Source organism: Microtus oregoni, unplaced genomic scaffold (genome assembly GCF_018167655.1).
Source record: "Microtus oregoni isolate MIOR12 unplaced genomic scaffold, Mior012 000031F_ref0000149, whole genome shotgun sequence".
Classification (NCBI taxonomy): Eukaryota; Metazoa; Chordata; class Mammalia; order Rodentia; family Cricetidae; genus Microtus; species Microtus oregoni.
This window is the reverse complement of record NW_024543090.1, coordinates 5,047,610-5,335,967: the sequence shown is the minus strand read 5'-3', so window position 1 is coordinate 5,335,967 and position 288,358 is coordinate 5,047,610. Positions and strand designations below refer to the sequence as shown.

The following is a 288,358-nucleotide window of genomic DNA, read 5'->3' as shown; positions in this document are numbered from 1 at the left end:
AACTTCCCAGATCCTGAGAAGGAACCAAACGTGTGCACACTCAAAAGTTCTGATGGAGTTTTAAAACTAACTTACCCTCAGTTGATTAAGATTTTCTATTCGGACCCCCCTTCTTCATGTTTTCTGTGTCAGTTAGAATGGAGTTGCCAGGAGCGTGTTTGAGATCTAAGCAACAGGTGGTTTAGAAGCATCTTTTATTTGACTCTGGACAGCATCTGTGTTGCTTGCAATCTCACTCTACAGTAAGGTATTGTAGATCCTATGACAAGAGTTTAAGAACGACAATGAGTTAGGCTGGATCGTTGTTTAGGATCCGGTTAATTAAGAGGAATTTGTCACATGGTATGTCAAGAAGATGTTTTGGTTTTTTTGCTGATTTGAAATGAATACCTACCAAGTTGATATAGGCAATGTAATTCTAGGAACACTTGATCAATGGTGTCAAAGTCAAAGAAGGTATTGGGCCAGTCTTTGCGCAGAAAACTACAAGCGACCGTAGTTGGAGAATTTGCACAGGAAACAAAGTTTGGAAGCACAAAGAACTGACATTCCAGTTGAACACGGCAGATGGAGGCATGAGGTTTTTTTTTTTACACTTTCTATAAAAAAAATTATAAACATTGGGGAGATGGCTTAATGACTAAAGTGCTTGCTGACCCAGCCCTACAACCTATGTAAAATCCATGAGATGACATACAACACCAGTCCTGGGGCTCACTGGCCAAACAGCGTAGCAAAATTGATGAGCTTCTGGTTCAGTGATAGACCCTACCTCAAAATTAAAATGGGGAAAAGATTAAGGAAAGATATCCCAATGTCAAACTCTGGCTTCAGTATGCACTCACAAAAGTGAACACACATGTACAAATGTCTATACCATGTGTGCATGCACACATACACACTTCTATAACACACACACCTACATCACACACATTTTTTATTACACACACATACCCTTACGTCAACATACTCCTACACCACAGACACCTTTATACCACACACACCCTATACTACACACCCATATACACACATCCCTACATTACACACACTCATACACTATGCAAACTCCTATAACACATACATACACACGCACACCTACATCATTCATACTCATATTCCCCCCACATTCCTACATCACAGATACTATAGACACACACATACATACCCCTAACCACACATCCCTATTACCACAAATACACACATACATGCACTGACAAAGGAATGTATTCACACACATATGCACACACACACACCTCCCCTCACACCTTCCACCGCACTATCCCAGGCCTCTTTGCACTAGTTCCTTTTAACTTGTTCTACTGTTAAGAAAAAAAATTAAGACATACTAACATGCAAACACAGAAAACAACAAATAAACACATTGTTTTAAGAGACACAGCAAGTGTCAGCACCAGATCCGCCAGTGTCACAGTCAAGAAGAGCCAGCTCCTAGACCATGCAGGAGTTAGCGCATTAAGATCTTTCTATCTGAGGGGCTTGGAAAAGAAGGACACTCACTCCTATTCTGATGGTTTCTTTCTATTCACTCATGTTGAATTCCAGTTCTCCTTTCTCTTCACAGCTTTAAGTACCCACAAAATCTTTCAGGCGTTACATTTGAAAGTCGCATTCCATTTCTTAAGGTAATGATAAAAACAGAGTCATCTTGACAACGCACATGAAATCAATCCAAATAATTTGTCACAAAGAAAAGAAGGAACATGTTTTCCTCAATCAACTCCCTAATTGGTGGGCTGTAACATGCAGCTGCAAAGAAAGAATCGTCATTTTATTATCTATCTAGAGAGGAAGTCTGATAAAGGATTTCAAAGGAGCTATAAAACTAAACTGAACAGTCTAAGAAAAATAAAGAAACTGTGTACTATCTCCTATACTTCTGAGTATGAAAACATTTTAAACTAACATTTTGTGGTTAGCAGTCATAAAAATCGGGTTTATTTGAACACAGAACATCCTGTTTGGTGTGTCATAAATTCTTTCTTTTTAATATTTATTTATTATGTATACAATGTTCTGTCTGTGCGTATGCCTACAGGCCAGAAGAGGGCACCAGACCTCATTACAGATGGTTGTGAGCCACCATGTGGTTGCTGGGAATTGAACTCAGGACCTTTGGAAGAGCAGACAATGCTCTTATCCACTGAGCCATCTCTCCAGCCCTGTGTGTCATAAATTCTTTAGCTTGAGCTCAAGGTACTGAAAAGTTCTTAGTGTCGGTTTATTCGGCACTTCCCAAGACAGTGCTTTAAACCTCAAGATGTGCTTTCCGCCCTGTGTATAACTATTGACTATGAAAACAAACAAACAAACAAACAAACAAAAACTTGTAACTCTTTCTCAGGGTTATGAAGTCAGATTATTTTTTTGTCACTCTGACCAGTTAGAAAATCTTTCCCTGTGCTGTATCTGAACAAAAGCTATTTTTGTTTCTGGACTGTGGTTAATTGTTCCCTATCACCTGTGAACTTTTATTAAAAAACAAAACAAAACATAAAAAACAGTTAATTGACTGAACTTTGAGTATTCAGGTTCCATACCTGTATCATAAAATGAGGTTAGGAATTTGTGTAGAGTGTCAATCACTGTCTGACCTAAGTTATCATCTAGACCTTTCCAAAGAAGCTGGTATTGCGATTAGGTTGCTCAGCAAGGCACCTGGTCGAATCTAAAGCTACTTTGAAACTTTATATCAGCTAATAATAATATACAGCTATCTTGGCAGCTGGGGAAATTCAACTTTTTTCCTATGTCAAGCTGAGTTGTGGTCTACAATGGGTCCTAGGGGGAATTTATAATCCCTGACTTGTATAGCATTTCATTCTATTTATTTTTATCAAAACTCTGTATAAACTAACATTATTAATATCAACTAGACAATACAGCTTAAGGAGGAGTCCTCTTCTAGACAATCCAGAGATTAAAAATGTCCAGTAGATCAGGATGTAATTATGAGGTAAACACTTTGATAAGGCAGTGGGAAATTCCCCACAGCCACCAGGGGAAAAATCACAGAAGCACATGTGAAGTTACAGACGAAAGCAAATGATATTCGGAGTCTGTAGCCTCGTGGCCTTGCTTACCGAGGGTTCCCCTCAGAAAGTTTCTTCCTAGTGGGCTTGAATATTAACTGCCATTGCTGTTTTTATGTCATGGCTTCCAGCATGCCAGGCAATAATTCAAGACAACAGGATCAATATATTAATTCCAAGGGATAAAATAGAACAGACTCATGCACACAAAGAGCTGGAACTTCTAAGAACTACCTCCAGCAGAGCTAGAAAATGTACCAGAAAATGAAAATAACCTTAACTGGCTTTTTAGTAGACTGAATACAACTGAAAAAAATACTGTAATTGTGGAGTATATCAATAAAAAAATATTCAAAAGTATGAAGCAATGGGTAAAGACTAAAAGGCGGAATGGAATCATGACAGTTTGAGTGGAACAATGAGACCCACACCCTGGCCCTGGCGGTCTGCCTCCTTTCTGAGGAGAAAACACTGGTGCCTTAAGGTGCCTGACAGGACGGGTACTACTATGGTGAGCAAATATACAGTGTGGCATAGAAGAGAGAGAGGGAGAGACAGAGTAGTCCATGTCCTGTGGACAGAGGCAGATCTGAAGAGGTAAAAGTGGTGAGGTACAGGCTGAGGTGGCTGGCGTCATTACCAGCGAGGGCCATGGTGATGTCTGCTGCTGCTGTCATGGCTGCTGCTGGAGCCCATGCCTGGGCTCATGGCTCTGATGGAGCAGGGATGTGGGTTGATGTCCCTGGCTCCTGATACCACCGGGAGTATACCGAGTTGGCCCCGCCCCCTCACTGGCTGCCACATACCAGGAGAACTGGTCCTGCCCCTTACCACATACAGTACTCAGGAGAGAGGATCTTACACTTCATCTGGGCAGCACAGTAGAGCTGACCCTGTTTGCAGGGGCATGAGCGAGCTGGTCCCGCGGGTGTGAAAATGGGATAGAAGGTCGTGCTTACCACGTGGTGAGGGAAAGATGCCTCCCCTCGGCCCTCACCACCTGCAGCAGATGGGGAACCTGACCCAACCCCTCACCAGCTGCAGCACTCTCGAGTACAGGCCTGCACTTCAGCTGGGCACCATAGTAGAGTTGACTCTGTAGACGGGAGAGCAGGGGAGTCAGGCCTGGTGGCACAAGAGGGCATAGCTGGTTCCGCCTCCCTCATATGCCGTGTGGCGGTAGGAATGAGGGAAAGATTTCCTTACCACCTCCAGCTGGTGAGGAAGCTGACCCTCCTCTTATCTAGGATATGAGAGTGGATGGCTGACCACACCCCTCATCTGCCCTGTGGTGGTGAGGGCAAGGGAAAGCTGACCTCCCTGCCTTGCCCCTATCACCTGTGATGGGCAAAGGAGCTGATTGTCCCCATTACCAGCTGTAGCATTTGGGAAAGTGGACACTGCACCTCCCCTGGGCAGCACAGTAGAGCTGACCCTACTGACAGGGGTACAGATGAACATGTGCATGGGATATCTGCCCACCCCTCATCTGTCACATGGTGCTGAGGACAGGGAAGAGCTGGCAGGCTGACCAACCCTCCAACTACCCAGGCCCAGAATGAGGGTTATGAGTTGGCCTACCCCAACACCACCCAGTTTATAATCTGCTGGAGTACATAAAGTAGCCAGTCCTGCAGGCCCAAAGATGCATGATCTCCACAGGGCAACAACAGGATATCCCAGAGAAGTCCCAGTGAGGGCCCAGCATTGATAGTGTAACAGAAACCAAAGGCCTTGACCAGACCAACAACTCTTTGCAACGAACACTTGCACGTAAAGATGTAAGGACAAAGTGTCTACTGCGTCACTCATTGTGTCTCGCTACAGCTTCCATGATGAGATTGATTTTCCTTTATTTTTTTCACTTAAATTTTCTTTTGTTTTATTTTGTGAAGGACAGTGCCAGGGCAGAGGGCAGATATGAAAGGGCAGGAAATGAATGAACTCAAGATGCATGGTGAGAAAGATACAAAGAATAAATAAAAAGAAAGTTTAGAAAAGCAGAATGGATTACCCAAGGATACAAGACACATGCCCAAGATGTGACATATGGAGAAGAGTGAGAACCAAAAAATTTTATTTGAAACATTTCTAAAATTAATATCAGGCAACAACTACAAACTCAGGAGACAAAGAAAATACCAAAAGGGATATATGAAAACAAAACAAAATGAAAAGAAAAAGAAAAGCCATTAACCATCTCCCTTGGATACACATGAATTAGCTAGGCAGCTGTCTCATGCTATAAGTGATATTTTGTAGCTATAAAATTAACTGAGGTGAAAAGGTTTTAAGTGTTTTTCATTCATTGGTCATTAAGGGACTGAATGGCATTCAGTGATACATGGTGTCAAGGCTTAACAGACTTTCAAGATCTTCATGACAGTCAAATCTGGGAACTTTCCAGATATTACACCAGAAAGGGATTGTCCAGGTCCTCATAGCAGTCACATTTGGAGATTGCTGGGTTTCCATTGTATCAAACCCTGGGATAAGACCACCTCACCTCAGATGTGACTTTTATAAATCTCAAAACAAACCTTCCCAAAACAGCTCAAGTTACTCTGCAGAAGTTCTGAAGCCCAATCCAGATCAATGTAGAAATGAGACAAAGAATCTGCAAGCCCGAGAACGGCCTCTGAAGAGACTATTGGCTAGCCAGTCATCTGATGGTGGAGCTGCGTCAGGGGTCCCAGGCCACTGGCAGGCTCTCTCCTTCCATCTTGTAACAGTGCTGCCTGGATGAATTGCTGGAGCATCACAAAGTGTCCAAGACTCAACTTTGATGCAAAATGGACAAAAACAGAGGAGGTGGTCCTGGGGACATCAGTCAACTAAGATGCATGAGCACTCAGAAAACAACAGAATATCTTTTCCAGCAACACCAAACCAAAGATAAGAAAAGCCCTGAAGAAAACAGGAAGACGAAAATAGTATAGCCTCCAGAGGGACAAAAACAAGAGTTATATTAGATGGGTTTCTTTTTCTATTTCTATTTTATTTAAAAGAAAAACAAAAAACTATCTTTTTTCATTTTATATACCAATCCCAATTCACACTCCTTCCCCTCCTCCTGTTCCCTCCACCTTCTCCCCTCCACACCATACCCCCCATCTACTCCTCAGAGAGAGTAAGTCACATTGCTTTGAGGAAGGACCAAGGCCTTCTATTCAGACCTATTATATCTAGGCTGAGCAAGGTATCCATCCAAAGAGACTGGGTTTCAAAAAGCCAGTACAAGCAGTAAGGATAAGCCCTGGGGCCACTGCCAGTGGCCCTGAAGTTTGCCCAGCCACCCACATTCCAAGGGTCTAGTTTGGTCCTATGCTGCTTCCTTCTCTGTCCATCCAGAGTTGGTGAGCTCCTACTGTCTCAGGTAAGCTGTTTCAGTGGGTAACCCCATCATGGTCTTGACCTCTTTGCCTATAATCTCACTCCTCCCACTCTTCAGCTGGTCTTTGGGAGCTCAGCCCAGTGCTCTGTTGTGGCTCTCTGCCTCTGCTTCCAAGAGTTGCTGGATGAAGGTTCTGTGGTGATATTTAAGACAGTCATTAATCTGACTACAGGGCATGGCCAGTTTGGGCACCCTCTCCACTATTGCTTAGGGTCTTACCTGGGGTCATCCTTGTGGATTCCTGGGAACTTCTCTAGTACTAGGTTTCTTCCTAGCACCATAATGGCTCCCTCAATCAAGATATCTCTTTCCTTGCTCTCTGTCACTGTCCTCCTCCATCTTGACTATCCCATTCCCTCTAGTTCTCCTCCCCCTTCATCTTCTCCCTTCCTCCCCTTCTACCCTCTCTTCGCCCCCACCCCTATGGTTGTAATCCCATACAGTTATATTAGGTTTGATTTCTCCTCAGAAATCAGGCATCTAAGAATATGAATGAATGTTGAAATGTACAGAGAACACAACCAATGACAATCCTGAGCCCCGTGGAGTTGTCACTAAACCTAAGGCGGATGGATTAATAAGGATGTAATTGAACGCCATCAATCAATGGACATAACTGATATCTATGGTTTGTTTTATCCACCAACAGAAAAGAACATATTATTTTCAAACTCACATCAAGACAGGGCACTGTGAGAGAGAAGCATGTTCATGAGCTACAGTGTAGAGATGTGAGCATCTTCCCTTAGACACAGTCAAACTAAGCCAAAGGTAATTAAAAAAAATACCTGAAAGATTTCAAGATATCTAAACACTAAATAATATATTCCCAGATAGCATAAGGATCAAAGAAGTCTCAGGAGAAACTTCTAAATATTGTGATCTGTCCAGAATGAATGAAACACAAACAAGCATAGATTTTGTCAAAATTAGTGAGTCACAGTAAAGTCATGCTCTACAGCTTTGAAGATGTATAATGGACAAAAGAAGCCAGCTCTCCAATTAACAACCTAAATGTCCCCACTTGTAAATTGCTAAAAGATATCTTACCCAAATTAAGTAAAAAACAAGAACAAAATCAAAGCTGTAACAAAAATCAATAGAATTTATAAAGAGAAACCAATTAAAAATTTTCAACAAGCCGGGCGGTGGTGGCGCACGCCTTTAATCCCAGCACTCGGGAGGCAGAGGCAGGCGGATCTCTGTGAGTTCGAGACCAGCCTGGTCTACAGAGCTAGTGCCGGGACAGGCTCCAAAGCCACAGAGAAACCCTGTCTCGAAAAACCAAAAAAAAAAAAAAAAAAAAAAAATTTCAACAATAAAGTCAGCAGTTGGTTTTGTGAAAATATCAATAATGTCAATTATAGGCCAAGCCAATTAAGAGAAGAAAGAAACAATAGACATCAAAGAGGTGACATGATCATACAGCCATAAAAAGATACAGAAGAGAGTAAGGAATGCTATAGATAACTCTATACTCATTAATTTATCAATGGACCAATTCCACGAAAGCAATCTATCAAAGCTTCCAGAAGAACATGAAGAAGCATAGGCTCCTGATCAATTGACAATACTGAGTCAGTATTTAGTCACCTTCCAAATGAGACCTGTTGAACTCAGCTGCCTGTACTGTTGAATTATACATAGCCTTTGAGAAAGAAGCCAGACTACATACAGTTTTGTTCAGCAGATAGAAGCAGAGGAAATACTCCTCCATTGCTGGTCAAAGTGAAAACTGGTACATTTGCTTTGTATAACAATATGGCGATATCTCACAAAATTAGGAAACAACCTACCTCAAGACCCTGCAATAACATTTTTGGGTATATACCCAAAGGTGCTCAAACATACCAGAAGAACATGGGATCAATTATGTTCATAGCAGCATTGTCATAGCCAGAACCTAGAAACAACCCAAATGTCCCTCAACTAAAAAAATGGATAAGGAAAATGTGTTACATTCACACAATGGAGTACTTACTACACAGCAGAAAAAATAATGACATCTTGAAATTTGTGGCAAATATTGATCTAGAAAACATAATATTAAGTGAGGTAACCCAGACCCAGAAAGACAAATATCATATGTACTCACTCACAAAGTGGATTTTAGACATAAAACATAGAAAAACTAGCCTAGGACGGCGCAGGCGGACAGCACAGGAGGACGCTGGGGACCAGCGCGGTGGCAGAGACCGGCACGCAACACTGAGAGCAGATCGCCCCACTACAATTAAATCAAAGAGGTAGGCCTTTGGTTGGCAAGGTCCCTAGCAAAAGAGGAGCTGGGTCCTGTTCCTGAAGACCCTTCTGAGGGGTGAGAGGGATCGTGGCCCCCGGCAGGAGCCAGTAAACAGAGCAAGGGCATTTTGTAAGAAGAGCTCCTGGCCAGCAGGGAAACCTGAACCAGTTTTAAAAGACCCATTAGATAGCATCGATAGGAGGAAATGGGCAGGCGCCAAGGCAAAAATTCACCTAATAATCTCAAAAACAACATGAAAACACCAGAACCCAATGATCTTACAACAGAAGGACTTGAACACCCTAACACAGAAGTGGAAAAAATTGACTTTATGAAAGCAATAGAGTCCCTTAAACAACATGTGAAAAACGCCTTTATAGAAATGGATGAGAAGTATAACAAAAAGTTTGAAGAAATGAGTAAATACGTACATGATACCCTGGGAAACCAAGAAAAAAAACGATCAAACAGGTAATGGAAACAGTTCAAGAATTGAAAACTGAAATGGAAGCAAGGATGAAAATCTAGGTCAACGAGCAGAGCCTACAGAAACAAGCATAATCAATAGAATACAAGAGATAGAAGAAAGAATCTCAGATTCTGAGGACACCATAGAGAAAATAAACGCACTGATCAAAGAAAACAGCAAAGCCAACAAATTCTCATCACAAAACATTCAGGAAATATGGGACACAATAAAAAGACCAAATCTAAGAATAATAGGACTAGAAGAAGGAGAAGAGTCACACCTCAAAGGCCCAGAAAATATTTTTAACAAAATTATGGAAGAAAACTTTCCCAACATAAAGAAAGATATTCCTTTGAATATTCAAGAAGCATACAGAACACCAAACAGACTGGATCAAAGAAAAACATCCCCTTGCCATATAATAATCAAAACAATAAATACACAGGTTAAAGAAAGAATATTAAGAGCTGCAAAGGAAAAAGGTCAAGTAACTTATAAAGGTAAACTGATCAGACTTACACCTGACTTCTCTATGGAAACCATGAAAACCAGAAGGTCCTGGATAGAGGTACTTCAGAAGCTAAGAGACCATGGATACAAACCCAAACTACTATACCCAGCCAAGCTACTGTTCACTATCAATGGAGAAATCAAGACATTCCAGGATAAGAACAAATTTAAACAATACGTAGCCACAAATCCAGCCCTACAGAAAGTAATAGAAGGAAAATTGCAACCAAAGGAACCCAACATTACCAACACTGCCTACAATAACTCAAGCATCTAGCGACCCTTCACCAGCACAACTCAAAGAAGGGAGACACACAAACTCTACTACCAAAAACAATAAGAATAAACGGAGTAAACAACCACTGGTCATTAATATCACTTAATATTAATGGGCTCAATTCACCTATAAAAAGGCACAGGCTAAGAGATTGGATACGAAAACAGGATCCAACATTCTGCTGTTTGCAAGAAACACATCTCAACCACAAAGACAGGCATCTACTCAGAGTAAAGGGTTGGGAAAACGTGTTTCAAGCAAATGGTCCTAAGAAAAAAGCAGGTGTGGCCATACTAATTTCTAACAAAACTGACTTCAAACTAAAATCAATCAGAAGAGATCGAGATGGACACTTTATACTCATAACAGGAACAATTCATCAGGATAAAGTCTCAATCCTGAATATCTATGCCTCTAATATAAAAACACCCACTTATGTAAAAGAAATATTACTAGAACTCAAGGCAGACATCAAACCACACACACTAGTAGTAGGAGACTTCAATACACCTCTCTCTCCAAAGGACAGGTCAATCAGACAGAAACCTAATAGGGAATTAAGAGAATTGTTGGAGGTAATGAAGCAAATGGATTTAACAGACATCTATAGAACACTCCACCCAAATAGGAAAGAATATACCTTCTTCTCTGCAGCTCATGGAACCTTCTCGAAAATTGACCACATACTTGGAAACAAAGGAAACCTCCACAGATACAAAAAAATATCAGTGTCCAAATGTGTCTTATCAGATCACCATGGATTAAAGTTAGAAGGCAACAACAATGCTACCCCCAGAAAGCCGACAAACTCATGGAAACTGAACAGTCAACTACTGAACCACACCTGGGTCAAGGAAGAAATTAAGAAAGAAATTAAAATCTTCTTTGAATTTAATCAAAATAAAGAGACAACATACTCAAACCTATGGGACACGATGAAAGCAGTGCTAAGAGGAAAGTTCATAGCACTAAGTGCCCACTTAAAGAAAATGGAGAAAGCATACATCGGGGACTTAACAGCATTCCTGAAAGCTTTAGAAAAAAAAAAAAAAGAAGCAGATGCACCCAGGAGGAGCAGAAGACTGGAAATAATCAAACTGAGGGCTGAAATCAACAAAATAGAAACACAGAAAACAGTCCAAAGAATCAATGAAACAAAAAGTTGGTTCTTGGAGAAAATCAACAAGATCAACAAACCCCTATCCGAACTAATTAAACAACAGAGAGAGAACACACAAATAAATAAGATCAGAAATGAAAAGGGGGACATAACCACAGACACAGAGGAAATTCAGGGAATCATTAGATCTTACTACAAAAGCCTGTATGCCACAAAACTGGAAAATACAAAAGAAATGAATATTTTTTTAGATAAGTAACATATACCAAAGCTAAACCAAGACCAGGTGAACGATCTCAATAGACCTGTTAGTCACGAAGAATTAGAAACTGTTATCAAAAACCTCCCTTTCAAAAAAAGCCCAGGACCAGATGGTTTCATTGCAGAATTCTACCAGAACTTCCAAGAAGAGCTAATACCTGTACTCCTTAATGTATTTCACAATATAGAAACAGAAGAGTCATTGCCAAATTCCTTTTATGGAGCTACAGTTACCCTGATACCAAAACCACACAAAGACCCAACCAAGAAAGAGAATTACAGGCCTATCTCACACATAAATATCGATGCAAAAATTCTCAACAAAATACTGGCAAACCGTATCCAAGAACACATTAGAAAAATTATCCATTATGATCAAGTAGGCTTCATCCCAGAGATGCAGGGCTGGTTCAACATATGCAAATCTATCAATGTAATCCACCATATAAATAAACTAAAAGAAAAAAACCATATGATCATTTCATTAGATGCTGAAAAAGCATTCAACAAAATTCAACACCCCTTTATGATAAAGGTCTTGGAGAGACTAGGGATACAAGGGTCATACCTAAATATAATAAAAGCTATTTACAGCAAGCTGACAGTTAACATTAAATTAAACGGAGAAAAACTCAAAGCCATCCCACTAAAATCAGGAACACGACAAGGATGTCCACTCTCTCCATACCTCTTCAATATAGTGCTTGAAGTTCTAGCAATAGCAGTAAGACAACATAAGGGGATCAAGGAGATTCGTATTGGAAAGGAAGAAGTTAAGCTTTTGTTATTTGCAGATGATATGATAATATACATAAGCGACCCCAAAATCTCTGCCAAAGAACTCCTATAGCTGATAAACACCTTTAGCAATGTGGCAGGATACAAGATCAACTCCAAAAAAATCAGTGACCTTCCTATACACTAAGGATAAGGAAACAGAGAGGGAAATCAGAGAAGCATCACCTTTCACGATAGCTACAAATAACATAAAATATCTTGGGGTAACTCTAACCAAGGAAGTGAAAGATCTATATGACAAGAACTTTAAGTCTTTGAAGAAAGAAATTGAAGCGGACACTAGAAAATGGAAGGATCTCCCCTGCTCTTGGATTGGGAGGATCAACATAGTAAAAATGGCAATTCTACCAAAAGCAATCTATAGATTCAATGCAAGCCCCATCAAACTCCCATCAAAATTCTTCACAGATCTGGAGAAGACAATAATCAACTTTATATGGAAAAACAAAAAACCCAGGATAGCCAAAACAATCTTATACAATAAAGGATGATCTGGAGGCATTACCATCCCTGACTTCAAACTCTATTACAGAGCTACAGTATTAAAAACAGCTTGGTATTAGCATAAAAACAGAGAAGTCAACCAATGGAATTGAATAGAAGATGCTGACATTAACCCACAAACATATGAACACCTGATTTTCGACAAAGGAGCTAAAAGTATACAATGGAAAAAAGAGAGCATCTTCAACAAATGGTGCTGGCAAAACTGGATGTCAACCTGTAGAAGAATGAAAATAGACCCATATCTATCGCCATGCACAAAACTCAAGTCCAAATGGATTAAAGACCTCAATATCAGTCCGAACACACTGAACCTGATAGAAGAGAAAGTGGGAAGTACTCTACAACACATGGGCACAGTAGACCACTTCCTACATATAACCCCAGCAGCACAGACATTAAGGGCCTCATTGAATAAATGGGACCTCCTGAGACTGAGAAGCTTCTGTAAGCAAAGGACACTGTCACTAAGACACAAAGGCAACCCACTGACTGGGAGAAGATCTTCACCAACCCCGCAACTGACAAAGGTCTGATCTCCAAAATATATAAAGAACTCAAGAAACTAGACAGTAAAAATCTAATCAACCCAATTATAAAATGGGGCACTGAGCTGAACAGAGAATTCTCAACAGAAGAAGAACTTCAAATGGCCAAAAGACACTTAAGGTCATGCTCAACTTCCTTAGCGATCAGGGAAATGCAAAAAAAGACAACTTTAAGATACCATCTTACACCTGTCAGAATGGCTAAAATAAAAAACACCAATGATAGCCTTTGCTGGAGAGGTTGTGGAGAAAGGGGGACACTCATCCATTGCTGGTGGGAATGCAAACTTGTGCAACCACTTTGGAAAGCAGTGTGGCGGTTTCTCAGGAAATTCGGGATCAACCTACCCCTGGACCCAGCAACACCACTCTTTTGAATATACCCAAGAGAGGCCTTATCATACAACAAAAGTATATGCTCAACTATGTTCATAGCAGCATTGTTTGTAATTGCCAGAACCTGGAAACAACCTAGATGCCCTTCAATGGAAGAATGGATGAAGAAAGTATGAAATGTATACATATTAGAGTAATACTCAGCAGTAAAAAACAAGGACTTCTTAAATTTTGATACAAATGGATGGAAATAGAAAACACTATCCTGAGTGAGGTAAGCCAGACCCAAAAAGAGGAACATGGGATGTACTCACTCATATTTGGTTTCTAGCCATAAACAAAGGACATTGAGCCTATAATTAGTGATCCTAGAGAAGCTAAATAAGGAGAACCCCCCCCCCCAAAAAACATATAGGCATCCTCCTGAATATTAACATTCATCAGGCGATGAAAGGAGACAGAGACCCAATTTGGAGCACCGGACAGAAATTTCAAGGTCCAAATCAGGAGCAGAAGGAGAGAGAGCACGAGCAAGGAACTCAGGACCGCGAGGGGTGCACCCACACACTGAGACAATGGGGATGTTCTATCGGGAACTCACCAAGGCCAGCTGGCCTGGGTCTGAAAAGACCTGGGATAATACCAGACTCACTGAACATAGCAGACAATGAGGACTACGGAGAACTCAAGAACAATGGCAGTGGGTTTTTGATCCTATTGCACGTACTGGCTTTGTGGGAGCCTAGGCAGTTTGGATGCTCACCTTATTAGACCTGGATGGAGGTGGGTGGTCCTTGGACTTCCCACTGGGCAGGGAACCCTGATAGCTCTATGGGCTGACAAGGGAGGGGAACTTGATTGGGGGAGGGGAGGGAAATGGGAGGAGGTGGCGGGGAAGAAACAGAAATCGTTAATAAATAAATAAATGTGGAAAAAAAAGAAAAACTAGCGTACAATTTACAATCCCAGAAAACCTAGACAACAAAGAGGACCATAAGAGAGATATACATAGATCTAATCTACATGGGAAGTAGAAAAAGACAACATCTCCTGTGTAATTTGGGAGCATGGGGATCATGGGAGAAAGTAGAAGGGGAGGGGAGAAAAATATATAACTCAATAAAAGCAATTTAAATAATAATATTTTACTGTTTAGTCAACCTAGCCTACATATTGAATCCCAGGACAGCCAAGGCTATGTGGTGAAAGACCCTACAGACCCCCTCCTCAAAACCCACAGCTAGCATGCTCCCGGGGGGAACGTCCTGTTTGCTTTAAAAAAAATTCTCTGGATCAGCAGCCAGCCTGCTCTCGTAAGAACATCCCATGTGCTTGAGAGAGCAGGATGTCTATGAGATAGGAAGACTGCAGGGCAGGATGTCAATAAGATAGGACATCAACAAAGCAGGTTGACTGCAAAACAGGATATCTATGAGATAGGAACAGTCATGCCCCCAGCCTCATTCCAATAACCACACTTTTGCTTCTGTAAACTTGCTTTTTGCTCTTCCCTATAAAAAGCCCTCTCTCCATTTGACAGGCGTGCAAGTCCTCCGAAAGACTTTGCTGCCTGCAGGTACCTGTGTTTACTCAATAAACCTCTTGCTAATTGCATCCTGTGGTCTGGACTCGGAGTGTCCTTGTTCTGGGGACTTCATTGGAGGAAAAGGTCCTCTCTGAGGGTCTTTCATTTGGTGCATTGGCCTGGAAATTGAAGACCCCCACCCAGGAGCTACCAGACTCACCACCGGGGAGGTAAGCTGGCCAGCACCGATTTGTTAGTCTGTGTCTGTCATTTGTGTTCTTTGTTAAGCTCTGTACACTCAGATCTGAGTGCTCTGAATCTGGCGAGGAAGAAAGGGGCTGACGGGCCCATACTTTCCCTCGCAGCCCTGGAAGACGGTCTAGGGGTGTCTGGAGCCTTCGGGGCAAAACCCGTATTGGAAGGATATGTGGATCTGGTTGGAGAAGGGAGGTCTGGACTCCCATAGTCTCCTTCTGAAATTCTGAAATTTTGCTTTCGGCTTTACGCCGAAGCTGCGCAGCGTGTCTGTGTTGTCTGTGTCTAATTGTTGTATTTTTGGGTTTAATATGTTCTTTGTTTTGTATATCTGTTTGTACTAAATCTGGTACCATGGGGCAGTAAGTAACCATCTCTTTGACCCTAACTCTGTGAAAATCCAAAAGGAACGCTGACAGTCTGCCCCTCCTTCACTTCTCTAGGCTGTGCCTTGCTGAGGCTGTGCTGCTGAACTGCCCTGCTTGCTGTTGCAAGGGGGGAGGGAGCAGGGCTGTGATCTCCTGCAGCACAGCCTGGAGCCAGGCCTAGGCGGGGGCAATCAGCTCCAGCTCTGAGCAAACTTCTCAGCAGGACGCAGGGCGGGGCATGGCAGCAACCCTGGCCCTAGTCAGAGAAGGGGGCAGCCGTGGCCCCCCTGAAATCCCTGTGCTGAGAGTGACGTCCTCCCTTGCTGACCTGAAGTCCACCAGCACCGCATGGGAGGACTGGGGGAGGAGGGCTGCCTTAGACAGTCCAAGGTGTTCCCTCCCCCTACAGCCAATGCAAAGGTCTTTCCAGCTGCTACTGGCAGTGTGAGGGCTAAAGAGGAGCCCATGTGGCATCCTCGAGGAACTGAGTTGAGGCTTCCAGATGGCCGACCAATCCTGACCTCACAAGTTCCCTGGAGGGAATGCCTCCTGGGGCCTCTGGAATCCCATTCAGAGAAAAGCTGCTAGATTGCTGTGAGTACTGAGGTGGGGTGTGGGAAGCTTGTGCTATACTACTAGGAGCTCACTGTGGACGGAGCTGAGGCTGAAGCCAGGTCCTGGGAGGATCCCCAGTGGGGTTCCCTGTGGAGAAGGCTTGTTTTCCTTGGAAAATAAGGTGCTAGAGACTGGATGGCAGCCCCCATCTGCAAATGCCATGTAAAACCTTGTGCCAAAGATCTGTGGCCCTTGCCCAGGGGAAGTAGCTGGTGCTTGCGCCAGGGTCACGGAACTAAGGCCTCCTGTGGAGACACATGCCAGCCAGTAGGGTCCAAGCTGGTGCTAATTCCTCCCCACAGGACCCAGTAAGCCTGGGAACCTACAGTAGGCTATTTCTCTGGGGTCGGATACCCTATTAAAAAGCAAAGGTCCCCTAAAGAACCTGGACCTTTTCGTTTTGGCAGTAGGGCAAGAGATTGCAAGTAAATATCCCTGTGGCTGTTGGTAAATGGTGAATGTGGATTCAGGAGTGGCAGGTAGTGGAGTAAGCTGACATTGGAAGGGCCTACCAGCCCTGATAGCATCTCTCAAAACTACAGATTGTTGGTTTCTGTATTTCTTACTATGCAGTGTGTCCAGAGGAAAGTAAATTCCCAGCTCTGTTTAGATGGATGCAGGACTACACTGTCTTCAAGAACTATTGCTGTAAAAGGCCTGGCACAGGGCCAGGGCCATATGAACAGCCCAGCTGAGCTTCTAAGCCAGCCCATGTTTAGATCTGAATTTAACACTTGTCTGCTCACAATGCTTGTGATAAGGTGGGGGCCCCGAGTTGCCCCACATGGCAAAGATCTGCTAAAGCCTCTCACCCCACTACGATGGCAAAGAGAGTGTTACTAAATGATGAGGTTGAGTTAAAATGGCCCTTTTGACTCTTTATAATGTTTATGGCTATTTAAAAAAAAAACATGGCGAAGATTCTCATTTATTATTAATATAAAAAAGGTGCATTTTGGGTTGTTTTCAGATTCTGTCAATGATAATATAAAGGATGTCCCTAAGTTTTTAAAGTAATATGTTATCTAATTCTGAAAATCCACCATGCTAATGTTCAAAGTAGCTGTAAGCATAAATTGTCAAATGATATTTTTAATCTTGGTCAGTTTTACAGGAATAAGATAAAATCTCAGAATTGTTTAATTTGCATTTCCCTGATGATTAAGGATGTTATATTTAAGCAAATTTTAAATATCTTTCAGTCATTTCAGGTTCATTTGTTGAGAATTTACAGTTTTGGTCTGTGACGTAATTGTACTGAAATATTTGTTTTTATGAGGATTAAGTTCCTAAGTTCCTTATATGTTTCATGATACCTCCCCATTCTACAGGTTGATATTACGTTCCGTTGATTATATCCTTTGCTATACAAAAAGCGTCTCAGTTCTAAAAATCTTATTTATTGATTGTTTCTCTCAATGTCTATGCCACTGAGGCTGTGTTTGAAAAATGAATTTTAAACTTTTTTCCTTCTATAAAATGTTCAATATTGTTGGTTTTATGTTAAGGTCTTTAATTTGTTTGGATTTCAGTTTTGTGCATAGAGATAAATATGGATCTATCTTCATTCTTCTACATGGTAATGTCTAATTAATTCTTAAAGGGAGAAACTGACAGTCAAAATGCTGGGCTCATGGCAAATCTCGGGGGGGGGCTGCAAGGCACCCCACTAATTCGGCCAAGGTAAGAGAGGTTCTCCAGGGGCCAGTTAAAATCTGTGTTCCTTAAATGATTAATAAAAGTTTACAGGCATTTTACCCAACCTCTGAAGGTCAGCAGACATCAGTAGCCATGGCCTACATAGGACAGGCAACATCAGATATAAGAAAAAGTTACAGCAAGTAGATAGGTTACAAGATTATACCAAGTAAAATTTGGAGAGACCAAAAAAAAAAAAAATTGTTAAACGAGGGACAGAGAAAGGGAAGCGAAAGAGAGAGAGGCGGGAAGCAGAAGAAAGACAGGACTCAGACAGATAAGGAGCCTGGGCAACAGAAGATCAAAGACAAATGAAGAGGGACACTGGAACTGAGTAAAGAATACAAACTGGACACCTCCCTGGTCACTTCTGAATGTATGACCAAAGCCTTTTGTTGACCAAACGAGGGACTTTTGCTTTCGATGCTGTTTTCAGTTCTGCAGGAGACGCAGGCTGCTTGTCCGCCTCTGCCTCTACCACGCCCTCCTCACCAGGATGATCACCTCTCCCTGCCTTCACCGCTGAAGAAATCCTCACCTCCTAGCAACTGCCTTGGTGCTGTGCTTGCTCTAAAGCCTGCATGAGCCCTGACTGCTCACTCTACAGTCTTGCTCCCCTCACCCATGTCAGACTGCGATACAGCAGTCACCATGCTACCACAGGTGCCCTCCTGTGCCAGACTACTGCTCCTGTGCTGGGCTGATGTCGACGGACTATGGATCCTATCAGCATCTGCATAAAGGACAGGCGAATGGCAAAATGGCAGGATAAGCTGTGCCAGGCAGAGCCGAAAATGAGGGCGAAGCTTGCCAGGGGCACAAGGCTGGCGGTCCAAGCTGAGCAGGTACACAAGACTGAAGGTAAGCGGAAGGCGGGGGGGGCAACATTGGTGGACAGGAAGCAAATGATCTGGGCCAGTAGCCTCCCTTCAGGGATGGCGGCCCGACCAGAACGCTGAACTTGTGGCTTTGATACAAGCTCTACAGATGGCAGAGGAAATGTCTATACTAACAGCAGGTATGCTTTTGCCCTCACCTATATACACAAAGCAGTATACAGACAAAAAGGACTGTTGACATCTGCGGAAATTTTGAGCCTCCAGGAGGCCACACATTTGCCAAAGAAGATAGCCATCATACATTGACCAAGATTGAGACACCCAATCTTCTAAGAAGATCAGAAAAAAAAAAAATCATCCTAAGGTTTGGGATGGCCAAGATAATCATGTCCCATAATAGAACTGCCTTTGTTGCCCAGGTAAGTTAGGGTGTGGCCAAGACATTGGGGATCAATTGGAAATTAAGCTTACCAACCCCAAAGCTCAGGTCAGATAGATAGGATAAATAAGATTCTAAAAGAACAAATTGAGATAATTGGCCCTGGAGACCAGCAAAAATGACTGGACAGACCTCCCTCCCTCCTGTCCTGTTCTGGGTTCAAAACACCCCGGCAATCGCTGCCACTAGTTCTGTTGCCTGGCTAGTTAGCTGCTGCTCGTGTATCCGCTGACAGTGGCTGACCCTGGTGATGAAATCCTGAGCTCAAGGCTTACACAGGGCAGGCACATCTGCTATAAGGTGGGCTTACATCACCTTTAAGGCTCTTCTTTCCTAGAGTCAGAAACCCACAGGGCTCTGCTCATTTTTTTAGTGTCTTTTGAAGCACAATATCAGACAGCAGAAGCAAAAGGCAATTCTGTTCTGTTCCTCCACTGTGTGTCTGGGACCTATTGACAGGAATTATTTTGTACAGTTTGAGATTTTTCCGGATCAGACCGTTTTGTGCAGATAACTGCAGAGAAAAGCAAACACACCTAAAGCTTCCTTACCTCTTGACAGGTTTTGTTTTTCTACAGGAAAATCTTACTTTAATCTGTGGGGTTATGAAATGATATGGCTTTCAAAAGATAAACAGAGTGGTTTAGTATATGATAAAATAGATGTCAATGGGATGTTAAAACTTTTTTTGATGCTGTACTTACAAATGTAAAGCCTGGGTAAGGTCAGTCTCAAAAAGATATTTATGTCCTCATTGGCTGTCCTCTGGCTTTAGGGCTTTTTGTTTTGTTTTAAACATTTGTCATCCTGTACTGCATTTTCTCTCATTGTTTGTTAAAGTTCTCACAATGAACATAACCCTGTACATTTGGATAAAGCTGATGTTACAGGATGCAATGAAAACCCGTAAATGCCATGTGGTGCCAGCTGGACCGAAACTGACCTCTCCGGCACATTCTCTGGAGTTGAGGATCAACACTCCCGGTGTCTACAACAAAAGAGATTCATCTTCATAATACTGAACTTGCCTCTTATGAGAAGGCATCCATGTGTTTCTTAGGGCTGAGTTAAGCTCTTTGTAGTCAATAGACTATTATTGCCACAGTGTTGGGTGCTATTCTCGGGTCTACAGTGGTTCACAATGTCTACCATGTAGTTACTTTCAAGCCTCATTCAGATAATTTTGTTAAGAGCTATTCTGCACACCCTAGAGATGTTCTACTATCTTCTCCCAATACTGCTCTGTAAAGTATAAGTTATTTTGTCCCATCTAGTTTTCATATGGCTATTGTCTGAGCAAATCTTTCAGAGGTGGTGCTCCATAACAGGAGGGGCCTGGATCTGTTGCTTTTAAAGAAAGGGAGTCTTTGTGCTACACTCAGGAGAAAATGTTACTTTTATGCTGACCATACTGGATTGGTTAGAAGATCCATGACCAAGCTTAGAGAGAGGTTAAAGCAGAGACAAAAGCTGTTTGAATCACAGCAAGGATGGTTCGTAGGATGGTTTAATAAGTCTCCTTGGTTTACAACTCTATTGTCTTCTTTGATGGGTCCCTTGATTGTCCTCCTTCTGATACTCCTGTTTGGGCCCTGCATCTTAAACCGCCTGGTCCAGTTTATAAAAGACAGGCTGTCAGTCATTCAGGCCCTAGTACTGACCCATCAGTATCACATGTTACCACAACAAGATACCAAGGTTCTGTAATTGCTTTGAGTAAAAGATTTAACTCAATAACAAAAAGAAAAAGGGGAAAATGAAAGACCCCACAGACCCCCTCCTCAAAACCCGCAGCTAGCATGCTCCCGGGGGAACATCCTGTTTGCTTTAAAAAAAATTCTCCGGATCAGCAGCCAGCCTGCTCTCGTAAGAACATCCCATGTGCTTGAGAGAGCAGGATGTCTATGAGATAGGAAGACTGCAGGGCAGGATGTCAATAAGATAGGACATCAACAAAGCAGGTTGACTGCAAAACAGGATATCTATGAGATAGGAACAGTCATGCCCCCAGCCTCATTCCGATAACCATGCTTTTGCTTCTGTAAACTTGCTTTTTGCTCTTCCCTGTAAAAAGCCCTCTCTCCAGTTGGCAGGCGCGCAAGTCCTCCGAAAGATTTTGCTGCCCGCAGGTACCTGTGTTTACTCAATAAACCTCTTGCTAATTGCATCCTGTGGTCTGGACTCTGAGTGTCCTGGTTCTGGGGACTTCATTGGAGGAAAATGTCCTCTCTGAGGGTGTCTTTCAGTGGAGGCCCTGTTTCAAAATAAAAAAAAAAATGTATTGTTTGAGTGTACCAGTTTACTAATTTATATCCATACTTTGCTTGCTGTTGAAATGAAATATCTGACAAAATCAACTTAAAGAAGGAAATGTTTATTCGAACTCCCAGGTGGAGGATACAGTCAGTCCCTCGTGGTGGGGAAGATGTGGTAAGGAGCTCGTGAAGCGGCTGGGCACACTGAGTCTGGAGCCAGGACACACAGATGAATGTTGGTACTCTGCTCACATCCCCATGCGGTTTGGGACCCATGGGATGGTGGTGGAGCCTTCAGGGTGGGTCTTCCCTCCTCAGTTAGGCCTGTATAGGAACTCCTTCACAGACGTGCCTACAAGTTTGTATGCTAGGTGATTTTATATCTTGCCAAGTTAGCCATGGAATTACCCAGTATTCTCCTTTATTCATGCCAAGGTTGAGGAGGAGATGTATTACTTCTGAAACCTCAAAGCCTACTCCCAGTGACACACTTCCTCCAACAAGGCCATGCCAACAAGACTACACCTCCTAATCTTGTTAACCCTTCTCAAACGGTGTTATTCCCTGGTGAGTAAGCATTCAAATATGTATGAGCCTATGGGGCTAGTCTTATCCAACCACCACAAGCATTTTATATATTTATTTTAACTCAGTGTTGTTTCTTTATTCAACCTGGAGCCAGTGGAAGATTCAGCAACTGCTTAGGCTTGGGGTAAGGCACCTATGAAAAATAAACAATTAAATTAGAGAACTAGAATTAAATCTCAAGTTTTAGCATAAGCCATCCTCCAGAATCAGGAACCCATGAGAAGTACTTGGGCACAGGTAATTAACTTTGAAAGGAACAAGAATAAGCAGGGAAAGAGACGAGGAAGAATGATCAAAGTACACATTATTGACTGGGCAGTGGTGGCGCACGCCTTTAATCCCAGCACTCAGGAGGCAGAGGCAGGCGGATCTCTGTGAATTTGAGGCCAGCCTGGTCTACAAGAGCTAGTTGCAGGATAGGCTCCAAAGCTACAGAGAAACCCTGTCTTGAAAAACAAAAACAAAAATACATTATTGAAGTCACTGTTGCAACCAACATAGTTGCCCTAACAGAACCACTGAGAAGGGAGCAAAGTGCCTTCCAGAACAGTCTACCTGGAACCAAGGACCTGGCACATTTATTTATTGATCACCTTTCTTTGGTGATAGAGGGTTTCTCCTGATAGAGAAATGTAGGCACTCCCTGGGAGCTTCAATGGTGTCCAAAAAAGACACACAGCAGGAAGTCATACATTGGAGGATCTTGGGATATGAGAGCATAAAGTAAAGGATCTGCTACTGTGTGCTGAACCACATTTCTCTGCTTGCATTTTCTGTGTGTTTAAATACATACACACATCTGTGCATAAGCAAGACTACAGCTATCTTCCTCAATTGCTCTCCATTGACAATTTAATCCTGATCGACAGTTTAGCAGGATTTAGAGTCACCATGGAAACCAATCTCTGGGCAGGTCTATGAGGGATTACCTAAATTAGGGTGAGGTGGGAAGACTAACCCTAAACATAAGTGGCACCATTTTGTAGACTGGGGTCCGAGACTAAATAAAAAAAGAGAATGTGAGCAGATATCTCCCCTTTCCCTGCTTGCTGTCTGTGGACACAATGTGACCAGCTGTCTCATGACACCATACTTTCACGTTTTGATGGAACTGTAAGTCAAAATAAACCTTTCCCTTCAGCCGGGCGGTGGTGGTAGCCTCAATCCCAGCACTCCAGAGTCAGAGGCAGGTGGATCTCTGTGAATTTGAGGCCAGTCTGGTCTACAGAGTGAGTTCCAAGACAGCTAGGGCCACACAGAGACACCCTGTCTCAAAAACAAAACAAAACATAATATAAAAAAAAAAACCTCTTTCTTCCTTCCAGTTGCTTTTGCGGTGAATTTTGTTGTGGCAACAAGGCAGATGATGGATGCTCTCCCTTTCTAGCTGACCTTAAGCCTCAAATCCCTCCAGGGGTCCAACTGATATCACGTGACCACAGCCCTCTCACGTTGTTAACATAAACTATGTGATAAAGACCAATGTCTCAAGTAAACAAAGATCTTAAAAATGGGTAGAATATTCCAGGCTTTCAGACAGACAGCTCAGCAATACAGAGCACTTGTAGCGCCTGCAGAAGACCCAAGTTGTGTTGCCAGCACACAGATGGTGGTTCATAAACATCCTTAACTCCAGTTCCAGAAAATTCAATCCCATCTTCTGACTACTACAGACACCAGGCACGTGTGTCATGCACATACATACATATGGGCAAAACACACAGAAAATAAATACATCTAATTTTTTTTTAAGTTTATAGCCATAGAACCAGGCCAGTGTCAAACTTTTCTTTGTAATGTGTAGGGCTCAAACTGAACCTACTTTGCTAACAAAACCATGAGCTAAAATATGAATCTATGAGTTTATGTTAACATAAATAAATAGGATAAGTGGGTTGGAGTGATGATTCAGTGGTTAAGAGCACTGACTGCTCTTCCAGTGAACCGGGGCTCAATTTCCTACACCCACATGGTGGGCCACAGCCATCTGTAACTCCAGTTCCAGGGGATCTGATGCCTTCTTCTGGCCTCCACAGGTACCAGGTACATAAGTGCTGCAGAGACAGACATACATACAAGCCCAAACATGCACATAAAATAGAATAATAAAAAATTCAATGAGGGAGCTGGAGAGATGACTCAGAGGTTAAGAGCACTGACTGCTCTTCCAGAGGTCCTGAGTTCAATTCCCAACACCCACATGGTGGCTCACAACCATCTGTAAAGAGATCTGGTGCCCGCTTCTGACATGCAGGCAGAAATGCAGACAGAATACTGTAATAAACAAACAAACAAATAAATAAATCTTTTAAAAAATCAAGCTAGCCGGTGGTAGCACACGCCTTTAATCTCAGCACTTGGGGGACAGAGGCAGGCTCTGTGAGTTCAATGCCAGCCTGGTCTATAGAGCAAGTTCCAGGAAAGGCCCCATAGCTACAGAGAAACCCTGTCTCCGAAAACAAAAACAAAAACAAAACAAAACCAAGACTTTACTGTGGAGTCTAGGAGGGTGAAAATAGCGGAGAGGGGAAAGATGTTTTATCCAAGCAGCTCAAAAGGGCTCAGGCCTGTAGGGGAACATGGGGTGGCCCTGAGGCAAGTCAGGGCAATGGGGAGAAGGGAGGGCCAAGATAACCTGAGTTCAATGGAGAGCTTGGTTAGTTGTTTGATGAGTCCCATTGTCCAGGAGATGTTGAGACCTTCTGACACGAGCTCTAGGACCCTGAGCCACCACATCTGCTGTTTCCCTGGAGACCGGAAACACTTTTATCTATCTTGTAAAAGTGTCCACAAGTTTTAAGAGATAACAAAGTTTTTTATGAGTAGGCATATGAGTGAAATCAACCTGCCAATCTTAGCCCGGTTGGTGTCCGTAAAGCTGGAGAGCCCCTTGTGGATTGGCCTGGGCACATGTCTGACAGGAGGAGTGGACCTGTAAAATAGAATCTCGGAGATGGGTGGGATCAAAAAAGGGCTCCAAGAAGCGGAACAAAGCTTTGGGGAAGTGACTAAGGATATCTCCACCCAGTAAGGGTGCTGGGCAAGCAGGTATTGCTAAGAAAGAATGAGAGAAAAAACTGTCCTGCAAGAATGCAGGGCAGTGGCAAAGTTTTAAGTAGGGAGGAACGGGTCCCATCTACCCCCATAACTGAAACTGGTGAGGGTAACTTAATGCCCGAGTAAGATGTTAGAACAGAATAGGTAGTTCCCGTGTCCAATATAAAAGTAATGGACTTACCCACTACCTGCAGCTTCACCTTAAGCTTGGATAGGGTTATGGAATAAATCAAGTCTGGGCAGCATCAATCCTCTGCAAGGCTGAGAAGTTTGAGGGCTGGCTGGCACAGTTTCACTTGCCGATGGTGAAGAGGCCGGACCTCCCTGGCTTGGCATAGAGGACAAGCCTGCATGGGGGCATTGTGATTTCCAGTGTCCAGGTTGTTGGCAGATAGGGCATAACCTCAGAGGAGACATAGTGCAATATTGTGCCACGTGACCATTTAGACCACACTTGAAACAGTGTGCCTGTGAGGTTGACTTAGGCTGGGCTCTATCAGGGTAGAGCCCTGTGGTTGGCGTCCCTTGTCCTCATTCCTGTGACCTCAGGGCAGCTAATGCCCAGCTAATGCCTGGGCCTGTAGATTGTTGTAGCTTTGTCTGTTGGGAAGACTCAGCTTTGGGGGCATTAAAACTTTAAATTTTCACCAATTCCCATATAGGAGTTCAGGGACCATCCTCAACCTTTCTTAACTCTTTCCTAATATTTGGTACTGACTAAGAGATAAAACAGGTAAGCAGAAGGATTAGTAGAAAAGGAACCTAGCCACTTTTCTATCTGAGAGAGATCTGGAAGAGAAAAGAGAACATGGAGAGGATTGGGAAGGGCTAGCCCAGTGCACAGAGAGGGTCCGTGGGTAGGGAGTTGAGGTAGAAGGTGGGTAAGGTAGAAGCTGACCTTGAACCAAGGGAAGGGGTGTGGGCTCGAGGAAGTGGAAGAGGGGCCAGTGCTTACGGCAGCAGGATGCTGTAAGACATTGGCTACTAAGAGGGAGCAGGACGAGAGCACAGAGCCCAAAAGTCATGGACGTCTGTAAGCTCTGTCCATTTGTCCTTATGGCAACAAAAATTTCTTTTACGCCCCAGAGGGTGGTAAGCTCAAGACTTAGTACATAGGGAAATTAGCCATTTGGGACAGATTGTATCAAACAGGCTCAATTTAAAAGATTTTTGTAGGAGGCATCACAGGGGCAACAGCAGATCTGGCTCTGAACTGCAAGTGCTCATTTTAAAGTATATGCCCAACCACATGACCTAAGTCCACTCCAGCGTGTCCGCCAAAATGGCTCTTAGGTCCAAATGGGGCCTTGGAAATTCAATGCCTGGCGTCCCAAAACAAACAGATCTCCACCTCAGCCAAGGCCAGCCCACTGGTTTGACTGCTGTTAGGAATTGAACCCCTGGCACGGACCATGACTTCAACAGAAATCCAAAAAACGACAAAAATAAGAACAAATGGGTTCCCCCCAAAACCCTATAGCATAGACAAGAAAAGGGACACACCAAGACGCAGCCGCTGTTGCCCAGGAACCAGTTTTAGCGTGCTGTGGAGAACTCAGACTGTAGACTACCTGCAGCCTGGAAAGGGCCTGCCCATCTTGGTGGGACCTCCAAGATGTTAGGAATATTCTCCTAACAGGAGCTCTCTGCCAACACAAAATAACAATCAAGCCAAATCAAAACAAGCCAAATTTAAAAATACCCAGGTTTAATGGGAGTTCTGCACTCTCATAGCCCCGTTGCGAACAAGACCACCAGGAGAAAGGAAAAGAGACCACGTTTTCCTCTTTTGGAAATACTCATTTAAATACTCTTGGGAGTGGTCCTGACCACCACCCCGCCAGGGGTCAGGACCTGGCCTGCTGGGATCTGGAGTTCAGACCAATACAAACTCTCAGGCCTGGAGGCTGGGATAGATGCAAGGGGCTGGGGTCTATGCTCCTAACTTAACAGTAAGGAGAGCTATCATTAAAAAATCAACTACATGAGGGCAACATTTGCTCTTAAAATGTCAGGCTCTGTCTGTGTGTGGCACCTCACATAGAAAATATGGCCAGGCAGTGGTGGGGTACAGCTTTAATCCCAGAACTTGGGAGGCAGAGGCAGGTGGATCTCTCTGAGTTTGAGGCCAGCCTGGTCTACAGAGTGAGTTCTAGGACAGCCAGGGTTATACAAAGAAACCCTGTCTCGAAAATCCAAATAAAAAGAAAATATGGAAGTGTGGAGATTTTTAATTCTTCCCAAGTGTCTTAGTTACTTTTCAAGCTGTGAAGAGACACCATGACTAAGGTAACTTATAAAGGAAAGAGTTCATTGGGTGGCTTGCTTACAGTTTAAGAGGGTGAGTCAGTCCGTGGCCCTCACGGCCTGGAATATGAGGGCAAGGCATGCTGGTGGGTCAGTAGCTGAGAGCTTAAGTGTTGAAACAAAAACTCCTCAAGGTCTAGAGAGAGCTAGGCATGTGCTTTTGACATTTTAAAGCTCATTCCCAGTGACACACCTCCTCCAACAACGCCATACCTTCTAATCCTTTCTAAAACTGCTGACCAAGCATTCAAATATATGACTTAACATTCCAAGCTACCAAACCCATAAAGTTCCAGCTAGACCTGTCAGTCACCTGGTGAAGAGATCATGCCTGATCCACTCTCTCCAGTGTTAAAGTGATAGGAGGAATAATGACCCCTTTACATGGATACTGTATTATGAATCCCTTACCCTGTCTCTAGCACAGTTATGTGGAGCTATTACCATGTGGCTCTGCTAGGGTCTGCCCACTTTTCTGTGTCCTAACTCTGAAATGTGTTAACATTTCCTCCCCTTCCCTCTTTAATCTCTCTCCCCTTCCTGCCCCATGCTGGTTATGCCTGGAAATTCTTTCCCAGATACTCCGAATTTTCTCACTCTTTTTCTCTGAAATTGTTCCCTGTCCCCACTTCCACCATGTGGCTACTTACAAACTATGCAGTTTTCTCTTCCTTCTCCTCCTCCAGGCAGCTGCTGAGATCTACAGCTCACTGCCTAAGGGTTTGTTTTCAACTTTAATGAGGTCATTTCCAAGCTTCCTTCTAAATCTGTTCCATAAATTCTTTAATTATGAGTAAGACCTTTGTGAGAGGACCCCAGTTCCCCAAGATACATATGACAACCCAGGAAGGGCTCCCAAAATTTCCAGGTGCCAATTGATAGGAAGGGCTGGAGAAAGTTAGTGCTAAGACATCCAGCGAATTAAAAGCAACCTGTCTTAGTCAGAGTTCTACTGCTGTGAAGAGATAGCATGACAACGGCAACTCTTAAAAAGGAAAACTTTAAATTGGGGCCGACTTCCAGTTCAGAGGTTTAGCCCATTATTGTCATGGCATGAAGCATGGCGGCATGCAGTTGGACATGGTGTTGCAGAGGTAGCTTGGAGTTCTAACTAAGCAGGCACAGAAAGCCAGTGGGCCAGGCTTAGGGTTCTGAGAACTTAAAGCCTGCTCCCAATTACATGCTTCAGCTAACGTGGCCACACCTACTCCAACAAGGCCTTACCTCCCAGCCCTTACCAGGTAGTGCCACAAAACGTTCAAATATATCAGCCTGTGGGGACCATTCCTATTCAAATTACCATATAACCTTTGAGTTGAAGGAATCCCTGATCTGTGACAGGGAAGTGGTGGGCAGTTATACAAGCAATAGCAATGCAGTACTAGTATTACTATAATAGAAATTAGCGCTATGTGGTGGCTTACACCTGTAACTCTAACACATTAGAGACAGAGGCAGGAAAATTGCCAGGAGCTCCTTAGGTCACAGTGTTATGGATTTGCTGCAGGTCCCCGGCAGCTTGCTGCAGGGTCGAGACCAGCGGCAGGTCCACAAACCAAGGTGGCTGGTCCCCTGGGCATCCCCAAAGGCTAGCCATGTGGGTGGCAGGTGGGCAAGGGGCAGACAGATAGGCACACCATACAGATGGGTTTGCTGCAAGCTGCTGGGGTCCCAAGCAGGGACAATGCACGAGACCACGCAGCAGGCTCCCTGTGACCACGGCAGAAAGAGACAGATAGGCACACCATGTAAGGTAAAGTTAGATATTTATTAGATGGGTTATGGAGGGGAAGGAAAAAGGGGAGAGGGGGAAGAGAGAGAGAGAGAAAGAAAAAGAGAAAGCGAAGGAGAGAGGCTGCCTTTTCGAGAGAGGGGACAGGAAGAGAGAGAGTCAAGGTCTCTGAGCCTGCAAGCAGGAAGGGAGTGGGCATAGCTTGTCTCTTAAAGGGACAGAATAATCATTACACACAGAAACCCCTAAAAATGGCCGAGGTGCCTATTAACCCATCAGAGTGGACACTAGTCTGCTCTCCAGGCATACTCAGTGCCTAAGGCTCCTCCCAGCATCATTCAGTGCCTGAGGCTCCTCCCAGCATCACTCAGTGCCTGAGGCTCCTCCCAGAACTTCTCAACCTGCCCCCTACCCTAAATGTCTTTCTCCCAGGGACTGGGCTTCTGTTCTCTTTCTCTCCTCCCCACTCCCAAGTCATTTTCGCTATAGTGGCCTTGAGGGCTCTTGGCCCTGGGAGCCTCTCTTAGTTGGCGGCTCCTCTCTTACTCTCCCTCCCCACTCTCTTCTCATGGTCTGGTTTAGTCTGCCAGCCATATGCAGCCTGGACTCTTCCCTCTGCCTGCTTTCTCCCTTATAGCTATAATAAAAATCTACCCCATACTTTAGGAGTAGTCATGTCCTCCTCCTTTTATTTTGAAAGACCTTACAGACCCCCTCCTCAAAACCCGCAGCTAGCATGCTCCCGGGGGAATGTCCTATTTGCTTAAAAAAAAAAATTCTCTGGATCAGCAGCCAGCCTGCTCCTATAAGAACATCCCATATGCTTGAGAGAGCAGGATGTCTATGAGATAGGAAGACTGCAAAGCAGGATATCGATAAGATAGGACATCGACAAAGCAGGTTGACTGCAAAACAGGATATCTATAAGATAGGAACAGGATGACTGTTGCCAGACATCCACGCTGAGAGAGGAAACCATTCTTGCCCCCCGCCTCATTCCGATAACCACACTTTTGCTTCTGTAAACTTGCTTTTTGCTCTTCCCTATAAAAAGCCCGCCCTCCAGTTGGCAGGCACACAAGTCTTCCAAGAGATCTTGCCGCCCGCAGGTACCTGTGTCTACTCAATAAACCTCTTGCTAATTGCATCCTGTGGTTTGGTCTCGGAGTGTCCTGGTTCTGGGGTCTTCATCATCGGAGGAAAGGTCCTCTCTGAGGGTCTTTCAATTTCAGTTTTTATTCAGACCTATAGCGCATAGTGAGTTCCAGACAAGCCTGAGGTGCATAACAAAACTTATGTCAACGAAACAACCAGCCAATCAATCAACAGAACACATAGTAGACATTAAAATAAAGCACCATAGGACAACTTAATCTAAGCAACTGATTTTGCCTGGAGGAGTTGGGGAACCATAACAGAAGATTTATCATTTCAAATGAGTTTTTTTTTAAATGATTTATTATGTATACAATATTCTGCCTGCATGTATGCCTACAGGCCAGAAGAGGGCACCAGATTCATTGTAGATGGTTGGAAGCCACTGTGTGGTTGCTGGGAATTGAACTCAGGATCTCTGGAAGAGCAGCCATCTCTCCAGCACTCCAGATGAGTTTTTAATGAGTTAACGAGCAGGTGGTTGATAGGCAAAAAAAAGGGGTGCGGGATTTTTTTTTTTTTTTTTAATATCTGTTTTTCAAGACTGGGGAGGTTAAAAGTACTGGCTACTCTTCTGGAGGACCTGGCTTGATTCCCAGTACCTACATGGCAGTTCACAACTGGCTGTAACTCCAGTTCCAGGTGATCTGACAGGCTCTTCTGGCCTCTGCTGGCACCTGGCATGCACATAGTGCACAGACACACATGCAGGCAAAACACCCATACACGTAAGATAATAAAATACCTTATTTTTAAAAAAGCAAATAAAAACTCTACTTTGCCGTATTTATTTTTAATTATTTTGCAGTGCTGGGGATTCAAACCCAGGGCTCATACTAGATGAGATTCTATCTGTGAGCTATACCACACCACACACACACACCGGCTTATCTTATTTAAAACATGAACAACAATTGTTATTCTAAACTTTTGATCCTTCTTGGAACAGGTTTGATTAGGCATGATTTGAAGCAGACGAGAAAAATTTGCAGTTGTGAGACTCCATCTTTAGTAAAGACATCCTTCTGAAGATCATCGATTCATTCAGAATGCGTTTAAAATTCAGTTGTTCAGCTCTTTTCCTTCTCTCCTCTTTCTTGCTCTTTCTTTCTTCCTTCCCTCTACCCCCCCTTTTAATAAGAATTCACATTCAATCTAAAAAATTTCAATTGTACATAGCTTTATAAGTTTAAAAGATTTGCTTACCTGTATCAGAATATCACATTGTACCTTATACATGTATATAATTATATCATATTAAAATATTCAGTGATGATATTCATAGACATCTAACAGTTGAGAATAAACTTGTCTTGATTTTAGGTTAGAAAAAATGTTAATCACAGGCAAAGAAACATACGATGATAGGAGCATCATTTAAAATACTAAAAATTTCGTTGGCATCTCTTCTCTGATTTATGTGGCATTAACAAACTACATTATGTTGCAAGAAACTATAAAGATTTTATTGGCACTTGTTTGGGTTTTGCCAGTGAACTCACCCTGAATACCTGTTGTGGGTATCTCAAAATGAGTTCCGTAAAACATTTTACAGCATGCCACTCCATTTCCTACATTTTCCACAGAGACAAAAATTTAGCGCTCACAACTTTTAAACATAACAGCTAGGTGTGAAAACTTGTCTCATTTAGACTCCAGCTCTCACGGCTGGAAGAAAAGGTTGTAAAGGTACTTCTCAGCGGGTTCTGAGATTTGGCAAATTCCTTCCCCCAAGGAAACCACTTTTCAAAGGTACCCTCGGTAAGTGCTTACTAGATTAACATAAAACTGGAAAGGTCACGTGTGTCCACACCTTCGAATTCACTTGTAAATAACCACTACTTTCTTTGCTTCCCTACCCGCGAGCCAGGCTCCTGGCATCACAGGTGCAGTAGGGCTTACTACTAAAGACTGCAGAGAAACAAAGGACGTAGGCGCCAGAGGGAAAACAAAATCAGTCTGGGAAGGAAGAGCAGATCTAAAACCAGATACTACTGAAGTCACCGAGTGTGTTAACTTCATTAGGTCTTCCGCTACGCCTGTCCGATTTGCTTAAACCTCGGTGTTAGTCTTTATCTTGAGGGATAGATCTCTTTGCTAAGCACATGATAGGTGTTAAGCCAATATGGATTTTAAGAGAGGTAGACATTAAATCCAAGCTTCACGGTTACTTTTAACTTTCAATTTTTGGCTCTCTAGCCAAACGACTTCTTATGATCCCTGAATTTCATTACTCACAAGGAGAAAGAGCTTTAATAGGCACACCCTCTAAGTCATTAAATTACCCACACCACACAGCTTGGAAGTCAGATAAGGCAATGTTTGGGTAGAGTCCTGCAGAGATTACAAATCTTGAGCAGAAAACCCCAACACAGAGTGCATAGTGAGTTCAAATGTGTTGTAATTAAAGTCATCCAGATGGTAGTTGGATTAATCAGTGATGCGGCAGTATTTATCTTGGGATACAAGATTCTGAACTCCAGAGTGAGAAAATCCCCAAGGTGGGGGTGGAGACAGTTAATAAGCACCCCTGGGAAAGGCCCATTCAGCGAGGGCTGGAAAATTCGTTTGAATTTGAATCAATTTGAATAGAAATCTCCCCCAGGAAGCAGGAATAGGGAACCAGATCCTCTAAGCCCAGCAAACTTTGGGCAGGAAGCGAGTACTGTAAAGCAGCAGCCAGTCGTCTGCGGTTTGGGGCGCAGAGAAAGCAATCACGGGAATCGAGTGTTTGTGCTCCTTCAAAGAACCCCGGAGGGTAGAGTAACGAACTCCAGGCGTAGCGTTGGCAAGCCTTTCCGGCTCCGCACCCACGCGGGTGCTCGAGGGCGTAGGCCTCGTCTCCACCGCCAGGGCATCCACGGAGCAGCCCTCGTCCGGCCGGCCCCCGAGTCCGCTGCCCAGAGCGCGGGGCGCCGAGGGGGCGGGGCGATGAGCGGGCAGAGGGAGCGGGAGGTGCATCCTGGGAAATCCAACAACATGGGGCGCCCGGGCTGCGGGCGCTCTGGCCGCCGCGAGTCCCGGCCGCAGGCGCCGCCGTTCGCCTGACGTCCGAGCCGAGGCCCCGCCAGCCGCAGCCCGGTTCCTCCGGCCAGCCTCCCCGCCCCCCTCGGCCGGCCGCGCCATGTGAGGGGCCGCTCCCGCCGCCGCCTCTTCCTCCCCGCGCCTCCCGCCCGCCCCCGCCGCCTCAGACCCCGCCATGGACGCGCACTACGCGCCGGCGGGCTTCGCCGAGCCTCCCGCGCCCCCCGCCAGCGCCGCCACGCAGCAGCCCGCCGCCGCCCCCGCCTGGGCCTACGAAGCCCGGGTCCCGACCGCCGCCTCCAGCCCCGGCTGCAGCGGAAGCAGCCCCAGCCTCAAGGCCAGGTAGAGAGGGTGGGCTCGGGGTCTCACTGGGCCAGGAAAGGCCGCGGAGGCGCCGGGGCCTGTACCACCCCTCTCGGGGCCCGGGCCGGGTGGGGACTTTTGGGGAGCCTTTCATTGCTCTCAGGAGAGCCGGTGGACGACTCCTGGCGGGTGGTCCGGGCTGGGTGGGGGCATAAGGGGCAGGATTCGCGCCTGGGGCGGGTCGGAGCGGGAGGCTGAAGGGAAGGTGGGGTGGGAGAGGAGGGGCTCAGTCACCCCTCGGTGGTGGATTCCCACTTGGTGAAGTTTAGGTGAACTCGGTTTCTGGGGAACCGGACTGACTCAGGAGGGAGGCCTAGCGGGGCATCGCAGAGCTCCGGGCAGTGACATTCCATTGTATTGGAACCTGGGTGGCCGATGATGTGTTGGGGGCCTTGACGTTGTAAAGGTGGGGGCGATGGCGGGGACGAGGCGCTGGACCGTGTTGCTGACACTGGGGGACCTGGGGTGGCTGGTCTGCAAGGGAACCCCCAGGGCGGGACGCGAACGCTGAGCAGGGGCTGGGTGACATATGTTTGCAGTGGTGGCTCTGTTCCACGCGTTCAAAGTTGCTCTTGGGTTTCCTCTCCTTTTAACAACGGCAGGAAGTCACGAATCCCTCTCTTCTGTCTTGTGCGGGAGGGTGACTGACTGTTGGGAAGCATTGAGGGCTGGTGGTCAGAGAAGGCTCTAAAGGTCGAAGACCCAAAAATACGTTTCTCCATCTCGGCTTCATTTTATAGCGCGGGCGTTCAAGCGTCTTTGCTCCAGCCTGGCCCAAGGACCCCAAAATGTGGGCTCCTGTTTGATATTTAAGTTCGCGGTAAATGTGTAGTACCACACTTTGAAACGGTCCGGTTCGAATGATAAGTGGAAGGCGTGGTCTAGTGTGGAGGTTTTGGGTGCCGGGTATTTTTAAAGCCGCCTCCCTTGAACAATACTGAATCTGGTAGGTGCCGCTTCTAATCCAAGAACAGGGGAATCCTGCCTTGCTAATTAACGACTTCATCCTCAGCTACCAACAGGGAGCTTCGAAGCCTCAATGAGCTCGCCAGGTTTCTAAATCATTTTGACGACACGAGTGAACTTTTTGTTTCACTCTACACAGTATTCTAATTGTCTTTTTATTTTTATGAAAATGCTGCTTTCGTGATTTAGAATAGATGTGTAAAGAGTAGCTGTCTTTGTCTTAGATTGTACCTTGGAATTATTCTGGAAGAATGAAACAAATCAACAAAAGGATAACAAACCTCAGAAAATCTTAGCCCTTTTGTTTGAAAAAGCCAGGATTTTTAACAAAGTGATTTTCCAGTTTTGAGCTAAATGGTGATAATGCTGAGGTCTTTTAGAAATAACTCATAGTTTTGTGTTCTATGTAACTAAGCCATTTTGAAGGATTTTAGTACGGGTATTTGAACCTTGATTATTTTTGGTGCTAGGTTTTTTTTTAATCATTTTACATAGAACATTTTCATTGTCTATAACAATTTACAAATTAACTTTCTCTTCAGTGAACAGCAATGATGTGCAATGTGCGGCATTTCTTAGCTCAAGTAAAAAACTGTTCTATTAGGCAAATAACACAGAAATGCTGCCTACTTATTGTCTGTTATTTCTTTGAGCAGAATACCTCCTAGGCAAGAAACAAAAACTGGCTGGTCATATTTTCCAAATGTTATCAGAGTAACCCAGAACGACTCCCCAAGCCTGTTTGAAAGCAAGTTTAAAAGACTTTTGTTATTATTTTTTAGATGTTAGTAGTACTTAAATGCAAACCCCTTCCTATTGCTTTAAAACATGTTTGGAGGGTTGTGGTCAGTTAAATTATAGCCTACAAAAAGCAGGCTTTCCCCCTCCCCCACAAAACCTGCTTTGTTAACATGTTGTGTTAGGATCAGGCCATCTGTACAGGGCTGCTCACACTTCAAATTACTTTTCTTCAAATCAGGCAAATGTCCTCTTTGATTTCAGTTACACCAGAAGTACTGTATCTGTAATGTGCTTTCAGAGTCCTTAAAATATCAGGAAGCTTGATCATATTTTTACAACGTTTTAAAAAGTGTTTGATAATTCATGTATCAGTTGAATGTTTTTGTTTCCTTTTGTGCAGTTTCATTAGTGCTCACAAGTGAACACTAGCTGTGATGATGTGACATGGATATTTATCCAGAAAGAATTAGCTTGTCTGCCACCTTATTTCCTGTACTTATTCAGAAACTGACAGATGGTAATGGCATTCACTTGTTACTGACATGGGATTTAACATCCTACTTTATTATGTCTTTGCTTCCTCCTAAAAATGCGTTTTCATGACTCAGTATGAAGGTGCCTGGGAAATCATGAGTTTGAAACAATATTTTCTTTGATACAGCAGCTCCATTGGGTTTTTTTAAATTTTGGGGTGTGTGTGTGTGTGTGTGTGTGTGTGTGTGTTTGTTTGTTTTTGTTTTTTGGCTACTGTTCTTGACTTTTTTGAGACAAAGCTGTCCTGGAACTCACTGTGTAGACCAGGCTGGTCTCAAACTCACAAAGATCTGCCTGCTTCTGCCTCCTGAGTACTAGGATTAAAGGTGTGCACCACCACTGCTGGAACTCCAGGTTTTTTGTTTTTGTTTAAAAAAAATTATGGAGAGGATTTTGAACCCTGAATGTTTCTAAAGTAACATTTGATAACTACTTGTGTATTTTGGCAATAGGTCTTATACATTTCGGGTTGTTTGCGCCCCTCAGTTTCAGAAACCAAATGAACATATCCTTTGCCTATCGTCACGACCTTTTGGGGGTTGTTTGCTTTTGTGTTTTCAATGGTCAATATGGATGCTTTAAGGGAGAATAAGTTGAAGGGGGTAAGAAAAAGTCTAATCTGCCTTTAAATTAGGGAGCTTTGTAAACCATGTAAGTGAAAGATAGGAGCTTGTATCAGCCCAGAATGGAGACGAGGAGTGAAGATGTATTTAACAGCAGCAAGGCTAGACAGGCATGGAAACCTATAATCCTAGTAGAAAGGAGGTTTGTTCTGAGTTCAAGGCCAGCCTGGTTTACAATGTCTCAGCCCCACAAAAGGCAATAAGGTTTGGTGACAACACACAGAACTCCTGGGTTTCTGTACTGAGCTACTAGATGGCTAGAGGTGTGGACAAAGATGAGTCTGTAAGGAGAAATAGAGGTGAGATGGGTGTGAAACATGAGCTCATCATTAAATGACCTTTACATATTCAAGTAAAAGGTCAGAGAGATAGTGGAATACGTGACTAGGTTCTCACAAGAGGTTTGAACTGAAAACAAATAAGGTCATCTCCTTTGAGATGGCATTTAAAAACACATCAGTCCCGGGCTTTGAGTAAACAAGAGGGATTAGTTAGAAGAGGAATTAAAAACTAGTCAAGAACAAGGAAAAGCTCTGCGCCAGAGGTGATGAAGGAGAACCAGGAAAGTGCAATGCAATTGAAAGAATGTTCGGTCTATAGCAAAAGGACAGTGAAATAGGATATTGGTGTTTGTTTGCTAGATCAAATCATGAAAACTAATTTAACTGTCCAGTGAGTGAGTGGTGCCATTAGACTCACCATGCAGCATCACAGTATAACGGCTAAACAGACAGTCAAAACTCAGTGCCCAAGATTAAATCTCAGCCTCATCACCCAGAAGCTTTGTGACGGCAGATGTGTCTGTGCCTTAGTTTCCTTGTCCATAAAAGGAAAATGGAAAGAATACATACTCTAGGCTGGACAGATGGCTCAGCAGCGAAGGGCATTTGCTACTCTTGCAGAGGACCCAATGGCTGCTCACAGATCTGTAATTCCAGTTCCAGGAGATTTTGATGCTCTTCTCTGGGGGCACCGTACATCCATGTGATGGAGGTAAAACACTCATACACATAAAACTGTATTTTAGAAAAACCTGTTGCAAAGGATTTTTGTATAAAACAAATAATTATGTGTGGCTTAGATCAGTGGCTAGTACAAATTAATTGCTCATGAAATAAATGGCATCAATAGCACTAATACTGTTTCCATGAGTTAATAGTTTTTAACTCTAATAGCAGAAAGTTTGATTGAAATAACCTTTTGTTAATTTGGGATTGTCTTTTCTTATAAATTGTGCTCTTGTAAGAGCTTTTGAAAACTTGAAGGACCCTCTAGCTTTAAGAGTTTAGTCTGAACAGTCGAGAGACAGAGCCAGCCTGGTCTACAGAACACGTTCCAGAACAACCAGGGCTACACAGGGAAACCTTAAGACTCACTCAGAGGCTGGCCATGTAGTTCAATGAGTAGCTTACTTGCCTAGCATGCTGTAGGCCTTGGGTTTAATCCCCAGTACCACATAAAAACTTCAAATGGTGACTTTGTGTGGGGTAAGGTGGGAGTTGCAGTGAACAGTATAGGTGTATCTCAGTCCCCTTTCACCCTGTAGCAGGGACCAAGGTGAAGGGTTGGGATGTTTGTAGTTATTTCAGTATAAGGGTATGGGCCACTGCTTGCCTTCATATTTCCTTGCTGTGTTCTCTGGAGTGAGTACTAAAGTATGTCTGCCATAGCATACATGTTTGGTATCTGAGTACCTGATAGATGTGAAGTAATGTCGCCTTTATTGTCAAATATATTTCTTTAGTGAAAGCTCAAGAAATCTTGAGCTAAATAAGTAGCATGCATTTATTCATTCATTAAATTGTACCAAGTATCTGAGTTCAAAATATTAGACCAAGTTCTATAGGGTACTGCAGAAATAGGAAAGACACTATCCTGCCTCTTTAAAAAGCTTGTGATTTACAAGGGTGACAGGGTAATTAATATACTTGTTACTTCTCCGCTTCACTTCTAAATCCTGGTGTGAGCCGGGCCTTAGAGGTCCATCCTTCTCTCTCCGCTCACTCAAGTTCAACTTGATATGAATGAGGTGACATTCAAAATTATATCTTTATTTCTGTACCTGGTGTCTGACACATCTTCATGTGGATATCAAATAGGCGTTTCGAACATAGTAATTCTAAAGATGATTATCTTTTCTATCTTAGTAAATGCTGTTACTGTTTACTATAATCTCCACAGAAGCTGTTGTAGTTTTTTCCTGTTGCTTTCTTTGCTTCTACTTTAGGCCCTCTAAATTTTGTTCTAATTATTTGTTGTGTGTGTGTGAGTGTTTTGCCTGCATGTATGTCTAAGCAGGTGCATGCACTGCTCTTACAGATCAGAAGAGGTCTAGGATCCCTTAGAACTGGAGTTACAGATGGTTGTGAGTCATCATATGGGTACTGGGAATTAAACCCAGGTCTTCTACAATAGCAGCCACTGCTTTTAACCTCTGAGCCATCTCTTCAGCCCCATTCCACATTTTGTTAGTCTGTCAGTGTGTGAAGTCTCTGGTTAAGTGTGTCATTGTAGGAGGAAGACTATACAAAGGTATGTTTCATTGTGGGGGCTCACCAGCGTTATACTACCATGGAGTGAGCACTATATTTTAGGAGCTTTAGAATTTATTCTCTGTAAAGATTAGGACATTTTAGAGAAGGGTGATGGTGTGAATGAGTTGGCTTTTGTTTTTAACAGTTTATTTTTATTCATGTGTATATATCTCTGCAAATGTATGCCACTTGTATGAGTGCTGGACCATGAACTCTAGTCCTCTGGAAGAGCAGCAAGTGCTCTTAAGTTTGAGCTGTCTTTCCAGCCTCAACCCCCAACTCCCACCAAATTTAAACAAATCCTGCTGGGTCTCTCTCTCTCTCTCTCTCTCTCTCTCTGTTCCTTCCTTTCTGTCTTTCTTTCCAACACTTCCATTTACTTTGAAGTATTTGTTCTTAGATGGCAAGACCAGAGAAGTGTGAATTCAGTAGTTTTAGAGTCAGTAAGGAAATTTCAGAGATAAAAGATTTTAGTGAGTGAAGTGTTTATTCTCAGCCCTTAACTGAAAACTATAGTATTTACTAAGTGACAGATGTCAATGCACTGGCCTAATAATTTTAGTATGTGTGTTTGCTTGCATACCTGGTATCCTCAGAGACCTGAAAAGTGTGTTGGATCCCCTGGAGTTGGAATTACAGATGATTGTGGACTGCCATGTGGGTACTGGGAATTGAACATGGATCCTCTGGAAGAACAGCCAGTGTTCTCAACCACCGAGTCATTTTTCTAATTCCCATGAGTTGATTTAATAGGATTAAATTGGCAGTTAATTGCAGAATTGTTTAGAATTAGCAGAAGTAGGAAACCGGTTTTGAGAAGAGAGGCAGTGTACCACATCAGTCAAGAGGGAGGTGATAGAGATATAATGATGCATAATGGGTTAGTGAACCAACTCCATCTGTAAATGTGCTCTCTCTTGTAAGCTTGGTGACCAGAGTTCAATCTCCAAAGCTCTCCAAAGTTGGTTGGCAGGAGAGAACAGACTCCATTAAGTTGTCCTCTGACCATCATGTGTGCCCCATGGTATGTTTGCCTCTTCTACAATAAAAATCAGTAGAAAAAAGAGTCAATGAATAAAGAGACAAAAAGATAAAATCACCTGGGATGGCTGGCAACATACATATTAAAGGATAAAGAAGGGTACATTTTAAAGCTGGGTAACTAGAAAAAATGGTGCAGTGAACAAAGAAATTTTACTACACTTAATGTTTTTATTAATTTGAGAATTTCATGCTGTATTTTGATCATACTCATGCACCTTCTCTTGTTGTTGGGGTTTCTGTCCTGCCCAGTTCCCACAATCCTTAAGTCCCAAAGGAATGACACAGAGGTCTACATTAGTTATTAAACTGATTGGCCCATTAGCTCAGGCTTCTTATTAACTCTTATAACTTATATTAGCCCATTATTCTTGTCTATGCTACCCACGTGGCTCAGTACCTTATTCAGTGAGGCAGTCACATCTTACTTCTGTGGCTGGGTCACAACTGTGGACCCAAGCTTTCTTCTTCCCAGAATTCTCCTGTTCTCGTCATCCCGCCTCTATTTCCTGCCTGGTTGTCCCACCTATACTTCCTGCCTGGCTCTGGCCAATCAGCGTTTATTTAAAATATTGACAGGATAGAGACCATTGTCCCACAGCATTCTCCAGCCCTATTTTTTAAGATAGGGTCTTACTATATAGACTAGTTAGCCTTGAATTCTCTATATAAACCAACTGACCTTGGTTACATACTGAAAGAGATCCAATTATACTCACAGATTTCCAATTGCTGAAATTGCAGGGGCCCCTTTTATTTTTCCAAAGGTATATGTATTTTTAATGTGTGTGGGTGTTTTGCCTGCATGTACCGTATATATGTACTGCTTGTGGAGGCAGAAGAGAGCATACCCCAGAACTGGAGTTACTGGAAACTGAACCTGGGTCATCTGGAAGGGCAGCCTGTGTTTTAATACTGAACCATCTTTCCAGCCTCACCACCATTAGTTTTTGTTTTGTTTGTTTTTGTTTTTCCCTCGAGGTAGGGTTTCTCTGTATAACAACTCTGGCTGTCCTGGAACTCTGTTCCAGACTGGCCTCCAGCCCTTAGAAATCTGCCTACCTCTTCCTTACAAGTGCTGGGATTAAAGTGTGCACCACCACTGCCCATTCACCATTGTTGTTGTTTTTTTTTTTTTAAGTGACAGAAATTGCTCACAGGTTTGTCAGTATTTAACGTAAGTTTTGTGTGTGTTATAAAAATGTTTGTATTCATGTCATTGTGCACTTACATGTGTGCATGCTTACCTGTGTGAACATGGAGGCTAGGGTAACTGGTGACTTCCTGTCTCACTCTCTACCATAGTCACTGAACCTGGAGCTCATAGTTCAATTCTCTGACTGGCCAGTGGATCTTAGGGTCTGCTTCCTACAATGCTGACGTAACAGATGCATACCACCATGCTTGACTTTTTTTTTTTAAATATTTATTTTATTTATTTATTATGTATACAATATTCTGTCTGTGTGTATGCCTGAAGGCCAGAAGAGGGCACCAGACCTCATTACAGATGGTTGTGAGCTACCATGTGGTTGCCGGGAATCGAACTCAGGACCTTTGGAAGAGCAGGCAATGCTCTTAACCACTGAGCCATCTCTCCAGCCCCATGCTTGACTTTTTTAAATGTATGCTGGGAATCCAAATTCAGCTTCTCATGTTTGAATGCCAAATACTTTACCAACTGAGCCATCTCCCTAGCCCACCACCTGTTTTGAACTATGTATGCATTTTGTAAACATATGTTGATTGACTTTTATCTGTAAATGCTGTACAACTCTTGTATGCATTAAAGATTTGGTGGCAATTAATGTACACACACACACACACAAAAATAAGTCTTTGTTCCTAGCTAGTCATAGTTATGATTCTAGCATGCTCAGGAGGAGCTTAGGTTCCAGAGCTATGTGGGGAAACCTTGTCTTAGGGAACAAAATGAAAGTTTTGTGGGGTTTTTGTTTGTGTGTTTAATTTGAGATGGAGAGTATTTAGCTCAGGTTGAATTCACTCTGGCTATGTAGCTGAGAATGACCTTGAACCTCTTGACGTTGGGATCACTCACGAGTGTGCTACCATGTATCTGGCAAAAGAACTTGTTGAGCTTAATTTAATTCCCTAGCTGCTAGGAAGTCAGAGGGGCAGTTAAGTGAGAACATTTTCTCTTTGAGGAAATAGCTAAGGAAGCAGCATGTGCAATGGCTTAAGGCAAGGAGTTTGACAGTTACCTTCCCTGGTACAATCTTAGTAGTGTTCCTGCAGAGTCACCTGAAGGATTTGCTGAAAATACCGGCTGCTGGCCCAGACTTTCTGAGTCAGTACATGTGGGATACAGCCCTATAATTCCTAAATTCCTAGGTCATTCTATTTAAGGACCGCACTGAGAACACTAATGTGGATCTTATCTCTCTTGGCAGCTTGGTTAAGTTAGAGCTATCTCTTCACAGAGCTTTCTTGACCACCAAGTCTAGTTTTAATTATATGTAGGTATCTTCCTGTGGCTATGTGATTGCAGATGCTATAAGAGGTGTCAAAAACCATAGTAGCTAGAGCACAAAAAGTTGTAATCCTCTTAATTTGAGTGCTTGGAACCAACAGGTCCTCTGGGAGAGCAGCAAGAGCAGCAAAATCTGAATCATCTCTTCAGCCACCCCTCCCCCCTTTTAAATAGAACCCTTATTTACTTTGAAGTGTATGCTTAGCTGACAAGGAGTGAGTTTGGGGGTTTATATAGACAAAGGATGCTCAGAGATAAGGTCTTAGGAGGTGACAGTTTCAGCTTTAGCTAAGAGCTGATAACAGGTATTAGGTTCCAGGTGTTGTGCATTACTCTAATAATTTTTGTGTGTATAATCTCAGCTCCTCTCACTGTGCAATATATATTATTGTTAACCCATTTTACAATGAAACTGAAGCATAGAGAAGTTAGCTCTCTTAAGACCATAATGTTAAGTGACAGAAGCAGTATTTGAACTTTGGGTGTGGGAGAATATGTTAATCACAAGGTGTTTTAGTTCTCCGGGGAAATTCCTTTTGTGAGGTGAAGGTATAGCATAAAGCAGAACTGTTAAATTAAGTAAAAAGTAAAAACGAATGGTAGGGATGGAAGACTTTAAAGAAGGGGCTTTGGAGCGTAGCATCTGTGCTGAGAGACAGGCTGGGATTACTTTTCCTAGAGCATACTTTTGGTAAAAGTTTTTAGACTAAGACCATCGGTTTCTACCAAATTGAACAACTTGCCATAATATGTGAAAAATACTAAAGTATATCATTTTAAGTACCTTTCAGTATACAGTTTTCTATTAATTTTTTTCTCAGTTTACTATGGAACCTTCACAGATTCTGCCTTATCTTCTTATTTTTAACTGGATACACAGGTTTTTCACTATGTGTATTAATTACTTGTTGCTGTGATAAAATACTTTAAAAGGCATTTTAAGGAAGCATTTGTTTTGGGTTATTGTTTTGTGTTATGGTCAAGACTATCAGGGAAGATCTGGTGGCAGAAGCACGTTGAGGCTAGATGCATTGCATCCACAGTCGGGAATGTATTCATTCTTAGACCCTACCCCACAGAAAGGTACTACTCATAAACAGGGTGGATGTTCCCTGTGGTGATAACTTTGTTTGTGTTTTATCAAATAATTAAAGCTTGCCTGAAGATCAGAGTGCAGAGCTAAGCCACTAGAGGTCAGGGAGTAGTGGCACACACCTTTAATCCCAGGACTCAGGAAATAGACAGATGGATCTCTGTTAGTTCTAGGCCACCCTGAGCTATAGGAAATTGAGCCACTCTAAAAGAGAAACAGCCAAGTGATGGTGGCTCATGCCTTTCATCCCAACCCTGGAGAGCTGGAGACAGGAAGGGATATGGCTGGGTGGAGAGAGGAATATAACGCTGAAGGAGACCAAACCAGATGCAGTCTGCAGATCTAGTCTGAGGATGCAGTCTGAGGTTTGGTAGAGAGACATTCAGTCTGAGGATTTGTAGAGACAGGTTCACCTCTTTAGTCTGAGCACTGGTAGAGGCAAGAACTCTCTAGTGACTGCTCTGCTTCTCTGATCCTTCAGCTTTCATCCCTGATAGCTGACTCAAACTTTTTATTATTTTTTTATTTTTTTTTTTTTTTGGTTTTTCGAGACAGGGTTTCTCTGTGGCTTTGGAGCCTGTCCTGGAACTAGCTCTGTAGACCAGGCTGGTCTCGAACTCGCAGAGATCCGCCTGCCTCTGCCTCCCGAGTGCTGGGATTAAAGGCGTGCGCCACCGTCGCCCGGCTTCTTTTTCTCCTTTTTTTTTTTAACTTTTTATTATTAAAACGAATTAGAATTCATGCTACATCTTCCTATCTTGATTGTTCTAGATAATCCCTCACAGACATACTCAGAAATTTGTGTTAAGTTTGATTTGATTCAAAAATCTCATCAAATTGACAATGAAGTGGACCATTAGAATTCTGCCCCTTGACAACTTTTGAACATCACTTTTAAGTTATGACTTGCCACTCTATATACCTATAGGCTCATCACCATCTCATTGAAAAATGAATTCAGTCTAATTTCAAAAGTGCCATGGTATTTAACAGTTCCAACATTGTTTAAAAATCCAAAGTCCAGATCTTATCTGAGATTCAAGGCACTCTTAACTGTGAGTGCCTATAAACTAAAAAAGGTACACTCTACTGACATAAACATTCTCATTCCAATAAGGAAGAACAGGGCACAGTAAGAATTGTGGGATCAAAGCAAGACCAAAATCCAGCCAGGAAAAAAGTGGATCCTGCAACTAAACTATAAATTTTGAAGGCATGTGCTAGCTTTCCATTACTGTGACAGAATACCTAATATGACAGCATATTAATTTATAAGAAAAATTTATTCTGGCTCATGATTTTAGTTCATGTTAGCTAAACTTTTACCTTGGGCCTGGGATGCCACAAAACTTCATAGCAGGAAATGTGGTAGATTCAAAGCCACTCCTTGATAGAAAGTAAAACTTGAGGGGGGAGTCAAGTTCCATTATGCCCTTCCAAGGGGACATCCCCATGGACATAATTTCTTGAAGGCTTCTCTCCCTTGAAAATACCAGGGGCTGAGGGAAGGCTTTGCAGTTAAAAGGCACTGTTGCTCTTGCATAGGACCCAGGTTTGGTTCCCAACACCCACATTGTGCTCACAACCATCCTATAATTCTAGTCCCAGGCCCTCTTTTGACCTCCCCAGGCACGCAGATATGTAGATAGACACATGCAAATAAAACACTCATATACATTGTGGTGGTTTGAATGAAAACGGCCTCCATAGGCTCATAGGGAATGGCACTGTTAGGAGGTGTGACTTTGTTGGAGCAGTTATGACCTTGTTGCAGGAAGTGTGTCACTGTTGGGGCAGTCTTTGATGTTTCCTATGCTCAAGATACTCGCCGGTTGCCCATATATCAATATGTAGCCAGCTGTGGTGAAATATTTGTATACTGTGTTAAGATTTATTGTTGTGGTTGGTTTAGTAAAGAGCTCAACAGCCAATAGCTAGGCAGGAGGTATGGGCAGTACTTCTGGGCAGAAAGAAGTAAGAGGAGATAATCAAGGTGCACAGAAGATGCCTGGAGACACGGAGAGGAAACAGGAGGTGCAAGATGGAAGAGAGGTCTAATCTAGGTGTTAGAACCTAGATTAATATAAATGGGTTAATTTAAGTTATAAGAGCTAGTTACGAACAAACCTAAACTATAGGCCAAGCTTTCATAATTACTAAGAAGTCTCTGTGATATTTGGGAACTGACTGGTGGGACAGAAAAGGACTTGTTACAGCTAGCATCATGACTGCCTGCACATCACCATGCTCCCACCATGATGATAATGGACTAAACCTGAAATGGTAAGCCGCCACTTCAGTTAAATGTTGTGGTGTCTCCTCACAGCAATAGAAGCTGTAACCGTATACATAAAATATAAAATCTGATATTTTTTATTTTTATTTTTTGTTTTTGAAAGCAGGGTTTCTCTATAATAGCCCTGGCTGTCCTGGAACTTGCTTTGTAGACCAGGCTGGCCTTGAATTCACAGAGATCCACCTGCCTCTGCCTCCCAAGCACTAGGATTAAAGGTGTGCACCACCACTGCCCAGCTCTATAATTCTTTTTTTTTTTTTTAAAGATCAAATGGTGAGGTGGGAGTCTCACTTCTAGCCCTGGATGCCCTTGAACTCACAAGAGATTGTCCTGCCTCTGCTTCCCAAGTGCTGGGGTTCAAGTACTCAATAACCATGCCCAGCATAATATTTTTACACCTTTTATATGTATGTGTATGGATAGATATGTTTGTCACAGTACTTGTGTGATCAGAGAATAACTTGGAAGAAATGTCTCTTACTTGCTGAGCCATCTCTCTGGTCCTGATTATCTTTTCTATTGTAGCTACAGTACCTTGTAATTACATATATTTGTTGATTAAAGAAAAAAATGTGTGCTTCTCTACTATGTACTTGTTTTATTATATTTTGTAGACTAAACGGTTGTATGTTGTCTAGTCTAATATTTTATGGCAGAAATCTTGTGTGTACCTTATACTAGTATGTTTTACATGTGTATATTGAATAAATACATAAGTTCTTGAGTTAAAATTTTCCCTTAGAAAGAATTTTGAGTATAACTAAATGAGTATATAAGAAATATTTTATAGCTGCACTTCAGTCTAGGAGGTGTGTGTGTGTGTGTGTGTGTGTATTTAAAGCATTTTTCCCTTTTTAAGGTTTATTTATTTGTGTGTGTGTGTACACATTTGTACCCTCAAAAAACAGAAGGAGGGGTGTCTCCTGGAACTGGAGTTATAAGCCACCTTTGTCAGGGTCTCTGAAAGAACAGTATACCACCTTCTTCCTCCTCTTCCTCTTCCTCCTCTTCTTCCTCCTCCTTCTTCCCCCCCCCCCCCCAACTGGTGTGAAGGTTTTGCAGTTGAGGTTGCAGACAGTTGTGGGTGCTGGGAATTGTGCTCTCTTAACCACTGAACTCTCTCTCCAGCCCCAGCAGTATACACTTTGGACCACTGACTCATCTCTTCAATTTTCCCCTCCCCCTGTGCTTTATTTTCAAATTTTTACAGAGAGAGAGAGAGAGAGAGAGAGAGAGAGAGAGAGAGAACACGAACCTCCTTGTATATGTGCACCACATGTCACCTGATGTAATTTGATAGGCATTGAACCCAGGTCCACTACAACTGCTGAGCCATCTCCTCCCTTTCTGCATGCGTGCGTCTGTCTGTCTGTCTTTTGTGGTAGTTCTTTCCTTCTACCATATAAGTCTCAGAGATCAAACTGGCAGTAGGTGCCTTTACTCACTGAGCCTTCTTGCTGGCCTTATAAGAGGTTGGGTTTTTGTTGTTGTTGTTGTTGTTGTTGTTGTTTTCCTCGAGACAGGGGTTCTCTGTAGCTTTGGAGCCTGTCCTGATACTGTGTAGACCAGGCTGGTCTTGAACTCACAGAGATCTGCCTGGGGTTAAAGGTGTGCACACCACCGCTTGGTACCTCATAAGAGTTTTTAAACAAAGAAATTTAAGATCAAAACTAAATAGAAGCCGGGCGGTGGTGGCACACGCCTTTAATCACAGCACTCGGGAGGCAGATGCAGGTGGATCCTTGTGAGCTCGAGGCCATCATGTCTATAGAGCGAGGTCCAGGATGGCCAGAGCTGTTACAAGAGAAACCCTGTCCCGTCTCCCCCCAACCAAACAAACAAAAAAACCCTGTGAATGGTGGCTTGTTTTCTTTAAATAGAATAAATATGGTCCCTCTAATGTTTCCATACTGTCTCTCTATGTAGACCAGATAGATGGTTTAGAACTTATAGGCGGCAGTGGCTCACACCTTTAATCCAAGCCCTGAGAAGGCAGAGGCAGGCGGATCCCTGTAAGTTCGAAACCAGCCTTGTCTACAAGTTCCAGGAGAGGCTCCAAAGCCTACAGAAATCAACCTGTCTCTGCCTCCTGAGTGTGGGGATTAAAGCTGTATGCCACCAATGCTTTGCACTTTAATGATACCTTAAGTAGAAATAAGAAAAGGTGAGACTTTAGTTTGAACTCAGAAAACATCTCTGAGTGTGGAAATTATTATGGTTGAACATAGTTGTATCTTGCAAGTAAGTTTATCTCACAACCTCTGCTCAGTCTGCTTGTCATGTACCATGCTTGATCATTTTCATGTACTTAACATGGCTTCAGTAAGCACCTAAGTTGGTAATGATCCAACTTCCATGTTTTGCTATTTTGAGTCTTCTTTCCCTGTAAGTTCCTTTGGCCAATAGCTCTCAGTTGTACTCTGAATGAGTGTAGTTGTTTGTCCTCAGAATTCCCTGTTTCAGTTTGCTAGATTTTTGCTTTGAGGCCTTCATATATATGGTTTCATCTCTTAGGATACTTCTTTATCGATAAGACTTGGGAGTCAAAGGCTGGGGTGAAAACCTGCTAGCTCAGAGAGGTTGAGTAGCGACTAGCTGACCTTCTCTCTTTGTCAGTATCTTCAAAAGAGAGCATCCTTGTGCTCCACCAAAACAAAAGAACCCACGCCACACTAAGTCCCTCCCTACTTCTTCCTGTGCATCTCTCTCCTGACTTTGAAACTATGAATACTTTCTGTCAACTAAGTGCTAACATGGCTTTCTGACCCGAGCTTAATTTTATTTATTTAATGCAAACTCAAACTCGGGGTTTACAGTGTGATCAAATATCCCACAACATTTACTCTCACAACATCCTGGCAGGGCTAGGATATATTTTATAGTTGAGGAAATGAAAGCTTGTGTGGTTAGCCTCAAGTCACAGAATTTGTCTAGGCTGCTCCCTGAGACACAGATAGTGACTGCACAGAGTGGACCAAGTAGTTGATCCTGTAATTGATGGAACCAGATGCAGAGATCCACAGTCAAGCACCAGACTGAGCTCCAGGAATCCCGTTGAAGAGAGGGAGGATGAAATACATGAACAAAGGCGTAACACCTGATTCTGTGTTACCCTCTTGGTACAGTTCGCGTGCCACTGTACCATATGCGAGCCGGGCAAAGGCCTGGAGATTGAAAGAACACACAAGAGACCTGGGTCATTCAAAAAGGAGATCAATGCCGTTTATTCAAACTTAGGGGAAACCTTAAATACCAAGCTGCTGCACAGTGGAATACTCCCCAGTCAGGTGGGAAACTACCATGCCCAAGGTGGAGTCAACAGTGCCCTAAAGCTAATAACCAGGCAGGGCAGAGGGAGCACAGGAACAAACAGAATGTTTTAGCTGGCTGAACAGAAACTGTCCTCAAGATGAACCCCAGGAGCAGGGGTAGACCCATGGGCCCTACACAAAGGAGGTCAGGATCATGATGGAGAAATCTAGAGACAGCTGAGCCATGCTTGTGGAAACTCATGAACTCTAGACTGGCAGCTGTGGCGTCTCCATGGGACCAAACTAGGTCCTCCGTATGTGAGAGACAGTGGTGAAGCTTGGACTATCTAAGGGGCCCCTAGCAGTGGGTCCAGGATATAGCCCTAGTTCATGAGCTCGTTTATTGGAGCCCATTCCCTATGTTGAGATGCCATGCTCAGCCTTAATGCACGGGGGAGGTATATGTTTTAATAAAACTTGCCTGAAGATCAGAGTACAGAGCTAAGCCACTAAAGACCAGGCACTGGTGGCACACACCTTTAATCCCAGGACTCGGGAGTCAGAGACAGACGGATCTCTCTGAGTTTAAGGCCACCCTGGGCTACATGAGATTGAATCTGTCTGAAAGAGAAACAGCTCACACTTGGGATCATATGCCTTTAATGCCAGCACTAAAGAGGTGGAGACAGGAGTGATATGGTTGAGTGGAGAGAGGAATATAAGATGGAAGGAGACAGGAGCTCAGTGCATGCAGTCTGAGGACAGGATCACCCCTTTGGTCTGAGCATTGGTAGAGGTAAAAGCCTCTCTAGTGGCTGGCTGCACTACTTCTGATTCTTCAGCTTTCACCCCCTAACTCTGGGTTTTATTATTAGAATAATTAGAATTTGTGCTACAGGGAGGAACTTGATTCTGCCCCAACTTAATGTGTCAGACTTCGTTGACTCCCCATGGAAGCCCTTACCCACTGATTGGAAGGAGTAAATGGGAGGTGAGCTGGGCAGGGGGTGAGAGGAAAGCACTAGAAGGGTTGGGAGGGAGAACTGTGGTTGGAATATAAAAAGACCTGCAGTCCAGTTGCAGAACCTGTACATTAAAAATCAAAAACACCCAATAAAACACTTGTTGCAAAGATTCTTAATTATTTTTCATATTCGTAATAAATAATCATTCTTAAGCTTTGTTTTTAAGTCTCAGACCATGATTAGCTAAGACAAAGTTGTGTAGAATGTTTGACTTGTAAGTGCTGCACATTTTAGGGTACAAACACAAGCTTAATTCAGTAGGTTTAGTGTTTATTTTTGTTCAAATTTGAAAGATTTATTTGTGTATGTGTGTTGTGTGTATGTGTTGTATGGTGGTATGTGCTTGTATAAGTGAAGTACTCATAGAGTTGAGAAGAGGAATTCAGCATCAGATCCTCTGGTTGTGAGCTTGGGGTGCTGGATCCAAATTTAGGTCCTATGTAAGAACAATACTCCCTCTCAACAGCTGAGCCATCTCCATCCCAAGACTTTATTAATTGAGAAAATATTTTATGTGTTTTGCTTGTATATGTATGTCTACCTTGTGTGTGCCTGGTGTCCATAGAAGCCAGAGGAAGGTGTCAGAAACACTGGGTACCTGGAATTACAAATTGTGAGCACCTATGTGCATGCTGGGAACAGAACCCTGGTCCTCTGCAAGAACAGCAAGTGTTAACCACTTAGCTGTCTCTCCAGTCCCAAATTTTATACTGAAAAGTATTATAGAGAGAATGTTTATCTTAATTGGAAACATTAGAACTAAAAGGAGCTTTGGGCCTTAGAGCAGAGAACTAGTGCTCTAGAAGGCCATGGGCTCTGCTCAGAGTTGCAGCGGCAGCTGTGGAATCAGGACCGAGACTTGGGCTCCTGACTGCAGTCCCGGGTTTTTATCTTCCTCAGCCATGGAAAGAGGATATTGCCAAGGCTTAAGAGAAATGAACTTTAAAGAAAATGTTGTTCTTTGTATTCTAGTTTCCAGTGGCTAAATTCTTTAACACAAAGAGAACAAAGTGACATAATTTCTTAGAACAAAATCATTCATTGATTGCTTAAGAAACTTAACACTTATATGAGAGTTCTAGCTTGTTATCTAGGATTAAACACATTTCACAGGACTTTTGATTAATTGGTTTTTAAACTTGGAATGTGCTTTATTCCTTAAGCATTATAAACATAGGGTTAGGCTACTAAGGGATGGCTTAGCAGATAAAGATGCTTGCTGTACAATCCTGAATTCAATTCCAGAGCCCGATTAAAGGCATAGGGAAGTTGTAGAGAACAAACTTCACAGATATTGTCCTTTGACCTCCACTTAAGTACTGTGGCATGTGCATCCCCATCACAATAGTCATTCATTAATGGAACTTAGTGTTCTCGGTTTGCCTAATTGGATTAAAACTTTAGGGAAAGATTATACTTAAAACAGGGTAAAGAGTGGCAATTAAATAATGGTTTTGGTTTTGAGGAGAAAAATTTATTTTTAAGTTTAAATGACAGCAACTAAAGAAAGATGGTAGTTTCTCATTCAAGGTTTTGGGTCCCTTCCATCCATTATTGTGTGGTCTAGGTGGACTTAATCAACACAGACTTAATTGTAAGTGCTTGGTTGATAGCTCAGGCTTGTTACGAGCTAACCTTTTATTTAAATTCACCCATATTTCTTATCTATCCTCATGGCTTATTACCTCATTTTTTTCTATATGTCCTGCTTCCTCTTCATCTGGCTGGTGCCTCCTGACCCGGCCCTTCTTCCTTCCAGAATTCTCTCTGCCTGGAAAATCCTAGCTGTCAGTCAATCAACTGCTAAACCAATTTGAGTGACAAATTTTTACAGTGTACAAGAGGACCATTCCACAGCAGTGTGGAATGGAGATGGAGGACGGGGACACATCTCTTTGTACATTGTCTTTTCTAGGACTCAGCTCAAGGTAAAGTTTACAGAGGAGGTGGAGGTAATAAAGGTCTTAGGAAAGGCTATATGGAACCTTAAATACACGTACATCTTTTCATAAGCTGATCCAAATTCAGTAATTAGAAACAGTATCTGTGTTCTGAAGAATTTTTTTCACTCTATAGTTGAGAAAAAACAAATTGGCCATTGTTTAAAACTACTAGGGGTGGTATTTTTTCTGTGGTGTCTCCTCAGCCATTGGCTGTCAGAAACTCCCTGAAATGGACTATGAATGAAAGCTTCTTACGTTCTGTGAGAAGTGAGCACATGGCCATAGGAGTGACAGCTGATGCTCTGGGTGAAGAGTGGAAGGTTGTGTCATCTGGATCAGTGTGGGAATGACAGACTTCGTTTCCCACAAAGCAAGGGGTTTTGACCTACAGCACAGTGTGCCTGCTGTTGAATAAGGGGCATTCTTGTTTTAAGACCAAGGAGAACTGGAGAGAGGAAGCACAAATCTGTTTGAGGATGCATTGTGGATGCCAATCTGAGTGTTCTCAACTTGGTTATTATTTAAAAAAAAAAAAGGAAACTGGGAGGTGGTGGCACATGCCTTTAATACCAACACTTGGGAGGCAGAAGCAGGCAAATCTTTGTGAGTTCTAAGCCAGCCTAGTTTACAGAGTTCCAGGACAGCCAGGGCTACACAGAAACCCTGTCTCAAAAAACTTTAAAAAAAGGGGGGGGGGGGCGTGTTCCTGGACTGACAGATACTACTGTGCCTTGTTGGTTGGGACCTAAAAGAGCTAGTAGAATTAGAAAGTCTTTTAATCTTTCTGAATTATGTCCTCCAATATGTTTTCAGAAAGCCCTTAAATAAAGACGATAAGAAACCCAGGACCAAAGCACCCAAGATTCATTGTCTTGTTATTCCACATGTTCTGCAATAAAAATGCGATGTATAGCTCTAAAGAAACAATGTAGTAAGAAAACCAAGGAGGCTTCAGAACGTGCTAAGCTTTTGGCCAAGATAATGAAGGCAACCAAAGAAAAACACCAGAAACAGATTGCCGAGAGATGCAGACTGTCCTCTCTGAGAGGCTCTGCTTCTAAGTCTGAGTCCTCTAGTGATATTTTAATAAAGCTTGCTTGAAGACCAGAGTGCAGAGCTAAACCACTAGTTAGCCAGAGAGGACAGGCAGTGGTGGCACACATTTCATCTCTAGTGGCCTGGCTGCTTTGCATTTCTGATCTTCATCTTGAAGCCCAGTATGTCTCTGGGTTTTTATTATTCATGCTATAGAGTCCAGTCAAAAATAAGTCTCTTACAAGTAACAAATAATCATACCTTGAAGGGAAAAAAATAACTAGGAGTAGTGCACAACCAACGAAGTGTAGTTCACTCCTGTAGTTCTATCAGTGGAGAGGCTGAGGCAAGAGAGGCCCCAAGCTCAATACCAGCCTGGGCTACAATAGTGTCATGCTGTCTCAACAAAATCAGTTTCAAGTACTATCGACTGGTAGCTCATTATATTGTTTAGCCTTCTGAAATTTATTTTATACTGTACAGATATATACAGAGTAATTAATTTTTGTGATAGGGATTTGTCTTAGGGTTTATTTTGTGATAAAATACCATAACAAAAAACAGCTTGGGAAGCAAAGATTTTATTTCAGTTTGTTTGTCTCAATCACATTCCATCTTGAATGGAAGTCAGGGCAGGAACCTGGAAGCAGAAACTATAGAAGAACTCTGCTTACTGGCTTGCTCTACATGGATTGCTCAGCCTGTTTTCTTAAACAAGGATCACCTGCCTAAGGGAGGCACTACCCTCAGTGAACTGTGCCTGCCCACAATAATCGTTATTGAGGAAAATGCCCTAAAGGTTTGCCCATGGACAATCTGATATAGGTGTTTTCTCAACTGAGGTTTTTCTTCCCAAATAACTCTAACTTGTGTCAAGTTGACAAAAAAAAAAAAAAAAACAGGCAAAGGATAAAACTCATAGCCTTGCACACGTACTAGGCAAAGGCCCCAATCCAAGTGTTTTTTGTTGTCTTCCCAGTGCTGATATTCCAAACAAGGAGTGGTGTATATTGAGCAAGTATTCTGCCACTGAGCTATTTTATATCTCCTGGCCACGCCTTTAATCCCAGCACTCGGGAGGCAGAGGCAGGCGGATCTCTGTGAGATCCGAAAAACCAAAAAAAAAAAAAAATGAGTATGCAGTGTATAGAGATGGGCCAGCCACAGGAGACTGACGTGTGTGCAGCAAGGCAGATCTACCATAGACTGTCTTCTTTTTTGTTTTTTTCCAGACAGGGTTTCTCTGTAGTTTTTGGTGCCTGTCCTGGAACTAGCTCTTGTAGACCAGGCTGGCCTCGAACTCACAGAGATCCACCTGCCTCTGCCTTCCGAGTGCTGGGATTAAAGGCGTGTGCCACCACCGCCCGGCCATAGACTGTCTTCTTATTGATAATGTTGCACAAAAAGAAACAGCAGTGATTGCTGGATGGTCACAGGTTGTACAGCTGTCACTACTGTCCAATTCTAAAGTATTTTTCTTATTCCATAAGGAACCACATTCGTTTTAGCTGCTGCTTCCTGTTCTGTCCTAGCCCAGTCCCTGACAAGCAGTGATTTTGTTTCTCCATGGATTTGCTTACTTGGGAAATTTCATACAAATGGAATTTTGTATGACCTCATCTCTTTGTGTTTGGTTTCTGCTTAGTGATTTCCATGTTCGTCCTTTTTGTGTCTGAACGGGGTACCATTTTATGTCTTACATTTTGTTTATTCATTTATTAGCTGGTGGGCTTAAAGTTTGTTTTTGTTAGGAAAATGCTATCAACATTCATGTGGTTTTGTGTGAATCTTTCATGTCTCTTGAGAGTAGAATTGCTGAACCATAGAGTGAAAGGAGCATGGGGTTTAATTGATCTTAATTCTGTGAACTGTTGTTAACTAAAAACTAACTTTATACCATATATAATCTTTGTTCATTCAAATAGTTACCAAAAATAAAACTGCAGTCCAGGTATCCTGGTGCACACCTTTAATCCCAAGATTTAGGGACCAGAGATTGGTAGATCTCTGCCTTTAAGGGCTGTATAGTAAGACCTTGTCTTACTCCGGAGTCAGAGACAGCTGGATCTCTGAGTTTGAGGTCAGCCTTGTCTACATAGTTCTAGGACAGTCAGGGCTACACAGAAACCCTGTCTTGAAACCACCACCACCACCACCACCACCACCACCACCACCACCACACACACACACACACACACACACACACACACAGCTGGGCATGGCGGCCCACACCTTTAATCCTAGTATTTGGGAGGCACAGGCAGGCGGATCTCTGAGTTTGAGGCCTTCCTGGTCTACAAAGAGCTCCAGGACTACATGTAGAGATCTCTCTCCAACTCTTATCTCCTCCAAGAAAGAAAAATAATGTAACTTGAAATAATTTGTTTAAACACACACACAAAACAAAAAAAAATGCCTAATACCCTATTAATAAAAATTTGGAAGGCCTTTTTCAATAGTATTTGTTGTATTGCTTTTTGTAACTTAATTTTATTTTGAGTTTATTGCTTCTGTGTATGTGTGTATGTGCACTACATGTGTGCTAGTGCAAAAGTGCCAGGTTATTAATTTATGGATATGAGCTGACCCTGTGGCTTCATGTTTGAATTTTAGGTCGCCAACACTTAGCAAGATGCCTGTTAACTGAGTAGATGCTTTAGTCAGTGTTACTGAACATAAAATTTTAACTACTTGTAAGAATCTACAGTGTATCAAATACAAATCTTTGTGCTAGTGAGGAAGTGAACAGAGCAAAGACCTTGTTCTTGTGGAGTTGACGTGTTTGTTAATTATCTAATAAGCAAACCAGGAAAGGTATAGTATAATGAATATTAGTAGTCTTGTGGAGAAAAATAAAAGAGGGTTGGGGAATGAGAAGAAAGAATGGGGAAGATAGTAATATGCCCCTTGCCCCAGCCACTTGGGAGCCTGAGTTGGGAGAATCATGAGTTTGAGGTTAATTTAGACTGTATAGGAGAAGATCTACTTAGAAAAGTCAAGACATAGGAATGTAGCTTACCTGGTGTGTATATCCCCTGGATTCAGTCTAGTGTTTGTCTGTGTGTGTGAGGAAGGAGAATCCCAGCTATTACTTTAGATCATGTTCAAAAATTAGCTCCAAGTGGAATCTGAAATCCAGATGTTTTGAACATTGCATAATCTTCACACATTTGCTGATGTTAGAGTGTTTGAATTTTGGATTATATATTTTCAGTTTCTAAAAGACTATGTAGATATTTCAGAATCAAAGAAACTCTTAAGTATTTTCTTAATTTTACAATCTAGAATCACCTGGGGAAGGTCTCCAAGAGGGATTGTGCAGATCAGTTTGGCACCTGTGTGTGTGAAAGCGGGGAGGGTCTTTGTTAGGTTAATTGATGTTGGAAGACCCAGCCTGTAAGTAGGCACCACCACACCCTGGGTCTGGGTCCTGTAGAGGACATAGTTAGCTGAACAGTGAACTCTGCTCTTGACTGTGGATGGGACTAACTGCTCCAAGTTCCTGCTACCGTGACTTTTCTGAAATGATGGACTTGTGAACTAAAAATAGACCCTTTCTCTTCTAAGTTGCAGGGTATTTTGTCACAGCAATAAAAGAAATTAAGAGTATCTTTCCACTTTTTCTTTCGTGCTGGGAGTTTGAATGGATGTTAAATACACTACCATCTACACCCTCAGTTCCTGTTGTTAGAGACTGATGAGCTATCCAAGTTGTACTTTTGAAATTTCCAGAAGAAAACTAAAGGGAGAAAAAATACTTTGAGACATTGGGTTAGATTTTTATTTTAGCAGACGGTGGTGGTCCACACAGGAGGAAGAGACAGGTGGACCTCTATGAGTTCAAGGCCATCCAGGTCTCAGAAAAAAAAAATTCAGCCAAATGTCAAAATGTGTTTAAATTAAATTAACATTCATATTTTGTTTTTGTTTTTTAGTTTTTCGAGACAGGGTTTCTCTGTAGCTTTGGAGCCTGTCCTGGAACTAGCTCTTGTAGACCAGGCTGGCCTCGGAACTCACAGAGATCCACCTGCCTCTGCCTCCCGAGTGCTGGAATTAAAGGCGTGCGCCACCGCCGCCCGGCTAACACTCATATTTTGAAGATATTTTTAGAAAAATGAAAGCTGTGGGTTGGGAGAAAATATTTGTATCTGACCAAGGAATTGATTTTTATTGTTGTTTGTTTTGTTTTTTGGGGCAGGGTTTTACTCTAACCCTGGCTGTCCTGGAACTCACTCTGTAGGCCAGGCTGGCCTTGAACACAGAGATCCAGATACCTGCCTCTGTGTGCCACCACCACTCGGAAGTAGTTTATCCTAGAACACGTAAGCAATTCATAAAATTAATAAGAAAACAACCCAAATAAAATTGGGCAAAAAATTTTGAGCAAAACTTGGCTAGAGATTACTTCATGAAAGATGAGGAAGATGTTCAGCATTGTTATTTATTAAATGTAATGAGATACCACTGGAAATGAACTAGAATTGCTAAAGAAGTATGTATGCAGTATTGAGGCCCAAACTCAGGGCTCTGTGCTTGCTAGGCAAGAGCTTCTCTCTGAAGTCTTAATCTGCAAATTGGTAACTCAATAGTGTTCTCCCTTAGTTTTGCTTTCTCAAGTATATGCTTATACAAAAGAGTGTTATCTAACCATAATAATAATCTGGCCAATAAAGGTATGTCATGTGAATAAAAGAGATGGAGGTGAGGTTACATGTTAAATGTAAGAAGCTGAACTAGATGATTTGTGCCCTTAATCCCAGCACTCAGGGGCAGAGACAAGGGGATCTCTGTGAGTTCAAGACCAGCCAGAGTCTTGAACAGTGAGACCCTAAAAGGGCTACTGGAGAAGAGAAAACCAGGACCAACAAAAGAGGGTAAGGTGGGTATGGATATAATTGAGCATAGTGGTATACACCTTTAATCTCAGCACTTGGAAGAGGAGGCATGTAGTCAGATTTTTTGGGGGGCTGACAGCTCACAGAAAATGGCATGGAGATTTATTATTAAAGTTCGGCTATAGCTTATGCTTGTTCCTAAAATAACCCATTTATATTAATCTATTATCTGTCACATGTCATTACCTCTCTTCCATCTTTCACCTCTTGTTTACTCTCTCTGTCTCCTGGCATCTCCACCTTTCTCCTTCCCAGATTCTCTCTGTCCCCGGAAGTCCTGCCTAATATCTTCTTGCCTAGCTATTAGCCATTTAGCTCTTTATTAAACCAGTCAGAAGATGCCTTGGCAAATATGCGTCTTTGTAGTGTAAACAAATATTCTGCAACACAGGCAGGTGGATTTCTGTGACTTTGAGGGTAGCCTGGTCTACATAGATAATTCCAGGCCAGTTAGTACTATAGCAAGACACTGTCTCAAAGGATGGAAGGAAAAAAGGAAGGTACATTATACAGTAGAAAATCATCACAAAGCCCATTGTTTTGTAGACTTACATATTCTAATAATTTTTAAATGCAGCTTATTTCTGAATATTTTACACTTAGAATTTTCCTCCTAAGGTTGACTGTGAATAAGTAAAATATGAAACTGCAAAACAATCCGAATAAAACTAGGGAAAAGATTTGTGTTTTGGTTTTAAGACAGGATCTCACTTTAATCCTTGCTGGCCTAGAACTTACAAAGATCGTTCTTCTCCCTCCCATACCTGGCCTGGGCAAAAGACTTGGGTAAAACTTTGTTTCTTGTATTCTCTGGATATTTATTCTCTGCCAGATGAGGATCTCCTGCTCTGTAGGCCAGCCCTTTGCTCTGGTGACGGTTCCTTTCGTGTATTGGAAGGAATCTTTTAGTTTTATGGAATCCCATTTATTTAATTCTTATTTTCTGAACTACTGGAGACCATTCAGGAGATCCTTATCTGTGCCTATAGTCAGGTTATATAAAAGTCAAAAAATTAAATACTACACACTATAGGCTGAAGAGATAGCTCATAGGTTAAGAGCACTTCCTGGTTTTGCAGAGGACAGGGTGGTTCTCAGCACTGACATGATGGCTCACAACTGTCTGTAACTCTAGTTCTAGGGGGTTCCACACACTCTTCTGGCTTTCTAGTGCTCCTTATGTGTACATCATACACATACATTCATGCAGGCATAGACAGGTACACATAAAAGTAACAAATTTAAAACTACACACTAACGTAGTAACCCAACCAGTAAACAGACCAGTGAGTTAAACATTTCTGTTTAATATTCTTAGCTGTCAGAAAGGGTATTTCAAAACCACACTGAGATTGCATTTTACCCTAAGTTATCATCAAGAAAATAAAAGATGTAGAGGTTGGGAGAAGAGGGAAAACCTTTATATACTATCTGTGTGAATATGAATTAGTCCACATGCTGTGGAAATCATTATTGAGAGCCCTCAAAGAACTAAAACTTAGACTACATATCACCCTGCTATACTATGCCTGGGTAGTATACTTTAAGGCATCAGAGTTAGCATTGGGCAGAGATACCTGCAGTGATGGGTATCTTGTTTAGACTATCAGTATTCACGTTAGCCAGGTTTTGATACTGGCTTAAGTGTCCATCAGTGCATGACTGGATAAGGAAAATGTGGTATAAGTAAATGCCATACGTGTACAAAAATGTCATTGTGAAAACGTTTTATATAGTATTTTCATCTACTTAAATTCAATATATTCATAAAAGTATAAGACACAATATAGAACTTTCTTCCTTTCTTTTTCTTTTCTTTCTTTTTATTGAGACAGGGTTTGTGTAGTGCTTGCTGTCCTGGAACTCACAGAGATCCGCTTGCCTCTGCCTCCCAAGTTCTGGGATTAAAAGCATGTGCCACTGCCTCCTTTGGGACTGTTTCCAAAGAGGAGGGTAAACTAGGATGAAGACAGGGATGGAAGATGTGAATCTGGTGAAATACGAAATCCAAAGCATTATTCTGTCTAACCAATATGCTAACTTAAAAAGTTGTTTTGGCATTGTCCATATAATGATTAATTATTAGACTCATATTAATTTATAGAATTTAGTGAACCTGTTCCTTAAAATAGGTATAGTCCAGTATATAAACTATAATAAACTTATGCGTGCATTCTCATCCCTGCCTATGAAGTTTATTTAATACTGTCCTCTCTCATTTAAGCTATGAAGATGGACATCCCTCACAGTCTGAATCAGACATCCTTCAGAGACAGACATTTGCAGCCTCTCATCAGCTTCCTGGTTACGCTCCCACGCCTCAAGCAACTGGTAATAGTTCTATTGTTAAGTTTATGACTGGTTATACTGAGTGGATAAGAACACTCAGCTTTCACATTTTGGTCTATAAACATAATATATAAGACATCTCTTCCATGGAAATGTTATAAAATGGAAATGAGATAATGTTTGGCGTTAATGATAATAAACGGACACATTTTTCTTGCTAGCACCTTTGGAAGTTTAATATATACCTAGCCAGAGTCACACATAGTGGCGCCCACCTTGAATCCCAGCACTTGGGAGGCAGAGGCAGGTGGATCTTTGTGAGTTCAAGGCCAGTCTGGTCTATATGAGTTCCAGTTCAGCTAAAGCCACATAGTGAAGTGCTGTCTCAAAAAACAAAACAAGACAAACACACACACACATACAGAGGGAGAGAGAAACCTATAGGAATTGTAAAGAAGAAAGAATGCCATCTTGAAATGTGAGTCTCTTGCTTGACATTTCCTATTAATGGTCGATTTTTCATAACAATTAGGTGTCTTTTGTTGTTGGGCAGTTCAAGAGAAGTCAGTACTTAAAGTTCAAGAGATTTCTTCAGTGAATATAATTTGGTTTAAGAAAAAAAGAAAAAGAAAACTTTGCGGTGTTAATAACATCTCTGTTCCTTTTTATTTATTCGTTAGGTGTAGTCAATTTAGGGTTTTAATTTTAAAGATTTGTACATTTTACTTCATTATTTCGTGTGAGGAATTTGGAATAAATTAACTGTCAGAAGGTTATATACACTTTTACTAGCTTTTATTTTCATATGGCATTTATCCAGTTTCCCATGTGTAAACTTACTTTTTTAATTGTTACAGATATGAATTGCTGTTTATTTTAGGAATATGATTTTGCTTTAAGAAAGCAGGCTAAACGTCAGGCTTGCCTTCAAACCCAATACTCAAGAAGCAGTTCTCTTTGAGTTAGAGGCCAGCCTGGTCAGCAGAGTGAGTTCCAGGACAGATAGGGCTACACAGAGAAGCCCTGTCTTGAAAAAAAAGCAAAACAAACAAAAACAAAAAAAGAAAGCAAACTAATTTTAAATGTGATTTTATTTTATTTTTTAAATTGATATTTATTGAGCTCTACATTTTTCTCTGCTCCCCTCCCTGCCTTTCCCCTCCTCCTTTCAATTCTCCCCCTTTGTCCCCATGGTCCCATAAATGTAATTTTAAAAGTTTACATACAGATCCAATTTTTAAGGCTTTTTATTAACCCATAGACATCTTGATGGGATAAAAGTTGTCTTTCACTACTATGTCAATATTTATTTAAATGCATGTGCTATAATTACCTAAGGATTTTTGTATGTTTTCTTCATAGGCATGCATTCCTCAGCAGCAACTGAGCTGTTTGTTACAGGACCCTTGCCAACCTCTGGAACACTTCCACCACCTGTGCTATCCGCTTATCAGCATCCCGCGACTTTTAGCAATAGAAACTTTGCGACCACCTCACCTTTGGTGCTTCAGGATTCATCTTTTAACACTACATCAAATGGAATTTTAAACCCTCATGATCCTTTGCTACAAATTAAGACTTCCCAGGGAACTGTTCCAACCGCTTTGGCATTTGAGCGCCTGGGCAGTTCTGCATTAAGTAATAGCATCCCACCTCAGTCTTCAACATATCGCTCAGCTCAAGAGTCGGCACCACATCTCTTACAACCTCAATTTAGTTTGTTGCCTTCAACACTTGGGGGAGCCCAGCAAACCCCTCAAGGCTACAGTTCAACTCTTTTTACTAGTTCTGCTGCTTCCATTGAAAGAGCCCTTCTTCGAGAATGTAGTGTTATTAAACACCACCAGCGGCCTTCAGATACCCAGTCTATTCAGGCACAACTGACTGGTTCACAGCTTCCCTTACATAGTTATCTATCAAGTGCAAGTATTGGTAATTTTCAGGAAACGTCCAGGCAGTCGTCTTTATCCTGTAGCTCAATTCGAGATTCTACTCAGGTGAGCAATGGAGCATTGCAACAGAAGACCCCTCAGGTCTCAGCAGAACATGCTCAGTCTTATTCATCTGTAATTCCATCATCAGGGCATCTTCCTTCTGCTACAAAAGTAGACGCCTGTTCTACAAAACAACCACTAACATCAAGTGTGATTCCTCCTGTACAAACACTAAACTATTCTAAACCTTTACATAACCAGAGTTCTGTAATATCAGGTCAAGCACAAATTTATTCTACAGCACAACTACCTAGTCTTTTATCAGTCAGTCAGTCCCAAAATTATGGTTTAGTACAGCCACATAATGTGCCATCTATTGTTCATTCACAGGTTTATAGGTCCAGCAGGGTTGAGAAATTGCCATCCTTATACAAAACATTGGCCTTTTCTGGGTCTTCTCAGCCTGTAACCTCTGAAAATCAGACACTTAGTTATTCATCCAATCAGCAAGAAGTATTATCTTTAGTTACAAATGAGAATTACCCTGCTCAAACAAGAGACCTGGCATCAGTCAGTCAGCCTCAAAATTATTCATCTGGTCACTCTCAGGGTTTATCACCAGTTAGCCAAACACAGGTCAGTTATTCATCTCAATCACAAGTTTTATCAGTTGTTAGCCCTTCAGAAAGTTACGTGTCAGTACAGTCTCTGACATTAACAGCCCCTTCTCTTTCTTATTCTTCTGCCTCCCGAGGTCAGAGCTTGCCAGATTCTAGCCCAACACCAAATTATATTTCTATGCATTCATCCCCAAACACTCATACCCAAGGATCTTCACCGCCTCAGCCCCAAAAGTTTTTGCCTGCTGTGCAGTCATCTTTTGCATCCTCTACTCGTGGTCAGGCAATGCAGAATAGCATACCTTCCCCTGATCCAAAGACTTATGCTGAGAGAAAACTTGACTCAAATGTATATACATCTTCAGAGCAAAATGATGATTTTCCAATGCAAAAGTTACAGGCATTGCAGTCACAGGCATCTCTTGAGTCATCAAGCCAAAGGCTGCCTGATGGAGACGTGAATGCTCAAGAGTCAGTTTATAAGACGTCCAAGTCAGATGACCGATATTCTCAGAGTATAACCAGAAACAACTCCCACCTTGAAGACCAAGTTGTTGGAGTTGCTCTCCAGGGTTCAAAACAAGAAGAAAACATGGTTGGTTCAGTGACACAACTTAACCAGCAAAGTGGCCAGCCCAATAATGCAGTAAACACTGATCTTAAGAAGGCAACGAATTTAATGCCAGCGCCACAGATAAGGTTGAATACAAAAGACCTCAACCAGCAGCATTCTCTCATTCATAAGATGCATGAAGCCAAGGTTCAGGAACAGCATGATCAGATAATTAGTGCCTCATCTCAGATACAGATTTCAAATCATGCTTTGGGGCATAGTCATCAGACTCTTCCTAATACACCAGTCCTTTTAGATTCTGCCTGTGACTTACAGATTCTTCAGCAGGCTGGGATTCTACAGGCAAGCCTAGGACAAGCAAAGGCATCTTTACAAGTACAGCGTGTTCAGAGCCCCCAACAGGTAGTCCACTCTTTTCTTCAGATGGATGGTCACATCATTCAGAGCAATGGTGAGCATCCACAACAACAGCTCCATCCTCAAAATTCTGAGATTATGAAACTAGACCTCCCTGAACCTTCAAAACCTTTGCAGCAGCTAACAACGAAGGGCCCTTTCAGTGAAGCCAATCAACATGATTCAAAGAATCAGTTTGTTTCTCTTGGATCAATGTGCTTCCCAGAGGCAATGCTTCTCAGTGATGAAAGGACTATTTTATCAAATGTAGATGACATCTTGGCAGCTACAGCAGCGGCTTGTGGGGTTACACCTTCTGACTTTTCCAAGTCCACTTCAAATGAAGCCATGCAGGCTGTTGAAGGTGGTGATTCTAAATCTCATTTTCAGCAGTCATTAGATGTCAGGCATGTGAATTCAGATTTTAACTCCATAACAGCTACAGTAGGAAAGCCACAGAATATTAATGACATTCCCCTAAGCGGAAGTCAGGTTACTGTAAACCTTTCATCAGTACCCACCCTTCAGTCAAAAACAGTCCTTGATCAACAGCACATGGAGACACCTGGTCAAAATATACCCACAAAAGCATCTTCAGCCATGGTTGGACCAGGTCATGAAGTGCAGGAACAAAGTACTGACTCATTTAAGAAACAGTTGGCTATGAATCATGAATCGAAAGAAGATAGTGAAATTGCTGTTGAAAGTGCATTGAGTAATAACAGAAATCAAGAGTTTGTTTCTGTTAGCCAGAGCATAAGTGGAGAGAGTGTAGCATCAGAGAGCGACTTCACCCTAGTAGCTGACGACAGCAGTATGTCAGTGAACCATCGGAGGAACACACTTGCACTGCTTGCCATGGCCCAGCCTGGGGACTCAGCTAGTGGCAAGACTGAAGATGAAAAGCAAGACGTAGCATACTTTAGCCTTCCAAAGAAGAAAACTAAAGGAAAAGGACAAGGGAAAGAGGACGAGGACAGTAGTCAGAAGCCACCGAAAAAGTCTGCTCAAAGCAAGCGCCAGAACCCCAGGGGTGCAGACATGTATTTACCATACACTCCCTCTTCCTCAGAAAACTGTGATGAAGGTTACCAGCATCAAGAAAAAATGCGGCAGAAGATCAAAGAAGTAGAGGAAAAGCAGCCAGAAGTCAAAACAGGATTTATTGCTTCTTTCTTAGACTTCCTGAAGTGTGGGCCCAAACAACAGTTTTCTACCCTTGCTGTTCGAATGCCTAGTAGGACCAGACGATCAGGAACCCAAGTTACTCATCCTTTTTGTGCCCCACCACTTGCAAAGATGTCACCTGCAACACCTGTGCCATTAGCATTTGAGACTGGAGGGATCAGTCCATCAGAGAAAGTTGACAGTGAACTTAAAAATTTAGAACATTTATCTTCCTTTTCTTCTGATGAGGAAGATCCTGGCACGTGTGGCCATGATATCTATAAGAAAATCTCTGCTCCCTTATCTGCGTTGGATACTACTTCTGATAAAACAAAGAAAACAGGTAAAGTGTTAATTCATGCTGTGACATCCTGCCATTAGTCTTTTAGCTATGGCATACATTTAAAAACCTCTCTAGTGTTTTAAGCACCTTGCAAATATCTGTTAGGGACAAGAAGATGTCTTGGGGCTTTGCTTTTTGATATTTCCTTACATGCAGGAGTTTGGTTATACCACAAATAATCACCTAACACAGTCTGCTGTCTGCAGTTCTCCAAGTGTATAGATATCTTAAGGCAGTTTTGGAATTGGAAACGTTGTATTATAGGTCCTCTTGTATAAGTCTGGCATATTTTCTTAATCCAGTTTTACCCAAAGGTTAGCATTTTAATATTAGGTGTGGTTTTGTACAAAATGCATATTAATCTGTTCAAGAGAGAACTTCAGGATTCTGTGCTGGCTTCTCACTATATTTCCATATCTTGGGATAGATACCTCACTTTTTCCTTCAATTAACATAGGAAAGGCTTTGAGAAGCAGTATCTTGAATAAATAGTTAACAGGTAAGTACAGTAAGTTCTTTCTTTTTTTAAATAGGGTCTCATTGTATAAACCAAGCTGACCTTGAACTCAGTGCTGAGATTAAAGACATGCCGCACCAATTGAGCCACAGTTTACTATTTAAGGAACAGATTTAGGACAAATACTACAGCAATTTACATAGCCAATACCTCTATGCCAGGAAAAGGGTTAGGAGATGTGCACACAGAAAGGGCTGCAGAGATGGCTCACAGGTGAGAACACACCGTGCTTTCTCGGGGGAGCTAAGTTTGATTTCTTTAGTACCCATGTTCGTGGTATCACAGCCACCTATAACTTCAGCTCTAGGGGGCTGTCTGATGCTTCCGGCTTCTTTGGGCACCTGCACTCTTGTACCTAGTTATAGACATGCACGTCATTAAAAATAAGTAAACAGAAAGAGAGATGCACACCTGATATAACTGAGGGTAAGTGAACTACTCCCACGTGACTAGTGACAAGGCCAGCCTGTGAACCTAGGTTTCAATGATTTTACAGCCTGTAATCTTGCTAAGCTCTTGTATAAATAGGAGTTTTAAGACAAACTCTTTTGCAATATACTTCTTATCTGAATTTGAGGCTATCTTCACTAAGGTGATTTGAAACAACTGATATCCTAGATAGTTAACATAAATGTCTGATACTAAATATGTCTAAAGGATTCTTACTTGGAGTTTCTTGAGACTTTCTTTCTTTATTTATTAATTGTGTATACTATATTTTGTCTGCATGTATGTCTGCAGGCCAGAAGAGGGCACCAGACCTCATTACAGATGATTGTGAGCCACCATGTGGTTGCTGGGAATTGAACTCAGGACCTTGGAAGAGCAGGCAATGCTCTTAACCTCTGAGCCATCTCTCCAGCCCCTCGTGAGACTTTCTTAAAAAACAAAAAAATCCTTGTACAGTGCTGCAACCCTTTAATCTCAGCACTCGGGAGGCGGAGGCAGAAGGAATTCTGTGAATTCAAGGTCAGCCTGTTTTACGTGAGAGCCAGTGCTGCTTAGTGTGAGACCCTATCTCAAAAAAAAAAAAAAAAAAAAAAAAAAAACTTGCCCGGTAGTGGTGGCACATACCCCAAATCCCAGTACTCGGAAGACGGGCATGTGGATCTCTGAAAGTTTGAGACAAGCCTGGTCTACGGAGCAAGAGCCAAGACAGCTAGGGCTATATAGAGAAACCATGTCTCAGGACAGAAAAAAGAAAGAAAAGGGGAAAAAAAATTCTTTTGAGACAAGGTCTCACTGTGAAGACCAGACTGGCCTCATACTCACAGGTATCCACTTGTCTGTACCTGCTGAGTGCTGGGATCAAAGATACAGACCACCACATCCTTCAGAATTTTATGAATTCTGTAAGTGACTTGGTAAATAATCTGTGAATACAAAGAAAAGGCAAATATTACTTGGTATTATTACTCAAATATATCTTCTAAAAAATTTCTGAAGAAGCCAGGGATAGTGGCACACGCCTTCAATCCCAGAACTCGGGAGGCAGAGGGAGGTGAAACTCGGGGAATTTGAGGTCAGCCTGATCTACATAATGAGTTTCAGGAAAGCCAGAACTATATATATAGTGAGACGCACGCACACCCTTGGAAAAATAATATAAAATTTCAAAAGAAAGAAATGTATATTGTTTCTTCAAGGAAAACATTCTACCTAGAATTTGTTGTGGAGAGAGGTGCAGACAAGGTGGATCAGTGGGTAAAGGCAGTTATCAGGAAGTCGACAGTTTGGGTTTGATCCTAGACACAATGTGAAGGTGGAGAAAGAACGAACTCCTCCAGACAAGCTTTGTAGCACACATGCACACACAGACCACATACAATAAACAAAAGTGAAAAAATATAGATGCTTCAGGAATTATGAAAGTGATGGATGACTGAAACAGACATCAAAATATTTATGATTTTTGAGGTTGGGTTATATACTTATAAGATGGCATATTCTCTTTTTGTTTACATGCTAGGCAAGTAATTTACCACTAAACTAGGGTCCTCAGTGGTAATTTACTTGTTATGCTTTGAATTTTTGTGATTAGGTGTATGGTTTGCTTTTTTTTTTTTTTTGAGATGGTATCTTTTCTCCATTTTAGCTAATTTGTTACATTATTGTGAGGCAGACTGTGAAGCCTCAGATTCCCAGGGGTTGCCAACCTCTGCCTCCTAGTCACTGGAGTTAAAGGTGTGTGTCACCATTCCCAGGCCAAGTGTAGAAGATTTTTCTACTTAGATTTTCTTTTTCCATGAAAAAAATGTATCCTTTTTTTTCCATTTAATGATTTCAGTTTCTAACATTGGCATCCCAATTTTGTTAGTGTTTTAAAATGTATTTTTTCTATTTCTGTGTTTCCTTTTGGAACAGTATTTTTTTTCTTAAGCACTAAATCACATGTAGAAATATTCAAACATGCAAAGCAAAATATTCAGTAAATTTTTCATAAATTTGAAAATATAGATACTGTCCAAGCTATCCATATTTTCTGAACACCATGTAGTAATTTCATAAGCAGAATTAGCGTTTAGCAAAGAAAGGAACAAAGGAAGTACTCACCTTCCTAAATAATTCTCTGCTTAAAACAGAAACTAAACTGAATGGACACTGACTTGGAACAGACAGGGTAGCATTGAAAACAAGGGAAGGTGGCTGGAATGTGGATGGCTGCAAGGTGGAGCAAAGGAGGAAAGTTTTTGAGCTTATAATTCATGTTCCTAGAGAAGCTAAATAAGAAGGTGAATCCAAAGACAAACACATAGGCATCCTCAGGAATATTAACCTTCATCAGGCGATGAAAGGAGACAGAGACAGAGACCCACACGGGAGCACCGGACAGAAATCTCAAGGTCCAAATCAGGAGCAGAAGGAGACGGAGCACGAGCAAGGAACTCAGGACCACGAGGGGTGCACCCACACACTAAGACAATGGGGATGTTCTATTGGGATCTCACCAAGGCCAGCAGGCCTAGGTCTGAAAAAGCATGGGATAAATCCGGACTAGCTGAACATAGCGGACAATGAGGAATACTGAGAATTCAAGAACAATTGCAGTGGGTTTTTGATCCTACTGCACGTACTGGCTTTGTGGGAGCCTAGGCAGTTTGAATGCTCACCTTACGAGACCTGGATAGAGGTGGGCAGTCCTTGGGCTTCCCACAGGTCAGGGAACCCTGATTGCTCTTCGAGCAGATGAGGGAGGGGGACTTGATCGGGGGAGGGGGAGGGAAATGGGAAGCGGTTGTGGGGACAAGGCAGAAATCCTTAATAAATAAATAAATTTAAAAAAAATAAAAAAAATAAACACTGCTCTCTAGAAAGCATTCCTAGTAAGTTAAACCCACCATATAACCTATGAGCTCCCCACGAGGTGATTCCTTTGCTTTTACACCTGCTTGTTGTACATGTAGATCACTGTACTTAGCTTTAAGTCTTTATCTTTAATATCACTAGTGACACATTATATAGCATTGCTACATTTTCCCCCTTATTTGATAATCTTTTAAGAATTTAAAACATAATTTTTGGGAATTATTTTTGGGAGCCAGGCAGGTGTGACGGGTACTTGAGGGAGAGGCATGGGTTCAAAGCTAACTTTTGGTCCATTTGGATACATGTTTGGTCTTTAATATATTTATTTACAACCTTTGTTTTGGGACAGGACCTCGTCTGTCCTAGGCTGGCTTGGAACTCTTTATGGCAAAAGATGACCTTGAACTTCTGATCTTCCTACATCCGCATTTCGAATGCATTTTTTCATCACTATTAACTGAACTTTTGTGTGTTTGTTGGTATTTATTTGTTTGAGATAAAGTTCTAGAACTCACTGTGTAGATGAAGCCGACCTTGAAGTCACAGAAATTTACCTGCCTCTGCCTCCTGAGTGCTGGGATTAAAGGCATACTCATGTCTAGCCTATTTACTCATGTTTTGAGATAGGGTCTCAATATATAGTCCTGACTGGCTGAAATTTAGTATATAGGCTAAGATAGCCTTGAACTCACATATTAAAGTTGTGTGCCACCATGTTCGTTTATTGATAATTTTTTATATTTTTCTCAAATATGTTTATATCCATGGGCCGTTTTTTAAAACAGATTATTTTACATGTCTGTGCTTGTGTAACGTGTGTGTGTGTGTGTGTGTGTGTGTGTGTGTGTGTAGCTGCCCATAGAGGTCAGAAGCTTGTTAAAGCCTTTAGAACTAGAGAGTTCGAAGGTTTGTGGGTCACCCAATGGAGGTGTCAGAATTTGTTCTCTGATAGAGCAGTAAATGCCCATAAACACTAAACCGTCCCTCCAGCTCCCTTTGCCCATTTTTAAAATTGATGATTTCTCTTTTTATGATACAGCTGTAAGTGTCCTACATATATTCTGGATACACATCTCTGGTAAACACCTAATTTTAAACACATCATTCTCATCTATTTGACTGGTGACAGCAGTTATAACATAAGTTTTACATATTTAATGAGGCCACCGTTGTTTTTCTTTGGTCCCATAGGCACTTGGTAGTATGCTAAAATCATAACCTAACTTAGGTCATAAGGAATTATACCAGTTTGTCTTCAAGTAATTGTATGATTTTAGCTTTTGTATTTAGGTAAGTGATCTGTTTTTATTTAATTTTGTATTCGACACAAGGTAAAGGTTCAACATCACTCTTTCATACAGGGGCTGTTAATTGTCCTGATACCATTTGTTGAAAAGATTCATCTTTTGCCATTTAATGCTTTGTCATTTTTGTGAAAGTCATTTGATCATAAATACAGTGCTGTTTGCTGGGCAGACTCATGACTTTAATCCCAGCAGTCTGGAAGTAGAGGCAGATGGATCTCTGGCTTTGAAGGCAGCCGAGTCTACAAAGTAAGTTCTAGGATGGCCAGAACATAGAGAAACACTGCCTTGAAAACAAATTGTGTGTGTGTGTGTGTGTGTGTGTGTGTGTGCAATACCTGTCCATATTTTCTTGATTATTGTTGCTTTTTAATGTCTTTGAACAATATTTGATAGTATTCACAGTATAAATTTTATAAATTTGATCCTAAATTTTTTTGCTTCAATAAATGTTCATTACAAATATATAGAAACAGATTTGATTATATTTTGGCCTTAATATGTCCTGCAGTCTTTCTGGTCTTGTTTATTGGTTCTAATAGTTTTTCAGTAAATTCCTTAGGATTTTTCTATGGATACAAGGTCATGTCATCCACAGATAATTTTGTTAGTTCTTAGGGGGAAACACTCAGTTTTCCTCTTTAGATATAGTGAATATTAGCTGTGGGTATTTTGTAAATATCCTTTAACTGAGGAGTTTATTAAATATTGATATTATTTCCTTCAATCTTCATAGACTTTAACAGTCTCTGGGGCCTGTGCATTTTCTTTATAGGATGATTTTTAAATTTTGCTTATTTGGCTGATTATTTTATTTTTCATTCTTCCTTAGTTCTTTTTAATAGTTTATATCTTCCTAGAAGTTTGTCTTTTTCATCTGATATATTTAATCTGTTAGTATATAGTGCTGTTTTGAAGTATTTGCTTGGTTTTTGTTGTTGTGGGGGGTAGCGTTTGGCTGCTTGTAAGTAAGTCTGCACCATGTGTATACCCAGTTCCCATAGAGGCCAGAGAGAACGTTAGGTCTCCTGAAACTGGAATTAGAGACAGTTGTTAGGTGCTGTTTAGTGCTAGAAATCTAAGCAGGATCCTCTGAAAAGTTGCCCAGTGCTCTTAACCACTGGGCCCGTCAATATCCAGTTATCTTTTCTTCTAGGAGTTCTTAAAGCTTTGGTTATTCCTATTTTCTATCACTCTTGTGTGTCTCTTCCTTTTGAAATTATCTTTGTTGTGTTTAATGTAGTTTGAGGAACTGGTAGATAGGTAGGTCATAACTGCAGTTTGCACTGCAGTCTTCCTGTCCAGATTCAATTTGCACATTTTTGATTCTTGGATTAACATCTGTTTCTTAATTTCTTCCCATGGAATTGTTTCCAAGCAATTGATTACAAAAATAACTTATGCTAAGTTTTTGGACTTTTCTCCAAACATATGATTGTTTAAATATTTGTCATTGGTTCTGTTTGCGTTGTTTAGTTTCAGAAGCTCTACCTGTGACAACTCCTGGTGTGTCTGCTGAGACTGCTGGTGCTGCTCCCACTTCCTCCACTGCTGGTGCAAAACAAGACCTTCATTTGACTTTATCCGCTGTAAATACCCTGGAAAATGCAAACTCCACAGTACCCCCCAAAGCCATAGAACTCGATAGTCTTCCTTCGGACCAGTTTGCGAAAGGACAGGACACAGTTGCAATACAAGGTTTTACAGATGAGGAAGATATAGAAAGCGGAGGAGAAGGCCAATACAGAGAACGTGATGAATTTGTGATAAAGATAGAAGATATAGAGACATTTAAGGTCAGTGAATGCTCCCAGCTTAAAGGACCTGGAATGCTTGTATTTTCATGATATCAGTGGCATACTTGTTATGCTTTACAAAACACTAAAATTTTAATCAGTGTCCTGTTACTGTGTTTTATAACATTGGACTGGATGTCAGATTTTTAATTTAATTACTTAATTTATTTAGCCTCTTACTCTGTAGCCCAGTTTGGCACTGTGACAAGGGCTGTCACACCCAGCTGGTGTTGGCTTTTTGGAATGGGGGTCTTATATTGTGCAGACTAGCCTTGAACAGGATCATAGGCATGTACCACCTTACACAGTTTTATGCAATCCTTCGGACTGAATTAGGGCTTTGTGTATGCCAGGCAATCACTTTACCAACTAAGCTACAGCTCAAGTCCAAAATTACATCAGTTTTGTTAATGTTTTTTCAAGACTTCCAAGTGAGTATAAGAAAATGTTCATACAATTTTAAGAAAATAGCAGAACACAAACATGAAATTGGATTATGTTTTATAATTTTGTGTTTTTTTTTTTTGAGACAGTGTTTCTCTGTACCTTGGCTGTCCTGGAACCTGCTCTGTAGACCAGGCTGGCCTTCAACTCACAGAGATCCGCCTATCACTTCTCACTACCAAATAGGGGGTAGAGGAGTGAGTTCAGTAAAGACTTTCCTCCAAGTTAATTTGAACGTGATTTTCAGGAAATAGTGTTTCTTAAATCAATATCGCTGAAAGCAGTTTTCTCGCCATAAATCACTCAGTGTTCCCATCCCACCACCACCTTTTTTGTATATTTAGTTAAGGCCTTAAGTTTGATACTACTACTACTACAAGGGTATGTGTGGATGGGTGTTCATTATTGCAGAAACTCAGCCAAAGATAAGAAATGAAATGTTGTGCTAGGCATGGTGGTACACACCCTTCATATCAGCACTCAGCCTGGTACATATAAATTCCAGGACAGTCGGGCCTACATACAAACCCTTCTTCACCTCCCCCCTACCACACACACACAAGAAAAATGAATGAAGGCTGGAAAGATGGCTCAGAGGTAACAAACACTGACTGTTCTTCCAGAGGTCCTGAGTTCGATTTCCAGCAACCACATGGTGGCTCACAACCTTCTGTAATGAGATCTGGCGCCCTCTTCTGGCTGTATACATAATAAATAAAATCTTTAATAAAATAAGATTCCTCCTTGCAGTAACATTCTATAAATATAAACATGTTGATATTTTCCTAAATATAATTAATTCTGCTTATTATAGGAAGCTTTAAATATAGGAAAAGAGCCCCCAGCTATTTGGAAAGTACAGAAAGCTTTGTTACAGAAATTTGTTCCTGAAATTCGAGATGGGCAAAGAGAGTTTGCAGCTACAAATAGTGTAAGTAAAATGTTTGACTCTATCAGCTTCTCTAAACTGACTGTCCGGGGTGCAGTGAGTAGGCTTAGATGCACTGACGTTTCTGCTTTTGCAGAGGACCTGGATTGCAGCTGTAGGGGATTCTGTGCCTTCTTCTGGTATCTGAGAACATCTGCACTCATATGTACACATGTACACAGAATCACACACCCAAATTTCAAAATAAATAAGTGAAATAACAGAGCTGGAAAGATGGCTCTGCAATTTATTACTGCTCTTGAGAAGGACCTGAATTCATGTTAGAAAACTGAAAACTTCCTGTACCTCCATCTCCTCTTTGGGTGTCTGCATGCACTTGTGCATGTTCCTTCTCTTGCTCCTCTTCTCACTCACATTCACTCTCAAACATACTGTCTTCCCACCCCTGCCCTTTACAAAATCAGGATAAAACTAGTCTGGATAGAGATATGTTTTGGAAAACTAAAGGGTGGCTGGCAGTGAGGTCAATAAAGTACTATTTATGTGTATAAATTATGTAATTGTATAATTCTAATACTTCCTTCCTTAGTACCTTGGATATTTTGGAGATGCGAAAACTAAATACAAAAGGATATATGTGAAGGTCATTGAAAATGCAAACAAAAAGGAGTATGTTAGAGTGTGTTCCAAAAAGCCAAGAAACAAGCCTTCACAAGCTATCAGGTATTTGTTTTTTATGTAATATATTTATGTTCTTACTTGAGCATTGTAAGGATCACATGAGGGTGATGCGGTCTCTTTTGTAGTAAGTGATTCTTACAAAGAATGAGTTGGGTGCAGTAATGTAGGTACCTTCTTTGCTTGGATCTTCTTGGTGTGACAGAAGGTGCAAATGTTTTGAATCTACCTCTTTGTGAAAGAACCTTTCTGAAGCTCTCTTTTCTATCCATAAAATGAAAGTAATAAGTGAATGTCAAGTTTATAATAAGGTAATTGGGCGATGGGAACACACACAGACACAGTAGAACTCTTATCATGGATCAATATGCCTGGGTTGTCTGTGGTATGAATTTAGAAGGTAGTTGGTATGACACTGTGATGGATATTGGATGTACTATATAACTCTAGGTACTCAGCAGTCTACAATCATGTAGCTTTATTTTAATTAAGATCATCACCTATTTTCAGCTACTGACCCAATGGTCATGATGGTGGTTTTTTGTTTTGTTTTCTTTTTTTTTTAATATTTATTTATTTGTTATATTATGTGTATAGCATTCCTTCCACGTGTGCCTGCAAGCCAGAAGGGGGCGCCAGGTCTCATTATAGATGGCTATAAGCCACCATGTGGTTGCTGGGAATTGAACTCAGGACCTCTGGAAGAGCAGTCAGTGCTCTTAACCTCTGAGCCATCTCTCCAGCCCCCTTGTTTTGTTTTCTTGAGACAGGATTTCACTGTATAACCTTGGCTGGCCTGGAGCTAGCTCTGTAGACCAGGCTGGCCTCTAATTCACAGAAATCCACCTGCCTCTGCCTCCTGAGTACTGGGATTAAAGGTGTGCACCACTACTACCCGATGTCCTGATGGAATTTAACCACAGATTTAGCATAGGACTTCAGGACTTCTCAGAAGATGCATATACATGTATTTCTTCATCAAAACCTACTTCCACTAGAGTATCAAGGCTAGATTTGGCTTTGTACACCTCATCTTCTCTGGAAAATGAACCATAAGGGATTTGATGTGCTAAAGCTGAGTTAAAAGCACCTTAATAACAGCATAACGTGCCAGTGTCAAGCAATCTATTTCAAGAAAATGCTATAGTAATCACTAATGAGTTGTATAGCACGTGAACTTTATTTTGGAACTGTTGTCCTCAGTTTGTTTAATCTTCTCTTATTAATCATCAGATTATTTATTTTCAATCTTAAGAGATATAATGATGTTAATGAAACTTGTTTTAACATTGCAGAAATGTTCCATCTAAGCCAAGTAGTAGCAGTAAAACTTCTGACCCACCAGTATCAAAAACTCCAACTACAAAAGCCCCTTCTACAAAACCCAAAGCTAAACAACTCAAAATGAAGGCTGAGCCACCACCAAAGAAACGGAAGAAATGGAAAGAAGAATTTTCATCATCACAATCTGAATCATCTCCTGAGGTCCGTTCTAGCTGTAGTGAGAATGAGGGTGAGTTCCCCAAGAAATTAGTATTCTGACACTTTCAGTGTGTAGGAATGGAGCAGCATAGTGATGACGACAGCCCAGATTGGATTAGATGACTGGATGATTGTATTGTCCAAGTTCGTGTAGCACAAGTTCTAATAGGTCTTAATAAGAAGATGCCCATCATTTTCTCTGAAGTAGATTGGTGATGCCATGAGCAGACATGTCTCACTGTCATAAAAAAAGAAAAGACACTATATTATTAAACAGCTTCAATTTCATATTCTATAGATCTCTGAAGTGTTTGAAGATGACCTATCTAAAATATATGGTTGACCTTGAAAGCGTACCTAATATGACTACACACTCAATTGTAATAGGTGACTAATTACTAACCTGCATTTCCTTATTATTCTAAATATTTGGTAATAATAACTTTCAAGGGCTAGAATTTGCATTACATTGTTAAATGAGTTGCCTGGGTACCATACCTTGAATAAGATTAGAAATGTATGTACACTATGGTCTAACAAAAATAATCTCAAGGACTGGAGAGATGGCTCAGCAGTTAAGAGCATTGCCTGCTCTTTCAAAGATCCTGAGTTCAATTCCCAGCAACCACATAGTGGCTCACAACCATCTGTAATGACGTCTGGTGCCCTCTTCTGGCCTGCAGACATACACACAGGCAGAATATTGTATACATAATAAATAAATAAATAAATGAATAAATAAATAAATATTTTTTTTAAAAAAAGGAAAAATTTCAACTTTGTATCAATATATGAAAAAAATCCAAGCCAATGTAAAATATTTAAGACTAGTATTTGTTTTTTTGGTTTAAAAGTAGATTTAATAATCTACCCTTTTATTCTATCATATGTATCCCCCCTTTTTTTCCTCAAAACAAGAACTCAGAGTCTCATCTCTTTTGTTCAGCTTTCTTCCTGACCATAATCAACAACAACTTATAAACCCCCCCCCCCCCAAATAATGACAAGATCCATAACTGATAGAATGACCAAAAACCATCCACCTCACCTCTTGGGAATTCTTTGTTGTATTCTTGAATTTACTTCCTGCTGTCTGGGTGCAGTGGCGTCTTTAGAGGATTCTGAAGAAAAAGATTTGGCTTAAAAGTCCTTGGAGAGGTAGCTATATCATTTGTTTTCCAGTCTCTGCGTAATGGGAAAATGCAGGGCTTGTCTCAAGTGCTGGCTAGAGTGGTCTATAAGGCTGGATCATCTTAGCTAGCCACCTCGAAATCGTCCTGAGCAGTTTGCAGTCCAAAAGCCAATCTTTAGGTGGTGTTTTTCAGTTTAGTGGGCTCCAATATATAGCACAAGTTCTAATAGATTTTACTAATAAAAGCCCAAAGTCACATATTGGGGAAAATACTGAGAGATCAGAGAGATGAGCAAAACCACAGACACCTTACCTACTCAACTTTCTGGCAGAAAAGAAACTGAGCTCCTGTCTCCTCCTGCCTTATTACTTCTTCTCTTTGCCCAGCCATTTCATTTCCTATCTGTCTGTACGGACCTATGTTTAGCTAGTGGCTAGCTCCTCCCTCTGATCCTTCAGGCAAGCTTTATTTGTACAAACAAGATATCACCACAAGTTTCTTTTTTTTTTTTGGTTTTTCGAGACAGGGTTTCTCTGTGGTTTTGGAGCCTGTCCTGGAACTAGCTCTTGTAGACCAGGCTGGTCTCGAACTCACAGAGATCCGCCTGCCTCTGCCTCCCAAGTGCTGGGATTAAAGGTGTGCGCCACCACTGCCCGGCTCACCACAAGTTTCTTAAGCTTTGTACTAATCACACCCAATGGAGTACATTTGGCCTCTGTAAATTTGATGCCTTCTAGCCTGAGGAATGCCAATTGCCTACTAATTGTGGGGATTACTAAGAATCATCTAGTCAACAGGCTGGTAAAATGACTCAGTGGTCGAGAGCATCTTGCCAATTCCCAGCACCCACATCAGGCAACTCACAACTACCTGTAACTCCAATTCCTGCACACACACACACACCTCATGCACATAAACTCATAGAGGCATGTACGTGTGCACATAAACAAAAATAAATAATCTTAAAGGAAAAAATAGAGCCAGGCATGGTTCATGCCTGTAGAGACAGGTTGATGAATCTCTGTGAATTCAAGGCCAGCCTGGCCTACATACTGAGTTCCAGGACAACTGGAGCTTCGTAATAAGGCCCTGTCTCACAAAAACAAAAAACAAATCCTGTAGTTTATGCCAGAAGGAAAAGGGAAACAAATCTAGGCCAAAAAAAATTCAATCTATAATTAATTAGTACAATATAAACTACATCTACCAATATTTGCTATAGTAGAAATTAAAACATGTACAATGCAAGAATACACAGCACACATTCCATTAGCTATGGAAACATGGATTATAATGCAAGAAATTTTAAGCAGATCAGCAGTCAGAGGCTTTTCACATTAACTTGATTGCTATCCAACTTTTATTTGGAAACATATGATTCCATATAGTTGTTTTCCTTCCACAGTGGCAGTTTTCAGTTGTTGGTGCAGAGACCATGTGACCAGAACAACCTAAAATATTCACCATATAACTGTTGTGGGGTTTTGTTTGTTTTGTTGTTGTTGTTTCAAGACAGGTGCCCATCATTGCCTGGCTCGCTATATGACACCATATGACTCTTTACAGGAAATTTTACTGACCATTATTCTTCTAAAATATAATGGTGAGTTGGTGGTGGCATATGCCTTTAATCCCAACACTTGGGAGGCAGGTGGAACTCTGTAAGTTCTAGGCCAGCCTAGTCTACACAGAACAAGTTCCAGAACAGCCAGGGCACACAGAGAAACCTTGTCTCCAAAAAAAAAGCAAACAAACAAAATACTAAAATATAATGGTGAAGGCAAAGATGAAGGGAAAAGGGAAGGATTTTCAAGCCACACTAAAGCTGCAAAACTTGGGTTCTTTATAAACAAAGCAAAGTTTTTGGAGGAACTTAAGTAGGAAGCAACATGATGAAATTTAACTGTTAAACCTAGATTCAGGCAAAAATGGTATCAGAACCCAAGTAGTGGCAACAGGAATGGAGAAGACAGATAACAGAAATTGAGGATTATAGCACAAATAATGAAATCTAGATACAGATATTGGGGTTCAAGTTGAAGATCAGAAAAGCAAAGCAGCCAGCCACTGGCTCTTAACTGTACCTCAGACTGAAATGGCCGATTAAAGACATGCACCACCACCACCCGGCTTCTATGGCTGACTACTGTGGCTAGCCTTCCACTCTGATCTTCAGGCAAGCTTTATTTATTACAACACAAATAAAATATCACTATAGAGTATGTTATCTGTACTTACATGAGGAATTAGTTGGTTGTTAAGAATATGATTGAGATTGATAGGTGTTATTGCCTGAAAGCTGTTCATAGAAGCTATTTGATAGAATTAGAGGCATAATATATAAAGTCCTCAGTATTGAAATCTACTTCAAATATTTTTTTTTTTTTTGAGACAGGGTTCTTTGTAGTCTTGGTTGTTTGTTATGGAGTTCACTATGTAGACAGGCTATCTTAGAACTCACAGAGATCCTCCTGCCTTTGCCTCCTGAGTGCTGAGATTAAGACCATGTGTGGTTTTTGTTGTTGTTGATCTCTATATGTGCTGTGACAAACATGCATTCTATGCACACATACAAGTAAGTGTAAATTAAATATTCATGGTAGAAGTGTGTTGTAACATGAAGGCCTGCTAGTTGAGGTTTCCGCCCTGCCCAGTTCCCATAGCCGGAAAGCCCCAAAGAAAATCACACAGAGAGTCTGAATTAATTATAAATTGATTGGCCCATTCGCTCAGGCTTCGTATTAGCTCTTATAACTTACATTAGCCCATTATTCTTATCTATGTTAGCCACATGGCTCAGTACCTTTTTCAGCGGGGCAGGTCACATCCTGCTTCTTCTGTGGTCTGGGCAGGACTCTCTAAAGAGCTTCCTTCTTCCCAGAATACTCCTGTTCTCATTGCCCTGCCTCTACTTCCTGTCTGGTTGACCCCGCCTATACTTCCTGCCTGGCCAATCAGCGTTTATTTAAGACATGATTGACAGAATACAGACAATTCTCCCGCACCAGTGTGTATACGTGTGCCTGCAGGTATGCATATGGGCATGCACGTATGTGTATATTTATGAGGAAGATAGATATTTAAGTCATCATTTGTGCTTTTTGCAGTTAACAGTACTCATTCCTTAGAATAAGAGGTCTTGGGTTCTGAATTTAAGTATACAGATTCCTCAAGTAACAAGAAAAATTTCTGTTGCATAAGTAGCATGGCAGACCACTAGATGTCACTAGTTAAGCAGCACGTTTTGACTCTAAGTCAGATAATATGGATTTATATGCTGATTCTGTTTTCACATTGCATGTGTGCATGCCTGTGTCAGTGTGTACATGCTACAGCACACATGTGGAGGTCCAGGTGACTCAGTTCCCTCCTGCCATGCTGGATATGAGTCCAGGAATCAGTTCAGTCATCAGGCTTGGAAGCTACTGTCTACCCATTGAACTGTCTCACAACCTTGTAGTTTTGTTGCTGTTGTTATTTTATTTTGCTTATAGTTTTAAGACAAAGATCTCTGTAAAGTCTGTCCTGGAAATTACGGTGTAGACCAGGCTCACCTCAAGGTCACAGAGGTCCTCCTGTCTCTGCCTCCCTAGTGCTGGGATTAATAGTGTACACCACCACGCCTGGCCTTACATGATGGTAATTTTTAATTCTTTCAGAATATTTTTATAATTTTGTAGTGCATTGTGGTTAACAAACGGGCTCAATCCACTTAGATTTACAAAGTAACAATTAAATTTTAAAAATGTTAAAATATCTTTTTATATGATCAATTGCTTATTAACACTGGCGTTTTTTTCATGTCTGTTGTACATTTAGTTTGTTACTGTATGTCACTTTGGCTAATGTCTGAAGAGAGCATGGTAACAAAGTGTTTTGTTAAGAAGATAAGAATTTGAATTGTCGGGGCTGGAGAGATGGCTCAGTGGTTAAGAGCATTGCCTGCTCTTCCAAAGGTCCTAAGTTCAATTCCCGGCAACCACATGGTGGCTCACAACCATCTGTAATGACGTCTGGTGCCCTCTTCTGGCCTGCAGACATATACACAGACAGAATATTGTATATATAATAAATAAATAATTAAATATTTATTAAAAAAAGAATTTGAATTGTCCTTTCAGATACTTAAACTTGGCAATGGACTTTATTTTTTTAAAAAATATTTATTTATTTATTATGTATACAATATTCTGTCTGTGTGTATGTCTGCAGGCCAGAAGAGGGCACCAGACATCATTACAGATGGTTGTGAGCCACCATGTGGTTGCCAGGAATTGAACTCAGGACCTTTGGAAGAGCAGGCAATGCTCTTAACCACTGAGCCATCTCTCCAGCCCTTTATTTTTTATTTTTATTGAGCTATATATTTTTCTCTTCTCCCCCTCTCCTTCTGCCCTCTTCCCATGATCCCCATGCTCCCAATTTACTCGAGATCTTGTGTTTTTCTACTTCCCATGTAGATTAGATCCATGTATGTCTCTCTTGGGGTCCTCTCTGTTACTAGGTTCTCTGGGGTTGTGAATTATAGGCTGATTTTTCCTTGCTTTATGTCTAAAAGCCATTTGTGAGTGAGTACATATGATAATTGTCTTTCTGGGTCTGGGTTACCTCATTCAATATGATGTTTTCTATTCTAGCTCCATCCATTTGCTATTTTAATAATTTCTTTACTTATATTTATGAGTGTTTTGCCCGCATGTGTGTCCCTGGTCATGAAGATGCATAAAATCCCCTCGAACTAGAGTTACAGAAGGTTGTGAATGACCCTTTGGGCACTGAGAACCAAACCCAGGTCTTCTACAGGAGCAAGTGCTCTTAACAACTTTGTCATCTCCAGCCCTGACAATAGTTCTTTCTCTGCCGAACTCTGCTCATGCAAATACTGATTAGCTCTGTGATGAAGATCTTATAAAAATTCATACATTTCATTTTTATAGTTTAAAACTTTTGATTAAAAAACTTTTATTTAATATTTGCTATTATTAAGTGTTATTCAGTAGCATTGAGTACATCATTGTGGTACTGTCAGGACTACTTATTCCCATAACTCTTGTCATCCCAATGTTTACTATATAAACAGTGACTTTCCATTTTCCCCTATTCCAGTTTGTGGCTTCTGGCTGTCCTAGAACTCACTCTATGCTCACACCATGCTGGCCTCAGATTCTGATATCTACTTGCCTTTGCCTCCTGAGTACTGGGATAAAAGGCTTACGCCACCACCGCCTGGCTCCATTGCTTGCTTATTATTTGAATGGTTCCTTGTTCTTTTGTCGTTAACATTAGAGTTTTTGATATTTGTCTCTGGATTGAATATGTTTTTGAAACAGGGTCTCTGTAACCCAAGCTGGCTTCCGATTGCCTTGAATTTCTGATCCCCCTGCCTCAGTACTGTAATTACTGTGTGCTTCACTTCATCTGGCTATATTCTTGGCTTTAAGCCTTTATTACGTGTATGATTTGAAATTATCTTCCCATTTTGTAGGGTGTCTTTTTAAATAACTTTAAATTCTGAGGGAGCCCAAAATACTGCTTCTGTTTCTTGTGCTTTTGCTGTGGTTAAAATTTCTTGCTAAATTCAAGGAAATCGAGGTCTAAAACCTCTTATGTTTTCTTAGAGTTCTGAGGTTTTAGGTTTTTTATTTTAGAATATTTACAAAATAACATTCAGAGTTGAAGGTATGGCTTATTAGAAGAGCATTTGCATGGCATTCATAAGGTATTGTGTTCAATAATCTGTTGAAAAATAAATCATTAATTTCACTACTGATATCAGTAAGGCCTTTAAATATTGTGAAGCTGTCCAGCTTACAATAGTAGGTACAAGTTTTCTAGAATTCTAAATTTTACTTGTAATGAACTTAATTTTATCATTGACTAATACTGTCAGTTTTTAGGATTTTCTTTTGGTTTTGGTGTTGGTTTTTGAGATAAGGTCTCATTATGTATGTAGTCCTTGCTGTCCTGGAACTACTATGTAGTCCAGGCTAGCCTTAAACTCACAGAGATCTGCCTGCCTCTGCCCCCACAATAGGACCTCAATGCCCATAGAGGTCAGAAGAGGTTGTTGGATCCCTTAGAATTTGAGCTCTGTTGAGCATTATGTAATCTATTTCTGGGAGTATTTTCCACCGCTTTCCATTCTTTCAGCATATCCTTTATAGTTCGATTTGATCTCTCTATAACTGACTGACCTGTAGGATTGTTTGGTATACCTGTAATATGCTTTATATTATAATAAGCAAAAAAAAAAAACCTTTTCATTTTCTTAGACACATATGCTGGACCATTGTCTATCTTTATTTGTACAGGTGTACTCATGATAGTCATAACTACTAATAAATGCGTGATTACTGAGTCAGCCTTTTCTGAGCTCAAGGCAGTTGCCCATTGAAAACCTGAATAAGTGCCGATGGTATGGTGTACATATTTTAATTTTCCAAATTCTGTAAAGCGGAACACATCCATCTGCCAGATCTCATTCCTTTGAGTACCCTTTGGGTTACTCCCTGCTTGTAATGATGTTTGGTTATAGAAAGAGCAAATAGGCTTGCTGCGCGCTGCCGCTGCTTCTTCCTTCCTCTTCCGCGCACGTCCAGCTCCGTGTCCCTCTTTGGTCCCGCCATGGCCGCGCTCACCCGGAACCCGCAGTTCCAGAAGCTGCAGGAATGGCACAGTGTGAACCACGCCGAGCTCAACCTGAGGAGACTTTTTGAAGAGGATCCAGAGCGCTTCAAACACTTCAGCTTGAACCTCAACACCAACCATGGGCATATTCTCGTGGATTACTCCAAGAACCTTGTGAACAAGGAGGTGATGCAGATGCTGGTGAACCTGGCTAAGTCCAGGGGCGTGGAGGCTGCACGGGACAACATGTTCAGTGGTGCGAAGATCAACTCCACCGAGGATCGGGCAGTGCTGCATGTGGCCCTCCGGAACCGCTCTAACACACCCATTGTGGTGGATGGCAGAAACGTGATGCCGGAGGTCAACAAGGTGCTGGAGAAGATGAAGTCCTTCTGCCAGCGGGTCCGGAGCGGCGAATGGAAGGGGTACACCGGCAAACCCATCACAGATATCATCAACATTGGCATCGGAGGCTCTGACCTGGGACCTCTCATGGTGACTGAAGCTCTCAAGCCCTACTCCTCAGGAGGTCCCCGCATCTGGTTTGTCTCTAACATCGATGGAACCCACATTGCCAAAACATTGGCCTGCCTGACCCCCGAGTCTTCCCTGTTTATAATTGCCTCCAAGACCTTCACCACCCAGGAGACCATCACTAATGCAGAGACAGCGAAGGAGTGGTTTCTCATGTCGGCCAAGGATCCATCTGCAGTTGCAAAGCACTTTGTGGCCCTGTCTACGAACACAACCAAAGTGAAGGAGTTCGGAATTGACCCTCAAAACATGTTCGAGTTCTGGGATTGGGTAGGCGGCCGCTACTCGCTGTGGTCAGCCATTGGACTTTCCATCGCTCTGCACGTGGGTTTTGACCACTTCGAACAGCTGCTCTCTGGGGCTCACTGGATGGACCAGCACTTCCGCACGGCACCCCTGGAGAACAATGCTCCTGTCCTGCTGGCTCTTCTGGGCATCTGGTATATCAACTGCTTTGGGTGTGAGACCCACGCCATGCTGCCATATGACCAGTATATGCACCGTTTTGCTGCCTACTTCCAGCAGGGCGACATGGAGTCCAATGGGAAGTATGTCACCAAGTCCGGTGTCCGGGTAGACCACCAGACAGGCCCCATTGTGTGGGGGGAGCCAGGGACCAATGGCCAACATGCATTCTACCAGCTTATCCACCAAGGCACCAAGATGATACCCTGTGATTTCCTCATCCCTGTCCAGACCCAGCACCCCATACGGAAAGGTCTGCATCACAAGATCCTCCTGGCCAACTTCTTGGCCCAGACTGAGGCCCTGATGAAGGGAAAGTCACTCGAAGAGGCTAAGAAGGAACTCCAGGCTGCAGGAAAGAGCCCAGAGGACCTGGAGAAGCTCTTGCCACACAAGGTGTTTGAAGGAAATCGCCCAACCAATTCAATTGTGTTCACCAAGCTCACACCATTCATTCTGGGAGCCTTGATTGCCATGTATGAACACAAGATCTTCGTTCAGGGCATCATCTGGGACATCAACAGCTTCGACCAGTGGGGTGTGGAGCTGGGGAAACAGCTGGCCAAGAAAATCGAGCCTGAGCTGGAGGGCAGCTCTGCCGTGACCTCGCACGATTCCTCCACGAATGGGCTGATCAGCTTCATCAAGCAGCAGCGGGACATCAAAATAGAATAAAGTCAGCCACAGCCCTGTTGACGAGTCCTTGTCCCTCTTCACTGTATGCACTTGCATGGTCCTGCCCCTCCCTGCCCAGAGCACACCTCCGGTCGTGAGCTTGGACTTCAAGGCTTTGGGGAGACTTGTGTGGAGTTGCCGTCTACCCACCCTGTTGAAGCAGGCTGAAGTGCTTTGATGCATCTGATCGTTCTCACCCATGTTAACATCCCATCTAGAATAAAGATGCTATAGAGGAGGCGTGCATTGAGCCTCTTAAAAAAAAAAAAAAAAAAAAAAGAAAGAGCAAATAGGAGATCTCTTTATAATCTCCTTAACTTGTTGCCATGTAATAAAAAACTCCTTCTTTAATCCTTTGCTATTGACATGATGTTTCTTAGGAAATTTTTAGGCCTTCAGCACACTTCCAATCAATAATCGATCAATTTCTGCATTATTTTGTACTAGAGGACCTGGCAGACCTGTATGGGATCAGATGTGTGTTATATATATGGGACAAAGGGTATTCCTGATATTATTTTGAACCTGTATGAATAATGAAGTAAATTCTATATCAATTGGTATAAATTCAGTGGTTTCAGTAAGTAAGACAACTCTTTCTGCATATGGTGAATCAGTAACTATATTAAGAGATTCTTTAAAATTCCTTAGCACCATGAGAATATAGCATATAATTCTGTCTTTGGGCAGAATTATAAGGGTTTTGTTCTACCTTACTTATATTTTCTGATTTGTAACCTGCCTTTTCTGATTTATTTACATCAGTATAAAATGTACAGGCTCCAGTTATTGGTGCATCACATGCAATTCAGTGAAGAATGCAAGTACTCTTTATAAGGTTAATTCTATCACTTTTGGTATAATTGCTATTAATTTCTCCCCCCAAAAATTAGCACAAGCTCTTTGCCAAGGTTTATTATCTTCACATAATTTTTTAATTTCATCAGCAGTAAAAGGAACTATAATCCCTGCTGGTGGGTCTATATCTGCTAGTTGATGAAGTCTCAATATTCCTTTTATAATTAATTCAGAGACTTTTTTCCACATAAGTTTTTAATTTTTTCTTGGTTTCTTTGGTAATAAGATCCATTCTAAAATAATATCTTCCCTCAGCATTAAAATTCCTGGTTGGGAAATTCTAGGCGGCAGTATGACTAGGATACAACTAAGATTTGGATTTACTCTATCTAATGTGCTTCCTGTAATTTCTCTTCAGTGACCATCAATTCTTTTTCCACTTCAGCTATTAATTCCCTGGGACTATTTAAGTCTTTATCAGCATCTAAGGTTTTTAAATGAACTATTAGATCAGGTGTTAACCCAACAGCTGGTTGTAGACTGGAAATGTCTCCTAATAATCTTTGGAAGTCATTAAGAATCCGCAGTCAGTCTGTCCTTATTTGTGCCTTTTGTGTTCTAATTTTCTGTAGCCCATAACAAACTATTGCTTGCTTTATTTCTTTTAGATTGTTCATAAGTATTGGTTCCCATGCATATTCTTTGACTACCTTAGGATACTTTGCGCCAGATGGTCTTTCTGAGGAAATTACCAGATATGCAGTTAACTCTGTGTAAGTCATCCTGGGGTCTGGCACATACTGATGAGGCTAAATCCTGTCCTTGTACCTTCTGTCCTAGCTCATCAATTTCACTAAATTCCTCAGTCTTTTCAAGTCTTTTTACTATTGCCTTTTTTGACGTCTAACTCTCCTGTCCAGTGTTCTATTCTAATGTTATCACTGAGGATTCCAAGGTATGAAACTTGTCCAATAAAGATAATGTCTCATCCTTGGACATATCATAAGTTTTCAACAGATTTTGATAGTTAGATTCAATAGCACAATTCTTTTTTTTTTTTTTCAAATGTCTTCCCGCCTCCTTTCTTTCTTTTTTAAGATTTATTTATTTATACATACAGTATCCTGCCTGTAGGCCAGAAGAGGGCACCAGATCTCATTATACGTGGTTTTGAGCCACCATGTGGTTGCTGGGAATTGAACTCAGAACCTCCAGAAGAGCAGTGAGTGCTCTTAACTGCTGAGCCATCTCTCCATCCCTGATAGCACAAATTCTTTCAGATAATTTTGTCAAATTGATGCTATCCCTCTCCGTAGTGTTGAGCCATTTTTTAATGAGATAATATTGAAAAGAAAGCTAATTCCTAGAATCAAATAAAGGGTTGTAGAAGGAAAATCGTATAAGCCTTGCAGAATACCTTCCATACTATAAGCAAAATAATTATCGAGTCTCTGGATATTATCAGTCACTTTTTTGTAGTTTTTTTCAGATCTTACCCTATTATAAGGCAATTACAATAAATTGGAGTAGGTATAATAATCGTTGTCGTCCAGCAGGTGTCGCAGTTGCAGCCCTGTGGCCTAGAGACGCTAGCAGCAGCAAACACCACGTGTTGCTTACTTAGGTACTGAAAAATATGCTTTGTTAAACAAACTAAGAGTGGTGATGTAGGTGATCAAACGATTCTGAGAGTTGGGGCCCAGGAAAAAGAAAACCTTTCCGTCATCAGTACATGTTGCAAATTGCATGCACTGCAGGGATCGCAGGTGGCAGTGTGTGGGTTGCGATCCAGGGAGTACTGAAAAACAGCCTGCTGCGTCTAAGGTCCAGCTTGAGCTACAGGCATGAGAGTCAGTGCCCAATGCGCCATGTGGCTGGCGAACGGATCCCCAAAAGTGTGGACTGGTCCCTACGTTCAGGTACCAGATGATGATGGACGTTACAAAATAATCTTACACTAGTTCAGAATTAAGTATAATAAAGGGTTATTTATTTAGGGGAGACTTACAGATCGTTGTCCTAAATCACAGTCCTCTGCATGAATGGGGAACAGGAAGCGAGAGCAACCACAAGCCTTAAAGCAGCGTTTTATAGGATAAGAGACCATGCCCAAGTGGGCTGGTATCTTAAAGGCTATTGGCTGAAGGAGTTCCCACAACATTAAAAAAAAAAAAATTTAAATACATGCCATTAGAATTCTGTAATAATTTTACGTGTAGAAAAAAAGGAATATGTTTGTTCATGGGTGTCTTAATATTAAGTGTTTCATTTTGTTTGGTATTTTGTTTGGTTTTGGTTTTTCAAGAAAATGTTTGACTGTGTAGACCTTGCTGTTCTTAAACTACCTCCGTAGACCAGGCTGACTTTGAATTCACAGAGATCTGCCTGCCTCTCCTTTCTCCCTCTCCCAGCGTGCTGGGATTAAAGGCATGTGCCACCACTGTCTAGCTGTTTGGTTTATCAAGATCCAGTATGTAGCCTTAGCTGGCCTGGAACTTATGCAGACCAGGTTGGCCTTGAATTTATAGCTCTCCTCCTGTCTCTGCCTCCCTTCACTATGCTACTCTTGCCTACTTTACTAGACATAGAGAAATCATTGAGACTACAGCTATAAGAGGTAGCAGCAGGTGTCTAAGGTGTCTGTGGGATGTCAGAAGAGAAACTGGCTCTCAACTGGCCTGTGTGTTAGATGGCCAGGCCCCACGATCCCCTGGGAAGCTTTGTATATGTGTAAGCTTTAATACCATTCTTAACTCTACTACCAGCAAAGTTCTGCTTGAGAAAGCTACCAGTCTAGGCTTTGTTCTGTAGTACAAGCTTTGCAGTGCTGGCCTGGTGATGCACACCTATAAGATCAGCACTAGGGAGGTTAATGCTTTTGAAGACTGCTGGATGCAAAACCCTGCATCAACGGAACAAAACAAGCTCTACAGTAATTTGCTCTTATGTGGGAACTAGGCTAGCCTTAAACTTGGTAAGTTGCTAGACCTTGAACTCCTCTTGTTCACTCTGCCTCACCTAAGTGCAGGTACTACCACAACTATTCATCTGGGATATTTCTCTCTGTTTCTGTACTAATGTGTAGGCCAGAGACTGGTGGCTGCTGCCTTCCTATGTTCCTTGGTACCTTACTTTTTTTTTTTTTTTTTTTTTCGAAACAGGGTTTGGTTCCTATCCTGGAACTAGCTCTTGTAGACCAGGCTGGCCTCGAACTCACAGAGATCCGCCTGTCTCTGCCTCCTGAGTGCTGGGATTAAAGGCATGCACCACCACCGCCTGGCTGGCACCTTACTTTTTGAGACAGGATTTTTCATTGAACCTGGAGTGTGGTGTTTGGGAAAAACTGGCTGGCCAACAACCTCTAAGGATCCTCCTGTCTACACCTTCCCAGCACTGGGATTAAAAGTGTGTGCCTTCTCCTGGGCAGTGGTGGAACACACCTTTAATCCCAGCATTCAGGATGCAGACAGATTTCTGAGTTTGAGGCCAGCCTATTCTGTAAGAGCAAGTTCCAGGATTGGCTACAAAGCTACAGAGAAACCCTGTCTCGAAGGGGAAAAAAAAGTATGTGCTGTCAAACTTAACTTTTGTTTGTTTGCTTGTTTTTTGTTTTTTCAAGACAGGGTTTCTCTGAGTAACAGCCCTGACTGTCTTGCAATTTGCTTTATAGATCAGACTGGCCTTGAACTCAGAGATATGCCTGCGTCTGCCTCCCAAGTGCTAGGATTAAAGACGTAACCATTGCCCGGCTCCCACTTGTTTTTTTAGTGTGGATAACTGAGGATCTGAATTCAGATCTTCATACTAGCACTTTACTGACTGAGGCATCTCCCCAGCTCTGCCTGGGTTGTCTCTGAAGAATCAGGAAGATTTAAGTAGGAAGAAATTTTGTCTTCAGTCTTGTTTATAGATAGGCTACTGTTATAAGGAAAAATAATATTAAAATTGTCAGGAAGCAAAAATTTAGTGTCTTATCTCTTTCTAATTTGTCCTAGAATTTGATCCTCCAGCTCCCTTTGCCACTCGTTTTCTAAACACAAGAGCAATGAAGGAAACTTTCAAGAGCTACATGGAGCTGCTTGTTAGCATTGCTCTGGATCCAGACACGATGCAAGCCCTAGAGAAGAGCAATGGTACGCCTACTAAGGAGCACACTCAAATTGGTTTTGTTTAAATGAATTTTCTCACTGGTGTCTATTTTATTTTGTTATTTATTCCTGGGTTTGGTGTTGGTTTTTTTCCATTTTATTTATTTATTTATTTTGTTTGATTTTCGAGACAGGGTTTCTCTATGAAACAGTCCTGAGAGTCCTGAAACTCGCTTCATAGAACAGATTGGCCTTGAACTCACCGAAATCCAACTGCCTTTGTCTCCCACGTGCTAATAAGTACTGTGTATGCTACCATGCTTGACATTTCTTACCCTAGTGCTTGCCTGTTACTTATTTGTACATTATTTAGGTATGGCTTGTGTAATATATGCCAGTACTATACTGGGAAATTAACAGTCTAATAACCTCAGGTATTTAATACAATATAAAAAAATTTATTACCATTGTGTTTTTACTCCCTCACCCTTTTGATTTTTATTTTTTTAAAGATTTATTTATTTATTATGTAGACAGTGTTCTGCCTGCATGTATGCCTGCAGGCCAGAAGAGGGCACCAGATTTCATTACAGGTGGTTGTGAGCCACCATGTGGTTTCTGGGAATTGAACTCAGGACCTCTGGAAGAGCAGTCAGTGCTCTTAACCTCTGAGCCATTTCTCCAGCCCCCCCCCCTTTTGTTTTTTAAGGGGAGGTTGAGACAGGGTTAAAGGTGTGAGCCATCACACCTGTCACCTTTTCTAGCATGCCCATTTTGACTTACTTCTGACAATAGGTTACACTAATTTTTCTTCCCCTCCTTCATCTTTGCCCCAAATTACAGTGTGAATTAAGATTATCTCAGCTAGGTGTGGTGGTGCACATCTTTAATCACAGCACTCAGGAGTCAGAGGCAGGTGGATCTCTGTGAGTTCTAGGCCAACCTTGTCTAGGTAATAAGTTCAGAACAGCTAGAGTTATAGTTTGACAAATAAACTAAGGGAATCTCTAAGTGGGATTGTAAGGCACTTACCTAACTAGTGTGTGCAAGGCCTTGGCCCCATGTCTAGTTAGTACTAGCCAGAAAAACAAATCTTGTTCATATTCGGTGTTTTATAGGATTTTAAAATGTTTGTATTTTTTAGTATTATTGCTAGATAATAAATGAGGTTTAGAGAAATTGATTATCTTTGTAGTGGCATCCTTTTGTTTTACTTAAGCCAAGGTGCCAGGCATGATGATGTACATATTTAATCCCAGCACTTGAGAGGCCGAAGTAGGTAGATAAAGGTAACCTGGTCTGTATAGCATATTCCATACCACCATATCCATCGCTGTGAAGAATTGCTGCTTTCTCATTTGCTGTGATAAAATCCGCTGTGCAGGCTGACCTCTCGTTAGCCCTGGCTATCTGGAATTAGCTCTATAGACCAGGCTGGCCTTAAACTCACAGAGACCCTCTTGCCTCTGCTTTCCGAGTGCTGGGATTAAAGGTGTGCGCCACCAGTGCCCGGCAAATGCCTATTTCTTAAAAGCTGTATTTTACATAAGCCAATGAATTTAATGTCTTCTAACCTACCAATGGGTTAAGGGGGAAAAAATGGGTATTAGGAAATATTTATGTTGATAGTTTTTCCTATTGAAATAAATTGTTATTTCAGATGAGCTACTTTTACCACATATGAAAAAAATAGATGGCATGCTGAACGATAATCGCAAAAGACTCCTCGTAAATCTTCATTTGGATCAGCCATTCAAGGTACTTCCACCTGTGATGTGTGAGCAGACCTCTGTAGTAGTCAGCCCCAAGCAAGGAGAAAGAAAAATGCATTAAAGTCATTGTGTAATTTTATTTTTTGAGCACTGTTTTTGTTTTGTTTTATTTTGTGTTTTGCTAGAGCTGACAATTGAACCTAGGACTTCCTGCATGCCAGGCAAGTGCTTTGCCACTCACTGCTCTATACTCCCTCCCAGAACCACTGTAATTTTCTTTCTTTTTTTTTTTTTTTTGTTTGTTTTTCGAGACAGGGTTTCTCTGTAGCTTTGGAGCCTGTCCTGGAACTAGCTCTTGTAGACCAGGCTGGTCTCGAACTCACAGAGATCCGCCTGCCTCTGCCTCCCAAGTGCTGGGATTAAAGGCTGTAATTTTCTTTCTAAATGTAACAAGAGTTGTTGTTTATTGGTTATGAGCTTGTTTAGCATGTTGTTAACCTTTTTGTGTTTTATCTCTAAATTGATTTTTTTCATCATTTACATATTATGTTCCTCCTGTAAAATTTTTTTCATGATTCCCAAAAGTAATTCTCTTCAACTCCATATTCAAGTCTTATATTCCTTTTATATCTTTTCTTTTTTTTTCAAAGATGTATTTTTATTTTCTGTATATGGGTGGGTGTTTTGCTTGCATGATCTTCCTGCAAAATGTGCATGTAGTCTTACAACTTGTAAAAGCTTTCGCATTGTGTGCTGGAGAGGTCGCTCTGCACATAAGATCATGTGCTGCTTTTACAGAGCCCACATGGTGACTCACAGCCACCTGTGACTCCAGTACCCTCTTCTGCCACACACACTATTTCATGTATATACATTCAGGAAAAATACCACCATAAAATAATAAAATAAACCTTGAAAATAATTTTAAGATACTTTTAAACTTACACATTTTATCTATAATTAAAGATTAACTGGGTGTGTGATAATATAACTATAATCCCAACACTTGGAAAGCAGAGGCAGGAAAATGAGGAATTCTAGTTTTTACTGTTAATGTATCTTAATGACATAAGTTGGTATTTTTGTTACGTGAAATATAGAATTGAAAGATACTCTGAATTCAGAAAATTTATCATAAAAGCTATTGAGTCAAGAAAACTTAACAGACTTCCTTTTTAATGTGTAACATCTGGAACTATTTGATTATGTCAACATGGGCAAAGTTTATTGTTGTTTTCCGTTGATGGTAATTGTATATATTTATAAGTTCAGCATTCTTAAGGTTGAGGCAAGAGGATGACCTTGAGTTCCATGTCAGGTTGGCCTGCATAATAACATTATGCCTCAAACAAAAACGAAAAAAATAATCTAAACAAAAGAAATATGTAATACAGAGCTAGAGAAATAATAAATATATATATTTCAGTGAGTTGTAGAATGCTTACCTACAACACATGAGGTCCCAGGTTCAGTATCAATACAACCCACAAAGAAAGGAAAGATGTACTCTTTTCAGGTTCATAATACCTATTTGTGGAAGCTGGAGGTCTGGAAGTGAAACTTAAATTACATTCTGACCCACAATTCTAACAGCAGCACTTTTAACCCTTAATGCATAATAAGGTTATATAGTAATGAATAATTCAAGCTGCTGCCAGCTAAATCTAATGTTAGGAAAACTATGATCAAAGTCACCACATTTGTAAACAGGGATCATTCTGTTATTGCATTTAGCTTTTCAGGTCACAATTACTTACCAAGCAGGTAAGAACATAAAAGTCAGTGGGTTTAAAGACTAGAAGAGGAATGGTTCTGCCATGTGGCCACTGTATCATCAGTGGCAGCACCCTCTCCGTGGTCAGAACACCTGCTTTAGGATCTTTTCTCGCAAGTGCTTTCTGTCCAGTCAGAGAAAGCCAGAGGAGTGCAGCATGAAACACAGCAGTCTTCTTACTGTCTTTTGTCCTTATCGTCATTTAGAATCTGATGACTTCCTGGTACATGGTTTGGCTCTGGTTCAGGGTTTTTAGTCAGGGTGGAGGCGGTATTGTAAGAAATATATTCCTGGGCTAGAGAGATGGCTCAGAGGGTAAGAGCATTGCCTGCTCTTCCAAAGGTCCTGAGTTCAATTCTCAGCAACCACATGGTGGCTCACAACCATCTGTAACGGGGTCTGGTGCCTTCTTCTGGCCTGCAGGCATACACACAGACAGAATATTGTATACATAATAAATAAATAAATATTTAATAAAAAAGAAATATAATCCTATTTCCCCTATTTCACAATCAGAGCATTGCTAGTAATAAATCAGGAGTTCCCTCAGCATGGTGTGTTGTTGCTCAAAAAATCAGGCCATATAATTAGCCCAGATTCAAAGAGTGGGGAGACAGAATCCTTATTGTTTGGGAGAAGGTTCAAAGAATCCATGTTTGTGTATATAAATTTTGAATGACTAGAAATTCCAATTAGTTTTCTTCTGATGTCAGTTATTGTCCTTCATTATTTTAAAGAATGCATTGGAAAGTTTTCCTGAACTAACAATTATTACTCGAGACTCTAAAGCAAAAAGTGGAGGATCTGCTATTTCTAAAATAAAAATGAATGGCAAAACTTATAATAAGAAAACTCTAAGGACTTCTAAAGCAACCACTAAGTCTGCACAGGTAAGTATATATTGCTTAATGAATAACCTTTTCCAGTTAATACAGTTCCCATGGCACCATGGAAACAAGCAGGTGTGCTATCATGAAGTGTCATTTTGGGATGGAATAAGCAGCTATGTTCAGAGGAAGGGACACTCTTACTTCTCCTTTGTCTGCCTTGAACTGTACCTGGCAATAGTGAGTGTTCACAGAATTTATAAAATAGACTAATAAGGGAAATCATCCGATGTTTAAGTTTATATGTTTGCATATAGTTTTAAAACTATTTTTACTTGGTTAAAAATATTTATGTGTAATATATTTAAAGTATGTATGCATTGTGGAGTGATGAACAAGAAAATTTATCATTTTTTACCTGTTCAAAGTTACTTGTATATAGTTTGGAAATACATGTTTTGGTGTGTGTATACATACTTTATTATAAGATTGAATTTTTTTTAAAAGATTTTATTTATTATGTAAACAGATTTCTTATAGATGGTTGTGAGCGACCATGTCGCTGCTGGGACTTGAACTTAGGACCTCTGGAAGAGCAGTCAGTTCTCTTAACCTTTGAGCCATCTCTCCAGCCCCATAAGATTGAATATTAGTATGTCTGTACAGTCACTAAAATGACATCTGTTTATCTCTCCTGTATAAGTAATTACAAACTTTTTAGAAAATAATTTAGCAGTATAACCATTTCACATCAAAAACTATAATTAATAATTCAGGCCTGGTACTGCGTACCTGAATCCCAGCACTTGGTAAGTGGAAGCAGAAGGATCAGGAGTTTGAGGACAGCCTCGGCTACACTGCACTTTCAAGGGTAGCCTGGGTTATTTGAGATCCTATCTCCAAAAAAAGGAAGGTATTTCTTGTAGAAATTCATTCACAAACGCAAAAAGTATGTACTTATTGCAAAGTAGTTTATAAGACTGGATGTGGTGTCATATACCTTTAATCCCAGAGAGAGGCAGTGGGATCTCTCTAAGTTCTTGAATAGCCAGGGTGATATAGAGATACCCTCCCTGTCTCAGAAACAAAACTGATATTTAGTACTTCCTGTTTTTTTCTTTTCTTTCTTTTCTTTTTTTGTTTGTTTTGTTTTGAGATGAGGTCCCACTATGCCATCCTGGAACTTGCTATATAAACTAGGCTTTGCTTCAAACTTTGCTTCTGGAGTACTAGGATTAAAATCATATGCATGGTGCTTGGTTTAAAATTACTTACTTTATGCAAAGAAGAGATAGACCCATTGATTGTCTCTCAGACAACTACAACAAGCACTTTGTGTATTTGTACTGTGACAAATACAGGTCTAAGTACTAGGGGACTGGAGAGGTGGCTCAGTCACAACTATATACATAATCAAAAATAATAAAGTAGATCTAAAGAACTAGGGGCATCATAGTCAAAAGCTACTCAAAAATCCATGCTTTCATATAATTTTTATTTAGGGGATAAGTATAGAATGATATACCTATAATAAACCTAAAGTTTTCTAAGTTATAGGTTGATAAAAATGCTTGAACTGCTGTGTGCTTTGTGTGTGGGTCAATTTGTGTTTGGTGATTCCATTATTGTCAGAAAATTAATGTTACTTAAATATTTAAGCCTAGCCTAGAGGAAGAGCCTGGAAGACTATGTAACATGCCAACAGCCACATTTATCTCTGAAGCCATAATAGAAATCTTTTACTCTGCATTTAGACTGGTAATCCTGGTAACAATTATATGCTATACTTGGGAGGCAGGTGGCAGGAGGATCAGGGGTTCAAGGCCAACCTCAGCCTCATGGGCCCAGTTTTAAGAATATCCCACTGCTAGGGAGACAGAGGCAGGCGTATCTGAGTCTCAGGTTAGCCAGAGCTACAGAGTGAGATCCTACCTCAAAAAAAGGCGGGTTTGTTATCTTACATGTTTCTATTTGAATTTTTCTATAGTACTAGTTTTTCAAATAACATATACTCATAACGTGATAAAGGGTGAATTAAAATATAATTCATATTTAAACTTCTATGTATATTTATACAGTCTCATACCTAACCATATAAGACAATTTCCAGGTTGTCATTCAACATGAAAAGTACCTGTAAACTTCTTTCTTTTTTAGGAGTTTGCTGTTGATCCAGAGAAAATACAATTATATTCATTATATCATTCACTCCATCATTATAAATACCATGTTTATCTAATATGTAAGAATGAGGTAATTTCGTTTTATTTATTTAAAATGAAATAACATGTTTTCCTGGATTTTCTGTTTTTAGGGTGTGTGTGTTTTTTTTTCTTTTTTTTTTTTCCAACACAGAGTTTCTCCCTTGGCCCTGGCTGTTCTGGAACTCACTCTGTAGACCATGCTGGCCTCGAGCTCACAAAGATCTGCCTGCCTGTGCTTCCTGAGTGCTAGGATTAAAGGCATGTGTCACCACTGCCTGGCATCTGAATTTTCTTAAAAGAGACTCTAAGACGGGCATTGGCGGTGCACACCTTTAATCCCAGCACTTGGGAGGAAGAGGCAGGCAGATCTCCATGAGTTCAAGTCCAACCTGGTTTACAGGCGCTAGTTTCAGGAAAGGCTCCAAAGCTACAGAGAAACCCTGTCTCAAAAAAACAAAGAAAGGAGGGAGGAAGGAAAAGAAGGAAGGAGGAAAAGGAAAAAGACTAACTACACTGTGTATGGATGCTTTAAAAAGAAGTACAAAATGTATGTGCACTTACTTACCTAGATTCTTTTTTTAAAAAAATAGGGGCTGGGGAGATGGCTCAGTGGTTAAGAGCATTGCCTGCTCGTCCAAAGGTCCTGAGTTCAATTCCCAGCAACCACATGGTGGCTCACAACCATCTGTAATGAGGTCTGGTGCCCTCTTCTGACCTGCAGACATATACACGGACAGAATATTGTATACATAATAAATTTAAAAAATTAAGAAAATATATTTATTTATTATGTATACAATATTCTGTCTGCGTGTACCAGACCTCATTACAGATGGTTGTGAACCACCATGTGGTTGCTGGGAATTGAACTCAGGACCTTTGGAAGAGCAGGCAATGCTCTTAACCACTGAGCCATCTCTTCAGCCCAGCCTAGATTGTTTTGTAAGTAATGCCCAGATATATCAAACCCTCCTCACTTGTTAAGATAAAACTGGCGCTGGGTGGTGGTGGTACACCCCTTTAATCCCAGCACTCAAGAGGCAGAGGCAGGCAGATCTCTGTGAGTTCAAGGCCAGCATGGCTTTCAAGAGCTAGTTCCAAGACAGCTAGGGCTATTACACAGAGAAACCGTCTCCAGAAAAAGATAAAAACTGGCAATTTTTGTAAGCTGGTAGCATTTGATTACAATTTTATAATACATGGTGTTTTGAGCCAGGCATGGTAGCATGGTCCTTTAGTTCCAGCAACCAGGATGATCAGCCCCACCCCCACCCCCAAATAAAAAAACAAGAAAGGAAGGAGGAAAGATTAGAATTATAACTTTTTTAGTGTTATAAATTTGAGATGGAAAAGCTATATGTGACATCAGCAGATTTTTTTTTTTTCCCCTCAAGACAGGGTTTCTCTGTGTATCCCTGGCTATCCTGGAACTCACTCTAAACCAGGCTGACCTTAAACTCACAGAGATCCATCTCCCTCTGCCTCCTGAGTGCTGAGATTAAAGGTGTGTGACACCACTGCCTATCTCAGTCACACTATCTTAACTAGTACTATTTTTTTATTTTTCATTTTTTTAAGACTTAATTTTATTTTGCCTGTATGTATGTATGTATGTGCACCATGTTTGTGATGTGTCTTCAGATGTCAGAAGAGGATCCTCTTGAACTAGAATTCAGACAGTTGGGAGCCGCCATGTGGATGTTTGGGAACCAAACTCAGGTCTTCAAAAACAGCAACTGCTCCTAACTGCTGAGCCCTCTCCAGTCTCATAATACTGAGTTTTCTAATTACCAGGGTTAATTAGTACAGAGCTGTCCCTGGTGTGTTGGGCCTCATATAGCCAGATGGTCCTAAGTCAAAAGAAGAAAGCAAAGGTGGTGATACGAGCTATATTGACTGTTTTTATGATCATCTAGATGGAGTTGACATCAGTATTTGTTCTTTGGGGGCAGGGGTGGCTGGAAACAGCTCAGAAGTTTAGAGTACTGTCTGATCTACCAGAGGACCTGGGTTCAATTCTTAGCACCCATATGGTGGCTCCAAGAAATCTGACACCCTCATGTGGCCTCTTGTAGGTAAAATATCACACAGGCAAAATATCAATTTATATAAAATAGTATTTCTCATCTGGGTTAGCCAAGAGTACATGGTAAGGCTGTGTCACTTTAAAAATAATAATAATAAGGACTGGGACTGGAGAGATGGCTCAGCAGTTAAGAGCACTGGCTGCTTTTCCAGAGGACCCCAGGTTTGAGTCCCAGCTCACACCTGTCTGTAACTCCTGGTCTTGGGAATTTTACTCCTTCACATAAACTTGCATGTAGGCAGAATACCAATGTACATAAAATAAAAATAAATTTAGGCTGGTGGCACACACTTTTTTTAATCCCAGCAGTTGGGAAGCAGAGATAGGTAAATCTCTGTGAGTTCAAGACAAGCCTGATTACAAAGCGAGTTCTAGAACAGGCTCCAAAGCTACAGAGAAACCCTGTTTTAAAAAACTAAATAAACAGATAAATACATAGATAAATAAATTTCAAAAGTGAGTAGCTTCCGGTGCATTAGTAAAGCCTTAGAAAGTAAGTCACCAGACGGTGTCTGGAGGCAGAGGAGTTGGAGACCAACCTGATATACAAAACAGGTTAACAGGTTCCAGGACAGCCACAGATGTTACTCTGAGAAGCCCTTTCTCAAAAAACCAGAGAGAGAGAGAGAGAGAGAGAGAGAGAGAGAGAGAGAGAGAGAGAGAGAACACTTCTAAGTCTAAAGAAAAGTGATCTTGTGTAAACTAATGCAACAAATTATTTCTTTATTTTAGATATCGTCTGTTCAGAAAAAAAATGAAGATTTAGGACAGGAAGAGATTGTTCAACTTTGTATGAAAAATGTAAAGTGGGTGGAGGACCTATTTGAAAAATTTGGAGAACTTCTAAATCATGTGCAACAGAAATGTTCCTAACACTTCCACAACATCCCACCATTTTTATAGCACTAATGAACTGTCACAGTGTCACAGATAATCACATCTCCAGCAGTGGTGTCTTGCAGACATACCCAATACCATGGGGGAACTTTGACCAGGACCTTGCTGAGGACAGTGGTGCTGCCACGGAAGCCAGTCATTTTATCCTGAATGAATGATTTTTCTATATTTTCAACTGTGGGGTGACTGAGTTTTCATTTTCAGAAATGTCTTTTGACAAAATGATAAAGCATGCACTAAGTATACTTTTATTGCTAGAGAAATGACATTAAAGTGACCTGACTCCCCATGACTGGTGTCAGGATGAAGGAGGTAGCAGATATCATTTGTGACTGGCCACGGTGTGGAAAGTATTGTACATTTTGTAAACGGATCTGGTATGGTGTGACATTCTATATGGGAATGTCTTGAGTTTAAAACATGAAACTGAGAAGCTGCGCTCTGCTCTATTGAGTCCTTTACCATGTCCAGGAAACTGGGTGTGGAACTGTGCAATCCTGTGACTGCTTTTTGTGTCAAGCTCAATTGTAATGATGGAAAAAAAAAGTGACATACTATTTTCCCTGTTATAAAGAAAAGTATTTTTGTTTATAGTGTGTTTTTTTTCCTTTGGAAAATTTTCAATTGTACATTTTATTTTACTAATAGTTGTATTTTTCACAGAGAAAATGTGGTTTTAATTTTTCTATCCATACTTCATTGTTATCAGTATACCCTGTGTTGGTACATGTCATTTCCATTGTAGATTCTGTATTGAGGTAGCCATTTTTGTTTTGCCTTAGTGTTACTTGGAATATTCATTCGGTGCTATAATTAGTTTAGCTTTATAAATGGGACTGTGTGAAACACTGCACTAATTTCATATTTCGTAAAATAAATTTCTTACCAAACTAGCACTTGATTTATACTGATTTGTCAAAGTAAAAATCAGCTACTGCTGGGTGTAGTAGCGCACATCTTTCATACCAGCACTTGGGAGGCAGAAGCAAGGCAGGTGGCTCTCTGTGAGCTCAAGGCCAGCCTGTTCTACATTGTATGCTCCTAGAAGGCCAGAGCTACAAACTAAGACCTTGTTCTGAAAAAACACAAACAAAAACTTAACTACTGATAATTTCGGTGCCCAATTGGGTAAAGGCATTTGCTGCCAAGCCTAACGAACAGTTTGATTCCCAAGACCCATACTGTGGAAGAAGAGAACCAACTTATGCAAGTCCTGTCCCCATGCACGCACATACATACACAAATTGATTAATAAGATGGTATGCAGTGTTACACACAGCTTTCCTAGCTCTCAGAACTGGAAGTGGAATTCTCCTTTGGTGCCTTTAATCCTTCCACACCCTAGTGCAGCTTTCTTAAGTTTGATGGCATTTCAAGTGGTTTAGCGGAGACAGTGAATGTATTAGGTTCATCATGACCTTTTGTTTCTTTTTGTTGCCAACAAGATGCCTTGGTTGTGAAGAAAATTTAATAGTGTCATTCTAAACGATCGCAGGATTCTAAAAAAGTAACTCATCATACCTGTTTATTTCACCACCATTTAGTGCCTTACTCCCTATCTAAAAAGCAGTGTTACTGTTCAGTGCCCAGATAAGACACACTTACGTGGATAAGCCTGCTGTCTTGGTTTTGAGCAGGCAGTAAACTGAAAAGAATTGAAGCTAACATGCCACTTCATTTAAGAATAAAGCACTGTTACATTGGGTGAAAATGAGCATCTGAGTTACGCTAACGTATTTACTTCTGGTGATTATCCTATTAAAAGCAATATCCTTAACATTTGTACCTGATATTAGACTCAGTAATACCAAGTAATGGAAGTTACTCTCCGGGGTCAAATGTACCACTTCTGAAAGTTTAAAAATGTTTATTTGACAACAAAAGCAACCTATCAGACTTATTTTATGTAGCTCATATGGGAGATGCCCGTGGCAGGAAAATCATGAGATTTGTTTTACAAGCAGAGGAGAGCAGGAAGCAGCCATATTCCATTCTGATATTGACCCTGGGCACAGTAGGTATGTTTCCAACATAGCGTTGGCATGCCTATATACCTTTACCTTCATCTTGGATTATAAAGTATGAAGTATGTTTGAACTTCATTTTCACAAATGAATCTAGGTTAATCTTAACACAAAAATACACATTTTGTTGTTGTTTAAAGCAGAGTCTCACACTTTAGCCCAGGCTGTTCTAGAACTCACTATGTAGTCCAAGTTGGCTCCGAGTTTATTGCAATTGCCCTGCCTCAGTCTCCAGAATGCTGGGATTATAGGCACGTGCCTGGCTTTCCATTTCCTTTTGAACAGCAGTTGCCCTCCATCAGTTTACAATTGTATTCCCCTTAGAAAAATCAATTCACAATGTAGAAGGCCAAGTCCTCTGATCCTCCCTCAGAGACCCTGTGGTTTAGATGCATTCTCACCTCATTTATTCTATATAGCATAGGAAATATCAACCTCAGGCCTTAGCCAAAAGTAGAACTATATTATACCCATTTCTCTATAGGAAGCTAAATAAATACATAGTTGGTTAGTTTTGCCAGGGAATTTGAAATGTATGGTATAGGAAAGCAGGCTGTAGAAAAAGATGAAGCACATGTTGCCATAAGATAGGAAGATGTTAAGAAAGCTTGAACTCCTACCTATAGCGGTCTGGAGTGTTGGGTTGTAGCTCAGTGCAGAGCACATGACTAGCATGCCCGAGGCTCTGCGTTTCCTCCCAGTCCCCATCGCTCAGATGCACGTAGAGATCTAGAGTGATTTCATGTAAAAGGTATTCTGTGTTGATATTTGTTACTAGCCCGAAAAGTGGTTGCCAAAGGGGCCTCCTTGCCATTTTGATATAACTTAGTTACTACTTGATCCCTAATATGTCTGAATTTATGGTGATTTATCACATTAAGTTGAGCTAGAAGCTATCCATTACCCTATGATTTTGCCAAATTGAAAGTATTGGTAAGATAGGAGATAATCCTATTTTTAAATGTTTAATACATTTTCATATAATATTGAATGTTCTAAATTTATCTAAATTTCTAAAACATGAAAATTTATATATGTGTTTATACTTTAGGGCTATTTTCAGAGCTTCACATTTTAAAACTAATTTTTCTGTTTACTATTTATTTTTCTTAAAGCAGATAAATTCCAGCCTATAGCTGTAAGGATTTACCCATAAGTTGTTTTGGTTTGTGTGTTGGTGTCCTTTGCTGGTTCAGATGAGTGGTCCCAGAGTCTCTTCACTTTCCTTGTAGTCCGATCTCTCTGCACTTGATTCCCTGATGACGTCAGTTCGGGTTATTGGTGCAGCTTTGTTTCAGATGTGTAGGTTACAAATCTTAATGTATTTGCAGAATGTAATTTTTTGTTTTAAATGTTTTGTTTCACAAAAAAAAAATGCTTTTCAAATACAGTGAAGTAGCCCAGGCTAGCTGCTCCTCTGTTGGGTATACTTGATAGCCCAGGCTAGCTGCTCCTGTGTCAGGTGTACTTGACACAACTGCACAAATGAACAGTGTGCAAATCTTGTTTGTGCATTGACTCAGATGCACAACTTTTGACATCTGTGTTCACAAATGCACGTTTTCAAAATAACCTCTATTTATAAAACAAACAACTAAGCCTAAGGATACAAAGAAACCTGCATTTGTAGTCCAGAATTTTCAACTGGTCCATTATACCATGTATGGAAATGTGAAAGACAATTTTGTATATTTGTTACTAACTCAGATCATTAAAATGAAAATTTTTTAAACAAAATCAGAATGTGGGTTTTTGTTTGTTTGCTTACTTGCTTGCTTTTGTTTTTTGAGACAGAGTTTCTCTGTTGTAGCTTTGGAGCCTATCCTAGAACTCACTCAATAGACCAGGCTGGCCTCAAACTTACAGAGATCCTGAGTGCTGGGATTTAAGCCGTGTGTCACCACCATCCAGCCTTTTTGGTTTTAAGAATTAAAGCAGGGGGCTGGAGAGATGGCTCAGTGGTTAAGAGCATTGCCTGCTCTTCCAAAGGTTCTGAGTTCAATTCCCAGCAACCACATGGTGGCTCACAACCATCTGTAATGATGTCTGGTGCCCTCTTCTGGCCTGCAGACATACACACAGACAGAATATTGTATATATAACAAATAAATAAATATTTAAAAAAACTTAAAGCAGCAAGTATTGTATAAGTACCGCTACCATCGTGCCCCTATCTCTAAGAGAATACATGGAGTATTACTCGTGTTGGTTGTGGAGTGCCAGCTATTGGAAGGCAGGGGCAAGGTCATGTCTTACGTTTGAGACCAGCCAAGGCTAGCCATCGTAAGACCACGTCTCAAAGTGAACCTAACCACCCCCTGGCAGCCTAAGCATTTCAAGCCAAATTCAAGTCAGTATTTAGTCCTTTGTAACTAGTTTTAGGCTACTAAAACCACTTGCTTTTAATCCCTTTATTTTACACAGAACAAGCCTTATTGGAATGTGGTGGTCTGAATTAAAATAAGTGCCATAGGGAGTAAGTAGCACTGTAAGACACGTGGTCTTGTTGGAGGTTTCACACAGATGAACATACAAATGATATTTAAAAAGTAATCAGTTACCTGCCAAAGCACTGACCCTAACCCCGAGACCCTGTAAATACCCTGCTCTGCTCTACTAGCTCTGAAATTGCTATCCATTCTAGTGTTGTCCACACACTACTTTAGAAATGATCGTTCGTCGGGCTGGCAAGAGAACTATTTGCTTAAGAGCACTTGATCTTCCCTGTCTCCTTCAGGCGACTCACAAGCACCCAGATGACTCCAGCTCCAGATGATCTAACATCCTCTTCTGGCCACCAGCACCAGGCACACATATGCTGTACACACGTACATGCAGGCAATACATTAAAAAAGAAAAGTTATGCACATGAATTTAATACCAGCACTTGGGAAAATCTCTGAATTTCAGGCCAGCCTAGTTTACAAAGCATGTTCCAGGACAGACAGCTACACAGAATCCTGAAAGAAGAGAAAGAAAGTTACTCAAATGGTCTGTATTGCTAAGCTAAAGGGTAGCTCTCACACTGTGTTGCTTCATTATTGTCTTGTTTTACCTTCTTGGTAAAATGTATTTCACATCTGAATTAGGGGTTTCTGTTGCTGTGAAGAGACACCATTACCACGGCAACTCTTAAGAAGGAAAACATTTAATTGGAATGGCTTACTTACAGTTCGGAGGTTCCGTCCATTTTTATGATGGGAAGCATGGTAGCGTGCAGACAGACGTTGTGCTGAAGAAGTTGCTGAGAGTTCTACATCTTGCATGCCGCAGGAATTGGTCTGAGACACTGAGCACTATCTTAAGCACCTATAAGACTTCAAAGCCTGCCTCCACAGTGACAAGGCCACACCTTACATTCGTGCCACTCCCTTTGGGGGCCATTTTTTTCAGACCACCTCAGCTTCTCAGAGAAGTTATCCGGTGTCAGTTATTGGACCCTGTCCTTGAGATAGTTTTTCTGGGCCTGGGAAGTAGCTGAGCGGGTAAAACATACTCCTTGCAATCCGATTACCCGAGTTTGAGCCCTGGAACCCATGTAAAACTGTAAGGAGAGCTGGGCTCTACAGAACTGTCCTCTGTTCTTCACATGTGCTCGTTGGCATGCTTGGATCTTCACCATCATACACAAGATTTAATTAAAAATAATACTTCTACATTCTTTGTCTTCCAAATAGAAATATATATTTCGAGACAGGGTTTCTCTATTTCTTTTGTGCCTGTCCTGGAACTAGCTCTTTTAGACAAGACTGGCCTCGAACTCACAGAGATCCGCCTGCCTCTGCCTCCCGAGTGCTGGGATTAAAGGTGTGTGCCACCACCGCCTGGGTAGAAATATTTTAAAAGAAAAAAAAAAGTCTATTCTTTGTTGCTAATGAAAGAAAAAGTTGGTGGTCTATTCTTTGTTGCTAATGAAAGAAAAAGTTGGTGTGGAAAAGAGTATATAATCTTTTCCTCTATGAAGTTGATAAAGTCCTAAAATGTGCCTTTAAGTCCCAGTATGGGGGAAGTCACAAGGCTTGGCATTATGGATTCCTCTCTTCCATTGTTCAGCTTTAAGTAAATCATTTTCAAAAAGAAGCATGTTAATCAAAATGAGAAGTATATTCCATAAAGTAAAGCTGAGCGAGGTTAGTGATAATTTTTAGTTGTGTATGGATCTTCATCTGTCTGTGCTCAGTGGTTTCAAATGAAAGACGGTACACTTATCTATTGGTCTGTTAAACCTTATCTATTTCCTGAGGTTACTCTGGAGTCAAGAATTTACCTTGTTATGTATTTTGCACATAGCTGTGATGGTATGGAGCTTATTTAGTTTGGCTTCTAGACGTATTTAGGACATGGGAACAACAAAACTCAGTTACCTTCCCTCTGCCCTCTCACAACACTTCATTGCTTTTGACCACCACCTCTTTTTTTTTCAGATGTGTATGAGGGTTTTGTTTGCATGTATGTATGCGTATTTTGTGCAAGATGCCCAAGGAGGCCAGAAGAGCTCTGGATCCCCTGGAACTGGAGTTATAAACTGCCATGTATGTGGTCTATCCGGTTTATAACTGGAGTTATCAGCTGCCATGTACGTAGGTGCTGGGAACTGAAACCAGGCAGCATATGATCTTAATCACCGAGCCACCTCTCCAGCCCCCTCCCACCTCTTTTAATACATTTTTAAAGTAGCATACTGTCGTGGAATATTTTTTAAATGTGCTGATGCTGTGGAACATTTGTTCAATGGCGCAAAGATATGTTGCATTCTTTTATGTTGCATTTGTTTAACTCTGTGAAGCATTGGCACTTTGTCTAAAACACCTGGTTGGTCTAATAAAGAACCGAATGGCCAATAGGCAGGCCTGGCAGACACAGAGAATAAATAGGAAGGAGGTGAAATCGGGGAGAGAAAAAAAGGATCAAAGAGCAAGAACAGTCGCTATCTGCATGATACATTTTTCTGTGACTTTATTTTCAATACATTCATTTACTTACTGATGCCGACAGTCCTCACCCTTTCCTGAGGCTTGTGACTGGTTTGTTCACTATACTGCCTGGCTTACTATGGTGAATTATCCATCTTCGCTCCATAGCACTGAGATTCTGATGGCCACTTCTCCAGGATGTGCAGCTGCTGCTGCAGAGACACAGCAATTCTCTGTGTTCACTTACCTGGGTAATAGACTCGCCTAATTAGTGTTCATCAGTGAGACCCAGTGACGCCAATTTTTCTACAAGCTAAACAAATCAAGGTTCATTTAAGGGAAGTTTTTGAAGTCACTAGTATTAGTTTTGATCCCAAGAGGCCTCTTCCCAGTGTTCTAGAAACTGCCCTGCTCACAGGCTGTATCTTGAATCTCCTCCCAGTTCCTCTTGCCGGTTCTCGCCTCTCTTGTTGCATGTGAGGTCAGTTCCCGTAGTTATACTTTTCATTAGCCACCAGCTCACAAATAACAGATCTTGTTTCTACCTATTGTTATGACTTAAACTAACCCCTTTATACTAAATCTATGTTCTGCCTTGTGGCATTATCTGTCTTCCATCACTGACTAGCGACTCCACCTGTCTTCATCCTAGAGCCCTCTCTCTCCCAAGAAGTCCCACCTAACCTCTTGCTGCCTAGCTATTGGCCATTTAGCTCTTTATTAAAACGGTCACAGTGACACATCCTCACACAGTGTAAAGGAATATTCTGTGACAAGTTCCTTCCAAGAAGGTTAGAAATGCTCTAGTGATCTGCTTCTCCCTTTTAGAGGATCAAGGAAAGACACGCCTACCTAGCTAGGAACTAAGTGATGGGTGGAGGAGGAGCTGGCCACAGGTCCTCTAGGCTTGCTTTGCTGGCATGGGATCCTTGCTTCAAGGGAGCAGGAATGGCCAGGGCCCCAGGCCTCTCTCAGCATGGAGTAAAGTAGAATGAGCAGGGGTTCAGTAGAAGGAAATACCCACCTCAGCCATCCTGACCTGGAGCTTAGCTACAACAAGCAGCTGGGAAACACTGAGAGTCCACTCCTTCAAGCAATGAAGCTCTTCAGTTGGAAACCGGAATACAGAAGGAACTCTGGTGTGGAGCCTCTGCCTCCTGAGAGCCAGGGGAAAGTTTGACTTACTTGTTTCAGTAAATGTATCATTTGTTGCTCACCATTATGACAATCTTCAAAGGTTTTAATGGTCAGGTATATTTCTCAGCATTTATTTTTAGTTACGTGTATGTGGGAGTGTCTCTGTGGATTTGTGCACATAGATGTCGGAGACCGAGGAAGCCTGACCCTGGAGTTAGGAGACCGAGGAAGCCTGAGCCTGGAGTTAGGAGACCGAGGAAGCCTGAGCCTGGAGTTAGGAGACCGAGGAAGCCTGACCCTGGAGTTAGCAGACCGAGGAAGCCTGACCCTGGAGTTAGGAGACCGAGGAAGCCTGACCCTGGAGTTAGGAGTTTTGAACTGTCTGACATTGTGCTGGAAACTGAACTTGGGTCTTCTGTTGTGTAGCCTGGCTGTGCTGGAAGTCACTCAAACTCAGAGATCTGTGGCCTCTGCCTCCAGAGTGCTAGGATTAAAGGTGTGCGCCACTACTGCCTGACATATCTTAGTTTTTTTTTTTAAATATTTATTTATTTATTAGGTATACATTATTCTGTTTTGCTTGTATGCCTGCAGGCCAGAAGAGGGCACCTTCTTTCACAATCATTACAGATGGTTGTGAGCCACCATGTGGTTGCCGGGAATTGAACTCAGGACCTTTGGAAGAGCAGGCAATGCTCTTAACCACTGAGCCATCTCTCCAGCCCCATATCTTAGTTTTTATATGCATTGGTTACAGTGTTTTTAAGGCATAAGGCAAAAAGATAATATGTACCATTAAACATACAATAAGTTATTTTTAGTATATTCATAAGGTTTTGCAACCATCACCACTAAATCCAGAAAGCCTCATCAGTCTAGAAAGAAATCCCTTATTATTATTCATTAATCTATTTCTCTCCCGTCAATCCCTAGGAACCAGTTCTCTGCCTTCTCTATAGTCTGTATGTTCTAGAAGATTATACTGATGACATTACATAGAAGTATGTCCTTTTATGTTTGAGTTCTTTCACTTGACATAACATTTTCAAGATTCATTCATGTGGTATCTTGTATTCTCCATTCAATTCTTGGGCTAAATATTCCTGTGTAGATATGCCACATTTATTTATTAATCAGTTCATGATGAACATTTAAATTGCTTCTACTTTTAGCTATTACAAACAGTGCCACCTTCTTTCCATTCATTATCTTGAGCATACACCTTGGTCTGCAAGGTCTAAGCCATATTGGTAAATGTAACTGTTCTGAGGAACTCCCAAACTGTTTTACAAAGTGCTTCGCTGAGCCTAGCACAGTGGTGCACATCTGTAACCCCAGCCAGTACTTAGGAGGCTGAGACAGGAACATTTTTAATGGAGGCAGTCAGAGCTACATAGCATGACCCTGTCTCACAAAACAAAAGAAGACAAAACAAGACAAGGGAACTAGGGAAACAGCTCAATGGTTAAAGTGCTTGCTGCACATGCAAAAGGACCAGACCAGAGTTTGTACTCCAGGAACTTGTGGAGACGCCAGGAGGGTATGGTGGCTTGCCTGTAATTCCACCCCCAAAAAGTATAGATGTGTGATCCCCTGAACAAGGTGACAGCAGATTTGATCTGGCCAAGGCTCTAGATATAACCATCATACTACTTCAGTAAAAAAGGTGGGAGATAACAAAGGAAGAGTCCCAGCATCAATCCCAGGTCCCAAGTATGTGTGTGTCCACACACATTTGAAAAGGCATGCATATGAAAACAAAGAGAAAAATTAAAAGAGTATGACTTTAGTACTTCATATTTCCACCAGCAATGTTTTAGGGGCTCAATTTTCTCCACATTCTTAGAAACAAGTATTCCTTTTTTTTTTCTTTAAAAAAAAAGTAAATATATTTATAGGTTTTTTTCCTTCCTTCCTTTATTTTCTTTTCTTTTGAGATAAGGTCTAAGTATTTAGCCCCAGTGGGCCTAACACTCACCAGGCAAACTAGGTTGGCCTCAAACTCAGAGATCCACCTGCCTCTGCGTCTTAAATGCTGGGATTAAAGATGCACCTCCACACCCAGCATAAATATATATTTAAAATTGGTTTGTTTTTCTTAATCTTGGGGATCTAGCCTATATGTCACTGCAATACCTACTTCTGAATGCTTTCTCTTAAATCATCTGTTGAATAACAGAAATAAGGAGTTTTCTAAAACTGCCGTCTTGGTGGATCTCTGTCTGCAGATGAGATCCTGTCTCAAAACAAAAATCAAACAGAAAGAAAGAAAAGAAAAATACTGTCATCTCTTCCAAACATAAGACAATGCTATAGTAGTCAAAGTATTAGGAACAGACCAATGGATCCAAATAGCCCAGAAATAAACCCTTGACTAATGATTTGGGACAGGAATGCCAAAGCTCCACTACAGGTGAATCTCTGTGCATTCAAGACCAGCCTGGTTTACAGAGCTACACAGAAAAATCCTAACTTAAAAAAGAAAACAAAAACAAAAAAACCAGCCAGGTGGTGGTGGTGCACCCTTTAATCCCAGCAGAGGCAGGTGGATCTCTGTGAGTTCAAGGCTATCCTGGTCTACAAGAGCTAGCTCCAGTACAGGCTACAAAGCTACAGAGAAACCCCGTCTCAAAATACCAAAACAAACAAACAAACAAAAAAGTCATGGAAAGCCAGGCAACATGACATACATCTTTAATCCCAGCACTTGGTAGATGGAGATAGACAAATCTCTGTGAGTTTAAGGCCAGCCTGATTGTCTTAGTTAGGGTTTCTATTGCTGTGAAGAGACACCATGACCACAGTAATTCTTATAAAGGAAAGCAGTTAATTGTAGTGGTTTGCTTACAGTTCAGAGGTTTAGTTCACTGAACCTCATGGTAGGCAGGTGGTGTGAGATTCCCCTCTGTATGTTATGAATATATTGTATTACCATTGGCTGGAGCTCCAGTGGTACAACTGGTTAGCACATGGTACTTATTACCATTGGTTAGTAAAGAAGTTTCTTTGGCCTATGGCAGGGCAAAATAAAGCCAGTCGGGAAATCCAAACAGAGACATAGAGAGAGAGGAGGTGGAGTCTAGGAGACGCCACATAGCTGCCAAGGGAGAGTGACACCAGAACCTTACTGGTAGGCCACAGCCTCATGGTGATACACAGATTAATAGAAAGGAATTAATTTAAGATGTAAGAGCTAGCTAGAAATATGCCTGAGCCATTGGCCAAACAGTATTGTAATTATTATAGTTTCTGTGTGATTACTTGGGTCTGGGCAGCCAGGAAACCAATGCACAACCTCCTTTTACAGGCAGACATGCTACTGGAAAGGTAGTTGAGTGTCCTACATCTTGCAGGCTGAAGAAGTAGCTGAGATTTCTTACATCTTGACTCACAGGCAACAGGAAGTGGTCTGAGACACTAGGCATTATCTTGAGCATATATGAAACTTCCAAGTCTGTCTCTGCAGTGATACACTTCCTCCAATAAGGCCACACCTTCTAATAGTGCCACTCCCTTTGGGGGCCATTTTCTTTCAAACCACCACACTGATCTACATAAAGAGTTTAGATCTACATAGAGGTAGGTCCCCATAGACAGCCAGAGCTGTGTAGTGGGACCCTACCTCAAACAAAGAAATAAAAGCATAGGCAAGTTACCCTCAGTTACACAGAGCATTGGAGGCCAGTCTGTGCTGCATGAGATAGGGTGTCAAACACAAACAAAAGCAAACAGCAGACAAGAGGAACATCAGAGTAAACAACAGCAAAGCCAACCCTGTGGGGAGAATTATAAGCTATGAAATACAGATGTGAAATAAGGAGCTACAGATATTAGCTCAATCAATTACCTGTGCTTTAATCCCTAGCACTCAGTAGGAAGCTTAATGATCAGAAATTCAAAGTCATCCCTGAGAATACAGTGAGTTCCAAGCCAGCCTGGGCTATGTGAAACTCTGTCTACAAATAAATAAATAAACAAGTGGTGAAAATAATTGCAGATCACAAATCTAATAAAGGGTTAATATTAAAAAGAAATATAACTTAATAATAACAATAAAAAGCAAAACAGGAACATATGTTGTGAGATAGTCTTCTTGTACACTGTGAAAATGTGACACTCTGATTGGTTTAGTAGAAACATAGGCAGGATTTTGGGGTAGAGAGAAATGCTGAGAAGGCCAAGTCATCAGCCAGACACAGAACAAACAGGATGGGCACTATGGGATGAGATGATAAAACTACAAGGCAAAAAGTTATAAGAGCTAGTTAGAAACAAGCCTAAGCTATTGGCTGAGCCTTAATAATTAGTAATAATTCTCTATGTCATGGGAGCCGATGGTCCTGAAAAAATGTCTGACTATAGACCCAGACTGGGCTTAATTGTTAAGAGCACTGGTTGCTCTTCCAGAGAACCAGGGTTCAATGTCTAGAACCTACACGGTAGCTCACAACCATCTGTAACTTCAGTTCCAGAGGATCCAACACCTTCTGACCTCTGGTTCACAGACACACATGAAGGCAAAAACATCCATACACACACAAAAATTCAATTAAAATTTTTCAAAAGTAAGCTAATTCAAAAATGAGCAAAAGTTACCACAAATGTTTCTCACAAAAGACACAGAAATGGCCAGTAAGCATATGAGCTAATTCTCAACATCATGTCTGCAATCCCAGCATGCAAGAAGTTTCAGCAAGAAGATCCATGTTTGAAGCCAGTTGTGCTATGCGGCAAGATCCTACCTCAAAACAAAACCAAAACAAGACTGGAGATGTAACTTGGTGGCAGAATGCTTGCTTAGCTTGTAGAAGGCTCTAAGTTCCAGCTCCAGCACTGGGAGGAAATGAAAGATTCTCAGAACCACTAAATCATTAAAGACATGGAAATTTTAAAATATCAATCGTGTAGAAAAGTTTGACCTCTGGAACATTGCTTGTGGAGATGTAAAATGACGTGACCATTACTGAAAAAAAAGAGAGAAGTTCTTAAAAAACAAAACTAAACAAGATTACAATGTGCTAGGATGTCTTGCTTCCGGGTACACAGCCAATGATCTGTTTTTTTGTTTTTTTTTTTTTTTTTTTTTTTTTTTTTTTTTTGAGACAGGGTTTCTTTGTGGTTTTAGAGCCTGTCCTGGAACTAGCTATGTAGACCAGGCTGGTCTCGAACTCACAGAGATCCGCCTGCCTCTGCCTCCCGAGTGCTGGGATTAAAGGCATGCGCCACCACCGCCCGGCTACAGCCAATGATCTGAAGAAGGCTCTCTGAATATTTGAGGGAATGGAACTCGGCCTCATACACACCAAGCAAGTGTTCTGTCACGGAACTCTTTATCCAGCTCCAAAAATGGAATCTTCAAGAGTTATTTACACACCCATGTTCAGGGGACCATTATACACAAGCATCAAGAAGTGGAAATAGCCAGACGGTGGTGGTGGTGCATGCCTTTAATCCTGGCACTCGGGAGGCAGAGGCAGGCCAGGGCTACACAAAGAAACACTGTCTCAACAAACAAACCAAAAGATGGGGAAACAGTTGGAATGCCCACTGATAGATGAATGGACAAGGGATATGTGATACATGGATGACAGAAAAAGAAGCAATGAAACCCCAGCCCCCAAATAAGCATTTTTCAGACACAGCAGGCAGATGCGCATATGAAGTTACAGTGACTATGCCACATATAAAACCTACCCAAGCTCAAGCCAACAAAAATCCCTGCGTGGAGGGAAAATGGGCACAGTCCCACCTCTAGCTGAGATGCTATTGGTGTTTGAGAGCTCCTGGGAGAGAGCTTTCTTAAAGGTATACCCCTGCTGTATGACCCACACTCTAGGGCAGACCCTATCCCAACACAAACTGAGCTTGATAGATTTAAGAGACAGAGAGCAAGTGCACCCACAAGAGCATGCATTCAAGCATACACAAAGTTGGGTGGGTGGGGAGATGGAGGTGGATCTGAGATGGAGCATAGGAATGAATAGAACATGTGATATAATGGAGTATTATTCTGTCTTAAAAGAAAAAAAGGTTCATGTCTTAGGGTTTCTGTTGCTGTGATGAGGCACCGTGAACAAAAGCAACTTGAGGAGGAAAGAGTTTATTTCATCCTAAATCCCATCACCCAAGAGAAATCAAGGCAGGAGCCATGAGACAGGAGCTAGTGCAGAGGCTATGGAGTGCTCAAGAGACTGTGGAAGAGTGTTCAAGGTGGCAAGCACCAGTAGTCCCAGCTAGTCAGGAGACCGAGGCAGGAGGATTACTTAAACCCAGAAATTCAAGGCCAATTTACACCTGCCCCTTAATCCCAGCACTCAGGAGACAGGCAGATCTCTGTGAGTTGGGGGCTCACCTGGTCTACATGAAATTTCTAAGCCATCCAGAGCTACATTATAAGACCCAGTCAATAAAGCAAATAAAGTAGCTGGGAGATAGCGGTGCTAATCCCAGCATTTGGGAGGCAGAGGCATGTGGACCTCTGAGTTCTAGGTCAGTCTAGTCTACAAAGTGAGTTCCAGGACAGCCAGAGCTGTTAAACAGAAACAACAGCAACAAAACCAACAACAACGAACCAGAAAACCTTTATGTTGAAAAAGAAATGATAATATAATAAAACCTGCCTGAGGCTAGAGGTGTGGCTCAGTGGTATATAACTGTTAGCATGTGAGTTCCAGGGCTGGAGCCCTAGCTTTGCAAAAACTACAGAAGAGCTCCCTCCCCCGCCATCATCATCATCACCGGTTTACATTGCTGGAGATATTTTTTTTGGGGGGTGGTATTTATTTTTATTACATTCCAAATGCAGTTCCCTCTCCTTCCGGCCCCTCCCCTTCAAGATTCCTTTTTTTATATTTGTGCCAGAACAGAATAGATTATGAATCATAAAGTTTCTGTTCTGTTTTCTACCTCCTGACTGGTTCAGGCAAGTTTGTTCTTAGACCAGTTTATAGCAAGTGAAGTTCTTCCCATGGGCTAGACAATACCGATTGGCTTGAGAAAGAGCTAATGATGAAAGTGATTTTCAAGTATTCTGTAAAAGGAATAAAAACACTGTTCATGAGCCAGCCCTGGGTGGATTGTACCTATAATCCTAGCACTTGGGAGGCTGCGGCAGAGCTGTCATAGGTTTGAAGCTAGCTCAAGCTCCACACACGGTGAGTGCCGAGCCAGTGTGGGTTACAGAGCAAAACCCTACCTCAGAACAAAATCTACAAGCGGAGGCTGAATAATTATGCGTTTAATAAGTACTACAAATGGAGGGGGAAGTCTGTGAAGGTGGGAAGAAGGGTAGGTCTCCCTGAGTACATACAATATAGAAAAAAAAAACCGCCAGTATTCTAATTAGGAGTGACAAGACAACATAAACTCATGGGGACAAAATGCCTCTGAATGACATAAAATACCAAAAATCATCATTAGGCTAGCCTGCCTTTTTCAAAAGATCCAATATTAATATTTGTCAAGATTTGTTTTTCTAGGGTACCTCAGTTAGAACTTACTGTACAGCCATGACCATGAAGATTTGAGTTCACAGAGGTCAGAAGAGGGCATCAGAAAGCCTGGAGCTGGAATTACTGACAAGTGGTTGTGAGCCGGTATATGGGTACTGGGAACCGAACTCTAACCCTGTGTTCGTGCAGCAAGAGGTCTTCTTACTGAGTCATCTTTCTAGCCCCCTAAAGAGGGAGGGAGCTAAGGAAAGCGCGAGCAACGTCGGCGCAAGCCTTTATTCCCAGCACTCGGGAGACGGAGGCAGCCAGAAATTCTCAAGTTCGTGGCCAGTTTGGTCTACAGAGCGTATTCAGTCAGTTAGGGCATAAAGACCCTGTCTTTCTTCAAAAGAAGAAAGGAAAGAAAAAAATAAAGATAAATGGGCATGCATCCGTCAGCTGAGTTAATGATCTACACCATTCAGCCTTCGGGACTTACCCCAGCATTGGGCCTCTGGTTTCCCTGCCTCAACTACCCAAGAAACCAAGGTGCTTCCAACAGCCCTCTCCCTTCTCCTCCTCCTCCAGCTTGCTCTCCCACTCTCCCCTTCCCGCAGCCTGCCCCATGCTCACCACCCGGGGTTAATTTAGAATCATCACAGATTTCCTTGGCAGGCAGCCCCGTGATCTTTCGTAGCAGCGGTCCTCTGACCTCTGGACATTGCTCTCCTGGGCCAGATAAGGCTGTTTGCTCCTTAGAGGGACGGGATCTATGGGGGGGAAAAAAAAAAACTCGAAGCATTTATTATCGTGACACACTTGGAAGCATTTATGACCCAAATACTAAACGCTGAACGTTGATTCAGGAAATCCTCATTAAAAGGCCCAGCCAACCTGGTCCTAAAACTCGCAGGTGAGGGCACTGAGACCTGGAGCAGTGGGGCTTTGGCTGGGGCGAGGGTAGACTCCCGAGGGGTCTAGCCTCGGGCTACTGCCGAGGAACCCTCGAAAGGTCGCGCCGGGAGAAGAACTTTTTACCTGGGCACTACCCACCTTGAGTGGCCTGAGGCATTTTGGAGCGCCAGGACCTCAGCCTTGGAGCGGACCGGCAAGACACGTGACCCTTCGGGGGCGGAGCCCCTGGAGCCCCGCCCCCAGCCTGGCCAGTTAACCCGAGGCTCGGGCGCGGGCGCGCAGTTTGCAGAGCGGCGGCGGCGGAGCGGACGGCGGTGTTTCTCCCGCCGCGGTCATGGCCACGGTTCGTGAGAAGGCGGCGGCGTTGGACTTGTCGGCTCTGCACAGCCCCGCGCAGAGGCCTCCGGGTGGGTCGGAGGGCAGCGCGGGGCGGGCACGGGCTGTGGGCGGGCGGCGCGCACCGCGGGCTGGGCGACCGCAAGGATCCGCTTTCTCCCACGGGTGGGCAGCGAGCCACCGACCCCGCCGCAGCCAGATCCCGGCATTTTAGGAACTTTCCCGAACTTAGTTCGTAGTGGGGCCCCGGGTGAGCTCCACAGCCTGACTTGTGACAAGCGCGGAGTTTTGAATAGCTTCCTGTCCAGAGTCTGGAGCACGAACTCTGACTGCATGGTAGGACCAGAGGTCGGTGGCTCCCCAGATTCGGAAGATGAAATATATATGTGTGTGTGTGTTGTGTGAATTTAACCCTTTTTGAACAAGCAGTGTTTTAGTGAATCCGTTTTATCCCTTCTCCTTTCCTTCTTTGATAGTTACATGACTTTGGGAGGGAGAGATTTTATTGAATCACTGAGGGCGGGTTTAAGGTCTTTGAACCGAATCAGCTAATCTGTTCTAAAATTCCAACCCTATCATATCTCATTCTGCACATGGGGTGAGTCGGGTGACTTGGGATATTTGGCTTCGTCTGGATGACGTGCCACTTTCCCCCTTTCTGAAGCTGGAGAAATTGGCTCTCTACCAAAGCTTTTCATTTGTAAAATGCCCGTTTGTGAAACAGTGATTCCTTCCTCTCGGTCAGATGAGTGTATCTCAGTGGCCCCACTATTGTGTTTGACTTACTGATTAATGCTTCATTAATTAGTAACATTAACATTTGGACCAATTTTGCTAGAGAACTACTTGTCTTTGGTGCTTTCTCAGTACAGATTATAAAGCGGTCCATATACGCCAGCTGTAGTGGCTGGTGCAAGCCCTTAGTCCCAGCACTGGAGAGGCAGAGGCAGACAGTTCTCTGAATTCCAAGTCAGCCTGGTCAACACAGCAAGTTACAAGATGAGACTGTCTCAAAAATCAAAGCAAACGAAAAACTTAACATATTCTGCTTTCATCGAAAAGGCTTCGATCATTCCGACACTTGAAGTGATATCTTTAAGCTTAGATCGTAATCCTGTCACCTGAAATGTTATCTTTAGGCCCTCCTGTAAATGACATTTCCAAATTTACCAACTTAAACGCGACAGTCTTTTCTCTCAGCGGCAGTGTCAGTTCTGGACCTTGGACACTTGTGAACACCTTTTAGATGGTGAGAGGGAATAAAAGTTAAAACTCTGTAGAAGACTCACAGAGGGAAGAATGGACCTGTGGGCCAGCACATTTTTATTAAAGGAAAAGGCTGCTTCCTGGCCTCTGCACAGGTACAGTGTGCTGAGGGTCTGCTGCGGGCTCTCATTGGCCTTCCAGCTGCAACTCCTGTTTGTTAATGTTTATTCCTCATCACCTTGAGTTGCTTTGTCCCAGTCCTCATGAGCAAGGTAATGGGAGCCCAGGGTTTTGGTTCCTTGCCATTCCTGTGCTGTGTGCTCTGGCAGGCAGCTTTGTACTTTTCCCTCTCCAGGGCTTAGTAACTCTTTCATACCATCAGCGAGCTATAAACACAAGCAGGAACTTGACTGATGAGGAAGAAAAAGAGTTTTATGCTAATCTGCGGCCAGAACTTAAGACACCTGTCTTAATACAGACCCAGAAGAAAGCGGTGTGTTATCTTGTTATCCCTTTATACTGTAACCCAAGTCTTCGAATTTGCCTGGTGTCACTTTTCCAGAGAGCTCAGAACACTCCCCATATGCTTTCTCATTAATCTCTGAATTAAGTGGGGGCCGGTCCCTGCTTTTGGTGATGCTTGTCTTAGGCCATGTTAAAAGCATTCTTGTCTGCAGACTTGTTTTCTACCAGCAGCCAGCCTTTCCCAAGGCAGCTCAGAGTCAGCCTCTCTCTGATGCCGAATAGGAAAACAAACTTGGGACTGTCAAAGGCAATATCCAGTAAAAGTGTTGCAGTATCCGTTTCTGCAGTATAGGAAAGTTTCCCACTTGGCCTCAGCTCCCCGGGTGTAGTAGAAACCTCTATACTCTTTGTTTTCGTGACGTTTCAGTTACTGTACACTAAGCATTTCTCTGAGTAATCTTAAACATACTTTTTAGATATTTTTATTTTATGTGTTATCAGTGTTTTTCTCGCATGTATGTTTGTGTACCACAGATGTGACTGGTGCCTTCAGAGATCGAAAGAGGGCATTGGATCACCTGGAACAGGTGTTGCAGACAGCTGGGAGCTGCCATGTGGGTGCTAGGAATTGAACCAGGATCCTCTGGGAGAGCAGTCAGTGCTCTTAACCCCTGAGCCATCTCTCCAGCCCTGAGTAATTTTTTTGGATTAATTTATTTCACTTTTTAAGTGTATACGTGTTTTGCCTGCCTATCTGTATGTACTCCATGTGTGTGCCTGGTGCACAGGATCCTCGGGAACTGGAGTTACAGATGGTTATAGCCACCATGTGGGTGCCAGGAACTGAAACTGGGTTCTCTGCAAGAGCAGCAAGTGTCCTTAACCACCGAGCATCTCTCTAGCCTGAGTAATGTTTTTAGAACTGCTATCAAGGGGTTGGAGAGGTGACTCAGCCATGAAGAGGACTTAGCTTGACTCAGCACCCTCATAAAGTGTTACAGCTGTCTGGAGCTCCAGCTCCACGGACTCCGACCTCCTCTTCTGGCCTCTGCTGGCACCAGGCATGCATGTGGTGCTCAGACATATATTGAGGCAAATACTTATGCACATAAAATAATGAAACAAAATTGAAAAAAGAAAACTGCTATGGGAAATAATTTTTCTGTGCTGGGGATCAAACTCAGGCCTTTATCCATGCTAGACAAATGTTCTTTTACTGAATGGCACCCAAATTTCAATGGTTTTGTTGTTGTTGTTGAACTGTTTGTGTGTGTGACGAGCACAGAGACCGGAGGAGGGCCCCAGATCTTCTGGATCTGAATTTATAGGTGGTTGTGAGCTGCCAGCTGTGGGAATTAGCAGCTGGATTCAGGTCCTGAAAGAGCAGCAAGTGTTCTTAACGTCTGAGCCATCTCTCCAGTCTTCCAGCTTTTTCTTTCTTTATGGAGACAGGGTTTTCTGTTGTAGCTCAATCTTGCCTCCAGCTGGACATCCTCTTCCCCCAGCCTTCTGAGCTTGCGGAGATTACAGGCATGTGCCGCCACGTGTGGTGGATGGTATTTCTTAAAATTCTCTTAATACCTAAATAGTGTAATGGTGGTGCAAAGGTTCAATCTTAGCCCTGGTTTTGTCATCTTTTGAATGGTCTTTGACTGAACTTTCTTTTGGAACTTGACATCACTCTCCACATGGAATATCTTCTGTGAATATGGTCCTTCTGAGCAAGCAAATAAATAATAGATGACTGTTAACTAAAAAGCTCCTCATTTACCCAGATTTCTTTAGTGTGTTCTTTGTCCCTTTTCTCTTCAATGAGCCTATGCAGGATATTATAGTCAATTTGCATTAAGTTGTCTTGTCTCCTTGGGCTCCAATAGACATTGATAGTTTCCCAATCTCCGCCAGCATCCCTGGCTTGAACTGGCCATCTGGTTATTGTTGTACACAGCCACATTAACATATATGATTGCAACAGAAGAGGTAGGTAGTTTGCCCAGGGTCATATTTTAGTAAAGGGTGGACCCAAGAGTGACACACAGGTCACTGGGACTCCCCAATCCTCACTGCCTTACTCTGCATCTGTAGCAGGTGACTGTGTCATACACAGTCACAAGTTCCCACACCTGAACAGTGTGTCATCGGCCCAGGCTCTGCTGACCCTGTCTGTGTTGCAGGAGCCATCCTGTGGATTGTAGGACTTTAGCAATGTTTCTAGATGTCAGTAGCCCCTTCCATCCCATTGTGATAAATGAAAAATGCCTCCTAAGAGGTTCGATGGGGGTGTAAAATAATCCACCGAGAACCCATTGGGTTAACCTTTACAAATGGCTTTTAGTAGTTAGCAGTCATCAACAAGTAACAAGTGTTCATCAACCAGTGTGGAAGCAATGTTGGGTGAGACAGCCCAAAAACCTGCTAAGTAATTTAACCTCTATAAGGAAACTTGAAACATATGCACTAGCTCTATTTCTTAAAGCTTAAGAGGAAAAAAAAAGAGTCATTTCAACGACTTTAAAAGTTGAGTCCAAAGCTTTGAAATGAAAATGTAGTCGCACATCTATTTAGAAGTAATTCATTTTCCATGGGCGCGGCGATGACAGAGACACCACCCAGCATCATCCCAGCACGTAGGAGGCCAAGGCAAGCGATTTCCGCGAGTTCCAGGGCAGCAGAAACTAAACAAAGAAATAGCATGTTTTCCGCAGTTCTGTGTGCATGTCTGTTTTAGAATGTGAGTGTTGATCTGCTGAGGAGTCTGCATGATGGGAGTTGCTTTCCCTTAACCAAGCTTTCCCAGTAAGGTGACCTGATGTGTTCATGGTTGGTCCGAGTGTCCCCTGTAACCTTTGAGTAAGGTGACCTGATGTGTTCATGGTTGGTCCGAGTGTCCCCTGTAACCTTTGAGTAAGGTGACCTGATGTGTTCATGGTTGGTCCGAGTGTCCCCTGTAACCTTTGAGTAAGGTGACCTGATGTGTTCATGGTTGGTCCGAGTGTCCCCTGTAACCTTTGAGTAAGGTGACCTGATGTGTTCATGGTTGGTCCGAGTGTCCCCTGTAACCTTTGAGTAAGGTGACCTGATGTGTTCATGGTTGGTCCGAGTGTCCCCTGTAACCTTTGAGTAAGGTGACCTGATGTGTTCATGGTTGGTCCGAGTGTCCCCTGTAACCTTTGAGTAAGGTGACCTGATGTGTTCATGGTTGGTCCGAGTGTCCCCTGTAACCTTTGAGTAAGGTGACCTGATGTGTTCATGGTTGGTCCGAGTGTCCCCTGTAACCTTTGAGTAAGGTGACCTGATGTGTTCATGGTTGGTCCGAGTGTCCCCTGTAACCTTTGAGTAAGGTGACCTGATGTGTTCATGGTTGGTCCGAGTGTCCCCTGTAACCTTTGAGTAAGGTGACCTGATGTGTTCATGGTTGGTCCGAGTGTCCCCTGTAACCTTTGAGTAAGGTGACCTGATGTGTTCATGGTTGGTCCGAGTGTCCCCTGTAACCTTTGAGTAAGGTGACCTGATGTGTTCATGGTTGGTCCGAGTGTCCCCTGTAACCTTTGAGTAAGGTGACCTGATGTGTTCATGGTTGGTCCGAGTGTCCCCTGTAACCTTTGAGTAAGGTGACCTGATGTGTTCATGGTTGGTCCGAGTGTCCCCTGTAACCTTTGAGTAGATGTTCTGCCCCACCATCACTGATGTATGAGTTGGCTTTAAAGGAATTATTGACTAATAACTGTATTAATTACTGTGTATTATTAAAAATGATGATGATCAGTGTTTCAAATAAAGGTCAGAATTACCTTGAATATGTAACTCATTGTTAATAAACTTTTGAGGCAAGACAAGAGCTCACATATCCATGAAAGACAAGTCTTGCCAAAGAGCTATTCTTGTTTTCCAGCAAATAAAAAAATGGTGTACTTGCCTAGATTTAATCTAGCACTTACGATTGCAACCCGGGCGTGGTAGTTCATGCCTGCACTTCACTCTGGAGGGGGACCCAGGAAGGTCAGGAATTCGAGCTTGCCCCAGCTATATAGAAAGGTTGAGGCCAACCTGGGCTTCATAAACCAGCATCTCAGCAAAACAAGAAAAAGAGACTAAAATGCTGGGGACATAGTTTAAAGTGGTTTCTGAGCCTCTGGTTAGGCCACATCTGAGGTTTGTACCCATGGTTCATTGTGTTCCCGTGTTTTATTTCTTTCCTATGGACCTGTAATTTTGTTTGATATTCAGTGTTTGAATCTAAATTAAGGAAATGCAACTTCTATCTTTTAAATTCTTTTTTTTTTTAAAGGTTTATTTATTTATTATGTACAAAGTGTTCAGCCTCCATGCCTGCAGGCCAGAAGAGGGCACCAGATCTCATTACAGATGGTTGTGAGCCACCATGTGGTTGCTGGGAATTGAACTCAGGACCTCCAGAAGAGCAGTCCGTGCTCTTAACCTCTGAGCCATCTCTCCAGCCCCTTAAATTCTTTTTTTCTTTTTCTGTTTTGTTTGTTTTTGTTTTTCAAGGCAGGATTTCTTTGTGTAGCTTTGGAACCTGTCCTGGAACTTGCTTCATAGACCAGGCTGGCCTTGAATTCACAGAGATCCACCTGCTGTCTTTAAATTCTTATAATTAGCAGTGTAGACCTGAAACCAAGCTTAAATGCATTATTCAGCTGTTGAGTTAGTTGGTGAAGGGTCTCACCTACAGAGCTTAAATCTCTTGACCAGAGCTACTGAAGCTTATTTTTAGATTCTTAGATTCTTTTGGTCATGATGTTTTAAAGTTTTTAAGTTAATTTTTATTTTGTATGTATGGGTGTTTTACCTGCATGTAAGCCTGCGTCATGTGTGTGTGTGAGTCCGTAAAGGATGTCGGATCCCCTGGAGCTGGAGTTGTGGATGGTTGTGAGCTGCCCTGGAGGTGCTGCCCCTTGAACCCAGGACCTCTGGAGGAGCAACCAGTGCAATTAACCACTGAGCCATCTCTCCAGCCCCAGTCATGATGTTTTAGAACACAACTGACCAAATGTTAAAAAACTTCTAGATTTTTACTGAAGAAAGCTTCAATAAAAGTAGAATTTTATTTATTTTCATTTGGTTTGAGACAGGATCTCACTGTAGCTCTGGCTGTCCTGGAGCTTAGAGATCGGCCTGCCTCAGCCTACCGAGGACTAGGATCAAAGGTGTTCACAGTGCCTAACTCAAGATGTAAAATTTTCGTGTCTTGAAAAACCAAACAAAAACATTGGGAGGCAGAGGCAGGTGGAGCTCTTTGAGTTTGAGGCCAGCCTCATCCGGTCTACAAAGAGTTCCACGATAGCCAGGGCTACATAGAGAAAGAAATCCTGTCTCAAAAAAAAAAAAAAAGTGTGTAGAATTTTTGTGAGTTGTCCAACTCCTGTGTAGTGAGGCCTGAGGACAGACTGAAGCTTCGTTGTAACTGTTCAACTTACAAAACCATCACTGTGTGCGTTCTCATCTCTTGATTCTGCTAGACATTACAGCGAGTCAGTGTTACTCTGCCGACATTCAAGTCAGGTGTGGGTGGGCGATAAGCCCTTTCCTACCCGGCACTGGGGAATCTGCAGTCCACGGGGGAAGCCACCACTTAAGAAAACTGGTTGTCCTGGTATGAGTTTTGGCACATTGGCTTGTCAGGTCCAAGGTACATTATGTATCACTGTATCTGTATGAACTCGAGCCTGGGGTCTGTGGGTGGCGATGCTCGAGGGGAAATATCCCGGAACGCGGCGTTAGGGAATTAATGGTCAATGAGAACAGAGGACTTGAGAGGACGACTCTCATCATGCGTGGAGGACTCTGGGAACATTATGTGGCACACAGGTGCCAACTGCCCTGCTCTAACCTGTTCTTTAATCTTTCCTGCAGTCTTATCCAACGTGTAAAACTTCCTGATTTCCCACACGTTAGTAGCAGGCTAATATGGGGAAGCTTATTCCTTGCTTCTTACTTAACTCCTGGGCAAGCATTAGCTTTCTTCATGCTGTCCAGCCGTATACCCCTCTCTGTCGGCATCCTTCAGTTGTTTTATTAATTTAAAATTAGTGCCTCCAACTTACTTTTTAGGATTTGGGTACTAACCTACTTTGTGGCTCAAATGTTTTAACTTCTGTGTTCTGAACGCTAGCACTAGCCCAGCGGGGTGAGAGAACAGTACTTCTACACCAGTTACTTGGATCACACTGGAGTACTGGACCAACCTGGGCAATATATTGAGAGTTTGTCTTTAAAAAAGGAAAGAAAATTACTGGCCCTAAAGTCTGTTTCACTTAACACGAAAGACAATCTGATCTCTCTAGGTCAGATTGCCTAACTTGCTTTCCTGTCTTACGCCTGTGTATAGTATATATTATAGAATTCACAATACTTCACCATACTCTTTATTTTAGGAGTACTGGTTACCAAGTGTTTGTAAATACTTCTTAAAACTGTTGGATTTGTTTCTTGCAATCTCTTGATTCTCTCATTGTTTTCTTTCTTTTTCTTTAGCTTTCTTATTATTTTTTTTTTTGTTTGGTTTGGTTTGGTTTGGTTTTTCAAGACAGGGTTTTTTCTGTGTTGCTTTGGAGCCTTTCTCCTCAGAAGTCCTTAGTGCTTATAAAACTGAGGGGACGGAAGAAGAACCTGGTGGGTCTGCCCAGGTTCCGGGACTTCCCAAAGCTCCTGAGTTATGTACTTCCTAAGTCCTTGTTGTTGTTGTTTAGCTTTTTGAGACAGGATTTCTTTGTGTAGCCTTGGCTTTCCTGGAACTCCCTCTGAAGACCAGGCTGGCTTCAGACTTGGAGACTGCTGTAATCAGGAGTGCTAGGATTATAGCCGCGCCGCCCAGCTACTTCCTCAGTTTTAAGGAGCCGTTCTCAACCTGCAAGTTTCAGCCCCTTTGGCAAACTTGCCTCCAAAAAATTCACATTACAATTTGTAACTGGAGCAAAATTACACTTGTAAAGCAGCAGCAAAAATAATTGGAGTCAACAATGTGAGGCTAGGAAGGTGAGAAGCACTAGAACTGAAGGGCTCTGGGCGTAGGTCTGCACCAACAGGCTGCTGGGCAGCCAGCACCCGCCAACTGAGCCGTGGTCCTATAACCTAATAACTCATTTATAGTAAGTAATAAGTATTAGGAAAAGCTGGGATGAGTTTAGTACACTGAACCTGAGTTTTCTGATAATAGGATGATTTGTAACTTTCACAGAGACGTGGGTCAGGGTTAAATTAGAGAAGACAGTTTGTCATTGTACGTATTCAAATGGTAGGTAGTATTGATAATGGTGCAGTGAAGACTGAAACCCACCTGCAGTCTCAGACCCTGAGGAGCAGAGGCAGGAGGACCTTCAGTTCAAGGCCATCAGCTCTACTGCACAGAGCCAGGCCAGCCTGGGCTACAGAAGACTTTGATTAAAGGAGTGTGTCAGTCTAAATCTGACTCCTGAGTCTGTGTTGGTAAATAGAATGGTAGCAACTTAGTTAAGACCTACCTTTGCTGGCTGCAGCCTAGCCACTCCCACCCGGCCAAGGCTGACTTCTAGACAAAGACGGTAGGTAGTTAAAATATCAGTGGATTCAGGGGTGCAGTCCCTAAACTGCTAGAAAAACAACAAAGCTCCAGCACCCTCCAAGAATTACTTAAATAGTAAAAACTAAATTAAATCAAAAATTCAAGCAATAAATGAAACAGTGAACTGAACAGATAGTATATATGGCCATCCATATATGAAAAAAATGTTCAAAATCCTTAGCCATCAAGGAAATGCAAATTAAAACTACACTGAGACACTATCTCACCAGTCAGAATAGCTGCTACCATAAAGAAAATAAGACAAGCCAAGTGTGGTTGTGTACACCTCTAATCCCAGTACTTGGTAGTCTGAAGTTTTAAAAAGGTTGTGGGCTGGCCTGGGTGACAGTGAGTTCCAGTCCAGACCCTGTCTCAATGAACTAGAAGAGACAGGGGAAAGGGGGTGGGGGGAAGGAGGGAGACACACAGACACAGAGAAAACGCATGAACAGGATCACATGGAAGGATTTAGAATGGGAGTTAGGAACTCTGCACACTGCTGCCTGCTCCTGGGAATGTAAATTAGTGTTAAAACGGGCCTTGCGGTGGTGGCACACGCCTTTAATCCTTCCCAGCACTCCGGAGGCAGAGGAAGGTGGATGGATCTCTGTCAGTTTGAGGCCAGCCTGGTCTATAAGAGCTAGTTCCAGGATGGTTCCAAAGCTACAGAGAAGCCCTGTCTCAAAAAAAAAAAAAATTAATGTTAATACAACCGCTGAAAAATCAAGATTGAGGTTCCTCAAATACAAGAGTAAAAACCTCCATGAATGTAAAACTTGGATCCTCTGATCCTACTATGCCATCCCCAAGCATCTGTCTGAAGATACCTCAGTCAGTACGTAACAGGTGTCAGATTCGTGACTGCTGTAGCGCTGCTCACAACGGCCAAGCCATGGAACCAGAGCAGCTGTTCTTCAAGACTGGACAGATGGTGGGAGGTGGTGGCGCACGCCTTTGATCACAACACTCAGAGGTAGGCGGATCTCCCGAGTTTGAGGTCTGCCTGGTCTATAGAGTTAGTTCCTGGACAGCCAGGGCCACATAGGGAGACCCTGCCCCACCCACCCCGTCTCCCCCAAAAGAAGGAAGGGGCTGGCAGGAGCAACTATTGGCCGCTAACAATTTTTGCTCATGTGGCTGTGGATAGTGCAGCTAATGCTGGGGTCTGGGTACCAATTCTGAGATTCCCCGAACAGCGACTCTGGCTTTACTCATCAGCGAACACTGGACAGCTGTCGGTCTAGCTCTACTTGACTGTTTCTCATCTTCTCCAGGATTTGACTCTTGAAACTGCTTACCTAGTATTTGTAAGGCTGGCAAAAATTACTTATCTTGTTTCCATTACATTAAGAATTAACCTTAGTTTTTGTTTTGCTTTGACTTTTTTTGTGGTAAGTGACTGGAACTCACTGTGTAGACCAGGCTGGCCTCCATCTCACAGAGATCCACCTGCCTCTGCCTCCAGAGTGCTGGCATTAAAGGCATGCACCACCATGCCTGGCTATCTTCATTCTTAAAATACAATTTTGAAAATAGAAAATAATCTCAGTGATTGTTTTGAACTAACATAATAACGGGTAGGTAATAAATTACTTGTCTTTTGGTATTGAAAACCTGCAAATAAACAACAGGGATTTTTATGTGTGTGATTAATTTTCACAGTAAGAACTGTTAGAGTTGCTAGCAGTTACCCTAGGGTAGATTTGATGGCAAAGCGAATGCTGAGCTTGCACTGTGGCACTCAAGTCAATCCCAGTGCAGAAGAAACAGTGGGAAAAGCACTGTCTCCCTAGAGTTACGAGGAGTTTTAAGGAGCGAGATGGCTCAGCCAGTAAAGCTGCTTGCCGCAAGCCGACGGCCTGAGTTCTAGCCCAGGAACCACACTTTGAGAAGAGAACCAAGAGTTTTAAAGTTGTCTTCCTCCCTCCATATACAAGCCTTGGCATGCACATGCCCACACACCAAATGTTAGGAACAAAACAAAACTTTAACAAAGTTTTAACGTTCTTCAAGAGCTTGCCTTCTGTTTTCATCCCGTGTTAAAAACGTACAAGAGGGGCTGGAGCAATGACTGCCCAGTCGTGAGGACTGCACTCTGGATCCCAGCAGGCACACGGTAAGCTGGGCATCCTGTACCCTGCCTCTGTGCCTCTGCACGCACACACATGCACACACACACACACACACACACGCACGCACGCACACACACACACACACACACGTTTCCTTCCTCTCCAGGCAGTGGTTTCTTTAATGGTCAGTCTCCTCATTCCTTTTAAATTCTGAAAGGAAGTAGCAGTAACTCTGCTGCTTCTCTGCCAAGAGAACCTGTCATAAACGAAGCAGTATATTTAAGAGAAGCAGGGCTGAATTAGGACTGCGGAATCCTCTAAGAGAGCACACTGACTATGTAGAGAAGGCATAGGGGGAGAGGGGAACAGTGCTAACAACTGAGTGACTAGGATCAGCTCCGTCGGCTTACTAAAACCCAAGGCCATTTTCTTTCCCTTCAGTTTCCCTTTTCTTCTGTGTGCCTCTGCCAAATAATATTTTATTTAAGGAAAAATATCATGGGAAATTTTCTCAAAATTTAGTTTACTTTGTGTGTGTGTGTGTATGGAGGTCAGAGGACAGTTTGTGGTAGTCATTCTGTTCTTCTACCACGTGGGTTCTGGGGACTCAGTACTCGGGCTTGGAGAAACAACCTTTACCTGCTGAGTCATCTTGCTGGCTTGGAAAATTTTTTCTTTTACAATAAAAACAAAACTTTAAAAAAATAAATTTGTGCATGTGGAGGGCGGAGGACAGCCCTCCAGAGTCCGTTTTCTTGTTCCACCGTGCTGGTTCCAGGTTTCAGCTCTGGCTGCTACTTCAGCAGCCACTGTCTTTACCCTCTGAGCCGTCTCACCAGCCCAATAGGAAAGCTTTCAAAGCTAGTTTTTCCTTTTTGTGTTGGGCAAACATCTTGCTTTGTTTCTGTGTTCACCCTTATCTTTTTTTTCTCCCATGTAATTTTTTTTTGTTTTTACATCCTAACCAAAGTTCCCCTCTTCCCAGGTCCTCTGCTTCCCCCTTATCTTTTGCAGTAGTTAATAAACTCCTATTGTTACTTTCCTGTGCTTACTAAGTATTTAAGTTAGAAGCCTGCTAAACAGGAAGCTTTAGAAATATTAGTTTGTTCTTGCAGTGTGTGTGTGTGTGTGTGTGCGTGCGCGCATAACCATGAGTCAATTTCAGAATGATTCAGTATGCTTAGAAGTGGAACGTAACCTGTGAATAAATTTTGCATCCCAAACTCGAGGTTTGCTGTTGAAGACTGGATAATTGGATAGTCTTGCGTGTGCTGGTGGTACCTCTGCCCTCCTTGATCTCACTTCCTGCTAGCTGAGTGTATGCCCCTGGGCCTTGGATTTTCTGTTCTCTGTTCTTTGCCCTGGTGTCTGTACAGCTCACTTCCTGGTTTTACTCCAGTCCATATTAGACATAACAGTTGGAAAAGTGACCCTGGTATTTCAGCCTTGGTCTTTGTGAATTTTGTGTCTACAGAGTTGGAAACTGAACCCAGGGTCTTTCACATGCTAGGCAAACTCTACTACTGAGCTAAATCCCCAACCCTAGAAGAGTCTTCCTGACACTCTATTTAAAATAGTGTTTTCAGCTAGCTGGTGGTGAAAATTAAAATTAAATACCTTTAGTCCTAGACTTGGGAGGCTGAGGCAGGCTGATCTCTGCATGCAAGGTGACCCTGAACTACAGAGTGAGTTCCAGGACAGCCAGCACTGTATAGTGAGACCATGTTGATAAACAAAACAAAAGTTTCTCATGGGAAAGAAATGGCTCAGTGGCTAAGAGCTTTTCCAGAGGACTCAGATTCAGTCCCGGCAACCACATGCAGCTGCCAGTCACCTGTAACTCCAGTTCCAGAGGATCAGCACCCTCGTCTAGCCTCCTCAGACACTAGCAGAACACTCGTGCACAAAATAAAACAGAAGTAGCAGTCTCAGGCCATCACGCCAGCTCAGCATGTAGAGGCACTGCTGCCAAGCCAGATGGCGTGAGTTCGATCTCCAGGGCCCACGTAGTGGAAGGAGAGAACGTGATCCGGTACATTGTTCTCTGACCTCCTCATGAGTGTGGTGACACACATGTGTCCACTTGCAACCCCCACACACGTGTGTGCACACACACAATAAATACACCTAACAAAATAGCATTCCCTTACTCAGCTGTTGCTGCTCTCCATCCACATCTGTGTGTGTCTGTCTCTTTCTTTCTTGACCTGGTCTCACTATGAAGCCCAGGTTGGCCCCAAACTTTTGATCCTTCTGCCACAGCCTCCTGAGTGTCAGTATCACAGGTGAGCTGCCATGCCCAAAAGCTATTTTCTTTTCAGCACTGACTGATTGAGCACATACAGAATGTTTGGATCCGCCCATGGTGTCTTTAAATATGAAGACAGACTTTACTTTTCTAACTACCGTAGGACAGCATAGGTGTATAGCAGACACTCAATTTATAAATAAATTGCCACTGATGACAACATTTCGATAACCTGCCTTTCCAATTCACCTTGTTATGGCTTTTGGAAATTGCTGCCTTCTTCCTGGGAGCTGCTTAGACCTCATCGTAAATAAACAAGCGCTAATGCACCGCTTCTCGGATTATTTCTCTCCTTTTAGGTTTCAGTGTGGCCCAAAAGCCATTTGGAGCCACGTATGTGTGGAGTAGCATTATAAATACCCTGCAAACCCAAGTGGAAGTGAAGAAACGGCGGCACCACTTAAAGCGGCACAATGACTGCTTCGTCGGCTCAGAAGCTGTGGACGTCATTTACTCTCACTTAACTCAAAATAAGTTCTTTGGTGATGTCGATATTCCTCGGGCCAAAGTGGTGAGAGTATGCCAGGCTCTCATGGACTACAAAGTATTTGAAGCCGTTCCAACCAGGGTCTTCGGAAAGGACAGAAAGCCTGCATTTGAGGACAGCAGTTGCAGCCTTTACAGGTTCACAACAATCCCTACCCAGAGCCACGAGAACAGCGCATACTCACCTTCCAGGTGAGCCCCGGGGTCAGGTTAGCATGGGCGTATTAGTGGAGTTTTTCCTACTTTTTAAAAATATCATAAGTGATAATTTTGGCTAAAATCCAAATCCTGATAAATTTAATAAAAGATAGCAAAATGTTGGATGTAGCAGGCGTATCCTAGACCTGATTTGTTCAGACCGGTATTCTGCAGGAACAGTCACCAAACTTTGCTTTCCTGTCTTAAGTTAGAGTAACAGTGTAAAAAAATGGAAATTCATGTACAAAGTGGGGGTGAGAACAGAGAGAAAGGAAAGGCAGGCAGAGACACCCCGCTTTCTTAGGGCATCACCAGGATCCGAGAGTGGCGGGTAGGGCGTGTGAATGCTGAAGGAGGGCTACAATACCCACAGCCTGGTGTGACATATCACAGCCTTGTTCATTCTTGAGACAAGGTCTCCCTAAATGTCTCAGGCATTAATGGATTCCTAGGCTCAGGCCATCCATCTACTCTACAAGTGTGTGCCGCTGACCTGGAATGGTAAGGAACTTGGTACTTGGTCATATAGGTGTTGTGAAGGCCACAAAAGACGTTCAGCAGGATCGGACTGTGTTTTAGAAAGGTTATTAGGTGCCGGAAATGGTGCTGGGTAGCTGGTGAGAACCAGGTAAGCAGTGTTGAAGGCTAGGGAAGACGGGGCTAATAACACGTGGGGGAGGGGAGAGGGGGGCCAGTGACCGGAAGGAGCGTAGGTGAGGAGCGCATAATGAGTCTGTGGAGTAAACTGTAGAGACCGTCTTCCAGTGCTCTGGTTCAGCTCTGGCCTGGATCAGGGTCTTAGGGTATTGGCTGTCAAATACTTTTGACTCTCTCAATAGAATTTACATCCGTAGATAACAGAGGAAATAAGAGGGTAAAGTAGAATTTGGTCCACACTCTCAAGTGCATCTCCATGCTTCGTTTGAAAGCGCCGAGACCCAAAATGTCTAGTAATTTGCAAGTATGGCGATTTCAGAAAGAACATTTAGTGCATGAATATCATACAGCACTGCCACAGTCTTCAGCACTGGTAATGAAGCATATTAATGTTTCTGTGACAAAGGAATATTCATACCAATGGTGAGACAGCTTCAGGATTTTTGTTTTTGCTTTTGTTTTTCTTTGGTGTTTGTTGAGACAGGGTCTCCCTGTGGAGCCCAAGCTGACACATAGCTTGCTATAACCAGCAAGCCAGGCTCACAATAAACTCAATTCTCTTGCTTCTGCCTCTGCAATTGAAAGTTTTACCATCAGGCCTGGCTCATTTTTCTTAGGCTTTAAAATTGGTGATAATATTGCGGTCACTGAGTTACATCTAAAGAAAGGTCCACAGGCGAGTCTATTTAGAGTATCTGCAGTAGCGCAGAGTGTACCTGTCGTATTCCCTGGATCTGGGGTGTGGACGCCAGAGGACAGGAGTGTAAGCCAGCTCCAGCTCATAGTGAGTTTGATATCACTTGGACTGCAAGAGACCCTGACCCCAAACAAGCAGAGAGACTGAGTGTATGTTTGGGTTGAGTAAGACTTTGAGAAGAATTTGCATTTGTCCTGTTCTGGTTTTGAAATGTGAGCTCTCTAGACACCTGCGGCTTTCTAATCATTTTGTGACATACTAACCTTATTTTAGGTACTCAGATACATTATTTAAGTCACCTGATATCAAGTCGGACAGTTTGGAGGACCTGTGGGAAAATCTGAGTTTAAAGCCTGCCAACTCCCCTCGTATAAATACCTCTACCAGGCTGCCTCCTCAAGGTAAACCAATGATGCAAAGAGAGACACAGTTGTTGACTGTGTTTTCCCCCAGCCTTTATTTGAATTTTAATATTGAAGCAGAGAAAGCGTACGCTGTGCTAAAGCTGGTTATGTTCAGCGTCAACAGAAGTCTATTATCTTGAACAACACATCAGTGTTACAGCTCTTGAACACTGACTTTTGTCCATCATCTGGCAGAGGTTCAGCGCTGAAATGTTTTGCATGCAGATTCTTACTCAATATATTCTCTCAAATAGTGCTTTTCCTACGATTTTATTAGGTTGCACGAAAAATTAAAAATCATATTTAAAGTATCAACAGAATTCTTATGTTCTTCCTTGTGGCCATGGAATGCAGCCTGATGATTTTGATTTCCACCCCTCCTCCCCCATCCTGGTTGTGTGGAAAACCCGAGTGGAATATTCTGCAGCCAGGAGATTCAAATGAGCCTTGAGACTGAATGAACCATTCTTTCTTCTGAAGCCCTTATTAACATTGTTGTATGGCTTGATCTCTTATCTCTGACATATTGCTTTATATAGTACAAAGAATGACAAGAATCCCTGTGGTCCACAGCCTGTTCTCCTACACTTTAAACAAATCTTGGATTGTATTGATCTAAGAAAGCCCTCTATGATAAGGATGGCCTGGTCCCCCCTTCTGCCACATACCGCGGTGATCACTGAGTAACTCGATCGTTTCTTCCCACTTTGTTCTCCGTGTAGTTATTAATGAGGTATGGAAAGAGGAGACAATTGGACGTCTTCTACAACTTGTCGACCTTCCCTTTCTGGACTCCTTACTCAAGCAGCAAGAGGATGTACCTAAAGTCCCTCAGCCTAAGAGACAACCTGACATGGTCAACACCAGTAACTATCTGGACCGAGGGATTCTCAGGGCCTATGGTGACTCTCAGTATGTGTAAATAACATAATTATTTCAATATTTACGTGTTTGCCCAGTGTGCACAGAGCTCTGGATCTGCCTCGCACTGGTTAAAATTAGGTGTAGTGGCAAACACCTGTTATCCTAGCGCTTAGGCGGTAGAGGGAGAAGGATCAGCACTTTAAGGTTACCTTCAGCTACATAGCTAGTTTGAGATCAGCTTGGGTTACATGATACCTCCCAACACCAAGCAGCTCTGTCAGTCAGGGCCTCATACATACTGAGACTATGTCTCAAAGAAATGGTGTGTGTAAACTGGGCAGTGGTGGTGCACACTTGGGAGGCAGAGGCAGTTGAATCTCTGAGTTCAAGACAGCCTGGTCTACAGAGTGAGTTCCAGGACAGGCTACAAAGCTCAAAGAACCAAAAAAAAAAAAAAGTGTGTGTATAAATCTTAAGGTCTGAAGTGTTAGTGTGAAGAGCAGACTGTTTTAGCTTAAGAGTTCCATGTTCCTCATAACTTGAAATATTCTTCTCCTGAGTAAAATTATAAAAGGTTAAAATAGCTTCTGTGATTTTAGTTGATTTAATCTTTAATTATTTTGCCTCAGTAGATAGTGTTCAAATCCAGTTAAGGAATATTAAAGAGCTGGGTGTGGTAGCCAACCCCAGCACTCAGGAGGCAGAGGCAGCCAGATTTCTGTGTCTAAGATCAGCCACAGAGTGAGTTCCATGACAACCAGGGCTACATAGACCCTGTCTAAAAAAACAAAAAATTAAAATTTAAGGCTTAAAGCTTTATATGAAAGTGTTGATCTGAACTGTTAAATTCTGCATATAGAATAGGAAGTTCATTCTATATGTTTACATTTCTATAACCTAAAGTAATGTGGAAAAATATATATAATTTTATTGTTTTGTTTTTCAAGACAGGGTTTCTTTGGCTGTCCTAGAACTAGCTTGTTGACCAGACTGGCCTTGATCTCAGAGATCTGCCTGTGTCTGCCTCCTGAGTGTTGGAATTAAAGGAATGCATTCTAACCACTTGGTGGAATTTTTTTTTTTTTTTTGGTTTGGTTTTGGTTTTTTGAGACAGGGTTTCTGTGTGTAGCCCTGGCTATCCTGGAAGTAGCTCTGTAGCCTAGGCTGGCCTCAAACTTTGAGAGATACACCTGCCTCTGCCTCCCAAGTGCTGGGATTAAAGGCATGCACCACCACCACCCGAGAAATATTTTTGTAATTACCTAAATAGTCAGAATTTCTGTTAGAAATAACCTTAACGATAATCTAGCTTCACCTTTTTATAAACCCTGGCTGTCTCAAGTCTGTGGCAGTAGAAGATATATAACAAATTTATTGAAACACATTTTCTGATGTAGATCACTTGGTAGAAGAGTGTTTGCATCCCAAATATGAAGCCCTGGATTTAATCTCCAACATCACAAAGGCCCTGTAGTCAGGCATCAGGAGCATCGAAAGTTCACGGTCATCCTCCCCTGCACAGGGAACTGAAGACTAGCCTGGGCCACAGAGACCTAATCTCAGCAAGAACAGTTTACTCACAAAATACTCAGTTCAGTATTTTGAAATGTCATTTTTTATCTTACTATATTTTGTCCTAGCTAAAGCTAGAAATAACATATCATACAGGTTACCTGAAGTTAGCAACATTGTCTGGTAGAATTACAGCTTTTATTTATTTATTTATTTATTTTGCTTTTTTGAAACTGAGTTTCTCTATCTAACAGTCCTAGCTGTCCTGGACCAGGCTGGCCTCTGCCTCCACCTCCCAAGTGCTGAGATTAAAGGCATGCACCACCACTGTCCAGCTAGAATTACAGTTTTAAGAGTCAGTCTATCCAGGCGGTGGTGGCGCACGCCTTTAATACCAGCACTCGGGAGGCAGAGGCAGGCGGATCTCTGAGTTTGAGGCCAGCCTGGTCTACAAAGGGAGTTCCAGGACAGGCTCCAAAGCTACAGAGAAACCCTGTCTCGAAAAACCAAAACCAAAAAAAAAAAAAAAAACCAGAGTCAGTCTGAAAACAGATGTGGGTGATATCACACATCTGTAAACTTAGCACTAGGGAGAATCAGGATTGGGCACTGTCAGATTTTCTTTGGGGACTGTCAGTCCACAATAATGACACAGATTTATTAATTACAAAAGCTTGACCTTAACTTAGGCTTGCTCCCAACTAGGTCTTACAACTTACATTAGCCTGCTTCTATTAATCTGCATTCTGCCACGTGGCCTTTACCTCTCCTCATTCTATATGTCTGCCTCCCTCCATATCTCGCTGGTGTCTCCTACCATGCTATATTCTGAGTTCCTCTCTCTGCCTGGAAGTCCTGCCTGTTCTCTCCTGCCTAATTTTTGTCCATTCAGCTCTATGTTAAACCAATCAGGTGCCTTAGGCGGACAAGGTAAAATAGAGACATGTCTTCTTGCAGTGTAGACAAATATCCCACAACAACTGGGAGTCCAGGTCAGGCTTTGATGACCTTCACATACGGCAGTAGATGACATTTTTACACATGAGGAAAATGCAACTTAGCTAATTTCTTTGACCCGTCATACACAATTTAGATATATAATAAATGATTTTACTGTATTTGAGGCATGAAATAACTTGGGAATTAGATGCTATGTGTCTGTCTGTTCCCTTTGTGTTTTCAAATAGCCCTTCTCCCTTGCTCTAGGGCAGATGAGTGGGTCTCTGCGGCCATTGACTGCTTGGAGTATCTTCCCGACCAGATGGTTGTGGACATAAGCAGAAATTTTCCCGAGCAACCAGACAGAACAGACTTAGTGAAGGAACTTTTGTTCAACGCTCTCAGCAAATATTATAGTACCAGGGAGCCCCTGCTAAACCACCTGGGTGATGTTCACAATGGAATAGCGGAACTCCTAGGTAAGTGAGCTCTTCCATACTGGTACCAGACAGAGTTCATCTTTGGAGGGAAAAAAGTTAATTGTCCTCAAAGTGAACCAAAATAATGCTTGGTAAAGCTGGGGGGGAGGGATCTATCTGGTCTAGTCAGTAGAAGGTATATTTATTTTAGCACATCTAGGATTCCCTTGAGACCTGAGCAGCTCTGGAGTTAAGTAGGAGCATTGCTGTCAGTGTTGCAGGCTTAGGCAGGAGCGGCGGTTCCCTGCTTTAGAGTAGTCGCCAGGCAGCATGACCCTGCAGCCCCCTCAGAAGGGCAGCACTCTGCTCCCCGATCTACGTGATCACACCGTTTCACGTGGGTTTTGAAAATAAATTGAGAGAACCTCTTCTCTTTCTCTCAGGTACAGTTATCAGCATTATATACACAGTATACTTCCATAGTGTGTTAGTAGGAAACAGTAAGAATTTATGAAGCCCAGAGTTATTTAACACCCTAAGACAGTATATGGCAAGGGCCTACAATATCAGTTGCTGATTTGAGAACAGGCTGTCTTTATGATGTTGGTCATCCATTGTATTTTTATTTATTTGTGAGTGTGTGTGCACATGTGTGCGTGCATGCCATCGCTATCGCACGTATGTGGAGGTTAGAGGACAACTTGCTGGACTTGGTCCTCTCCTGTTTTTATTCCCGCTTTGTCTTTGAAGAGGTGTACTACTTAGCATAAAGTGTAACAAGTTTTGTTCATTTTAATATAGTTTTATTTGATCAATTAAGCATTTTTTCTTTTGGCTAAAGTAAATGGAAAGACAGAAATAGCATTAGAAGCTACTCAGCTGTTTCTGAAGCTTCTGGATTCCCAAAATAGAGAAGAATTTAGAAGACTGCTTTACTTCATGGCTGTGGCGGCACATCCTTCTGAATTTAAATTGCAGGAAGAAGTAAGTCTGTTGCTAAATGTTAATCAACTCAGTGTCTGCAGCATCCAGCGTGCTGTAGTGGACGGCAGCTGTTCATGCTTGACATCTGCTTTGCACTGACCTTAGCCTTTTCAATGTGTACCATGGGGCATTTTTTTATTCTTGCAGAGTGACAACCGGATGGTTGTGAAAAGGGTATTCTCAAAAGCTATTGTCAACAATAAAAACTTATCCAAAGGTAAAACCGATCTTCTTGTACTCTTCTTAATGGATCACCAAAAAGATGTTTTCAAGGTAAGACTCTAACAATAATCAGTCATGTTTATTTGTAACAGATTTAAATGCACTTTGAATAATGTCCTGTGTTCCTTCTTTCTAAGATTCCTGGGACTCTACATAAAATTGTTAGTGTTAAACTTCTGGCCATACAAAAAGGAAGCGATCCTAATAAAGACACAGGTAATTTAAGAGAATTAGTTGCATGGTCATTTTTTAAAGGCATGAACTCATTGTATTCCAGGCTGGCCGTGACTACGTAATCAAAGATGACCTTGACGTCCTGGTCCTCTTGCCTCCACCTTCCAAGTACTGGGATTACAGGTGTTTGAGGCCACTCCCAGTTTAATGTTTCATATCTTTGAAAGACAAGTCCATAGTGCTGGTTTGAAAGTATTTTGCTATGATTAGTTTGAACTAAATAATTTGAAACATTCCCCTCAGTTTTTTAGGCTTAGCAGAGTTCTTCCTGGGTTAAAACAACTTCAGATTCTCTTTTCTTGTGTGTTTTAAAACCTTTAAAAGTCGCCGGGCGATGGTGGCGCACGCCTTTAATCCCAGCACTCGGGAGGCAGAGGTAGGCGGATCTCTGTGAGTTCGAGACCAGCCTGGTCTATAGAGCTAGTTCCAGGACAGGCTCCAAAGCCACAGAGAAACCCTATCTCGAAAAACCAAAAAAAAAACAAAAAAAACAAAAAAACAAAAAAAACCTTTAAAAGTCACATTTGTTTAATATCTCTCTCTCTCTCTCTCTCTCTTTCTCTGTGTGTGTGTGTGGGGGGGGGGTCAGAAGACAACTTTCAGGAGTTGATTCTCTGCTTCCAGCAGAAGGATCACAAGGATTGAACTCAGGCTCAGAGGGACGTGCCTTTCCCATGAGCCCTCTCATTGACTAGGTTAAAACGTCTTGATTGACAGTCAGTGGTGGTGCCACCTTTAATCCCAGCACTTGGGAGGCAGCCACAGGTGGGTCTCAGTGAGTTCAAAGCCAATCCGGTCTACAAGAGATAGTTCCAGGACAGCCAGGGCTACAAACCCTGTCTTAAAAACAAAAACAGCCGGGCGATGGTGGCGCACGCCTTTAATCCCAGCACTCGGGAGGCAGAGGCAGGCGGATCTCTGTGAGTTCGAGACCAGCCTGGTCTACAGAGCTAGTTCCAGGACAGGCTCCACAGCCACAGAGAAACCCTGTCTCGAAAAACCAAAAAAAAAAAAAAACAAAAACAAAAACAAAATAACAACAACAAAAAACTTGATTAGGGGTGTCCTTATCATCATCTTTAATGCATTTTATAGAATGTCAAAGTGGGGAGAAAAAACTACTGCATGATTTTTTTTCCTAGTTAAATGTGGGGAATAGAGTCAGTCATTAACTGGAACTTTTTGCTTTTAAACCTTAAGGCTATATTTATTGCCAGAGAATTGAGGAAAGTGACTATACTAGCAGTACGCAGAAGAAAACCAAAGACGAACTCTTGAACTTACTAAAGACTATTAATGAGGACTCACAACTCTCTGCCAAGGAGAGAAAGAAGCTGCTAGGCCAGTTCCGCAAGTGTCATCCAGATATCTTCATTGAGTATTTTGGAGACTGAGTTTCTAATGTCTGTATATATATTCACTGTTTATTTTAAGAGCAAAAAGTTTGGATGTCTATATATAAAGTTGTACTTAATAAAAATTTTATACCCTATATGTCAAAAACCATTGCTCAGCTGGTGTATTAATGCTAAGGACTAGGTGAGTTGGTTTATGATTGTGTTCAATTTATATAGAAAATCATAGGCATTTAGAGGATATAGGAGTAATATATTTATGTAAGAAAGTACTGGGACTGGAGAAATGACTCAGCAGTTAAGAGCACTTGTTGACCTGGGTTAGGTTCCTGCAACTACATCGTGGCTTACAACCATATGTAACTCCAGTCTCAGGGGATCCAACGCCCTCTTCTGACCTCTGTGGGCAATGTACACAATGTACACATCTGTATACTCATTCATATAAAATAAATACACCTAATAATAAATGTACTTAACAGGAAGTCTACATATTTAGTAAGGATATGTTTTTGGTTTTCGTTAGCTTTGTTTTCATTTTTTTGAGATAGAATATGGTGGTAGAAAACGGCCCCCAAAGGGAGTGGCACTATTCAGAAGTGTGGCTTTATGAAGAAGGTATGCCCTGTGGAGACAGGCTTTGACGTCTCATATATGCTCAAGCTTTGTTCAGTGTGATACTCAGTCCACTTCCTGTTGCCTGCAAGTTGTAGGACTCTCAGCTACTTCTCCAGCACCATGTCTCCCTGCACACATAGGTGGGACTCCTATGTCCCACCATGATGTTATGGGCTGAACCTCTGAACTGTCAGCAAGACATCCCAATTAAATGTGTTCTTTTTAAGAGTTGCTGTGGCTCAGTGGGTAAAGACACCTGCCACCAAGCCTAAGGAACTGAGTTCTATTGTATGATGTTTTATTCTTTTGGCTTTTTGAGGGGCCTGCCACCCAGCTCCCAAATAAATCACACACAGAGGCTTATTCTTAGTTATACCTGGCCTTCGCTTGACTTGTTTCTAGACAGCTTTTCTTAACTTAAATAATTAACCTGACTACCTTTTGCCTCTGGGCTTTTATCTTTCTCTATTTCAGTATCCCTTTCTGTACTTCTATTTCATGATTTGCTGTGTGGCAGGTCCCTGGTGTCCTCCTCTCCTTGGTCTCCCGTAGCTCCTGTTTATACCCTCTGCCTGCTAACACTGCCTATCCTTGCTCCTGCCTCGCTATTGGTCACTCAGCTCTTTATTAGGACCATCAGGTGTTTTAGACAGGCACAGGAACACAGCTTCACAGAGTTAAACAAATGCAACAGAAACAATAGTCACACACCTGAAAATAATATTCCCCAACAGAGGTTGATCCTTGGGACCCACATAGTAGAAGGAGAGAACCAATTTCCATAAATTTCCCTCTGACCACATATGTTCCGTGGCACAGGTGCCCACACACATAACACACATACCCACCCACACATACAAAGTCAGTATAATAGGAAAATTTTTTAAAGTGGTAGGGAAGACTTTTAGAATGCCCCAATCCTCTGGCATACCATGAGTGATTTCTTATTTTTTGACATAACTAATATCAGCTACCCTTCAAACAGAAGGCTGAGAGCTATAATATATATGGTACCAGTTATCTTAGAAAAGCCAGGTCTTTGGCACATTTAATAAAAAGGCAGCTTTAAAAGAGGTGAAAAGAGATGATGGCTTAAGCAGGACAGGAGGTTTGCGGAAGGAGCCTACACTGGTGAGGTCCACATAGTCATCAGAGCAGCTGTACACTGTCTGAGCTGCAGTCTTTGTTCTGCACGTAACTAAAGCATGACTCTTTGGCTACCAGAACTAACACTTCAGGAAAAGACAGGAACATTCAGTTTCTAACTGCTACCATTGCTCGTGTCTTTTGTTGTTCTTTTAAGATAGGGTGTGTAGCCCTGGCTATCCGGGAACTCACTCTGTAGACCAGGCTGGCCTCGAACTCAGAGATCCCATCTGCGGCTGCCTCCCAAGTGCTGGTATTAAAGACTTTCACCACCATGTCTGGCTTGTTCATGTGGTTTTTTTTGTTTGTTGTCTGATTGCTTATTCTGTGTGCATGTCTATGTACAATGTGTGTGTGTGGTACCTACCAAGGTCATAAGAGGGACTCAAATCCCCCGGAACTGGAGTTCTATGCAGTTGTGAACTGCCATGTGGTAGCTAGACATCAAACCCAGGTAGAAGAACAACCAGTGCTCTTAACTGCTGATCCATGGCTCCAGCACCTGGTAGAATCAACATTCTAACAGAATGTTAATTTCATGGAAAACATCAAATAAAATCACAGCTTAAAGCCAGCTGTGATTGATGGCCATTGTAATCCCAATACTTGAGAGGCTGAAGCAGGAAGACTGAGTTGCAGGTTAGCCCGAACTACACTGCATCATCTTGTCTGGGGTGGGATGAGGTAGCTTGCCACAAAGTACTTAAAAGTACTTCTTTTCTTCTTCTTCTTCTTCTTCTTCTTCTTCTTCTTCTTCTTCTTCTTTTCTTCTTCTTCTCCTCCTCCTCCTCTTCCTCTTCCTCCTCCTCCTCCCCTTCCTTCCTCCTCCTCCTCCTCCTCCTTCTTCCTCCTTCTTTCTCCTCCTCCTCCTCACAATTTCTTTATTGAATCTTTGGGAATTTCACATCATGCATCTCCTAATTCTGCTCACCTCCCAGGCCCAGGCCCTCTGTATTCTCCCCTTATCCCTTCAGTGCCCCGGAAAAGAAAACACAGAACAAAGACAAAACAAGCAAACAAAAAGAAAAACTACTTCACTCCCGCATCTTTCTGCCCCTCCAACACCTCTTCACATCCTGGTGGCATTGGAGCCTCGGTGTAGCACAACTTTTGTGAAAGTTGATTGCAATTAAGTCTGGTTCAAGACCTCTGGTCTCTGGTTCACCATCATCACTGGATCCTCACTGAAACTCCTCTCAGATGTCCCATGGCCACCCCAAGTCATGGAGATCCTGCAGGTATCTTTCCAAAGGACCAGTCCCTTTATGAGCTCCAGCAGGTCCTAGATGGGGTAGATGTTAGAGTAGGCCAACCCCAAACCTGGCTGTGGGCCTGCGTGATAGTCAGGCTGGTTAGTCTAGGCCATTGGAACCACCCCCTCAGCAAGGGGCAGAGCCAACTAGCTCCTCTACACCCATGCCATAGGGTCAGTTTTCCCTCACCTATGGTGAGGGATGGGCCAGCTATCCCAGGACCAGCAAAGGGCAGGTCAGCTCAGCATGGCCCTCTGATTTCATCTCACATGGTTCCTGTGTTCCCCTGAGGTGAGATGGGACATCAACACAGACCCCAGCTGACGCAGAGCCACAGAGCCAGACTTGGTCCTAGGCAGCAGCTTGGGCTCCGATGACATTCTGACTCTGAGAGGAAGCACAGCCCCTAGATACCAACAAGGCCACTGATTGCAGCCCTGACCACGAACTTCCATGTAATCTTTAGTGGCAACATGGGCCTTGGACTTCAACACAGACCCTGACTGCAGTAGAACCATGAACCCAGACATGGTCCTCGACAGCCCAGGTCTGGATATCACCTGGCCCCAAGTGACAGCATAGGCCATCCAGACTAGATGGCAGTGTGGCCCCTGGACTCCAACCTGGTCCCAGGTGGTGACCCAGACCCTGGGAATCTGCATGGCACTTGTGGCAACCAGAGCCATGTATGTCAGCACACCCTGGCTACAGCCTGGGTCTGGATGTCACCAGGCGGTGGTGCAGGCCACCCAGATCAGCATGGCACCAACATGGCCCCAGGTGGCAGCTGAGATCCCAGGAATCCATATAGCCTTCATGGCAACAGGAGTCACAAACATCAACACAGACCTTGGCTGCAGTAAGGCCACATACCTCAAACTTAATAAGAATTTAAAAAATATTGTGTTTGCTTATGCATGTGTGTGCGTGCGTGCACTCAAGTATTCATGTCAAGATCAGTACAACTTGGAAGAGGAGTTTTCTTCCATCATGTGAGCCTGGGGTCAGATTCAGGCTATCAGATTCGGCAGCAATCACCTTTGCCATTGAACCAGCTGGTCCAAGAATAGGCTATTTGGGGGCTGGTGAGATGTCTTAGTAGTTAAGAGCACTGACTGCTTCCAGAGGTCTTGAGTTCAATTGCCATCAACCACCTGGTGGCTCATAAACCTCTCTAGTGGGATCTGATGCCAGATTCTGGCACAAAGTCGTACATGCAGATAGAGCACTCATGTACATAAAATAAATCTTTAATAAGGAAAAGGATATTTTAAGGGATAGTCACACTGAACCCCGAGTTTGTGTTTGTGTTAATTAAATAAAATCAAGCCTCTCTGATCTAGCAGATTTTCACCCCACACTTGATTTCTAAGTCTTTGTTGGTAAATAGAACAACAGAGACTTGGTTTTAACCTACATATCAAGACTGAGGCAGAGCCAGGCTGCAGGACTGGAAGACCCTCCAGGCCATGGCCTGGGTGGCTATTAGGGTGCTGTGGGCCCAAGGGGCCACAGACGATAATTAAAATATCAGTAGATTCATGTGCAGCCACTAAACCTACAGAAAAACATCAGTAAATCATCATTTTCTAAAGACATCATAAACTTCAAGCCCTAGGGCCAGTGCGACTCTCGGGGAACTTCGCTGGCTTACTAGAACCGTCCTTACTGTCAACTAGGTGCTCTCAGTCATTCAGCCACGAAGCCTTCTACAGGGCCTATCCCCATGTGTGTGCTCAATGCTTAGGTGACTGTGAGCTTGGCCTCTACTCAGCAGAGGAGACTGAGGCCAAGTGCCTCATCCAAAGGCAGCCTCCTGTAGAGACAGGAGACAGGCTTTATGCAAAAGTCATCCTGACTGGCCAAATTCTACCCAGGCAAATCTAAGTCACAAGGGAGCAGCACCAAGACAGAAACAGGGAGCAGGTAGAGAGATCCTGCAGGGGGCTGACTGTAGCAACTTACCCGCAAGACAGCTGGTCCCTTTCTCCTTCCAGACCGCAGCCTGTCATTGAACTCCCTTTATCTCAAGGTTAGTTTGAGTTTCCAGTTCTTACTGCCAAAGGTCAGATTGGCACATGTGTGAATGTTTATAGTGCTTTAAGGAACATTTTCAGTATTAAGAGGTTACAGGTGAATCATCCCAAATTAGAATGGAATGGTTTTGGTATCGTCTTATCCTTTCCAAGGGACACTTTGTTGGAGAAACTTTCTTCAAGGAAGGCAGATGTCTCTCAGGGTATTTCTGCGTTCCTCTGGCTGCGTGGTGGAATCACCTGGGAAATGTTTCATTCTTCTTGCCGGCGTCACCTGTATAGTTTTCAGATGACACAGTTTTGGAATTTCTGCTCCTGTTGGTCGACAAGCCTTTAATCTCAGCTCTTGGGAGGCAGAGGCGAGTGGATCTCTGTGAATTTAAGACTAGCCTGGTCTACATAGGGGGTCCCAGGCCAGCCAACAGCTACATAGTGAGAGGTCTCTCAAAAAACAAAAGAAACAAAAGCAATGATATTATGAAACTTTCAGGCTGGATGGAATTTGGATGGAACTAAAAACCATCCTGAGTGAGGTAACCAGACCCAGAAAGACCCAGTATATACTCAGTCATATGTGGATATTAGATATAAAGCAAAGGGTACCCAGACTACAGTCCACAGCTCCAGAGAAGCTAGAACCTTCTTCCAGTAACTGATGGAGCAGAGACAAAACCACACACCAGGCCGAGCTCTGGAAATCCAGTCAGAGAGGGAGGAAGGAATACATGAATGAGAGAGATCGAGATCATGATCTCCAGAGACAGCTGAACCAAGCTCATGGAAACGCAAGAGCGAGCTTGTTAGAACCCATTCCCTATGAGGGGATGCCATGCTCAGACTTAATGCAGAGGGGAGGGGCATGGTCCTACCCCATCTTAATGTGCCAAACTGTGCTGACTCCCCATAGGAGCCCTTACCTGTCGGGAGGAGTTGATAGGGGATGGGATGAGTAAGGGGCAGGAGGTGGGGTAGGAGAGAGAACTTTGTTTGGAATGTAAAATGAAATTAAAAATAAAATACATTTAAAAAACAAATCTCACCAACTAGGTATGGGCACATTAGTCTGAATTCAGATAGGAGAACTTGTTGCAGAATATTTGAGCAAACTGTAAAGATGTGTTGCTGTTTTACCTTGTCTGCCTAAGGCACCTTATTGGTTTAATAAAGAGATGAATGGCCAATAGCTAGGCAGGAGAAGTTAGGCAGGACTTCCAAACAGAGAGAGAAACTCGGGATGATTCTAGGTGCTCGAGAGATGCCAGTGTGACAAGAAGGGAGTCAGACATACAGAACAGAGGAGAGGTAAAAAGTCACGTGGCAGAATGCAGATTAATAAAAACAGGTCTAGTTGGAAACAAGCCTAAGTTAAAGGCCAAGTTTTCATAATTAATAAGTCTCCGTGTCCTTATGTGGGGGCTGGAGGTCCCAAAAGAAAGTCCTACCAAGAAAGACCTATTACAAGAACTGAATGTTCAATTAGTTGACTATCTTTCTTTAGCTGTATCCTCCTAAAGTGAATCATCTGAGATTTTTAATCGGTGTGGGCACACTGTGTGTGAACACACCAGCCACGGCTCACGTGGAGGTCAAGCAACAACGCTGTGAAGGCTCTTTCGGCCTTGATGTAGGTTCTGGGAGTCAGCTCCGACTGCCAGGCTTGCTTGTCAAATGCTTGCGGAGCCATCTCCCCCTCAGCTTCGCAGGACTGCTTGTTTGGTATTTACAGTTAGTGTGCGTGTGAGCCCATTCTCAAGGGTCGAAGCCCATAAGAGGAGGTCAGGGGACAACTTCCAGACCTCTGCTGTGTCCTTCCTTGTGGGTCCCAGAAATTATGATGGAAAAAAAAAAAAGCAACAGGCTTGGTGTCAGGCCACTTTACCCACTGAGCTATCTCACTAGCGCCGTTTTTAAAGATTTTTATTTATGTGTGCTTTTGTATGTGCGCAGGCACATGCATGCTCGTACGCTGAGATGAAAACGCATGGGATCTCCTGGAGCTGGAGTTACATTACATGCAGTTGTGAGCCACACACCATGTGCACCCAGCTCTGGCCCTCCGGAGGAGCAGCAAGCCCAGCTGTTATAACAGAAAAACAATGTGCCTCCTGGTAAATGGTTTGAGAGCGCTACACTGCACTATACCTAGGCTTAAATATCTTAGTAATAATTACATGGGCTTTAACGGAGTTTGAAAGCATTGATCCCATTTGTCCTAGTTATTTAAATAAACCCACATTTTATAGGCTACAGGTAGAGGACTTGCAGCTCTGCTTTAAGAACTGCATAATTTACGAGCTGTTATAAAGCATTAAAAACAGTTAAGTCACATGTCTTATTATTTAAGATCGAGGCCGATAACAAAATATTTGTTGGTGTAGTTAGTCTGGTATTTTAGCGCTACAGGGTTGAAGGTGTGTGGGAGGTAGTTTTCTTGGTGCAGCAATGATCAGGACGGGCCCCCACTTCATGGACCTAAGGAGATGAACTCCAAGTGGGCTTGTCCTGACGTGCTGTTTAGAGGAAATGATCTTCCTTTTAGGAACGCAACTGCTCTGAGCGCTCATCTAGTTTATGAACAGACCCAGCGGAGCTAGGGAACCGCAATGCCTACCCCCTCATCCCACCCCCACTTTCATCGCCTCAGCTGAAGCCTCGGTCACCTACACACACTCGGCTCGGAATCCAAACGGCGTCTGTGTCATTGAGACACAATTAAGTATGCGGGCGAGGGTGGTGGTGCCAATATGAGGGCAAGGGAGTGAAGTTGGAGTAGATGATAAAAAACTCAACTTTCAAAGTCCTGGCAAGGAAGGTGGCTTCTCAGGCGCCTTTACCTTTCGCTTCCCTTGACTAACTGCGCGCCCCCGCTCCACTTTTCTCCCGCTCCTCAGGCGGCGCGCCTCAGCCTTCCAGTACGGCAACATGGCGCCTCCCTGTGCGGCGTGAGCGACTTCGAGCCGCCCTTCCCCGCGGCCCTCGGCCCACACCAGACCCCGCTCCACACCCTGCGCTGGTTCATTTCCACACAAAAACACGGTGCGGCTCAGCTCCGAGCCACCCAGAGCCCCTTCGTGACAGCGGCAGTGATGCCGTACAGGAACATGGCGGCGCCCTACGCTGGGCAGGCGCGTCCCGGCTCACACCCGCCTCCTGTGCACAGCCAGGCACTGAGGACCGGTCACCGTGGCGGCTGCCCCCCGCAGCGGGGCTGAGAGGACTGCCGGCAGCCCGACGAGCCAGGCATTCGGGACCGGAGGGTCACGGCCCAGGCGCCCGGCCGCCGCGCATCGCTCCCGCCCCTTCGCGGCGCCAGCCCGCGGGATTCGCAGCGGGAGCGACCGCAGGGAGATCGCCGACGCCTCGGCAGGTGAGTGGGGCGGCCGCGCGGTCCAGCGGGCCAGCCCGGGGGGCGCGAGGCAAAAGCACCGGCGTTTCTTGGCCTCTCCCGGCCGGTCGGGTTCCGGGGATGCCGGGTGGAGACGAGGAGGAGACAGGGGCGGGTGGAGGCCCACCCTCCATGCCGTCCTCCCGCCGCGCCTCTGCCGCTCCCTCGCCCGCCTAAACAGTTGTTTATAACGGAATGTGGACGCGGTTTCCGCGCCGGTTGTTGTTCTTAATTTCTGGCTGGCTTTCTTATCTGTGGGTTAGAGGGTAAAGACATTACGCGAGGAAGAAGACACAGACACGTGGCGGTCCCACGTGGGTGCACTTTTAATGGGGAGGGGTAACAGGCAGGTAAAAGGTGTGTGAACACGACGACGGGGGAGGCGGGGAAGAAGAGAAAAAAAGAGAGAAGAGAGAGGCCGGGGTCGTAGGACCCTCGCTTTTTAACGAGGAATACAAAGGCTTCTGGGAATATGTCCGTAGTCCAGGAGAATGCTGGGAGCTGTAGTTCCGCAAAGGAACAACATTTCACCCTTTTGGTTTGATTAAAAAAAATTGGGGGACCTTAAAGGGTAGGGAATGGGGGCGTAGTCCGGTCTCTCATGGCTGCTTCCTGCTGGCTTTGGGCGTCGGGGAATCCAGGGAATGTCCGATTATTCTGGCGATGTCCCACTGGCGTTTGAGGTCGCTGGAGTCTGAGGTCGCTGGTGTCTGGGATGGCTGATTATACCGCTGGCATTTGAAGTCTTGGCTGTCGTCTGAGGTGGCTGATTGAAGAAATCTGTCTGGCTTTTTCTGAGTAGCTGGGTCATCATTAAGATGCTGGAAGGCAAAAGTTGCATTAGTAGAAGGAAAAAAATTAAAAGGGGGGGGGGAGAGAAGATCTGGGGTGAGGGAGTTTTAGGATGTCCGGGGTTAAGAATGATAAAAAATTAAATGATACTTATTCCATTAATGATCCGCTTGTATTTGATTTGTTTAGATGGGTTGGGCTGGCATCCTGGAGCTTAAAGAAAGTGTCTTAAAAGAAATAGATTTTAGCCGTATATTCCTTAACATTTCAGGGGCCACTGCTGCAGTCAGCGGCTGACCTGCTATGTCAAAGAACCTTGTCGAGAATCTGCTTACCACCTGAGTCCTTGACTCCGTATTTGATGATGGTACCTGTAACGACAGCTGATTGGTTATTTGAGAATTTTAAGAAGGGTGGGTGTGTTAACACAGCGACGGATGGGACCATTGTCTTCCTTAGACTGGAGTAGAGGAGGCTGAACCCGATGTCCTTTGGAACTTAAGAGAACAAGGTCCCGTCTGAGTTACCGTGTATGAAGGATTATCTTGAGCTGTGGAGATAAACGGTTTAAGATGTGACAGGTGAATCCAATGAGGAATTCCCTCAAGCTTGGCAGCTGTGGGAGTGAAAAGAATTACTCTGAAAGGGCCCTGCCATTTAGGGGAAAGAGGTGAAGGGCGCTGGCCTGGGGGTGAGAGTAATACCTTATCTCCTATTTTAACCGGCGGTGGACATATATTAGCACATGGTTGAGGCAGTGAGTGATCTGTGAAGTCCCACAGTAGTGAACGTAAGTGGAAAAGGAGGGGAGTGAGCAGGTGGTCAGGAAGGGGAGAGGTCCCCGATGAGAAGCCGGGGGTTAGGATCGGCCGCCCATACATGAGTTCAAAGGGTGAAATGAAAAGGGGGCAACCAGGAGATATTTAATCTTCCTGACTGTGGGCATATGAGTAAAATCCAGCTGCCAGTCAGTTCCCGGAAGGGAGCCCCTTGCCTGGTGGGTAGGAAAAGGGAAGCTACGATATTTGGTCCTGGGATCTGACTTTTGGCAGATCTGACAGGAGGCAGCTGTAGCTTTTAGGAACCTGATATCCTTAGGTGTGGGCGTTTTAAGTGAATAACATCGTCTGGGTAGCTCCTTCGCATGTGAAGAGGGTACGTTAGGTGTGTTTTTGTTTCTTATGAAATCTGTAGGTGATGTTGTACATTGGGTCTGTTGCACTTCCAAACTCTAGTAGGATTTAGGACCGTGAAGAGATGAGTTTTGGAAGGAAAGATTGGGCAGGTGTGGTGGTACATGCCTTTGTCCCAGAACTCAGGAGTAAGGCCAGATGTGGTGGAACACGCATTTATCCCAGAACTTAGGAGTAAGGGCAGGTAGAGCTATCCGAGTTCAGGACCAATTTAGTTAACTTAGTAACTTTCTATGTGGCTTAAGACCCTTTCTCCAAAGGGGAGGGGGCCATGGATTAGAAAGGTGAGAAGCCACTAGACATGGTGGTAGCCCTTAATCCCAGCCATTGAGAGGAAAGGCAGGCAGATCTCTGTGAGGTGACAGCCTGTTCTCTCTATAGAGTTGCAGGCCAGCCAGGCTTGTGAGACCCTGCCTCCAAAAATAAATAAACGAATCAACAAAAAGATAACAAAAGCTACTTCGGCACTTATTTTGGCTCACAGTCCAGGGCTATTGTCTGCCATTTAGCGGAAGTCCCTGCAGCTGAAGCATGAGGCACTGGTCACATCACATTCTCTGTCAAGAAACACAGCAGCAAATGCTTGTGTACAGTCCCCTCTCCTTTTGTTAGAGCAGAACCCAGCTCAGGAAATGGTGCTGTCCACATGCCAGAGAGGCTCCCCATCTCAGCATAATTGATCTCTCACAGGCATTCCCGTGAGCCAGCCTGATCTAGACAGTTCTCATAGAAGGTCCTGTTGGGGAAAATTATTTAAAGTATGTGTCTTTTGTTTATTTATTTATTTTTTTTATATTTATTTACTTATTATGTATACAATATTCTGTCTGCAGGCCAGAAGAGGGCACCAGACCTCATTACAGATGGTTGTGAGCCACCATGTGGTTGCTGGGATTTGAATTCAGGACCTTTGGAAGAACAAGTAATGCTCTTAACCACTGAGCCATCTCTCCAGCTCCTGTGTCTTTTGTTTATGCTGCATTTGTTTAACTCTGTGAAGGTGTGATTCTTTACCTTTCTAAAACACCTGCTGGTCCCAATAAAGAGCTGAATGGCCAGTAGTGAGGCAGGAGCAAGGATAGTCAGGGTTAGGAGGCAGAGAGGATAAACAGGAGCTATGGGAGGCCAAGGAGAAGACACCAGGGGTCAGCCACCCAGCTACACAGCAAGCCACAGAGAAAGAAGTAAAGTAAGGAATACAGAGACAGAGAAAGAGGCAAAAGGTAGTGTGACAATCTAAGACAAACTGGCCAGAAACAAGTCAAGCTGAGGCTGGGCATTCCTAAGAATAAACCTCCGTGTGTGAACCAGATGGCAGGCCTCCCAAAAAGCCAAAAGAGTAAAATATCAGCCAGGTGGTGGTGATGCACGCCCTTAATCCGAGCACTTGGGAAGCAGAAGCAAGCAGCTCTCTGTGAGTTCGAGGCCAGTCTGGTCTACAAGAGCTAGTTCCAGGACAGTCTACAAAAAAAAAAAAAAAAAAAAAAAAAAAGCAAAACATCATACACAACAGTGTCTTTTGTAGCATGAATTCTCTTTGGTCTTAATAATAAAAACTCAGAGTTGGCATCAGAGGGTGAAAGCTGAAGGATCAGAGAAGCAGAGCAGCCACTAGAGAGTTCTTGCCTCTACCGATGCTCAGACCCAAGGGGCGGTCCTGTTTTCAGACTCTCTCCTCAGACTGCATCCTCAGATTGACTGCTTCCTCAGACTGATTCAGACTGACTGCACTGAGCTCCTGTCTCCTCCCATCTTATATTCCTCTCTCCACCCAGCCATATCACTCCTGTATCCACTAGTGCTGGAATTAAAGGCATGAAATCCCAAGTGCTGGATCACCCTTGTGTGAGCTCTGTTTCTTTTTAGACTGGATCAATTTTTTTTTTATTTTTTTATTTTTTGAGACAGGGTTTCTCTGTAGTTTTTTTTTGTTTCCTGTCCTGGAACTAGCTCTTGTAGACCAGGCTGGCCTCAAACTCACAGAGATCCGCCTGCCTCTGCCTCCCGAGTGCTGGGATTAAAGGCGTGCACCACCACCTCCTGGCTGGATCAATTTTTTGTAGCCCAGGGTGGCCTTGAACTAACAGAGATCCATCTGCTTCTGTCTCTTGAGTCCTGGGATTAAAGGTGTATGCCACTACTGCTTGGCCTCTGTGGCTAGCTAGTGTGGCTAGCTCTGCACTCTGATCTTCAGGCAAGCTTTATTTGTTAGATCATAAACAAAATACCACCACAGTCCTTTCCAAGGTGAAGAAGCTACATACCACCATGTTGACAATTGAGACTGGCCATCACAACAGGCCTGAAAATTTCAATTCCAGTAACTTTATTCTATGTAATAGAAGTCTCTTGAGATTTTAGATAATTGAACCAAGCGATTCTTCTCTCTCTAATTGCTGAAGAAAAGTATGCCAAAATCTCCTTAAAACAGCCAACATTTCTTTAGATTCTCGATTACCTTCCAAGTGTGCAATTTGACTGAATTAGTTTTTATGACAATAGTTTGTCATTTTCTGGATATAATTACTTTCAATGTTGTAAATGTTGTCTTTCTTAACTAGAAATGTCCTAAGAATAGAGAAGGGTGGGGAGGACTTAAGAAACTTTAATGTAATTAAAAGGTTCCTCCTTTATGGAGCTGGAGAGATGGCTCAGCCGTCAGGAACACTGGCTGCTTTCACAGAGGACTCAGGATCAGCTCCCAGCACACATATTAGGTAGCTCACAACCAGGGGATCTGATGCCCTCTTCTGGTTCCTGTGAGCACTACACACACATAGTCCACATATGTGCAGGCAAACCCTCATACATCCTCATACACATAAAACAAAAATAAACAAATCTTGGGCTGGAGAACTGGCTCAGCAGTTATGAGCCCTGACTGCTCTTCCAGATGTTGAAGGTTTGATTCTCAGCATCCACCTGTTGTCTTTTTTTTTTTTTTTTTTTTTTTTTTGGTGTTTCAAAACAGAGTTTCTCGGTGTAATAGTTCTAGCTGTCCTGGAACTAGCTAGCTCTTGTAGACCAGGTTGGCCTCCAACTCGCAGAGATCTGCCTCTTGAGTGCTGGGATTAAAGGTGTACGCCGCCACCACCTGGCCCCCACCTGTTGTCTTACAACCATCTGTAACTCTAGTTTTAGGGGTCTATTACCTTCCAGCCAACTTGGACATCAGGTACACATGCAGTGCACAGGCACACATGCAGGCAAAACCACTCACACACATAAAATAACTCCTTTGAAAAATGCCTTTATTGACTGGTCCAGACTGGAGTGTCAGGTAATATTCCTGTTCTTCTCAGCAGCTGATTCAATGGAAACCCAGTCACATTTATTGTTATTGCTGGTGCTTCCTGCTGTACTCATATGCACTTTCTGATGATTAGCAACTATTTAAAAATACATGCCAGGCAGTGGTGGTGCACATCTTTAATCCCAGCACTTGGGAGGCAGAGCCAGACAGATCTCTGAGTTTGAGGTCAGCCTGATCTACAGAGTTAGTTCCAGGACAATCAGAACTGTTACACAGAGAAACCCTCTCTGGAAACACACACACACACACACACACACACACATATATACACACATATACACCCCATATATATGTATGTTTGTGTATATATATATATATATGCATATATATGTCCCAGGCATTTCTCTTAAATACTTTATAGAGTCTAGAAAGTATTACTTGTCACTCCCTTTTATTTATTTATTATCTGATTTGTTTAGTTTTTGAGACAGGGTCTCATCATGTAGCTTGGGCTGTTCTAGAACTCTTACTATAAAGATGAGGCTGAACTCAAACTCAGAGATCTGCCTGTCTCTCCCAGTTATTCTTTTAGAATCTAGGGGAAGGGTTGTGCGTGAGTACTCCCCTGTGCATGGAAGCCAGAGAGATCAACTCTTGAGTATCTTACAGGCATGTTTGTGTGCCTGGCTTCAGTGGGTTCTAAGGATCTGAATTCAGGTCCTCAAGCTTTTATAACAAGCACCTTACCTACTGAGCCATCTCCTCCACCCCCATTCCCAGGTCTTTTTTTCACACAAAGACTAGAAGCCATCCATCTCCTCAGCACAGTATTGAAAGTGGCCAGAAGCATTGTTTCCAATGAGTTGCATTTTGGTGCTGTTCGTTTTTACTTAAGTGACCCTGGTCCTGAAGTTGCTCTGTCCTTCACCTCCCAAGTGCTGGGATTACAAGAGTGCACAACCAGGCCAGCTTTCCAAGGGCTTTTCCTGTTAGCTCCTAGCCATGAAGGTAAAGAGTGTTAGTTTCAGGTGGGTATGGTGGTACACGTCTGTAGTTCCAGCATCTATGAATTGGAGGCAGGAAGGTCATGAGTTCAAGGCCAGACTGGGTGAGGTAGAGAGCTAAAGGTCAGTAGAGACTATGTATGGAAACACTGTCTCTGAATACAGACTTAAGATGGAATCACCACTCCCTTTGATGGACCCGAAGCAGGCAGTGTAAGTCTTCTGTCGGTGTAAGCCCCCTTCCTCCTTGTGACATGGTATTCAGGAGTGGGGTACAAATACTCCAGCTCTTCTCGAAGCCTTCCAGGTGTCGATGGTTAAGTGTCTTTATCACCGAGATAGAATATAAATGAAAGGGTTTGCTCATTCGGCTAGTGATATGGTCTGAACCCATTTGGCTCATCGTCTTTCTTTCCTAGGGCAGCGAATAGACCTCACCGAGGATGTCTGAAAACCTCGACAAGTCCCACAGAAACAAAGCAGGAGAGTCGAAGCCGAGTGACTCTGAGCAAGGCCTGGGAGGTGCTCTGGAACATTCTGATGAAGCCTTGCAGAAAGAAGTAAAGTCGGACGCACCTAGTCCCCAGAGAGTGGGGAGACCTCACTGTAAGCAGAGGGCTTGGACTGGAAGCTCTGTGTGCTGTTTGTGCCTGTGGCTCCGAACTAAGCTCTCCTAGTGTGACAAGACCACCAATAATTAGCAGCCTAGCTCCTTGTGGGTTTGCAATCGCATGAGAAGTTCAAGTTTTATAATAGTAGCAGAATGTTCCTGTCTCTCTCCAGCCTCAGTGGCATTCCGTTTTCTCTTTCGTAGTCTGAGAAACGGGGATAGAGGGAAACTACAGCTTCGATTAAAGGAATGCAAAGTCTGAGGCTCCTCCAAGCCAGGACTGTGCTTACAGGGTTGAAGGAGAGAAAACTAGTGCTTGGCCACACCCTAAGTTCATTCCCCAGGGCTTGGTCGCCACAGGCAGAGGGGGATGCAGTTTGCCCCAGCAGGGAGTCAGCCTCCTAGATGAAAGGAGTAGCCAATAGTTGCCCGGCTCAGGTCTTTTCTTAAGAACCCGTAAACCTTTTGAAGCGAATCCAGAAATGCAGATCTTAAGAAGGAGTGTCATAGTCTAAGAATGTTGGTGCTGATGTTATCGAGGTGTAAACCAAGTTGTTCTGCAGACTGGGAGGAAGGACACAGATTTGGGGATTTTGAGGTATGTTTCCAAAATAATTAAAGCCATTCCTGAATAATTTATCAGTCAACAGAGTGTTCTTATACCTACAAGTGGGCCTGTTTTCTTAGTTTATGGTCACATAGTCTGATGAAAGTAGCCCACATTGGTGTGCGTGCATGAGTTCCTGTCAGTAGGAAGGTAGGAAGGTGGTTCTGTGTTCATCTTGAGGCACTCTGTCTCCTAGGGCAGTGGTGAACATCAGCCAAGTTCCTGTAAGGCATTACAGATAGTGCTTAGACGCACGACTAAGTGCTCAGTAAGGTCTGAGGTTGTCCCTCTACCAGTGTGATGTCATCTGCTGCAGTTCTAACGGGGGCTGAGTGCTGTAGTGTCGATGCTGTGTCCTGAGTCTGAAATGCTCTCCATAGCCCCTGTGTTAAAAGCTGGGGTCCAGCTGTGACACTGTGAGGAGAAACTTTAGAGGGAGGGCCTCTGGGAACTGCCCTGCGAGGGACTTTTGGGGCCCAACCACTTCTTCATCCTCCTTTGGCTGCCATCATGTGCAGGATGGATCTCCTAGATCGGGGCTGGAACTACCAAACTGTATGTCAACCCCCAACCCAGATGTTTGAGATCCAGACTCACATAGCCCAGGCTGGACTCAGATTCTCTCTGTAGCTAAGGATAACCTTGATCCTCCTGTCTCCATTTCCAAAGTGCTGGTTACAGACTTGTACTACCGTGCTTGGCTCTCAGCTTTTATGTGTGATGTATGTATGTACGTTCGTACGTATGTATGTATGAATGCACTGCGTACATATGTATGTGTGTATGAATGCCCTACGTATGTGTGTGTATGTATGTGAGTTAAGGTCTCACTCTGCAGATGAGGCTTCCCTGAAACTCACTTTGGAGTTGGCCTCAGACTCATGTGGCCTAATGACCTCAGCCTCTGAGTGCTGGGATTGCAGGTGTAAGCTACCACACTCAACAGCTCTCTCTTAAGGGATTGGTTTATCCAGTACTCCCTACAGCAGCAAAAAACTGACTAATGAGACATAGACTGCACACGTGGTTTCTAATAAAGAAGGGGTTTTGGTTTATCTTTTCAGTTATTCTGTGAAGGACAGACTTGCTTCTTAGCATTCTGTCAATGATGGCATGGCTCTAAATTAATGTGAGGTTAGTATTAGGCTACATTATTTGAAAATACAAGTGGTTATGTCTAAGGCAAGAGTATTTAGGGAGCCAGAAGCTGTTAAAAGAAAAAAAAAAAAAAAGACCCAGGTTGGGTCATTCACAGCTGTTAGGGAATCCAATTTTGTTTTTTTACCCTTCTTTGGGTACCAGTGCTCACATTCATATAGATACATACAGTTCTTTTAAAAATCATTTTTAATTAGTTTTTTTTAAAAATATTTTTTTATTGTTTATTGGTTTGAAGGTATCAGATCCCCTGCAACTGGATCTTCAGACAGTTGTGAGCTGCCATGTGGGTGCTGGGAATTGAACCCTGGTCCTCTGGAAGAGCAGTCAGTACTCTTAACCACTGAGCCATCTCTCCAGCCCCTAAAAATCATTTTTAAAATCTATGTTTGTGTGAGGCAGTGGTGCCACATGCCTCTAATCCCAGGACTCGGGAGTCAAAGGCAGGCAGATCTCTCAGTTCAAGGCCAGACTGGTCTACAGAATGTGTTCCAGGACAGCCAGGAGTATACAGAGAAACCCTGTCTTGTTGTAAGGAGCTGCGGGCCTGCTTTTTGTCCCGCCCGGCTCCTGACTGCCTACTAGCTTTACCCGAAATAACAACACACAAATTGTATTCATTTAAATACTGCTTGGGCCATTATATCTAGCCTCTTCTCGGCTAACTCTCGCACCTGGACTAGCCCATTTCTAATAATCTGTGTAGCCCACGAGGTGGCTTACGGGGGGGCGGGGGGGGGGGATTCAGCATGTCTGACCTGGCTAAGAATTTTGTGAGGAAGGATTCTCAATAGTTCCACAACTTCCCCATGTGCAATTTAATAAAGATTTGTTTCTTAACCAAACAGGATATGGCCAGCTCTTAGAGTTGCTTCATTTTTCAGGAGGCAATGGGGAGCAAAAGGAAAGAATATAGTTAGAAGAAAATTTATTTTTCTCTAACCTAAGAATTTTTCATCTGTTAAACCCTGGGCAGACCAGCAGCATTGTTTATCATTATCTTATCCCCATCTCAAGAGACTAAGAAGTCTCTAGCTCAGAGCTCCCAACTGACAGCATCAGCTTGAGATCCTGTGCAAGTAAAATTCTTCTGTCCTGCCAGACACTAAAGCCAGCAGCCAGCCTCCCTCACTTCCTCTAGTTTAAATCTGGAGAACCATGGCCTCTGGCTCCCTAGGAGTAAACTTACCCCTTATTCCTTGGTTTAGAACACTAGGGGAGAATCTTCTAAGAACTTTGGATGTGGAAGATAAATCTCAGGCTGTATTGAGAGAACTGAGAGCGGTTCCGAGGCTTTGCAGTCCTCACAGGAACAAAAGCTACAGGACTTGCGTGAGAGAGCCGTGAGGGAGGGGAAAATCCTGGAGACTTCTTCAGGTTTTGATTTAACAGGTCTGTATACTATAGAATTCTAATATCCCCTACCTCTGACCTCTTTGTTGGCAAGCATTAGAGATCTTATAGTCTGTCTATTCTGTACTAGGTTTTGATATTGAGACATTATCATATGGAAGTCAGACTGGTTTGAACTTGTTACATAGCTGAGACTGGCCTTGAACTCCTGATTCTCCTGCCTCTACTTCTTAAGTTCTGGAATTGCAGGACATGCACCACCAAGTCCTGGTTAACTTTTTCTTTTTAAAAATTTTACTAGTGTGTGTGTGTGTGTATAGTGTCTGTGTGTAGGTTAGAAGGCAGCTGTGGGTCCCAGGGATTTCACTCAGGCTGTCAGGCTTGTGATCCAGGACATTGCTTGCTGAATCATCTCATGAATCCCAGGGTATGGATTTTAAGCTTGTTTAAGACTTAATGCAAGTTTAATTTTGAAAATATCAGTGTTAATGCCAAAGTAAGTTATTTATGGAAGCAAAAAGAAATCTTTTTAAAATTTGTGTTTACATGTGAGTGTTGGCCACACATGCCACAATACACGTGTGGAGGTCAGGGGGACCACATGCAGGATTCAGTTCTGTCTGTCTACCATGTGGGTTTCAGGGATGGGACTCAAATCAACAGATTTGACAGCTGTAGCACAAATAATAAAAACCCAGAGACAGAAATTGGGGCTCAACCTGAAAACCAGAAAAACAAAGCAGCGAACTCACTAGAGAAGTCTTTCCTCTACCAAGGCTGGGCGACCACAAACTAAGCAGACAAGCCTCTCTCCTCCCATTTTATGTTCACTCTAGTATAGGGATTAAAGATGTGTGACTTCCTTGGACTGGGATTAAAAGTGTGAGCCATCACCACATGGATTGGTTTCTGTGTTGAACTTGTATAGCCTAGGGTGGCGTTGAACTCGAAGAGATCCACCTGTCTTCCAAACCCTGGGATTAAAGGTGTGTGCCACCATCGCCTGACCTCTAGTGGCTTTAGCTTTGCTTCTGGTCTTCAGGCAAGATTTATCAAAATACAAATAATATGCCACTATAGGTAGCAGACCCCTTTACTCATTGAATCATCCCACTGACACCTGAAAAGATTGTAAATCTGTATATTTTTCTTTTTGAAAGAAAGGAATTAGCAGAGGCAGAACATAAACCTTTAGCTTACTGAGACAGTGAAAACCTGCAATTTAAGTTTTCATCCCAATTTATTGTGCTATTTTCTATTGAGCAGTCTTAGTGGGAATATGTTTTGTGATTATATTAGTACTCGTTACTTTTAGCATTCTACGTAAAAAGAAAAAGCTAAACCTATTGTTTGAAATGTTGGGGTCCAGGGATTGTTGTAGGAGAAGCCCAGCCCAATTCTGTCGCAGGCCTTAGCTTAACAAACTTCTTAAACTGGGTTTCTGTTACAGCTAGTCCTCCTCGGCTTGTCACTGTAGAGGAGCTTCTAGAAACAGCGAAAGGAGTCACCAACATGGCTCTGGCCCATGAAATTGTGGTAAATGGAGACTTCCGGATTAACACTGTTGAATTAGCAGAAGGCAGGTACGTGTGTGGACTTGTTTACCAGAGCATTTCCAGTCCTGGGAATGGCTTCCCATTCAGTGCCAGTGTGATCAAGACATTCTTCCTTTTGTACATCAGTGCTAAAAATATTCCTAGGTTAGGAACATGTGAACATGTTTCATAGCCATGGATGCTTCAGGATACAAGGAAAGGGTCTGGAATCTGTGGAAGCTTTTGTGCCTGCTTTTCCCCCGTGAGGGCTCAGCCATTCCTTTGTTTGCAGCACGTGTCTCATCCATTTCCTTGTGACTGTCACTGCATTGCAGCTCTAACTGGCATCCCTTGCCGGATTGACTGTGTGAAGATAAGGAAGCCAGGGGAGGTGGCACATGCCTGTAATCCCAGCTCTAGGAAGTGGAGGCAGGAGGGTCAGTTACAGGTCATCCTCAACTATGTAGCAATTCAGAAGCCAGCCAGGGCTATAGGAGTCCCTATCTCAAAAATCAAAAACCAAACAAGATAATAATAGTAATAATAAAAAGGCTGGAGAGAAGGCTCAGAGGTTAAGTGTACGAACTGCTCCCTGTGGGCACCTCTATTCACATGTATGTATCGCAGGAACGTGCCAACGTCAGAGAAAATAAAATCAGCAACTCTAAAATTTCCAGTTTTTAAGAAATTTAAAATTTTTAAATTTTGCCGGGCAGTGGTGGCGCACGCCTTTAATTCCAGCACTTGGGAGGCAGAGGCAGGCGGATTTCTGTGAGTTCGAGACCAGCCTGGTCTACAAGAGCTAGTTCCAGGACAGGCTCCAAAACCACAGAGAAACCCTGTCTCAAAAAAGCAAAAAAAAAAAGCAAAAAAAAAAAATTTAAATTTTATGTGGTTTTTCCTGCATGTATATGTGTGCACCACGTGCATGCCTGGTACCCACTCTTCTGGGTCAGAAGAGTGTTGGATCCTGGAACTGGAGTTATGTATAGATGGTTATGAGCCATCATGTGGGGGTGGGGGCTGAGAAGTAAATCCGCATCCTCTGCCTGCAAGAACACAAATGCTCTTTGCTGCTGAGCCATCTCTCCAGCCTATGATCGTCTCCCCTTATGGCACCGTTACACGCTATTCACTGGATTCATGTTGCCCACTCTTAAGAGGGAAAGTAGCTAAAGTGTCGTCAGCTTATGTCTGGGACACCTTTCCTTGGTTCCTATGGTTTTGAAGATTTGTTACCCTACAGCCATAGAATTTATGACTTTGAAAATGATTTAGATTCATATATATACATATATATAATATTGCATTTGTCTTTTTATTTTTCCTTGTCTTCAGCTTGGAGAAGAGAGTAAAGGAGATTGTACATAAAGCTTTCTGGGATTGCCTGAGTGTCCAGCTAAGTGAAGACCCCCCAACATATGACCATGCCATCAAACTTGTAGGAGAGATCAAAGAGGTGAGGCAAAGAGTGACTTGTGCCTAGGGAGTATTCATCCAGCCTGTGTTACTATTCCAGAAGACTCCAAAGAGATTGAGGTCACAAAGTCATTTGAAGGAATTTGGATTGAGTACTTTTGACTTAGCACCGCTGCCCCTTTAAAAAAATTTTCAGCCAAACTGTGATAACCCAAAGACACTACTTTTGTACAAAGAAAATGTTCATATTGCTTAGAGACAACAAAACTTACATTATGAAATATAGCGTATTTATAAATTTTACTAGATATGGACACATTCAGTTTATGTTGACCAAAAAGTAATTGCGCCTTGGGATAGGATCGAGAGGGCTGTACGTGGAAGGGCTTTTTCTGCAGTGGCTTTACCATTCACACTGAAGACCTGTTATCTGGAAAAATGGGAGTCAGTAGTTGGCCCACAGGCTTCCTTAGCAATCATATTTTTCTTTGCTTATCACTAGTCATTCTTATCCACACTTGGCAATACATACCCATGATCCCAGCACTTGGTTAGCTTAGGCAGATGGTCTCCAGCTTGTAGCCAGGTTGTACCGCACTCACAGCAAGACCTTCCTTAAAGAGCAAACACAAACCAACCAACTAACTTCTAGTTTTTTCTTGTATCCAGGCAATTGCTAGAATATAAACAAGGCTTAAATAGCTATTCTAAATGATTCATCCTTTTGTGCATAAGCTGATGCCTAAGAGACGCTGTCTGAGCTTAGCTGTGCTCTCTTGTAGACTCTGCTGTCTTTCCTGCTGCCTGGTCACACTAGACTAAGAAACCAGATAACCGAGGTCTTGGATCTGGAACTGATAAAACAGGAAGCAGAGAATGGGGCCCTAAACATTTCCAAGCTGGCAGAATTCATTATTGGCATGATGGGGACATTGTGTGCACCTGCTCGAGATGAGGAAGTGAAGAAACTAAAGGACATTAAGGAAATAGTGCCTCTTTTCAGGTATGGAAATGTCCATCACAGCACACCTTGTTGAAAACCTATTTGCAGATTTACACTTCAAGTCTAGGGACTTGATCATTTCAAAAATGTTTGTAAAACAAACATCTAAAACCCAGAAATGTAGAAATCCTGCCACTCCCAGCCACTGCTTTTCTAGTACTAAGGGACTAACGTCGGGAGATCTGTTTGGTTGGTTGTTTTGTTTGAGACAGGGTTTCTCTGTAGCTTTGGAGCCTGTCCTGGAACTAGCTCTTATAGAGCAGCCTGGCCTCGAACTCACAGAGATCCACCTGCCTCTGCATCCTGAGTGCTGGGATTAAAGGCATGCACCACCACCACTAAAAATCCAAAATCTTTCAAAAACTCAGTCTGTCAACTGTGCACTCTTGTAAAAGTCAGAGTTAAGTTAAATGCTTTCACTTCAAGAGGGAAGAACCAGACACAGTCACCAACAGATGGAAGTAAATCTTTCAGTGCCCAGTGTCTGGACTCACTCCTGATGTCTTGGGCTCCCACAGAGAGCCTGGGACCTTCCCAGGCTCTGCCCCCTGCTGCATTCACAGCTTGTCTTCTAGGCTCAGGCTGGCTGCACTCCACCGTGGTACTGCTGTTCTTGGCGGTTGCCCCATGGTATAGGCATCTCCAAAACACTGGGTTCTGCTCAGCTGGGCTGCCCTTGCCATCAGTAGCCTTTCCTGGGCTCTCTTCAAGGTGCAAAGCCTCAACTTCTCCGCATGACTCCTTCACTCCTGGGGCTTCCACTGCAATTCTGACTCCACCTTCACCTGTGGTTTCTGGCCTCTCACAGAGCCAAGCTCCACCTCCTCTCCCTAACTCCTTCCTGCCTTCAAAACCAGAACCACCTGGGTGACTCTTACACTACCAAGTTCAGCTGCCAGTGAAGGGACCACCTTGGCCACTCTGGACCTCAGCGTCTGCGTACTGACTGAGGAAACACTTCCCAGAGGACTTCACCTCAGTGATGCTGGTCTCTTCTCAATCACCACTAATTGTCCGGCATCAGTTGTCCTAGCGGAGCAAAGGTTTCCCATCAGTGGTTCTGGTCTCTTATGAGTCACCGCTGATTCTTCTGCCCCAGCTAACCAGAACCACAGATTGTCAACTCAAAGTAGCCACCAGCCCTGATAGAGTCTTTAAGTGGCTCTCAGACTTCCCTCTGGAGCGTCCAAGCCAGGCCTCCAGCATCTGCACTGCTCTCAACATTCTCATTCCAAGCGCCTATAGGAAAGGTCACTAGGCTTTGAGCACTCAAGGACTTTTCTATCCCACAGTTCCAAAGTTCTCCACAATTCCCCAAAAACAACATGGCCAGGCCTGTTACAGCAGTACCCCTTGATCCTGGCAACACTTTGTCTTAGGGCTATTATTGCTGTGATGTAACACCATGACCAAAAGCAGCTTGGGGAGGAAAGGGTTTATTTCACTCACCATCCCATCAAAAACAGTGAAGACAGAAATTCAAGCAGGGCAGGAACCTGGAGGCCACGGAGGAATGTTGCTTGCTGCTTGCTTCCCCTGGCTTGTTTAGCCTGCTTTCATATAGACCCAGGACTATCATCCCAGGGGTGGCCCCACCCACAACAGGCAGAGCCCTCCCACATCAATCACCAATTAAGAAAATGCCCTACAGGCTTCCCTAAAGCCTCTTCTTGGTAGAATATTCTTTTACACTGTGTGAAGATGTATCACTGTGTGAAGATGTATCACTGTATGAAGATGTATCACTGTGTGAAGATGTATTACTGTGATTGGTTTGCTAAAGAGCCAATAGCTAGGCAGGAGGTAGAGGCAGGACTTCTGGACAGAGAGCTCTGGGAAGAAGAAACAGGATGAGCAAAATGGAGATGAGGTAGCAAGCACGTAGCAGAACATAGATTTAAAAATACAGGCTAATTTAAGTCATAAGAGCTAATTAGAAACGGTATAAGCTAAGGCTGAGCTTTCATAATTAATAGTAAGTCTCTGTGTCATTTTTTATGAGCTGGCAGCTCAAAGAGAAATTTGTCCACACATCTTAATGAAGGCATTTTTTCAACTGAGGCTCCCTCTTCTCTGATAACTCTAGCTGGTGTCAAATTGCCATAAAATTAGTCAGTACAGGTCCCCTGGAAGAACAGGAAGTGCTCTTAACCCCTGAACCATCTCCCAGTCCCCCAAATTCATTTTCTTTCTTTCTTTCTTTCTTTCTATCTATCTATCTATCTATTTATTATGTATACAGTGTTCTGTCTGTCTGTATGCTTGCTGGCCAGAAGAAGGCACCAAATCTCATTACAGATGGCTGTGAGCCACCATGTGGTTGCTGGGAATTGAACTCAGGACCTCTAGAAGAGCAGTCAGTGCTCTTAACCTCTGAGCCATCTCTCCAGCCCCCCAAATTCATTTTCTTAATTTTTGTTTTGTTTTGTTTTTTCAAGACAGTGGTTTCTCTGTGGAACAGTCCTGACTGTCCTGGAACTCACTTTGTAAACCAGGCTGGCCTCCAACTCACAGAGATCCGCCTGCCTCTGCCTCTCAAGTGCTGGGATTAAACCATCACATGGCTCTTTTGCGGCCCTTTCTGGGATGAAACATACATCTCTTTTCCTTTAAACTGTGCTTATGTCACTACTGCCTGCTTCTAAATCTTCTTTTTTTTTTTCAGGGCAATCTTTTCTGTGTTGGACCTAATGAAAGTAGACATGGCCAACTTTGCTATCACTAGCATTAGGCCGCACCTCATGCAGCAGTCTGTCGAGTATGAGAGGAAGAAGTTTCAGGAAGTCTTGGAGAAGCAGCCAAGTAAGTGGAATGCTGGTGGCGCCTTCCATTGTTGGCTTTGTGCCGCACTTTAGCTGCTGTGGCTTCTCAGGACTGAGCTGGACAGTGGCATCCATATGCCTTTGAAAGTTCCTGACTTCATAAGCCTCTCAGTAATCCAAATCAGACCAATCAAACTGAATTAGAAAAAACCCAGGTTGAATCGATAGAAATGCTTTCCAGTCCCCAGAGAGGAGGCAGAAAAGGAAGACTGGAAACCATGTTTGTTCTCTGGAGGGGGCAGTTTAAATACCCCGCGGGAGTGGTTTGAGCACCTCTGGGGAGGGGTCATCGTTTGGCAGGCTTTCTCAGGGGTGTTTGACTTGGGATGGAGCATCCACCCGAACATTCCAGAGTCTTGGGACGTAAGGATGCCAGGGGTTGGGGTGACGCTTTTATGCAAACTGCCTTTAATCCCAGCACTTGGGAGGCAGAGGCACACAGATCTGAGTTCAACGTCAGCCTTATGTACAGAGTGAGTTTCAGGACAGCCAGGGCTACACAGAGAAACTCTGTCTTGAAAAAAAAGGGGGGAAAAAGCAAAAAACAAACTAAAATTTAAAAAAATTAATAATTAAAAAAATAAAATAAAATGAGGGTGGTGTAACTTGAAGGAAAAGCATGGAAAGCTGTTAAAGCCTCGAAAACAGCTGCTTTGCTGCTTTTCTAGCGCCGGGTTTAAAGGCCACACCACCACACCTGGCTTTGTTTCTGTTTTGTTTTGTCCTGCTCTACAGCCCAGGCTGGCCTGGTGCTCTCTGTGAAGTCCAGGACAACTGCAGGAGAACACCTGACTGAGGAGTCTAGACTGGCTGTGTTCTCAGGTGCAGCGTGCTTGAATGTCACGTAGCCCAACTTTGCTGATGAGGAGATGGAAATGGCTGTCTCTGAATAGATCTTCTTGTGTGACCAGGTTTCTTAATTCAGTGGCCCCAAAAGTTAGTTCCTGCAGCCTCGGGTGGATGCTTGGGGCCAGGGGTGGAAAGAGAGACTAGAAGTGGTGGAAGGAGATTGACTGATACACCATTCCGTCTCTCTGGAGGCATCTGGGGACACAGTCCATAGGCTGGAGCATGCTGGAGTCATGCCCCAGGAGCTCAGCTGCAGTGAATTGCTGAACAGGAGCCTGCGTAGACCTCTCCCTGGTCATCAGAGTCTAGTACTTGTCCACCGAGGTTTCCAAAGTCTGGAGCCACAGAGAAAGGCTGTCTCTAGAAGGCTAAAGGCAGCGTGAGGCTCCATGGCTCAGTAGTCAGGACCAAAGGAAGTACTTTGTTCAGGACATCTTGTACCTGGGAAGAACTGACAGCCTCTGTAGCCCCAGCCGCCTGTGTGCTCTGAAGGAGGCCTCCACCAGGGTGCAGCTCTCCCAAGAGGCACTTTTTACTCCGAACTGTGTTCTTATGGGGGACCTGCTGTGTTACTCGGCTAAAGAAAGCCCCGGAAGCCGGGTGGTGGTGGCACACACCTTTAATCCCAGCACTCGGGAGGCAGAGGCAGGAGGATCTCTGAGAGTTCGAGGCCAGCCTGGTCTACAAGAGCTAGTTCCGGGACAGGCACCAAAGCTACAGAGAAACCCTGTCTCGAAAAATAAAAAAAAAAAAAAATAAAAAAAAAGAAAGAAAGAAAGAAAGAAAGAAAGAAAGAAAGCCCCAGAGACCACTGAGGGCCCCACTGGCAGTGCTCCCCATGTGGTGAGTTACACAGCAGACACCACCAGGCTGTGAGCAATCCTGACTGATACAGCCGTCAGTGCAAGTGTACACAGGGGCTCCAGCTGGTGTCTTGTCCTGTTTGTCTGGGGACCATCCCTCAGAGCTGCAGTCATCTGATGCAGTGGTCAGAACCAGAGAAGACAGGAAGGAGGAAGGGGCAGACCTGGCTCTTGAGCTCCACCAGCCTGTGAAGCCGGTGTCGTGCTTGTTGTGTTGTGGTTTCTCAGTATAACAGGCTGGCCTCATAGTCACAGAGATCTGCCTGCCTGCCTGCCTCAGCCTCCTGAGTGCTGGGGTTAAAGGCGTGCGCCACCCCCTTATATTCAGAGAGACTTGTCTGAGGTCGTGAAGCTAGCGCTGAGCAATGCTGTGATCTGGATTGAGTTCTGTGGGTTCCAAAGTTCATTCTCCATCCTGAATTTCACTGTGGGGCTGCTCTTCCTTAAGGTAATTCCAAGAAGTGCCCTTGCAAGTGTCAGAGTGATGAACACAGCCCTGTTTTCCACAGACTCCCTGGACTTTGTCACCCAGTGGCTGGAGGAGGCCTCAAATGACCTTCTGACTCAGAAGTACAAACATGCCCTGCCTGCTGGGGGAGGGGCTGCTGGTTCAGGGGATGCTCCGGTGCTGACCCCTGTTTCTGTCCAGAATTATGCCTACCTGAAGCTGCTGAAATGGGACCACTTCCGGAGACCTTTCCCCGAGGTAGGTGCTGCTGGCACTTAACCGTTCAGACTTTGTCTCACATAGCGCAGCTTTTCTGAAAGAATCATGGTATTCTGATATAAGCCACAGACCAAAACGTCTTCTTTTCATTTGGAATTGTAATAACGTCTTTATGAATGTTTCCGTGTACAATGGGTTTCATTGTGACGTTCTCATATGTATTACTGCACTTTGCTCACATTCATCTCTATTACCATCTCTCTCTCTCTCCTGCTCGCCCCCTTTCTTTACCTGTAATCCCCCTGCTGTGTGTATTTGTATCTGTGTACATTCTGCACACGAGAAAACTTGCAATATGGTCTCTTCCCCTTCCCCCTTTATTCTCTCTTGTTCCCCTCACTACCCCCACTTCTCTCTTTATGGCAGGGTCTCTCTCTGTGTACCCTTAGCTGTCTTGGAACTTGCTCTGTAAACCAGCCTGGCCTCGAACTCTCAGAAATCTGCCTGTCTCTGCCTCCTAGTGCTGAGATCGAAGATTACGTACCATGCCCAGCTTTCTCTCTCCTTTTAAGTTCCTCCTTCCTTCAACACACACACACACACACACACACACACACACACACACACACCTCAGTGTAGATCATGCCTATGAGAGAGAAGAGTGGTTACTTCTGAGTCTCTCTCTTCACACACACAGAGATTCTTACTATGTAGCACTGGGTGGCCTGGAATTCACTGCAGTCCAATGGCTTTGGACTCACAGAGATTCCCCTGCTGATGCTTCCTGAATGCTGAGATTACAGGTGTGCGTCACATGCCAGGCTGATTTGATTCTTCTTTATGGCTGAATGAAATGTCCTTGTGTATATGAAACACATTTTCATCCCCTCCGCTGCTGATGGACATCTAGGCTGGCTTCATATTTGGTTGTTGTGAGTGATGCTACAATGACCGTGGATCTAATTCCCCCCTTAGTTTATGGAGCTCAGTGGCTTCTGGTGTATTTCAGGCTCAGGCAGTGCTACCTTCGCAGGCATCGGCAATCAGCATACTTTTCTCCTCCTTCCAGTTCTGCTTTGGTCTCTGTACTTGTCTGCTCTGATAGTTCCTATAAATGCAGTGTTCAGCTTCGGCCTTTTGTGTCTGGCTTCTCTGGCAAACATAATGGAGACACTTGATGGCATGGACCAGTACTTAATCATTTTATTTTTCATTGTATCAAGAATTACTTGTTCTTACATTTGTTTGTGCTGTTGTGGGAGGTGTGTGGGGTGTGTGGTCAAAGAACAGCTTTCAGAAATTGTTCTCTTCTTCCACCATTGCCTTGTGGGCTCAAACTTGGTGCCTTTACCTGCTGAGCCATCCTGAAGGCCCCATTGTGCTTTTATACCACGTTTACCATTTCTTTCTTTCTCTGATAGCCCTAGAGCAAACTCTATAGACCAGGCTGGCCTTGAACTCACAGAGGTCTGTCTGCCTCTGCTGGGTGGGATTAAAGGTGTGCGCCACTACACCTAGCTCACCATTTTTTCTTTTTTTTTTTTTTTTTTGCCATTTCTGAGTATACAGTTGAGTGGCAATTAAAAGCACACACCATTGTGCAAACATTCTCATTGCAGAATGTTTCCATCCCCACAGACGATGAGACTACCCATCAGTCAATGTGTGGGTTTGAATGAAAATGACCTCCATAGGTTCATATGTTTTATGAACTGTTTGGAAAGGATTAGAAGGTATAGCTTTGTTTGAGGTGGTATGTCACAGGGAAGTGAGCTTTGAGGTTGCTTTTTTTTATTTTAAGATTTATTATTTCATAATTATGTGTGCCTGTGTCTGTGTGGGTTTATGCATGTGAGTGCAATACCCACAGAGGTAAGAAGAGAGCATTCCATCCCCTGGAGCTAGAGTTATAGGCGGTTGTGAGCCACCATGTGGGTGATGGGAATCAAACCCAAGTCAAAAGCGGCCAATTCTCTTAACCACTGAGTGCTGTTAGACCTTTTCATCAAGACCGTCGACTCCCCAATAATGACATGCAGATTTATTAATTATGAAAGTTCAGCCAATAACTTAGACTTGTTTTAGCTAGCTCACATAACTTAGATTAACCCATTTCTTTTAATTTACTTTCTGCCTTGTGACTTTATTACCTCATCACTGTATTTTCCACCCTGCTTGTTCTGTATCTCCTGGAGTCTCTCTCCTTCTTTCATGCATCCTCTGTGCCTGGAAATCTCACCAAGCTATTGACTGGTCAGCTTTTTATTAACCAATCAGAGTGACATCTTCACAGTATGCAAAAAGACTATTCTACAACATTTCCCCTTTTTTGTCTAAACAAAAAAAGAAAGATTTTTAACTATAGTAATATATTTTTAAATATAGTAAAGTTATATACAGTAACAACAATTATCAAGTAAGAATTACATCCACAGTGTCCAGTCCATTTGCGTTTTGCAGACTTGGAGAAAGCACTATATCTATCTATCATCTATCCTATGTTAGTCTAAAGTTTTAAACCTAAACCTTTTTTGTCATAACTTGTATTACCATTCTAAAAATATCTTTTTAGATCATAAAACATCTTTCTATATAAAGAAAGAACTTAAACTTTGATTTTTTTACCTTTATAAATTTCTGTTATGTAAGATTGTTTGTTTTGAATTTAGTAACAAAGAAAACTGTAATTATATAACTATCTTGTCTCTAATTCCAGAGAAGTAAGAAGGATAAAATATTACTTGAGTAAACAGGAAGTGCAGAGCAAACAACTTCTAAAATTATAGAAATGACAGAGACATCTGATTGCCTGGACAGTCACCCAAGGTTCCTCTGTAATGTTGGGGCATCCATCTTTGGCCTATGGGCCTATACTATCTGACAAACTTCTCTGTGAAGCAGGAAGGACTATAGTGTCTTGTCTTGACAAACTTTAGCAGTTGCTTTCTTTTGTTTCTTGCTCATCCAATTGGGAGAGAATACTGTCAGAAGTCAAGGCAAGGATAGTATTTTGTGCAGTGACTAACTTTTGCCACAAAGAAAGCAAACTCCGTATGGAGATTCTTCAGTGCCCATCATCTCCGAAGTAGATTGGTGCTACCAGGAGCAGACATGTCTCACTGTCGTGAAAAGCCTTATATTATTAAAACATATTAAATATCTTAAATGCCATATCCTGTAGATCTCTGAAGTGTTTGAAGACCACCTATCTAGCTAAAATATATGTGTTTGACCTTAAAAACATATCTAACATGACAACAAGTTTGATTGTTATTGGTGACTAACTATAACCTGCATTTTTTATTATCTTAAATAATTTGTAGTAATAACTTTCAATGTCTGGGAATTTACATTACATTGTTAAATGAGCTCCTTAGGTATAATACCTTACACAACAGTAGAAATATAGCTGGGTGGTGGTAGCCTTTAATCCCAGCACTCAGGAAGCAGAGGCAGGTGGATCTTTGTGAGTTCGAGGCCAGCCCAGTCTCTAGGAGCTATACCAGGACAGGCTCCAAAGCGACAGAGAAATTCTGTCTTGAAAAACAAACAAACAAACCAAAAAAAAAAAAGGGTAGAAATGTTTGTTTAGTATTTTCTAACAAAAATGACCTTAAATGTCATTAAATCTTAAATTTAAGATACCAAAATATCTTAAACAAGAGTAGAAACATAAATACAAAACATATAACAAAAATAACCTTAGATTTGTATTAATATACAAAATTTCATACTACAGTAAAATATTTAAGACTAGTAGTTGCTTTTTTAGTTTCAAAGTAGATTCAGTAATCCACCCTTTTATCCTGTCAGTTCTGCATTCCCCCTTTTTCTTTTCAGAATGAAATCCCTGAATCTAATCTCTTTTCTTCAGTTTTTTTTTCTGATCATGACCAATAACAACTTGTATCAACCCCCTTAAAATGATGAACATCCATAACCAACAGAATGGCCAAAAACCCCAACCCATCTCTTGGGAATGTGGGCATCATGGTTTTTAGACTGCTGCCTACTGTCTAGGGGTTCTGGAATCTTTAGGGGACCCTATTGGCCGATATCTGTGCAAATCTGAATATAATCTACACTGTTACCCTCCTTTTTAAAATGTCTTAGAGCCGCTTTATATACAGCCTTAGTGTTTTTAAAGGCTAGCTGTTTATTAACTGTCCTGCTTCTGTGTCTCCAATTAACCTATTAGATGTCTGTGTTAGTCTGGAGACAAAGTTTTGAAATAATTTAATTGGTCCTTGTCTTATATTAGACAATTTCTCAGCCTGGTTGTTAGAAGATGGAAGCCTATTTTAGGCTTTTTTGGCAGTTGTATTAATTTGGACATATGTTGCCATATTAAAGTCTGTTGATTTGCCCCTGTATGAGGTCCCTCACCTGCAAGCATTTCATATGAAATAGAAACTTGTTGAGCCCTGTTTCTCTCAGCTGTGGCCTGACATTGTTTTGCAAATTTGGTTTTTTACAATAGATAGGGTTTTTCTGACAGGCAAGCTTTGGCTATCTGCATTTAATCCCATGGGGGCAGAGCTTTTATTGCTCTATTTTTATTTTTTTGTTGTTGTTGTTTTTTTTTTAATTTTTTTTTTTTTGAGACAGGGTTTCTCTGTAGCTTTTTGGTTCCTGTCCTGGAACTAGATCTTCTAGACCAGGCTGGCCTCGAACTCACAGAGATCCGCCTGCCTCTGCCTCCCGAGTGCTGGGATTAAAGGCATGCGCCACCACTGCCCGGCTTGCTCTATTTTTAAAATAGCATCTGCGTGAATGGAGCCATTGGATCGCACTGAGCACAAGCAGTTTTTAATTTTTTGAGTAACTTAAATGATATGGGAGTATGTATTCTAAGCAGATTTTTTTTGAGCTTCTCTTTGCTCTATTACAGGAAATAATTGAAATCCTTGCATTTCTCACCCTCTATTAGCAGCCTCTCTGATACAAGCTTGTAAAGGAGAGTTCTTTTCTAATGTTGGGCATCTGCCTCACCTTTGGAGCTCTTTGTTCCATAGGCGGATCTAAACCAGCTATGATAGTAGGAAGAGAATTACTCTTCTGGTAAGAGTCGTGAATCTGCAGAGTTTTTAGTCTCCACGACTGAGGTTACCACCTCTTTTAAGCCTTTTAGCTCCTTTTGGATTTTATCATCATGTCCCTGTCCCTCAGCATTGCCGGTTATTAACAAGAGAGGTGAAGACTCCTCTTTATAGTTCTCTCAGTCATTAGGCTCTGACTGATTGTAACCACTCAGTTTCATAAATTCATCTAGCAACTCCCCCAGTGGCGTGGAGGGTATTGTCTCCCTTCTAACTGGCTCAGAGGGAAGTATCTCCTGCTGTTTTGGATTTAAGTCCAACCTTTTCTGTATTAGCATCCAGAAACAAAGCATATCTGCAGAGACGCTGTCTGGTCCATAACTATAATAACGTTGTTGAATCTTTATCCCGACTTCTTTCCAGGTCGCAGCATCTAAAGTCCTGTGCTCGGAAAACTGAGGGCATAGCTGCTCTGTAAATTTAAATAATTTTTGTATCTGATGCTGCTGTACTCAGGCTCCCTTGTCCTTTAATATATCTCCAGTCAGTTGTATAACCATTTGATTCTTCTTCCTTGTCCCATAGTTATATTTATTATGTACAAATTTTTACTTCAGACTTATTTCCTGCTTCTCTCTCTTTTAAAATTTTACTACTTATTTTTTAATATTTATTTATTTATTTATTTATTATGTATGCAATATTCTGTGTGTATGCCTGCAGGCCAGAAGAGGGCACCAGACCCCATTACAGATGGTTGTGAGCCACCATGTGGTTGCTGGGAATTGAACTCAGGACCTTTGGAAGAGCAGGCAATGCTCTTAACCTCTGAGCCATCTCTCCAGCCCCCTAGTACTTATTTTTGAACACTCATTAGTCACCGATCCACCTGTAGTGTAATTTTCTTGCGGTTTCCTCACATTCTCTGGTTTCCTCATGCTCTCCTCCATACGTCTGGTCACTCTTCCATGGTTTTCAGTGGTCACCTATCAGCCCCATGTTGGGCACCATTATGTCAGGGACTAGCCCAGACATAAATTATCTCTCATACCAGAGCGGAGGAAATAAATGAAGACACAATTTACACAACAGTATCGGGAGGGAGTTTTAGTGATCATTTAAATTTTGAAATCACCTGTGTTTATTTTCCAAGCAGCTTTTATATCAAGGCAAACTGAGGGGGCAGGTAACACAAACGTTATTGGCATTGTTTCCTAGGTAGCAGGGGATGACTGAGGTCACGTCTGTACCTACTTTGTCGTGTCTATGCCTATTGTCAGGTAGACTGAAAATATCTCTTTCCCAGGAAGCCTCCTAATTTACAATAGAAGGAGCATGTCAGTATCGCTCTGTGTGCACACACTGCGTTTCCTTCTCAGACAAGCGCTGTGACTGTTTCCACTCTGGCTGTTGTGCACTCTGCTTCTTTCGGCACTGCATCCTGTGCACACTGTGGCTTCGGCTCTCTGGGCCGGACCCAGGGCCTTTCTGAGTACTTGTAGCTGCAGTAGTCCTGCCAGGGGGTGAGTGAGGAGGGAGTCTCCGTTTTTCTGGCATAACTAATCTGGTGTGTGGCTTCCTCAGTCTTCTTTGAAGCCCCTGTTCCTATTTCTAGCTTTAGCTCCTGCAGCTTCTATAAATCTTTCCTTTCAGAAGCTGTAAACTTTCATCTTGCCTCTGGTTGCCCTGCGGTACATGAGAGGCCCTCAAGGTGCTGCTGACTAGTTGGAAAGCATGGCTCTGGGAGCAGCAGGAAAGCTTCTGGTGGTTTTCCCTGGGACTGCTTCTGTTCTTGGCATTTAGTCATGGAGAGCTTTTGCATCCTTAAGTCAGGTCCTGCCAAAGTCAAGTGGTATCACGGTCACAGTCACGTTAGCAGTGAGACAGAAAGAGGCCACTGGAAAGTCTGTTATAGCAAAGCTGTTCATGACGGAGGCCTTGCGGTCTTCAGAGATAATTTATCTTCTAAGAAGTTTGGACTCTGACTCCATTTTGTTTTGTTTTTGTTTTCAATGCTGCAGCCTAGGCTAGCCCCAAACTCTAGTTGGTCCTCCTGACTCAGCCTTCCCAATGACAGGGTTACAAGCATATCCCACTCCATCTGGTTTGACCCTAAATTGCTAATATCTTGTATTTAGCTTCTTACAGCAAAGCAGGTTTCTAAAGCTTGCTTGATTAGCCTGTAAAACTCAGATATAAGGCTGGTGTGGGTGCTGCACATTTTTAATCCCAGGCTTTGGAGGCTGAGGCAGGTGGATCTCTCTGCGTCCAGGGCCAGCCTGGTCTACAAAGTAAGCTCCAGGACAGCCAGAGCTACATGGTGAGACCCTGTCTCCATACCCCCCTAATCCTCCAAAAGAAAAGAAAACAATCAAAAACCTCTTAATTGAATCAATCAACATCCACTTAGCCTTCCTGCTGCTCTTCTCTCAGCCCTCACCGGCTCCAGTAGCTGGGATCCGAGCTCTTTAACTGTGGTGTCTCTGGCAGGAAAAGACTATTCTTTAATGCGAGAGGCAGTCCACCTTCAGGGGCGGTGTGTGGCCCTCAGCTCTGCTCACTGTCATTTTTTATTGTTTTCTTTATCTCCCTAACTGAGGTGCTTGTTGTTATTGTTCGTTTGTGGTCCTGAGACAGGGTCTCTCTTCGCATCCCAGGCTGGCCTTCAACTCAGCAATTCTCCTGACTGAGCCTTCTGAGTGTGTTTGTGGGGGCGGAGGGTGGAGTTCAGAGGCGGAGCCACCATGCCCAGCTTGCCCAGTGAGAATCTCCTTTGTGCTGTGTGTACTAAGGCTCTGCTTCAAGGAACTCCTCCCTTTTATCGGCACAGGGGACTTCCTGGTTTGTGGGGACAAAGATAGGGTCACAGGATTTGGATGTTTCCCTTTCAATTCTGGGACCATCGGTCCGGACACGTGGGACGGTATTGGCCACTCTAGCTCCATCTCACCCTTCCCTTCCTACCACTGTACCTTCTACTGAAATTGTGGCTCTCAGCCACGCCCCTGCCTGTCGGGTTTCTTCTTTCAAGGAATTGTACAAAGAGAACCCCATTTTTGCATAGCCTCAGAGAGTAAAGGAAGCTTACCTGAGGCCACACTGCTGTGAAGGAGTAGTCAGGATTTGTCTCCAGGCCTGCCTGAGCTGATGCTTAGAGCTCTGCCATCCCCGAAAGGAATGCTGGGTGAAAGGGCACCACGGAGCAGGCGGAGGTGTGGCGCCACTGCCGTCTGCTGGCCAGCCTGAGTCTCTGCTCAGCAGTGACGTGTGTGTTCATTGCAGACCCTTTTGATGGACCAGTCTCGTTTCCAAGAGCTCCAACTGCAGCTGGAGCAGCTGGCCGTCCTGGGAGCGGTGCTGCTCGTCACATTCAGTACCGCTGCACCTGGAATCTCTGGCCACGCTGACTTTGCTGAGAAACTCAAGATGACGGTGAAGATTCTGCTAATGGACATGCATCTGCCGTAAGTGGCTGGGACCCTACAGTGGATGGAATTGTAGTGCACCATGGGATTTCCCAGTGCAAGGCCTTGAGGAGCTTAGAAAAGGTTTTGCCTACCTGCAGTTCAGTCGTGGCTGTCATGGCCCAAGTTTCAGGGAGCGGTAGATTTAACAAGACTCTTAGGGATTGTGGTGCTAGATGTCTGTGCTCAGGACCCACAGTGAGCAATTCAGTTTCCGAATCCTGTGCATTCTCACACACGGAATTGAGTAGCTGTCTCTCAAGGTGGAGCTTACCCTGTGTTAACCTCTTTCTTTCTAACCTAGTCTTGTTTACCAAACAGTAAACAAAACACCCCACCGACTTCCACCCACTGAATTGCTTTCACTACCAACGCCTTACAAAACCAGTGTAACCTATGCCTCGGCCCCAGGACAGCCAGTTGGTCCAGTGTGGCTCTTGGGAGAGAAAGATCACAGAAGAAACAAACTTTACCCTCCAGGGCACACCCATAGCCTGATCTCCCTGCCCTTTGCACACACCTCCTAGGAGTCTTGTGCCCGCCATGAGAATGTGTCATTTGATCATGTCTCAAACTTCACATTGTAAAATCTCTAGGAGGTGCTCCCTGAACATAGCTAGACGTGACTCCCATGTTCACAGCACAGTTGTAGCTTTGAATACTTCCAGAAAGCCCTGGGTTTGAGAAGGCCTCATGCAGAGACTCTAAGAGGGACCCCAGCCCTGACCTCCTTGGCTCTCTGAGTCAGGGTTCTACTGCTGTGAAGAGACACGACTCTTACAAAGAAAAACATTTAGTTGGGGCTGGCTTACAGTTTAGAGGTTCTGTCCCCTGTCATCATGGGAGGTGTGGGGTAGCATGGTAGCATGTAAGCAGACGTGGTGCTGGAGAAAGAGCCAGGAGTTCTACATCTAGATCCACAGGCAGCAGGAAGAGAGGAGCTACTGGTTTTGTTTTTGTTCTTTGTTGTATTTTTTTTTTATTTTGGTTTTTCGAGGCAGGGTTTCTCTGTAGCTTTGGAGCCTGTCCTGGGACTAGCTCTTGTAACCCAGGCTGGCCTCGAACTCACAGAGATCCTCCTGCCTCTGCCTCCCGAGTGCTGGGATTGAAGTTATGAGCCACACTGGCTCATCCTTACAAAAGGAAGGATTGTACTACTGAGTTTGTACAGTGTGTAGGTGTGGTCAGTGCCACGTGGGCCATATTCAGATGTCGTGACAGGTGGTTGACTCAGCCAAGGACACTGCTGATCTGAGGCCTAAGCTGATGCTGCCCCAGGTTCAGCCTTTGCTGTCCCCTCCATTTCCTGCCAGAGCAGATTCCTTGGCTGCTCGGGCTGTATGGAGCAGCAGCAGCAACGAGTCCTGGGCCTGCCCCCTACTTCCAGAAGTCCAGAGACTGCTGTTCTGCAACCGCAGACAGCTGAGAGCCCGCAGCTGGGAAGAGAACACCCCCAGGGGCAGCAGCAGGAGCCCGTCCTGTCTCACAGCTCCTCCAAGGAGACAAGGATGTTTGTTTTTCTCTTCTGGATTGTTTCTTCTAAAAATGTCTAATGTCAGCTGGTCATGGTGGCAAATACTGTGATCCTGGCACCTAAAAGGTAAAACAAGAGGACCAGGAATTCATGGCTAGCCTTGGCTACCTGTGAGCCTGTCTCAAAAACCAAACCAAAGCAGGTGCAGAGGGTTGGAGATAGACAGTTGGCAAAGTGCTTACCATCTATGAGGTTTGGGGCTTGATCTCCACGTGGGAAAAGGAAACCAAGATGCAAAGGAGGACTCAATGAAAGGGTTTATCACTACTCTTGTCCCATAGCTACCAAATTTCTGGTTCCTGTGTGTTCCTCTGAGGTGTTGGAAGATATAGTCGGTCCCAAGCTTACTTTGTCACATTGGCATGAGCAAGACCCTATGCTCTGAGGCCTGGGGATGTAGCTCTGTTGGTGAGTGCACGTCTAACATGTATGTGTGTAACATGCGCATAGCCCTCATCCCCAGTGCTATAAAACCTGGTGTGGTAGCTCACAGCTGTAATCCCGGCATTTGGGGAGTAGAGGCAGGAACATCCAAAGTTCAAGGTTATCCTCGGCTATATAGTAAGTTGTAGACGAACTGAGCTACATGAGACCCTGTCAACAGACAGACAAAACCCACCGTGGTATGATTAGCCAGGGATGCACAGTCTAGGAGGTGAAGGCGCAGGGAAGAAAACCACGAGTCCCCACAAAACTCGGTGCTGTCCCTCTTGCCAGGACGGGGCAAGTGACTAGCACTTTGTATCATGGGGCTTTGTTTTCCTGGCTCCCTTTCCCTTCTCTGTTCTAGTTCCTTCCATCTGGAGGATGCTCTGACGTCCATTGGGGAGAAAGTGTGTCTGGAGGTGAGAAGCTGCCTCTCCCTATGTGGATCCTCCCCATTCTCCACCAATAAGGAGACTGTGCTCAAGGGCCAGGTTCAGGCCCTGGCCAGTCCTGACGACCCCATTCGCAGGATCGTGGGTACGTTTGGGGGACAGTCACTCGGAGGGTGTCTTAGTTCCTTTCTATTGATGTGATGAATACCATGACCAAAAGCCTCTTGGGGAAGAAGAGGATTTAGTTCATCTTAGAGTTGTCAGGTCCCACTCCATCACTGAGGGAAGACAGGACAGAAACTCGGGGCAGGGACTTAGAGGCAGGACCTAAAGCAAGAGCCATGGAGGAATGCTGTTTACTGGCTTGTGCTATATGGCTTGCTCAGCCTGCTTTCTTATACAGCCAAAGACTACTTCTCAGGGAGGCACAGACCACAGTTTGCTGGGGTATCCCATGTTAATCATTAACCGAGAAATGGCCAGGGTTGATGGTGCACCTTTAATCCTAGCACTGGGGAGCAGAGGCATGTGGTCTCTGAGTTTGTGGTTAGCTTCATACAGAGAGCCCCAGGACAGCCAGGACTGCACTGAGAAACCCCGTCTTGAAGAGAGAAAGAGAGACAGAGACAGAGGCACACACAGAGAGAAACAAATGCTCCACAGACCTGCCTGCAGGAAATCTGATGGAGGCATTTTCTCAGTTGAGGTTCCTCTTCCAAGAAGATCTTAGCTTGTGTTGACCCCCCCAAATGGGGGAGGGTGGATGGGGAGAAGGGAGGAAAAAAGGGGAGTGAGGGGAAATGTATAGCTCAATTAAAAACAAAAATTTAAAAAAGATAACAATAATAAAAACATCAGAAGAGGGGCTGGAAGACAGGCCCTCAGAAGAAAACTGAGAGGACTAGATACTTGGTGCAGGCCTTTAACCCAGCACTCGGGAGTTCAAGGCCAGCCTGCTCTACACAGTAAGTTGTAGGCCGACCCCATAATGAGACTCTGCCTCAAAACAGCCAACAAGGGCCAGGTGGTGGTAGCGCACGCCGTTCATTCCAGCACTCAGGAGGCAGAAGCAGGCGGATCTCTGTGAGTTCGAGACAAGCCTGGTCTACAGAGCAAGTTCCAGGACAGCTAGGATCCCTGTCTCAAAAACAAACAAACAAACAAAAAAATAAAAAAAAAACAACCAAATAACAGCTATAGCAACAAACTCAGTGAGGGTTTGATGGATTGTGCTATTGAGTGCTGCTGGCTTAGGAGAGGGTCAGTTCATCACCAGTGTGGTAGGCTACCCAGAAGGACAGGCAAGGACCAGCTGCTGGTTTAGGAGAGGGTCAGTTCATCACCAGTGTGATAGTCTACCCAGAAGGACAGGCAAGGACCAGAATCACAGGATTCTGACTTTAGTATTACAGGCTTTGACTTAGATCCTTGTTACTAAGTAATATTTCATACAAAATGAATAATGTGAATTTTTTTAAAATGAAGGCAGTTCTCGTCAAGCCTGCTTTCTCCACAGTTTAATCTGTGGGTTGCTGAGGAGAAGGCTTCTGCAAATCATGAAGCTTTGTACTCAAGCAGGGAAGGCCCAACCTGAAGCCACCACGCTGCCCTTGTCTCTCCATCTTCCATGTTTCCTGACAGCAGCACCAGCTACAGACACGATCCTGGTGGCAATGGCACCTGCCTCTGCAGCAGGCACCAGCCAGCTCCTAAATCGTGACAGGGAGACTTGTCATCAGCTGTGAAATGCTCGGCCTCATCTTGTACTTTAACCTGTTTCGTTTTCATTTACCTTTTGCCTTAGAGCTTTTTTCCTTTCTTTCATTCTGTACATCTGTCTGGTGGCTGCCTGGCTGGCCCCGGAAGTCTCCCTCTCATTCCCCTTCATTCTCTCCATCCTAGATTCCTCCTCCTACTCTCTGCCCCCCAGCCCTGCCTATCCCTCTACTGCCTAGCTATTGGCCATTCAGCTTTTTATTAGACCAATCAGGTGCCTTAGGCAGGCAAAACAACACATCCTCCTACCTTAAACAAATGTAGCATAAACAAGTGAAACACACACGTCTTATCTTTACCTAGCTAAAGTAATTACTATTCCACAGCGGACCTCCACTTCCAGACGGGCTTTCTGGCTCTGGAGCCTTGGATACCTAGATCACTTTAGGAGTGGGGAGGACTCATACCCAGCTGCCAGTGTTGGTTGGGTTCCTGCTTGAGAGCATAGCCCAGTTCAGAAGGCAGGCAGTTTGAAAAATCTGTTTATGTCTAGAATGGCTAAAAAGTATCCGCTAGATCACTTGTGTGGTCTTCCACTGTGAGCCTCACAGAAGGAAGCAGTGCTGGGCGGAAGACAGCAGGAGTTAGTGGGGCAGAACTCATCCTCCTCCATCCTCCTCTCTCTTCCTCCTCTTTCCTTCTAACCTTCTCAGCTGTGGAAATTGAGCCCAGGGTCATGCACTCTACCATGGGGCTGCATATTAAGATTCTGTTTGTTTATTGAGGCAAGGTCTCTGTAGGCCTAGCTGGTCTTTAACTCACAGAGATCCATCTACCTCTGCTGGGTTTAAAGGTTGTGCTGCCATGCTCAGCTTAGATTTGTGTGTGTGTGTGTGGGGGGGGGGGTGTTCAAAGGCCAGTGCTCTTAGGGCTGAGCCGTCTCTCCAGTGTCTTAGGGCTGAGCCGTCTCTCCAGCCCCAGATTTGAACTTGTTCCTGCTTTACTTTTCTTTCTGTGTGTGCCCTGTGGCCATGGCCAGTTGTTGGCCTTAGTGTTCTGCTCCTCTTAAGAGCAGAGCCTGGGGCTGGAGTGATGGCTCAGTGGTTAAGAGCATTGCCTGCTCTTCCAAAGGTCCTGAGTTCAATTCCCAGCAACCACATGGTGGCTCACAACCATCTGTAAAGAGGTCTGGCACCCTCTTCTGGCCTTCAGGCTTACACAGACAGAATATTGTATACATAATACAGTATCTGTGCCTATGTGTTCTTCCCACTGAAATGCAAAGTTCTGCAGATCTGATCTAGGGGTGACTGGAAAGACCGCCCCTAGGAGGTGATAAGTCAGTTAACTAAAACCTAGTCAGACTTGTCTAACACCCCTGATCACTCTTCTTTCCACCACAGAGTCCCGAATTTTGACCTTCTTGGAGACATACCTTGCCTCTGGTCATCAGAAGCTACTGCCTACGGTGCCAGGGGGCTTGGGTCCCATTCAAAAAGAGCTGGAAGAAATTGCAGTGAAATTTGTGCGCCTGGTCAACTATAACAAGATGGTGTTCTGTCCTTACTATGACACAATCCTCAGTAAGCTCCTTCTCCGCCCCTGAGGCGCACGGCTGCCGCAGCACCCCCTCACGTCCTCAGAAGCCCGCTGTCGCAGTGCCCTGCTGTGGAGAATGGCAATGGGTACGCTCCTGTGTAACGGCACTGGTTCCGTTAAACACACGAAGACCATAGTGTGTCGCTGAAGGACTCACGGAAGGGCGCACTGAGCTCTGTTCTGTATTTACTAGTGCAAGTTTACAAGCTCAAGAAGCTTTTGTTCTCTGGAGTGTGTAGGTAGTGGCCAGCTGGTATCAGTTGACTGCCACTGTCTCTGCTCCCGCTGCATCGGCTTGGAGGAGCCAGCTCTCCAAGGAGCCTGGGACCTTTCTTGTGGGTCGTTCCTTCTCAGATACCCCAGGCTGGCACATAAGCCATGACTTGTTCCCTTGCCACCCTACAGCATTCCTCCCGGTATTCTTCCCCGGGACCGTTTTAGGGCTTTTTCCTTCTTTTTTCAAGACAAAGTTTCTCCATGTAGCCCTAGCTGTGGAACTAGCTCTGTAGTCCCGGCTGGCCTAAACTCACAGAGATCTGCCTGCCTCTGCCTCTGCCTCCCCAGTGCTGGCATTAAAGGTGTGCACCACTAATGCCTGCCCCTTGTTGGTGTTTTATGACCAGGCTGTCTATAGCCTTACAGTGTCCTGTTCCACCCCTTCCCCACCTCCATCCGTTTATTGCTTCTTAGGTCCGGCCTAGCCAGTGCTCCAAGCCCTTTTGTTCTTCAGCAGAGTTACTTGATAATATATTTTGTCTAATTTTTTTATTATTATTATTTTTGAAACAGCATCTCTCTCACACACACACTGGCCTGGAACTTGCTATGTAGAACAAGCTGACTCCAGACTTGTATGAATCCTCCTGCCTCTACTTCACACATGCCAGGGTTACAGGCCTTTGCCACCATACCCGTTGGATAGAACTTGATTTTGAAAAGCTTGTTTTGTTGGTTGGGATGTAGTACAGTGGTTAGTGATTGTCTAGTATGCACAAGGCCCTGGGATCCATTTCTTGCATCTAAACAATGAAAGACACACACACACTAGGCATTAAGAAGTCATAAGCCCCTGTAGCTTCAGTTACTTGAAAGGTAGGAAGACTGTTTTTGCCCAAGAATTAAGCAGCCTGGGTAATGAAGAGTCCATCTTTTTGTTTTGTTTTGTTTTTTGAGACAGGGTTTCTCTGTAGCTTTGGAGCCTGTCCTGGAACTAGCTCTTGTAGATCAGGCTGGCCTCGAACTCACAGAGATCCGCCTGCCTCTGCCTCCCGAGTGCTGGGATTAAAGGCTTGTGCCACCACCGTCCCGTTTAAAGAGTTCATCTTAAAAGAACAAGGATAGGGCCGGGCAGTGGTGGCTCATGCCTTTAGTCCCAGCTCTTTGGAGGCAGAGGCAGAGGCAGGTGGATTTCTGTGAGTTCGAGGCCAGCCTGGTCTGTAGTGTGAGTTCCAGGACAGGCTCCAAAACTACAGAGAAACCCTGCCTCGAAAAACAAAACAAAATAAAAAACAAACACAACAACAAAGAGAACAGAGACAGAAATACTGTCCCTTTGTCCTTGCTGCAGAAGTGCTCCTGAGTCAGAATGGCTGCAGCTGAGGCTTGTGGAGCCAGGCATGGTGACATGTGCCTGTAATCTTAGCTTTAGGGAGGCCGAGGCAACAGAACTGCAAACTGAAGGCTAACCTGGAGTACATAGGAAAAGCCTCATTCAAAAGCAAGACATGCTGGGCAGTGGTGGCACACGCCTTTAGTCCCAGGACTTGGGAAGCAGAGGCAGGTGAATATCTGTGAATTTGAGCCATCCTGGTCTACAGAGCGAGTTCCAGGACAGCCAGGTCAGGGCTACAGAGAAACCCTGTCTAAAAAAAAAAAAACTGAAAAGATAGATGTATATAGTTTAGTATAACAGGAAAGAGAATACTCGAATAATCCAGATGAGCTGACAGGATTCTAATCAGAAATTAGATTTAAGTATTCCAGGTAGAATAGCCCAACCTCACTAATCTAGGGAAGAAAGACAAGTCCCCAGCATTTGAGCAGAATTTAAGGAATTTGAGTGACCAGAATTCCTAACACACCGTGTGACCATGAGAATGCTTCAGATGATCTGTTTAAAAAAAAAAAAAAAAAAGCCAGGCGGTGGCAAACGCCTTTAATCCCAGCACTTGGGAGGCAGAGCCATCTGGAACTCTAGGTTTAGGGCCAGCCTGGTCTACAGAGCAAGTTCCAGGACAGCCAGGGTAAACAGAAACCCCATCTTGGAAAAGCAGAATATGTTCTGCACGGCTGTGTGTGTTTTAGAGAGGAGCGCTGTGGTAGAAGCAGAGCCGTGGCATTGGAGTGCTCTCCCGCCAGACTGACAGTCCCCGCTGATGACAGATGCAGAGTGCACAGTGACCCTGGCCGGGGAGCTCACCTAACACCCAACACTTCAAGGCGGAGGCCGAGGCTAGCCTGGGTTACATCGCAAGGCCCCACCTGGAAAAGAAGAGGAAAGAACGGCTGAAGTGAGGGTGATTCCCTCAAAGGTGTGCGACCAACGACTCTAGTGCTGGTTTGTTTCCCAGTGAAATAATGTGCTGGGCGCGGGGAGCCACCCTTAATCAGAGGGACTCCGCGAGTTCAAGGCCAGGCTGGTCTACACAGTGACTTTCCAGGCTGTCGAGGGATGCATAGTGAGACCCTGTCCTAAAAACAAATAAAGTATGCTATGTTATGTGCTCAGATTGTTGTCGTTACTTCTGATACAGGGTTTTCTGTGTGGCCCTGGCTGCCCTAGAACTCCCTCTGTAGACCAGGCTAGCCTTGAACTCAGAAATTTCCCTCTCTCTGCCCTGAGGCATGTGCCAGCACACCTGGCTAGAAAGCCATTTAAGTTTAGCCAGAAGTGTATGCAAACACCTGAAATACCAGAACCTAAGAGATGGGGGCAGGAGGATTCGGAGTCCAAGGTCAGCATTGGCTGTCAGCACATTTGACAGCCAATTTGGGCTAAATGAGGCCCTTTCTCAAAGTAGCAAAAGAAAACAAACAAAAGTGTTAAGTTTAGGCTTCAGGACAGATTGTCCGGAAGAGTCATTAGCTATAGCCCTGGAGGTGTAGATCCGTGGTCAAGAGCTTGATTAGCCTGTTAAAGATTGCATATTTGATCCTTGGTACCCCAAATCCCAAATCATTTAGTAATAACATAGAGACTTTTGCACACGAGCATAGAAGTAACCTGGAAGCTATTGAGATCGACTCTGGCAGCTGTCCTTGTGTGACTAGGGTCAAAGGCCCATTTCAGTATGAGCAGTTTGCTCTGAGCCTTCTGCTCAGGAAGTGTTTGTAGGAGAGTTAAATACACACTAGGGTTTGCTGTGGGGAGGCATCGATTGCAGTGGTCACAAACAGGGAAAGCCTCCGTGTTGCGGTTCCGGGCCCAGCACTAGTAGGACATGTCTTTGGAGGTTTTTGATTATTTTTTTTAAGATTATTTTTGTGTACTGGTGTTTGCCTGCGTGTAAGTCTATGCACCAAGTGCATGCAGTGCCTGAAATACCAGAAGAGAGCATTAGAGCCCCCGGAACTGAAGTTACAGTTGCTAGCTGCTTAGTGGGTGTTAAGAATCAAACCCAGGTCCACTGGAAGAGCAGCCAGTGCTCAGTAACCACCAAGCCATCTCTAGCCCAGTCCCAGGATATAAACAAAGGACTTGGATCTGCTTGTAGGAACTCAGAAATGATAAGATCACTATTTAAGGGACTTTTAATCTATAATGATTTGGCAAATTGGAAAATAAAAAGCTGAATTGAATGTAATCGCCTGTCATCTCAGCATTTGGGTGACTGAGGCATGAAGTTTGAAAAGTTTGATACCAGGAGAGAGATCAAAATGTAAAACTTTAAGACAATTCTGAGGACAATTCTGAGCCCTCTCAGTCTCAGCGGTAGAGCTCCCTCCACCCTCAAACGAAGGACCTAACAGCTACACATGCACGTACTGAGATGTTGGGAACTTTCCATCTCCCTGAATAGGAGCAAGATAAGCCTTAGGTGTTGACTCAGTTACTGATGTTTTGACTCAGGCCCCAGGAAAGGGGCAAAGTGACCCTCAGAAGTTTCTTCTTACCTCATCTGATCTGGCAACCACTCTCCAGCCAATTATTGGTAATAGCCCTTTTGAATAAGCCAATCATAATAGTTAAAGAACAGCCCCCAGACACCCCTTCCTTCTGTGGTTTTTTTCCTTTAAAAGTAGCCTATACCAGCTCTTCGGGGTCTTTCTGGCCTCTAATGCTGAAAGACCCTGTCATGACAGAATTAATAAAATCCTCATTCAACACATCAGCTGTGGTGTGAGAGATGGTCTCTTGGGGTGTCTCCTCCTCGGTGATTGTACTCTAGGGTCCAACAAAAAGGTATCCTCGTTTCAGCTCCTGAACCCGGTCACTATAAGAGGGCAGGCTGGCAGCAATTTAGGTGGGAGTACCTTAAAAGTCAGAAGCTCATCTTATAGTGTGTTCAGTGAGGCCACTTCTGGGAGGTCCCTTTAGGAAAGAGCTCACTGGCATCTGTGCTTACTGAGGCTGAGACGCCTCCACACATGTCGACCGGATTCATCCTGCTTGGGACTCCTCTCCCCTCCAAGGATGGAAGCAGAGCTTTCTCTCGGGTGGAAGGTGCAGTCAACACTCACACAGCGGTCTTCTAAATCCCTAAAATGCTCCTAAGAGTCAGCCCCCCCCCATTCCTAAGCTGGTGGAGTTGGGACTGGGCATCTACAGACTCCCAGCTCAGCACCTGTGTATTGTCCGTTGCCTGGGTTTCCTTGGGAACGAAGGAGGTGTGGTTGGTGGCCGTGGTAGTCACTTTGTGAAAGTAATTTAACTTAATTTTCTTTCTGAGCTTCTCATTGGATTATCAGTGAGAGCCAGAAAAAGTCCACTTAGGTCATTTACTTAAGCAGCATTTACTTGTGGGTTGTATTATGTAGCTTAGTGGTAGAATGTTTCTCTAGCAGCATGAAGCCCTAGGTCCCAGCCATACACATGCACGCACACACGCATGCTCACGCGTGCGCGCGCGCGCGCGCACACACACACACACACACACACAGCCCCAGCAGATGGTCGTTTACTCAGGAAGCATTCAATATTTCTTTGTAGGTTTTGTGATGTCCTTCTCTAGCAGCGCAAGGCCTTGATTCTTAGAAGCATCATGGCAATTAGATTTCACTTAATTACCTAACAGGTTTGTGCAGATGTGTCTTTTTGTGACACCGTTTAGTTGGTGCTTCAGCCACATGTGGGCAGAACCGGGCACAGTCAGCATCCCCCAGCCTTTTAGGGCTGATGGTCATGAACGGCAAGAGTAGTAAGTGCAGCCTTCTCGGCTCTCCCTTGGGTGGAAAGGAGAGTGGATTCGCAGGCAGGTGTTTGGGGTTTGATTTTGCTAAATTTGAAGCAGCAGATGGGATTCTGTAGCTACACAACCCAATATGAACACATTTCAGGGAGTGAGCCCTACTGATACATGTGTAACTGTTAGCTGTGCTAAGTGAGTCAGGTGTAATGGAGCAGAGGTTGAGGCAGAGGGATCTCTTCGAGTTCAGACTGGTCTATAAAGAGAGGTTCTGTCCAACCAGGGCTAATAGTGAGGAAAAGAATTTGGAATCTGTTCTCTGTTAGGTACCAGCCTTGTCCCATCCCCTGTTTCCACCTTGAGAATGAAGCAACAGCTCTGGCCATCTGTGACAGGGTGGTAGACAGTGCTCCTGGTTCAGAAGATCTAGGTTTGGGTGAAGTGCTAATCTGATTATTCCTCATCAATAAAAACCCAGGAGTCAGACATTGGGGTAAGAACCTGAAGACTAAGAGAAGCAGAGGAGCCACCGGTCCTCTGCTACCTGCTCTGTGCCTTTCTCCAGAGGGGCCGAGAGCCCTCCCCGCCCTGCCTTCCTTCCTGTCCTATCTGTCCTCAGTCCCGCAGAACTTCTGTGGATGATTTGGTCAGCTAGCAGCTACCCCTGCCCTCTGACTCGAAGTAAGCTTCATGTTCACACAACATTTGGTTGTCTTCTCCCTTAGGTCTCCGTATTTCCGTCTGTGAAACAGAAATGCTCCAGATAGGACTGGATTGGATAATGGGCATTCAGAAGCTTTGTGCATAAGAAAGGTCTGTAACCTCTCCAGTGTCAGCAAAGTATGTAACTCTGTCAGCCTCCTTCATGTAACTCTGCTTAGTGCCAGGATGCAGTAGTATCCAGAGCTCATTTTATTTACAGGCCTCTAGGGCGGGCTTCCTTCCTGAGCCCTCCTTAGGACTGGCGTTTACGTCCCTCATCTCTGGTGGTGAACCCCAGACTTTCTTCACATCCCGACAGCCCTCTCCACCCACGACTTCTGCCCATCCCCGCTCTTACAGAATGAGTAACGTGTGAAGGGACAGATGAGCAGGTGAATGCTAACTGAGGCTGGGCTCTGAGCCTCATGCACAGGCCCTCAGCCCATAGTCCACCTCCAGCAGGATTTGTGCTTGTATATCGGGCTTTGCATGCTGATTTCTCAGTGCACAGCCTCCTTGGTCAGTTTTTACAGCAATGTCATGGTCTGGGTGAGGGGTAACCGCTAAGCTGTCCTCAGTATCTATTAAAGTCACTAGGGCTAGAATTGTCTCAGCAGTGAAGGGCACTTGTTGCTGTTTGCAAGAACCCAGGTTGGGTTCCCAGCATCCACATGGCGGCTCACACTGTGAGGACCTGACTTGCAAACTCCATTTTAAAGAGAGGGCTTCATCTTTAGCCACATAATGAGCTGGGGGTGGGCGATCTCAGCTCCAGAAATGTGCTGCTGTAGCAGACGTTTGAACAGATACCCTAAAAATGGCCAGTTAAGAAGATAGGGAGCAGGGTCATAAAATTTAACAAGGTCCAGATGTTCTTGGGAGGCATCCTGTCCTTGAAGATACCTTGTCTGTTATTAAAGGCTCTTTGTTAGGTTTTCAGGCCCTCAAATTGACCAATGGGTTCAGAAACTGTTGGACCCTGGAGTCCAATCACCGAGGAGGAGTCGCCCCAAGAGACCATCCCTCACACCATGGTTGATGAGGATTTTATTAATTCTGTCATGAGAAGGTCTTTCAGCATTCAAGAAGCCAGAAAGACCCCAAATAGCTGGTACAGGCTAGTTTTAAAGCAAAAAGCCACAGAAATAAGGGGGGAGTCTGGGGGGTGTTCTTTATTATGATTGGCTTATTCAAAGGGCTATTACCAATAATTGGCTGGAGAGCGGCTGCCAGATCAGGTGAGGTAAAGGGAAACTTCTGAGGGTTACTTTGCCCCTTTCCCAGGTGATGTGGGAGTGTCATATATCAATCTGTTGATTTCATTGGTTAAGCAATAAAGAAACTGCTTGGCCCTCATAGGTTAAAACGTAGGTGGGAGGAGTAAACAGAATAGAATGCTGGGAGGAAGAGGAAGTGAGCTCAGACTCCACAGCTCTCCTCTCGGAAGCAGACGCCTCAGAGAGACGCCATGCCCCGCTCCCAGGCAGACACACGTGATGAAGCTCCGACCCAGGATGGACGTAGGCTAGAATCTTCCTGGTAAGCGCACCTTGGGGTGCTACACACAGATGATTAGAAATGGGCTAAATTAATATGTGAGAATTAGCCTAGAAGAGGCTAGATAGAAATGGGCCAAGCAGTGTTTAAAAGAATACAGTTTCCGTGTAATTATTTCGGGGCCTAAGCTAGCCATGCGGGCGGCTGGGTGCCAGGGACGCAGCCCCGCCGCTCTTATTACTACACCCAGGGACTGAGTCAAAACATCTGTGGGCATCTGTGGGTTATCTCGTCCCTATTCCAGGAACGCAGCTCTATTGGGAGAACACTCACGAGGACCCAGGGAGGTGGAAAGTTCCCAGTATTTCAGTACGTGCATGTGTAGTTGTTAGGTCCTTGGTTCCCAGGGGAGGGGGAACTCTACTGCTGAGAGGCCTCAGAGTTGTCTTAAAGTTCTACAAAACTACCTTACCCTATGCCCTCCTTACCCAATCCCAAGACGACAGGATATGAACTTCCCTGATCACAGCGTTTAAAAGTTCTCCCTCCAGGGCTCCCTGTCGCACTTTCTGCACCCGCCTGCTGTGGTGCTGGAGAGATGTTGGTCCAAACTTAAGCTTGAATATTATTAAAAACCCTCTTGTAATTTGCACTGGAAATCCAGCTCTGTGAATTTATCTGGGGACCAGAAACTTGGACATAACAACACCATCCGCAATTCCCGTTCCAAGAGACCTGGCACCCCTTTCTGACCTCTGTGGGTACCAGGCATGCACATACATACATGCAAAGCATTCATACACATAAGTAAATCTAAAAAGATTTTTCACTTCAGAAATAGATGGTTGTAGAAATAACTCTCAGGAACTTAAACAGAGTTTTACCTAATGCCCTCATGTAGGTGTTCTCTTACGCCTGTCTGTTGCACGGATAATAAAAACCTAGAGACAGTGGGTTCAACCTGAAGATCAGAAAAGCAAAGCAGCCAGCCACCAGAGAGACCTTTTACCTCTACCAAATCTTCAGACTGAAGTTGCGAGAATCTAACTCCACACCACTGAGTTCCTGTCTCTTCCCCTTTATATTTCCCTCTCTGCCTAGCTATATTGCTCCTGTCTCCACCTCCCTGTGCTGGGATTAAAAGTGTGTGATCACAAGTACAGGGATCACCTTTATGTGAACTGTCTCTCTTTTTAGACAGATTTAATCTTGTGTAGACCAGGATGGCATTGAACTCACAGAGATCTGCCTGCCTCTGTCTCCAGAGTCCTGGGATTAAAGTTGTGCCACCATTCCCTGGCCTGTAAGACTGCTTTGCCCTCTGATCTTCAGTCAAGCTTTATTTATTAAAACACAAATAATATCCCACTATGCCTGTCTTGGGTGTGTCGCCCTCTGACCTCAAGAACCAGGACTAAGATGTAGGCCGTGCATGATGGTGCCACTTGGTTTTGAAGGTGTGCCCAGTGTTAACAGCGCCAGGCAGATTTCACTTCCCTTAAACCTAATCACTTTTAGGTCTTCGTTTGGTCTGTTTAATTTTATTATTTTGTATGTATGGGTATTTTGCCTGTACATCTCTATGTACCATGTGTGTGTGGTCCTGCAGAGGCTGGAAGGCATTGACCCTCTAGAACTAAAGTCACAGATGGTCACTGTGAGCCATCATGTGGGTGCTGGGAATCAAACCTGGGTCCTTTACAAGAGAAGCCAGTGAGTACTCTTAATCACTGAACCATCCCTCCATCCCACAAGTCTTTTTGTTGGGGGATGTCTCACTATATCAGCCCTGAACTCACAAAGGTCCTACTGATTCTGCCTCCCAAGTGCTGGGACCAAAGGCGTGCGCCACCATGCCCAGTTTCTGCCTTTGCTATCTGAAGCCCTGTTGGCATGCTCCAAACAGAACTGTAGCAAGTGCTCAGACTAGGGGTCTTTTACAAATTACAGTTGCTTTAAAACATATCTCTACACAGCAAGTTCCAGGACAGCCAGGACTTTTACAAAGAGAAACCCTGTCTCGAAAACCAAAAACCAAAATTTCTCTCTGCACATGTGTGTATGCCTGAGTGTATGCATGTGCACCACATGCTTGGGGTAGCCTGTGAGGGTAAGAAGAGGCATCAGCTCTCACAGCTTGGCTGCAAGCCTCCATGTGGGTGCTGGGATTCAAACCTGGATCCTCTACAAGAGCAGCCAATGCTCTTAACCACTGAGCCGTTTCTGGCTCCAACAGTTGGTTTTGTTGGAGAAAAAGCTGTTCCTTTGTTATGAAGGTTGGCCTTGAATCCTGGGCTTTTGCTCTCCTCTTGCCTTGGTCTTCCATACACCTGGAAGTGCAGGCATGCACACCCATGTACCTAGCTGTCACCCTGATACCTGCATTGAGTATTGAAGATTTAATTAATAGCACGGTACCAGGATTTTGTTTGAAACTCTTAGAATTTCTGAGGCTGGAGAGAGCACAGTGGTGATGTTGGACCCTAGAGTCCAATCACTGAGGAGGAGGAGTCGCCCCAAGAGACCATCTCTCACACCACAGCTGATGGAAAAGCATGAGGATTTTATTAATTCTGTCATGACAGGGTCTTTCAGCATTAGAGAGGCCAAAAAGACCCCGAATAGCTGGTACAGGCTACTTTTAAAGGAAAAAGCCACAGCAGCAAGGGGGTGTCTGGGGGTTGTTCTTTGACTATTATGATTGGTTTATTCAAAAGGGCTATTACCAATAATTGGCTGGAGAGCAGTTGCCAGGTAAGAGGAAACATCTGAGGGTCACTTTGATCCCTTTCCCAGGGGCTGAGTCAAATAAAGTCTCCAGGAGGCCTCCTACCTGGAACATACATCAGGAACTGAGTCAACATCTTAAAGGTTATCTTGCCCCAATTTCTGGAGAACATTCACAAAGACTCAGGGAAATGGAAAGTTCCCAACATTTCAGGACATGTGTGGGTAGTTGTTAGATTCCTGGTTCCCAGGGGAGGGGGGGCAGTACTGCTGAGAGGCCTCAGAGTTGTCAGAAATGGCTTTAGAGTTACTTTAGAGTTCTACATTACAGTGAGACCATAGGCTACTTTTGCAGAGGACCCAGGTTCGGTTCCCAGCACCAGCACTAGTTCACAGCTGTCCTTAACTCCTCCAGAGGATGCAGTGTCTTCTGGTCATGTTCCAGACACACATACCTGGATATAAAAATATTAAAAATATACCAATCCATTAGAAGCTCAGTGTGACACTAGGAGCTACTGCCCTAAATGGAGTTTGCTTTAGGGAAGAAAGATTTAATTTTTGTATGTGTGTGCACACGAGTGTCCTCGGAGACCAGGAAAAGGTATGAGGTCCCTGGAGCTGGAGTTAGGGTGGTTATGCACCACCTGTTGTGTGTGCTGGGAACTGAATTTGAGCCTTCTGGAAAAACAGTCTGTGCTCTTAACCACGGAGCCACCTCTCCAACCTCAGAAATACCTTTTTAAAACAGAATCAATGATTTACTACTGTGTAAGTGAACTCTTGGCATTTATACACTAACCACAGTCCTGTAGATAGATATGCTGGCAAAAGTAGGGTTTTGGTTTTTTGGTGACATTGTTATTGTTCTGTAGCTTGCTTGGTCTAACATGGAGCCTATTGTGTAGCTCAGGCTGGCCCCTCTCTAGACATTCTCTGGTCTCTGTGGGATTACAGAGGTTTGATTTTTTGTTTCACTTTTTTTTTCAGTCTTACTTTGCTAAGGTTGGCCATACATTAGTGGCATCTTGTTTCAAAAATGGTAGTAAAAGATACAATTTGAAGCTGAATTTTAAGCACAGGATAATGTAATCACACCTGAATTAAAATTATAAATGGTTTGAGTTGTATTCTCAGTGTACGAGTTTAACATCGCAGCTCCATCATGCTTTGGCCTTTGTCTTTGTAATTTTTTGTGTGTTACTCTCTTCCTTCCTGGGTTTGATCTAAGAAGCTTTTCTGGAGATGAGGCAGGAGGAGGTCTGTTTCCTTGCTAGTAACCAAGGAACAAAATTTAGTTCTTCTTCTGAGTTTTTCCTCACTGTAATTTGGTTTTTTGGTTCTTTTTTTTTTTTTTTTTTTTTTTTTTTTTTTTTTTTTCCTTTTTGACAGGGTTTCTCTCTGTGGCTGTTTTATAACTCACTCAGTAAACCAGGCTTCACAGAAATCCACCTGCCTCTGCTTTTTCCTGAGTGCTGGATTAAAGGCCTGACTGGGTAATTAACCTAGTCTCTTAAATGATCTCGAGCTCATGAGAAAATGTATGTTAAGTACTTTTTGAAATACATTTCAACAGAGGATGAGACAGGGAGTCTTTGAGATGAAAGAGCCTGGCTCAGTGGCGCACACCTTTAATGCCAGCACTCGGGAGGCAGAGGCAGGTGGATCTGTGTTGAGTTCAAGACCAGCCTTGTCTGCATAGTGAGCTCCAGGACAACCAGAACTATATATACCCTGCCTGAAAAAAACAAAGATGAAGTAGGGATTGGAGAGATGGCAGTTCAGGGCACTTCTTGCTCTTGCAGAGGACCAGAGTTCACATTACCCATATAACTCTAGTCCCAGGGATCTGGCACCCTCTTCTGGTGTTTGTGGGTACTGCATACATACAGCATATGTACACACAAAAATAAATCACTAAAGAGGAGGCTAGAAAAATGGCTCAGTGGCTCAGAGCCCTTGGTGCTTTGCAAAGGACCAATGTCAGTTCCCAGCCCTCACATCCAGTGGCTCCTAACCACACCTGACTCCAGTTCCACAGGATCTAACACCCTTTTCTGGCCTCTGTGGGAGCCACCACATATGTGGCACAATACGTAAGAATAAAAATTGTTTAAAGTAAAAACACCTCAATTGACAGAGGGTCTTTTTTTTTCTGTGTGTCTACTGCATGCGTGAGTTTCTTCTCCCCCAATAAATTCCTTTCTTCAACTGCAAAAATAACAAAATCCCAAAACCAAAAAAAGCAAAAGAAACCAATTTCCCTCAGAGTTGGGGAAATGGCATTCACATTTTAATATTTATAAAATGCTTACTTTGTCCCCATTTTTGTTGTTTTGTTCTCTGAGATGGGGTCTCTCTGTAGCTCAGACTGCTTTGCAGGCCCATGCTTGTTCCACCCTAATCCCCTTCAGCCCAGGACAACTTTGTCGTTCACACAGGATGATCTTTAGTTCTTGGTCCTCCCACCTCCACCTCCCACATTACAGACATGTACTACCATGTTAGCCAAGTACTCAAACTCCAGAACTACATCCCCAGCCCTTAATTAATCCCAGCAACCACATGGTGGCTCACAACCATCTGTAATGAGATCTGGCGCCCTCTTCTGGCTGCAGGCAGAACACTGTATACATAATAAATAGTCTTAAAAAAAAGTATCAAAAAACCAGAACAAAACAGGAAAGTACATATGTCTGAATACACAGAAAATGACTTTTCTCTCTTCTTTCCTTCCTTCCTTTCTTTTTGTTTGTTTCGAGACATGGTTTCTCTGTAGCTTTGGAGCCTGTCCTGGAACTCTGTAGACCAGGTTGGCCTCTGCCTCCCAAGGCGTGCGCCACCACCACCTGGCTAGAAAATGAGTTTTCAGTGTTCTGTTAGCATTTAATGCAAATGGCATTAGATGAATAATATAGTATCCATAGCTATGATCATAAAACCAGAAGAAGAAATATTGGGGAGATGGCCAGTGGCCTGAGGCCTTGAGCTTGGATCCCTAGTACCCAGATAAAAGCTAGGCATGCCTCTGCTTGCCTGTAACCTCAGCACTGGCAGACCCTAGGAACAAAAAGGCACGCTTCAGGTTCAGGGAGAAGGTGACTGTCTCAGGGACTAAGAGCCAGAAGAAGACAGCTGACGTCCTCCACTGGTTTCTGCCTGTGCACATGTGGCTCTCCCCATATTCAGATGAATGCACACACACACTCACACACACGTACACATACACACACACACATATTCAAATGAATGCACACACACGCACACACACACACGCACACGCATGCACATGCACGCACACACACACACATACACACACACATACGCACACACACACGCACACGCACACACACACATATAGAAACAGGAGGCATGTTTTTGAGGTCCTTTATTTTTTCAAGGGACCTTTTTAAAAATTGTCAAACTACAAAACAGATGCCATATATTCTGCCATAAATAAAAACAAACAGGCAGGACTATGTAAGCAAACTGAGAACAACTGTTTTTCAGAAAATGTGAAAATATTCTGCAATCATAAGTCATCCAGTTTTTAAAATAAAACTGTGGAAAACTCACAAATCTTAAGCGGCACATACAAGCCACCCTTGAAGAGGAACACGTTGTGTAAATTATGTAAAGCCCACCCTTTCTTAGAGGACAGGTCTTTCCGCATTCAAAATCCACACAGGCTTCGTTTCTGTTTCTCAAGAACCATATAATAGAGGCACCAATGACAATACAACTTTGTTTCCAAAAACATTGTAACAAAGCTTTGTTTCTTTAAAACATGACTTAAGAGGCAAAAAAGGAATCCTGGGTAAGAGTCTTTTCTCTCAGAGGCAGGTAGGTTTTGAAACTGTCTCATCGTATCCGCTTCTGCTGCCGCGCTCTGTAAATGTCGTGAACAGGGGGAACTACAGCCCCCTTTTCTTCGTCTTCGTCTGAGTCCTCATTGGGTCTTTTAACAGCCTTGGTGAGCACAGCGCTGCTTTCCACTGGGCCGTTGCCTTCCACAGCCAGCTCCGGGGCCCCTCCAGTGATGATCCTCACGGCTTCCTCAACAGCTATTGGGATGGACAAAAAGGACAGGGCTGGGTGCTCGCAGTGATGCTGCTGTAGAAGAGGGCTCTGCTCGTTCGCTGGCCTATCAGCAAGCTTCGACTGTTTGACTGCTACCACACAAGGTGTGTTAAAACTAAGACAGACCAGACAGTGCGCACCACAGCTAGGACTCCGTGACATTCTATCAGAATGTGGCCACATCACAGAAGGCTCAGTTTACTTCAGGTGTCACCGCACTTCTGCAGACTAGATAATTGGCTTTAGAGACCTCAGTAGAAGAGAACGATCCCTCTTCCTTGGGAAACCCCATACTGAAAATGGAGCTCCTATTACTCACTGTTTGGTATCTTGCATCTTCGGAAAATTTCCATCAGTTCATCCACTTGTACAAAAGGACCCTATTATGACATGAAGAAATTTAGTCTCAGTTATCCGATGAATTGACTATTTTGTACTTCCCATTAAACAAGAGAAAAAGCATAGAATTACTGTGGCCCACAGAACCAGTGTGCACAGTGAACAAACCTGGAAGCAGATAGGAGGAGGGAGCAGTTTCATTAGAACAACAGCTGCAGGAGGCACTGGGAACACTCCACCGGGGACCGGGTGTAAGCCTGGAGCTGAGACAGAAGGCAGGCATGAAACAAGTGGCTGCAGTTTCTGCAGGAGAAAGCTGAAACCAAGCGACCTTCACACCTCCCTTGTCCCTGCTGCTTTCTTCTGAACACTTAAAAAGGGTTCTGGTGCTTTCCCCTACGACCAATTGAACTGGGCCAGCCAGGAAATGCAGGGGAGACAGGCGGCTTCAGGTAAAGCAGGCCAGGGCTGGACTGAAGGACATTTTTTTTTTAAATATTTTTATGGTTTATTTAACTTTATTTTATGTGCATTGGTGTAAAGTGACAGATCCCCTGGAACTGATCTTCAGACAGTTGTGAGCTTGAAGGACATTTTTGAGTTACACATTGCTTAAGGCCAGTTATTCAATAGCACATCGAATCCAAAGGGTCTTGTTCAAAGAGGGCCACTAACCATCATTTACAACTACGGTCCAGAATTGCACGGCTGCAGGGTTTCCAGTCGGCCAAGCAATCTGCACATCGCAGCGTTTCTGAGAGCTGCGCTGGCACTGGGCTACTAGAGTCCGCAGCACTCGGAGCTTGGTGAGTTTTTAAATTCTTAGCTCATCTGGCTCAACTATTACTGTCAAGTCACTTGTCACTGTGACCCTAGGTCTAATAATTAACCTACAGTGGAAAAGTTCAGGTCACCCCCCCACCCCCGTTCAATTTAAATTAAACAAACCGAGGTCTCAGTACTGAGTCTTACGTGCTAAATGCCGTGGCTGAAACGGGATCATCTGCTGAGTGTCTGGCTTAGGGTACTCTGGTTTTCTGTCCACTTCATCTTTGAGAACAGGCACTATAGAAGGAGCTACAACTGGGTCTGGAATTATAGCTGCTAGCTTAGCACGGGAGACGTCCTGGAAATGCAGAGCAGAGGAACCCTGAACCTGAAAAGGGTCTTACAGAGGATTGTGCAACTCTGTCATCTCAGGCTACAGCAAAAAAACCCAGGCTCTAAGCACAGGAAGTGTGGAGAAGGATAAGCAGGAAATCTCAGGATGATACAGACTGTTCAGTACTCAACAAGGGAAGTCACTGGCTTTGAAGGTTGCACTTTAAAAAGTTTAACTTTAACCCCAGCAAAGAATCACTGGACTGTCTCCAGGCAAAGTCCTCGCAGAATAGAGACAAACCTTTGTGGGAATGGGCACCAAGGAGAGGGTAGAATAATTTGGAGGAAAAGATTTATATATATATATATATATATATATATATATATATATATATATATATATATATATTTACTTGAGACACAGTCTCAATATGTGGCGCTGGGTGTCCTGGAACTCACTCTGTAGACCAGGCTGACCTCAAATTTATAGATATGCACCTGGTTTGCCTCCTAAGTGCTGGGATTAAAGGTGTGCACCACCACTGCCCAACAAGATTTAGATTTTTGATACCTCCCTTCCATTGGAATTGATCAACATTTCAGTTAAGAAGCCTGGATTAAGTGAAGTCTTGCCTCAGGAAAGCCAAGAGAAGGATTATCTGCACCTATACTGGCTAGTAATGCCCTGGGCATCCAGGCCAGGGAAGCTGTAACCCCTCTTTTATGACTGGCCAACAACATGACCTAACAGGGGCTGAGAAGCACGACCACTGAAGCTATACCACAAGTAGCACTTTGCTAATGCAGTGAACTTTCTTCTAAGAGTAGAGGAGAAAAGGAAGGTAACTAGCAGCTCCATTTGTCAGGTTAACTAGACTGTATTTACTCTCTGAGGGCATCGGTAACACTCATGCCATGGACTCAAACTCAGAAGGGATCACATAGCCAACAGGCAGTGGGAGAGGACTGGGAGCCCACCCTCTGACCGTTCCAATATTAGCAGGACCCTCTCTAAGGTCTAAGGTAGTTTAGAGGAGCCGTACAGTCACCTATTAACAGGTCCTATCAATTTCAGTCCTTCAAATCTGCTGACACAGTTGGTGACGTGGCTTTTATGTGAGCAAATCTAAATGAGAAGGCACAGAGAAATTGCTCACAACTTACTGTACCAAATACTACATGGCAAAGTGCTCTAGGTCTTCTCAAATATACATAGAAATGAAAATACAGGCTGCAAAGTTCATGATAAAAAGTAGTTCTAGTTGGAAAATTTCTTCTTCTTCTTCTTTTTTTTTGGACAGGATCTCATGTATCTCTGGCAGGCTGTCCTTGAATTTACAGAAATAAGAGAGAGACACACTGCCTATGTCTCTGGAATGTTGGAATAAAGCTATGCACCATCAAGCCTGGCAATTATTTGTCTGCCCCCAACATTGTTTTAAATTATATTTATGCATGTGTATCATACATATAGGTGCACATATGTTTGTCAGAGTTTAACTTGGAGGGGTTGGTTCTCTTTCCATCACTTGGGCTCCAGGGATTGAACTCAGGTCCTAGGCTCCATTACCCACTGACCACCATCTTGCTGTGTCTCTTTATTTTTATTAAACTACTGAAAACCACTTTTATCCTAGAAAAAAAACTGGTCTTTCCTAATAATTTTTAAAATGTTTTTTTTTCCCACTGAAAAGTAAAGTAAAGGTAGGAGTTCTCTTTTTTTAACAGTGAAATGCAGGTTATTAGAAATCCTTTGATTCAGAATAGAATTATGGGGCTGGTGCAGAACTGGAGCTTTCATTTAGGCCATTAGAAAAGGTCTAAAGCTAAATTATGTGTAATTTTTCTCAACGTTTTTAGTCTGGTTCAGACTGAGAGTGAGCCTCAGGCCAAAAGGGCGGTGAGGAAAAGAAGGATGGCCAAGGACATCCTATTGCTAGCTGATTTAAAGGGACCAGCCTCAGACTCACGGACAGACAGCTCTCCTGGGAGTTCCTTCCTTGACCTTTGTTCATGCCAAGGGCACAGAAAGACCAAGAATGAAGAATCAATGGTGTTTTGTACAAGGGCTATTTCTGAGGCTTCAAAAACATTTGGGTCCAGGACTAAATTAGTTTTCTTATGGGTCAGTCATCTACATAGCTGAGGACCACTTTTAGAGAAGCCAGTTCCCCCAGAGGCTGCTGTAGAAAGAAAGCTCAGGTCTCTCAAGGAACGTTGTACATTTAGCAAGCTGTGGTTTTGCTTTGTTTGGATGGCCTAGTCTGACCTCAAATTTATAACCCTCCACTTTTCCCATCCCAAATCCTTCCTAGGCTTGCGGTTATGAGTGCATGACCATGCTTAGCCATGTCCCTTCATGGTGTCTTGACAAAATATGCAACAGCAAATACATCTAGTTGACGATCCATCAAAAATATTCATCAGGTGATAAAAATTCTTCAAAAAACAGACAGTGCTAACAGTCACATTAAGACTTTTCTCCATTATCTATCAGACATAAGGCATGGACAGTTCCAGACACACAATGAAAGCATTTACTCTTTTTATCTCAAACATTTAATTTTCAATTTTGTTATATTTGATATTCATAAACAACAAAATCATTGGGTTTTTTGTCTTATTAAGTACCATAATAAAGAACTGATCTCAGAATGAAAATAATCTACGAACTCTTAAAAAAACATTAGGCAAGTGGAGATATCAAATATATCTTGAAGCTTAGTACATACCTTATAGCCCAGTGCTTTGAGCTCACTTGCAGAACAAGGGTATAGATCCATGAACTTGTATCTGTCTACGAGTAAGGCTGTTTCTTTGCCTTCATACTCTTCTCTGAATGCGGTAAACCGTCTCTTTTCCACTTTGAGTATACTAGCTAAATCACCAATATTACTTTCAAAAGCTAGAAATCGAGCCCAGATTTCTCTGTAAGAAAGTAAATATAACCAATATTTAGTCATAAAGTTTGTTTTAAAATAAAGATTTCCTAATAATAGAAAAATAGGATAAGTCAATGAATACTAATAGTTGTTACTCCCCCGCCATTTGTTTTAACTTTAATTTTGCCTGAGTATTTGAAAGTCAAGTATAGACACAGTACTTTACTAAACTAAATATTTGGACATTCATGCCCTTTCCTGAGTTGGAGGCTCTCTCTCTCTCTCTCTCTGTCTCATACACACACACACACACACACACACACACACACACACACACACAATCTTAATTGAGGTAAAAAAGATATTACAGAGAGGATAAATTTTTGGTAGAAAAAGAACCTAGACAGAGTTTGATAACTTTTTCCTGTATAATGTGGCTTCATTATTTTACTTAGTGGCATAAATTATGTTGTAGAAGATTTTCTTCATCTAATGTATGAATAAACATATATTCCAAAATCTACTATGAGTCTATGAACGATTCACCTAGGACAAACTGTGTACATTGCTGTTTTAATGTGCTCAGATTACTTTAATGCCACAGGCACCTAAAGTAAGATACTGGGTACCTATAATGTAAGAGGAACTACAGAACTTCCACACTGCTAGACATGTTTGTGATTCAGTAAGAAAATGAGCATTAGTAAGGTGCAATTTCCCCTGTCCCGGTGCTGAGTCAAGATGCAAATCCTATTGTGTTGGTTGAGCCAATAGACCACGTTGCTTCCCGCAGTCAGAGCCACAGGAGGGATGGAACATGGAAAACTAGCTGTTGCAGGATATTTGATCGCACTTAAACTCCCAGACTGTTAGAGTTAACCTTAATCGGGGGTGGAGTCAGCAATAACAGACAGGAATTAGCCATAGAGAATCCAAAAATATAGATGGAGACGCATAGGAAAGAGAAAGGGAGACTTGGATTTTTCATGGTCTTTTTGATCTGGGAAGTGTGGAGAGAGGGTCAGCTAGTCATTCCTCCACTGCTTTCTTGATCGATCAGATATTTATACCAATATCTGAGTTTGTACTGGTAATAGGACAACTTAGATAAACACATCAATACAGAGGAGTCTTTGCTTTCCACTAAGGAGATACATTCCAGAATGCCAATATAGAAAGTTTTAGAAATATTAAAACAGAAAGATATATATAGTAAAATATTTAATAAATTAACTAGACAGAAAAGAAATTTCTCCTGAAATGCACACTCAAGTGCACAGTCCCACAGACAGAAGCTCACACATTTTGCAGGACTTACCCAGACTTCTCAGGAGGGAGACTTCCAGATGTTAAAACTCGTTCAAACAAAACTCGGGTATTATTGTCCTCTAGGATATTTAAAAAAAATTAATGTTAAATCAAAGAAAGATTTACAATTCAACAATTTTTTAAAAGCAAAACAAAACGCCAGGCTTTATCTCAGCTAATCCTCACAAAAATCCCATGCAGAGAAACAACTTGTGACAACTGACTTACAAAAGGAAATGTGGAGGTCCAGAATCTCCGAGTTTGAGAGACTGGTAGAGAAAACCCTTATTTAATTCCACCACTCAGGAGGCAGAGGTGGACTGATCTCTGTAGGTTCTAGGCCAGCCTGGTCTACACTGAGTTCAGGCCAGCCAAAGATATGTATTGAGACCCCTGTCTCAGACAAATGCCAATTATACCCAAGGAGTTGGACTCGGCTCACTGTTGTCGAGTAACAAGGCTGTTACCAGAAGCAAGATCTTTCCACCTGAAACAGAGCCCCGGTTTGCACAACAGTGCAGGGCAAACTGTGATGTAGGAACCAGAGGTCCCATTTGTCTTTCAAAATTAATGAGAATTACGTATCTGTTGACATAACAGATAGTATGAAGGATGGCAAATTTAGACACAATTTAGTTTCCTATTAGTTATTTCATCTCCTCGTAGTAGGGCAATAATATTTAGGTTGGGAGGTAAACATGTAAATAGTAAATGAATTAAAGAATTGTTGTTAGAAGCGGATTAAATTGTAAGTATCAGGAGTTCCTTGGTAAATTGAAAGTAGGATTTTTCGTGTAAATTCAAGGTCTATTTTTTTAAAAATTTAAGAATCTAGCAGAATTTAACAACTGAATTGCACACTTAAAATGAGTACATTCATTGTATCTAAATGATAATTCAATAATTTTTAAATCCAGTAGCATGAGCAATTGTTAATGTCTTAGCATAGTCACTTGATTTACTATCTGTCCATATGAAAGATAAGTCCATAAAAGATTAAATATATTCATCCAAAGAAGATGGCATCAGGTCATATTCATGACTTCAAGGAGCATAGTGTATTTTTAATTTTATTTATTTTTATTTTATGTGTGAGTACTTCTCCTGCATTTATGTCTGCACCCCACTTGCACAAAATCCCCCTGGAAGCCAGGAAAGAGCGTTGGGTCCCTAAGACTGAAGCTGTCAGCCTCCACTGCCGAGTCTCACCGGGTGCTGAGACTGCAGGTCCTCTGCGAGAGCAGCCAGTGCTCTCAGCTGCTGAGCCATCTTTCCAGCCCCATATCTTTAAAAATCGTATTAAATCTTACATTTTATCCTTGTTTTAATCCAAGCTTTGTTCCAAACAACCCTTTTACTACCCCAACAACCTCCTCCCTGCTCACTACTTGCTGTGTTGTCTGGCTGCAAAGATGCTTTCTCTTCTCTTAATCTGGCTAACCATTGTTCACCTTCAAGACCCAGCTCACATGGCCGGGCAGTGGTGGTGCACGCCTTTAATCCCAGTTCTATGGAGGCAGAGGCAGGTGGATCTCTGAGTTTGAGGCCAGCCTGGTCTACAAGTGCTAGTTCCAGGACTGGCTCCAAAGCTACAGAGAAACCCTGCCTCAAAAAAAAACCAAAAAACAAACAAACAAAAAAAGACCCAGCTCACATACTTCCTGTGAACCCTCGGGATAGCGCTGTCCACACTGGAATGCAGTAGAATGTCATTTAAACTTCTGCTAGCCATACTAGCCATAATAAGAGGGTAAGATTTATCTTAAGTAGTTAACCAAGCATATCCAAACTGTCTTTTCAACATGTAAACAATATGAAAATCACAATATTTTACATTCTTCTTATTTATTTTTTTGTTTGAATTAAGTCTTGGAATCTGGCACACATATCCTGCTTGGCTCAGGTACACTTCACCTGCTCAGTAACTTCAAACCACTCACAACAACTCTAGAGCTGGAACTGTCATCTTCATGCCCCGCAGAGCATCATTCAGACTCTGCTATAGTTACTGCTTCCCATATTCCACATATAAATCAAATACATGCAAGAACTTACTTGATCCTCTCAGTTTTATGAAAGGTATTCATTATTATAACCACGTTGTCAATGGAAAAACTACAGTTTTAAGTTTACATACCTAACCTCATATACAAGTAAATATAAGTTTTCTTAAAACAACTTTTTTGTTTGTTTGTTTTTGTTTTTTTTTTTTTTCGAGACAGGGTTTCTCTGTTATACAAGGTCAGTATTTTTATTTTTTAGATTTCTTTTGTGTGTATGACAGTTTTGCCTGTAAACATGTATATATACCATATACATGCCTTTTAGATCCCCTAGTGCTGGAGTTACAGACAGCTACAAGCCACCACGTGGTTGCTAGGAATCAAACCCAGGTCCTTCTCAAGAATAACAAATACTCTTAACTGCCAAGCCATTTCTCCAGCTGGCCTAGTTATTGTTTTTCTTTTTCAAGAAGTTATAATCCTGAATTGTCAATAATTTTTATAGAGACACACATGAGAGAGCTCAGTTGGTAGAATGCTTGATGTGATGGCTATTCTTGGTTGTCAACTTGATTACAAACCCAAGTGGCTGGGTGTACCCATTAGAAATTCTTTCTTTCTTTCTTTCTTTCTTTCTCTTTCTTTCTTTTCTTCTTGTTCTTCTTTCTTCTTCTTCTCTCTCTCTTTTTTTTTTAGATATTTCAAGACAGAGTTTCTCTGTAGCTTTGGAGCCTGTCCTGGAACTAGCTCTTGTAGACTAGGCTGGCCTTGAACTCACAGAGATCCACCTGCCTCTGCTCCAGAGTGCGCCACCTAGAAATACTTTCTTTAAGTGGGAAGACCTACTTTTAGTTCAGATCTTTGAGGAAGATCCATCTTTAATCTGGGCCACATTTTATGGTGGCAGACTATATTAAGGGCATGGAAGAAGGAAGCTTTCACTCCTTAACTGCTTGTTCTTGCTGTTGTTGGATAGTCCATTCCTTTGCTGACATTAGAGCCTACTTCTTCAGGATTCTGGCATATACAGAAGACTAGCTTAGACATCCAGTCACATGAATTTAACAATTACTGGATTATTGGACCTTCCCTTGGTAGACAGGACCACAGTCTATAAATCATTCTAATCTCTCTCTCTCTCTCTCTCTCTCTCTCTCTCTCTCTCTCTCACACACACACACACACACACACACACACACACACACATGTACATGCTCCTTCTATAGTAGTTCTGTTCCTCTAGAAAACCCTGACTAATATATATATACATTTGCCTAGCATGCCGAAGACATTGGGCTCAATGCCAGTACCATAAATTAGGTATGGTAACAAACATGTAGGCATGTTGGATTTCTGTTAGCTAAACTGGTCTACATATCAAGTTTAAGGCCAACCAGTGTTATATAGTAAGACCTTGTCTAAAAACTAAACTATTGAATTCATGGATATTTCCTAGATGTCTACCAAGTAGCTGTTTCTGGTGTAATGTTGGAATTATAACACTTTAAGAAGAAAATAAAACAACCCAAACCCAAGGTACATAATTTCAGATTGTTTAATATTAAAAAACCATGGTAGGGACTAGAGAGATAGCTCAGGGGCTAAGGAAACTGGCTGCTCTTTCAAAGGACCTGGGTTTGGTTCCCAGCACCTACATGGCAGCTGACATCAGTCTGTAACTTCAGTTTTAGAGAATCCAATGCCCTCTTCTGACCTCTGAGGGCAATAGAGACCTGGGTACACAGACATAATGATGAAGAAAGACGCTTAAAAGAAATCCCACATTAGCTCAGACATAACATGCAGGCAAAACACAAAATAACATAAGTGAATCTTTTTTTTTTCGAGACAGGGTTTCTCTGTGGCTTTGGAGTCTGTCCTGGAACTAGCTCTGTAGACCAGGCTGGTCTCGAACTCACAGAGATCCGCCTGTCTCTGCCTCCCGAGTGCTGGGATTAAAGGCGTGCGCCACCATCGCCCGGCCATAAGTGAATCTTGAAAAGATTCTAGAATCAACTTACCATTGAGGTGAGAAAGATAGTCAATATAAGCCAAGACATATTCTGGAATGTCTCCATATTTCTTCAGTCCCAATTCAAAAATCTTAAAGGCAACAGATTTGTCCTAGAAGTAAAGATAATACTGGTTTCCATGAAATGACAATGTATTAAAAAGAATATTAAGGCTACAGAATCTATTTTTTTTTAATTTTTTTTAAAATTATTTATTTATTATGTATACAATATTCTGTCTGTATGCCTGAAGGCCAGAAGAGGGGCGCCAGACCTCTTTACAGATGGTTGTGAGCCACCATGTGGTTGCTGGGAATTGAACTCAGGACCTTTGGAAGAGCAGGCAATGCTCTTAACCACTGAGCCATCTCTCCAGTGGTGCACACCTATAATCCCAGCAGGAAAGACTAAGAGGCAGGAGAATTACTACACGTTCAAAGTCAGTGTAGCTTACATAGCAAGACATTTTCTCAAAATAAAAAACAAAACAAAAAACCTCTCACAATATTTAAATACGACAAGATACAGAAGAGCTAAGATGGAAATTAAACTCATGCTATATAAAAATTCCTGAGCTAAATAAAAACCAAATAAGCGATTAAGTTCAAGGTCAGTCTAGGGAATAAAGCAAGAATCTGTCCCTTTAAAAGGAGAAAAGAGAGAGAGAGAAATGAGAAAAGAAAGAGAGCTGGGGGTGTAGCTGGTGGTAGAGCATTTGTCTAGAATGCGCAGAGGCCTGAATTCAGCCCTCAGCACCACTATAAACAAAATAAAACAGCTAAGTAGCCAATGTCGGCATATTGTGTAAGACATATTCCAAGACTAGCTGCCAGGTTGCATTGTGTGTAATCCCAGCACTGTGGAAGTGGAAGCTGGAGGATCAAGAGTTTGAGACCAGCTTGAGATACTTAGTGATATGTGCCTCAAAAGAAAACAAAATCCAATAAATAAACCAAAACAACCAAGGGTGAGCTGAGAGGGGATCAGTGGTAGAACACTTGCTTATCATGTATCAATTCTTGAGTTCAGTCTCCAGCAGGGACCCCCAGTTGCCCCCTCCCCACCCTCCACCCTCCAATTCTAGGTATAGAGCTTATCTAGGATGCATGAGGCATTCTAGAATATAAACAATCAATAAAGAAACAAAGAAAAGAAATTAAAAACGTGGAGTTTAATAAGGCCCAAATTAGCAAGCAATTGAGCTGGATAATATCCCGCATAATTTAACACAGATAAACTTAAGACCTCCTTTAAAAAAACAAAGCAATTAAGCTTAATACTTAAAGTGGGGCTTTTAGAGGTGGGGTCTTTGCTATGTAAATGTGGCAGGCCTGGAACTCATTAAGATTGGCCTGCCTCCACTACAGTGCTGGGATTAAAGAAAGGTGCCCATCAGGACTTTCCTTTCATGAATGTGTACAGAAGCTCTAGCGCATTCACCTTACTACAGTAATACTCCATGAGTGCCGCAGTAACGTAGACATGATGGCGAGTTCTGGCATCCTCTCTTGCTTTTTTAAATATCATTCTTCCAGATTTGATACCTTCTGCTCTCCTTGCAAATTTCATATATTGGATATATACCTATGAGAAAAAAATTATTTGTATTCTACACATTAGGCAGAATATGGCCCTCATAGTATCTAGTACCAGAGAACTGAGTTCTATGCTGTTTCTAGTATATAAGAAACTACAGGGTAGAATTGTAAGTTACTTTTCCACAGGCATTGGGGATACATGCTAATTTTTATTGAGACATAATCTACATGACACAAAATTATTCTTTTTTTTTTTTAATTTGTTTTTCAAGACAGGGCTTCTCTGTATAGTCCTGGCTGTCCTAGAATTAGTTCTATAGACCAGGCTGGCCTCTAACTCATAGATCGGCCTGCTTCTGCCTCCCGAGCACTGGGATGAAAGGTGTGTGCCACCACCACCTGGTATGGTATCTGTTTTGTTTTTTTTGTTTTTTTTCAAGACAGGGTTTCTATGTATATCCCTGGCTGTTCTGGAACTCGATCTGTAGATCACACTGGCCTCAAATTCAGAGATCCTCCCGTTTTTGCCTCCCGCGTGCTGGGATTAAAAGCGTGTGCCACCACTGCCCAGCTTGTTTTTTCTTATATCATCAGATGGTCATACAATAATACTACTAATTCTAGACTATATGAATTAAAGGGGAATTCAACCCCTATCAATATCAAAACAAGTACTTATTTATTAGTGTGCATATGCAGACACATGCATGTGTGGAGGTCAGAGAACAACTGTGGGAGCCGGCTCTCTCCTGACACTGCAGGGCCAGGGGTCACAAGCTGTATGGCTTGGTGACAAGTGTCTGTACTCTCTGAGCCACCACCTCACTGGCTGACCCTGATCTCTCCTGCTCTTATCCATGCATTTTTCTTCCAATTTGTACTTTACTCTCACTTTGCCTCCTCAGTCACCATATAAATATTGACACTTTTACCTCTAGAACACTATAAACTACATCTCCTCAATCAGTTCCCCAGGGCCACTCTGTCCTAACAGGGAACAGACCGTCTTTCTAATGCTGGTTCATACCAGGACTCTTAACCTGTTACTAAAGCTAGGGCATAAACTGCAGTGGACCTGAGTAAAATTAAACAAAAAGGGGGAAAAATAAGGAATAAAAATTGGAGGACACAATTGTGTGGTGATGGCACATGTTTTTAATCTCAGCCCTCGGGAGGCAGAGGCAGGTGGATCTCTGTGAAGCCAGCCTGGTCTACAGAGCAAGTTCCAGGACAGCCAGAGCTACATAATAAAACACTGTCTCAAAAAAACCCAATAATAATAATAATAATTATAATAATAATAATAATAATAATAATTATTATTATTAGAGGACACGGGTAGGGCATAGTGACATATACTTTTAAGCTTAACCCCCCAGAGTCAAAGGCAAGCAGATCTCTGGAATTTGTGGCCAGCCTGGGCTACATAGCAAATTCAGGTCAACCAAGCGTTCACAGTAAGATATTATCTCTGGGGGAGGGGAGATATATCCACCAACCAATGAGCAAAACACATAAAAAAAAAATACAAAACCAAAGTGCTGAATATAAAATAGGACATCTATAGTAACTCTTATCCCCCAAGACTCAGAAAACATTATGGAAGAGGGGCAGAAAGAATATAAAAGTTGAGGGACATAGAAGCCAGGCTAGTGGCACATACCTTTAATTCCAGCATTTGGGAAGCAGAGGCAGGCAGATGTTCAAGATTAACCTAGTCTACATATTGAGTTCCAGGACAGCCAGGGATACATAGTAAGACCCTGCCTCAAAAAAAAAAGGGGGGGGGGAATGCTGCCTATAACTACCATTACCAACCAGTACAGGATCAAATAAACACAAGCAGTCAGCATTTCAACAGGCAGCACCAACTGGACACAATGGGTTATTAATGTTACTAACAACAAAGAAGCCAGGTGCTGGTGCACACCTTTAATCCTAGCACTTGGGAGGCAGAGGCAGGTGGATCTCCGTGAGTTTGAGGCCAACCTGGTCTACAGTGTGAGTTCTAGGACAGACTTCAAAGCTACAGAGAAACCCTGTCTCAAAAAACCAAAACAACAACAATAACAAAGAAAGAGAGGAGAGACAGACAGAAGGGAAGGAGGAACAGGAAGGAAGGAAAAGGAAAGGAGAAGACACAAAAGACAATAAGAAGCTGTGTTGGGGGTGCCTGGTGGGAGTGAGTGGGGAGTCGAGGTACATATGGTCAAGATGCATCGATTGCATGTATGAGAGTGCCAAAGAATAGAAGATAGTCTACATCTTTAAAACACAAGGAGACAAGTCACTGTGATCATCCACAACCTCACATTTCATCAACACCACACTAAAATCAATGAGATAGCTAAATGCCAAGATTCCAGAGTCCCACTTTTTAAAAGGATCAACACCCACATAGAAGGTGTGATGAAGTAAGCAGATGAATGAAGTAAGGAATCAATTCAGATCCTAGACAAGAAACTTAGTAAAGTGGATAGAATATCAATGATTTGGAAGAGAATTGAAAACATGGAGGATAAACTCAGCAAGGAAATTAAGATTCTGAAAAGGAACAAACAGAAAAGCTGAAAATTAAAACAATCAATCAATCAATGAAGCAAAAAATATCATCAACAGATAAGAAAAGCAGCTGGGTGTAGTGGCCCACACTTCTAATCCCAGCACTCAGGAGGCAGAGGCAGGCAGATCTCTGAGTTTGACAGCTTGGTCTACAAACAGGGTTCCAGGACAACCAGGGCTGTTACACAGAGAAACCCTAACTCAATATATATATAATGTATATATAATCAACACACACACATTTTATATATATATATATATATATATATATATATATATATATATATATTTGAGAGAAAGAGAGAGAGGGGGAAAGAGAAAAGCAGAAAAAAATTCTGGGACGAAGGATAGTATCAAGACAGAAGTAAATAAAATAGAAACTAAAAGAAAAATACATATAATCAAATAAGCAGAATTTTTTTCTTTTACACTTCTTTATTTTATGTGCATGGTATTTAGCCTGCAAGTATGGAGGTGGACAACATGCATGTCTGGTGCCTGTAGAGGCCAGAAAAGGGCATCAGGTCCCCTAGAACTGAAGTTCTAGGTGATTGTGAGCCTCCATGTGGGTTCTGGAAATCAAAGCTGGGTCCTCTACAAGGGCAGCCAGTGCATGTAACTGATGAGCTGTGTCTCCAGCCACAAAGAGCTAGTTCTTGAAAATAAAAGTAAACTAATAAATCCCTACCCAAACTAGCCCAAAATGAAAAAGTTCTAAATTAATAAAATTAGATAAGAAAAATGAGATGCTATTGAATAGATTACATACAATAAAGATAGACAATCATTAGGAAATATTTTGAAAACATACCAAAAAAAAAAAAAAAAAAAAAAAGAACCGGGCAGTGGTGGTGCATGCCTTTAATCCCAGCACTTGGGAGGCAGTTCCAGGACAGGCTCCAAAACTACAGAGAAACCTTGTTTCGAAAAACCAAAAGAAAGAAAAAAAGAAAGAAAGGAAGAAAGAAAGAAAATTCCAGAAGAAATTACTAAAAACCTAGACACATAAGACCTACGAAAATTAAGAACATATGAACAATAAACTGATTCATAATAGTCAGTGAGGCTGAAGGAAGAATAAAGTCTCCTAACCAAGAAAAGTTCAGGTTTAGATGGATTTACTGCTGAATGTTCCCAAACCTTTAAAGAACTGAAAGCAAGATTCTTCAACCTATTCCACAGAGCCAACGAGGAAAGAACCCTGAAATCAAAAATATAAGGCACAACAGAAAAAAAAATCAAAACCAAAAACCAACCCTACAGATATAGAACAAATTTCTTGATGAACACACTGCAAAAATTCTCAATAAAATTCTTGCAAGTCAAATTCAAAAACACATAAAATCCCTTTCTATACTATGAATATAAATTACTCTTATTGGTTAATAAAAAGCTGACAGGCTAGTATCTGGGCAGGAAGATAGGTGGAAAAGCCAAACTTAGAATGATGGGAAGAAAGAGGATGAAGTCAAGAGAGATGCCAGCCAGTTGCCAAGCAAGCAGGATGTATAAAATATGAGCTAACAAGCCATGAGCCATGTGGTAAATCATAAATAGAAATATGGGTTAATTTAAATGTAAGAGCTTGCTAGTGACAAGTCTGAGCTACCATCCAGCATTTATATAATTCATAGCCTCTGAGTTGGTTATTTGGGACCAGGCGGTTAGGACGAAATGTCTGTTCACACACAATGATCAAGTTGACTTTATTCTAGAGATGAAAGTTTGGTTCATCATATGTCAACCGGTTAGTGTAATCCAGCACCTAAATACATTTAATGACAAAAAGGACATGATTATCTCAATAGATACAGAAAAGCCTTTGACAAGGTATAAAACTCGTCATCATGAAAACCCTGAAGAAAGCAGGAGTCGAATGCATATATCTCAACATAATGGCTATATGCAAGAAACCTAGAGCCAACATTATCGTAAAGGGGGAAAAGAAGTGAGTACAAGATTCAGTACTCACTTTCTCCAATGATCAGTCAATATAGTACCTGAAGTCTTAGCTAGAGCAGAAACACAAACAAAAGAAATAGATTTTAAAAAGGAAAAGTCAAATTATCCCTTACTTGCTGGGTGTGGTGACACACGCCTTTAATCCCATCACTCGGGAGGCAGAAGCAGGCAGATCTCTGTGAGTTCGAGGCCAGCCTGATCTACAGAGCTAGTTCCAGGACAGGCACCAAAACTACACAGAGAAACCCTGTCTCCAAAAAACAAAATAAAACAAAACAGAAACAAACAAACAGACTAAATATTCCATCAGAAAACTATTGGATCTGATAAATATTTTCAAACTATCAGAATACAAAACCAACATAAAAATCTGTACACTAGCAAAATCTTGCTAAGAGATTAGGAACACTAGCCCATTCACAACCACTTTTTAAAAAACAACACAAAATACTTAGGAAGAAACTTAACCAAGGAGGTGAAAGGCTTCTATTATGAAAACTTTTGAAAAAAACTGATGCACTGCATTGAAGACACACAAGCAGATGGATAAATGTGTATGTTCATGGATAGGCAGAATCATGGTCTGAAGATAATGGTATTACTGAAAACAATCTATGGAGTCAACACAGATGCCATAAAAATTCCAATATCTTAAGGTTGGGACATGGTTTATGAAGGAAGCTATGTGAGGAAAATTCTGAGAGCTTGTAAGAAAATTCCAAGGGGGAAAGAAAAAAAAAAAATCAAGAGTCTTATTTGTTCATAATGGGATGTTCTTGGAATGTGCTTTCGTGTCCCTCCAGGTGTAGCAGATAGGATGGGTTTACTCATCATCTACTATTATTATTCAGATGATGCGTCCAAGCATGAGTTGTCCTCATGATAGTGTATAGCCTAAGCAAGTATGAACTTTGCTTATATGAGCATGCTTAGCCCTCAGAATACCCTCAGAATTGAGGTTATACCAATAAATTGTCTGATGCTCTTAATAAGTTGGCTATTTCATGGGACTTTAGTCTGCCTCTTTTTAAGGCTCCACTCTCTCAGGTTCATGCCACCAGCTAGAGCAGTAACACCTTAATATAGGACCTTAGTTGAAATTTCTAGAAAAGTTGGCTGGAGAGATGGCTCAGAGGTTAAGATCCATCAGAGGCCCTGAGTTCAATTCCCAGCAACCACATGGTGGTTCACAACCATCTGTACTGAGACCTGGTCTGCAGGCAGACATGCAGGCAGAACACGGTATGCATAACTAAACTAAAAAAAGAAAAAAAAAAGGAACATCCTAGGCTACACTAGATCCTGTCACAATACCCACAATCCCCATAGCCAAAAAGAAAAAAATGGTGGTATATATACACATAACAAAATTTTATTCAGCCATAAATAAAAAATATAATTGTGACATTTTCAAGAAAATAGATGGAACTGGAAAGTATTATCTTAAGCAAAATAAGCTAGACTAAAGGACAATTCTACATGTTTTCTGTCATATGTAGACCCTAAACCTCTATTTTTATGTATGGGTACATATGTATATATAAGAGAAAAGGTGTATTAGTTAGGGTTTTTATTGCTGTGAAGACACACCATGACCACGGCAATGCTTACAAAAAAAAAACAAAAACCAAAAACCAAAACCAAAACCAAAACATTTAACTGCGGTGGCTTGCTTACAGAAGTTCAGTCCATTATCACCATGGTTAGGGAGCATGGCAGCGTACAGGGAGACATGATATGGGAGAGATAGCTGAGAGTCCTACATCTTGCAGGCAACAGGAAGTGAACCGAGAAGGTAATCCCGAGCATAGCAAACCTCAAAGCTCATCCCCACAAAGACCTGTTTTCTCCAACAAGGTCACACCTACTCTAACAAAGCCACACCTCCCAACAGTGCCATGCCCTATGAGATAGTTACAGCCAATTGTTCAAACTACTACAGATGGACAATGAAACTATAAACTCAACCATGAGAAAAGAGATCGTTAGGGTAGAAGGTAAGAGAAATAGAATATATGTGACATAAAGGCAGAAGGGAGGTTTCTAGAATTGGAAAGGCACCAGCTAAGGGGGAAAAGGAGATGAGATGGGGGAGTAGGAAGACAAAGCATGCATGAAAATACTGTAATGAAACCCCTACTTTGTATGCCTATCTTAAGACTATTTTAAAAATATGATCTTATTTTGTTAAAAGAACCTTTTGTGTAGCTATTTCACACTGATGCAGTAAAAACAAAATCAATCCAACAGAGTGGAGCTCACCAACTCTTAGGGCCTGGGGAAGAGTGAAGGGTTGACTACAAAGGGTCACAGAAGGGGATTTTTCAGGGGTGATGGAAGCGCTCTGTTTTTTTATTTGGTTTTTGAGGCAGAACCTTATATAATGCAGGCTATCCTTAAACTCACTATGTAGTCAAAGATAACCTTGAACTCCTGATCCTTCTGTCTCCACTTCCCAAACACTGAGATTACAAGTGTGAGCCATGATGCCCAGCAGTGTTTTGTATAGAGGGTCCCATGATCTATTAAGACATAAGAACAACGAATCTTATTGTGTATGAATTAAATTTTTGTTGAATTAAGTCAGAGTATGGGATGGTGGGGAAAACAGACTTAGAGGTTACTCACCAAGGTGGGGTCAATATCCTCAATTGCCAGAAGTCTGTTATATATACTGTGGACCTTCTCATACTTCATGCGACTCTAAGGTGGCAGAGAAGTGAATATAATAAATATATACTCACTAATGAGCAGATCTGAGCTTTAGGAGCCCGAAGACTATACTCCTATTCCCATAACACACACAATGACACCTATATTGCACATAAACTTTTATGAACTTGAGACTAACAACTGTTTATGGTTATCATTTCTGGCCACAGAAGCAAAAGAAGCTGGAATAAAAAAAAAATTTTAGTCATGCAGTAAATTGTAAGCACTAGATGTAATCCCAGTATTCAGCAGGCTCAGGGGAACCACAAGTTTGAGGCCAGCATGGGACACACACGCACACACACACACACACACACACACACACACGCACACACGCACGCGCGCGCATAGTTCCAAACTTCTGACTCTTCTCACCTCTTCATAATCTGCATATGCAAAATAAAGGAGCATATTCTTCTTTAATAAAGTGCTTATGGCTCTTTCATATATATTAGCAGCTTCATCACTAAATAATTTGGCATTGTTCATATCCTAAGAGGAAAAACAAAGTACATCCTCAAAAACTTTAATGTAGTTGAAAGTAAAAATGAGACAGTATCCACTTTATAATGTACTTACTAAACAAACAAACAAACCTAAATATACATTTGCATTTAAGAAAAAAATATCAAGTATTCTTCCTGCTCTGGTCAATGAAGAGTTTCTAGGGCTTGAGCCCAGGGGCCTCTACTACCCAGTCATGCATTCCAGCCTCATCACTCTAAACTATAGGAGAACCATTCAAGTTCTTTAAATGATACAGTACTTTGAACAGTTTTAAAAGCAAGCATATTTTAATTCTAAGGAAGTATAATCATGTGTGTTACTAAAGTTCATATTGACATAAGATTAAAATTTTCACCATATACTTTTTATATATAAACTTTTAATAAATTTAGCAAATAGAATGAGTTTTATTATGACATTTTCATTTATATAGACACACACACACACATCCACCACTGTATTTTCCTCAGAGTATACCACTATCTCGTCTAGTCTCTCCTCACCACTTCCCAAATAGCTCCCCTTCTGCTATTTAATGTTATGCATGGTGTATGTGTATGTATGTTTGTTTAAACCTAGACAAAATTTATACTTTATTACTAAAATTGGTGTTATAATTTTTCCAGTAGATCTTATTGCTAGAGCAAAGATACAAAAGGAAGGAGGGTGGGGAAGGATACACACCCCTTTTTCCGCAAGCAGCTTACTTGACTGCTCCAGATACTGGGCAGCTTCGTACCAAATATCAGGGTGATGGCCCAGAACAAGCAGGCACTGTTCATAAGCAAACATAACTAAGGGAAGACAAGCACAAAAAACTCAATTAAGATAAAAAAAAACTAACAACAATATCACTACAAGCACACATGAGATTATTAGACTCAGACATGGTCTTTAACAATGAATGATGATTTGAAATAAAGCAGTAACCTCCAGAGGCTGATTTGTCCACTTCTACAGGGACAACTAGATGCTGGAAGGAGAGAAAGGCACCAGCAGTGCAAAAGTGAACAAAACTTCCAACAGTCAAGAAGGACAAAGGCTATGGTACCAGGTGGTGCACGCCTTTAATTTCAGCACTCAGGAAGCAGAGCTAGGCAGAGTTCTGTGAGTTTGAGGCCAGTCTGGTCTACAAGAGCTAATTCTAGGACAGCTAGGACCGATACACAGAGAATGTCCTGCCCAGTTCCGCAGCCATTTAGTCCCAAAGAAACACACAGAGGTCTACATTAATTATAAACTGGCTGGCCTAGCAGCTCAGGCTTTCTTATTACCTAATTCTTACATCTTACAGTAACCCAAAATTCTTGTATGTGTTAGCCACATGGCTTGGTACCTTTATCAGCGAGGGATTCTCATGTTGCTTCCTTTGCAGACTCAGCCTTTCCTCTTCCCAGAATTCTCCTGTTCTGGTTGCCCCGCCTATACTTCCTGCCTGGCTACTGGCCAATCAGCATTTTATTAAACCAATGCAACAGACAGATCTTTACAGGGTACAAGATCATTGTCCCACATCAAAACTCTGTCTCAAAGAACTACTCCTCTGACTACCATACATGTACACACACACACACACACACACACACACACACACAAAGAAAGAAAGCTAAGTGACTTTACTGAGTGACTGGCATCTGGAGACCAAAGGAGCAGAGCTGGTCAGTGAGAAGTGGGACAGAGGAGAGGGTGGGTAGACATTGGCAGAGGTTACCAAGGATGTGACTCTGGTAAAGTTCTTGTCTGCCATGCATGTGGTTCCAAAATAGATATAAACAAAGAAACAGTATTTAAAAAGCCCTGCAGGTGAATGGAGCCTACAAAATTGAAGAATTCAGTGAAATTGTAATCCAGTAGTAACAGTAGTTAGTAGAAGTCTAACGCTTCTGAAATTAAAAATTGTAAACTGAAGACAGAAGTTCTATTTCTGTGATAGAGCATATGCTAAGCATGTACAAATGCACAAGGCCTTGGGTTCAATCCCTGCTACTTCTTTATCTCCATGTGTATCTACGTGTGTATGTTGTCATATACATATGTTATATAAGTAAAGTAAAATAAAACACCCCTGCAAAAAAAAATAGCAAAAAACTGAATATTAAGTCGTACTTCAGAATAAAGTTGTACTGCAGAAATTAAAGTAGATTGGGTAAGGGGCAACAGTGAGATTCATATTGTCCAAATGAACAATAAGTAATACACACAAGCAAAAATTAAAACACACACACACACACACACACACACACACACACACTTAGAAATACACCGTAACACATAAATTGTAACAGAAAAATTAAAATTATAAAAAATTTTAGCCAGGTAGTGGTGGTGTCCGCCTTTAAGCCCAGCACTTGGAAAGCAGAAGCAGGCGAATCTCTTTGAGTTTGAGGATCTACAGAGCAAGTTACAGGACTGGCTTCATAGCTACTGGGAAACTGTCTTGAAAAACTAAAATTAAAAAAAAAAATTAAATGGAAATTCATAGAACTAAAATTTATAGTATATAAAATGAATAATTTGCTATATCAACTCAACAGCAGATTAGATATAATAAAACAAGGGGTAGGTGAACATGAAAATAGATCTATAGACATGATTTTGAATGAAAAACCACAAGTGGAAAACAAAGATTTAGGAATAAAAAGCAAAGCCTCATTAGGGCATGGTCGTACATTCCTGTGACTCAGAAAGCTAAGATAGTAAGAGCCTGAAGTGGTGGGTAGGAGAAGCAGGAGCAGGGTTTGAGGCAATCCATGAGGTTAAAATCAAACAGTCCAAGATACATGTAGTAGGAGGCCCACGAGGGTTACTCTTGTTACCTCTTTTTGTTATAAGGGTCTGGTCCTCAGTACGGAGGGGGTTACTCTTCTCCCACTGGATGTACTTCTTCCACATGTCTACTTGCTGAGCTTCTTGAGGAGTGTTCTGAGGAGGCACTGATGGAGCATTGCGATCTAGGCCTTTCATTACTGTCTCATATTCCTAAGCAAACATTTACAGATTTTTGATGAGCCTAGAACAACTCAGATATATGAGGGGCAAGTTGATCAGTCTAAAATACTTTGTTTAAAATGTTTACTCTCCTATATCTAATATCACTTAGTTAATATGATTTTAGAATTCAAGGTTATCTTCAGATACATAGTGAGTTTGAAGCCAACCTGGACTACATGAGACACTGTCTCAAAAGGCAGAAATCAAATAACATCCAAAAACAACAAAACAAAAGCCCAAAGTAAGGGAAGACATAACAGAGTGTTAGCAACCGAAACCATATTCCTAGGAATGGTGACTAGCACTTGGGAAGATGATACAGAAAGAATGCCACTAATTTGAGGGCAGCTGAGCTATATAGTATCAGGTCAATCAGAACTACATAGCTAGACTCTATTTCAGAAACAAACACAAAAAAAAAGAACTTTTATGACTGGGATGTAACTCAGTATTAGAACACTTCTGTGAATCCCCAGGTTGGTTGATGCCCTGTAACAAATACACACACTGGGTTAGTGATGCCCAGTAACACCCCCCAACAAACAAAGGTAAAAAAATTCTTCCAAATATAACATGTTATTTCAATTTAACTATATCATTTTGCCAGGCCTTTAATTCTAACACTCAAGAGACAGAGGCAAATTGATTCCTTTAAGTATGAGGCCAGCCTGGTTTGCTTAATGAGTTCCAGGACAGCCATTGCTATAGATCCTATCTCCAAAAAGACAAAATTGAAAATATCAAGAGTAACATCATATAGGAAAACTTGCTAATTATTTTCATGATTTAGAACATTAAATTAAGTAGCCTGATAGAATTTCATACCTTTGCTACACGTCGAGCATTCATGTAGTCTCTACTCCGGTCTTCAATCATTTTTTTAGCTAAATGAATATTGATACCCTGAAGAAAAAAATTATTATTATTAATTGCTTTTTCTTTTCTTTCCTTTTTTTTTTCCTTAACAGTTTTGCAGACTAAACACACAGTCTCCTGCATACAAGGCAACTAGACAAACACTCTATCACTAAACTATATATTAGGCCTAGGGGAAAAAATTTGACCAGCACGCATGATGGCTTTAGTAGCTAAAAACACTTGGGTTTGATTCCCAACACCCACATGGTAGCTCATAACTATCTGTAACTCCAGTTCCAGAGAATCCAATGCTTCTTCAGGTCTCTTGGAGCACCAGACATATAAGCAGTGTATAAGACATTCATGTAGTCAAAATATCGATACATACACAAGCAAAAATTAAAACACACACACACTCAGAAATACACTGTAACATAAATCATAACAGGAAAATTAAAATTATAAAAAATTTTTAGCCAGTGGTGGTGTTCGCTTTTAATCCCAGTACTTGGAAAGCAGAGACAGGCAAATCTCTTTGAATTTGAGATTTGAATTTGAGACAGCCTGATCTACTGTAGCTCTGTAGTAGACATGAAATCATGAGATTCTATCTTATCTAGTCAAAGCAGTCATTAAGCAAACAAATCATAACTGCTCTCAAGGATGTGGACAAAAGGAACAATTATACACTACTGGTGGGAGCATAAATTAATTCAAATGTTAATACAGAGATTTCTTTAAAAAACTGCAAATAGACCTACCCAGCTATACCTTTCTTGGTAGGGATCAAAAGGATTTGAAACCAATATATCACAGAAATACTTGCACATTAATGTTACTGCAGAACTATAAAAATATAAATTATTTATTGGAATCAATATAAAACAATGTGTCTAGGAGTATATAGCTCCATCATAGGGCAATTCCCTCAGATGAATAAAACTCAGGGTTTAATCCATAGTGCAGCAAAATAAATCCCAACAGCAGGAGGACACACTGTGGAACACTAACATTCAGGCACTGGACTAGAAGGCTACATTCCCTAAATTTAATTAAAATGACCAGTTTGAGCTGGGCAGTGGTGGCACATGCCTTTAAGGCAGGGGCAGGTGGATCTCTGTGAGTTCAAGGACAGCCTGGTCTACAGAGGGTGTTCCAGGATAGTGAAGGCTGTTATGGAGAGAAACCCTCTCTCAAAAACCAACCAAAACCAACCAACCAAACAAACAAACAAAAAAGGAAAATGTTGAGTTTGTAATAAACTCCGGCTTAATTTACCTCTTCGTACTTGTTGTAGTCTCTCCAAAGTTGTTCAATGTTGATCATTGGATTAACACAACCTCGTTGATAAACTCTTCGGACTGCAGTTATTCTCTGGTTTTCTGCATAAGACCCGACAGCTTCCCTGAAGTTGGGTAAGAAATACCATTAATTGTATTATAGCCAAATCAATTGTTTATATATTAAAAATGAAAGCAATACTTACACGCCTTTTAAGAAATTGATGTAATCCACCCAAATCTAAGAAATAAAACAAAACATTAATATATTTTTGATTATTTTCACATTTTAGCACATACCCACGTCTCCTGCACACCATGTAAGTACTCTACCTCTGAACTATATTTCCATATATTTAAAACTATGAACTCTACCTGATAAGACATAATTTCCATTCCAATTTTATCCAGTGCAAAGTCATAAGCTTGAGCCATTTTTTCTCTGAAATAAAAATAAAAGATAGTTTTAAAAACTTATTATCAGCTGGGTATGGTGGTTCATGACTTCCCAAGAAGTTATTGACACAGGAAGCTGAGGCAGGAGCATTACCCTAAAGGCCAGTCTGGGCAACAGCAAATTCAAGGTCAGCCTAGGCTATATAGTACCCCTACTACTCTGAGCTACAAAGAAAAAAATCAAAAACCAAAACCAAACCTAAACTGTTGTCAAAATGCATCAGAGAACATCAGGTTAGAGTTGGTGAAGATAGGCAGGCAGGAGTCATAGTGGGCAACTAACTACCAAGCAGCTGGCTTGGACATCTTAAGTGGTACACATAACTTATACCATATAACTTGCCAAGAATGGTGCTGAGACAGCATTAAGAAGTTTCTTGCACTTTTCCTGATTTCTTGGAGAATTCTGACTTTTCAAATACTTAGGTTTCTTCCCATCTGTCACTCAGAGACAATAGATAGTATGAGTCATGTAAAAATGTGTGTCTAGAGACAACATCCAACCCCCAACACGCTCGCGTGCGCGCACACACACACACACACACACACACACACACACACTACAGTTTTTCTGTGTAACCCTGCCTGTCCTGAAACTCAATCCGTAGACTAGGCTGGCCTCAAACTCCCAGAGATCCACTTGCCTCGGTTTCCTGGCACTCGGATAAAAGGTGTGCACCACCACCACCTGGCTTCCACATGCATTCTGAAGACCATGATTTTACTTACTTGTAACTTGGCAGTTTACCCTTGGTTTCTCTGACGTATGAAAGATAACATTTCCATAAATCAATGTGCAAAACCTTCATAAGGCATCTTTGAAATAGCTTTAAATGTAAGAAAATAGTATCAGCATCCAGTTAAATCAATTTCATATTTGCATAAATGAAATAGCATATTAAAAAACAAAGTCAGGTCTTTTCAGAAATTACTTTTCTTATAAATAGAGAGATGGCTCTGTGGTTAAGAGCACTGACTGAGGGCCTAGGTTTGCTCATAACCATTTGTAACTCTAGTTTCAGGGTTCAGATGCCCACTTCTGTGGGCACCAGACATGCATATGGTGTACAAATGTGTGTATATAGTATGTACACACACACAGGCAAAAACACTTATACACATAGAATAAAAAGCTCTTTAAAATTTTTGTAAAAGGCAAATGCAATCCCCTCCTTTCAGTTTAGACAATTAAAATCATGCTTATGAATTTGTCAAGTATAGTCATTTTCTTCTCAGAACCATAAGTAAATAAGTAAACAAATATAATCACTTTTTTTCTAAACTTTTCTTCAGTTTAAATTAGCATATGAAAGGAATTTCATTGAGGCATTTTCATATTTTGCTATTGTTGACACTGGTCCCTCATCCCTCCCCATCTCCCGGTATTCCTGTTGGTTCCCTTCCTCTCAATAGCTCCCCTCTGCTCTCATGGCTAATGTATGCCACACACTTACTTTTCTTTTTCCTTTTTCCTCTTCTCTCTCGGCCCCTTTCTAATTCTCCCTTTCTCATACACACCTGCCCACACAACCATATCTAGAATCCCCATGAAAGAAAAATGAGTCTGGTTTATTTTTTTTAACATGTGATATCTAGTTTCATCTACTTTCTTGCAAATGTAATGGTTTCGCTATGTATATGTACTGTATTTTCTTTATCCATTCATCTGTTGATGGACATCTAGGCTGGTTCCACTTCTTCTGCTGTGAACAGTACAGCAATAAACATGGATGTGCATATGTCTCTATTGTAGGATTCAGAGTTCTTTGAGTATATGCCCAAATGTGATATAGCTGGATCACATAATAGATATTTATTTGTTTCTGAGTCAGAGTCTCACTATGTATCCCTGGCTGTTCAGGAACTCCCTATGTAGAATAGGTTAGCCTCAAACTCAGAGACCCACATGATAAGATTAAAACTTATATACTACATACCTTGCTGCTGTTTGAGATCATGTTACCCAGGCTATGTACTAACAAATGACTTTCTGATTCTGCCTCCACTTCCCAAAGGCTGGGATTACAGGTGTGCATTACAATGTCTGTTTTTTTGTTTTTTCGAGACAGGCTTTCTTGGTGTAGCTTTGGAGCCTGTCCTGGAACTCTCTCTATAGACCTCAAACTCACAGAGATCCATCTGCTTCTGCCTCCCTAGTGTTGGGATTAAAGGTGTGCGCCACCATCGCCCAGTTCAGTGTCTGGCTTTTATATGCACTGCTGGAGACTGATCGGCAGTCCTGGCTCCTGCTTCTCATTCTTTGAGAAACCTCCATACTGATTTCCACAGGGCTGCACTACTTTACACCCCACTAACAATGGTACTTAACAATTCTCTTTTCTCATTTTCTATTTAATTAATTAATTAATTAATTAATTTTTAAAGATTTATTATATAGACAACTTTCTGCCTCCATTTATACCCACACACCAGAGGAGAGCACCAGATCTCTTTACAGATGGTTTGGAGCCACCATGTGGTTGCTGGGAATTGAACTCAGGACCTCTTAGCCACTGAGCCATCTCTCCAGCCCCTCTTTTCTCATTTTCAACAGAATTTATTGACATCTTTTTCTTGGTGTTAGCCATCTGACAGGAATGAATTAGAATTTCAAAGTAGCTTTAATTTATATTTCCTGAAAGCTAAGGAATAGTTAAGTTTCTAAGTGAAGCTTATAACTGGAGTCAATAACTTAAAATTGTTTTACTATATTTATTTACCATATTAGTCATATAGAAACTCTTAAATTTCAAAATATATTTAAGAGAACTTACCTTTTCAACCTTGTCATAATTTTTAGCTTTAATCTGAAGAGAAACAAAGGAAAACATAGAGTCAATGTAACTTCTTTTAACAGTATCAACATACCATTTTTTTTTTTACTAATTTGACCATTGTTTTAACCAATCTTACAAATTTTTCCTTCAAAAAAACCAAATAAGTCAAATAGAGTGGTGCACACATGTGATCTAGAACTTTCAATTGAGAACTGGTTTCCAAGTAATCACTTATTATCCGTCAATTACTATTATCACTACCACTAATTTCTGCTTAAAATTAAGCATGCCCCCAACCTTCTTTTTTTTCTTTGAGATAAGTTTTCCCTATGTAGAGCTGGCTGTCCTGGAACCTGCTCTGTAGCCCAGGCTAGCCTCAGACTCTTAAATCTGCCTACCTCTGCCTCCCAGCCCAGTGCTGAGATCAAAGGCATGTGTCACCACCACATACTCTTTAAACTTGTAATTCTTTAGAATTTATTCTTTGAGAATTTCATACTGTATATATACATATACATAATTACATCATTTCTTCCCTTCTCTTTTATATCTTCAAACCCTTCCATATATACTTTCTTGCTTTCAAATTCATGGCCTCTTTTTCATTATTGTTACACACATACATATATTACATGTATTCCTAATACATAAATACAACTTGCTCAGTCTGTATGATGAAACTTGTATGTTTTCAGGACTAACCATTTGATACTGGATAACCAATTGGTGTGCTCCTCCCTGGGGAAGACTATCTGCCTGCTCTCAGTGTTCCTTGGTTGTCTGTAGTTCTTTGTGTAAGGCTGAGGCCTCCTGAGTGGTCTCCTTTCCACATTAGCATATCTATTGGTATACTCCCTGTTAGCTGCTGTTGGTGAGACTTAATGGGTGTGGTTTCTGACTTTCCTAAGAGACACATTTTACAGCAAAACACCCTATTCCTCTGGCTTTTACAATCTTTCCATCCTTTCTTCCACAATTACCCCTGAGTTTAAGGTCCAAGAGTTGTGTTGGAGATGTACCAGTTGGGACTGAGCTTCACATTTGATTGGTTACAGTTTTCTGTAATGCAAAGAGAATTTTCCTTGACAAGGGGCAAGGACTACACTTCTCTGTGGCTTTATGGACAAAACTTGAGAATGTAGTTAGGGATTGATTATGCTGGTTTAGTAAAGTAGAGGCTATAGGTTCTCCTCCAGGATCCATGAATTCACTAGCCCCATGTACTGGCTAGGTTTCTAATACCAGGTATAATTTCCATATTGTTGAACACGGAAAGTCCAATTAGAGAGCTGTTAGTTACTGCCAATGTTTGCATGCCACTACTGTATCATTAGGGTTATTGTGCCATGCTGGTCATGGTTGTGGTTCATAAGCATCACAGCTGGGTAGCAGTGTTGGTTGTTCCCTCCTCTGGAAGCTTACATGGCACCCGATACCATGAAAGATAGTCCTAGGGAAACAGATTTTAGGTTATATCCAGCTCAGGGTACTTTGGGCCCTGTGTCTGAAGTGCATGGTGTTTTAAACAATAGCCTATATTTTGGGAGTCTCTTGGACAATCAAACATAAACCCCCAAACAGGCATGAGAAGCCCTCTTTTGAGCTGTTGATCAGGACTGTGCAAAAAACTCCTAGAATATTATCTTTTTTTGAGACACGGTCTCACTATATAGCTCCAGCTTTCCTGGAACACTGCATAGATTGGCCAGTTTTGAACTCACAGAAATTCACCTGCCTCTGCCTTCAGGGGTCTGGGACTAAAGGCGTGGGCCTTATTCTTTCCCATCTCCAAACTCTTCCCATATCCTCCCTACCATCCTTTCCCAAACTTCCTATTTTCTCTCTTAAAAACAAACAAACAAACAAACAAAAAGCCACTGAAAACCAAGGAGCCTGATTGTGCTGGCCAATTACTCCTGACTATGGGGCTTGCCCTGCAGTGTGGTTGATACACCTACATCGTCACCCCTCTCCCAGCACCTATCATTTGCAAACAGCTTCTTAGTTTGGGATGGGACTTTGTGCCCACTTCTCCTGTGCTGGGATTTTGTCAGGCTTGAGCTTTTGTAGGCTTATCTTTGTGAGATCATATGTGCATTTGCACTGCTGTGTCTGAACAATGATGTTTCCTTAAAATCATCCAGCACTCCAGCTCTTACAACCTTCTGCCCCCCTTCTTCCATTTAGATCCCTGAGCTTTGAGGGAAGAGGTCCAATAAAGACATCCCATTCAGGACTGGGCATTCCAAAATCTCTCCAGGTATGGTAACTTCTCTGGTGTAGGTTGAGTGATGCTCTGCTCTATGTAGATAGCAGTGTGTCATTTGGAATCATTTTATTGCTACGTTCATTAGAAGAATAATTTTAGTAGGTTTCTTCCAAAGGCCCATGACCCATCTACTCAGGTTCTTTGCCTGATATGGGCTTCATCTCATAAAGTGGGTGTTAACTCTAACTCAAAAGTGGTTGTGAACCTGTAAATTCAAGGGTTTTTTTTCCACTCAAATTTCTTTTCTTTTTGGATTGGGCATGGTGGCGCACATCTTTAATTCCAGCACTTGGGAGGCAGAGAAAGGTATATCTCTGAGTTTGAGGTCAACCTGGTCTACAGAGCAAGTTCCAGGACAACCAGGGCTACATAGTGAAATCCTGTCAAAAAGCAAAAGCAAAAACAAAAAAATGACAAAACAATAACTTTTAAAATTATGGTCTGTTTTCCATTGTTCCTTTTTCTTTCTACACTTAGGGTCTTCTGGTTATAGGCTCAAAATATTTTTTTTACTTTTTTTACTTAAAGTTTATCTGCTAGATTTTCCAGGTAATTAAGTCTGTGCATGACCATTCTACTTCAATTTAAGTAATGATACTGTATTTGGTTAACAAATTAATGATTTCTGGCACCAGGTTTGCACCAATCAATAATGCATTTTGAATCTTGTGTTAAACTTATTTTTCCCAACTCTCCTCTTCTAGTAGCTGTTTGGTTGGGAGCCTGTGTCAGTTTTAGTTTATATTCTTCCTGTTGCTACACTTTGGTTGTTTTCTGCTTCATAGACCTGTGCTGGCAGAGAAGCTGACTCCTCTCTGACTATGGAGGAGCAGTTATAGACAGCAAGCAGGCTGTTAGTTCTTTACCAAGCAACCAAGAACGCACGCTTTGGTAGGAAGGACTTAGTCTGCCTTTTTGGTTCAGGTTTGCTTTTGTTTCTTAAAGGCCAATGTACGCAGCAGCAGTTGAAGGCAATTACTTCTCTTGCAGAGAACTTGTCCCAGCACCCACATGACAGCCCACAGTAACTCTAGTGCCAGAGGATCTGACACCTTCTGTCCTCCATGGACACTGTTTCCAGACAGTGAATAGATATATTTAGGCAAAATACCCATAAACATAAAACGAAAATTAATCTTAAAAAAAAAAAAGAAGGCAAGCTGGTGTTAACTTTCTTCTGGGGTAGAAAAGCAATGAACAGCTTCTTGGTCTTTTTCCCTGTCCTCTATGCAAATACTCTTTGACATCCACGAAACCGGAGGACACACACCTGATCACTGGAGAGTGGTGTTGCAGGTGAGTGTGAAGAGGGGAAGTTTAACTCACCAGCTCCCTATATGCAGATGAAATTACTTACAGGTCTTCCAAGTGGTCAGAAAAACCAAATTACTCATTGTCCAAACTACCCAAGAAGATGAACATATAACTCCCAACAGACGCAAAGTTAAAAACCGTAAGGCAGTATGTACAAACTTCCAAGTGAGAAAGATAAACCAAGAGCCTACATATCAATTTACATTCACCTCAATGGTAAAACTTTAAAAGAGTATTAAGCAGTGCTTGGTGGTGTGCACCTTAAATCCCAGCACTCAGAAGGTAGAGACTGAAGGATCTCTGTGAGTTGGAGGTCAGCCTCACCTATATAATGAGTTCCAGGACAGCCAGGGCTATGTAGACAGATCCTGTCTCAAAAAACAAACAAAAATAAAACAAGCAAACGAAAATAGAAAAAAGGGGTTAATACTATCAAAGACATACAAGGAAAAATTATACACTAGTGGACCAAGCAAGACATACCCTTTATGGAAAAAACACTGGTAACAGCCATTAAAAGAAAAACAATACAAAACCTAAGTTGTTCATAGCTCAGTTGGTAGAGTGCTTGACTAGCAGTAGTATGAAGCCCTGGGTTTGATTCTCAACACCACATAAATCAGATATGGTGGCTCATGCTTGTCACCTCAGCATGTTTTTTTTTTTTTTTATAGTTTTTCGAGACAAGGTTTCTCTGTAGCTTTGGAGCCTGTCCTGGCACGAGCTCTTGTAGACCAGGCTGGCCTAGAACTCACAGAGATCCGCCTGCCTCTGCCTCCCGAGTGCTGGGATTAAAGGCGTGTGCCACCACTGCCGGGCACACCTCAGCATTTGACAAGTGTAGGCATGGTGATCAGAAATTTAAAGCTATCCTTGGCCACATGGCAAGTTTGAACCCAGCTTGGGACACACGAGACTCTAGCTCAATTAAAAGAAAAGAGACTCAACAATTCCAGTCCTAAGATCCATCCCAAAGAAACAAAAGTAGCAGGATAAATAAAGTGTTTGTACAGGGCTATTGTAAACATAAATAAGTGCAAAATAAATGCCCACAATTTAAATAGTATAATAAATTATGATGCCTCATAGCATGGATTATGTGCACTCATATAAAATGAACTAGCTACACTAGCTAATTAAGAGGGATTTCCATCAGACCATGATAAATGGGTGTCAGTACTGTATGTAACATAATTCATCTTTATGAAACCATGATCAAAAATAATTTGATAAACAATGAAGCAGACATAAGGTGGTTAAACAGTTGTCATAGCACTCAGTAATAAAGGATTTTGTCCTCAAAAGGTCCATACATAATTTATGTAGTTTCCCTACAAAAATTGGTCCTATCTCCTGAATTCTTTCTTTCCCCAAGACAGTGTGTCGCTGTGTAACCTGGCTGTCCTGGAACACAGAGATCTACCTACCTCTGCCTCCCCAGTGCTGGGATTAAAGGTGTGTGCCACCACTGCTAGTTGATTATTTCTTTAATTGGTATTACCATAACAAATATATGCAGAAAAATATACTTTTGATTAATGTAAAATTAATCATAGTCACTGTCAATCATAATTCAACAAACGAATATTGAGAATTCCTCTAATAAACCAATCTTGACAAAAACACCATAACAGATATACTCTCATTATTTATTTGTATATGAGAACATATTCGTGTGTGTGTGTGTATGTGCATGTAGAGGTCAGAGAATAACTTGTGGGAGTCTCTCCTCTCCTTCCACCCCTACTTTCTTGGACCACCAACCCCCAAATCATGACATGGGGAATTATTATTACAAATGCTTGGCTTTAGTTTAGGCTTGTCACACTAGCTCTTAAAACTTATATTACCCATTTATTTTAATTTAGATTATATTACATGGCATTACCTCTTTTTCATTTTGCACTTCCTGTTTCTTACCTGTCTGGTGACTCTGCCCTCTCTGTCCCCAAAAGTCTTGCTTAACCTCTTTCTAGCTATTGGCCCTTCAGCTTACTTTTTAACCAATATACAAATGTATCACAGCAATACATTTTCATGCAGCGTACTAATATCCCACAACAATGAGGTCAAACTCAGATCATCAGGCTTGACAACAAAGCACTTTTTCTTTCTTTCTTTTTTTTTTTTTTTTTTTTTTTTTTACTGTGCCACTACCCACTTCAGTGTCAGTAGCCTACAGGCAAGGCCAGGCAATGGGGCTGCCTGCAGGTTGCTCTAGCACAACAAAGCACTCTTTTACCTGTTGAGCAATCTCATTGACCCCCCCCCCCCCCCCCCCCCCCCCCCCCCCCCCCGTCCTGTTTTTGACCCTGTTCTTAGAGCTCACTGATTAGCTCCAGGGATCTATCACCCGTCTTTGCTTAGGATTATAGATAGGATGTACTCAGCTTTTAGGTGGTTATTGGGGATCTAAACTCTCTCTCTCTCTCTCTCTCTCTCTCACACACACACACACACACACACACACACACACACACGGTGAATGTATGTGTTTCTGTGTACATGACCAAGGAAGTCAGAGGTGTTGAGTCCTTAAGACTGGAGTTCCAGGCAGTTGTGAGCTTCCTGTTGCGAGTGCTGGGAATCAAACTCAAGACCTGTACAAGAATAAATATATACCCTTAACCACTGAGCCATTTCTTTAGCCCTAAACTCAGATCTTTACGCTTGCAAAGCAAACACTTTACCAACTGAACCAAATTCCCACCCTAATTTTCTCATTATTTTAAAAGTATTTAAAGGCCAGGCAGTAGTGGCACAAGCCTTTAATCCTAGCACTCAGGAGAAAAAGGCAGGCAGATCTCTGTGAGTTCGAAACCAGCCTGGTCTACAAGAGCTAGTTCCAGGACAGGCTCCAAAGCTACAGAGAAACCCTGTTTCAAATAAATAAAAATAAAAGGAACAAAAGTATTTTTTTCAAGTAATTTTTTATGTGCATAGGTATTTGGCATGTATGTCTATGCACCATGTGTATAGAATACCCTCAGAGGCCACAAGAAAGAGTCAGATACCCTGGAACTGGAACTACATTTGATTGTGAGTTATCAATGTGGATGCTAGACCCCAACTCAAGCCCTCTGGAAGAGAAGACAGTGCTCAACTGCTGAGTCATTTTTCTAGCCCCTTAAAAATATTCTTTAAGCCGGGCGATGGTGGCGCACGCCTTTAATCCCAGCACTCGGGAGGCAGAGGTAGGCGGATCTCTGTGAGTTCGAGACCAGCCTGGTCTACAGAGCTAGTTCCAGGACAGGCTCCAAAGCCACAGAGAAACCCTGTCTCGAAAAACCAAAAAAAAAAAAAAAAAAAAAAAAAAAATATTCTTTAGTGGGGCTGTGGTGGCACACACCTTTCATCCCAGCACTTGTGAAGCAGAGGCAGGTGGATCTCTGTGAGTTTGAGGCCATCCTGGTCTACAGAGCAAGTCCCAGGACAGGTTCCAAAGCTACAAAGAAACCCTGTCTCAAAACCCTACTCCCACCCCCCCCCCCAAAAAAATCTTTAAAATAATTGAGCAATTATTCTTAATTTACTTTGGGAGTAAAATTTCCATTGTAATAAAATGAAAAGAACATGATCAATTTGTATTAACTATTTAACATTGCCAGCATCAGCTTTGCCGTTTACACTATAGGAATGGTAATGTCTGCTTCAAAAGGCATTCAAAGGATTGGAACTGTAAACCATCTGAAAGGTTCACGTTCTGGAAAATCCTACTAACAATAAAAAAAGTATAAACTTGGAGTAAGAAACATCTTATTTACAATTACACATAAATAAATATTCTTATTCACAAGCTGGGCAGCATCTAGGGTGTGTGTGTGTGTGGGGGGGCAAATCAGAGGCATGTCTACATAGTAATTTCCAGCCCAACCAGAAATACAGTAAAGACCTTGTCTGAAAAAATAAAAATTCTCAGTCACATTCATAATCTTATTTCATTTCATACCCTTCTGTAAAATAATTATATATTTGTAAAATAATTATAGATGGTGATCTGGGCTGGAGAGATGGATTCGAGGTTAAGAGCACTGGCTGCTCTTCCAGAGGTCCTGAGTTCAATTCCCAGTTAACTGTTTGTAATGACCTCTTCTGGCTTGCTTGCACGCATACATGCAGGCAGAACACTATAATACAAATAAATAAATCTTAAAAAATAATTCTAGATGGTTATCTAACACCTCTGGTCTCTATAGAAATCTGCATTCATGTACCCAGAATTATATGACAAAGTACAAGGCAAGTGGCTACATAACAAGAACCCATCCTTTGTCACAAAATACCTAAGCAAAACAATCTCCAATAGTCTATATATTTTGTTGGGGTTTTCACAAATTCACTATTTGGAACAAGTCAAAAAAGGTTTTTAGACAGTACTGAGCAAAACAAGTAAGGATTTCTTAAGGCAGCTGTTTACACTAAATGATAAACAGAATTGCGGGCCTGTACTTCCAACTTGTTCTCACAGTCTTTTCCACTCTGAATGCAATCCGCACACTTTATGGGTCTTAGGACTAATTTGAGTATGAGGGTCAAGGACATCAAATTCTAATTATGAAAAGTAGCTTAGGCTGGACAGTGGTGGCACACGCCTTTAGACCCAACGCTTGGGAGGTAGAGGCAGGAGGATCTCTGAGTCCTAGGCCAGCCTAGTCTACAATGGTAGTTTCAGGACAGCCAGGGTTACACAGAAAAGCCCTGTCTCTAAAAACCAACCAACCAAATAAATAAATGGAAGGAATAAAGAAAAAGTGAGCTTAGCTCTAATCCTGAAATCTCAAAACAAACAAAATCCTAAATTATCCCCTTTCCTCCCCCTCAGACAGGTTTCTCTACATAGCTTTGAAGCCTGCCCTTGCTATGTAGACCCAGCTGGCCTTGAACTCATGGAAATTCACGGTGTCTCTGCCACCCAAGTGCTAGGATTAAAGACATGTGTCACCACTGTCCAGCCTAAATTCTTAGTTTGAACATTTTTCCACTACAATTTGGCTTTTCAATCCCCTAATACAGTGAAAATTATAGGAAGATTACAAAATATAAAACAATAACTATAAATGGGCCAGGCATTGTGGTATACACTTGTGATCCCAGCACTCAGAAGGCAGAGGCAGTAAGAGCACACATTTTGAGGCCAGCCTTGTCTACAAAGTGAGTTCCAGGACAACTAAGGTTGCATATGGAGAATCTACTTTAAAAACCTACTCAAATACATTTTCAAGTTGTTTAAGTGGTTGTGACAGTTCTTTGTGCCTCACTCAAAAGTTTTACGATAAAGTTGTCTAGGAGTTGCAGCTCAAGTGGTATCTGTATATTAATCAATTTTTATTCAGCAGGCAATTATATGAACACCATATAGCAAGTCTTTCTCCCCTTTTGAGCACTGATGGACAAAACTGAGCTTTAACTCAGGGAGTCCTATTTTAATTGTGCAGACAATTCAACAACTGAAGAAAAAAGACAATTTTCAAGTTTTGCCAGTTTCTATTTCTTAGTTTTTCCAATAATAACATTTATTGCTTAAGTAAGCTATAATTTCTCCATTAATTATATATATAAATGTAGCTAAGGGTATGGCATGGCTCAGTGGTAAAGAGCTCACACTGTAAAAAGAAACAATAAGAAAATTAAAGTATAAATATAGTTGGATCACTATAATGCTGTACACACCAAGACTTAGTAGGTTGGCCACATTCAAAGATGCCACATCTGCTTTAAGGACTTCACTTTCATAAAATTAACAACTTGTCAATTATAACCAGATATTCTAGACCCCTGTGAATTATTATAACTATAATTAAATGTGTTAAAATTATTCTCTTTTATAAAATTATGCCTACACTAAACGTCCTTCCCTCTGGGCTGTTTGTACTGATCACCGAGTACTACTAATCCTTTTTGCTTTCCTGAGTCTGAGGGCTAGGAGGTACAGCTCAAGTGGTGGCACATGTTTCCCACGATTCCTAACACCTCTCAACAAAGTGTTTATCATGTGTACTTGTTATTTTTTTTACCAAGTGGATATACTATAACTGAATTCTCCATCTTATAACTTAATTGGAAACATAAGACCAAATACAAAAATGAATTTAAAATATTTTTGCTCTGTATATGCTGTATATCCTAAGAAATTCAGGAAAGGGGGAATGAAAAGTAGATATTTTAAAAGATTTTAATGAGAGGGAATCCTGGCCACCATGACAAGCAGGGTTTATATAACCCAATGAAATGAGACACTCAAGTATTCTGTAGAACAGTGAAGATATCCATGTTAAGTAAGAATATATAGTGAAAAAACAGGTTGGCTAATTGTAGTAGATCCACCACAGAGGGAAAAAAGAACCAAGCAGAGTTAAAATTGATACACAAAACACCTAGATGTCATTGTGTGGTGGGTAATGGCTACATTATTGTGATTCTTCTGGCTGGTGATAATGATGATGTAAGCGGGAGGAGAGATGGTTCATCAGAAAAAAATGGTGGTGGTAGTGTTTAGAGATCAGTGAGAACACTGTATTAGTTACAAGGATAGCTATTATTTGTAGGTCAGGGAATATTGGCTTGAGCCAGTAATACACAGAGGAACAATAAACAGTTCTCCATGGAACAAACATGAAAACTGTTGAGGGCTTTTGCATAGTAAAGTTTATTTTATATTAGACAGACCATTTTCAAATAAGATAGTATGATTTATTACAAACATGAAAAAATAACACATGACAAAAATACACCCAGACTCCCCTTCTTTTGTTTTTGTATTTTGGAACAAAGTCTCCTTTATGTAGCCTGACTGCCTGACTGTCTTGAAATTTCGCCATTTCAAGTGACCAGGCTGGCCTTAAACTCACAAGAGATCTGCCTGCCTTGGCCTCCTGAGATTAAAGTTTGTGCCACAAGCTTGGCCAAGACTCTTACTATCTATTCTTAGACAGAGAAAAGGAAAATCCACAGAGTACTTGAGATAAGAGAAACAGGAGAAAAATATTATTAAAGAAGTCAGAGAATACAAAACAAACAAAAACAGTGGATGGTGGAAAATGCCACCAGTCAAAAAAAGAAGTACACAAAAAACAAGTAGATCTAGTAATAAAAAGGTCATGGTTTATTTATTACAATTCAACTTCTTAGGACTTAAAATCACTAACAAAATCCTGGTAACACTATCAGCATTTATCACATATATTCAACAACTAACTTAGTACATTAACTAAGTCACTGTTAGAAAAAACTTCCGGTCTGAGGCTGATGAGTTAACCCACTTAAATTCAATCCATTGGACATGGTGGAGGAAGATAGTTGAGACTAGATATTACAGAATTTGTTATCCAGTTTTCACATGCATGCCATGGTACACGTGTACACACACACACACACACACACACTAGCATGCACAAGCTCACACACACACACACACACACACACTAGCATGCACGTGCACAAGCTCACACACACACACACATATACCAAAAAAGAAAAGAAAAAATAATTAAGTTTAAGGAAGAAGAAAATGAGGTACAGGGATGTTTAGACTTCTCCAAAACCACACTACTGAGGATTGTTACTATGTAGCCCAGAATAGCTTCAATTCATGATCCTCCTGTCTCAAAGTATCCCCTCCCCCAATGCATTTTATGCACGTATGATCTGGAGAGATGTGTCAATGGTTAAGAGCATTTGTTCTTGCATAAGACCTCATTTTGATTCCTAGTACCCACATGGCAGCTCACAATTGTCTGTAAACTTTAATCCCTGGAGATATGATGTCCTCTTCTGGGTTCCACACAGGCACTAGGAACACATACTGTGCACAGACATACACGAAGACAAAACAATCATATACATAAAAGAAAAGTAAACAAAGAACAAATATGCACATTTAGAATAGAGAATAGCAAGTGCTGGGTATGTACCTCAGTTTGCAGAGTGTTTGCCTAGCATTCACTAAGTCCTTGGATTCAATTTCTAGCACCACATAAAATGGGCTACAGGCATTACTTAAGTTATTTTCCAATCTTTTGTTCTCTTGAAATTAGTTAAAAACCACTTGAGTGGGACACACATGTGCTCGCAGAACCAAGGATGTGGAGTCAGGGAGAACAGCTGAGGCCAGTCTATACACAGTCCCTGCTCTAACAAATACACACAGTAAAAGAGTAGACTACCCAGATGCAATGATGCACACCTGTAATCTCAGCCACTTGAGAGGCTGAGGCAGGAGGGTCACTTGAGCCTAGAAGACTGAGACCAGTCTGGATAACATAATAGCCCTCACAAACAAAACAAAGCAAGCAAGCAAACAAAATCATTAAGAACGGAAATATCCATATTATTTTAAATGCAAACTTAATGTTGAAGCATTCTTTAAGAGCCTGACATGGAGGATTGCTTGAGCCCAGGCCTTCAAAGCTATTCTGGGCAAAATCATATGACCTTCTTTTAAAAATAATATACTAAATTTGTATACACATTTGATATCTACATCTGTACTACAGTGCTAGAGATAACAATACAGGAAGAATGTATTCAGAACTGCAGACCGAACTTCATACAGGGAAGGCTGAGACAATTACTGTTACAGTTATATATTTTTTCTAATATTTTATTTCCATACAAATTTTACAATAATCAAGAGAGTTGGGTTGTTTTGATCAAACTGATCTTCAGCAGATCCTCTTGAACTATCACTGGCATTTTTCCATGCATAGAAATATCCCCACTGTAAACCTAATTTTAGTGCTCTCAGATTTTTATCCAGGCTAAGAAAGTCAAATAACTGCTAAGTATACTGATCTCAACCAAGACTGTGAAACACAAAGCTTGGGCCTAAATTTAATTTTGCACTATCTACCAGTGAACATTTACATTCAGCCTTATTTTAGCTAACAAAATGAAGTAGTTTGTCATCACCAATCCAATTATTACTTTTCAAAGCATAATCAACCTTCAGTGTTTATTTTTCAGAAAAATAGTGTCAAGGCTGGTCTTCAGCTCAAGATTATCTTGCATCTATTTCCCCAGTGCTAGGGGTTTGTCATGTTTTGTGGTTTGTGCATACTATTCAACCAAATTGAGTTGTCTTCAGACTTTATATTCCTCTATTTTTTAAAGCAACTTTGTCACCCTCCCAGAATTTACTTGTCACCAAAGATCTGCACTATGAAATAAACCTTACACTTAATTCAATAACTTAGTGTTTCCATACTCTAAAATATTCTATATTTGAAAAAATAAAATAAAATGAATACTTGAGCATTCTTAAGCAAACCAACTGCATTATGATCCAATACCCATTTTCTCAATCCTATATTCATAGTTTCCCAATTTTATTAATGAAATGACTCAATTACAAATACCTTCAAAATGCTTATCAAATAATGCAATCATCATCTGTGCCAAAATGATGTATTTTTTCAGTCCCATTCCCTGTACCCAAACTACTCATTAGCTACTCTTTTTACAAATCTGAAGTGCATCTTGGTAGTGATGGTTCATGCCTTTAATCCCAGCACTGAGAGGCAGAAGTAGGAGAATCTTCCAGAATAGCTTTTAAAAATCTAACGGCTAATTTGAAAAATCCTACCAGCAATCTTTGATAATGAAATACAAATTCTAAAAGGTAGGCCTAAAGAAACATCGTGAATGTATAAATATTGAAAATCAAATACTGGAAATAAGAAGTGCTGGGATTAAAAGCATGCGCCACCACTGCCCAGCTACAAGTGAGTTTTAAAAAATACAGAACGCTACCATTTCTAGGGCTGAGCTGTGTGGTACAGCAGTTGCTTAGCATGTGAGGTCCTGTGAACAGTTCCCAGCATCAGAACAATACTCTACCATGTGAAAAATATAAGCTGCCAAAAAAGCATTAAGGGGTTAGAGAGTCCAATCGGGAGTTAAGAGCATTTGCATCTGCTCTTCCAGAGGACCTGAGTTCAAATCCTACCAGCCACATTAGGTAGTTTACAACTGCATTTAATTCCAGCTCTGGGGAAAACAACACCTCCTCTGGTCTCTAGGGTTACCTGTACACATATATGATACACATGTAAATACAAATAATAACTTCAAATATTTATTTTATGTGTATGAATATTTTGCCTACATGCAAGTGCAAATGTATGTGTCCATTGGATGCACTGGAACTGGAATTATGGATGGTTGTGAGCCACCATGAGTGCTGGAAAATGACCCCTGGTCCTCTGCAAGACAAGTACTCTTAGCCCAGCGATGGTGGCACACACCTTTAATCCTAGCACTCGGGAGGTAGAGACCAGTGGATCTGTGTGAATTCAAGGCCAGGCTAGTCCACAGAGTGAGTTCTAGGAAGGCTCCAAAGCTACAGAAAAACCCTTGACTCGTGGAAAAGAACACCCCCCCCCTAAAAAAAAAAACAGAAAAATCAAGTACTCTTAATTACCAGGCCAACCCTCCAGTCCTAATATTTAAAAAAGCATGAGGGAGAGCATATGCCTTTAATTTCATCCAGTGCTTGGGAGGGAGAGATAAGCAGATCTCTGAGTTTGAAGCCAGCATGGTCTACAAAGTGAATTCCAGGACAGCCAGGGCTACACTTGGAGAAACCTGTCTCAGAAAAGCAAAAAACAAATACAAAATACAGATAGGGAACTAAAAGCAGGAATAAACATTGCCCCTTTGTACTCATAATTTTACTACAAAAACAAATTATGCTTTTAGGTAAAAATGTTGTTTCAACAATCAAAAAAACGGTCTGTGCTTTCCCTCCCATCTCCCTTTTACTTGGAACCATTCATTGTGTTTGCCTTTTAAAATTATCTTTGATTCTAAAATTATTTGTACATGTACTTAGCTTCCATAATAAGTGCTAATGAAAGCCTGTGACAATCATCTTTTCACTAGGATTATTCTGCTCGCTCATCAGAAAACAAGATTCAACATAGTTTTCTTTTTCTTTTGATACAGGGTCTCATTTTGTAGGTCTTGTTGACCTTGAGCTCACAAAACTCCATCCTCTTCCTGAGAACTAGGATTAAATGTGTGCACACACAGCTCAACATAATTACCAAAATACCTTGAGTGCCAAGGAAATGGCCCAGCAGGTAGAAGTCGTGACTATGAAAGCCCAACACACAAGTTTAAACTTGGAACTCACATAAAAGTCAATGACACACATGTGTAATTCTGGCACTGAAATACTGATAGGAGAGTCCACTTGAAGCTAGTGCAACAGAAACAACACTCTACCTCAACAACGTGGATGGCAAAAACTGATTCTTGAAAGCTCCCTTCCGACTTGCACACCCCCCGCCCTTTAAAATTCCTTGAGTTTTTTGGGGGGCTAGAGAGATGGCTCAGTGGTTAATAGCAATGGCTGCCCTTCCAGAGGACCAGGGTCCAATTCCCAGCACTCACATGGCAGTTCACAATTGTCTGTAACACCAGATCCAGGGGTCTGACACTCTTATACCAGCATACATAGAATAAATTAAAAAAAAATTTCTTGAGTTTTCTCATAACATTCAGAACAGTATTTGACATACAACAGTACTAAATTAATGTAGGTAAAACCTATATTGATTTGAATTGTCTAAATATGAATATTCATATTTATGCATTGTGGTCAAAATTACTTATAAAACATACTATTTTGATTTGTTTTTTGAGAAAGAGTCTTAATATGTAGTCCAGGATGGCCTCAAACTCAAAATATGCCAGTCTGGGATTAGAAGCATATCACCATGCCAAGCCATAAAATACTATCTTAAGTATAATGGGAATGTAAAATGTATAAAATCCTATAAACTCATAAGGTCTGTAATGCTTAAGATGGTAGCTTTAAAAACTCCAGTTTATTTTCCTGGTGTATTTTGTGCATATACACGTGCAATGATAACTTGCAGGTGTCAGTTCTTTCCTTCCTCCATGAGGGCGCCAAGGATTTAACTCCATTGTCAGGGTTGGTGAAAGGCACCTGTATCTGCTGAGCCTCATTACAGGCTCTGAAATGGAGTTTTAAATTTGGTAGATTTCCATGACTCAGATCTTTACATGAGTATAATAAAATCAATGCTACTTCCCAATGATTCCACTAAAGACAAACAAGGTTTTTAGTTCTAGAATCATCTCTTAGATGTGAAAATGAGAAATTAGAACCTGAATGTGTAAGTATAAGGAAGCAGATATAACCAAAAAACTGACCTTATAAGAACAAACAACAAAAAAAAACCAAAAAAAAAACAGAAAAAAAACTATATTCTACAAATATAAACCCTTTCTTTGTGAAAAAAAAAAAACCCAATTCAAAAACTGACACCTGGCTATTTCTAATTTAGCAGCTCATTACATTGAACTGTCAAATTATCAATAGATAGGCTACAAAAATAGGAAAATAAATTACAGTGCCAAGGTGAACCGAGCAGCCCCTTTTCAGTCACTACGTAAATCTGAATGAGGACAAAACCAACATTCTCTTTCATCCCTATCCCCCACTGTTCAACCACAAGTACACAAAGTAAAGCCAGATACTCACATTTGTATAGGTAAGATTTCCATCGGATAGAATGGATTATATTTTGGAAAACCAGATTCCATCATTATTCAATATTTGATTATATCACCAATAGGAAAACCAGAACAGAAATGTTTAATGTTAGTAAAGTAGAATATAATCTTTGTATATAATACTGATTTCAAAAGACCTCTAATTATTGAAAGATTTCATTATGACTTTAGTGTCATTTTCCATAAAATAACCCAATACAAGTCTCGCAAGAAAAAAGTCAAGTTCTTTCTCACAAACATCTTTTGCAGGGTGTGTGGGGAGGGCATTCAAGGATAATTTTATTCCAGATTAAAAAAAAAAAAACAACCCAGGGCAAGTAAGGTATAAATCTTGGCAGCTAGGTGGAATGGAGAGGATTAAGGAAGAAAAAAAGCCATGCCATTTCAGTTAAGCTTGGAGGTCAGCCACATGGCAGATAAACAAGTCACATGGCGAGAGGAGGGAGGCTACCCAAAAGAGAAAGAAGCCCAAACGGATAGGAAAACCATATTTAGGTTCTGGAGCAACCGACTCTAAGTTATATTTTATAAGCAAATGATCAGAAAATAAATACAACCAGTAAAGACTACTTTCACAAGAACACCCAAACCTTCTCTTGCTTGATGTTGAATTGTAAAAATAAAAAAGCTTAAAAGGTATATAATAAAAATAAGCATAGATTGGCCAGATGGCTCAGCAAGCAGATAAAGCACTTGCTATTTATACCTGATGCCAAATTCAATCCCTGAAACAACTTAAAGGTAGGAAAGAACTGACTCACCAAAGTTGTCCTATAATCTCCACACTTATGCCATCCTACATTCGCCTATCATGTGTGGTGTGTGTGCACAAATTATAAATCTTGCCGGGCAGTAAGTAGTGCACGCCTTTAATCACAGCACTTGGAAGGCAGAGGCAGGCGGATCTCTGTAAATTTGAGGCCAGCCTGGTCTACAAGAGCTAGTTCCAGGACAGGGTCCAAAGCTACAGAGATACCCACAAAAGTAAGTCTTAGGAAGTTAGGGGTTTTACCAACAGAAATCTATATATAAAACATGTAGCTGAAAAATACGGAAATATTGATCCTTTATCTTAAACTATATTGATCACCCCAACTGACATTAGAAAAACAAGCAAAGGCAATACACACAGTAACATACTGATGATTTAAATATTGCCAGAAGTATTTGAACTTGTAAGACAAGCATGGCAGCACATGCCTGCAAAGTTAGAAACCGGGAAGTAGAAGCAGGACTACCCAGAATTCAGGATCACCTTCTTCCCATGCAGGGAATTCTAGATCAGCTTGAACTGAGACCATTTCAACCCTCTGTCCCCTCTATCTCCAAAAAAAAAAAAAAGAAACCTTGAAATTATAAATAGCAAATTGCACTAAAGTTAAAAGTTCCCTTTCACACAGCCGGGCGGTGGTGGCGCACGCCTTTAATCCCAGCACTCGGGAGGCAGAGGCAGGCGGATCTCTGTGAGTTCGAGGCCAGCCTGGTCTACAAGAGCTAGTTCCAGGACAGGCTCCAAAACCACAGAGAAACCCTGTCTCGAAAAACCAAAAAAAAAAAAAAAAAAAAAGTTCCCTTTCACTTAACCAATGTTTTTGAGCAAATATGTGGGAAAAGATACGGAAAATAAAGTAAGATAAATTAGCTATTAGAAATTTAAAGGACTCCGAACATATGAGAATATGCTCAATCTTCTTCATAAAAGAAACGCAAATCAAAAATTTCCTGAAATGACCTTCAAAGTAATTTACCAGGCTTATTCTCTGAGTTTCATATGTGAAATAATTTTTTTAATCCAAAAGTACTGACAAAAGTAATCTTCCCAAAAAATGACTTAGAAAACAAAGATTATCAATAGAGTTGGAATTTAAAATTTCAACAGCCTAAATGGAAGACTTCTTGGATTTGAGAAGTTCTGACAAACCTTCTGGATTCTTTGATAGAGCAATTCTACTTCTAGTAATTAAAAAAAAAATGTGTCATGGGTATCTTGCCATGTGTATTTGTGCATCACATGCATGCCTAAGGCCAGAAGAGCGTGTCAAAACCTCTGGAAATAGGGTGACACATGGCTGTGAGCCACCACTTGGGTGCTGGAGATCAAATTCAGGTCTTAAGCAAAATTAGCCAAGTTTTAAGAGCTGAGTCATCCTCTAGCCCCATACTTCTAGGAACTTAATCTACAAATATTCAGTACAACTGGAGGTGATGTATAAATAATTAGTCACTGCAGTAATATCTGTAAAATAAAACCAAAACAAAAAAAGTTGAACCAGTGGTGGCGAATGCCTTTAATCATCCCAGCACTCTGGAGGCAGGGGCAGGTGGATCTCAGTGAGTTCGTGGCCAGCCTGGTCCAAAAAGTGAGTTCCAGGACAGTTATAGAGAAATCCTGTCTTGAAAAACAAAAACACACAAACAAAACCTCAAAAAAAACCAAATGACAAAAACCAAACAAACAAAAAATCAAGTTGGGAAAGCATTTAATGTCCTGAAATACAGAAGAGAGTAAACAAAAGACAGTATATTGTGTGCTAATAAAAAAATCCACATTTGGGGCTAGAGAGATACCTCAGTGCTTAAGAGCACTGACTTTTCTTCCAGATAATCTGGGCTCAATTCCCAGCACCAACATGTCAACTCATAGTAACTACAATTCCATGAAAACTAATGCCCTCTTCTAGCCTCCAAAAGCACCAATGATACAAATATGCATGCAGAAATAAGAAAGCATGTACATTAACACATTAGATATCTTAAAACTCCTGAGAAACTAAACAATGTTACTGAAGGAAGGCTTTGTGCTTCAGTGCTCCACTGTAAGTACCTTCTTAATTTCCTGATCTTCGACTTTTATTGACATGCATTTTAAAGCTTTTCTTCAGAAGATGCATACCCTTTGGGGCTTCTATTATTTATTTATTTATTTGTGGTCCTTGGATTGAACTTGCTAGGCAAACACTCCACCAAGTGGAGCGAGGTACATTTCCCACCCTTTATGACTTTTATTTTGTCTAGCTAAATTGTCTAGCCTGAGCTTGAACTTGCTATGTAGCTCAAGTAGGATTTGAAGTAGGGTTCTCCTAGTCAGCCTCTGAAGCAGATTTTACAGATATGTACTACCATGCCTAGTTGTTTTTTATGTTAATATATTAAATGTACTGTCAACCAGTTCTCAAAACAGTTACAAAAACTTTTGAGAATGTACAAAAGAAATAAAACATACATTATATATATTAAAATTCAAAGTATAAAATAGTTCAATTGTATGTTAACATACATATTAGTGTGTTCCTATAGAGGTCACCTTGAGACAGGGTCTTTTGTTTGTCACTGCTTAGGTAGCTAACCCATACTTCTGGGAATTCTCTTTGTCTTCACCTCCCATTACACAGTAGCAGGGCTCAGATATGTGCCACTGTATCTGCATTAGATGAGTTCTGGGGATCCAAACTTAGGTTCTCATGCTTGCATTAAAAACACTTCAGCGGTGGTGGCGCACGCCTTTAATCCCAGCACTCGGGAGGCAGAGGCAGGCGGATCTCTGTGAGTTCGAGGCCAGCCTGGCCTACAAGAGCTAGTTCCAGGACAGGAACCAAAAGCTACGGAGAAACCCTGTCTTGAAAAATAAAATAAAACAAAAAACAAAAAAAACAAAAAACAAAAAAAACCCACTTCAACTCTGTAGACATTTCTCCAGCCCCTAGTGGTATTTATTTTAGGGAAGGATTATTCTTAGCCTCCAAACATCTATTGGAATTGAAAGTAGGCATAGTAACATATGCCTATATTTTCAGTACATGGATGCCCGATTCAGGGGAATGAGGGTTCAAGGCCAGTAGGATTACAAAACAAATTCAAGGGCAGCTTGGGGTTTACACTGACTTAAAAATAAATGAAATTTTAGTCAACATCTTTAAGAAACTGCTTGCTTGATGCCACAAATCACAAACTTTCGGAATTAAACCAATCAAGTAAAATTTACAGAGACCATAAGACGACTCAATGGGTATGGGTGTTTGCTGCCAAAGCCTGAAGAACTGAGTTCAATTCCTGTAATCCACATGGTAGAAGACAATTGTCTTTTCCAAGCTGCTTCCTTTTGACCTCCAGATACAGCACTGATACACTGTATGCACATACACATATACTTTAAAAAATAAATAAATCAGATTTACAAAATATTTACAATCTTCCATTAAAAATAAAAGTCAAAGGTTGGGCTGGGGAAATGGTTCAGTTATTAATACTTTCTTGCAGGAGATCAGAGTTCAGTTCCCAGCACACACATATGGCCCTAGGCCAGACAATCTCTGGTCTCCACAGCCACCCATACACATGTGGCACATACATACATAAACATAAATAAAAAAATTAAAGCCATGGGGTTGGAGAGATAAGAGTAGAAATTGCTTTTGTAAGGGTCAAAGTTTGGGTTTCTAGCACCCAGTTTCTAACCCTGATCTGATAGCCTTTCCTGTACTTCATAGGTACCTGACTTATAAGCACATATACCTATTGATATATATATCAAATATATAACACACACACATACACATACATAAATAACTTAAGAACAAAAAAAATGCTTTATAAAAATCAAGCAGGAACCAGGTAGTGGTGGTTCACACCCTTGATCCCAGCACTCAGGAGGCAGATACAGGCCAATGAAAGGTAGTCTCATCTACAGAGTGAGTTCCAAGACAGCCAGGGCTACACAGAAAAACTGTCTTGTAAAAATAGCTAAGTTAGTAAAATCCATGTCTAACATGCCCAGAGGCCTGGGTTCAATTTCCAGCATCATATAAAATGGTTATGCTGTTACAAGTTTGTTAATCCAACCCAAGTACGTGAGATATAAGCAGAAGATCAAGGTCATCCTTAACTACACAGTGAATATGAAGCCAGCCTGGGTGAGAGAGTAAAAGACATCAAAAACCTAAAATTAGTAAATTGTGTTTTGAAAAGAAAAATGGAATTTAAAGTGTACTAGCTGAGAATATTAATATTTAAGTGATAGTGTACACACCTGGCACGTACAAGGCTCAGAATTCAATCCCCAGCACAAAAGCAACCTACAAATGTGATAACCCAATGAGTTACTAAATGGTCTCATATATACATATGCAAAACACACATTCCTTTTAGTTTGTTAAATACTTAAATACTATTGGGGATGTCCAAAAATACATTTTAACTGGGTATTTTATTAACCTTGAAAAGAAATCTACATCTCATAATTCAGTTCCTGAATACTGTTAACTGACCAGCTGTCTTCTTTCAGCAAATTGAAGAGGCAGTTCCACGGTGTTATTGCTTCCTCTGTTGCCGTGAGGTGTCAAGCTAACTGCCATCAGTTTGAGGGTCAAGGATATCCTGTATTCATTCACTCTTGGTGGCTTCTTGTTGCTGTTAACCTTTGTTCTCATACATCTGTGGGTAGCTCTCTTCCACCCTCAATCCTTCCTGGGATTCAAGAACTATCATGAATCTGACTGAGTTTAGAATCTTAGAAAATTCTTCCAATTCTGCTTTGCCTTTGAGCCTTTCTTCTACTTCTAGAATGTCAAGAAATGTTTTGAGTCTGTTAGAGCTCCAAACTGGATTCCTTTGATTCTCCTTTATCCTTTTGCCGGTGTATGATCCGAACTTAACTCAATTTAGCTTCTGAAATTTTTGGAGGTCTGTAGCTACTACAAGTAGAGTTTCTTTCCATGCTTAGCTTTAAACAACCAAAATGTTTCAAGTCTCACATTTGTAAGGTTAATCTTTGAGGCCTTGTATGAAGGTGTACTCCTCCAGAAGTTTGAACAAATGATCACCAAACATCAGTGTCACAATTTAGGCTGAATCCCCTTAAGCAGATGGTTGAAATATTTTTCTCCATACTTAACCCATGTAACACTGTTACATGGTTTTTAAAATGGTCTCATTGTTACATTGCAGGATTTCCCCTATTCCATTCTTCGGACCAAAGAAACTCTCATCCTATCCAGTTTGTAAAATGGCATAAACTTAATCCTGGTTCATCGTTGTCATTCTAAGTGTAGCCTTTTAGCACAGACCTCTAAGAGAAGAGACATCCCATCGAACTTCCAACACACACAGGTCTTGAGCCTCACTAGAGTGCAGAAGATTTCCAATTGCAGCTGAGATTCTCCCAGTCTGGCAAGTTTTCTCAAGACAAAGTTTAATCATTCCTATCTTTGAGCTTCTTTTCCATTTTCCTCCCAGCAAGGCTGTGGTCTTTGGAATTCTTTGTTGTATTGACAAGTCTTCAACACTTTAAAGATGAGTATCTTAACTCTTACCCAATACTCTTCTGTAGTACACATTGTTAACATCAATTACCCTCAAATTACAGCAAACTGTCTTGTAAAGCAAACACCACTGCATGCAACATTCTTGAAATAGTAAAATTTCAAAGGTAAAATACTAAGGTTGAACAAAACTCAACCAAGTATATTTTTCCTCTAAAAAACTTTCATAAAACCATTATTTTGGTATCTTTAATGTTTAGTATAACTGAGAGGTTTAGATCAAAAGCTGTTACTTAGAAACAAAGTGACTAAAAAGCTACTCTTTGTTTTTTTGAAATCTAAATGCTAAATTTAAGTTAAAACAAGAATATATATGAGTCTGGGGACTTGAACCATGGTATGAGGTCAGAGAATAACAATGAATATTGGCTCTCTTTCTACCTTGTAAGTTCCTAGGACTTAAATCAAATTATCATACTAAGTGGCAAGCATTGTGATCTGCTTAGTCCTGCAGATCCATTTTATTTTTGTTTTTTGAGACAGGGTCTCTCTATGTAGTTCTGGCTGTCCTAGACAGTTATGTTGATCAGGTTGGTCTCAAACTCACAGAAATCTGCCTGCATCTGACTCCTGGGTGCTGGGATTAGAGGTGTGTGCTACCATGCCTGGTTTCGGACCATGTTTTCCATATTTTTTGAAAATATAAATGACCCCAACAATTTTTCACTCATGAGTCACATATTGGCATAATTGAAATAAGCAGTTTTAATCATACCAGTCAAGGAATGGGAAAAGTTAAAATGGCTATCCTGTAATTCAGCAAATCAACCCATGGAACTTCACAACACAGGAACTCAAGTTTTTACAATAAGTACATATGCAAATACCTCAGACTTTTAACTTCAATGTAGATAAATTTTATTGTACCCAGTAAGGAGTATCATCTCCTTAAAATCAGTTTTTGGAATTTTAGGTTAGTATAAATGTATAATCATACAAAATGTACCCCCATGTACACTTTTTAGAAATGTTATATCGGGATAGTCAGGTAAATGCCTCCCCCAAAAATTAAATAAAAAAAAAAAAATCAAAACTCGAGGAACTAAGGTTATCACACTCCAGGACAGCATTGCAAGCGAGTACGATAAGAGGAAGAGAAGAGGTAAGGGGATGAGACTGAATAAGGGTGAGACAAATAATTCTAAAATCTTTTGCTCAAATTAAATGTTAGGGATATTAGACAACTAAAAAGAATAGCTAAAAAGAAATGCCCCTTGACTGGAGAATGGATAAGGAAAATGTGGTACATTTACACAATGGAATACTACACAACAGAAAAAAATAACATCTTGAATTTTGCAGGAAAAGGGAGCTAGAAAACATTATTATTATTATTATTATTATTTTGGTTTTTCAAGACAGGGTTTCTCTGTGGCTTTGGAGCCTGTCCTGGAACTAGCTGTAGACCAGGCAGGTCTCGAACTCACAGAGATCCACCTGCCTCTGCCTCCCAAGTGCTGGGATTAAAGGCGTGCGCCACCACCGCCCGGCTTAGAAAACATTATTTTGAGTGAGGTGGTAACCCAGACACAGAATGACAATTATCACATGTACTCACTCATAGGTGATTTTTAAACATAAAGTAAACTAGCCTACAAACCACAATCCCAGAGAACTTAGACAACAATGCGTACACTAAGAGAGACTTATATATAGATCTATTCTACATGGGAAGTAGAAAGTAGAAAGACAAGATCTCCTGAGTAAATTGGGAACATGAGGACCTTGGGGGAGGGTTGAAAGGGGGAGAGGAAAGGCAGGGAGGAGAGCAGAGAAAAATGTAGAGCTCAGTAAATACCAATGAAAAAAAAAAAAAAAAGAATAGCTTTTGGAGGCCCAGTATGCTCTGGCATTCATTTGCTTATGAGTGTGCACAAAGCACCTTTTTAAAGTTTCTTTAAGCCGGGCGATGGTGGCGCACGCCTATAATCCCAGCACTCGGGAGGCAGAGGCAGGCGGATCTCTGTGAGTTCGAGACCAGCCTGGTCTACAGAGCTAGTTCCAGGACAGGCTCCAAAGCCACAGGGAAACCCTGTCTCGAAAAACTAAAAAATAAAAAAAATAAAGTTTCTTTAATGCTTAAGTATTAGACAGACGTTTTTATATGTAGGTTATCATATCTATGTAGGTTATCATATATATATCATATGTAATCATACCAATATGTAGATTATCATATCTGTAAAAGTACCAGCCATATAAAGTGTTATAATAGTAAAAGTGAAACTTTGTTATAAACTGTTATATTCTAATTTTTAAAAATTACAATTTATGACTGGGGCCAGAAAGGTACTCACAAGTTAAGAACAAACACTTGCTCTTATCTGAAATTTCAGTTCCAGTAATCTGATGCCTTCTTTTGACTTCCATGAGTACCATGCAGATATGTAGTACACAGATATCTATGTAGGCAAAACACCCATATACACAATTTAAGAAATAAAATTCAGGATTTGGAGGCATGTTAATTATCCAGCAAAGATCCCCACTCCATCTTCCTAAGGCAGGGTTTTACCTAAGGCAAGCTCAAAATCAAAACCCTTCCTACCTTTACAATTTCTACATACTTGGAATATAATCCTGGGTATGTTTTTGATATTCTAGAAAGTAAATAAATGTGATTAAGTGCCAGTACTCATGCCAGTATGGTTGTGAACACCTTTAAGAGGCAAGCAGGTCTTTGTAGGATAGCCAAGGCTACAAAGAGAGTCAATGTCTCAAAAATAATTGACACTCATGAATTCAGAGATCAAATTCCCTTCCTCACTCTACTACCTTAAATAATAACATAGTTCTCTTTCTAAAAACTATGTAACACAGACATGGTGGCACATACCTTTAAGGCAGAGGCAGATGGATAATTCAAGCTCAAGATTAGTTTGGTTTCAATTCAAGCTAGTCAGATATATAGTGAGACCCTATCCCAAAATAAATAAATAATAAATGAATGAATGAATGAATAAATAAAGCATTACAATGCCAGTACAATTCTTATTATCATCTTCCCCATCAATAATGTTAAGGCAACCTTTCTCAAAATCTTCTAATGCTATAAAGCAATAAAATATTATTTCCTACACATACAACAGTCTTCAGTGTATAAAACTTCCTTTAGGAAGATTTCCTTGACTAGACCTCTCCATATCTTCTATGTCTTTAACACCAAAGATGTGCATAGCAGCTAACAATACCTAGCATGTTTTTATTCAGTAGACAATGAAGTTAATATGCTTTGTAACTTACAATTTTCATTCTTTCTTGACAAATAATGAAAGTAAAAATTTTAAATGCTCTATCATTCACTATGTACCTTACAGCTATGTAAAACCTTTGAAAATATACAGAAGATGAAAGGCTTGAAAAACACAGATGTCCTAACAATCTTTGGCTCCAACAGTAAACCATACTATTGGAAATTATTTTAAAGACTACAGATAATTTTATCTGACTACAACTAACACCAACAATGAGAAGCACTTGAAGCACCGGTTTCATTCTACTAAAAACCCCACCTTATTAGGGTTCTTTTAAGGACTAGGCTTTCACATAAACAAGCAAGTCAAAAAACCGAGTGTTTGCAAAACACAACTCAGTGCTGTCTTACTACCTAGTTCTGGACATCCAAGAAATCACTATATAGAACAGGACTACACTCAACAGACCTTCTGCCTTCCAGTGCTGGGATTAAAGGTTATGTGCGGTGGCACAGGCCCTGCCCAGCCACACAATTTTCTGAAAAGTTACAAAATTACTACATAGTTTTCTCTGCCTATTTTCTTTCTTCAAGACAGGGCCTCTCTGTGTAACAGCTCTGGCTGTCCTGGAATTTGTTTTGTAGATCAACCGGAATTAAAGGCATATGCCACCATTGCCCAGCTCATTTTCTATCCATAAAAGTTTTGGAATGAACATCACTAAATTTAATAAAAGAAAACGATACAGTTCAAATTTGGAAAACAGAATTGAAAGTTGTTTTATGGGTAAACAACGTATAAATTTATTGTATCATAATGGCCTTCTAGAATCTTGAAGAAATAAATGTCTAAAGAAAACATGGAAACAATATAATCCTAGAAGTAGCCACTATTATCACCGGGGGGGGGGGGGGTGTTATAGAATACTTTCTTGTGTTAGAAATAAGTATATTAAGCCTTTAATCCTAGCATTTGGGAGGTAGAGGCAGGCAAATCTCTATATGTGAGGCCAGTCTAGTCTACACAAAGTGTTCCAGGACAGCTAGGAATATACAGAGAAACCTATCTCAAAAAAATAAACAAAAAGGGAGAGTATGAGAGAAGTATGCTTACTCTGAGAAAAATAATAACAATCTTCATTTGAAAAAAGTACATGGAGCCCAAGAGTGTTTATCTATTCCCCCAAATCAAATATTTACAATAAAGATGTCAGAGGTGGGGTTGGGAGTAAGCAAAACACTACAAAGAATTCCTGAGATAAGGCATTATATAAAGCAAGTCGGATATAATGATTCATATCTGTAATCCTAGCATTTGGAAGGCTGAGGCCAGAATGCTGTACAACAATGAAATCTTCTAATATAAAGCATGATTTGAGGTTGCATATAAATTACTGTACTCTGAAATCTGTTAACTGGCACAATGGCCTATGTCCTTAAGTATTATGTGGTTAAGCAATTTACTCTTTAAGTGTAATCCAAAATTCTGACTTACATGAACACAGCTAATAAAAGAAATTCTAGCAAAACTGAGAGTAGACAATGGGCATAGAGGAATTAGAAATAAAATTTAAACCCCCAGCTTTTCTTAAACTAAGTATCTCAAAAAATTACGTACCTATACACCAAAAAGCAGAGTAATGACTAACCATAGTAACACACAACACACAAGAACTTTCATTTTTGAAACACGTCTCTATATATAGTCCTGGCTCACCTCAAAAATCAAGAGACACACCTGCTTCTGCCTGATGAGTTCTAGAACTAAGGGTATGGGCCACTATGCTTCTTTACACGTTTCACTGTTTGGAATTAAAACCAAGGGTAGAGAAGGACACCATCACTAAACTACACCCCCAGCTCACTTCATCCTTTCTGAGACATGGTCTCACAAAATTGCCCAGACTGGTCTTGGATTCACTCTGTAGGCCAGGCAAATCCTCCTGTCTTGGCCTCTCAGATTGTAGGATCCTCTAAATGTGTAGATTTTGCACTTGTAACTAAAAATTGAAAATATTCAAAAGACAAACTGCATGGATACTGAATAGATTCTTTCTTCTTATCAACATTACATAACAACATTTCCACAGCATTTGCTGGGAGGTGGTGGGGCACACCTTTAATCCCAGTACTCAGGAGGCAGAGGCAGGTGGATCGTGAGTTTGAAGCTAGTCTGGTCTACAGTAGAGCTTAGTTCCAGGACAGCAGGGCTAGAGAGTAACCCTGTCTCAGAAAAAAACCAAAAGAACAACAAACAAAAACTGGCCAACCAAGGCAAAGAATATGTTGGGGGAGTGTTGGGCATGTTCATCCAATTAAAGATTCATTAATTTTAAAATAAGTTTAAAAATAAGACTATAAAAACAGCTTCCATTTTTGAGCCATGAGAGTCCACAACTATAATCCTAGAACTTTAAAAGCTGAGGTAGGAGACCCACAATTTTAAAAGCTGTCTGAAGAAAATAGATAGTGCCCATTAATTTTAAAAGTACAAACATTAATCATTTTATGCTACAAAAGCTTTGTGATCATTATATAATCTGGACTGTCAACTTTAAGTACTTATAATCTAATGTTCTTAAGCACTTGTCACCTACAAGGTTCCACAATATCCAAATACTTTTATTTCATATGCATGGGTGCTTTGCCGGCATAATGTCTGTGCATCACCTGTGTATGTCTGGAGCCATTGGAGGCTGGCCTGAAGATCCCCCTAGAATAGCACTTACGATTGTGAACAGTCACGTGGGCACTGGGAATCGAGCAACCAGTGTTCTTAACTGCTGAGCTGGGTGTTGGTGGAGCACGCCTTCAAACCCAGCACTCAGGGGACAAGAGGCAGGTGGATCTGTAAGTTTGAGGCCAACCTGGTTTACAAGAGCTAATTCCAGGACAGCTAGGGCTGTTACACTGAGAAACTCATCTCAAAAAACAAAACAAAACACACACACACACAAAACCCAAACAACAACAACAAAAAACCCAAACGAAACAAATAAAAACTGCTAACATCTCAAAATTTTCTTAATTGCAATCCAAAACCAAACCTGATGACCAATACTACTGGTAGACAAAGGAGTTACAGGAATATTATCTAAGAAATTTAAAATATTAAGATTTGGTACTGTATAGGTTACTTACTGAAAAAATGCTGTCACTAATTTTCTCCAGCTTAAGTGATTCTCAAATAAAACATGACACTTCCTTAAAGCTTGACAGATTCTTCAGAATTTGATACTGATGTTATGCTGGCCTTTTGAAATTGATGGGTTTTAATTCACGTACCATGGCATGTTTGTGGAAATCAGAGGACAACTGGGGCCATCAGTTTTCTTATTCCACAGGGGCCTGGATACTGAACTCAGATCTTCAGGTGGAAAGTACCTTAGCCTGGATGAGCCTTCTCCATGACTATTTGGGGAATGGGGTGGAGGGGTACCATAGATAAGGGCAGTGTTTGGCCTTCAACTCATTTTCCTGTCTCTTTATCCTAAGTGCTGGGATTCTGGTAGGCAGCACAATTTCCAGCCAAGGTTTTTTAAAAAAGTTATGGAGAACCTAGAGTTTGCCTGAGTAAGATATGCTGGATTTAGCAAACATCATTTTTAAAAGGCAAGAAACAAAAGCGCAGCTTTATGCTGCACAAACCCATCTTAAACTTGGAGAAGTTAGTGTTCAATCTGAGAATTATATCCAAGCTGTGGAAGAGTTCCAGGCTTGCTTAAGCCTCCAAGAACAATATTTGGAAGCCCATGACCGTCTCCTTGCAGAGACTCACTACAGTTGGATTTGGCCTATGGTTACAACTCTCAGTATGATGAGGCAGTGGCAAATCTACTAAAGATATTGAGAAGAGAATGGCTGTACTAAATAAGCAGATGAAGGAGGCTGAAGGATCATTTACTGAATATGAGAAAGAAATTGAGGAGCTAAAAGAACTGCTACCTGAAATTAGAGAAAAGATAGAAGATGCAAAGGAGTCTTACTTAGCATAGTGGGAATGTAGCTGAACTGGCCTTGAAAGCTACCCTGGTAGAGAGCTCTGCAGGTATCACTGCTAGTGGAGCAGGCACCTCAGTCTCCGTGATTGCCAATAGAAAACCAACACAAGGGGTGCTTCCTCGTCAGATTGTATAACTGATATTTCCCATCTTGTCAGGAAGAGGAAACCAGAAGAAAGCCCCAGAACGATAATGCAAAGAAAGCAAAGCAGGAGCCAGAGCTGAATAGAGGCAGTGGGAATGCTGTCCCCAGTGGACACGAAGTTTCAGAAACATGGAGGCTGAGAATCAGGCTAAACGCCCAGCAACAGCAGAGGGGACAGTGGAGTCTGCAGCTACAGTTGAAGGCACTGCATGTTAAGAGGGAACGGAACCTTTCTCCCAAAGGAAAGTGGTTTTGTACATAATGTATTTTTTCACTTTTGGGGACTCTTTTTGTATAACTTCAATAAAGATTGTAGGTAACAAAAAAGAAAAAGGTTATGGAACAAAGGTTCTTGGTTAAGAACATTCACTGCTCTGTTGCAGAGTTCCTTTCTCTGCCCCATATCTGCCTGTAACTCAGTTCTAGGGGATCCAACACCATCTTCTGGCTTTAGCCAGGCACTACATTCATTATGTGCAAAACCACACACAAAAATATTTTTAAACAATAAGTTTACTAAGTAAAAAATTGTCACAGGAGCCAGGCGGTGGTGGCACACGCCTTTAATCCCAGCACTCAAGAGGCATAGATCTCTCTGAGTTCAAGGCCAGTCTGATCTACAGAGAAAGTTGCAGGAAAATTAGGGCTACATAGAAAAACCCTACATAGAGAAATTCCCCCACCAAAAAGTTACCCTAGCTCCTAACTGTGGAGTTAAGTATATAAGTTGCCCAGACTATATTAGTCCTGTAGAAAAACAAAGTGTGGTAATGGTGAAAAATAACTCACATATTCCCACTCGACTGATGTAATAAACAGCTACGATATTACCAAACACCCAGTAACACACCTCAGAGCACCTCTTGACTATGTAAGAACAAACATAATTATCTTCTTAAAGAGCAGGGAATGTTCAGTTAGACAATAATAAAATTTGACTACTGCCCTCTAAGGCCTCAACTTCCCAAAGTGGCAGGTACTTTACCATGTATTCATTGTTAGAACATCAAATCACAGTACTGGGGCACACTAACTCAGGCTCATGTGTAAGCTTTTGCTCCAAAGGGCACCAACTTGATGCATTCATGAGTAAGAAACCAAATTTATCTTTTCACTTTATAGTTGATAACTGAAACAATATCCTTTGCTTTAAATGTGAATGCTCAAGCATTTAATGTGTTGAGTGGGAGAAAATTAAAAACCATTATCAACGAATGGTCAGCACTGTTTCTTCAAATCTATAAGGCCGCAGAAATTACCATCATAAAAAGGGCCATCTCCCATGTGTTAATTTTAAGATAAAAAAAAAAACAATGTCATACATTACTTGAAAAAGGTAAAATTTTCTAACTATAATGTCTACAACTGAACATATTTAGGAATACCTAAATTTGAGATAAAAAATATATCTTTAGGATTTTGTTAACTTTCAGTATCACAACACATTATTTCAGAAGTACATTTCAACCTTTGCATTTGGCAGATATTTTAAGAACTATTGATTAACACCACCAAACAGAAAATTTTTCTTTAGAAATCAACAGGCACACAAAATAGCATCTTACCCACATTAAGCTTCCCTGGACCTAAGAAAAGCGGGTGAGTTTTTCAAGGTGTAGTCAAGGCAAATATTCACCATCTTTGTTCAGATGAGGGAGCATGCATAGACTTCAACTTACTATACTAACCAAATACTTCTTTCCTGCTAGAAATCTTCTAGAGATAAATAGTTCAGTAATAAGTTAATACACTGTTGCTCACATTGATTTAAGAAAGCAGCTTATCTGGAAATAGAGGAATCTATGTCAGCTCTTGGGAGGTTGAGGTAGGATTGCTGTGCATTTGAGATGAGCCTGGGTTACACAGTGACACTGTCTCAACAGAACAGGGCCAGTAAGACATTAGAGCATAAAAAAAGTGCTTGCCACACAAGCATGACAACCCGAGTTTAATCCCTGAAACCCTCAGTGAGGAACAGAACCAATCCCAAGTTTTCTGATCTCTGCATGCTGTTATATTCCCACATATAGCAAACTAATCCACCTCATGTGGTACAATATGCCTATAATTCCAGCTGTTGGGAAGTAGAGTTAGGGGAATGAGAAGGAATTTAGGGTCATTCTTTATAAACAGCTAAGCATGAAGAATTAAATCACACCCTGTGCCAAACAAAAAAGTAATCAAACCAACAAAACCAAATCAAACCCACCCACCGAAAACTGAAGTGTAGTTTATAAAAACTAATATTTACTTTTGTTTGTGGGTGTGGAGGTCATTGGGCAGCTTCGATTTGGTTTTCTCCTTTTTAAGGACCCAGGATTGAACTCAAGTTGGCAAGTTTGTTTGAGTGCCTATATCCCACCAGCCCAAAATTCAGTTTTTTGTTTTATGTTTCTTTCTTCTTCTTTTTTTTGGTTCTGGTTTTCTGAGACAGGGTTTCTCTGTGTAGCCTTGGCTGTCCTGGAACTCACTCTGTACAACAGGCTGGCTTAGAGCTCACAAAGATTCACCTGCCTCTGCCTCCCAAATCCTGGGATTAAAGGCTAGGATGACCATGGTCCAGCAAGCTCAAGCTTTAAAAGGATACATTTGAGCCAGACAGTTGTGGCGCACACCTTTATTCCCAGAACTTGGGAGGCAGAGACAGGTGGATCTCTGAGTTTGAGGCCAGCCTGGTCTACATAGTGAGTACTAGGACAGGTTCCAAAGCTATAGACACCCTGTCTCAAAAACAAAATCAACACATTCAAAACAAGGTGGCACCCAATCCTAGCACCCAAGAGTCTGAGATAGGATAATTAAAATTTGGAAAAAAGAGACATCATGTCTTCAAGGGGGGGAGGGGAGGAGAGAAGGGGAATTCTATAAGATTTTTTTTTTTTTAAAATAAAGTCAAGTGCCACACGTTCAAAGTCAGGGACCATGAAAAGTCTTTTCTGTGATGAAATTATTTCTATCCCCAAATATGGAAGTTGAATATATATTATTGTGAAGCATTTGAGCATTCTGTTTACTCACGAATACCATATATTTGGGTGTATCTTCACCTCTTGGGATGAAACTCATATACCAAAATTACCTTCTTATGATTAAAAAAAATGAATAAAACCATACACTCTGGTTCACAGGGTGGCTTACAAATATCTGTAACTCTATCTCCAGGAGTATGATGACCTCTTCTGACCTTTGTGAACACCAGGCATGCATGTGATGCACATATATACAAACAAGCAAAACATTCATAACACATCTAAATTTCTTGAATTATTTAAGATTGATTTATTTTCATTATGTGTATGCATGTCTGATTGGGGATTTGTGCATGACTGCAATTGCAGCTAGAGTCCAAAAGAGATCTTTGGCTCCCTTGGGCTGGTATACAGGCAGTTGTAAGCCTCTTCTCCTCATGTGAGTGCTGGAAACCAAGCTCCTCTATCAGAGAAGTATTTCGTACTAATTTTAATTACTGAGACATCTCAAAAACCCTAGCCTCTATGACCTTAATGTCTATACTAACAAGTTGAAAAAAGTACTATATTATTCCACAAAGGAAATTCAGACTAAAACACTATTCTCAGGAAAACTTCAAAATGCACAATCTGATTCTAGTTCACAATTAATTTTAGAATGTACAGACATCATAAATCTATTTAGTCCTTTCCTACATTTCAGACTCCTTTTGAGTTTTTGACATAAGCCTCTTTCACTATAGCCCAGTCTGCTACAACCCACCAGGCTCCAACCTCTCCAGGGCTGTGATCACAGGTATGAGTCACCACCCAGCACTATAATTCTGATTTACAAGTTGAGAAATCCAGGACTACTGAGATGGCACAGGGGGTAAACTTGGTTACATTGCCACCAAGTGTGACCATCTGAGCCTGATTGCTGGTCCCCATATTGTACAAAGGGAGGAACTATCCAATGACCTCTATTGACAAGTGATGGCACAGTGTAAGCATGTATACACACAAATAAACAATATGAAATTAAAGTTGAAAAATTTAAAGAATTTTAGTTCATTAGTAGAGTATTTTACAAAAAAAAGAAACCAAAACAAACAAACAAAAAAACCCAACAAAAACAAATGGCCAAATGTTAGAAGAATAAATTTTCTAAAAGATATAAACCATAGGTTTTATTTAAAGGAACTTTAGAAGTAACTATGTTGCCAGGTGGTGGTAGTGCACAGCTTTAATCCCAGCACTCGGGAGACAGGCAGACTTATCTCTGTGACTTTGAGGCTAGCCTGGTTTACAAGAGCTAATCCAGGGCAGGCTCCAAAGCTACAGAGAAACCCTGTCTCGAAAAACAAAACAAAACAAAACAAAAGAAACAGCTTTGTCTTTTGCAAATAGTTCAATATGAAAGGCTTGAATCACAAGAGAAAAAAAACCTATAAACTACTACTAACAATGACAATGCTTAACTATCAGTGCTACATAAATGGGTGGGGAAGGAAACTTAAAAATAATTTACTATTTGTAACAATAAGTATGAAAATACTTTCGTTTATAAAACAGTACTATAATTATTCAAATCAATTGTGGTTGTAAGTAATTCTTAGTATTTTTTATATTTATGCATTTAAGAAACAGTAGATTAAGAAGAAGAGTTTTAGAGTAAAATCTGAATAATCACACAGACATGGACCAACATTTATTACAAACAGGAAAAGTAGATCTAAGAAGAGTACAGATTTTTCAATAAAGGGCTATAAAGCTGAAATGTAAAAATTTCCATGTTCTACATATTTTATCTGCATTTTAAATACATGGCTTAGTATGCACAAAACATTGTAATACAGTAATTTAAACTGCTATGTGGAGGCATTAAAACAGAATCAAGAATGGAGAAGTTTATTTCAATTTAAATCACTCATGTTCCATCTTGAGTTCACTTTCATATTCCAAGAAAGGTTATTTTGAGAAAAGTAAAAATTGTATTTTACAACCTACTATTTATAAGGAAAGAAAAAACAGTATAGAGCAAAGAATTCATGTTTAAATTGTTAAATGAAAAGCCATCATCCCTCTACAAGCTTTATTAAATCGCAGCTTTCACAGACGGCAAGATGCACCATTGCTGTTACCAGCAGCATAACTTCTTCCTCCTTCAGCTACCCATGAGAACATCCTTCCGTTCGTAAAGTCTCATGAATGTGGCTCAATTCAAGACAAATTACTTGGGAACAATAAAATATTGTACCTTACATGTTGTCAGTGTTCACTTAATTATATAAAAAGCTACAGAAACCACAAAAAGAAAGAGAAACTTAGGGGAATATAGCAGAATTGTGTAATGTTCAATTCTGTGGTAACTTAGTGACCCATTAAATCCCTGTGAAAAAGCTCTGTAGAGAGCTGAGGTTGACTATGACTAGAATACCATAATATTAAGAAAAAGTTCTATTTGTTAAGCTAAAAAAAACCCTTAGAATTCACTTAAGACATTATATGAATTCAATGAAGCTGTAGATACACTAAAATATTTCTTTTGTATAAAAACTAGACAGTCAGATTTAGACATTATTCTGATAACAACACTCTATCATGTTATTGCCTGCTTTCTTATTAACTCTTCTGCATAAGTTACTGAATACAAGAAAAGCAATGCATTTTAAGGTCCTGAGACAAAAACGATCTTTAATATTATATATAATGGTAAGTATGTTGGCCAAATTTTCAAAGTTTATAAAAATATACAATTTGATTCTAAATGTTCATCATTAGGAGAATGTTATCTCCAATATTTTTAAACTGTAGCAAAAAGAAAAACAAAACAGGAAAAAGAACACCTAACTAACAAATTTAGGATCCCATTTTAAAGCATGTATTTTACACAGGAAAATTTACTCAACGCTGCCAATGATTGAAGAAAAGCTAGCTTTTTTTCTAAATTTAACTGCTCTATTCTAATTTTTAACTCATATTTCCAATTAAAAATAATTAAATAAACCTATTCTTTTGTTCCTTCTGTAGTGAAACAGCATTAAGTAAAATTTATAATATATTTCCCTGGGGAGGCATTTCTCCCCTTTACTGAAGATGTTTCTTCTAGTAAAAAAAAAAAAAAAAAAAAAAAAAAATCAGCCGGGCGGTGGTGGCGCACTCCTGTAATCCCAGCACTTGGGAGGCAGAGACAGGCGGATCTCTGTGAGTTCGAGACCAGCCTGGTCTACCAAGGGAGTTCCAGGACAGGCTCCAAAGCTACAGAGAAACCCTGTCTCGAAAAACCAAAAAAAAAAAAAAAAAAAAAATCTAATGTATTTAGCTACACAATAGTTTAGCTGAATTAAATGTAGTATCATCATAAATGCCCCACCATGAAGTACTGATTTACAACAATGTGTTAACAAAGCTTTATTTTCTTGAGTGTGCACACAGGATGTTACCAAACAATTAGTATAGTATTATAGTATTGTAAATAGGTTGGTTTTATGTCTTCATGACACACTGAGTGACATGATCAAAGGAAATTTTAGCTTCTTATGAGTCAAAAGATAAGTGTGAAAATAAAAATTAGGAGTAAACCAGGAAAGAGAGACAGTTTAGGTGTGTATTTCTGAAACCAGCATTTAACATTGTAATTCCTAAACCAGAAATATAAAAAAATTAAACACACATATATTTGGTATCATTTTTTTGTCAACAGTTGATACATATACATGTTTCTGTTTGTGCTTTATACATACATATATATTTGTGTGTGCGAATGTGAGTGTGAGTGTGTGTGTATAAAGTAGCTGCAAACATTACCACTAAACAAACCAAACAACTCCTAGCAGCTCTGAACTGCTACATGAAACAAATCTGTTATTTAAACAACTTTCAGACCCTTGGAATAACACCTACTCTTATATGCAATTCTTTTTAGAATACAGTTTGTATCTTATACTTAGGGAGGAAAATGTGGAAGAAACAAAACAAAAACCCTTGTTTATGTTTATAATTACAGAATTAGAACCTTGTTGCCAATTTCAGTTAAAAGCCAGTATCTGAATTTTAGAAAAAGAATTTAACTCAGAAGGTACTATTTTGTTTTCCAAAAATAATTATCTTTCAATCATATTTGTTTCTAGTGAGGTGTTTGTACAGTCAGACTAGAGAGTAAAAGGGGTGCAGGTGATCCTGGTTATTTGTTATCAGGTTATAGGAAACAGTATTGTCTTTAGCTACATGAGACAGACCTGTTTTGAGTTTCAAGCCCATCTACCTTGATGATTTAAAAAATACAGAGGAACGGAATGATTTCAGGAGAGGTGATGAAACTTTAAAGATATGGTTATGGGTCAAATTACCAGACTCCACATAACTTATAATCTCATTCACACATACAAACACAAACATGCAAACCAAACACACACACACACACACACACACACACACACACTCACAAACACACAATGTTCCTGTTATTATTGTCCTGTAATTTTCCTTCCCTACAAAATAATACAACCTAAACTACAGCACAGATTCAATCAAGCACACTGCAGCCTCTGTTTAAATATGTTGCTGGTTGGGACTATGCTGAGGATGCGTCACAGGTGATACTACAGTCTATTAATACCACTGATGGTTAAAGTCCTTGCAGAGGTCTAAAAGAGGTTCACAGATCACCAAATTTCAGCAATAGCTGAGACCGCAGAGTACTTACGTTGAGAATTTATATTATAAAATATTAGAAGTACTGCATAAGTAGTATAAATAAAAAGAAATGGTTATCGTTTTCAGCTTAATGTGGATATTCTATTTCCATCTCTCACAACACATTTATTAATTTATATTGTGTTTACTTAGTGCCAGTTGATATTGGCACATTAACATTTTATTACAGATCTGACTGTTAATTCCAGTCTTAAGGTTTTTTGTTGTTGTTTTTTTTAAATCATAAAGAATGGGACCTTAAACATGCCTGACTGCAAGTTAAGACAAACAAAAAGAAAAATCAAAATATCATTGGGGTAAATTATAATTAAAAATTTTGAGTCATATTAGCTTATTTCTATATAATGTAAGCTTTATCATATGGCAGAATAACTTTAAATCATTGCTTAAACTGACAAACCATGCATTTTTCATAAAATTAAAATGTGAAATAATTATTCTCCAAAATGTTTCATTTCACCAGACATTTAAAATACTCTAGTAAACTAAGCCAACATTTCTGTATTTTCGGATTAGTTTGTTATAGGAATAAAAGAAAAATGAGTTCTAAATAAATGACACAGGAGGCAATAAATTGACACATGACAAGTAAATAAAAGGCTAAAGCACTCCAACACCATTGAAACTGTTTTAATGTTGTTGCAACTCCAAAATGCAACAATCATCAGCTTGTGAAAGACCCAAATTTCAAAAATTCATTTTAATTACTCCTTCATATCTATTTTACAAAATAAAGGCAGAGACATTTAAATCCTCCTTGTCTTGATTATACTATGCTCCTAATTTCTTTTCTATCACTATAATGTAAGCTGTAATTCCCACCAGATGGTATATAAGAAAAAATAAATAAAATATTAACCTCTGCTTCAATGTACAGTTTCCAGAATCTGCCAGAACTGGGGAACTGGGCAACAAGGCGCTCGTAAGTCTTCCGTGCTTTGTCTATAGGTTGATTCTAAAATTGAAAACCAATAAACAGCATTTACAATGTTAGGACTATTAAAATATTACTGCAGAATCAAGTAGTGTGATTGGACCCATAGAGAAGGAAATGTAATCCTATATCACTAAACCTGTGCCTCTCGAATGAGAATGCTCCAAGCATCAAGGTCATATGGATTCTCTTCTAATTTCTTTTCCGCTTTCTTCACCTTCTCTGGGACATACTCAGCTGCCTGAATAAGGAAAAAAAAAACAAAAACAACAAACTGAAGTTATTGTTTTAAAAATATCATGCCCAATTAATTCAAGAACAACACATCTATCCCTAGATCCAAAGTCAATACACAGATTCAATGTCTATACAAAGTATTAAAACATAATTTTAAGAAGAAGCAGTATCTGGATTAGGGGAAGTACATACTTTATCAGAAGTTATAGCTGGACATGGTGGTGCATGTCTTTAATCCCAGCACTGGAAAGGCAGACATGGGAGGTAGACCAGCCTGGTCTATGTAGCAAGTTCAAGGACAGCAAGGACTTCATAAAAAGGGTGAGTGATCACTTTTGTCCAATAAAAATTGACTTTTATTTTTATGTAAGATACTTCAGACACAGTATGTAGTTTGTATATACAGCATAATGAAAACTCTACATGCAAAGAGTAGGATGTAACTTTATTGTTAGTGTCTGTCTAGCATACATGAAGTCTCAGACAACACACATACAGTGGTGTTTCATTATTAGTAATTCTAGTACTCAAAAGGTAAAAACAGGAAAATGAGACACAGTAGGCTATCCTCACTTACATATGAGCTCTATGCCATATATTCTACATGACACCTTGTCTCAATTAAAAAAAAAAAAAAAGCCTGAGTGGTGGTAGCGCATGCCTTTAATTTCAACTCCCTGGAAGCAAAGACAGGCAGATCTCTGTCAGCTACAGACGGAGTTGCAGGACAGGCTCCAAAGCTACAGAGAAACCCTGTCTCAAAAAGAAAAAGAAATTATATCTATCTATCTATATATGAAGACACACACACACACCCTGACCAACCAACCCCAGCATTAGAGTATTTGGAGAGTATAAAGTTTTAAAGATTTACTTGTTATGTCAGGTGGTGGTGACTCATGCCTTTAATCCCAGAACTTGGGAGGCAGAGGCAGGTGGATCTCTGTGAATTCAAGGCCAGCCTGGTCTACAGAGTGAGTTGGGAACAGCCAGGACTGTTACTCAGAGAAACCCTGTCTCTAAAAAACAAAAGGAAAGGGAGGGGAGGCTTCTACATAAAGATGAAAGGGGGGGGGGGTTCCACATGAAAATAAATGCAATGAATAGAGAACTTAAACATACTAAACCAGGCATGGCTACATACATCTATAAATTCTAGCACTTAAGAGGTTGAATATAGAAGAGCATGAACTCCAAGCCAGCCGGTATTCAGTTTGTCTTAAAAAAGAAATCAAGATCTTACAATGGTCACATTTATTAGATGGTGGGTAACAGAGAACTGAGCCAGGCATGGTGGTATATACCTTTGGTCTTAGGAACATGGGCTGAAGGGAGTTCTCTTCAAAAACAAAACAAGAAGCAGAAATAGATCAGTAGTTAAGATTGTTTGCTGCTCTTTCAGAGAACTTAAGTTCAGATCCCAGAACCCAGATAAAATAACTTACAACTATTTATAACTCAAGTTTCAGGAGACTGGAAGCCCTCTGAGTTCTTTTTTTTTTTTTAATTTATTTATTATGTATACAATATTCTGTCTGTATGCCTGAAGGCCAGAAGAGGGCGCCAGACCTCTTTACAGATGGTTGTGAGCCAACCATGTGGTTGCTGGGAATTGAACTCAGGACCTTTGGAAGAGCAGGCAATGCTCTTAACCACTGAGCCATCTCTCCAGCCCCCTCTGAGTTCTTGAATGTACACGATACATATAAACCCATGCAGATACACACACAGAGACACCGAACAAATAATATGTCAGGCAGATCTTCTGAGTTCAAGGTCAGCCTGGTCTACACAGTGAGACCCAGGACAGCCAGAGATGTTATACAGAGAAAACCTGTGTCAAGAAAAAAAAAAAGAATTTTTTTTGGGGGGGGCGGGGGTGGAAGGGGGATGCACATTTCAAGACAGGGTTTCTCTGTGTAACAGCCTTGGTTGTCCTGGAACTAGCTCTTGTAGACCAGGCTAGCCTCGAACTCACAGAGACACGCCTGTCTCTGCTTCCTGAGTGCTGAGATTAAAGGCGTGTGCCACCACTGCCTGACATAACAAGTAAATCTTTAAAACTTTGTACTCTCCAAATACACCGATCCTTAATAACCAGGTCCTAGGCACATGGTTAGAAAAGTGCTCTATCAGTCTTTTAATAAGGTTGTTTTAGTCTTATTGCAGAATTTTTTTTCTTGGAGCTTGGGGTATAGTTTACTGGTACCGGTAGAAAGCTGCCAGATGTGAGGCCCTAGGTTCAAGTCCTAGCATTGTACATGTACATGCAATAGCATCGCACATGTACATGCAAACACACACACACACACACGAAAAGAAAGGCACAAGGCGCTAGAGTGATTATCTTAGCAGTTAAGAACACTTGCTATCCTTCCAGAGGACCCGGGTTCAGTTCCTGGCACATAAATAACAGCTCACCACAGTCTGTAACTCTGGTTCCCATGTTCTGTCCTCAACGGGCACAAGGTACATACATTGTGCACATACTTACATGCAGGCAAAACAGTCATACATATAGAAAAACTAAAGATATTTAAAAACTGAAAGAAAAAAAGCAGCACCTAGTACCAACAGCGTAAAACAAGTATTAACTTCCAAAATTGTTTAGAATATTCCTGCATATCAGAATGAAAAGTGATACTCAAAGGATATTTACAAATACTGACACACTAAGTAAGTTTTACCCCTCTCTCCAACACTACCTGTCTCAACATCCTAAGGTCTGCGATCACAGGTATTTGCCATCATCATACTCCACTTAACCATCACCACTCCTGTTTTTAGACAGGGGCTCACTATGTAACTGATGTTCTGGAACTCACTATATATATAGACTAGTCTGGCTTTGAACTCACAGAGACCACCTGTCTCTGCCAGGACTAAAGTGTTGGTTTTAAAAGCATGTGCCACCATACCTGGCACCACCCCTTTTATAGATGAGTTATTAAGGAGCAATTCAGTCAAACACCCATCTAAGGAAAGTTCTAAAAGTCATCTCTTTAGAATAAAATTGCCTGGGAAATGTAAACTCTTTTTGTAAAAATAAATTAGCTTTAACTACTGAAAGATATGAATTTATTTAGGAAGAATTATTTTTTGTTTTTTTTGAATCAGGGTCTCATTATGTAGTCAGGCTGGATTTCAATACTGGTGAACCTCCTGTCTGAGCCTCCAAAGCACTAGAATTACAGGTATGAGCCACCCCACTGGCTTGAACATGTTCTAAGACTGTAGCAATCTAACTTAAAATTACCCCTTACTAATAAATACAAGAGCTTTATGATTAGTGTAAGGAATTAAGGAAGAAAAGCTCATAAAAATGACTACTAGCACACCCACATATTAAAGCATCTAAAATTTGGTAATGGTAAAAATCAATACAGCTCAAAACAGCAATGCATAAAAATACACTAAATAATAAAAGTAACATTTTATATCAGAATGGTGAATGTCTGGCAAATGTAATAACTGAAATCAATTTTATCAAGATAAAACCAAATTCTCACTTTTTGTTTACCAAAGAATCATTAAAACACACACACACACACCACAAGGGCTTAAAATATTATTCATGGTAAAAGTGCATATTTAGCATTTATTTGCAAGGCTTTGTTTGGAGGGTCCAATCTTTAGTGTACATACACACAAAAGAGCCAAATAGACAATATTCTGAGATGTATCTTAAGTTTTCAACCCTGTCTCCAAAGTGCGTGTGTGTGTGTGACAGAGACAGACAGACAGACAGACAGAGACAGATGAAAGGTCAGTAGTAGCTACTAAGCTTACTAACATAAAGTCCAGTCAATAAAAAGGAGCAAATAACGTTTTTACTCAAAAGAAATAAAATGTATCCCATGGGATAGAAATAAAATGTTCTATAATTAACACTGACATCCTCAGTGAGGTGAGGGGAAGTAGGAAGAAAGAAATACTACCAAAATTTAATATGAATAACTGATACTGAACATCATTTCTAGTAACTTACACTACTACACAAAAGAGTAGATGAAAACAGTCAACTACTGGCCTGCTGTGTAAGACTGGTAATAATTTAAATAGCCATGTCTGAAAGAACCAGTTAAATTATGACTTGCTTAAGAGTTGGTTCAGTGGTTAGGAGCACTTGCATCTCTTATTTCCAGCACCCATATTAAGCATCACAACCACATGTAAGCCTAGTTCCAGGAGCTCTAACGTCTTCTAGTCTCCTCAGGCACGAGGTAAGAGATACATACACCCAGGCAAAACACCATACCTTATGGTCAGTAAAAATCCATACACAATTAAAAAAAACAACAAAAAACCCCTTAAAATTAAATAGGAAATAGTTATTAAAGAGGTTAGCAAGATTGTCCAGAGAGCAAAGGCACTTCCCATGCAAACTTGATAACCTATATTTGATAACTGGAACCCAAAAAGTATCCTCTGACACCTCCACACACCCACAGACACATCATGCATGAGCAGCACACACCGTGCACACACTTTAAAAAAAATAATAATAAAAGATTGATTAAACGAAGGAGGGCCTGTAGATTTGGCTCAAAGTTAGTTAAGCCCTGCTTTGCATTCAATGAGGACGGGAGTAAGATCCCAGCACTCACCTCAAAGGAACAGGCAGAGAATTATATTTAGCATTCCACAGGCAACACAGGCGCAGGCACACAGCCACCTGATGGCCTGAGTTAGATCATCAGGACCCTCGTAGTGGAAGAAGTGACTCTTCCAAGTTGCCCTGATGTCCATAAAGCACTCACCCACCCATATACATAAATAAAAAAGTAAATGTAACAAACTTTAGAAATTACATTTAAAAAATAGATACAAGATATGGACTTCTTTTAACCTTTCAGTAGCATAGTTCATGTACATAATAAACCCAATAATATAGTAAATTTGTTACTAAAAATTAGGATAATCCTTTTATCCCCCAGTACTAAGATCTATGCCCTTTCAAGGAAAAATGACTGTTGATAAAACAAACAAACAAACAAAACACACACACAAAATGAACAAACAAACAAAACCAAAAAACACTGCCAAGGTTTTCTGTTGCAATTTTTTTTTAAAACTCCGTGTGGTGGTTTGATTGAGAATGGCCCCCAGAGGCACATGTTTGAAGACTTGGTCCCCAGATGGTGAACCTGTTTGGTAAGGATTAGGCAGTGGAGCCTTGATGGAGGTAGGCTTTTAGGTTTCAGTGTACTCTCTCTGCTTCCCATTTGTGGATCAAGACGTGAGCTCTCAAATGTTCCTGCCACCAAACATCTGCTTTGGACTCTTAACACCCTGAACGTATTTAAGCCCACTAAACTTTCTTTTTTCTTTTCTTTTGGTTTTTCAAGACAGGGCTTATCTGTATAGCCCTGGTTGTCCTCAAACTCAGAGATCCTCCTGCCTCTGCATCCCAAGTGTTGGGAGCAAAGGTGTGCACCACTATGCTTCACCACTGTCCGGCTTAAACTTTATTTTTCAAGTTACCTTGTTCATGATGTTTGGTCACAGCAACAGAAAAGTAACTAAGTGTAAGGATGATTAATTTTGTGCTGTGAGAACTATTTGAAGTGCCTAACAGTATGAGAACTACCTAGAGCTCCAGATATGCTCAACAGAAAATTAACCCCTCAAATTAACAATCATATACTATAAAATATATAAAATAGAGCATCAATATTTGGTCAACATATGCAATGTAGATACTAAGAAAACTATGGTAAGAGGATTGCTAAGAGTTTGAGATTAGTCTGAGATGCAGGGTAAGACGTTTTAAATCAATTTTTCTGACCAAACTTAATTAATCCTAGCAACACACACACACACATTAAATAGAATAAGCTATCCTTTTAACAAATCTCAATTATATAGCCCAAACTGGGCTCAAACTCCTGGAGTGTATAGGGGTGTACCACCACATCCAGATAAAACCAAAGTTATATATTGTAAGATATAATGAGTGCATCAAAAATGTTCTAGTGGTCAGTTCAATGCAAGCTATTCTGATTATTTATGTCAAAGCCACAGGTGATGTAGCTATTATAGCTAACACTATTACTCTAGGTTCTGGTCTATATTAATAATACAAGAAAGGGCTGGGGAGATTGAGTAGACAGTTCAGTGCTGAGCAAGTTTTGAGGAGCTGAGGTCAGATTTTCAGAACCCACATAAGGCAAGAAATTATAATACCAGCACTCCTATTGCAAGATGGGAAATAAAGATCTGATAATTCAACAAAATCTCCAGTGCCAGTCGCAAACAAACAAACAAAAGACCTTGGGCTGAGATGCTACACAGGAGAGATGATGGCTCAGCACAGCGATTTAGGGTTTACTGCTCTATGAAAGCACCAAAATTTGGGTCACAACACCCACAACAGGCACCTCATGAATATCTATAACTCTAGTTTCAGATGATCTGACTATCTTTTCTGGCATAGGCACCAGCATATACACACACAGCTTGGCGGGGGGGGGGGGGGGGGGAGGCAGATAAATAAAATGTTAAAAGAAAATGCTCAGAGATTAGTTTAAAAAAAAGAAAAACATAATTTCATTAAAGCCTGAAAATTTTATACACAAGCAACTGTAGGAACAGCTGCAATTCTACTTTCCTCTGTCCGATGATGAAGTGAAATGTTTGTAAAGTAATCTATATAGATAATTCTCAACTGTATTAACAACAGAAGGTAAAAGATTTCAGGTCTGTTGCTGAGGGGAAAGCTAGATGTCACTGCAGGGCCTTGAGTGTCCTGAATTACTAGATTAGTGAAGATTCCACATGTAAATTCTTTGAGATTATCGTCATCAGTCCCTTCCATAAAGGTTATCAGTAGAAAGCCTGACACTAAGCAATCAGAAAACCAGCACAGGGAGATTTATGGGCTGACAATCAGCAGGAGCAAAAGTCATGGCCAAGTTCCACAAGCTGGCACACTCTCCAGCTCCAGCATTAACAGTAACAGCGACGCTTGTGAAATTCACATCCAGTAAACAACTCAGGGCAGTCAAACACACCAGCCACAGTGAAAGCTATCCAAAATGGTTACAAGTACATGCCCTGCTTACTAGTTATGGCCACATTCAAAGCCCACAACAAAAACCTTTTCTTCAGTTATGAGCCCATAGGTAGCCAAAGTTAAAAGCTACTTTTTTTTTTTTTTGAAACAGGGTTTCTCTAGGTGGCCTTGAACTCTGAGATCCACCTCCAAGTGCTGGGATTAAAGGCACAAGTCACCATTACCTAGCATCAGCTAATCTTAAAATTAGAAAAAGACAACCAGACAGTGTGTGCCTCATAACTTAATTCGATATGAGACTTACAAAGTCATCTATAAAACACACTTGGGGAAAAAAAAACTGAGGTGAATTTGACCAAATTTCAAATCCAATTAGTGATTTCCAGAAATTATATTCTAGAACAGAGAAACAAGCTAAAGCGCAATCAGCAAAATACAGTTAGAAAAAAGTTGTGGTTTTTGTTTTTCTTGTTTTGCCACCACCCAGCTAAGAGCTACATTTCTGTCTTCTGTCCTACTATAGAACAACAACAACAACAAAAAAAAAACCCTTAAGTTTCCTAAGATATGGAAAAAAAGAGACATGTTAATATAAATCTGGTCAAAAAGACTATGACAAGGTCACAGGTCTTAGTGAGGAAGCTACAATTATTTTGTTAGTGGCCATGATGTACCTGCCAAAATGCCTTCTAAATAATTATGTTTATGTCCATATATTAGTACTGCTGGCAGGTTTTGTCAGAAAAGCTTGTTTACAGTAAGTGGTAGTCAATTATCAGACTCAAGATTGGTCAAAGTGGTTAAGAATAAGTGACTGTTGAATGTTGAGTTTTTTGTTTGTTTTTTTTGGTTTTTCCAGACAGGGTTTCTCTGTGGCTTTGGAGCCTGTCCTGGAACTAGCTTGTGTAAACTAGGCTTGTCTCAACTCACAAAGATCTGCCTGCCTCTGCCTCCCGAGTGCGCCACCACTGCCTGGCAAATGTTGAGTTTTAAATTGGTCATCTACATCACCTTCCCAGCAAGGTTCCCAGAATACTTCAGAAGAGGGAGTGGCAGAGCACTTGCCAGTACTTGTAAGGTTCTATGTTCAAACTCAGCACAAAGAAAACACCTTAAACATCAATATCTATGTTTTGGAAATGTACTTTATAAAAAAAGAAAAAGAAGGCTGTGCCTGTTTTGTGCAAAGGGTAATCAAACTTAGGCATTGTGCTCGCTGTTCAAGAACTCTACTACAGAGCTGCATTCCCTAACCAATGGTTGCACATTTGGATAATCTTTTAAAGCATCTAGCTGAGGGGCTGGAGAGATGACTCAGGTAAGAGCCCTGGCTGCTCTTCCAGAAGACCTGGGTTCAGTTCCCAGCATTCACATGGTGGCTCCCAATCATTTCTTCACTCCAGTTCCAGGTGATCAAGCCTATGCCTTCAGGCCTCCAGAGGTACCAGGCACAGGCATGGCACCAATCTACATGCAGACAAAACATTCATATACATAAAACAAAATAAAAATTTCTTTTGTAAGAAGAGATATGGGTATTTTGACTCAAAAATAGACAATTTGTCTAGCAAGCTTGAGCCTCAGATCTTAAGTAAAATATAAGTATTCTTTAATTCCTTAGATTTTTTTTATGTGTATAGATATTTCCCCTGCATGTATGTCTGGGTACTATATGCATGCAGTGCCCACAGAGGCAAGATGAGGACATTGGATCCTATATAACTAAAGTTTTCGGTTTTAAAGATTGATTGATTATACAGTGTTCGGCCTGCATGGCTTGCAGGCCAGAAGAGGGCACCAGGTCTCATTGTAGATGGTTATGAGTTACCATGTGGTTGCTGGGATTGAACTCAGGACCTCTGGAAAAGCAGCTAGTGCTCTTAACCTCTGAGCCATCTCTCTAACTTCTACAACTGAACCCAGATCCTCTGCAAAAGCAACAAGTGTTCTTAACTGCCAAGTTGTCTCACCAACTCCAAGAGATAATATTTTTTAAAAAGAATAATGAAGGCTTGGGTATATCTGAGTGCTAAAGTATTTGCTTGCCTAGCCATGAATGAGGCCCTGAGTTTAATTTCCAGCACTGATGGAGGAGAGTCATCTATCTATGTGTTACTTTCATTGGTTAATAAAGAAACTGCCTTGGCCCTTTGATAGGACAGAAAATTAGGTAGGCGGAGAAAACAGAACAGAATGCTGGGAGGAAGAAGGCAATGAGGCAGACACCTCAGGCAGATGCCATAGAGCGAGCTGCCAGGCCAGACATGCTCAATCTTCCCCCGGTAAGCCACCACCTCGTGGTGCTACACAGATTATTAGAAATGGGTTAATCAAGATGTGAGAATTGAGCCGGGCGGTGGTGGCGCACGCCTTTAATCCCAGCACTTGGGAGGCAGAGGCAGGTAGATCTCTGTGAGTTCGAGACCAGCCTGGTCTACAAGAGCTAGTTCCAGGACAGGCTCCAAAACCACAGAGAAACCCTGTCCCGAAAAACCAAAAAAAAAAAAAAAAAAAAAAAAAAAAAAGATGTGAGAATTAGCCAATAAGAGGCTGAAACTAATGGGCCAGGCAGTCTTTAAAAGAATACAGTTTCTGTGTAATTATTTCAGGTGTAAAGCTAGCCGGGTGACGGGACACAGCCTGCCACTCTTTCTACACAGCACCATAAAAACAAAAATAAATGAGAACACAAGAAAAATATACAATTCTTTCTGTTTCTACTAAAGAGGTAAAAAAGATTGGAGGACATAGCCTTCCCCAAATATTTTTCCCCAAATAAATTCAGGGTAAACTGGAGTGGTGTTACATAGGAAATTCAAAGTAAAATTGAAATAAAAATTAGCTTAGGCAGGCAAACTGTCGCAAATTCAAAAGCCAGCCAAGACTACATGAAGAGTTATAGGAAACCCTGGGCTGTGCACAAACATACAATTAAAGAGATTGACTTTATCTAAGCGCTACATATCAAAAATATGGGGGAGGAACTGTAGAGATGGCTCAGTGGTAAAAGCACTTACCATCCTTTCCGTAAGTTCCAAGTCCAATTCCCAGAACCCACATCAGGCAGCTTGCAACCACCTGCAACTCCAGCTCTAGAGGGATCTGGGGCCTCTGAGCTCCAAGTGCACTTGCACTCATATGCACAAACACAATGGACATACACATAACTAAAAATAACTTAAAATCAAAGCTTTAATATGAACAAACCAGGTATGGTGACAGAGGCAGGTAGATCTCCAGGTTTTAGGCCAAACCTGGTCTACACTGTGTGTTCCAGGATAGGATAGATAAGACTACATAGACACACTGTCTTAAAATAAACAAATATACATATGAATTAAGGGGGAAAGGATATCATAAAAAAAGATAGGAAATTAAGAGGAATTAAATCTATGCTTGGATAATAAGTCTTGTCTGTGACCAACTGAACAAGCACAGATAAGCCTCGATTCCCATTTTAAAGTACGTATTTTCTATTATTGAATGTACTAACTATAGTTGGGGAGAATTAAGGAAGAAAATCAGTAAGATATTCTCATATTCTGCAGTTTTACCACTTATTTTTATCAAATATATGTATTTAAAAGCAACTTATAGCTGGGATGATGGTTCACCCTTGTAATCCCAGCACTTGGGAAATTGAAGCTGGAAGACCGAATTCAAGGTCTGTACTATGAGACTATCAGGGAAATGAATTTAAAGACATTTATCTGCTTCCCCATAATTCTAAGGTTTATCTTTCATTTTTTAAAATTCACCAAGTACATGTTATTTCCTTTTTTAGTAAGTGTTTTAAATGAAGATTCTCAGTTCACTAACAGAATCAGAAACAGTAACCTGAAATTATGGCAGACATCTATTATTTTCTTTTCTTTTTTTTAAAGATTTATTTATTTTATATATAGTATTCTGTCTGCATGTATACCCCTGCAGGCCAGAAGAGGGCACCAGATCTCATTATAGATGGTTGTGAGCCACCATGTGGTTGCTGGGAATTGAACTCAGGACCTGTGGAAGAGCAGCCAGTGCTCTTAACCTCTGAGCCATCTCTCCAGCTCCAACATCTATTATTTTCATAAAGGACTTAAATAATTGTGACAAAATGGGTCCTAAACTCTACTATGAGAAGCAGTAAATGATACATCCTAGTCAATATATTTTAGTCAATGTGTATGCTACATACCAAGTAGAACTATAATGGTGCTGAAAAATTCCACCACAGTTAAGTTTAGTGACTTGTTTTTTTTTTTTGGGGGGGGGGGGAAGACAGGGTTTCTGTATAGTCCTGGCTATCCTGGAACTCACTCTGTAGGCCAGGCTAGTCTAGAACTCAAGCAACCCTTGCCTCTGCCTCCCAGGTGCTGGGATTAATGGCGTGCACCACCACTGCCAGGGCTGATTAGTGACATCTTGACCACCAATTTCAATGCATTACTGGTGTTGGAAGTGATGCTGGCTAGTGTAAACAAAGGTCTAGCACATATAATTACACACAGTACATAACACTTTATAATAACTGGGTTGTTCCTTAAATAGTTACAAAATATTTTTAATTTATTTTTATTTCATGTGCATTTATGTTGTCTGCATGTATATCTGTTTGAAGGTATTGGATCCTCTGAAACTGGAGTTACAGGCAGTTATAAGCTGCCACATGGCTACTGGGAATTGAACCTGGGTCTCTGGGAGAACAGACAGTGCTCTTAACCACCAGCCCCACTCACTCACTCTTAGATCTCTCTCCCTCCCTCCCTCCTTCTCTCTCAATATATACACACACACACATATATAACAATAAAATATAAACAATAAAAATATATACATTTTAAAATATTTATTACATATATAGTGTTATGCTGCATGTATGCCTACAGGATAGAAGAGGACACTAGAATTCATTACAGATGGTTGTGAGCCACCATGTGGTTGCTAGGAATTGAACTCAGGACCTCTGGAAAAGCAGTCAATGCGCTTAACCTCTGAGCCGTCATCTCTCCAGCACTACAACATGTTTTTAATCAAAATATACAACATAGAATAACACATACTCATTATTTTTCAGTGATAAAAAACTTAAAAAGTGCCAGTGGCAGCAGTGCATGCCTTTAACCCCAGCACTTGGGGCAGTCTGGCTGGGGTAGGGGGTGGGGAAAAAGGATGAACAACTTAAAAAGTAAGGTGTAGCCAGGCATGGTGGCACATGCTCAGGTGGCAGAAGGTGGGTCACTGAGTTTGAGGTCTATGTGATGAGTTCCAGGCCAGCCAGAGCTACAAAGTGAGACCCTGCCTTGAACAACAAAACAGTAAGTTGTGTTGCATACCTTTGATTCAAACATTAGAAAGGCAGAGGCAGGTAGACCTCTGTGAGTTCCAAGTCTGTAGGGACTACAGAGTTAAACCCTGTCTTGCTCAGGAAAATTTAATGCCCTATGCACACCAGGGAAGAACCCTACCATGCTCTCACAGCAATGCTCTTCACTGCACCACTTCCTCTTGCACTTTATTTTTATTTTACATTGTTTTGTTCAATGTGCCTCTTAGAGCAACAGATTAATAGGATTCTGCCATAACTTAGACCAATGAACTTACAGGCTATAAATAACTCCAGGCTGTAACATAGTTTAAGTATGATCACTGTACAATTTTGTTGTTTGACACAACAAAAATCACTTCAAGAATACAATGAGGGGCTGGAGAGATGGCTCAGCGGTTAAGAGCATTGCCTGCTCTTCCAAAGGTCCTGAGTTCAATTCCCAGCAACCACATGGTGGCTCACAACCATCTGTAATAAGGTCTGGTGCCCTCTTCTGGCCTGCAGGCATACACACAGATAGAATATTGTATACATAACAAATAAATAAATATTAAAAAAAAAGAATACAATGAAACATGACTAGTATCTAAATCTATCTATTCTAAATACATTTTCCAAATATCATGTATCCATGAAATGTAAGTTGGTACCAAACCCAAATGATCCTAACTTAATTTTTTGCTAAAATTCTAAGAAAACTGCATATAGTATATAAGTTTTTTCTCTCTGCAACCTTCTTCTAAAAATAAAAATAGTCCCAACAGGGTAGTGTACACTTTCAATCCCAGCACTTGGGAGACAGAGGCAAGTAGATCTTTATAGACTTTGAGGTGAGCCTATTTCTATATAGTGAGTTCCACGCTAATCAGGAATATATAGTGAGACCCTACCTCAAAAAAAAAAAAGTAAATAACTAAATAAAAATAGGCACGCCTTTAATCCTAGCACTCAGGAGGCAGAGGCAGGTGGATCTTTGTGAGTTAGAGGCCAGCTTGGTCTACAAGAAGTAGTTCCAGGCCAGGTTCCAAAACTACAGTGAAACCCTCTCTCAAAAAAAACAAAACAAAACAAAAAAGGGAAGAAAAACACAAATACAAAAAACAACCTTTAGAATTTGACCAACAAGGCTCATCCAAAAGTAGCCAAGATATTGGCTCACTAGATTAAGTGGTACATTAAAAATAAGAATAAAGAACATAGTTTTTGTGATTCTAATTTCATTCAATATTTACAGAATTAAATTATCTATCAATAGTTTAAATAGCTGGGTAAGTTAGTATACACTTAGAATCCCAGTACTCAATGCTCATGAATTCCAAGCCAGCCTAGATTATAAAGGCACTCTACCACTAAATAAATAAAAATCCTTACTGATTTGAATCCTTTTTTAGATCTCTTTTCATACTATTGCCAACAGTCACAACAAAATGACCCAGATTTACAATTGGATTTTGTTTAAAGAGAAATGCAGATATGGGATATGGTGAAAAAGTTTAAAACCATGAAAAGTTTTTGGCAATAGTAATGAACAGATACAAACACATGAATAGACTTTGCCATTCCACCTGAGATATACATTCTTTTTTATGACCAGAAACAACCTAACGCTCAACAAATACAATCTCTAACAATTCCTTTCAAAAGAAAAAAAATCCAAACAAAAGGACAGATCTAGTACCCTTAGGAACAATTCTTGCCAAATAAAGAGGAAGTCCATTTTTCCCAAGAAATATTAAAATCAAACCTATTTACTTACTCAAAATTGTCTTATATTAAATATAATTTAAAACAGAAGAGAACATAGAAAAGGCTACACCAGAGAAATTTTATTAAACACATAAAAATAATTGGGTTAAAAAAGACATTGTCCAACATATTTGGTTATCCTGCTCTCTTCCCAATCTACCTTGACTTTTAAATTATTTGGTTGACTCGGTGGTGGCGGCGCACGCCTTTAATTTCAGTACTCAGGAGGCAGAGACAGGTGGATCTCTGTGAGGTCAAGGCTAGCCTGGTGTACGGAGCAAGTTCCAGGACAGGCTCCAAAAAAAAGCTACAGAGAAAACCTGTCTCAAAAAACAAAAGAAAATAAAATCCACAAAATAACTATAAAAGGATGATTTTCTTATTCTTTCTTTGTTTCTTTCTGAGCAAGACTTGCTATATATAGTTCAGACTAGACTCTACCCAAGATCCTCCTACTTCAGTCTTTTGAATGCTGGGGTCACTATTGTGTGCCAACATGATTGTCTCTTAATAGTTTTCAGTTCTGTTTAGGCTTTCTTACCAATACTTAAGGATCATTTTTTTTTTTTAAAGATTTCATTTTTTGCCAGGCTGTGGTGGCACATACCTTTAATCCCAGCAGAGGCAGGCGGATCTCTGTGAGTTCAAGGCCTCCTGGTCTACAAGAGCTAATTCCAGGACAGGCTCCAAAGCTTTAGAGAACAGAAAAACCCTGTCTCAAAAAAATAAAACAAAACAAAAAAAAAGATTTCATTTTCAGTTCTGTGCGTGAGATGTGGACAAGTACCTAAGAAAGCCAAAAGAGGGCATCAGATCCCCTGAAGCTCAAGTTATAGGTGCTTGTGAGCCTCTTACAAGAACAGAAAGCAAGAAAGAAAAAAAAAAAAAAAGAACAGAAAGCATTCTTACTTTCTCCAGATTTAAACTGGCCATTGTCTCAAACAGTTAAGAACTGTGCAGCCAATTCACATTTTAAATCCTCTCGTACTTTTAAAGTATAATTTAATTACTACATTAGCCAAAGCAACTGAGATTTACTTCAAAGCAATAAGGCAGAGGAAGGAAAAAAGCAGCTCTGTGATACATACGTCACATTTAATATTTCTTTTGCTACTTGCTTGAAAAGTACCACTCAATGTGTAAAAGCCATTGGGGGAGGGGGTGGAGTATGACTCAGTGGTATGGAGCCTGACTGACTTATTTACTGCTCTTGCAAAGGACCCAGGTTTAGTTTCCATCACCCAGACGGCAACTTAAAACTGTAATTCCATTTCCAGATCAAAGACCCCCTTCTGACCTTCTTGGGTGCCAAGCAAACCACTCATACACTTAAAAAATTAAAAGCCAGGGTCAGAAGATGATGTTGCATACTTTTAGTCCCAACATGTAGGAGGCAAGAAACAGGCAAAATCTCTGAGTTCTAGGCCAGCATGGTCTACAGACTAAGTTCCAGGACAGCCAAGGCAGTTACACTGTCTCAAACACCAAAAAAGTGCTTTGGGGACCAACAAGATAATGGTGCCTGCCAATAAGCTTTAGTTCAATCTCTAGGACCTACAGGATAGGCGAGACCCTCTGACTTCCACCAAGACCACTGATGCACATACACATATGTATTTATTAAAGACGTGGTTAAGTTTCTCTGTGTAATAGTCCTGGTTGTTCTAGAACTCACTGTGTAGACCAGGCTGGCCAGAAATCTACCTGCCTCTGCCTCCAGGGTACTGGGATTAAAGGAGTGCACCACCACCATCCGGCTAATGTATTCTACTTTATGCAAGATATTTAACTTTAAAATTATCAAGACTCAGAATAGATATAACTATAAATTCTCCAAGAGTAAAAGATCTATTAAATGACACCACCAAAAACTCCCCAAACAAAATCTCAGAAAATGATAAAATAACTCTTTTCAAACAGATAATGTAGGTGAGGAAGGTGCAGGCTAATAGGAAGAATGTTTACGAGATAAGCAAATTCATAAATATAGGATTCAGTGTTTTACTTAAATTTTGATTTGTTTGGTCGGTTTTTAAGTTTTGTTTTGGGTTTTTGTTGTTATTGTTGCTGTTGTTTTGAGACAAAGTCTCTTATAGCCCAGACTGCCTTTAAACTATGTCACCAACAATGACTCAACTCCTGAGTACTGGGATTACACATCTTCACTACAAAACCTGGCTTAGGCAGTGCTCAGGATCTACCCTGGGTTGGATTCCAGAGCCTTGGACTACACAGCCACTCTTACCAACTGTGAACATTCCCAGTCCTATAAATCACATTCTTGGGGCAACGACAAATCTGAATATAGATTATGTGTTAGAAGTACACCATTATTGAGCCTGAGGCATTGGAGAGAACCTAGGATCCTAATTTAAGGTCATCATCAGCTACAAACTGAGTTTGAAGCCAGCCTGTCCTCAAATTTGTACAAGACCCTATCTCGAAAAAATAAAACAGATACGGTATAACTAGATTTTGAGTGGGTTAACGGTATGGTAGTTATGTAACATATTAATGTCACTATACAATAGAATATTGAAATAGTGTGAATGGAAGTGTGATGTCAACTTTCAGAGAAATATGATGGAGAAAGAAAATGTCAAGGTTAGAGGTATACATCTGTAGTAGAGGGTTTGCCTAGCATGAGCAAGATCCTTGATTTGAGCCACAGAACTATCACATACAAAAAATACATGTATAAACACTCACAAACATACCCACACATATATAATACATACATAAGTATGACAAAACCTGTAACCATTGCTGGGTTCAATGAAAATTATAATAGGTGCTCATGAATTTTTCCTTCAACTTTTTTTGTTGTTGCTGTAAACTGTACAATAAAATTCAAAGGAGACAAGCCTGGTGTGGTGGCCTCATACATATAATCTCAGCACTCAGAATTCTGAGGCAAAGGGACTAAAGTGAGTTCAAGGTCAGCCTGAGTTAGAGTGTATTCCCAAATTAAAAAAAAAAAAAGGCTGCCTGGTGTACCATCTATATCCTACCATTCAACAAGGCAGAGCCAGGTTATCTCCATTAATTTGAAGTCAGCCTGATCTACATAGCAAGTTCCATGCCAGCCATGTTTACATAGTGACATTGTCAAAATACAAGTGGGTTGGAGGATAAAGTTTTGTAAGTTTGAGGCTATAACTCTGCGGTTGAGGGCTTCCCTGAATGCACCAGGCCCTGGGTTTAATCTGCTGGGGTGGAACAGGATTAACACAAAACAAAAAGCCCACAGTTCTATAAACAAAATCATGACAATACTTTTGTCTTTATAATTTTATATAAATTTCAGACACATCCAATATTTGCTTCACTTTCAGAAAACAAAAAAACTAGCCCAGAAAAAGAGTAAAGAAACCGTTTTGGTAAGAGTTCAAAAGAAATTGTAAAGTTGGGCATCCCAACTTTAGATAAAATGCAAAAGTACTGCCAAGATTTCAGGGATGAATTTGGCCCTCAAGCAAACTTGAGTTTTGCTCACTTTTGCCAAAGTAATTTATAGCTTACCCACACTCCATTAACCAACAGTCTTATTTATTGTCATCCATTAACCTCCATTTAGTTTCCACATTATAAACTGGAGACTTGAAAAAAAGAAAATATGTGTATTTCGTTGCTACAGCAACAGAAAATTTAGGACTTTGCAAGACTAACTTTCTTTTAAAAAATAAACTGGGAAGCCAGGCGGTGGGGCGCACTCCTTTAAGCCCAGCACTCGGGAGGCAGAGGCAGGCGGATCTCTGTGAGTTCGAGGCCAGTCTGGTCTGCAAGAGCTAGTTCCAGGACAGGCTCCAAAGCTACCTCCGCCTGCCTCTGCCTCCCAAGTGCTGGGCTTAAAGTTGTGCGCCACCACTAAAAATCTGGTTTTTAAAACACGTTAACTATCACTCATATCTACCATTCAAACAGCTGCTGCTTACAAGGTCCAAAGCACATTTCCTGTTTTCAATTTCTCAAATCCTGCAATGTTTGCGTAGTCGCAAAAGCAAAAATAAAGTGTTCCTAGAAGAGAGGGAAAAAAAGGGGCGAGAGAAAATCCACAGATTTCCCCCCAAAGCTCGGCACAGCCATGCTCTGCTCCTGGACCGCTGCTTTTCACCCTCGCTCTCTCGGGGGCCTAGTTTTCCAGAATACTTTCGTTTCTATTTCTGGGGACAGCAGACCGGGAAGCAAAAGTGGGAAATCTTGCCGTGGCAGGTAGTACACACGCCAAGATGGTTTCAACTCAACCGTCCCGGCCGAAGCAACCTCAAGCTATTGTCTGAGTCAAATGCTTGTTTATATGAACGCCACGGAGAAGCCAGGACTGGGGGACCCCACGGGTGCTCCCAGCCCGCCAGAGCTCTTGCTCACGCGAACCCGGCTGGGGGGTCCGCACGCACAGGGCCCGAGAGAGAAAGAGGTCGGCACGAGGCCCCGCCGCTCCCGCTCCTCACCTGCTCCGCGGCTGCGTCGCCTGACATGGCCTCGGGGGACTACAACGGACACACCGGCCGGCAACGGGAAGCTAGAAAGGAAAAATAAAGCTAACAAAAACCCCCCGAAAGCCAGCAACACTACCCCTGCCCCGCAGAGTCGCAGCCGCCACGGGAATCGCCACCGCCCACTCAGATATGAATTAAAATGGCTGCGCCCCAGCCGGCTGAGGAGTGGGAGGAGCTTGCGTATTCACTTCCGGGACAATGGGCGGGGCTAGAGAGCGACACCCGGATTCTTAGAGGCGCGCAGGCGCAGAGCGATCCCAGGGGGGCGGGCTCAAGACGTAAACAATCATCACGGCCCGGAACTGATGACGCCGCGGTCCAGATTTCCGAGGAAAGCCGGAAAGATGCCGCCTATTGGTCTGGGCTCTCCCGCGCTTCTTGGAATTTAATTCCCGAGTTTCAGAGTCGGGCTCCTCCCTGTGGAAACCTGACTGCCAATCAATTCAGTTCAGACGAACTGACCATTTTAGGGAACAGCGGGGAGAGTCGGTGAAATGCCTGGCGTGTTTAGGGGATAAGGAGTCTATTAAAGCGTTCTGTGGTCTCGGCTAATGCTCTTTCTTTTCTTGGGGAAAAGAACAAATCAAGTCCGTATTAACTTTTGCTGTCACGGGTCCTGTAAGACCCGGGGTTTTAGCTTAGCACGTCACCACCGTTTCTTGTCTGCAAAACTGTGGTTTAGCGCAGAATGGATGTTGTTTTGAATCCAGACTTCTCTCCTCACTAGAGGAGTTACCTGGGAAATTTGCATTCTCTGTGTCACAGTTTCCGTGTCTATAGATAGGAATAAAAACAGTGGCTGACTACATTCTAATCATTTGACTTTATTGTAAATCCCAGTCTCTGGCCTCCATCTTTGGAAGCCCCTCTCCAGTGCCCCTGGAACCTTGACCCCTCCCCAAGGAAGGTCAAGACCACTCCCACACTCTATTTAAACTGCTCCTCAGACAATAAACGCGTGTTTATTTTTTATTTTTTTCTTTTTCTCTCCGGTGGTTACGTTGGCGACTTCCCGTTCCCCTCGGAGCCACGGGGGGGGGGGGGGAGGGGGAGGGAGGCGCAGGTGTCTAATTAAACCTGGATATCTTTCAGTCTGGTCTGATTTGATTTGATTGGGATCATTTTGCGTTGGCAGAGAGCTCGCGATAGAAAATATTCCTAACATCGTGGAGATCCCACCGAGTGAGCGGGGTTTTCCCACAGGTAAGTGTGGTCCTCACCCCTCATCACGAAAACTCGAGCTGGAGAGATGGCTCAGGAGTTAAGAGCACTGACTGTTCTTCCAGAGGTCCTGAGTTCAATTCCCAGCAACCACATGGTGGCTCACAACCATCTGTAATGAGATCTGGCGCCCTCTGGTCTGCAGGCATACATGGAAGCAGACTTTCTATACATAATAAATAAATAAAATCTTAAAAAAAAAAAGAAAAAGAAAGAAAACTCTTTGCCACAGAGACCATTACCAAAAGACACAACCTATAAATATTCAGTTGCATAGTCCAATCCCAACTGATGCATCTACAATATAAGTTCTGAACCTAAAGCTAAGGGGTTATTGTGCAAGAGAAAGATGGAAAATTCTTTTAAGTGACAGAGGAATACAGAGTGTGTGCCTCATAGGAATGTCAGAAGCCACACCCGTAAGTCTCAGCAACACGATTGCCTAAACATGAGCTGGACAACAATAACAACAGTAGACAAACTAAAGTGGTTGGGGGGGGCGCTCAAAAAGCCTCAGTCCTACACAAAGAACTACAAGCAACCAAGAAATGCTGAGAATGGGAGAAAATGTCTTCCTCAGAGAAGAGCATACTAATTATCCAATAGCAGATGGTCAGCCCTGAAAGCACACATACAAGTAACATACAGAGTGCACAGATTATACTTATGTATTTAGGAATATATATGTTTATACATACATCATATAACAAAAATTAATGAAAAAAGACCACATGAAATTTTTTTATTTTTCTTTTTGAGACAGGGTCTCACTATGTAGCCTTGGCTATCCTGGAACTCACTATGTAAACCATACTGCCCTCGAACTCACAGAGATCCACGTGCCTCTGTCTCTGGAGAGCTGGGAGCAAAGGAATGTGACACCAGTGTGCCCCGCTGATGTAATAAAATTAAAAGAGACGCTGGGCAGTGGTGGCACACACCTTTAATCCCAGCACTCAGGAGGCAGAGGCAGGGGGATCTCTATGAGTTCAAGACCAGCCTAATCTACAAGAGCTAGTTTCAGGACAGGCTCCAAAGCTACAGAGAAACCCAGTATCAAAAAAACAAAAGAAAATAAATAAATATAAAGAAATTAAAACAGAGTATGAAGGGTTATATGTTGTGTGGAGCGGTGGGCCGCTTCCCTGCTGCCCCAGCTCCCAGCCACCGGTCAGCTTTACCCGAAATAATTACATGGAAACTGTATTCTTTTAAACACTGCTTGGCCCATTAGTTTTAACCTCTTATTGGCTAGCTCTTACATATTGATCTAACCCATTTCTAATATTCTGTGTAGCACCACGAGCTGGCTTACCAGGAAATATCTTAACCTGCATCTGTCTGGAGTGGGAGAATCATGGCGACTGCCTGACTCGGCTTCTTTCTCCCAGCATTCTGTTCTGTTTACTCCACCTACCTAATTTTCTGTCCTATTAAAGGCCAAGCAGTTTCCTTTATTAATTAACCAATGAAACAACAGATAGAAAGATGACTCTCCTCCCATCAGGTATATGTGATGGTTTGGTTGGGGGAATGGGAAGAGAGAAATGATGTTATTAAATTATAATAATCTCAAAAGATAAAAGGAATAATCCAAAACAACAATTTACTTATTCTGAGCATTTCATATAAATGCGCTTATACTTCAAAAAAATAGAAAAATATTATTTATGCACTAACATTTTTTTTAAAAAAATTATTTTTCCCTTAATGAATTCATATAAGAAAAGCAGGGGTGGGGCTGGAGAGATGACTCAGTGGTTAAGAGCACCAGTTGCTCTTCCAGAGCACTTGGGTTCAATTTCCAATATCCACATGGCTACTCATAGTTGTTTATGACTCCAGGTCCAGGGCATCTGACACCCTCATACAGATATACATGCAGACAAACACCAATGCACATAAGTAAAATAAAAATAAAATTTATTTTAAAAAAAAGAAAAGCGGCCGGGCGGTGGTGGCGCACGCCTTTAATCCCAGCACTCGGGAGGCAGAGGCAGGCGGATCTCTGTGAGTTCGAGGCCAGCCTGGTCTACAAGAGCTAGTTCCAGGACAGGCTCCAAAGCCACAGAGAAACCCTGTCTCGAAAAACCAAAAAAAAAAAAAAAAAAAAAAAAAAAAAAAAAAAAAAAGAAAAGCAGGCAACTGAAAGTAATGGCATATATCTTTAATCCCAATGATAAATTTTCTGTATGTTGTTTATAGATTTCTCTGCCTGATGCAGTAAGCCAGATCAGGCCAAATAAAGAGGTAAAAGACCAGGTGTATTTGAGCAAAGCAACATCTAGGTGAGTCCTCCAGCCCCCAGAGACTGAAGTGGGGGAAGGCACAGGAGAATGGACGATCTAAAAGAGGGAGCTTAAATACCCTGTAGGCAGGGAGGGGTGATGACACACCCTCCAAAAGCTGGGCTTGTGCCCAATCATAAGCTTTGGGTGGTGACTTGAGACATTGCAGTCTCAGAAAAGGAGCCACAGGTTGGTGGTTTTTCTGAGAGGGCAGGGTTTGGAGAGGAAAGGATGGTCTGAGCAAGCAGCAGTGAGCTGAAGATTCCAGACAAACACCCAACACTTGGGAGGCAGAGACAGGTGGGTCTCCAAGTTTGACACTAGCCTCTAGGTCTGCAGAAAGAGTTCCAGGAGAGCCAGGGCCACACAGAGAAACCCTGTCTTGAAAAACCAAAAAATGAGCCAGGCGGTGGTGGCACACACCTTTAATCCCAGCACTTGGGAGGCAGAGGCAGGAGGATCTCTGTGAGTTCGAGGCCAGCCTGGTCTAGAAGAGCTAGTTCCAGGACAGGCTCCAAAGCTAGAGAGAAAAACCCTGTCTTGAAAAAAAAATGAAAAGAGAAAGAGAAGAAAGATCTTAAAACATAAAATGCCGTATTCACATTGTATTTAAAATTCCATTTCTCATTTTTTTGTTTTGTTTTGTTTTAATGAAAAACTTCAGAGATAAAAGTTCAAAAAAATAGGGCTGGGTTATAGTTCACTCTGCAGAGTGCTTGCCTAGCATTCATAAGTCCTTCATTGATCCCCAGTACCACATAAACCCACATACCAGTAATTGTAAAACTCTGGAGGTCATTCTTTACTGTAATTTAGAAGCCTGCCTAGCACATATGAGACCCTGTCTCAAAAAAAACTGTGTGTGTGTGTGTGTGTGTGTGTGTGTGTGTGTGTTCAGAGCCAGTGAAATGGCTCAGGGGGTTAAGGTATTTGCTGCCAAGCCTGGTGATTCAAATTTAATAACCAGAAATTACATAGTAAAAGAAATGAACCAACTCCTGCAAATTGTCCTCTGACCTCCACAGTTGAGCTATGACACATATGCACCTACATCCCCATACCCTTCCCCCCGACTAACACACTAAAATATATAGCCACTACTTTGATCTGGGGATTAACACTTTTGACTTGTTTGCTTTATATGCATGTGTTTACAGAGATTTGTTTTTCTGTTTGTTTGTTTTGGTTTGGTTGTTTGCTCTTTGGGACAAAATGTCACTATGCCATCTTGGATGGTGGAGTATAGGACTACCATCTCTAAGATTTCTCCTGGGCCTACTGCAGAAGACCATCAGAACTAGGCCAGTTGACTTCCCTTCCCTGGGAGAGGAGGATTTGGGAAGAGTCTTGGAACCCTCATCTGAGTATTCTACCACTCCTCCCAAACAATTGAATGCAATTCTGCCATAACTGTCTGTGTCCTCCGGGTCTCGGGAGAGGAATTAGAGGAGATAACTGGGGAAAGGGTTTTCTATCTGTGTGGATAGAAACCATCATTCCTGCTGGGTGCTGCCCTTCCTGTGCGACTGTTCTAACCCTTCCAGTGCGACTGTTCTAACCCTTCCAGTGCGACTGTTCTAACCCCGCTCCCATTGCTCCATAGGTAACCCTAATAAACTCACTGGGTCCCACATGTGAACCCTTGTGGGACCTTCCTCAGTTGGGACCTTAAGAAGAGAGGTACACAGTGTTTCCCTCTCTCCCAGGGAGGGAATCTTAGCAGCATTTGTCTCATATTGTGAGGACATTCCTGCCTCCATTCATCTGTGCTGCTACACACGGCAGTCTGTGGTTTGCTGCAAAACAGTTTAAAAATAAATTATATTCATCCCCCAAATAAGTCAGCTTGTGTTTCCTGAGAATAAGGACATTTTCCTTCATCTTTACAAGAGCATCTATCACATCCAAGAAAGCATTCAATTATTTCCTGACATTATTATCTAGTCCACATCCAAAAGAGGGGGGAGGAAGAAAGGAGAATGGGAAAAAATGCATAGCTCCGCAACAACAATGAAAGGAAGTCAGGACAGGAACTCAAACAGGGCCTGAGGAGCTTGATGCAGAGGCCATGGAAGGTCACTGCTCATCGGCTAGCGCCCCCTGGCTTCTTCCTTTTACTTGCTTATAGAACCTAGAACCACCAGCCCAGGAGTGGGCCCATGCGCAATAGACTGCCCCCTCCCCATCAATCACTAATTAAGAACACGCCTTACAGACTCGTATGTATTACTATCTTACAGAGGCATTTTCTTAATATAGAGGTTCTCTCCTCTCTCCATTGACTTTAGGTTGTGTTGACATAAAATTATCCAGGACAAGGATCTCCACCTCAACCCCGCAGAGTCTCTGTGTAACTCTAGCTGTCCTGGAACTCAATCTGTAGACCAGGCTGGCCTCGAATTTAGAGATCCACCTGCCTCTGCCTCCTGCTGGGATTAAAGGTGTGTGCCACTACCAGCAGAAAGGGTCTTAAACATTCCCATAGTGAGACACAATAACTTCTGGATCCTTCTATACTGCTTGACGTGCTGGGGATTGTATCTCAACCTCTCTTGTGTAAATGTTTGCTGTGTCAATGAGCTACACTTGAAGCCCCACAACTACCTTAATAACTGTGCCACTAATACTGACTCAGCACCCAGAAGTCTTTATTTAATTAAAGTGTGACTGTTAAAAGAATTTCTAGAACTCGTGGGGCTGAGGCCAGAGGAAATCTGAGATTTCTGAAACCAGCTTGAAATACTTAGTGAGACTTTTTGGGGAAGAAGGGCAGAGAACAGAAAGAAAAAGGTACTTACAATGATTCTGTGAAACCCCCAGATGGCAGCAAACACAATTTACAGCTAATGATTTAACAATGGTGGTAATCCCACTAATCTATCTAACTATCTATCTATTTATCTACCTACCTACCTTTATCTACCTATCTTCCAGATTCAATTAGGGGCTAGCATTGTGGTACCAGATGCTGTTCTGAGGAGTGTTTCATTGTCCAGGTTTTGGAGTCGTAAGGAAGACAACTCAAGATAAGTGTCTCATATACTTGTAATGTTGTTGTTGTTGTTGTTGTTAGGTCTCTTGCTGACCAAACCTTTCGTAATGCCTGGATTGCAGCCCTCGCTATCCCTATCCTCCTCTTGACGCCTGAAATAATTCCCACCTTTGAACTGAGGTTTCTTCCCAGATAGCCAGCAGCTGAATGTGTTTGAGATGGCGTGCCTCAGGAGGATCATGTATCATGTGAAGAGATAGGGTGCGCAATGATGACGTTAAGAAACCTCTCCAGTGTGCTAGTGAACCAGAAAGAATGGTCAAGCAGGCTCTAAGTTGCACTCTGTGGCTTCCGCCAGGCATCTTACTGTGTTTCCCATTCTGTCCTCCTTTGAGTGGGCAGCATGTGACTGAGTTGCCAGCTGTGCTCCACTGTGGGCTACCTCAGCCTGGAGGTAGCAAGTCCTGGAGGTGGAGGCTGCTGCACAGGCTAAAGAATAACTCAGACTGTGGTACACGGGTGACGGACGGTCTGGATGGCTGTCTGGTGTTGGAAGCTACCTACAGTGGTACTCTGAGGGGCTCCCACTATGTCATGGCAGTTGGAGTGCAGGGGTGGATGTAGCTGGACTTATGGCAGGGGCAAGGAAGAGACTGCTTAAGTATCCTTTGGATCTTCTAGCCCCAGATACTCTGAGTACTGAAGTGTGAAATCCTGTGTCACTAAAGGGAAGGCTGTCCTGTGCTCCCTAGCCCTTCTCTCTAGGAGATGGTAAACAGCTGGGCTGCTGCTGCAGCTCTGAAGTGCAAGAGGCAGGCTCCTGTTACTATGGAAACCCAATGACCTCCCAGTGTACCAGAGAGGGCCACTTCTTCATTGTGTCTAGGAACGTGACCTTGCCACCCTTGCACTGGGTTCACTACACTTGATCTTCGGGCGTGACAGTGGATGCAATCCGGTGATGGCAACACTCACCTTTGTTCTGTGCCACTTTTCATTTACTTCCTGTGGGACCACAAGGCAGATCACTGGAGACCAGGTCATGTATGAAAATGAGCTAGTGGCCACTCAGGATGTGAGAGTCTGGGGCAGTGACTGTATTACTCAAGACAACACATTCAGGTTCAGAGTCAGCTGCAGCTACTCCATTCTCTGCAACACATCCCCAATTAACATGCAAGAGCTGACACTCTGACCATGCCTTCCTAAGACCCAGCCTGGGCCCCACCCTCTGGAGCGTCAGATTGTCAAGTTTTCCTTCTTACCATGGTGCTGATGACTACCCGCTGGTGAAATTTCTCCAGTATCCTATTTATGTTGAGGTCTCCATCCTTCACAGAACAGACCCTTTTAGGAGGTTACTGCTAGAACAGTTTTGGGCCACACCTGGCCCTAAGCCTTCTCATCAACCACAATGGCCCATCCTGGTGATTGGATGCCCATATGCAGGAGACAATTATTAGATCAAGAGAATCGCTGTCCAGAAGGCACCAACCCCGTTTCCTTTTTATCACCAATGCTTCAGCATTCCTACCTTCAGCTTTATGGATGCTGTAAGGGAGGAGCAGGTCCTTAGTGGACAGGTATACCTACACTACAGGGCATTGGTCTACCAGCCTGCTGGGACCCCATCCTGCATGGTAAACTGTCCAGCTTCCAGAAGAAGAAGAAATATGAGTTTTATTTTGAAAACAACACTGCCAGGATATCTAGCAAGAGCCTTATGATCCTCCTCCCAGTCACTAAAGACCCTACAGATGTGCTTCATAGATACTCAAGCAGCCCCATGAATTCTCCTGCTCTGTGGATGGTAGAACTTTCTGTAATCGTGATCATCATCGGAGTCTTATTAGTTTTCTACTTGGACATCAGAAAACTGAGATGAATTGCCCAGTTGTCTCAATAAAACAGAATAAATTCAGAAGGAGGAGGAGTAGAAGGAGAAGGAGAAGAAGAAGAAGAAGTAGAAGAAGAGAAACATCTCCATCTACAGAAAGTAGTAAATTAAACTACAGGATACGGCAGTGGCACTTGAGATACTTTGGTCATGTTATGAAAATGAATGACAGAAGATACCCGAAGATAGCTCTGCTTGGAGGAGTGCACGGGATAAGGCAAAGAGGAAGGCTCAGAAAGTGCTGGATAGACAGCATACAGGAAGACTGTGGAACCTTGGGAATGACAATAACACAGCTTC

General features: G+C 41.8%; 5 protein-coding genes and 2 pseudogenes across 10 annotated transcripts; 6 read left to right on the top strand and 1 right to left on the bottom strand.

Moving 5' to 3' along the window:
* Positions 1-33,286: 33,286 nt before the first annotated feature.
* On the top strand, positions 33,287-103,517 carry Qser1 (glutamine and serine rich 1). Of its 2 annotated transcripts, XM_041678747.1 has the most exons (12): positions 33,287-33,708; positions 60,422-60,528; positions 61,849-65,520; positions 72,124-72,443; positions 73,702-73,818; positions 74,366-74,499; positions 75,750-75,967; positions 90,164-90,301; positions 91,917-92,014; positions 94,480-94,632; positions 96,727-96,822; positions 99,592-103,517. In XM_041678747.1, the coding sequence occupies exons 1-12, from the start codon at positions 33,542-33,544 to the stop codon at positions 99,730-99,732; spliced, it is 5,361 nt and encodes a 1,786-aa protein (XP_041534681.1). In that variant the 5' UTR covers positions 33,287-33,541; the 3' UTR covers positions 99,733-103,517. The 2 variants fall into 2 exon arrangements, with proteins under 2 accessions (XP_041534681.1, XP_041534682.1); XM_041678748.1 differs by lacking the exon at positions 94,480-94,632.
* Positions 83,623-85,608, top strand: LOC121465541 (glucose-6-phosphate isomerase-like). Its single transcript, XM_041678749.1, has one exon. It carries the CDS (start codon positions 83,694-83,696, stop codon positions 85,368-85,370), a length of 1,677 nt encoding a protein of 558 aa, XP_041534683.1. The 5' UTR covers positions 83,623-83,693; the 3' UTR covers positions 85,371-85,608.
* Positions 103,518-116,422: 12,905 nt separating the features above from the next.
* Positions 116,423-139,231, top strand: Depdc7 (DEP domain containing 7). Its single transcript, XM_041679046.1, has 9 exons — positions 116,423-116,582; positions 130,423-130,801; positions 132,435-132,562; positions 133,288-133,477; positions 136,148-136,359; positions 137,141-137,283; positions 137,431-137,556; positions 137,643-137,721; positions 138,940-139,231. The coding sequence occupies exons 1-9, from the start codon at positions 116,510-116,512 to the stop codon at positions 139,131-139,133; spliced, it is 1,524 nt and encodes a 507-aa protein (XP_041534980.1). The 5' UTR covers positions 116,423-116,509; the 3' UTR covers positions 139,134-139,231.
* An 8,006-nt stretch (positions 139,232-147,237) lies between these two features.
* On the top strand, positions 147,238-183,557 carry Tcp11l1 (t-complex 11 like 1). Of its 5 annotated transcripts, none has more exons than XM_041678859.1 (10): positions 147,238-147,514; positions 154,199-154,380; positions 158,953-159,085; positions 160,376-160,496; positions 161,239-161,459; positions 164,125-164,261; positions 166,503-166,699; positions 174,982-175,163; positions 177,488-177,660; positions 180,635-183,557. In XM_041678859.1, exons 2-10 carry the CDS (start codon positions 154,218-154,220, stop codon positions 180,835-180,837), a joined length of 1,530 nt encoding a protein of 509 aa, XP_041534793.1. In that variant the 5' UTR covers positions 147,238-147,514; positions 154,199-154,217; the 3' UTR covers positions 180,838-183,557. The 5 variants fall into 5 exon arrangements, with proteins under 5 accessions (XP_041534793.1, XP_041534792.1, XP_041534796.1 ...); XM_041678858.1 differs by having other exon boundaries at positions 154,194-154,380; XM_041678860.1 differs by lacking the exon at positions 147,238-147,514 and adding an exon at positions 148,271-148,294.
* A 10,923-nt stretch (positions 183,558-194,480) lies between these two features.
* Cstf3 (cleavage stimulation factor subunit 3) lies at positions 194,481-279,813 on the bottom strand. The gene is made up of 21 exons (XM_041679113.1): positions 279,613-279,813; positions 260,989-261,090; positions 260,775-260,870; positions 222,467-222,499; positions 220,422-220,519; positions 219,612-219,678; positions 219,443-219,477; positions 219,235-219,361; positions 217,924-218,001; positions 216,924-217,086; positions 214,792-214,901; positions 213,976-214,092; positions 213,517-213,591; positions 206,267-206,410; positions 204,836-204,938; positions 200,822-200,891; positions 199,354-199,549; positions 196,493-196,646; positions 195,689-195,783; positions 195,501-195,561; positions 194,481-195,165 (listed from the first exon to the last, which is right to left on the bottom strand). The coding sequence occupies exons 1-21, from the start codon at positions 279,637-279,639 to the stop codon at positions 194,963-194,965; spliced, it is 2,154 nt and encodes a 717-aa protein (XP_041535047.1). The 5' UTR covers positions 279,640-279,813; the 3' UTR covers positions 194,481-194,962.
* LOC121465741 lies at positions 251,683-252,464 on the top strand (annotated as a pseudogene).
* A 6,663-nt stretch (positions 279,814-286,476) lies between the features above and the next one.
* Positions 286,477-288,046, top strand: LOC121465545 (annotated as a pseudogene).
* Positions 288,047-288,358: the final 312 nt, after the last annotated feature.

What these genes read in the sequence shown, in the direction of transcription:
- Qser1 (XM_041678747.1), top strand. Translation starts at nt 33,542, where the DNA reads ATGGACGCGCACTACGCGCCGGCGGGCTTCGCCGAGCCTCCCGCGCCC. An exon ending in TCCCACGCCTCAAGCAACTG is followed by an intron (nt 60,529 to 61,848) that starts GTAATAGTTCTA and finishes TTTTCTTCATAG; the next exon opens with GCATGCATTCCTCAGCAGCA. An exon ending in AGCCCTAGAGAAGAGCAATG is followed by an intron (nt 90,302 to 91,916) that starts GTACGCCTACTA and finishes TTGTTATTTCAG; the next exon opens with ATGAGCTACTTTTACCACAT.
- LOC121465541 (XM_041678749.1), top strand. Translation starts at nt 83,694, where the DNA reads ATGGCCGCGCTCACCCGGAACCCGCAGTTCCAGAAGCTGCAGGAATGG.
- Depdc7 (XM_041679046.1), top strand. Translation starts at nt 116,510, where the DNA reads ATGGCCACGGTTCGTGAGAAGGCGGCGGCGTTGGACTTGTCGGCTCTG. An exon ending in AGCGCATACTCACCTTCCAG is followed by an intron (nt 130,802 to 132,434) that starts GTGAGCCCCGGG and finishes ACCTTATTTTAG; the next exon opens with GTACTCAGATACATTATTTA. An exon ending in AATTTAAATTGCAGGAAGAA is followed by an intron (nt 137,284 to 137,430) that starts GTAAGTCTGTTG and finishes TTATTCTTGCAG; the next exon opens with AGTGACAACCGGATGGTTGT.
- Tcp11l1 (XM_041678859.1), top strand. Translation starts at nt 154,218, where the DNA reads ATGTCTGAAAACCTCGACAAGTCCCACAGAAACAAAGCAGGAGAGTCG. An exon ending in GAGAGTGGGGAGACCTCACT is followed by an intron (nt 154,381 to 158,952) that starts GTAAGCAGAGGG and finishes TTTCTGTTACAG; the next exon opens with CTAGTCCTCCTCGGCTTGTC. An exon ending in CTAATGGACATGCATCTGCC is followed by an intron (nt 175,164 to 177,487) that starts GTAAGTGGCTGG and finishes TCTCTGTTCTAG; the next exon opens with TTCCTTCCATCTGGAGGATG.
- Cstf3 (XM_041679113.1), bottom strand. Translation starts at nt 279,639, where the DNA reads ATGTCAGGCGACGCAGCCGCGGAGCAG. An exon ending in TTCTCATTCGAGAGGCACAG is followed by an intron (nt 260,871 to 260,988) that starts GTTTAGTGATAT and finishes TTTCAATTTTAG; the next exon opens with AATCAACCTATAGACAAAGC. An exon ending in TGGAGTATTACTGTAGTAAG is followed by an intron (nt 204,939 to 206,266) that starts GTGAATGCGCTA and finishes CTTTACTTCTAG; the next exon opens with GACAAATCTGTTGCCTTTAA.